The 257,555-nt window shown below is 53.5% G+C and overlaps 2 protein-coding genes across 4 annotated transcripts; both read right to left on the bottom strand.

Annotated features, from left to right (window-relative positions):
* Positions 1-5,391: 5,391 nt before the first annotated feature.
* Positions 5,392-20,908, bottom strand: CD34 (CD34 molecule). The gene is made up of 8 exons (XM_041427158.1): positions 20,579-20,908; positions 14,258-14,392; positions 13,163-13,413; positions 12,988-13,077; positions 9,952-10,099; positions 9,236-9,282; positions 8,303-8,467; positions 5,392-7,002 (listed from the first exon to the last, which is right to left on the bottom strand). Exons 1-8 carry the CDS (start codon positions 20,625-20,627, stop codon positions 6,820-6,822), a joined length of 1,068 nt encoding a protein of 355 aa, XP_041283092.1. The 5' UTR covers positions 20,628-20,908; the 3' UTR covers positions 5,392-6,819.
* Positions 20,909-47,823: 26,915 nt separating this feature from the next.
* PLXNA2 (plexin A2) lies at positions 47,824-180,577 on the bottom strand. 3 transcript variants are annotated; one of them, XM_041427135.1, is made up of 32 exons: positions 180,435-180,577; positions 160,589-161,843; positions 159,992-160,174; positions 130,339-130,473; positions 104,615-104,715; positions 101,007-101,130; positions 100,030-100,183; positions 98,473-98,569; positions 95,772-95,886; positions 88,688-88,888; positions 86,929-87,025; positions 85,656-85,849; positions 79,247-79,398; positions 75,685-75,802; positions 75,112-75,248; positions 72,116-72,283; positions 71,442-71,535; positions 70,026-70,265; positions 69,708-69,851; positions 68,376-68,610; positions 67,124-67,266; positions 64,830-65,098; positions 61,325-61,391; positions 60,599-60,745; positions 60,017-60,176; positions 59,813-59,916; positions 55,339-55,438; positions 53,114-53,304; positions 51,822-51,991; positions 50,009-50,221; positions 49,552-49,702; positions 47,824-48,286 (listed from the first exon to the last, which is right to left on the bottom strand). In XM_041427135.1, the coding sequence occupies exons 2-32, from the start codon at positions 161,774-161,776 to the stop codon at positions 48,191-48,193; spliced, it is 5,688 nt and encodes a 1,895-aa protein (XP_041283069.1). In that variant the 5' UTR covers positions 161,777-161,843; positions 180,435-180,577; the 3' UTR covers positions 47,824-48,190. The 3 variants fall into 3 exon arrangements, 2 of the variants coding, with proteins under 2 accessions (XP_041283069.1, XP_041283071.1); XM_041427137.1 differs by lacking the exon at positions 180,435-180,577 and adding an exon at positions 173,867-173,996; XR_005954309.1 differs by lacking the exons at positions 47,824-48,286; positions 49,552-49,702; positions 50,009-50,221; positions 51,822-51,991; positions 53,114-53,304 and having other exon boundaries at positions 69,708-69,846.
* Positions 180,578-257,555: the final 76,978 nt, after the last annotated feature.

Genomic DNA, 257,555 nt, shown 5'->3' with positions numbered 1-257,555 from the left:
TAATCTCTTAAATTGTTTTAAAACAACAACAACAAAATAATGGCATTAGCGGTGCGAAATCCCCCGTGAAATCGCCAGCACAGCCCCACGTCCCTCTCTAAAATCGGAACGTTTCAAACTGTTTTATCATTTGCTGGTGAATTATATTGTACCAGAACGAGGAGAGGAAAAGAATTTTCTGAATGTATTTCCTGTAATAAGCTATTAAGACCTTGTACTGCTAATTAAACTATTAATTAGACGTCTTATCGTTCCTAAACACGTTAGCATGTTGCCAAAGCAGCAATAAGCCTCTGGGGCAGGCAGGAGATAAGGAAAGAAGGAAGATGCAAACATGAAGATTAAAAAAATATGAAGAAAAAAAATCAAAAGGACCAGAAACAGCAAATAAATAACTAAGAGTCAGAAGGGTGATGTATTCTTAATTTATAGGAATAAAAAATAAGTAACTTGAGAACCAATTTCCTATGTAGGAGCCCTTGGGGCATCTCTGTCTTACACAGGACAAAAAGGGACAGGACTTTTCACACCTTTGTGTTTCTGCAGTCAGAGCAGTGGAACCAGAAGTGGAACCCATCTTCCCCAACACCAGAAGTTGCCATTAGAAAATTAAGAGAAAAACTATTCAATAATGGTGGGGTTTTCCTTCTCCAGGAGAAAAACACAAAGAATTTTCAATAAGAAGACCTTAACACCAAGGAATTTCTGCACCTGCCTCCACTCTGGCCCACAAACATCACCCCTGGCTCGCCCATCCTTGTCTTTTTTAAGTTAAAAAAGAACATTTCCAGCCTCACAGCGCTTGGGATGCTCTTGGCACGCTGTGAAGGTGTTTTCCTCTGCCCCTGTGGCTCCTTCAGGATCGAGGAGGGGTCAGGAGACAGCTCTGGGGTTCTGCTCCCACTTTGGGGCCTCAGTCCTGGCTCCCCCTGACCTCTGCCCATCCCGGGCTTTCCAACACATGGAAATGTTTCCAGACCCCAATTCCTCAGCGTTTGCCTCCCACAGTCGATCTCAGGGCTGGATAATCTCATTTACCTCTGTTACTACAAATCAAAACAGCGGCAAATTAAATGGATCTGAGGGCCAAGATTAAAGCTCCAAACACGTGGGAAGTGCCTGTGATGCAAAGAGCTGTAAATATAATTTATTTTTTTTTAAGGGGGGGATGGAAAAGCCCTACACAGATGCTGCTATTTTACCTGGAAAGCAAAGACAGGATCATGGAAGAATTAAAGCTGGAAAAGACCTCAAAGATCAAGTCCAACCACTAATCCAGAGCTGCCAGGCTCACCACCATGGTTGGAAAAGGAGGGAAAAAAAATCAAAATGAGCTTGGTCATCACCTTTTTCCAGCTCTGGGGAATGCCTTTGTGGCCAGCTGATGGTGGCTGAGGTTCGGGCTGGCTCAAAGCTGGGGCTCAGAGGGGCTGAGCCCAGGACACTGCTGCTTCCCTGGCTGGCATTTCAGGGATTCCTGGCCCCACTGATGCTCCTTCAGCTTCTTTTCCTGAGGTGGGACACAGGACATCACCAGAGCCCTCCTGTGCCCCTGAATTCCCTGGGTCAGACCAAAAATCCTGCGTGGCCTTGAAGGGGATGGGGCAGCAAAACTGGGAGAGCTCCAGAAAGAAAAGAAACGCGGGATGTGACACTGAGCACGCAGCTGGGAAAGAAATGGATGTGAAACCCAGGTGAGAAATGCCACGGTGGATGTTCCCCCTTCCTGGAATTTGAGCTCCAAGCTCCTCTCTTCACAATATTCTTCCGTAATTCCAGGGTTTCGCTGATCCCGGGATGGATTGCAGAGCCGCGGGCTCTGCGCTGGGGCAGGAGCCGCTTTTTTTGGGTGTTTTTATTTTAAGATGGGTCTGGTTTGGGTGTTATTTGGGTGTTATTTTTGCCAGGGCAGCGTTCCCCGAGCTGCAGTTGCCCTCTGGAGCCCGCTCGGAGCGCGCTGGCAGAGCGCAGCCAGCAGATAGCAGCATTGGAGAGAGAATGAGCGAAAATGTGCGAAAATGGGCAAAAAGGGGCACAAATGTGCAAAAATGAGCAAAAAAGGGCACAAGTGTGCGAAAATGAGCAAAAAGGAGCACAAGTGTGCACAAATGAGCACAAATAAACACAAATGAGAAAAAATGAGCACAAGTGTGCACAAATGAGCAAAAAGGGGCACAAGTGTGCAAAAATGAGCGAAAAGGAGCACAAATGTGCGAAAATGAGCAAAAAGGGGCACAAGTGTGCACAAATGAGCACAAATGAGCACAAATGAGCAACAATGAGCACAAATGTGCAAAGAATGAGCACAAATGTGCACAAATGTGCAAAAATGAGCACAAATGAACACAAGTGAACACAAGTGTGCACAAATGAGCAAAAAATGTGCACAAGTGTGCACAAGTGTGCACAAATGAGCACGAATGAGCACAAATTTGTACAAGTGTGCACAAATGAGCACAAATTTGCACATATGAGCACAAGTGTGCACAAATGAGCACGAATGAGCACAAATGAACACAAACGTGCAGAAAAATTAGCACAAGTGTGCACAAATGAACACAAATGAACACAAGTGTGCACAAATGAGCACAAATGAGCACAAATGAACAAAGTCAGCACAAATCCGCACAGGCGTGCCTCCCGTGCCGCCCCCAGCCCTGCGGGATGCTCGGGGCTCTCACGGGACGGGAAATCCGTGCCAGCAAACCCAGCAAGGAGCTGCTTTTCCCCGGGCCGGGATGGGCTGTTTGCCTGTGCAGGGCTTGTGACGGTGCAGGTGTGCTCTCACCTGCGAGGGCTCTGCTGGTTTTACTGGGGGAGGGTGAAACACCCAGCCGAGGCACACGGCGAATAAAAATAAATTCAAACTTGTTTGCTTTCGTGAATTTGGCTTCAGCAATGCACAGTGAGCCGCCTTCAACTCACAGCGTAGAATTTTGAGGTCGTTTAGACAGGAAGGTGTTCCTTCACTTCTGGGAAAATCTTTGATTTCAGCCAGCAGAAGGATTTGGGCAGGCTGGGGAATGGGCACAGACACAGCATCCAGTGGCAGTGCTGCATCTATTTCTATCTATTTCTATTATTTATATTTCTATTATTTCTATTTATATTATTTATATTTATATTATTTATATTTCTATTTTTATTTCTATTTTTATTTCTATTTTTTTTTTTTGTATTTCTATTTATAGTTAGCACCTTGTATCCCCCCTGTTCTTCCCCAGAGGATGTTTTCATGCCAGTTGTTTTCCTCTGGAGGGTCCCTTTCAATATGAGGCTCACCCAAGCTGAAGATTGAGCTAAAGATCTGTGGGAGCAGAGTGTGAGCTCATGAACCAGGTAGGAGCACTTGCACCAGCCTTGAACCACGTTTATGGGAAATCAGGCTGCTCTGGGAAGCTGAAATGGACTCAGACCACCCCAAAATGGCCCAAAAAAGCAGCTGTGAGTGAGGCTGCAGGGGCTGGCGAGAGGAGGGGGCAAGGAAGGAATGCAAGGGGGCTGATAAGGAAGGAATAATAAGAAAAACCTTTCTGGCCTGGCCAAGGCTGTTTACACACAGGCAAAAAACTTCCTGAGCTGGAAGTGCAGCCTTTCCCAGCCTTTTTTTTCCAGGCTTTTCCAGCCTTTTCCGCTGGCTCAGCACCGGCCCCGCTCCCGGCATTTCCCTCAATCTGGCTTTGGAGGAGCCTTTTGTTTTGCCGGAGCACTTGGCTGTAACTTTATTGTCCCTGCCTGGCCGCAGGGCATACCCCGAGCTGTGAAAAGCGCACCTGAGGTCTGATGAGATCCGCAGCCCCCGGTGCTGATGCGATAAACGCCTGCCAGCAGAAAAGGCGGCCCCAGCCCCCTGCCCCAGCTCCCTGCTCATCCAGCCTTCCCTGCGAAAGGAATTTGGTTTTCCTGCATCTGTTCCCCTAGCAGCCAGAGGTCAGGCTGCCCCAAAACCCCGGAGTGTCCCCCGAGGGGTTCCTGGTGTGCCCTGGGGAGGGTCAGGCATCCCGGAGAGCAGAGGGGCTCAGGGCAGATCCCCGCTCCCAAAGCTCCTGCCTGCAAAGGAGCTCCAGCATCTCCACAAGAGAAGGCACCCAAGGCTTCCCTGTGTCGCCCCTGCAAATTTTTTTTGGGGCAGGAAATGTTGCCGGTTGCGAAAAATGTGTATTTTATGATTGGCTTTTCGCAAGTATTCAAATGGATACTGTATGTGTTATGTTAGAAAGTTATGCTGTATTAATTTTCTTAAGTATTAAATTAACTATTAAATACTGTTTTAGGTTACAACATAATGTTAAAATAGAAACTATGCTATGTAAGATATTTGGTTAAGAAAGGACCCGCACCAGACAGAAGCCACAGGACACCTAAATCTTTCAGAGAAAGGGAATTTATTGCTCCCTTATCAGCAGAAAACTAACTTCTTCCCACCTCGCTCAGACAGGAAGATGGCATGAGGATTAAGAGGAAGAAGTCGGCAGTGACCAGAGAAAATCCTGTGTTTGAATGGAATTTATGCATCATGTATGAGGTGTGTGAATATGCAACAGGTGATTGTTTTTAAGGGTTAATCCTCTGTTAATCCTGGGCTCCTATTGCCCAGAAAAAGGTACCCGGGCGTCCATATCTCTTTGTTTTTATTATCTCATATTGTCCTAATCTCAGTTGTTCAAATTTTATTACTCTAATTATATTACTATTTTTATAACCACTTTATTACTATTAAACTTTTAAAATTTTACAAAACAACTGACTGGCGTTTTTCACATGGTTATTGCAGAGAGAGGGAACCCTCACAGAACCCCAGCATCGCCGAGGCTGGAAAACCCCCCCAGGATCATCGAACCCACCTTGTCCCCAGCCCAGAGCACTCAGTGCCACCTCCAGGTGACACCTCCAGGGATGGGGACCCCAAACCCCCCTGGGCAGCCCCTGCCGAGGCCTGGCCTCCCTTTCCATGGAGAAATCCCTGCTGATATCCAGCCTGCTCCTCCCCTGGTGCACTTCCCTGCTGCCAGGCCAAGCCCCAGCCCTTACATCACTCCGGAGTATCTTTTATTTCGCCAGGAATGAACCTTAAACATCAAACCAAACAAATGAAACAGGCGAGGTGTAACAGCCTGCTGCACGTCACTCATCCCGCAGACGTTTTTTTTTTTTTTTTGGGAGGGGAACGTGCTCAGAGCAAGCCAGAGCCTTTAGTCATGGGATTTCTGCAGGGAAAGAACCTCTCCGTGAGGCGTTGTCCTCCCACCCTGCTGGCAGCAGCCAGAGCCACACATCCCGCAGGGATGAGCACGCTGCTGCTCCAAGGACACAACGAGAAACCGGTTTTTTGTACTTTATTATTTTTCTTTTTCAACCGGGATTATTTACAATGAGATCCGGGAGAAGCAATTCACACCAAAGCAAACAGCCTGGAATATTTTAATTGCGTTTAAGCGACTCTTGCACCCACAAAAAAAACAGCCCCAGGTGGTGATGGATGCTGCTGTCATTGCTTTGAGCACTGTACCAGAAAAAAAAACCCCTTCCCTCAGGTGTTCAGCACTGAGAGAAGGTTGGGATGAATTCACTCCTGAGAGGGTAGATCAGCTCTGAGGGCCATTTTTGGGGTTTTTTTGGGGTGTGGAGGTTGCTGCTGGTGCTGGTGTTGGACACCACCCTCCTGGGCTGGCACCGGCAGCACGGGGCTGGCACAATCAGGGCTTTGGCTCCCTAAAAATGTGATTTGGATGGGGAACAAACCTGCCCTGAGTCCCTGGCTCCCACTGAGAGCTCGATGTGGCTGCAGCAGCGCTTCCCTCGGGAGCAGGGTCAGCACAGAGAGGGTTCAGACCTGCTCCTGCTGCTGCTCCTGCTCCTCTCCTGCTCCTGCTGCTGCTCCTGGGTTTGGGATTTCCCAGTGAAACCCTGCTCTGTGTCCCTGTCCCTGCTGCTGCGCAGAGAGAGAAACTCTGCCCTTTGCAGAGCTGGGGGTTTGCCTTCCACTCATCCCTCTGGGAGCCCTTGGGCACCTCCCGTGCCCAAATTCCTGCCCCAGGTGCCAGAGGGAGAGTGCCCAGCCCCAGGCACCCTCGGAGCCCCTCAGCCCTGCCCAGAGTTCTCCACCTCACCCAAGGGATGAACTCTGCCTGTCACAATCCCCAGCCCCTGGCAGGAGGAGGCTGGGGAAGGATTTTTTCCCTCCTCTAAAAAAGCCTTCAGGACACAATCCTGGTAGGATTCAAAGAGAAAGAAGTTGACATTCCAGCCTGCAATTCCATGTGGAAAGTTTTACACACTTTGCTTCAGCAAATTCTGCTGGAGTAGGAAAGAGTAGAGGAGCTCAAAAGACAGGAAGGGGTTAAATGCCTGATGGTCTCAGAAGAGGAAGAAATCCTGCACTTAAACATAAAGATGAGATTATAAACCACTCTGTTAACCAAAACTATCTGAAACCTGAGAGGCTTTTGTCACTGCAATCCCAATTTCACTACTTTAGTCGGCCTAACATATTGCTACCAGAAATCTGGGCTGCCTGGAGCCAAACTCTGCCTCTGCCTAAAATCTGGGGAGGCCAAAGGGCACTGGCATTTGTCCTGGTGTTCTTCTGACAACAAAAGCAGAGAACAGCTGCAGAAAAGTGTCCTGTGTGGCCAGCGGGAGGAGGAGGAGGAGGAGGAGGAGGAGGAGGAGAAGGAGCTGCTCTTTGGCAGCTCTGTCCCTCCACGTGCTTTAGGCTGGTTTTGGAGTCCTTCCCAGAGACAATGACGGCGCAGAAGGTCTGAAGGCCCCGTGTGTGCAGGGATCTGCTGCCTGCCTGCCCCGGGGCTGCGGGCGCGGTCACATCTCGGTGTCGGCCGGGCTGTGCTGCCGGCCCGAGCGGCCGTTCTTGGAGCCCGTCCCGTTCTCCTGCGTGCCCCCGTTCAGGTTCGGCTTCTCCTGCGGCTCCGCCGGCTCCTGCGAGGGTGACATCAGCATGGTGTTCCCCTGGCTGCCGTTCTCCGTGTAGTAGGGGTCTTCAGCCTGGGGACACAAGGGACAGAGTCAGGGAGGGGAAGGGGAGAGGTCCCTGCTGTCCCCAGGCAGAGGGACAAACAGCCACAGGTCAGACACTGCTGGCAAGAAGGAGAGCAGAGGGTCTGAACCAAGGTGGAGCAAGAAAACCACCCAGGAGCTGCAGTTTTCCCTCCAGCACCTGCAAGAGAAGCTTTTTGTCAGGTTCTGTTGTTTTCTCCTCACCAGGTTTTGGAGCTGACCTTGCCTTGGGACAGAACCTCTGCTGGCCACTTTGGCCAAGGAAAAATCATAATTGAATGGAGAATGATGGAAATTGTCTGTATCCCTTTCCTTCCCCGTCCTTTGAAGTGCAGAGCTCGCTGCCAGGCGTGGCAGAAGTGCAGCTCTGCAGCTCTGGGCGCTGCTGCTGCTGTGAGGAGCAGGTGCCCCTGAGGACCCAGGGCCCCAAGAGAATTCCCCAGATGTTGTGCAGCCCTGGAATTGGCCATGCCAGGTGGCAATTCCCAGCTGGAATTCCCTCAGCAGCCCCCAGCTCTCTCCTTGCTGGTGTTCACTCAGTCCCTTTTCCATGGGTGGGCTGGACATGCCTCACCTGGAGCTGGGCTTGGCACTGCCAGGGGGTCCCACGGCACACACTGCCACTGCTGCCAGCCCCAGGGGCACGAGGCAGTGTCCCTGCCTCTGGCACAGCTCTGGGGACATCCTTCCTGGCCAGGAATTGCCCCGATGGCCTCCCAGGACACAGCTGCTCACGCTGGGCAGCGGTGGGGGAATCGTGGCCCAGCCTCGCTTTAGACAGGGGTCACATCCCCAAAAATCACTGGAGGGGAGGAGTCCTCAGGGTCAGCCTGCCTGGAAAGGGGAGAATGGAAATAGGAAATTTCTGCCTCTTTCTTTCTTGATATGTTTTATTACCATGGCTGGTGGGGAGAAATTGCCTTTATTGCAGCACGGGTACAGACATGGGATTCACACAAGGAATGGGAATTAAGGGGAGTCACTGTTAAGGACAGACTCAGGAGGGGCTCTGCAGGGGTCTTGCTGGATGAGCTCTTACTGCTGAGCAAAAAGAAGTGCCAGACCTGTCAGACGTGTGGGGCAGGGGCCGTGCTGCTGCAGGAGCTGATTTTGGAAGAGGAGAGAGAGGCTCCCCCTTCCCTCTGTGCAGTGCCCCTGTCCTTCCCACGAGCTGGGGACACACAGGGGGGGTGAGCACAGAGCCACAGCGGTGGGGACACCCCCGTGCTGCCCCCCTGAGCCGGGGGGCTCCTCTCTACCTGCGGCTGTGCCACCTGTAAGCACTGACCAGCCTCTGGCCCGCGGGGCTCCAGCTGCGCCGCCTCATCAGGAAATAGCCGGCCAGCCCCAGGAACGCCAGCAGCAGCCCCGATGTCACCAGGGCGATCAGCGTCCTCTGGGAAGGGTCCCGCCGGCTCCTCGTGCTCTCTTTTTTAAGGGATTCTATTCCAAACTGGAGGGGAAAAAAAAAAAAAAGCAAAAGAGCAAAGAGAGCTGGGAGCGGGACAAACAGGAAACGTTTGCATCTGCTGCACAGGCTTCAAACAATGCTGCTGTCACCTCCTTGGGAAACTGCACGTCAGCCGAGCTGGGCTTTGCTGCCCCAGCCCTGGGAGGCCTCACAGGCTCCTTCCCAGCCTGGGGTCTCCTGTGGCACAGGGAATTCTGCGCTCTGGAGCAGACCCCGGGGTTTGGAGCGCCCGGCTGAGACCCTCTGAGCTCTGCTGTTCGTGCCCTGGGCACCCCTGGGGCTCAGCCCAGCAGCCAGTGGAGCCTCAGGGGAGTGCTGGGGGCAGGAATTCATCCGTGCCAGCCTGGTCCTTTGGAGAAGCCGAGTGCCAATTGCATCCTGAGGGTTACTGCTGGGTCTGGCCTCTGCTGAGGAGGCACTTCAGCATTTACAGAGCCGTGGCTTGTGCTGGCTCTCTTGTGCTGCATTGCTGGTGCTTGGCTCCAACCACAGAATCCCAGGCTGGCTTGGACCTTAAGAGTCATCCAGTGCCACCCCTGCCATGGGCAGGGACACATTCCACCATCCCATGGTGCTCCAACCCTGTCCAGCCTGGCCTTGGGCACTTCAGGGATCTCTGCCCTCCTCAGGCACCTCCAGACTGGAGACAGGTCCCAGCACCAGCATGTCCCCAGCCTCAGCTGACAGCTCTCATCCCTCCAGCCACCTGGCCAGGCACATTTTGCAGCCAAATTTGCTTAAGGGATTTACCTTTTCCCAGTGAGACTTCTGGAGCGTGTTCAGAAGTTTGTCGGGATCTGCAAGGTTCAAAACAGCAGAGCACATCACACACTCTACACACATTAAATATGTTCATCACACACTCTACACACATAAAATATGTTCATCACACATTTTAAACACATTAAATATGTTCATCACACACTCTACACACATTAAATATGTTCATCACACACATTACACACATTACATCTTCATCACACACTCTACACACATTAAATATGTTCATCACACACATGACACACGTTAAATATGTTCATCACACACGTTACACACATTAAATGTTCATCAAACACTTTACACATGTTAAATATGATCATCACACACGTTACACACGTTAAATGTTCATCACACACTTTACACATGTTAAATATGTTCATCACACACGTTACACACATTAAATGTTTATCACACACGTTACACACGTTAAATGTTCATCACACACGTTACACGTGCACACATTCCAGACATGAATCACACACCCTGCAGCTCAGGGCACACCAAAGAGCCTGCCTGAGCTGAGGATGCTCCTGGAGGCAGCTCCACAGCTCCAGAGGTGCAGCAGGACCCCAGGAGAAAGAGCAGAACTACAGAGAGGTTTCTCCTCCCAGGATCCATCCCAGCCCTTCCCCACAAGGAGCCCCTGTCCCCCTGCCCACACCATCACCTGGGGATCCCTCACTGACCTTTCTCTCCTTTGAGGATGAGGAGCAAACAGTCCCTGTCCAGGCTGGATGGAGTGAGTTTGATCTCGCAGGGGAGCTCCACGCTGTGGGTTCTGTTTTCACACAGTGCTTGCCATAAATCCAACCCCTTCCTCTCCAGAAAGTGCTCCTGCCAAATTTTCAGGAAGAGCAGCCATTAATCCAAGCAAACTGAGCAATTCTCTGCCTCGGCCATGCTGGCGGAGGTGTTGTGCTTTCCCATTTGAATTTTGGTGGCTTCTCTGTGCCCTGCAAAGCTGATCTGGGTGTCAGACCCTCCCCTCCCACTCCAGCACTGCCCAGAGCCCCAACACCTTGGAGGTGGAGGTGCTCATTTCTCACGTCTCAACTTAATGAGAATAAATTAAATGAAGATATTATTAGCAACTCCTGAAAATGGCATTTAAACAAAGCTAAATTTAGGCTCTGAATCGCATGGCAAGTCTCCCCAGTTTTTGGGCTGGAACAACTGAAGAGCCCTATTGTTTCAGAGTCCCAGGCAGGGGATGGGAAAGGAGGGAAATAACAAAGAAGCATTGAGCCTTCCTGTTTAGGAAATGTCTTCAGTGTTTTTGCTAGGTTGCTGATCAAAGGCTAGGTAAAAAACCACATTTCTCACATTTTAGAGCTGCACTGGCTCTGGGGGAGGAAGAGGAAAAGGAGTGAGGACCTGCAGCCTTTGTGGGCCGGTGTGTGGATCAGGCAGGATGGGCTTTCTCCTCGGGGCTATTTCCAGCCACAGCCAGGCTCGCAGACAGAGCCCAGCTTTGCTAAAACCCTGCTCAACCCCCCTGACCCCCACCCCAGAGACACAGACAGCTCCTCTGAGCCCTGCCCTGGGCTCCATCCAGCCTGGGGCTGTGGAAGGCAGTGCCCCCCTGTCCTGACACTACCCCTGTGCCCTCCTCCCCCTGCCCAGAGCTGTCCAGGACCATCCCCGGCTCCCTCCATCCTCTGAAAGTGCAAAAAACGCAGCAGCTCCTCCACGGGAGAACAACAAACAAATCATTTTCAGCTGTTTCTATAGAGCTTGGCTCGGGGGGCGGCGGGGGGAGGAAGGCCAAGATGGAACAAGAGACCCAAGTGTGTATTTTCCTTTCTGCGCTGTGGAAAGAACTCATCGGAGTGTCAGAGTTTCCCTTTGCAATTAGCGGCGCCGGGTGCCAGCTGATTGCTCATTTGCCTCGGGAAAGGCCAGGGGGAGAGAGGGACACGGGTCCCTGCTGGCAGGACAGATCTCCTCTGGCTCCCAGGTCCAGCCTGAGCCACCGGCTCCCACCCGGGACAGAGTGGACATTTTCCAGAGCAGAAATCCATTTTGGTTGAGGTGAAATGTACATCTTTGAGATAAATCTGTAGCTTGCAAAGGTAGCTGCTTGGTCCGAGTGCCTGTTATTGCAAAAAGCTCTAAGGAACTGCTTCAGCCCAGGGCAAAGTGACCCAGGAATTCTTCCTGATAAAGAAGAATTAGCGGCAAATGTAAGGAGAAATCAGCAGAATGAACTTGTATGAACCTATTGTGAAATGCATAGATGTTTGAGGGGGAGATAAAAATCTGGAGTTCTCAGAGGCACGGATGCCATTTAGGGGGAACAAGGGGAACGATCCCCACCTGGTCAGCGCTGTAATTAACACACCCTGTAATGAACACACCAGCTTTACAACTCCCACAAAGTTGTGCAGTTTGTTTGCTTCTGCAAATCAGGTGGGAGCCCCCGACAGCCCTGCAGGGAGCTGGGGGTGTTTGGGGTGCTCAAGAGGAGGGAGGGCTGGCTGTGTGAGCCGTGGCTGGGTGGGATGCTCTGGGGGGGCTGCACACCCATTCACCCCAGGATGCTCACAGCCTGTGCCCCGTGGGGTGCTCTGGGTGTGCTGTACACCCATCCATTAACCCTGGGATGCTCTGGGGGGGTTGTACACCCATTCACCCCGGGATGAACACAGCCTGGGCTCTGTGGGATGTTCTGGGTGTGCTGTACACCCATTCATTCACCCTGGGATGCTCTGGGTGGGCTGTACACCCATTCACCCTGGGATGCTCTGGGGGGGCTGTACACCCATTCACCCCAGGATGCTCACAGCCTGTGCTTCGTGGGGGGCTCTGGGTGTGCTGTACACCCATTCATTCACCCCGGGATGCTCTGGGGGGGCTGTACACCCATTCATTCACCCTGAGATGCTCTGGGTGGGCTGTCCACCCATTCATTCCCCCTGGGGTGCTCTGGGTGGGCTGTACACCCATTCATTCACTCTGGGATGTTCTGGGTGTGCTGTACACCCATTCATTCCCCCTGGGATGCTCACAGCCCGTGCCCAGGTGGGGCAGAGCCCGCTGGGTTCCAGCTGGGATCCCAGCAGTTTCCCTCGGGGTTCCTGCTCCAGCGCAGCCCCTGCACACAGGAACGAGCCTAAATGCCATTTAATCACTCTCGTGCAGCCAGGCTCACTCAGCCTAACTACCATGGGCTCAATGACGACATTAAATTGTCTATTTTATAGATATCTCACACCCTGGGCATTGCTGTCTCACAGGACCCAGCACCCTCCACCCTCCGGGGCAGGCTGTGCTTCCAGGTTTCTTCTCCCACCCCTGCAGACCCCCTGTGCTGTTGAAAATGCCCCATTTTTGGTGCTCAAGGCCAAGGCCGGTCACAGAGAGCCTGGGATCCCCTCGGGAGTTGTTGGGGATGCTGAGCAGCTCCTTGCAATGCCCTGTTTTCTTTCCTAGGGCACTTGGCAAGACAAAAAAAGGCACTTTTGTTTCCAGCAGGGAAGAGGAAGAAGAAGAACAAAGGCACCTTCCTGTCGGTGGGAGATGCTTTAGAAGCCGAGCTGACCCCAGAGCTCAAAGTTAAAAAGGAGATTTGTGCAGCTGGGAGCTCGCATTTCCCCTGGAACCCTTTGGGATCCTCCCCTTTGGGATCCTCCTGCAGCAGCCCGGGGGGAGCTGCTGGAGCCCCCCACCCCCGAGACCCCCCAGGGGACAGCCCGGGGCTGCAGGGGACACGGGACACTCACGCAGGTGCTGGACTCGTTGAGCTGCAGGCAGATGGCCCCGGTGTCACCCTGGTCCCTGGCACCGTGGCAGCTGATGGCACGGAGGGCGGGCTGCAAGGGAGAGCACAGGGGGTGTCGGTGCCCTGCCGGGGGCTGGGGACAGCCCGGCCCCCTCCCCAGGCAGCCCCCTCCTCACCTGGGGGCTGCTGTGCAGGGCTGTGGTGGCAGCAGGGACAGCAGGATGCTCGGGGGTGGCCGCGGAGCTGGGGGGGCCCGAGGTGGGCTCGCTGTCCCCGGGCTGGCTCGGGGGGCTCCGGCTGGTGGGGACCCCCGGGGAGGAGCCCGGCAGCGCCGTGGGGACAGCGCTGGGCGGGGGGCTGCTCCTCAGCTGCCCGAGGAGCTCTGGTGGCGTCGGGCTGGTGGCCGCGGAGCCGGCTGTGGCTGCAGCTTGGGGGAAATGCAGAGAGAGGGGCTCAGGAGAGAGCTGGAGAGCCCTGAGCCCTGTGTGTGACACGGAGACACCGGCACCGGGAGCTCTTGGCTCCCCAGGGAACGCTCATTAGCCCTGCTTCTGCTGCCTAATTACACACACCCACAGCGGGCTCGTCTCTGACACCGGCCACCCCTCCCCTGGCATTGTCCCCAGCTCCTCCTTGGCCCCGAGGCTTCCAGGGGAGGCTGTGATCCCAAACAGCACCAGGGAAAGGCTCCCTGCGTCCTCCCATCCCTTCAGAGCCCTTCAGAGCCTGAGCTGGGCCTCCCATCAGGGAACCCCACACTGGTTTGGGCTGAAGGGACCTCAGAGCCCACCCAGTGTCACCCCTGTCCCAGGGACACCTCCCCTGTCCCAGGTGCTCCCAGCCCTGCCCAGCCTGGCCTTGGGCACTGCCAGGGATGCAGGGGCACCCACAGCTGCTCTGGGCACCTGTGCCAGGACCCCCCACCCTGCCAGGGAACAATTCCTAATTCCCAAGATCTATTTAAACCTCCCTCCTCCAGCCTAGAGCCATTCCCCCTTGTCCTCTCCTCCCAAAGGGACTCTTACAGGTGGCTCTCCCGACATGTGTGCAGAGATAAACATCACTGAGCTCTTGCTTTTGACCAGGACGGGGCTGAGCTGCCAGGTGGGATTTTTTTTTTTGGATGGAACCAAACCTTCCGACCACACTCAGCCTGTTTTTTTTTTTTTTTCAGAGCACAAACCATGCCTCAATGGCACGTGCACTCAATAAATGTAACCACGACCACAGGAGCTACCAGCAAGGACAGAGGGAACAAAGGCAGAGGTTACCAGAGGTTGGTTGGGCGCTGCTGCTGTCCCCTGTGGCTGCGGTGGCCGCGGTGGCAGTGCTGGCTGTCCCTCTGCCGCTGTCCCTCGCTGTTCCTGCCGGGCTGGGGGTGGCCGTGGTGCTCCCAGCAGCAAAGCCTGGGGGAAGAGGGAGCTCTGAGGGGCTGCTGAGGCCCCAGCCCAGCCCTGAGCCCCCGGGGGAGAGCAGGAAAGGTTCAGCTGCTCTCCCGAAGTCGCTTTTTCTTGCTCCAAGAAAAACACCTGGAGAGGCTCGGGGTGAAACTTTTCATCTGGGGGAGCAGCAGAGGCTGGTGCAGCCCTTGGGGGGCTCCGGGGCTCCCAGAGTGGGAGGACAGGCTCTGCCCTCACCCCACCCCATCCTCAGCTCGCTGGTGGAGGCACAGAGCTCTGCACAAAGCTGCATTTCAGAGCAGTTTGGGTTTGTAATCCTGGGAGGAAAGAATCAAGCCTTGGAAGAGATCACTTGTGTGCCTCAGGATAGATAAGTTGGATTTGCAGTTGCAGGCAGGATCTCAAAGTAAATAGAAACATTCCCACTGGCTTGGGCTCAGCCCTGACTCATGAGTGAAAACATCTTTGGAGGTAAAGCACAATGTTTGGAGAGTGGTTTGCTGTTCTAACCTAAAGTTTATATATTGCTTCCTGCTGCCTTACAGAGATGACACTTCCAGCTTTCCCTTCTGGAATGAGCTGTGTGAGTCAATGAAAATGCATTTCTCCCCATTCCTCAGCTTCTCTTTCCCTAGGATCTATTCCCACTTTCAGCAAACAGCTCCAGTCTCTACCCCAGGGCTCTTGGTGTTTAAGATTCTTATCCAGGCACTAAAGAGAAAATCATACTGAATGTTTTGTTTCATTTGTAGCTCTGCCCAGGGGAGCCCCAGCTCCAAGAAAAGTTACTTCATCCTCCCAAACCACCCTGAGAGATGGAGCAGCTCTGGCAGGTCCTGAGCAGGATCTGCAGCCAGGGAACAGCACTGGGCACTGGGCATGGGATGGCAGGAGCTGCTCTTGGCTGGGTCAGCTCCACAGAGCCTGGAGGGTTGGGAAGAGCAAAGCCCGAGGGCACCGGGGTTGGTTTTGGCCGTGGTGGCAGGGACACAGCTGCTGCTCCTGGAGGCTGGGCCAGAGGGGAAATGTGGGGCTCAGACTGATCCTGTGGGGCTGCCCACACTGCTGCTGCCCATCCTGATCCCTCCCATCCATCCTATCCATGCTATCCATCCCATCCCATCCCATCCATCCCATCCTATCCTATCCATATCATCCCATCCATCCTATCCTGATCCATCCTGATCTGTCCCATCCATCCTATCCATGCTATCCATCCCATCCCATCCCATCCATCCCATCCTATCCTATCCATATCATCCCATCCATCCTATCCTGATCCATCCCATCCCATCCCATCCCATCCCATCCCATCCCATCCCTCCCACCCCTCCTGGGCTGCAGCTGCTTGGGGGCCCTGCTGAGGGCTCGCTGCAGGTGTCTGGATCTGGAGTTTGGGTTCTGGCACAGCTCTCAGCTCAGGGGGAGAAGTTCCTCCTTCTCCAAGGCAGCGCAGTTCCAGCTGCTTCAGTCACCGAGTTTTCCTGCTGACTTTGAGCAAATCAAAAGCAGGAGGAAGCAACTGCCTGCCCAGAGCAAGGAGCAGCCCAGGGGCAGGGCCAGGCTTTAGGCAGAGGCAGGCTTTAGACATAGCCAGGCTTTAGGCAGAGGCAGGCTTTAGGCAGGGCTAGGCTTTAGGCAGAGGTAGGGTTTAGCTAGAGCCAGGCTTTAGGCAGAGGTAGGCTTTAGGCAGAGGCAGGCTTTAGACATAGCTAAGCTTTAGGCAGAGGCAGGCTTTATGCATAGCCAGGCTTTAGACAGAGGCAGGCTTTAGGCAGAGGCAGGGTTTAGCTAGAGCCAGGCTTTAGACATAGCCAGGCTTTAGGCAGAGGTAGGCTTTAGGCAGAGGCAGGCTTTAGGCAGGGCTAGGCTTTAGGCAGAGGTAGGGTTTAGCTAGAGCCAGGCTTTAGGCAGGGCCAGGCTTTAGGCAGAGGCAGGCTTTAGGCAGAGGCAGGGTTTAGCTAGAGCCAGGCTTTAGACATAGCCAGGCTTTAGGCAGAGCCAGGCTTTAGACATAGCTAGGCTTTAGGCAGGCCCAGGCTTTAGGCAGAGGTAGGCTTTAGGCAGAGGCAGGCTTTAGGCAAAGGCAGGCTTCAGACTGAGGCAGGCTTTAGGCAGAGGCAGGCTTTAGACAAAGCCAGGCTTTAGGCAGAGGCAGGCTTTAGGCAGAGGCAGGCTTTAGACAAAGCCAGGCTTTAGGCAGAGGCAGGCTTTAGGCAGAGGCAGGCTTTAGGCAGAGCCAGGCTTTAGGCAGGGCCAGGTTTAGGCAGGGTCAGGCTTTAGGCCCAGCTCTGTCCTCACATCTCCAGCCCAGTGCAGCTCCTGGCCTGACCTCCCTGGTGCCACCCAGGCACCTTTGAACTCCTCCAGGTGTTTGCAGAGCACCCGGGGAATTCCTCACCAAAGCTTTTCAGCTCTGGGTGTTGGACTGAAGCCTGGCTGCTCTCGGGGTGATTTGGGACAGGAGCTGTCACTCTGCATTTCTTTTTCTTGCCTTTCTTGCAGCATGTGCAGGAGCTTTTCCACACAACGGGGATGAGGGTTTTTGTGAAATCTTTGGGCTCATGAGATAAATAATGATCCAGATGTGGGCTGGATAATCCACGTGGTGCTCAGCTAAAGAGGGTTATTTATTGCACCATACATTTTTAATGGCTTTATTAAACTTTGTCAATTTGTTAGGATTGAGGGTTTAGAGTTTAAGCCAAGCTATTTATTAACCTGGGAGAAATCTTCACCTGGCAATGCAAGCACGTGCAGGAGCAAAACCATGCAGAGATGGGAAAGAAAATTGCACTTCCCAGCACCCACTGTGTTCACCCACCTAGGTTTTAAAAACTAAATGAGTTTTAAAAGATATTTTAATAATGGGGCTTAGGAAGGATCTTAGATTGAATAAAGGCAACAATATAAATGTTAAACTTGCTCCAAGACTCATCCCTGAGCACTAAGCCAGGGCCACAAAAAAGCTCTGCAGTGGCAAAGGTTCAGGAAAGAGGAGGGAAGTTTCCATCACTGGATCCCAACCCTGACCCACAGCAAACAGAACTGGGGGAGCTGAATCCCTCTGGGAATCTGCAGGCAGGACCTGCACCCCTGAGCTGATTCCCCTCTGGCAAACCCTCTGCTCAGCCTGTGGCTCCTTGGGCACCTGAGACACGAGCCCTGGGCCAGGGGAGCTCCTCCAGCTCTGCCTTCAGCAGGGTTTGTTCCCTGGGATGGGATGGATGGGATGGGATGGGATGGGATGGGATGGGATGGGATGGGATGGGATGGGATGGGATGCCCTGAGCTGGCACAGGGGCACTGCTGGTGCCAGGGCTGCAGGGGAGGGTGAGGAGCCATGGGATGAAGAACAGAGGGTAAAGGAACCACGGGATGCAGGAGAGGAGCTCTGGGGATGCAGGAGGGGAACTCTGGGCTATGGGATGCAGGAGGGGAGCTTTGGAGATGCTGGAAAAGGGCTCTGGAGCTCTGGGATGTAGGAGGGGAGCTCCAGGGATGCGGAAGAGGAGCTGTGGGGATGCAGGAGAAGAGGTCTGGGCTGGGGGTGTGTCCCCTCAAGTGTTCCCACTGAAACACACACAAGGAAAAGGGATGGGATGGGATGGGATGGGATGGGATGGGATGGGATGGGATGGGATGCCCTGAGCTGGCACAGGGGCACTGCTGGTGCCAGGGCTGCAGGGGAGGGTGAGGAGCCATGGGATGAAGAACAGGAGAGTAAAGGGACCACAGGAGGCAGGATAGGAGCTCTGGGGATTCAGGAGGGGAGATCTGGGGATGCTGGAAAGGGACTCTGGAGCTCTGGGATGCAGGAGAGGAGCTGTGGGGATGCAGGAAGGGAACTCTGGATTGGGATGCAGAGGGGAGCTCTGGGCTGGCGGATGCTGGAAAGGAGCTCTGGGCTGGGGGATGCAGGAGAGGAGCTCTGGGGATGCTGGAAAGGGGCTCTGGCTGGGGGATGCAGAGCCCTGGGGCCGCAGCCAGCCCCAGCTCCCCCAGCAGCCCCTCCAAGCACTCCAGCCGGCATTACTCATGCCTTTCCAGCTCCAGCTCCCAGCCATGTGGCAGGAATTCAAGCGGGTGGAGCCCTCTTCCCTCTGGAAATATCTGATAAAAGTTCCTTCCCTCCCCCTTTTCCTTGGCCCAGACAGGATGTGGGTGTGGGGCCGGGGGTGGGGGGCTGGGGGAGCCCCCCGAGCTGCCCCACCAAAGCCCAGCTGCTGCTCCCAGGCTTTCCTTGGATCTGGGGCCTCTTGGGCAGCCCAGCACCTTCCCAGGGTTGAGATTTCTCCTGGCTGGAGCAGCAGCCTCTAAAGGATGTTAAACTCGAGCAGCTGGAAGTTTTAAAGTCTCTTTTTCCTTTCCTGATAGTCAGAACTTTCATAAGTGTTGCAAAAGGAGTGGAGGAAAGAAAGAACGTGTGAAAATGGCAAGAAAAGAGACTTTTCTAAAAATCAAGATTGGCAGAGTCGAATGAAAAACATGTAAAAAAGAAAGATGAAAGGCTAAGTGAAGGAATGAAGTGTTTTTATTAGGTACAAATTGTTAGGTCGGAGGGACAAGGTACAAGACTCTGGGACAAGCGCAGGACAGCTCTCCATGTGCTTTATCCATCCCCAGCTTCCCAACACAAGCTGCTCACAGCATCCTCCCAGGGGCTTGGGAGGGTCTGGGAACTGCAGCCCGCTCTGCAGAGCAGGGCTGGCTCCAATCCCCTCCTTGGAACTCGGGAGGAACCCCAAAGCACCCGGCAGAAGGAGCATCTCCTGGATTTGGGGTTGGCTTTCCCTGGGATTTGCTCCCCTGGGGTTGGACCAGGCTGGATTCTGGATCCTGGCTCTGGATCCCAGAACCAAGCCCCATGCTCCCCACAGCAAACCCCACACACAGCACATCTGCAGGGCTCCTGCCCTGCCCCAGTGTGGGTTTTTTCCTGTAATCCACGTGCCTTTAGCTGCAGGTGCCCTGGGAGCAGGAGGAGCCCCGTGCTCCCACCCTGCCAGGAGCAGCTTCAGCCCCAAGACACAGAGCTGGCATTTCCAGGGGAGTTGCACAGCTGGAGCCTTTGATGGGTTCTCTGGGACTCCCCACGGAGCTGAGGAACGAGCAGAGCCCCGAGGATGATTTTTCCCAGCAGCTACACCGAGGATAAACCAACCTCCTCCACCTTCCAGGCAGGAATATCCTGCAGGAATGATGGGCTGTGCAAGCACATTTTGCATAAAGCATCAAAGCCCTTGCTGCCTGCTAGCTTTGTCCTTCCAAAATCTGAGCTTTTTATCACTTTTCCATCTCTTTTGTTCTGTACAAGGAGCTCCAGGTTTGGAACTGGAGGTTTGAAGCTCGAGGTTTGCCTCACACCTTTGTCTCACACCCTCGCTCACTTCAGCCCAACCACACAGCCCTGAATGCCATTTTTCTCACATAAAATTGTTGTTTTTTTTTTTTAATTCCTTTAAAATTAACAAAGACTGGAGGGTCAGCCAGCAGCTCAGGTGAGCAATTTACCTGGGCAGCCAGGGGAACATGAAAGGAGCTCTGTGAAACAGGAGAACAAAACCCAGCAAATTCCTGCAATAGATCTCCTCGCTCACATTCATGTGAGTAAGAAAAAAAATCACATTTGAGGAGACACCCGCAGGCTCCTGGCTCCTGTCCCAGCACACCAGGCAACACACAGAGTGCTGCTTCACTTTTTGAGTCCTTTTTTATTACCTCATGGCTGTTGGGTTTGGGACAAAAGTGATAATATTTCCCTAAAACATAACCCTTTAAAAAGTAACACCTAGAGAAAAACCTCGCTGCTGTTATTCATCGCTTCGCATGATGAATATTTGAAGAGCTGCAATAGGAGATTTTAATATTTATGGAGACTCATTTGATTTTCAGCAAATGTTTAGTTCCAACCACAAAACAAAAGCGTGGCTCGTTTACACCAGCGCGGGCTGAGAGACAGCTTGAACTGTGGCTGCACTCCCTGTGTGCAGGGACAACTCCTCGTGGTACCCAGGAGTTTGTGGGCAGTTTAGATCCCCATTCCTGTCCCTTTTAGAGCAGCTGTGAGGTTTTAGGGTGGGACAGCATCCCAAACTCCTGGAGAAGCATCTTCCCCCCGGCTGCTGCTCGCAGGAGCTGCCCCACGCCTGGTCCCTGCTGTCACCCGGGCTTGGGGACATCGGTACTCACCAGCCAGCTCCAGCAGGCAGAGGATGCAGAGGAGCTGCCTGCACTCCATGGTTCTGGGAATTCCCAAACAGCGTTCCCTGCTCCCGGGGATCCGGCCGGGACAGCCCGGGCTGCTCAGTCCCGCAGCAGCTCTGAGCTCATGCAGCTTGGTTGGAGTTCAAGCCTTTGAGATCACTCACTGCTGGGGTGGGTTTCTCTTCAGGGGTTGTGCTTGTGCTCCAGGACTGCGAGGTGGAGTTTCTGGGCTTTGATTTCCCCAGTTTTATATAGTTCGTGGCAAGCTCGCTATCACTTAGGTAATTTTCTCCTCCCCGCTTTCCTGCCAGCAGCTTCAAAACAAACAGGAGATCGGCCCTCTCCCCAGCAAAGGATCCCAAAGGCTCGCTGGGATTAACTCTTTCCTGAGAGCTGCTGCTTTCCTGTCCAAGGAGGGCAGGACACAGCCTGGTGCAGCTGGATGCAGGCACACAGCCCAGCCAAAGCAAACCCAGCCCCGGGAGAGCAGAGCTGGGGGGAAACCCAGATCCAGCCCAGAGAGCCCCAAGCGTGGTCCTGGTGCTGTGGAAAACAGGGGAATGCTGCAAAATGGGCTTCAGAATCAGAAATTTTCTCGGCAAATTAAGCGGGGAACTCAAGGATGTGAAATCATCGCTGAGCTGGGGAGAAGTAACTCCATTAGCTGCACTAAATTAAACAGGGAGCGCGAGTGAGACGGGTTAGGGAAGGTCTGGGGCAGAGAAAAACCCACAGGCAAAAAGCTTTGACACTAAAGCTGGAGCAGGAGCAGGATGGGAGAGCAGGAACTTCCCTGAGCTCCTTAGGAATGCTTTGTGGGAGCCCTGGGAGCAGCACGGAGCTCTGGCTGCGGTTTTTTATTGCCAGCTGAGCCTCACCAAGTGGGAAACTTGGCTCTGCTTCTGCACTGCAGGCACACGTGGGAGCAGCTCAGGAAGAGCAGGATGAGGGATGCTCCGTGTCCTCACAGGGATGTCCGTCCCTGGAATGTTCCAGGCCAGCTTGGATGGGATTTGGAGCAGCCTGGGATAGGGGAAGGTGTCCCTGCCCATGGCAGGGGGTGGAATGAGAGGATCCCTAATATCCCTTCCAATCCAAACCAGTCTGGGAGTCAAATTATGGCCTTTGGGTATTAAAAAAATAAGAGATGAACGCTTGGGAAACAACTCCAGTTCAGGATTAATTCAATCTTTTTTTTATAGCTGGATGATGAGGTGACTAAAGGAGTCATTGGGAACAGGAAATTGAAAAATGAGGTGGACAGGAAAGAAAGCTGTGGAAAGAAGGATGAGGAAGCTCTTACTCAATGTATTCTCTTTTCCTGGATGCTCCTGTAACACTTCTACAGTCACAGAGTCACAGAAACTCCTCTGGGTTTTAAGGGACCCAAAAACTCATTGTAAACCCCTGCTCTGGGCAGGAATGGCCATCATTTCACTGCAGCCAGAAAAGGATTAAAGAACACACAAAAAGAACAGGATGGTGTTACCTACAAAGAAATCCTCAAATAGTATTTCCACATTTATTGTAGGACAAAATTCCAGTAGCTTTTGCTTTTAGCATAGTACAGGAGCTGGATGAGATGACGTTTAAATGTCCCTTCCAACTCAAAGCCTTCTCTGATTCTGTGGCAGGAAAATGTTTCTTGGAAGGAAACATCTGTGGCTCAGCAAAGGGCTCCAACATCTATATAAAGATTTCTATTATGTTCAGTAATCTATTACTGACTGACAGAGACACACAGCTCTGCGAAAGGCCAAAATATCCCGATAAAATGTGGTCTAAAACCTGAGTGTGGGCACAGCCCTGCTGACTCCAGCAGCTCCCACCAAGAATTTTCCCTTTTTTTCCCTTTTTCCTCCCTCAAACACACACGCACACACATTGGGAAGCGCCTGACTCAGTGTGTAACCAGGTTTTACATTGCATGTCAGCCCAGAAAATGAATTCAGAGATGAAATGTGAAAGGCAGAGCGAGACGAGAGTCTTATTTAAATAACAGATATGTTTTTGTCTATGAGAGTGAGGATTTGGGTGGAATAACAAGACTGAAAATCAGAGTGGTAGATCCACAGAGGAGTTTGGGTTGGAAAGGACATTAAAGGCCATCCCACTGCACCCCTGCTGTGGACAGGGACACTTTCCACAGCCCAGGCTGCTCCTGGGTAAAGAAACCAACGGGATCATCCGGGTTTGGCTGCTGGGTTTGTTTCACCTTTCAAAAGCAGCCCAGAAATAGAGAGCTGGACTAAAAATAGGCTGTGGCCGGGCCTGGCAGCCACCGTGCCGGGGAAGCTCGTGGGTTTGGTTTCCAGTGGAAGCTGCTTTGGGTTGGAAGGACATTCCCTGTGTCAGGGATGTGGGATTTCATTCCTGTTTATGCACTGCCCGTGTCAGAACATCCCACAGAACTCCTTTTGGGAGGGTGGCTCAGCTAAGCACAGGGAAATCCAGCGTTTCCTCAAAGGAAGAGCCACAAACCCACAGAAAAAGGGATTTATTAAGATTATTCTTTAACTGGAAGCACTGTCCTCAGAGCATTCCTGTGGGCAGATCTATGCTGGCCATTCCTGTGGCACAGGAATTGCTGTGCTGGGCACACGGGGTGGTGGCACTGGGACCCTGCTCCCCCCTCAGCTGACAAAAATCTGACCCAGCCTAGCACAGAGCAGGCCAGGCTTTGCTTGTGGATGTTCCTGTGCACAGGGCTCTGAGCATATCCCAAATATCCCAAATATCCAGCTGTGAGCAGGCCCTCCAGTTATTTCTGTTGATTCCATGAGTGGGAGGCACCTTTTCTCATGGCTACAACTTGAGCGTGTTGAGGGCAAATCCTGCAGAGTTATTTCCTTTCTCTCAGAGCCCCAACACGTTTTTATAGGCAGAAATTGCCTGCCCACCATAAGGAACACGGCCTTGAATTATCTCACTCAGCACTCAGCATCAGCTGTATCAGGTTAGCAACGCCTGAGCCAATTCCAGCCCAACATTTAGGGGATCAAGTGTCCAAATTTTGTGCAGCACGGCGATGAAGGCTCGCTCACACGGGCTGGGATTTTGTCCAAGCGTTTAAGGGTGATTTAATTTGATTGTGAATGATGCAATAGACATATGGCTGGGAAGCTATATGCCAGGAAACATGTTTTCTATAAGTATTTTAGCAGGCAGATGGCACACAATGGTTTTGGTGCAGTCATTTCCTCACCTCTTAAAAGTTACTATTTCGGACAGATGAAACAATCCCATTCCCACCATCCTCCCAAGGCAGCAGCACTGCTGACCCAGGGGGTGTGCAGTGTTTGAGGGCTATTCCTGTGCAGGAGCACATCAAATAAATCAGCCTTGCACCCACCTCCGGGTTCCAAAGCATTTTAATAACTTTCCCACTTCAAGTGGAGCGAGCAGAGCTCCCCACAGCACTTCCAGAGGCACCTGGAGGCTCTTGGAGCAGGGCCACGCCACGAGAAAACCCCAAAAGACACAAGGTCTGCATCCCAACACCCAACCCCATTCCCAGACAGAGCAGCTCCTTCTGGAAATGTCCCTGTCCCACATCCAGCACACTCAGCCCAAAACTGCTGATGGAAGGGGAGGAGAGGCTGCAGGAGGAGATCCAGCTTCTGGGAATGGTGGGCAGGCCCAGCAGAGCATGGAGCTGCAAATAAAATGGGATTTAGTGCACTTTGGGTTGTTTCTCCTAGGAAAATGCTCTTGGGATCACATCTGCTTTGGTGCAGCACCAAATCCTGGTCCTTTGGTTCCTGGGACCTTTGGTTCTCTGCAGGAGAACACAAACTCTGCCCTGAGCAGGAATTCCTGAGGGATGGACTGATGGGATCCAGTTCTGAGGGATGAACTGATGGGATTCGCTTCCTGAGGGATGGACTGATGGGATCCAGTTCTGAGGGATGGACTGATGGGATTCACCTAAAAAGGGGCAAAGAGCCCCAAATCTGCCCTGACAGCATCACCCTTGTTGAGATTTCCTTCAAATCTTGTCACCCGTTGGTTTTATGGTGCTGGGATTTGCATGGTGGTGTAATTTCTACACGAGGCTGTCCTGAGGAGCCCTGGCAGTGCCCTCCTGCCCAGGAGGGTGCTGGGGAGACTGGGAGGTGCTAAAAGTTCTCCCTGAATCCTTCTTTTTTGCATTACCAGGACTCCAGTGAGAGCCATTCCCCCCAGAGCACCAAAAGCACCATTTGAGGGTTTTTTTGGGTGAGTTTCAGGGCTGTTGATGGATTTCCTTGTCCCCTCAGCTGCGCTTCTGCCGTGCTGATGAGGAGATATCATCTCCACGGATGGACCTCCTCCTTCCCGTCTCAAACCCAGGAGGGATTCCATCCCAGGACAACAAAGGGCTTTATTTAGCCCTGGAGCTGGGGCAGCCTGGCTGGTTTCCTGCCTCTGCTGCTCCAACTGTTTCCAGGTCACTGCAGCGAGCATCTCCCGGCTCATCCTGTGCCAGAATTCCATTTTTTCCCACCCAAACCCCTTTTCCTGTGGCTGGGAAAAGCATCCCCTCCCTGCAGGCTGCAGGGTTTGCCCCTTCTCACCTTGTTTTTGGGGGAAATTCCTCCTGGCTCACTCCCCCTCCTGTGCTGCTGCAGGAGGATGTTCCTCTGAGGAAGATTTCATGGAAAAACGCTCAAGTGTCTTGATTTCCATCACAGCCTGCTCCTTCCAGGGGTTAAAGAGCTGGGAATGGCCCGTGTGAAAAACACCAATCACTTGTTTTAAAATTTTAAAAAGTTTAATAATAATAAAATTTTTATAAAAATAGCAATACACATTAGAGTAATAAGAATTTGGACAATCAGAATTAGGACAATTAAAAAGCAAAGGATTATGAATGTTTGGGTGCTTTCCTCTTGAAAGTGTGGTTAACAAAATATTAACCTGTAAAAGTAATAGCCTGTTGCATATTCATACATCTCATACATTATGTATGCATTATTTTTAAACTAGAGATTTTTTTGATTATTGTTAATTTCCCCCCCTCATCTTGTAAATCAGTTGTCTTGTCTTGGTCCCTCGAAGTGTGGTCCTTCCCAGTAAGGAGGTAATAATTCTTAGTTTGGGATTTTGGTGTCTTGTTGCTGTTACCTCTGTGAAGAATTTCTTGATTATCTTATCCATCCCTTGAGCTGGTTAGAAAAGTATCTTACACTGCATAGTTCCTATTTTAATATTATCTTAGAACTTAAAACGATATTTAATGCACTGTTTAAAAGGATTCATGCAGTATAACGTTCTAACACAGCACATATAATATTCATTTTAATATTTGCAAAAAGCCAATCATAAAACACACATTTTTCACAGCCCCCAGAGCGCCGAGCACTTTGCAGGAGGCAGCAAATGAGCATCCCCTGATTCCATTCGAAGCCTCAGAGTGAAAGTTTCAGGCACAAAACTCCTCAGCAGTCTCCCCAGCAGATGGTTTGCCTGACTGCAGCCGTGTGTGCACTTGGTATTTGCTTTATTATTTGAAGATATTGATTTTAGCAGGATGATCATAGCGAGCAATTTGTTTTAATGGACCACTTTTATTAACAGTGTGTTAGACTTGCAGCAGCCATTCATCTTTCTTCTTTTCTTTTTTTTTTTTTTTTTTCCAAGAGCTTTTTGGGATAAAATGTATGATCTGAAGAGCAGAAGACTGAGGTTCTGAAGGGTTTTTTTTCCAGCTGTTTCTCTTGGAGAAATGATTCTGCTGTGTGTAAGTGGCTGAGCAGTAGCTGTGCAAGAGGGTGATAAATAGCAGAGCACAGTTAAATTCAGTTGGAAGGGATATGAAGAGGCAAGAATTTGCTCAAGTTAAAAAAATAGAGAAAAATATATAAGCCATATATATCTATATCTCGATATATCTATATATCTATATATCTATATCTTGATATATCTATATATAGATATATCTAGATATGGGTTTTAATTCTAAAACCAGTATTTCAATTGCTGTCCCATCCCTGGAAGTGTCCAAGGCCAGGCTGGACAGGGCTTGCAGCAACCTGAGAGAATGGAAGACGGCCCTGCCACGGCAGGAGTGCAACTGGAGGATTTTTAAGGTTCCTCCCAACCCAAACCATCCTGGGATTTTCTGATAATCCCTTGGGAAGGGTAAATGAGTGAATTTCCCATCTCTGCAGGGTGCAGCTGCACCCCCGTGTGCCAGCAGATGCACCAAGTGTGGTTTTGGGCAGTGTGCTGAGGTACCCAGCCACCCTCAAAATCTATTTTTTAATTTTTTTCTGGATATTTCCCCATCAGTTTGAATGTTCCAAGATGAGTTGAACATCCCAGGAGCAAGGAGGAGCTGCAGGAAGGTGAGAGGGCAGAGAGGAGAGGACAGAGCTGGACATTCCTGTCCCCATCCATCAGAGCCCTGGATGCTGTTGGATTCTCATTAACTTTATTTCATTGATTGCTTTCCATCGCTGCCCCCTCCAAAATGTTTAACTATAATAAACAGCAGCACCATGAAACACTGATAAAAATCATTAAAGCATAAGTCTGGTAATTCAGGGGGAAGATTGGCTCCTCCATCCAGCTCTGCAGCTGCTAATTGCAATTTATTTCTCCGATTTTGGATGTCATAGGAACAGGTAGGAGCTGGATTCATGGCTGGGGCTCCCCATCCATCGCCAGCACTGCACCTTGTGGAGGCTCCAAGTGAGCAGAATCTCAGATGGAAGAGATGTTTAATTTAAAATTTAATTCTAAATAAACACTCCTTGCAATGCTGCTCGTTCTAAATGCAGTTATGGGGTCGTGGAATCCTTTAGGTTGGAAAAGAGTTTTGACATTCCAATCCCAGCCATGGCCTCAAGTGCCACATCCACACATCTTTTAAATCCCTCCAGAGATGGGGACTCCACCCCTGGGTTGTCTTTTCTAATTCTTGACCAACCTTTTGGTGAAAAATTGTCTCCTACTGGCTGCTTTTCTGTGTTTAATTTATTAAATTAAACATCTTTACAAATATACTTCAAACCCAGCCACCTGATGGGTCTCCTTGTTGATCCCAAGTTTCCACTTGCCAGAAGCCTGGCTGGCTCCTGCTGAGCATCCCCTCTGCCCAGGGAATTAGGGAAAAAAAAAAAGAAAAATCTCAGTTCCATTGCCTCTGTTTCCAGGGTTATGCCCCCCTCCAGCTGTAATTCATGCAGAGGAAGCTCAGCCTTAAAAAAACCCTCAACTTTTGTGGTGTTTGTGAGAGGGAAACTGTAATTAGGAAATAAAGGGATGGCTTTGGGTGAACAGCAGCAGGGGGATGTGGGACCCAGAGGTGGCACAGAAATCAGCCCCAGGGGACAACACCAGGGGCTGCACAGGGCTCTGCTCTCCACCCTGGCAATTGCTGGTGACAAAGTGATGCTCTTTGCTACCTGGGAAATGAGGTCCCAGAGGGAAGAGGCTTTCTGCTTTTCAAAGGAGGATTTGTTCAGATGCAGGACGGGAGCGTCCTCGGTCATTACTGACTCCTGCTGCTCTGCCTTCCCACCCCTCTTTTGTCTGGGGCTGGGAGTCGTGTCCTTGTTCTTAGAGGGATAAATAGAAAAGAAACAGGAGCCTAAGAGCCGCTTCTTTGGTTGTCTCCCGAAGAGAAGGATGCAACAGCAAAACTGTTTTAACTGCAGTGCCAGATGACCTGGAAAAATGACAGGGCTCTGCCAGCAGCTACGAGCTCACAGCTAAATTCAGACAGCGCTTATTTATTGATGTGTTTGTACAATAGGAGTGGCTGGGAAGGCTGCAGACTCCCAGGTACCTTCTGATGGCTCATAATAAGCGCAGACAACACAGACCCGTGGTGAATAATAGAACAAAAAGCTCCCGGGATGGCTGGGAATCAAAGCGCATGTGGAAGTGGATGGAATCCAGGGAAACCTCCTGGGAAGGGGAGCGAGGGCCAGCTCAGGAGGAGTGGGACTCACAGGACAGGCACATTCCAGAGGAACATCCCGCAGAATTAGCAATTAAAATCACTGTGCTGCTTTACCCCGCAAACCACGGGGTGTCTCACACAGCGCTGCTGACAGGGGCTGCCTGAGGAAGCACTGAGAGGGGGTTTGGGTGGAATGTTGGGAATAAATCCTTCTCCATCAGGGTGGGCAGGCCCTGGCACAGGGTGCCCCATCCCTGGCAGTGCCCAAGGCCAGGCTGGACAGGGCTTGGAGCAGTGGAAGCTGTCCCTGCCATGGCAAGGCTGGGGTGGGATGAGTTTTCATGTCCTTTCCCACCCAGGCCATTCTATAACTCTGTGATTCCATGGTTCCATGAGAAGGCATCCAAATTGTGGGCACCATCCCAAACTTTTCTTCCTGTGTGAAAAAAAAAAATATATTTATGGGAGAATAAAAAATGCATTAGGAATGACCAAGGTGCAGAACTTCCTGCAGGGACAGAGTTAATGGCTCTGGGTGCTCCCAGAGCAGCTGGAAGGGTTTCAGGGCCAGGAAGGGCTCTCCCCTGTGTCCCCTCCATGCTCAGGGTGGCACCTTGGTGGCCACAGCAGGGTCACCAGTGCTGCTCAGCGTGGCTTTGGCCAGTGGGAGGACTGAGGGAATTCACACGGGGAGCTGGGGATGAGGAATGCTCTGAACTGAGGGGTTTTTTCCCACCTAAAAGGACTTTCCGTGCAGTCCTGTGGGACAGAGCTGCCCCAGCCCCATCTGTTATTTCAGGGAAGGGCTGGTGATGGGAGGTGACACCGCATCATTTAGAGAAAGCTCTGGGGTGGCAAAGGCCACACGATCGATGTGGGCAGGCTCAGGCTCCAGCACTCAGCAGGAGCGCTTCAGAGAGAGCCTTGGAAATGCAAAGCCCTGTCCTGGGACCTCTCCTGGCTGCTTTCAGATTAATTGTTACAGGTTTGCAGGTTTGTTTTTATGGAGGAAAGGAGGCTTTGTTTGCTTTTCCTCCCCCTGGAGTTTAACCATCATCTTTTCTCATTAGGAGGGTGGCAGGAGGTCAATAGAGGCTCCTGCCTGGGCCAGACTCCTCCATGATTTGGAAGGGAAATTTCCAGAGCTGCAGTGCCCGGGGCACCTTGCACAGAGTGTTGGAGGGGAACCCTGGCCCACACAGCCCCTTCCCCAGCCCAGCTCCTCGTTAAACACAGCAGCTTTACAATTACTCGGGAATAAGGGATGATTGTGGCTCTGCCTCCCTGCTTGTGGAATTTTATTGCCAAGCACGGGAACAAAGGACAGCAAACCTCCCCAGACAGGGTTTGTCAGCCTGTCCTGCCCGGGTCGAGAGCTGCCTCCCCTCCCTCTGCTCCCCCCTCCTCATCATCCTCCTTTCTGCTTTTTGATTCCAGTAATTATTTTGGAACCTGGAGAATAATCCACCGTCAAATGGAAGGGCAGCTTCCCAAACCCTCCCAATAAAACAGATGGCACCACGGCCCCGTCAACCTCCTCCCAACTTCCAGAGCATCCCGGGGCTGACAGATTATCCATTAACAGGCAGATTAATCCTGAGCTGCACAAACAGGGGAAGGAAAGACAGGCTTTGTTTCCAAAACAGGGGAGAGGAAGATGCTGCTGTGGAGAGGGGCAGCTCCAGCCCTGAGGAGCTCCTGGAGCAGGAGAGGAGCCCAAGCCCAGGTGTGCTCCAGCCCCCCAGGGGCCAGGAGAGGAAAAATAACTTTGTCCAGGGAATGGCAGGGCTGATTATTTCAGTTCCTGGTTATTTCTCTCCCTTCCCACGGATCCTCTCCCCGTTCTATTTCCCGTTTTGGCCAACTCTCTTTGTCCCAACAGCAGCCAGTGCTGCTTCACCGGCCACCCCACAGCCAAGTGAAGGATTTTTGGTGTTCCACGAACAGGCAGGGCCCCCCCAGTGCAGCATCGATGCCATCCCCTCCCCTCCCTGCCACTGATTTGCTTGGCAGGTGTGAAATATTAATTGCCTCGCATGGGAGCTTGGCTCGCTGTCTGTCGCGTTTGACTGAAATATCATTCTCTGCTGCAAATATAATTACTGGGGGTCTGGATTTTAAAAATAGCCTCTCGCCTGGCTGTTAATTAGGAGCCACGCTTTGCTACACAACGAGATATTTTGGTTAATTATGAAAGAGAAAAGGACAAATTTGTCACGTCTTTTGTTTTTGTTCCGCCGCGTCTCCGGCGGCGGCGGAGGGGAGCCGTGATGGAGCTGCTCAGCAGACAGCACCAGATGTCCCCAAAACGGGGAGGGGGCCAGGGCTGCTGGGGTCTCGCAGCTGAGGGGGTGCTGCTGCCTCCCCTCAGCGCAGAGGAGTTTAAACAAAGGGAGGAAAATTCACTCAGAAGGCAGAGCTTCGCTCGGATCCTCCCCGCGACGCTCAAGGAGCCTCACTGAAAACTGATTTATTCTTGTGAAATGTTCAAAGTGCTGAGCTGAGGCAGCCAGGGCTGCAGCTCCAGCACCCAGCAGAGCCTCTCCTGCCCGTCCTTGGGCTGCCAGAGGTGACACAGGTGGCACAGCCCCGTCCTTCCCCCCATCCTTCTCAAATTAAGAGATTCCATCTTCGCCAGATTGCCCGCACCACTCTTGGCACTCCCACCTTCCTTAAAAAGGGAGGAAAAAAAAAATCCCTTTCCAGTGCAGAAGGGGGTGATGAGTGTGGGAATGGCAGGTGAAGGTGCTGACAGACCTCCCCTGGCCTGGTGTGCTAATTAATGATGTGTTAATAACCCCCAGGAGCTCCAGGATCAATCGAGACCCTGCATTCCTGCCAGGCAGCAGCAGAGGGACAGGGAAGGGCCCAGAGGGGCTTTGTGGCCCCGGGATCCCAAGGAATCCCCAATTCTCAGCTGGTGCCAGACACAAGGCACCGTTCTGGTCAGGAGAACCCATTTTAACACCCTTAAATTGTGGAAATAACCAGACCATGCCATGTTTTAGGGATGTGCAGTGCCCTGAGGGCACGGGGAGGATGAGGAGGAGCCAAGAGTGGGAATTGATGGAAAACCACCTATTCATGGTGCCATGCGTTCCCTCCTCTTTTCCCAAGTTTTCATCCTGGGTGTATAAAAGATCAGCAGCTCTGCTTTGCCCTAAAATGCTCTGATGGAGTGTTTCCTAATTATTTATGTAATTATCCAGCATTTCAAAGAATCCATGATAACAGCTCAAATTGATGTAGTAAACAAGCATAATAATTATTCCAACAATATTGAACGGCTGTTCTGTCAAATAATCATTTCATACAGATGAAGAAAGCGTTCAGAAATAGCACCATAATTCATGATGCTCCCAGATTAATGCCACAAGAGTTCCACATCCTGTTCCTGAAGACAGGCAGAACTTTCTGCATGGAAAATTAAATATGTATACACAGAGCATATGTGAAGGTACCATACATCAAACCAGGTAAGAAACAATACAAAGAGAGGGGGGGAAAAAAGCACTTTTTTAACCTGGAATGGTTTTGTAAGGATTTCACTGCTTCAGAGACTTCTGCAGGTATCAAAGTAATCAGGAATAGAAAACGTTGTCTCTAAAGATGGAGGGCACCTTTGGGGCCCAAATTTCATTCCAAGTCTTCCCTGAACCCTCGTCTTCCCTCAGTAGTAGGTGCTGGAAATAGTAATAGTAATAATAATAATAATAATAATAATAATAATAATAATAATAATAGTAATAATAATAATAATAATAATAATTCCGAAAGAGCACAGGAAAATCCCACTAAATGAACTGCAGCAAATCTGCACTTCCCTGCTGATCCTTCAGGAACACTCAGGAAAATGGCACAAATTTCATAACCTTGTGATGAAGATTAAAAAATAAAGCCCAGCAAAAAACTGCCTGTGAATTATTGAAAGTGCAGCTCATTATAATGGGAGAAATGAACCTTTATTTTCAGTAACTGACACAGGAGCAGAGAAATGTTGGGATAATGATGCTCAGGCAGAACAATTATTTTTTTTTTTTTGTGATAGAGAAGCATAAAGTTTATCACTTTGATGATTATCCTGTTGGGGTTTTTGTGTGCCCAGCCCAGAGATCAATAAATCAGAATGGTTTTTGGAGCAGCAGCTCCTCCCTGCTCAGAGCTGAGGTGCTGGGGTGTGTCATTACAGGACATGAAACAACACAGTGCACATGCTGATCTTTCATGTAAAAAAAGGGACTTTTTCATTTCTGACTCCAACATTTCTACATTTCCAAAGGTGACAGTGGATTGGAGGGTGACAGTGCCACCTCCCCAAAGACACTGGACAGACCAACAGCCCATCAAACTTCTCCTCTATAAAAGAATGTAAAACAATAAATTATTTACATCAAGTGTGTTGAAAAAAATTTGTTACAAGAATATAAACATCAGAAGGCTTAAAAAAACTTAAAAAAAACAGGGCCTGGCGCTCCCTCAGGATGCTGCATCCTCACCCTGCATCCTCTGCCCAAACCCCGAATTTCCCACAGCCCCAGCTCCTCGTTTCACAACAACCTGACACAAACACGAGCTTGGAGCAAAGCTCAGCATGTGCAGGTCCCACCCTTGGCCGTGTCCAAGCTGAGGGTGTGATGCTCTTGGTGCTGATCAGAACCAGCTGCTGCAGCAGACGGGGGAATCTGGGGGCTCTTTCTTGTAGGGAAAAGGACAACAAAACCCTGGGTGGCCGGAGCTGTGCTGAGCACACTTTCCAGGGGATGTTCCCCAGGGAGCTTAGCACCCTCTGCTCCTGCTGATTTCCCTGCCGCTCCTCTCCCCCGGCTCTGTTTTGGTGACACTTCCCCCACAACCCGTGTCAGAGTGACGTGACATAACTTTTATCAAGGGGAAATTTAAGGCTTAAGTGCCTTTAAAATGCTGGCATCAGTCACCAGGCTGTGCTCTCTCTCTCTGAATATTACACCCATTATATGTAATTCTTTCTCCTCTTGGAGAAATATTAGCATGTACTTTTCTCCCCGTCAGTCATTTCTTTTGACCTTTGCAGCATCAGCTGCCTTCAAGAGGGTCACGTTTATTCTGATGTGCCTTCCCGAGCCTCTGTGAGCAGCACCAGGGAGCCAGGTGGGAGCAGGATCCTCCTGCTTTCATCGGGAATGTTCCCTGCAGGGAATTCCAGGGAATTCAGAGGGAGGCTCCCATCAGTCACCCCAGAGGAGCACGCTGGGAGCAGCCCGTGCTGAAATGCTTTTTATCCCATTTATTTCTCGGGTTTCTCTCTGCCACAGCAGCAGCTGGGTCGTGGCTGTGCTCGGGGGGGATCCCATCCCACCTGGAGTGGGAGCACAGCTCCAAAATCCAGCCCTTGGTGGCCCTCAGAGCCCAGTTCCTTCACTGTAGAGCATCAGGGCAACTCAGAGGGCTGAGCCACAGCCCCTAGAGCGTTTTGGGGTGAGAACCATCCCACTGAGTTCATAAGTTCTCACTTCGTTTTATCCTTCTTTTCCAAATGAGGCAAAAAAACCCCTCAAAACAGAAGCGGAAGGATACAGAGCCTTGTCCCAGCCCCAGGGTGACAATCTGAGGACAAGCTTTCAGATTTTAAAGCCAGTCCATTCACAATCCCCTGCCTCTATGCATAGATCAGGATTTTTTAAAAAAATTTTTTGGTTTTGTTTACTGTTTGCTCTGTTACAAATCAGGATCCCAGCTGCCAGCTGGGCTGGGAGGCCAGGACATCACAGATCGTTATTCCAAACCCTTGTCCTCGGCTTCATCCCCGGCATCTGCCGAGCTGCAGAGACAGGGCTGAGTCAGAGCCTGTGTGCCCGGGCCATGAGCAGGGGAAAGCTGAGCCAAACCGTATCAGAAAGAGCTGGAAAAAAGCAAACTGATACAAACCCGACAGAAATCCGGCGTCAGTCCCCACCCGGTGCAAATCCCTGCGATCCCTCCAAAGCCTGGCCAGCGCCGCTCTCCTATCCCGGCTCGGAGTCCTCGGGAGTGCTCCAGGAGCGGCGCATCCAGGGAAAAACAAACCCTGGGAAGCCACCAGATGGAGCCGGAGCGGCGGGACCAGAGCATCCCGAGCATCTCCTGCATCCCGAGCGCCTCCTGCATCCCGAACACCTCCACATCCCGAGCGCCTCCTGCACCCCGGGCATCTCCTGCATCCTCCTGCATCCCGAACATCTCCTGCATCCTCCTGCATCCCGGGCATCTCCTGCATCCTCCTGCATCCCGAACCACTCCTGCATCCCCTGCACGTCCTGCATCCCAAACACCTCCACATCCCGAGAGCCTCCTGCATCCCGAGCATCTCCTGCACCCCGGGCATCTCCTGCATCCTCCTGCATCCCGGGCATCTCCTACATCCTCCTGCATCCCGAACCCCTCCTGCATCCCCTGCACCTCCTGCACTCCGAGCATCCCCTGCACCTCCTGCATCCCGGGCATCTCCTGCATCCTGCATCTCCTGCATCCCCTGCACGGACTGGGCACTGCCCCCGGGGGTTGGAGCTGTGCCCTGGGCACACCCGGGACCGGCAGCAGAAGCGTTCCACTGTCATCAACCCCGTGCATAAATTATCCCTGTAATTACAGCGCGGGCACAAATTGCGTGGTATTAATCACTGCGGGATACTAATTGCTGTGGCCACCGCCCCAGCCCCGGGGGAGCCCCCTGGCAGCCCCCCCTCCATCCCACAGCTCGGGGTCCTGCCGCTGGTGGAATCCCTGCCCTGTGCAGGGGGGGCTCCCCAAACACCGTGGTGACCCCACTGCTGGCCAGAGCTCCCCAAGAAACCCCTGCTGGCCCGTGGCCAGAGCTGTTTGCTCTAATAGGGCTCTTTTTGTGCTGCTCTCGTGGCTCTGGGGCTGTAATTGTGGCAACAGATGCTGGGGGAGAGAGGTTCCAGCCCGGGAGCTCTGGTCCTGCTCATTACAGCCCCCGTGAGCGGCCACTTGCACCCCAAAGCTGCTGCTTAATGAGCTTTGCTCAGCAGCCAGCATCAATTAATCCTCAAGCACCTCGGCTCGGGCTCGATAAATGCAAAGCCAGTGAGTTAAAGCTAAAATAAGTGAAGAGCAAACCCTTGTGAACCCTCCTGCCCAGGGCAGCCCCAGCAATCCTGGGCTGTCCATGTTCCACACCCCATTCCCTGTCCCAGTTTGGGAGGGTTTATCCCTGAAAAGCAGGGCGAGGAGGAGCTGAGGAGCACTCCCATGTGGAACCTGGGCAGAAGGGCTCAGAGCTCGGAGCTCAGAGCAGCTGTGACCTGGCAAAGCAAGCAGGAAATGCAGGAGAGTGTTTTACAAAGAGCACAGGGCACACGGGCCGGGCACACGCCTGGGCAGGGGTGAGCCCAGCCCTCAGGGGCCCCTCGAGTCCTTGCCTGGGCTGGAAGGAGAGGATTTGCAGTGCCTCAGCTCTCAAATCCCCTCTGCCAAAGGCTGCTTTCATCCCCAGAGCAGCCAAAGGCAATTGAGGCACACGCCTGGGCAGGGGTGACCCCATCCTCCAGGAGCCCCTCGAGTCCTTGCCTGGCCTGGAAGGAGAGGATTTGAGTGCCTCAGCTCTCAAATCCCTCTGCCAAAGGCTGCTTTCATCCCCAGAGCAGCCAAAGGCAATTGAGGGGGACGTGAGCTGAGCTTTGACTGCAGGGGAGCCCTCAAAGCACTAGAAAGGCTCCTTCCCTTCTAGGTCAGTGCTTTGCAGACAGGTCAGGGATCCACCTGCACGTTTAACCCCCTTTTTGAAGTGGGAACCCCTCGTTTCCAGGGCTCAGCAGAGGTGGGCAAGCTCGGTGCACTTCAGAGCGTGGCAGGAGCCCCACAGCTGTGCTTTGCAGTGGATTTTTCTGCTCAGGAGTCATCCTGCAGCTGAACCGAGTTCACTGAAGGTGCCACAGCTGCACAGGGGTCAGGATCCCTGCTGGGGACAGCAGCTTCGAAGCTGAGGTGAAGCCACACACCTGGGAGCAGCGCAGGCTCACCTGCCAGGTGGGGCTGGCAGCTGTCAGACATTCCCAGAGGTGCTCCAAGGATCTCCTGGCGTTCTTCACCCACCAGGCCTGAGTGCATTTCCTGCTGTGGGTTATGAGAATTCACTCTTACACTCTAATTTAATGAGGTGTCTTAAACGTGGATTTAATCACGGCATTAAGGTGACGGTCACTGCGTTCAAGCTGCAGAGTGCAAACACCTCTCCTGAGCAGGCAGCTCTGCTGCATCCTTATTAATCCAAAAATCATCTCCATATTAATCACCCCACAGATTATTGCTGTAACCATATCCATTGCCAAGCTGCTAATCCTCCAGCTCGTGGCTGGGGGCATTGGCTCCCCACCAGCATCTCCTCCGTGCAAGGAGGGAGGGAATTCCAGAGCTGCAGCCTCGGGAGGTCCCTGCAGAGCTCCCCACTGCCCAGCTCCCCGCCAAAAGGCAGCCAGTTCATTAGCGTGTGTGTGTAAATGAGGTGTTTGTTTGAGCCCTGCAATTAGCACAGGCCGCTGCATTTCCTGCGCCCTCACCTGCCAACACCCACCGAGCTCCAGCAGCTCCTGCCCCGACAGGGACGCAGGGAATTACAGCATCCAGAGGGTGATTTGCCTTCTGGAAACACTGATCTCTCTTATTCCCAGCAGGTGAGGTGAATTCCATCCTCCAGCACGGCAAGGCTTGCTGGCCAGGGCCATCCCTGCTCCCTCCCAATCCTTCTGGAATCATCCAGGGATGCTCCTGCTGCTACCTGCACAGCAAACAGGCCAGGCCAGGCACACAGCAGCCCTCTGAGCTCCCTGCCAGGGTGGATTGCAGCATTCCTGCTCCTTGATCTCTTCCTCTGGTGCATTTGTTGTGTGTGCCTTGCCTTGAGCCCTGTCCCTCCCAGGAAGGGTTCTGGAGCTGACCCGGCCTTGTCAAAGGCTGAGATGCCATTTGAGCACATATCAAATATTGATGAGGTCCTGACCCGGGCTATAAACCCCTGTACAGCCCGAGGCGATGCCTTTGTGGGGAGCTCAGAGACAGCACAGGTTCCCGCTGCAAAAATCAAATGAACGTCAAAAGAATCCTAAAAAAAAAAAAACCAAAAAAAAACCGCGTGCAGGAGCGCCTCTCCCCCGAGACCATCCCCGCGCCTCCCTTTGTGCGGGCTGAAAAAAGGAACTTTTAAGCATTCCCATCTTCTCCTCAAAGCTCAGCCTAATTGAGTGCGAACAAAAGAGAAAACGCTTTCTCCTCTGCAGGCAGGCGGCGGCTGGAGCGGAATGACAATGCCAGCGTGAGAGACAGCCAGCCCCGGGGTGCCAGGCAGCTCTGCCACCCACCGGCACCCGCACGAGGGCTCTGTGTGTCCCCAGCCAGCTCTGGCATGTCCTGGTGGCTCCTGGAGAAACACTGCCACCTCAGCACGTGGTGTCTGTGTGTCCAGTGCCAGCTCTGACAGTCCTGCCCATGTCCTGGTGGCTCCTGGAGAGCCACTGCCACCCTAACATGAGTTGTCCCTGTGTCCAGGGCCACCTCTGGCATGTCCTGGTGGCTCCTGGACAGTCACTGCCACCTTAACATGAGTTGTCCGTGTGTCCAGGGCCACCTCTGGCGTGTCCTGATGGCTCCTGGAGAGCCACTGCCACCCTAACATGAGTTGTCCCTGTGTCCAGGGCCACCTCTGGCATGTCCTGGTGGCTCCTGGAGAGTCACTGCCACCTTACCATGAGTTGTTCATGTGTCCTCAGCCAGCTCTGGCAGCCTTGCCCATGTCCTGGTGGCTCCTGGAGAACCACTGCCACCTCAGCATGTGGTGTCTGTGTGTCCAGTGCCAGCTCTGGCAGTCCTGCCCATGTCCTGGAGAGTCACTGCCACCTTACCATGAGGTGTCCTTGTGTCCCCAGCCACCTCTGGCATGTCCTGGTGGCTCCTGGGCAGTCACTGCCACCTTACCATGAGGTGTCCGTGTGTCCCCAGCATCCCAGGGACCCCCGGCCATCTCCCACCCCTTTGAATGAGGGCTCCGTGTGTCCAGCCAGGACTAAGGAATGGATTCATCCCCGGTGTTTCTGCAATGCTGAGGTCCTCAAAATGGAATTAAATCCCCCAACACCCTGGCACAGGGTGCCTAGAGCAGCTGTGGCTGCACCTGCATCCTTGGCAGTGCCCAGTGGACAGGGCTGGGAGCACCTGGGACAGTGGGAGGTGTCCCTGCCATGGCAGAGGTGGCACTGTCTGAATTTTAAGATCATTTCCAACGCAACTCGTTCTCTGCCATTATTGCTGGTGCTCAGCCCACAGACAAGCCCATTCCCAGGAGCAATAAAGGCGAGCAGGCATCATAAAACTCCAGTAATCAAATGTGAAAAGAACAGCCCAATTCATTAATAGCCAGACAGGCTGATAGAGACATTCTTAATTATCAAATATTACCATGGAGTTCATTTTTACCTGAGTTGTTTAAGCCTGACCATCCTCCTTCCGTTTTCCTACACGCGTTGCCCTGGGGCAGCATTGAACATTTGTAATTAGATTCCTTCACTGGAGTTAATTATGAGGTGACAATAAAGCCTGAGTGGTTCCCATTTTCCTAAGTATAATTTGGGAGTAAAAACAACCCCTTTGTTTTGGCATCAATATTTGTAATTTTAAGTTTAACATGAACCTCGGGGTGTACTCTTGATCCAAATAGATACAGACGTGTTCATGTTGGATTATGCTGTACATCTATTTTATATTGTGTTTTTATACTTTCACATTATTTTGTATCCACTTGCCTGCACAGACCTGTCAATATTCTGGAGCACAGACAAGATTTCTCTTCAGGATGATCTCTAAATTAATTAATGAATTTTCATCATGTTGATGTCAGTCTGGGACAACATCAATATTTTGCAGGTTCCAGGTTGTGCTGGCACCCAGGGTAATGTTTTATGTTTTATTATTATTACTTTTAAATCTTAATTCAATTATATTTTTTATAGCCCCAGCAGGTGAGGAGTCCCAAATGTCCCTTGCAAAGAACATGGAGTTGAGAGGGGGAGATTTAATGTGGGTTTTAGTGATCTGCTCCATTTTAAGCACTGAAGTGTCCAATAACACAGAATTAAATTTCCATTACAAATGAGTTGGCCACTTAAATCTGACCAGACCCTGCATAAATAAAGAGCAGGGGATTTTTGTGGCCCTTATTGCCAGCCTGAGCTCACTGTCTGATTCCATCCAATTCCACGTCACCCTCCAGCTAGGCACTCACAGAAGGGAAAAGATGCTGAAATTTAAACAGGTCAAAATTAATGCCACGGCTGTATTTGATAATTGGAAGTGTCACCTCCATTAGCTCGGCCTGATAACCAGGCTGGAAAAGCCAGCACCAGGATGTCCAAAATCTGCTGCACAATCTGCAGAGTGACAGTGACGGAGCAACGGCAGCACCCCCACGCTCAGGAGGGGGAATCAGAGCTGCCCACGGGGATGCAGGGCTGGCAGGGAAACTCCAGGATATCCTGCTGCTCTTTCAGTGCTGGGACCCCCAAACTTCCCACGTGGAAGATCCAAACCTGCTGCCCTGACTCTTCCCACGCTGCGTCCGTGGCTCCTCATCCCCTGCCCTGGATGTGGGTGTGACAGAGGGATCCAAGCCATCTGCATTTTATATAACCTTTATTAAGCATCACTTGACCTTGTCAGTGCCAATAAAGGCCTGTGAAGTGCACGCCAGATAAAATGTAATTTTTAATTGAGTATCCTTATTACATCTATTAACAAGGTGCAGATGAATACAAATGACCCCACGGTCGATGCTGTCGATTCCTGTTGGAATTTCTTTCTCCTTTGCTGAGCTGAAGGAGTCAATAACCTCCCAAAGGGTCACAGGGAGTGGAGATTTTCCTGGCAGCTGCTGCCCTGCCTCCAGGGTCTGTCCTACAGTGCAGTGGCCATGGATAAGCCAGGACAGGATCAGCATCTCTGAAGGTAAAACACAATTCCAGCTCCCCCAGCCCTTAGGAAAGCTCTGGGAAACTCAGTTCCTATTTAATTCTTTATATTTAGACTTACCCAAGGCACAGGTGAAAAACAGGAGTCTCCTCTTTTATTCCCTAATTCACAAATCATGTGAAAACTCCTCTCCACGCTGGGTGGCCACAGCATTGGAATGGTTCCAGGACTTCCAGCCCATGGGATCTGTCTGGGGAGGTCAAACCTGCTGGTTTCAAGGAGGAGACAGCAGGATGGGGCCAAACTGCCACCCCCGAGGTCAGTGTCAAGCTTTGGTCTCAGTTTGAGGGAAATAAGCTGCAATGACCTGCCTGAGGAGCAGAGTGCTGCTCTGACAGGATGGATTTGCATTCCCTTCAAACGGGAGCAGCTTCCCATCTCCCCATTAGCCCTGCACTAAAACCAGAGGATTCAGAGTCAAATGTCCATAAAAGCTCATCCCAGGGCAGCACTGAACTCCCTGCTGTGACCACAGTGTGCCAGGCCTTCCTCTTCTGGCTTAGATTTATCCTTTTTAGTACCTAATTTGGAAAGAAAAAAAAAAAACCCCACCCCTCGAGATCCTCCAGAAAAAGCAGTGAGACCTCTTGTTCCGTATCCACGTTTCTTCTTTAATGCTTCCTTAAGGGTCTCCATTTTTCTGTCACTTATCATCATCCAGAGTAATTTTGGGCTGTTAGAGAAAGTTCATTGCTGTAATTGCGACCATATTGGTCATTAAAGTTGACAGACAGCTGCTGGAGAAGTCACTGGCTGGTTCTGCTGCTCAGCAGATGCCTCTCAGCGTTCGCCGAGACGTTGGCTTGAATTTATGAGATGGAAGCAGAAGTGTTTCACCTCAAGGACTGAGCGTTTCAGCGAGGGGAAAACACAAAGAACTCACCCAGCTCTTCTGTTTGCAAACAGGGTTTGCTGATCCTGCTCCAGCTGGAAATAAGTGGAATTTCATGCAGTCCCTAAGGCTGCTCCTGCCTGCAGGTGTTGGGGACCCCATCCCAGCTGCTCCCCAGCTCCACCATTCAGGGGTTATTCCAGATTCCCCATCCCTGGGAGTGCCCCAGGCCAGGCTGGACAGGGTTGGAGGTGTCCCTGCCCATGGCAGGAGGTGGCACTGGATGGGCTTTAAGGTTCCTTCAAAGCCAAACCACTCTGGGATTTTCACTCACCCATTTTGTGCTGCTGGGATTCAGTAAATAAATATTCCTCACACAATAAATGCCACACAGCACATACTGGAAAATAAGGAGCCACTCAGGAGGATTTTTTTAACCAGTAAACTTTATTTATATATAACAACAGTACAAAGTGAGTCCTTGGCTTGCAAAATAGGAGTGTTTCATATTTACAATAGGTACACAATAATATATTAGAATAATAACAAAACCCCCTTTTATTTCCTTGGAACATTTTTAAATACTTAAACTTTCTTACATTTTTTTTTTCCACAACACTTGTAAAAACAACAAAAAACAGACAATCATCTTAAAAAAAAATATAATACAGAACTCCAGTGTGTCAAGTATAACGGGGAGGGGAGGAGCCAGAGAACGATGCGGTGGAATGGGCACAGATACAAATAAATTCCTTGTTCCTGCCAACACACAAATCCCCTAAAACTGCTGGGGGTTGGTCTGTGAGGAGAAGGGGAAGAAGAAATCAGGATCTGTTCCATGGCTGATACCTCTACATTCTGTTTTTGGGGGGACTCCAGAAGTTTTAGTACCTGTACCTTCCCTTCCCCTTGCTGCTTCTCCTAGCGGCCCCCAAGGTGCCATCAACACCAAAACTCAGCAGTAAGACAAGGATGTTTCTACTGTGTCTTCTCAAGACATGAAATAACGTGGCAAAATCAGCTTTTTGCCCTCCCCACGGCTCCTCTGCACCTTTGTGTGCCCAGTCCTCGGGACGGGAACGCTGGCTGGAGAAGCTGTTGCATAAACTTCCAAGCTTATCCGAAAGAGAGGTATTAAAAATCCCAAAGGAAAGGCCATACAGGAGATCTGGTGTTTGATTTGGCAGCCTTGGGAGGCCCGGGGAGTTTGGGATTATTGGGATATTGTCCGTGCAACTGGAAGGACCCCGCGGGCCTTTGGGGCGCGTTCCTCAACGCTGCAGAAAGGGAGATTTTCTCAGGATTATATTCCACGGTCACAAAGGAAGGAGAGGGATGGGAAACACAGGGACAAAGGGGGATCTGAAAGAACAAGCACAGAGACACTGCCATGCTCACAGCACGGCCACGACACCGCTGGTGCCACCTCAGCCAGGCGGGCACAGAACCCTGGCAGGACTGGAGTGGCTTTTCCAGCATGGAGCAGTGGGGCTCTGCCAGCCCACACTGCCCCACCCTTCCACCTGCCCATCTCTGACCCCAGCACCCCAAAGAGCAGCCTGAGGTGCAGGGCTCACACCACAGACCCCCAGTTTTCTTCCAGGAGCCAGAAAGGCACCAGGCACCACCCGCAGCTGGGGCTCCGGCCGCTGTGCCATTCCCTGCCCAGAACAGGACCAGCACCCAAATCTGGGGGTTTTTCAGGGTGAAGGGGCTTTAACAAAGACTTCCAGACAGCCAAAACTGGTCCAAACCTCCCACCCTCTTCCCCTGAAAAACCAACCTGACCAAGCTGCACTGAAACTGCACCTTTGGGGCTGCTCAGCCCAGCGGATCCCCAGCGGCGCCCTCGCAGTGCACATACCTCTCACTCTGATTGTTTCCCCCACTGAATGTCTCATCAGTAAAACCAAACCATCCTGCCCATGCAGGTGGCCTCAGAGCTGGCCCCAGTGCTTTGCCCTCAGCCTCTGACCTGCTGGTCTCTGGTTTTGGGTCCAGGCTGGGTGTTTGCACCAAGGACAGGACTGTGCTCCGAGCTCTTCCTCCACACAACTGTACAATGTCACAGCTCCCTGCACTATTGCCTTGGTGCAAATGTGGATCTGGAATAGGATGGCTGAAGCTCTGTGGCATTTTAATGCATCTTTGATGTCAGTTATTTACCCTCCTCGGAACATTTTTTCTTCTCTCCGGGGCACAGTCACACGTGAGCTCTCCCTGATGGCCCAGCTTATTCAAGTCAGTCTCTTTTAGTTTCATTTAGTTTGGGGAGCTGAGTCCCTGTGACAGGTGAGCTCTGACAGCACAGGAAACTGGATGGAGAACAGCCAGTGACAGCAGAACGTGGCTGGGCTGCTGCCAGGGAAGGAGCTCGAGGCTCTGGAGCAGCACAGGGGCCGTGCTGGGAGCTGCTCTGCCCTGTGCCAACCTGGCCTTCCTCATCCCTGCTGGCTCCTGGGGACTTCTGGGAACGAGACCTTGCTTGGAGGCTGTGCCCACTGCAGGAGGGGATGCTCTGACCCTTTTCCCACACAGACTTGAACACCAAAACCACCCCCAGGAGCTCGGAGCCAGCAGCGTGCAGAATGCAACCCCAGAGCCTTAAACCCTCTCGCCTTTGTCCTCCACGTGCCCACCCAAACTGTTTCCTACATTGGGACATTTTTTGTGGAGTCCAGTGGAAGGTAGGAGGGAACACTGACGTGGGGATGGGCAACCAGGATTTTAAGACAGAGTGTGGAAGGCACTGCTGTGATGAAAGTCGCTGTTGGCACTGTGCTCACCGTCCCCAGCGTGTCACAGCCCCAGCCCTGGGGAGGCACCGCTGTCCCCACGGCCACCCTTCAGGGAAAAACCTGAAATTCCACACCTGGAATGCTGCTGGGATGCAGCCAGGCCGTGGCAGCAGTTTTGTTTCTCAGCGCTGGTCCCCACGGTGGGTCCTCACTGCTGCAGACAGGATATCCAGGGTTTCCAGGGATATCCGTGCTGGATTCCACAGGGTTTCCAGGGATACCCATCCTGGATTCCACAGGGTTTCCAGCGCTTTGGCCGTGCTGATCCCTCCTGCCTCCCTTTAAATCCATCCTTTATGGCAAAGCGTGGACCACTGGCTGTCCACACCCTCTGAGCTTTGGTGGCTGCGGCTCCTCAGCGGGGCTCATGCGGGGCCAGCCTTGCCTGCCAGCTCCCCTCTCCTGTGTGGGGCTTTAATAAAGGCTTTCAAGGTGGAGAAGCGTTTGATTAGCACCTCGCTCCCCCTCGGAGTGGGTGCTTTGATAGCTCATGAGCAGAAGATTAAACGGAATTATTCAAGCGGTGACACCAGGCAGAGAGATCCCGGCAAGTGACGTCTCCCACTTTGATGTCGGAATACCTGAAACGGAGCGAACTGCAGACTCCAAACTCCACGTGGCCTTGCAGGAGGAAGGGGGCAATGAGAGGGACGTGAAATCGTTTCATCTAAGGCAAGTGCCCCCTCCTGACCAACCCTCGAGTCCAGTTTGCTGCGAGTGAGAAGAAAATGCCATTTTGAGATCTGAAGCTTCCTCCTCCCGAAGGAGGAATGGAAATGTTGGATGCAAACAGGGCAAGAGATTCCCAGCGCTCTGCCCCTGGGGGATATGTTGCTTCAATCCATATAATTGCCTGTAAAGATCCATAATTAATGTCAACCACCATGAGAAGATACTTGGCAATGTATTTCTAGGCCACCCCTCCAGCCAGGACTGTGCTGTTCCCTCTGCCATCCTCTCAAAGCTTTTCCAGGTGATGGATGAGGTGTTTTTGCTGTTTCCCTCAGGATTCAGTCAGAAGTGTAAAAGAGCTTATTGGTTTGCAAAGTGCTCCTGCTGCTTTCCCTTTTTTTTTTTTTTTTTTTCCTCGCTGCTTAGATGGTCCCACAGCACAGAAGATGAACTCAGTTGTCCCCTTGTCTCCTTGAAGTTCTCCCAGAGAATCCAGGGAGTGTGTGGGGACCTCCACTTCTGCTGAGAAAATACAGGGGAGGGGGGATGACAAAGCCTTGGCTCGGGGGGTGCTCCTGGCCAGAGGGCAGAGAGGAGGAGGAGGAAAGCAGGACGAAAAGCTACACAAGAGCCTCTCAAAGAGATGCAGAGAGGAGCACCACGAGGGCTGTGGGGCAGGGACACCGCCACCAGGCCCGGGTGAGGCACAGCCAGGCCTTTGCTTTGGGCTGTACTCGTGTTTTGAGAGTCCTGCAGAGATAACTCCCCAGACTGGTATTTGGAAGCGTTTGGAAGTCGTTCAGGAACTTTTTGGAGTGCTCTCTTTGGGTTTCAGAGTACCATGAGAACTTGGTGAACCCAAACCAACAAGCACAGCTAGAACAGACCGGGCAATCCCTCACTTAAGCTGTGTGATGGATCAGGGTGGACAGCAGGAACAGAACCAGCAAAAAACCTGCAGGATTTCAAAGCCTGACCCTCTGCCATGCCCTGGGGTACCTGCAGCAAAGAGCAGGCCAGGCTGGGGACTGCTCCAATGACGTTCCTGGCACTGGGCTCCGCAGTGCCTGACTTTTAGCAGGACTTTTGCACATTTTTTGCCTCAGAAATGAGATTCACCGTGCAGGAGCAGGATCCCTGGGAAGGGAACTCTCGCATAACAGGCAGTGCAAACACAGCTCTGCCTTTCAGTCTCTGTTTCTGCCACTCTCCCCCTGTCTCAGTAAATCCAGTGCTCAGGCTGCTGTAAATGTCAAGAACTTATTGCACAAGGTTGATTATTATCATCAGCTTTTTCTGCTTTTCAGAGAGACACACAGAAGTGGATTACCAAAAGAAAGTGGACTTGGCATGGCTTTTACTGAATGGTAATTAAACCAAGTTTCCTGAGTATTTCTCTACGTGCTTCTCCCCTCCCCTGGTGCTGGACTGCAGGACACGGAAAGCCAGCAGCTCCCTGGGAGCCCTGCTGGGCTCCTCCAGGCAGGAATGGTGAAGGAGGGGGATGGAGATGGAAATGGATTTTCCTTCAACATACTCTGGCTGCAAACGAAGGTCCCAGTCTGGTGTGACACTGCCTGGGCAGACACCAGGAATTATTTTGCTGCCATTGCCAAGCTCCAGCAGCCAACTCTTGTATTTCCATTAGGCCTCCTCTCCCTGCCCTCCCCACTGCAGCCTGCACACGTATCAATATTTACTACAGAGAGAAATATTTACAGCATTCCTTCCCCTCCTGGCACTCTACAAAGGGACACACATATGCTTTGGTGTCTTTGAAAGAAATAACACTCACAAACATTTGCCTGTCACTGGCCACAGGAACGTGTGCCATGGGGGCCAGCAAGGAACTGAGGAGAACAACGAGACGCCGACACAGAGACACGACAGCAGAGCTGGCTGGCCCAGAGGTGCTGGTTAAGGTTTGCTCTTGCCTGGAGCAGAGATTTCTCTCCCTTTCCCAGTGAAAATGCAAGTCCTGGCCCTGGGTGAGGTGGCAAACGCTGGCGGAGACACCCAAAGGGAGCCTGTGCCCAAGGACTGCACGTCCAGCAGAAAAGCAACAAAATCTGCTCTCCCAACATCCAGGCTCTTCAAGTACTGTCACCATAAACATTGAGGTTTGGGGGGTTTTGCTGTGAGAAATCGGAGGCGGCTGCTGGAGACCCCCAAACCCAGCCCTGGATGGATCACCATGGCCATGCTGGGCTCTGCTGGACACTGCTGGATCACCACAGCCACGCTGGACACTCCTGGATGACTACGGCCATGCTGGACACTCCTGGATCACCATATCCATACTGGACACTGCTAGATCACCATGGCCATACTGGACATTGTTGGATCACCATGGCCATCCTGGACACTGCTGGATGACTACAGCCATGCTGGACACTGCTGGATCACCATATCCATACTGGACACTCCTGGATCACCATATCCATACTGGACACTGCTGGATCACCATGGCCATACTGGACATTGTTGGATCACCATGGCCATACTGGACACTGCTGGATCACCATGGCCATCCTGGACACTGCTGGGTCAGCCAGTGAGGTGGGATGGAGGTGGAAAAGGGAAAAGCAATGAAATTCAGGTCTTCCCTCATTCAACAGTAAATGGGATTTAAAAAAAATATATATATTGACACTGTATAAATACATGGATAAAGCTGGGTTTCAAGACAGGTCTGATGATCTGATGGTTTTGCAATTCAGGTGAAGTTCCTTCTAGTGCCTCTAAGTTACTGGACTATTTTCGGGCAAAGCTGCTATTTTGCTTGTGTAAAAAGGTGTGGTGCAAACTTGTGCTCGTATTTGTTGTAAGAATCCAAAATGAAGACATTTTGGTTTTCCAGATGTTCCAATTGGAGTGACAGTCCATTTGCAGAATGCCTGAGCCGTGTCCTTGGAAGGCTCTCAGGGACAGGATTCACAGCTGATCCTTCTTGCCAGGATTATCTCTATGGCCTCTGTGGTTTTTGCTCTATTTATTTTTTTTTCTTTTTTCTTTTTTTTTTTTTTTTTTTTTTTTTTTTTTTTTTTTTTTTTTTTTTTTTTTTACAAAAAAAACCCTTTAAATAAAGTTTTATTTTCCAATATACATTAAACAATTTTCATGCAAAGCAGCAGTCGTGGAGACATCCAGACTTTCCAGGTTCCTTCTTTCCTCGTACACTTGAAAAAATGATCCACCTTGCTTGGACCTGGATTGAGATGTTTCATCTTCTTCCCTTCCTGCCCTTTCAAACTGGATCCTGTATGATTTTTGAACACAGCCAGTCCTTGAGCCAGGCTCTGCTCTCTCCAGAAGAGCCTTGGGGGTGTGTCCAGTGCCTTCCTTGCTTGTTCTCCCTCCAAATTCCCGAGAGTCCGTGCGATCCTCTGCCCTTTGCTGCCCGTGACCTTCCTTCAGCTTTCGAAGGACATGGCCCCGATGAGTTGCTCTACTTTGTAAGCCAAGCGCTGCCTCCGAGCCTGCTCATCCTGCTCCAGAGCTCCGATGAGCTGGGGGAGAGAACAGGAAAAGGGGGAAAAAAATGAATCAGAGAGAGAAATCAGCGTGAGAGAGGGGGTGGGAGAGGTGGGTGGGCAGCGAGATGTGAGCAACTCCAAGTGGAGAGCTGTGAAATCCCAATAAACAGCAAAGCAACTTGGCTGTCGTTGGTTAGTTGGACCCCCTCCATACCCACCCAACAAAACCCACTCTGGTGCCTTGGACTCCACATTTCTTGTCTCGTTTAGCAGGAAAGTGATGAGATTTTTCAACCCTAATGGGAAAATAGCCGTGGCGTTGTACCACAAATGGCTACATGCAGTTCAATGACAAAACCCTTCCGTTTCACGGACATAATTACAAAATCGGTTCTTCTTGCAGCGAAATGAAGGGGTGGAACAGATGGCGAGAACTTGGTTTCAAGTGATGCATTCATTAAAGGAGCTCAGGCTGCCAGGAAGCCTTTGCAAACAGGAGCCTCCGCCACTACAACAGGGATTTGGACCGTGCTGCTCCCAAAGGACACCCAGGTTTCTGGGGAGCTTGGATGGGTCATGAATATTTTCCACAGCACTGGGTGCATGCCAGAGCTGAGGTATCCAGGTGCTCCCACAATATTTTAGCTCTCAGTCCTCCTGGGGAGGATACTACAAGTGTGGCCAATCCCAAACCCCTCTGTGCATGAAGAGAACAGCGGGGCAGGAGCGGCGCCAGCTACGGCCGGGCTGCATCCAGGGAAGGGAGGGCAAGAAGCTCTGGGAGGCAGCAGGGGGGTCCCGACACAACCCAGCACTGCATCTGCTCTCCCACACACCTGCCATGGGGCCCTATCACCCTGGGGACACCATGGCACAGGGGACACTGTTGCCTAGAGGACACCATCACTCCAGGGGACACCATCACTCCAGGGGACACCATTACAGTCCAGAGCACGCCATCACTCCAGGGGACACCATCACTCCGGGGGACACCACCATGGCCCAGAGAACACCAACACTCTAGAGGACACCATTGCCCAGGGGACACCATCAAGGTCCAGAGCACACCATCGCTCCAGGGGACACCACCATGGCCCAGGGAATGCCATTGCCCAGGGGATACCACCACTCCAGGGGACACCACCATGGCCCAGGGAATGCCATTGCCCAGGGGACACCATCAAGGTCCAGAGCACACAATCGCTCCAGGGTACACCACCACGGCCCAGGGAACACCGTGGGGATGCCATCACTCCAGGGGACACCATGGCCCAGGGGACACTGCTGCCCACACCCACCTCCTCGCTGTACTTGCTGACGTAGGAGTAGATCTCGTTGAGCGCGCTCAGCATGTTGAACTCCACGGCGTGCAGGCGCGACTGCTCGGCGAGGTAGGCGTTCATGTCCTGGTCGCTGATGGCCGGGAGCTTGGCGATGTCCGCGTAATACCTGCAGGAATGAGGGGTCAGGGAAAAATGAGAAACAGGAACGCCCCAAATATCCCTGTTCCCCCTGGGGTTTAAGCTAAGCTCTGCAGGGATAAGAACATCTTTTTGCTTTGCGTTTACATCCAGCAAAACGGCATTCTGGGCTGTAATGAGCTGAAAACAGGAGCAGCGGTGCTTGGCAGGGCTGAGAACCACCCTGGAGCATCACTGCTGGTCCTTGTGCTTCCCTTCCACTCAGGATGGTCTGTCCTGAGATCCGTGGGGTTTCAGAGCACCCTGCACCCACACTGCCACGTGCTGCCCTCACCTCTCCACCCAGCTCTTGTAGCTGGGGATGTCCTTGGCGTACAGCAGCTTGTTGGAGGGGGAGTCCTTGCCCAGGCGGTGCTCCGAGGTGGAGCAGGAATCCATGAAGGTCTGAGCCACCACGGACAGGCAGGCGTCCGTGATGCTGCCCTTGTGGATGTCGAACACGAACTGCGGGTTTTTGATCACGTTCACCCAGAAGCGGAGGGGAAGGCTGGGAGGCAAAGTGAGAATTGAAACGAAATGAGAAGACAAAGGCGAGGAAAGGGCTCGTGCAGCGGATGGTGTTCCCAGGCAGAACAAAAATGGTGGGAAGAATAAGAGGAGAATTTAAACAGGAGCAGGGTCAAGGCCATCAAGCACCAGTTAGCCCAGTGCTGCCCAGATGGGCTGCTGGTGGATCCTGCCATGCCCAGGAGCTGCTCCAGGCTCAGATCCCACACGGAGCAGTGGAGGAGATGAGGGGCAGGGCAGAGCTGGGCAGTTTGGGGGTACTGGGGGAGCATCTGCAGGAGGAGCCCATCAGGAGGAGCTCACCAGAGCAGGGTGCAGTGTGGGGTGAGCAGGGGCAGCCCTGGCACTAATCAGCTCTGCCCGGCCGTGCTCTGGCACCCACGAGCTGGCAGCAGGAACCACAGGCTTTGTCCCCAAATCCCGGGGCCTTTGCAATCAAAGGGGAATTATTATTCCTTTTTTTCTTTGGCTGTATAGCAGGATCAAAAAAGCAGCTGCTGCTTTCTATTACCTTTCAAGTCGCAGCTCTCTCTGTCTCTCCAGCTCGCTGAAGGCTGCAGCCTTAACTCTTGCAGTGCTGCAGGAGAGCAGCTCAGCCCCAGCCACCCCAGCTCCCTAATCCAAACTTCCATTTGCTTCAACCTGCTCCAGGGGCAGCCTTCTCCCACATCCCCATAAAAATTCCCTTTCTGGAAATGCTGCAGCTCAGCTGAGATGGGGAGAAGGAAGGTCCAGGCCTGGTGGGGGCTGTTGGCTCTGGCAGACCAAACTCTGTGGTCATTGCTTTCTTTTTTTCACATAATTTCTTGTGATTCTATAGTTTCTATCCCAATAACTCCTTCTTCTAAGGCTTTAAATGAATTGTTTTGAGCTTCCCACTGCCTTAGCAGGGAAGCAGTTTTTGCAGCCATGATGATTAGAGGCCTTTTAAACCATGAGGGACTCAGGGGAAAATACAAGGTCTTCAGGGAACAACCATTTGTTGTGCTTTTTTATTCCTTTCTTGCAGAGGTAAATTTCCAACCCACAGAGGTTTTAATCCTAAAATAGCAGCAGAGGCAGAGATGTGAGCGCTCCCACTGTTTGGAGAGGCTGGACCTGGCTGCAGCCCATGCCTTAGGCATGCAGAACTGGCTCCTTCTCCCTGTGCCACCTCCTGCTGATGCCCAAATGCTCCAGGTGCTTCCCAAAGGGATGGGAAAGGTGCAGCCACGGGCTGAGCTCCCCCTCCCAGCCAGGGCTGGCATTTGTGGCACAGCAGGGCTGTGCAGGCAGCACGGGGCAGGCACTGGAGCCTTGCTTCCCCCTCTTCCCAAAGTCCAGATGTGCAGATCTACAGCCTGAGGGCAGTGCCCATCTCCCACCCTGGGCAGAGAGACAGCCAGGCTATCTCCCTTCCCTTCCAAATCAGGACATTTCAGGATTTTAGCATCATCTGAACACTGGCAGCCCACCAAGGCTCAAACCCCAGCTTTGCGTCCCTCTTTGGCGCTCGGCTGCTCCCACCCTTTCCCAAAACCATCCCCCAGCTCTTTTTTTTTGCCCAGAATCACCCGGGTCTGCCTCCCTGCCCCCGTTACCAGTTGCTCTTCCAGGTGTGGCGGACGTCGGTGTCGTGGATGCCGTGCTTGTCCGCCTGCTCGTCCAGGAAGTCGAACATGTACTTGATGGCGAGGGGCAGGGCGCTGCCGCGGTGCACCGTGCTGAACAGCGTCTCAAACAGGTCGTCCACGAACTTCTGCAGCGTGCCCTGATGGCAGGATGGCAAATCAGACAGATTCTGGATTTTTATTTACTTATTTTTTTATTTTTAGCGGGATTTTATTCAGGGGTTTGTTCGCCTTTTCTCAGGGTGGGGGGAATTGAAGTTTCTCTTGAAAAGGTTCTGCTTCACCAAGGGTTTCGGAATTTCTGGCTTAAGTCAACAAAGAGGAGATTCCCAGAGCCAGAAGATACAAAGGGGATAAATGAACATCGACAAACATCGCCCCCAGTGTGATCAGAGACACCTGGTCAGGGAAATGATTGCTAAGAGAACCAAAGCATGAGGACCAAGTTAGCATTGAAAGGATCAATAACCAATAGGAGATCAAGTAGTAAGAACTGTGTAATTTAGAAGCAGTGAATGTGAATTTTCTTGGAGGTTTTATGTATAAGTATGTGAAAAACGGGGTAAAAACCCATGTGTGATGGAATGATTTTCACTGCACACCCCAGGCATGTGTGGATGAAATAATTTCTATTGCCCATCCTGGCCAGAATAAAGTAAACCTAATTCTCCAATATTGAAAAGATGTTGTTGGAGAGTTTCTGTTTTTCCTGCAGTTTTGGTGACAGAAGCAGCAATCCAGGGGTGAGGGGAGGGACAGGCACTCCCCTGGCCAAGCAGTGGTGGCACGAAGGGACACCAGATGTTACCAGCTCCAAAAAGTGCCACCACAGATCCCATGGGAATAACCAAGGTCGGGCTCTTTCAAAAAGCTCCAGCCTGCAGTTACTCACTCATTTACTTTTTATTTCTAACCTGAAATAATTTTTTTTGTTTTGCTTTCCAGAGCACAGCTGTGTTATCCACACTGATGAGCATGTGGGGAAAGGCAGGAAAATCATGTCTGGTCGAGGAAATGGGTAGATATTTCCAGGCACTGCTTCATTCACCAATTTGTGAATTGGTGAACAGTTCTAACACTGTGCAAAAAAAAAATGGAGAATTGCAGCAATTGCCTTGAGTGTGAGGAAATCTGGGCTGTGCTGTAGCTGCTCCAGGACTCTCCCAATCCCAGGAAAACCCAGCCAGGCTGGGAGCTGAGCACCACCAGCACCCCTCGCTGAGCCTCACCGCGCGCTCCCCAGGTGAATCCAGCTCAGTTACCTTTGTAGCCAGGAGCCTGGTCAGGTAGATCTCAGAGACCATCTTGCTGCCCCTGTCCCCTTCCTTCTGGTCGCCGTGGTCGTGGTTCTTGACCAGGTGCCAGACCTTGACGCCGCTCTCCAGGTCGGGGGTGATCATGGGCGCGCGCGAGCGGAGGCTGTCGGGGCTGCCCGTGTAGCGGAACGTGGAGTCTGAGCCAGGGAGAGAGGCTGGTCACACCTTCTGCACCTCCCTCAGTGCCCTCACCAGGGCTGATCATGCTCAAATTGTTGGCACTGGGTTTTTTGTTGGTCTTTTTTTTGGTTTTTTTTTTGGTGGGGAAATGAAACGGAAAACCGCCGTGGTTTTGTTTTGCACGCGTTCTCGTTCTGCGCTGTCGAAATTTGGGGTTTGTCAAAAATCTGTGTTGGTCTCCGTTCAACAAAAAAACTGAGGTTTTCTTTCCCTCCCATATATGGCCTTTCCTGCCCCATTCGCATCCTTTCCTGATGTGAACTCCTCATATAAATCCACACAAAAATCCTCCCTGAGTCACAGCTCACACACAACCCCAGCACCGACTCCTGAAGAAGCACAGCCCTGATTTCAGGATTTTGTAAATAATGAGGAGCTGCCCAGCACAAAGGGCAGGAGAAGCTGCTGAGCTTGTCCTTGAGGCTTTCAGGAGAGCAGTGAGGATTCAAGCTGAGCCTGAGGCCAGTCCTGCAGCCTGTGCCATCCCTGGGCTGAGCAGGTCCAGCCTCACACAGTCCCTGCAGGGAAAAGGGAGCTCAAAGGGCACCAGACAGCTTTCCCTGAATTGCTCAGAAACTATGGGGAGATGTGGCACATTTATTTATATATTTAACTTCCCAAAGAATGTCTCTCCCTGGATCCTCAGCATCTCCAGGACGAGACACGAGGCTGAGGAGCCCAAACGTGCCCTGCTGGATTTTTCCTCCTGCTACATTTCTTTGTTCTCTGGGAATCTCGTGCATTTTCTCAAGTTTAGCCTTCAATTCACTGCTCACCCTCCTCGTCAGGAGTGCGGATCGATTGTAAATCAACTGAGGGAAATACTCAAGTCATTACCAAAGTAGCTGGATTTTCATCCCTGATTAAGGCTTAGATAAATGAGTGCTCCAACTGATATAATTAAGGAGACAGACAGGGGGACAGCTCAGGAAGCATGCAGTAATTCTATTTTTAAACATATCTCTGTACTGATATATGACAGGGGAAGTAAATAAGTATCTAATTTAAATTCTGCCGGCACAATTAGAAATATTAATCTTAACATGAGCAATGATGGCTCATATTGGTGCTTTGCAAAAGCTTTTCCAGCTGACAGAGATCAATGAGCACTGAGGGCTCAGGCTGTGAGACCCAGCCTTGCTTTTTCCATCACCTGCACTATGGGATGTGTGGGCCTACACCTGGCAGGGAGAAATGCCTTTTCTCCTGGTTTTCACCTCAAGACTCCCCTGGTTTTGCCTCCTCAGAACACTTGCTCGAGCTAAAAACCAACATTATTTTGGGAGCTATAAACAAGAGGAGGAGATGGGTTTGTCAGGAGACTTTTTGCTGGTAAAACGCTCTGTGAAATGAACGATAATGAAAGATCAGCACTCGAGAGATTTTGCCACTGCTGCCTTTTATGGAAGTCTATTATTACAATTATTGTGGATTTAGTGCTCCGAGCGTGCACCTGGCACCTTGCAGGCTCATTTTCTCAGGCTGCAGCATCTTCAGGGACCCTCTGGAATGTGCTGAGCCCTTCTATTATGCAAATCAGGAATTCCCAGGTGTGCACATCCCGGCACTCTGTGCTAAGATTGCCCTTCCCCATTTGTGACCCATTAGCTCAGAGCTCAGGATCCTGCACTCGGGGAGGAAACAGGGGCAGGATCAGATAAGTCAGGTTTATCTATGGTGCCTCCCTGCTCAGGGGCAGAGGGCTCAGAGATGCTCTCCTGCATCACCCATCCCCTCTGAGCCCTTGGAACCTCTCCCAAGCCCCACGTTCCCAAAGGCTGCTCCCGTTCTTGCCGTTTCCTTTTCCCTCCTCTCACCTTTCCTGGTCCTTTTGCTGTTCTCACAGCTGGGAAAGCCTTTGCAATCCAAACCAGCAGCCAAGGACGTTTTTCTGTCTGGATTTACATTTCTTTTGGGTGGTTCTTTGGGGGGAGCTGCTGCTTTTTCCCCACCTACACCCAGGTATCTGTCCATCCCACCCCATTTCTTACCATATCTGCTGATGGATGTCCGTGAGATGCTGGCAGAGGCAGGAATGTTGTAGGAGGAGGTTTGCTTGGGAACCAGAGCCACCACGGAGCGGTCTGACACCTGGGGGAGGCAAAGCAGGACGAGCTCAGGGGCATTCCCTGCCCACCCTGTGATCCCAGGCTGCTGATCCAGCAAATCCTGGGAAGGGCAGCCCAGGACACACTCCCTGAGCCCTGTGCTGGGTCAGGCTACAGCAGCAGCCTGAAGGAAACGAGGGATAAATCAAAAGATGTGGCGAAGATGCTTTTGGTCGTTCTGATTTAAGATTATGCCTTCCCCAATAAAAATGAGAATCTCAAGAATTGTTGTGATCCAATTAAAGTAACAATGCAGAGGGAATAAAAGGGCTGTAATAACGTTATGGGCCATAAAACATTCCTATTAAACCATTTTTTATTTTAGCAATTTTTACGAACTTTAAAAGTTTGATTTACAGCGGAGCAAGTCATAAAGCCATCTTTCAGGGTATTTAATTGTTATCCCTTTACTGCTCCAGAGAAGGAATTAAACACTGGGAAGTCAAACTATAAATGAACATTAGCACTAACAAGGTTTTGTTACAGCAGATTTTAGTAGCCATGTTTAATTTTATCCTCCCTATAAATCTGGTAGTCACTGGAAGTTTTCTAACTTGTTCCCCTTAATTAAGGAGCTGCAGGTTTCCAGGGAAGGGGCCTGAGTAGCTTTTAATTTTGAACTTGTGACCTGTGGTGCAGCACAGTGAGGGAGCAGAGAGTCACCACGTCTTGCCAGGGCCCAGCAGATACTTTTTAGAGGCTCGGCACAAAAGAAATGCCTCTTCCTGCTGCAGGAATTGCTTTTTGGGGCTAAACCCTGCGTTATCTGCCAGGAGTCTGGTGCAGCACTGACCCCAGGAATGGAGGTTTTTGCTCCCCCAGCAGCTCCAGAGGTCTGTACCCTATCTGCAGCACCAAGGTGAGCTGCACACAATGACCTGTGCTGCCTCCAAGGCTTTGGGCTCCATCCAGATGAAAGGTTTCATGGAAATCCGAGTTGTTATTATTGCTGGTGATAGTGGAAATAACAGTTACTTGTGTTTCACGGCACAAAAGTGAGATTTTTCTAAGCAAAACACTGCAAACACCTCCATAATTTCCTTTGCTGCTCCTGCCTCACTTCATCCAATTTATTAAGTCAGTGGAAGGAGTGATCAGTGCTGATATTATTTTCTCAGGCTGTTATTAGCTGCCACTTCAGCTCCATCTCACCAGGGAGAAACCCGAGCCCAGGGTGCTCTCGATCCATTTCCACCAGGGCTGTGCTTAACTGGGAGAGAGGCACTAAAAACTCCACACACACAGGCACACAAAAGAGCCCTCTCACTCAGTAAATTTTGGGTGGAATGGCTGCTGTCAGCTCAGCCCCAGCAGCTGCAGAGCAGCCTCAGGTGGAGCAGGCGTTCGCTCCCGCAGCACCCCCGGGACGCGCTCCGAGCTGCCTGGCTGCTTTACAACTTTATAAATATTCTGATTATTCTACAAGCTGGAAACACGGGGCACAAAACACCTTAAAGACAGGGAAAAGAAAACCTGGGAGGGGGAGAAGGGAGCCCAGGCCCTGGAGCTGTGTCTGCGTGGGGCAGCGAGGGCGCGACGACGATTCCAGCTCCGCACCCACACCACCCTAAGCCTCATTTTCCACCCAAACCTTCCCTTTCTCCTCCTGATTTTTCATTTAAAGCAGTTTCCTGGTCTCCTGGCCTCTCCAGACTGGCAGGGGTTGACAGGTATTCATGCTCTGCTGCCTCTGAGTTAACCCTGCGTGAGCCGCTGTAAATCATTCGATATTAAATTCAGTGTTTCATTTTTCCTGAGTGAAACCACACGGGGTAAGACTCTCCCATGGAGTTTAATAGCCACGAAAGCAAAAGGATATGACACAAATGTAATACAATTCCCTGCCATGTCTAACAGCTCCGGAGAATTTAACAAAGAATTACACTTATTTAAGCTACACATCTATTTTTATAAATGAAGAAATAAGCAGGAGGTGCACAGCTCTCTCTACAATTTCATGAAGTGGTTCAAAACTATTAGAAAGGTGAACATTTCTCTTTAATTCCAATTTGGGTTTTGAATGTGAAGGCTTCCCATGAAAAATGCATTTGATCAGTCATTGTATTTTTGTGATTCTAATGCAGAAAACAAAAGCAACAAAATGCAGCATCCAGGTGTGGAGCTGGGAAAGCCTTGGGGTTAAATAACCCCCCTGGGGGCACGGCGAGGAGGAGGAGGGTGCCTTGGAGCCCTGGAGCTGCAGGAATGGGGCTGTGGGGAATGGATCCTGGGAATCAGGAGCAGGGAATTGAGCACCACGAGGGTCCTGCAGCCTCCCAGGGGCAGCACCTGCCCAGGGGACACACCTGGAACGTGGGCTGAGCAGCCCCCAGCAGCACCTGCAAACCCAGGGACCTCCCTGCCTTCAGAGCAGGATAAAGACAAAACAGCTCTGAATGAAAAACGGGCAGGGCTTTGCAAAGCTGCTTTCACTTCTTTCCCAGAAATCTAGAAATCATCTTTACTGATCCTCTGGAAATCCACGTTTATTTTAATGGTTTGAACCACACCTGGCTCATGTGTCACACTGCTGTTAAACGGTGAGAGCACGTGGAGCTCCAGTGACTTTATACCCTCCTAAAGCTGGGTATCAGAGGCGGGATAAAGACAAAACAGCTCTGAATGAAAAACGGGCAGGGCTTTGCAAAGCTGCTTTCACTTCTTTCCCAGAAATCTAGAAATCATCTTTACTGATCCTCTGGAAATCCACGTTTATTTTAATGGTTTGAACCACACCTGGCTCATGTGTCACACTGCTGTTAAACGGTGAGAGCACGTGGAGCTCCAGTGACTTTATACCCTCCTAAAGCTGGGCCTTCACCCAGGTATCTCTTTTACTGTGTAGTCCTGGAACATCTGTATTTTTGTATTTTTGATACCTAATAAAACTTCTACTCCAACAGAAAAAAACCCCCAAACTGGTAAGAATAAAAAAAAAAAAAAAAAAATTTATATATATATATATATATATCTGTTAGTTTTTGGCAACAGCCTGGCCTTGACAGGATTTCTGCTGCAGTGAAAAGAATTTGGCTTCTCTTTAATGACTGAGACAGCTCTGTTGGGCTGAGCAGGGCTCGGGCTCCTGTCACTACCTGGCTGGATGTTTGGCTGCCAACTTCTCCTTTCTTCCAGAGCAAACCTGACATTCAAATGGCAGCAAGAGCTGCAGCATCTCGAGTGCTGCGAGGATTTTGTTTATTTTACGGGGAAGCTTTTGGCTCAGGTTCTCCCACAGGCTCTGGAACAAAAGTGCTCCCTCCCCCAGCATGCAGCACACATCAGACAAGCACAGCTTTCACTTGTGACTTCCTCACCATGACTTTTAAAGATCAAGGCATAATAAAGTCTCGCTGCTTCCCTGCTTGTTGGTTAATCCCTTGCAACTGTCAGGTAAAACAGATTTTTAGGAACAATGGAATTAATCTGCGCAACTCCTCTGACATTTTTCGGTAATCTGTGCTTAAATCCTGGGGGCTGCTTGGAAAAGTTGACCCTGGAGGTGCTTTTTAACATGCACTGTGCATATTGATGGCACTCTCCTGCCTGATTGCAGGGCTCCTGTCAATACTGGCTCCCATTCAAGTCCCCCAGCGTGAGTCAGGCTGATGGACTGGAGATGCTGGATAAACAGGGAGAGATGCCAGATTAAATACTAAACACTTCTGGGGAGGTGGTGATGGACAGGAGTAGGTTACAGTCCCAATTAATGCACTTATCCTGTGCTGCAGACAGGCTGGGAGGGAAAGCCTTTGATTCCCTGCAGCCAAACCTTCCTCAGCCCCCTCCTTGCCTCTCTTCCCATCTTTTGCTTTGATTCCCTTTATCCAAACCTTCCCCAGCTCCCTCTTTTCCCATCTTTCACACTGTGAGGAGCCCTTTCCAACAGACTCTGCCCTCTCCAGAAGATAAAGACAGCAGGAATTTCCTAGGCCTTCTCACCCACCCTGCCTGAGCATTTCCCTGCCTGGCTCCACTTCCCTGTGATTTTATTCCTCCCCTGCTGCACTCCAGGCTGTCCCAGACCCCAGACAAAGTCCTGAGCCCCCCATGCTGCCCTCTCCAGGCCCTTCATCCCCAGCAGTGCCAGCTCAGCCCCTGCACTGCTCCCTCTGCCTCTCCCCCGTGGCTGGCAGGTTTAATTTAGCCAATTTTCAACTCTGCTGCTCCCTTTGAGCTCCGTGTCAAGGTTGCTTTCCCCCCTAACGCCGCAGCACACGGAACCCTTCTGGTTTGTCACACAAACGTGACCTCCCTGTGTGCCTGGGCAGAGGAGGAGGCACTGGGAATTCGGTTCCTGCTGCTCTTTTCCCTGCTGGCAGCTTGCTGGGAGCTGTCAGCGGGGCTGCTCCCTCACCTGGTAGTGCACCAGGGTGTTCAGGCGCTTCCAGTCCCCCTCGATCTTGGTGGTGATGTCTTCATCCTGCAGCACCACGCGGGCGATCCGGCCCTGCCGCCACTCTGGGACAGGGAAAGCCACGGTCAGAGCTCTGCCAAGCCCACCAGGAATGGCCCCCAGCCCCTCTGATCTGCCCCCTCCCTCCCACGGGGCAGCTCCTACCCAAATCCATGTCCACAGCTCTCGGTCGTTGGGAGTAGGGCACATTTTTGTACACGGCATCCAGGATCTTCTCCTTGACTTGGGTGATGGTGTCGCAGTTCAGCACCTTCACGGGGATCTCTGGGCTGTTCTCGTTGTCTGGGTTCACACAGTTCAGGATCTGCAAGACAAGAACCACACCATGCTCTGAAGGAGAGGTGCAACCACGTGTCACAACAGCACATAAAACACCCCACTGCAGCCCTAAATGCACCCCTGCTATTGCATCTGGGATATTTACACAATTATTGCTGAGAGAGGAGCCCTGCACGTCCAGTTGCACTCGCTGCAGGAGGGCAGTGCCCAGAGCACAGGGAGATAACACATTCCCCTCAAACTGGGGCCACACCTGGCTGGGACACGTGTCCTTACTGCCCAGAGCACAGGGAGATAACACATTCCCCTCAAACTGGGGCCACACCTGGCTGGGACACGTGTCCTTACTGCCCAGCAGCACTCACAGCTCAGGCAGGGCCCTGATCCCTGCTCCAGGGATGCCAGCAGGGCCAGCCCAGCCCAGGGCCACCAGGGTTTGTCACTCACCAGGGTCTTGTACTCGATCTGCTGCCGGATGAGCTTGTCCTCGCTCAGGGAGTAGCGCGCCTCTCCCGTGATGGCATCGATGGGGCCCTTCTCCATCTGCTGCTTGATGGCACAGTAGAGCATGAACAGGGGCTCTCCAGCACATTCCTGCACGGGAGGAGGACACAGAGCTCGCTCAGGGTGAAGGTGCTTGTCCTCCTGTGCCAGCCCCGCTTGGATTGCCCCCAGCACAGGCTCAGCCCCGCTAACTCAACGCTGAGCGCAGCCCCAGCAGCTCCTGGAGAGCTCAGCCAAAGCCCTGAGCTCCACTGCTCCATGGCTGTGTTGTCTTTGGCAGGGTAAATCCCTCCTGAACCTATATGGCTGTAAAAAAAATGGAATTTGAGATCTCGATCTCACCCTTCACTCCCCTGGAGCAAATTCAGTGGTGCTCCCAAAGCCACAAATGAAGTTAAAAACTGTGGAAGCCGAGGCAGGAAGATGTGAGAATTTCCCTCAAGTACCCAAGAGGTGTAACAGAACCTCCTTTAGTGGGAATTACTCTGGGAGACCCAAGGCTTGGGAAGGTTGTGAGCATGGAGCAGCAGCCCCAGAGCAAATCTCCACCTCTCCATCCTTGCTACTCCATCTCTTGGAGCCTGCTGGAAGAGTTTCACCCCAGACAGACCCCGGGGGTGGCTGGAGGGTGAGGCAGTAGAGCAGGGTCCCTGCTCCACCCCTCCTTACCTTGAGGAACCTGTGGAGCAGGAAGGCAAACCAGTTGGTCAGCATCTTCTCGGCCACCGACTCGGTCCTGGGGGAGGCAGGAGGGCACACATCACACACGAGCCCCTGTCCTTGTCCCTGCAGCGCTGCCAGCCCGTCCCAGCCCGCTGGGGCTGGTGACAGCGAGCTGGTGACACTCAGCTCCCCGCACGTGGCGCAAATTACAGCCTGGCTCAGTAAATCACTGGGATTCACGGCAGCTCCTGGCAATCAGGGACAGCCGAGTGACAATGGCAGGGAAATTGCAGCTTTCTCCCCAGTCCCACCCCGTGTCCTCTCCCCGCATTGTGCCCGAGATTATCTCTAATTTAAATACAATGGCTCCTAATGGCAGCTTTTAGCGCTGCCTCTGCAGGACCCGGAGGTTTTCCTTAAAGCTCCACAGCCGCTTTTCCTGGGATGGGATAATGGGATGGGATGGGATAATGGGATGGGATGGGGATGGGGATGGAGATGGGAATGGGATGGCTCTGGTGGTCGTGGGGTGCCTCAAATTGGAGCCCCATCCCTGTGCAGGGGAGAGCTGCTGTGACCATGACCATGGCCAGCTCTGACCATGTCCCTGGCCAGCTGTGACCATGGCTTGGCCTGGCTCAGCCTTGCCCTCATGCACACCAGGATCTGGTCCAAGTTCCAGCAAGCAAAGAGGGATGAATGCAATTCCCTTTCCCCTGGGGACTGATCCCTCTGCCCTCGCCATGAACCAGGTCACCTCCTCCTCACCTGGAGAGGGGCACATCTCACTCCAGCCCCATTTTCCCCATTCTTCCACTTAAATGAGGGACTGCCTCTTGCTCTGAATCCCTGCAGCATTCCAAGTGCTTGGAATTACAAGCACACACCAAAGAAGCACAGGGCTTGATTCCAGAACCAAGCAGATCAAGAATAAAGAGGAGCCAGAGATTTCAACAAACAAAAACTGACACCAGTCAGCCAACAGACCTGGGGTAGCATCATCCATCATCTCCTAGGATGGCAACATCTGTCAGGAATTCATGAAAATGTCTGCACATCCCCAAAGAATTTAAGGCTGAATTGATTAACTGCCTAAAAATTCATCCTACAAATTGACACACACATCGTTCTCCTGTTTGAAATATTTCAGGCATCCAATTAAAGAGAAGAAGCACCAGCACCCTTCCAAACAGCCCTAGAAAATGGAGAGGCAGTGACACAAGCCACAGAAGAGGTGAAAAACTCAGAAAATAATACATTCAGGGCTGCAGGGGGAATATTAATTTAATAAACTACTTTGTTAATAGAATATTAAATGAAGAACTAACAAGTCTCCCAATTAGCCCTCCCCATGAAGCTGCTGTGTCCTGTCCCTGTGGGCTGCTCATGGCCTGACACCAGCTCTGCAAAAGGCACTGAAATGTGGAGGGACACGGAAGATGGGAAATTTTGAGGGGGAGAATGGGATGGGATGGGATGGGATGGGATCCATGGGATGGATGGGATCCATGGGATGGGGACAGGGGTGGGATGGGGAATGGGATGGGATGAGACATTTGCAGTGTCTCAGTCCTGGGAACAGCCAAAAACTGAGTCAGTGCTGGGTTCATCCCCACTGCCCTGTGCTGGTGGAGAGGGGCAGCTCTCAACCTCCCTGGTGCTGGAATGCCTGCATGAAGCATCCCTGCCCTCCTCTGCCTTGCAAATGGGAAACTGCCTCACAGCCCAGGGCCTGGCCTTTCTCCTACACACAGAGAGCTCTGCTGAGCCCCCAGATCTGCTGAGCCCCCAAATCTGCTGCCAGGTTTTGAGCTGCCCCAACCAGCACCGCTCTGTGCCATCGCTGGCCTCTGGATGCTGTTAAAGATCTGCTCCAAAAATAAAAAATAAACTCCTGGAGATTGCCAGGGCAGAAGAGAATCCCTAGAGTTGGAGCAAACCCTTCTCATGCTGACCACAGGAGGAGGGCACAGCACAATCCAGAGATGATTTTGCAAAGGAGCCTGACAAGAACGCCCGGCCTTGGCTGCTCCGGCAAGAAAACAAACCTAAACAAAACGAGCTGGGAGAACCTAAAAAATAAATATGTATTTTATTAATTCTCCCTGCTCTATGTAGGTCTCCAAACTGCTGTTGCCAGCAACCAGAGCAGCTGTTTGATTTAACGTCAACTTTCTTGCTGTCTCCCGCGAGGGGCAGTCGTGGAAGAAAGAGAGAGGGGAAAGCGAGGAAGAAAGAGAGAAAGAACTGAGTGTCAGTTATCAGCTGCTGCCACCAGAGAGCTCAAAACATTTTTAAAAATAGTGTTTCACTTCGTGGCTGATCACTCCTTATTAAGTCAGAGCAAGGAGCTCCAGGCTGGGCTGGAGCAGCTGGGCACAGGGTTGGGACAGGTCTCCAGCCCAGGGTTTAATAGGACCTGGAGTATCAGGACAAGGAATAAAGCTTTTAAACTAAAAGGGAGTAGATTCAGACTAGATATAAAGCAGGAATTTTTGTAAGGGTGGTGAAACACTGGCCCAGATTACCCAGATTGGTGGCAGATGCCCAATGCTGTGATTCCCTGTGCAATGGGTAAATCCTGGTGCAGGACAGACAGCCCAAAGGACAGACAGCCCAAAGGACAGACAGCCCCCAGCCCTGACTCCTTGCTGGCTGTGCAGGGAGGAGGGGGCACAGCTCATATCACCAGCCCTGGCTTTTTTGGAGCGCCAGGAAAAGTCATTATTGATGGCTGAGGCAGAAGACGCCTTCCCAGTGACTCGTCAAACCACGGGGGAAATTAAGGCGGCTTCCTTTGCCAAGATGAGTTATTGCCTCCGCAAACACAGCCAGATTTAAAGCAATTTCCTGTCAAGTATATTCATTGTGGCTGCAGGGACCCCTGAAATTTTCCTGGAGCTGTGAAATCCTCCCCTCTCTCCAGTGTGAAGCCAGCACAGCCGAGGGGCAGCACTGGCCAAGGCCAGGCTCTGCAGGACCCCCAAGGACATGGAGAAGATGGGCAGCCTTTTCTTTGTGCCCACTGTTTTGCCCCACATTACTGCACATTTTTTCCCTGTTTTCTTGCTGGCTCTTCCCAGCTCTGCCATGGGTGAGTTGCTCAATCCATGTGAGCTCCTGATCCAGCTGTGGCACACAAATGCTGCTCCCCAGCCAGGCAGAGCCAGAAGATCTGATTTGAGACCCTGTCCAGCCATCTGTGACCTCCCAGAGCAGGGCTAAGCCCCCATCCTGGAGAGAGGTGAGGAGATGTTCCCCTCCAAAACCCCGCAGAGCCCTCAGATCACAGAATCCTGGAATTATTCAGGTTGGAAAAGACCTCTGAGATCATCAAATCCAATCCATGTCCAACCCCCTCCTTGTCAACAAGACCAGACCCTCCAGACACTGCACCACCTCCCTGGGGCAGCCCCTCCCAGCCCTTTCCACGACAGAATTCCTCCCGGAAGCCCCACCAGCGCGGCCGTGCCGCCCGCAGCCCCCATCCCCTGCCCGTGCCCGGCCTCACCTGCGCAGGAGCAGCTTGGGGTGGTTCTTGTTCTCCAGGTTCTTCTCGATGAGGTCGGAGAGCAGCTGCTTGAGGACGTCGGTGGCGTACTCCAGCTTGCCCTGCAGCCCCGTCATGATCAGCGAGGCCACGTTGCCGCGGTCGCGCATGGAGAAGCTGCGCTGCGACTCCAGCGTGCGGATGAAGGACAGCAGGAACACCTTGTTGTTGATCAGCTGGGCAAAGAGCTTCAGGGCCTTCTCCACGCTCTGCTGCCCGTTGCCCTGCACCTGCAGGAGGAGGTGGTGGCCGTCAGCGGGGACAAGGGACAGCAGGGCAGCGCCGCCACCAGCGGGGTCACCCTGCCAGCACCGGGGGAATCTCAGGAGCAGGGAATGGTTTGGGTGGGAAGGGACTTAAAAATCTACTCATCCCCCCCCCTGCCATGGTAGGGATGCCTTCCACTGTCCCAGGGTGCTCCAACCTGGCCTCAGCCACTTCCTTCAGTCACTGCCACAGCTTCTCTGCGCACCCTGTGCAGGGCTTCACAGGGAATAATTTCTTCCCAAGATCCCATCTAACCCTGCCCTCTGCCAGTCTGAATCCATTCTCCCTTCTCCTGTCCCTGCAGTTCCTGATGAACAGTCCCAGCTCCTGCTCTCTTGTCACCCCTTCAGACTCTGGAAGGTGCTGGGAGGTCTCCACACGACTTTCTCTTCTCCAGACTGAACATTTCCAACTCTCCCAGCCTGTTCCAGCCTCCTGAGCAACTTCCTGGCCTCCTCTGGACTTGCTCCAGCAGTCCTTCTCAGGCTGGGGGCATCCGAAGTGTGCACAGGATGGTTTAACCCTGGCTGCACCCATCCCTCAGGATCTCAGCATCCCTGGATGTGGTTTCTGGTCCATCTTGAGCAAACCTCCTCCTCCACGGCTGCCCTGAGCCCTGGCTGGGAGCTGCACTCTGTGCACGCCATAAAACAGCAGCCTGGAGTCCAAGGGCCCCAGAAATGACACCCAGTTCTGCTTGTTCTGCACAAAAAGTGACACTCTGGTAAGTAAATTAAATACTAATTTAGACTATTGCTTTATTATGGGCCAAGTGTAAAAAATTAATTGAGGCTTTCAGCCAGTTGCGGATTCAAGTAATTCATTACAAGTGAAAATGATGAACTGCACGAAGCAACTCTTTACCAAACATCTTGGAGAGTTATGTATTGGTTTTACTAACGTTACATAATTAAGCAACTGTGTAATTGGCAACACATTTATCACTTCTGCAATTCTGTTTTTCATGAGTAAAAAAATTTTAAAAAGCATTCATATTTGTTTGCTGGAGTGTCAGCTTCTTTGGCAACTCCAACAGGAAACATAATGCACGGAGCTGGAAAACTCGGAGCAGGAATGGGCTGGGAGAGGCTGCTCCTGTTTTAGCAACACCACAGAGACTGCTGGGTGCTGGTGGCTGAGGAAAGGAACCCAAATTAATGCTTTAATGGTGGGGAGTGCCTGCCTGGAAAAGGAATCCAGCCCTAGAGCAACCATGATTCCTCCCTCCTACATCCAGCCCTGGTCTGTGTGGAGGAAACAGGATTTCAGGATTTACTGGGGCAATCCCAGTCCTGAAAGGCTGAGCTGAGCATCTGCACATCCCACAGGGAGGATGGCAGCTCCATCCCAGGGTGGGCATCACAGCCCCATCCCAAGGGAAGGAGAGCAGCCCCATCCCAGCTGTGATGTTTATGAAGCCCATCCTTTTTTTGGCCCCTTCCCAGGTGAGCAGGGCCCATCTTCCAGGTGCACTGATGGACCCCTGCGCCTTCCCAATCCCTCCGTATTCCCAGCGAAAGTTTTTTGTATATTTTTACACATCCTGGTGGGAAAACCAGGGAGGTGGAAGCGCTTGCTCAGAGGCTGGAATTCCTGGGCGTTCTCCTTGCCCTCCTGTGGACACGCGAGGGAACAGCAGCAGGACGCTCCGGGCAGGATGCTCCGGGCACTCAAACGTCCCCTGCCCCACCAGGTGACTTTGGAGGACTTTAAAGCACACCACAACTGCTCTGCCCTGCTCTGCCGCTGCCCTGGAGCGACACAAACCCCCATAAAATAAAAACAAACCAACACCAGGCAGGAGAAGCCGAAAGGAATCCGGCGATGTGGGAGGAGACAAACCTCCAGGCTGGGCGTTAAAATGAACCCTGCTGACCCCAGGGCATCCAATAATTTGGTGTGGAGCTCCAAAGGCGCTGCAGGGCTTCCTGCTGCCTTCCCTGAGGGCTCGGGGGGTGCCCGGAGAGCTGGGGCAGGGCGGGGGTTACCTCCAGCTCCCGCAGGACGGGGTGGTCCTCGATGCCCGGGAAGAGCACGCGCATGGCGTAGGTGCGGTAGTCCAGGTAGGGGATCCCCGAGCGGTCCAGGTCGCTGGTCAGCTCGTTGATGTCTGTCTGCAGCTCTGCAAAAGCTGTTCGTGGGGAGAGAGAGGGGCAGGGGGAGCTCAGCTCTGGGGGGCTTTGGGCAGGGCTGGCTGGCTGCCCTCCCCGCGGGCACGGCAGGAGGGGACGGCGCAGGAAAGGGTTCCAGGGAGCTCAGCGCACCCTGGAGATTCTGTCTCAGCAGCCGAGGGTGGGAGAGCAGGCTCTGCTCAGAGCAGGCTGAGAACAAAGCTGTGGTTAATTTGTATGCAGTTCACACCTGTGCACACACACCTAAAACACCTTTAAAGGCTGCGCAGAGAAACGAGGATCTGTGTTCATAACTTGCTGCCTCCCCTATTTTCCTTTCTTCTTGTTTTCCTCCTCTATCAACAGTTGCCAAGATAATCAAATCTGATGCAGATCAAATCTGAGCTGCGGCAGGGGTCAGGAAGGGATTTATTCTTCCTCTCCTAACACCGTGTTGTACAGCTGGATGTGTCTCCTCGTGTTCCCTCTCCAAAGTGAGACACGCTGGCTCAGGGAAGCCTCTGTAGCCCAGCTGGGCTGTGCCAAGCTGAATCTGTGGCTTCTCCTGAATACATCTCAATTTCTGCTTTCAAGGCTACCCTTGAAATCGGCTGAACAAATCCAATGCTACTCTCTCTCTCCACTATGAAATGTGCAGCTATTTATTTTACTTTGATTGATTAAGCCCCTTCCCAGGTGGGAGGAGCAGGAAACAGCAGCAGTATCCCCCAAAAATCCACCTTCACCTGTGGGGTGAGGAGGGCTCAGCTCCTTGCAAGGGACAGGACTCATCCACGTGCAAACTCTCAAGCAGCAGCTCTGGATACTCCAAATAACACCCAAAATTTAGGCAGGGTGCCTAAGCAGGATCAAGCTCTAATCCCATTCTCTGCACATCAGAGCCGTGTCTGCTGCTCACACACTGCGGGCTGCCACCCTCCCGCGGTAGGGCAGGCATGGGAACCCCCAAAAATCCCACAAAAAAACCCCCACAAACCCCAAGGAGCACCCACAAACCCCAAGGAACCCCCACCCAGCTTCCCGCTGCACACCCCGGGGCACTGGGAGAACTGGGACCCCAGCCAGGGAGCTGCAGCAGCCGGGGACACCCAGCCCCAGCAGCACTGACCCTCCTTGCACTCCAGGGCCACCCGGGACTCCAGGTTGTCCATCTGCATCTGCAGCCTCTTGAGGGTGAGGTCGTTCTCGCGGGACTTGCGCTTGTAGGCGATGAGGACGATGATGACGATGATGAGGAGCAGCGAGCCGCCGGCCGCGATGCTGACGATGGCGGGCAGGGTCAGCAGGCTGTCGGACACGATGCTCACCGAGCCGGGGGAGAAGATGACCCCCCCAACACGCACCTGCAGGGCACAGCACGGGTGAGCAGCGGCGCCCCTGTGCCAAAGCCCGTCCTGCCCACCACGGGGCCCTACAGATCCCTGGGGGAGCGCTGAGCCTCCTCTGCTTAGGAACAGGAAAGCCCAGCTGCCTTCAAACACGGAGGGGGCTGCTTGTGTGAGCACAGGGAGGCTTCAAGTGATGATAAATGCGCCAGCCCTTCACTATCTGGGCTTTGTTCTTATTATCTGATGGCTCCATTTGACTTTCATTTTATAAGCTTTCAACTCCTTTTCGTAAGCCACGGACGTTAACAAGCCCCTGATCATTCCACTGACAAGAAACCAGAGTGACTGCAAGGGCAGAGCAGAGAGGAGAGCAGAAAACCCCACGTGAGAGCTGTGGAGCAAACAGGCTGGAGTTTACACCAGGACAGGCTTTTCTTGGATGTGCCCTGGCCACAGATGTGAGCAGCTCTCAGCCAGGTTGAGCTGCTGGGAGTCACACTGCGATAATCTGAATATGTTTTGGATGCTGAACTTCAAGGGAAATAAATCACAATTACAATCTCATTTGGGCTCTGCTCAGGCAGTTCAGCAGCTGGGGCTTGGTCTGCAGGAGGAGCAGAGGAAGCAGCGATGCCCAAACCCCGAGCAGAGGGAGGCACTGAGGGCTGTCCTGGATGAGGGTGTTGATCCAACCACTCCAGTGTTCAGATGTTCCTGGCTCCTGCTTCGGGAAAAGGCAAAACCTTTCCATCCGCTTGGCAGCTCAGGTCTGTCTCCGTGGGCTGATTAAACCCTCCAGGAGGGAGAACACTGGGAATGGTCTCAACTGCATCCAGAGGAAGGATGGCACCCAGTGCCAAAGGCACTGCCAGAAAGATTTGCTCCTTCTAGAAGGCTCTGAGGGGTATTTATCCTTCTAGAAGGGAGTGACTCTCAGGGAAGGACAAAGCCTCTCCATGCTAATCCACACCAATACTTTAAACTTCCAATCAGACACCCATAAAATGGAAAATCCTACTGGGGGATTGTGTATCCAAGCCAATCAGGGAGCTGCAGAAGGAGGAGAAAGGGCGGGGAGGAGAGGGGAAGGGGATGCTGGAGGACATCCTCACCACCACTTTGTGCTGCCCGGTGAGGGTGGGGGGCTCGCACAGCAGCTGTGTCTCGGACACGGTGACGGCACAGGGCGTCTCCCCGATCAGCACCGTGTAGTTGAGCTTGGCTCCTCCCGGGGCGGGCGGGCACAGGTTCCTGCCCTGGGGACACGGGGACACCGACAAAGATGCAGCACATCCCTCCCGCTTCCACCTCGCGCAAACAACGGGGCTCTGTTTAGGGCGCCCCAAACTCCGCAGCAGGGAGAACCCAACTCACTCCCTCCCTCCCTGGGTTTTGTGGGCTCCCCACGGGCTGAGCGAGGCTCTCCTTACCTTCAGGATGATGGGAGAGCCTGGCTTCTGCTCCAGCACCCCGGTGGAGCTCAGCATTTCAAAGGTGGGGTTGGGGTAGTAGATGAACTTGGTGTCGTTGTAGAGCAGCAGGGACTGGACGTTGTTGAAGATGAAGCCGAACTCGTCCGGGCGCTCCACGGCGTCCAGCCCCGGCCGGTACTCGGCGGTCAGCGGCGGCGTCAAGAAGGCCAGGGCCATGGCATTCACCACCTTGCACACCTGGGGGAGGGACACAGCAGGGAACACTCTGCACTGAGCTGGACCAGGGCTGTGGTGTTCACCACCTTGCACACCTGGGGGAGGGAGTTTCAGCAGGGAACACTCTGCCCTGAGCTGGAGCGTGGTGCTCTGGTGGATGGGAAGCCCAGGGGGTTCATGCCTAGCTGGAATATTTAATCCAGGCTTGATGCTCTGTGGTCTCACAGGTCTCTTCCAACCTTACTGATTCCACTGTCATAATTTGGGGTAATTTGCTTCTCCTCCAGCCAGCATGAAGGCACTGGGGTAGAGAAGGAGGGTGAGCCCAAAATGAGCTGTGTTTCAGTGGAGCTAAAGGCTCTCACAGCAGCTCTTACTTATTTTTCTGTATTTTTTTCCCATTTCTTTCCACTTTCCTCCTCTCCAGCTCTGAAGCAGACCCACAGGGAATACCAGTTCCCTGCTGCAAATGGGTGATTAGAGGCCATTCCCAAATGCCAGTGAGGGAAGGGAACAGATCATGTGGCACTGGTGGGCAGGAGGGAACATGAAGGTCATCTCCTGCTGGGCTGAGGACACCCACAGCTCCTGCAGCCCTCAAAGCAGGGAAATCACTGATTTATGGGGCTCTTGCCTTGTAAAGCAGCAAGAGCCCAACCATTTGGCCTCCCTCCATAACTGAAAGATTTAATTTCACTCAATTTTGTGTCTTCAGAATTATTTTTGTAGCACTGTAACTGCAAGTGCTAGCAACAAAATTAGATGTCTTTTTAAAAAGAGCTCAGATGAAAAAGGTCTTGAGGGGGAGAAAAGGAATAGGAAAAGACCACTCAGTGATTTGCCCTTTCCAAGAGAATACAGACTCAGCCACAAAGATCACTGCATAGAAACAATATATTTCAGTTCTACTTGGCCAGAATAATTTCTGAAGTCCTGGAGGTGCAATTCTTACACACAAGAACCTCACTTAGTCCCCAGTTAGCTGGGGGTTCATGGACTGAAAGAATACAGATAGGGGAAGGAGGCAATCTCACACTCTTGTGGGTCAAATTCCCTCTTCACAGCGCCCCCAGTTTGGGGGAGTGCAGGAAACACCCCCAGAGCAGCTTTTGCCAGGGCAAACCTGCCCAGGCAGGCAGCCCTGGCAGCAGTGGCCCATCCAGGGGCTGCAGGGTGATGCTCCCAGCCCCTACTCACGTTGACGAACTCCTTGCCGTTGTGCTTGACGCGGATCCGGGGCTCCTGGATCACGTCCAGGTTGGAGCCAGTGACAGTCAGGGGCGTGTGTCCGCTGTGGGAAGCCAGGAGAGGCTGATCAGGGCTGGGCTGGGCACAGAGCCTGGCCCCCAGAGACAAGATGCCAGGATGAGTACAGCCCAGGGCTTTCAGCAGTGTCCCCGTGATGTGACACCCTGTCCCTCACACTGATCAACATCAGTTTTTTCCTTTCTTCGTGGCTGCTGGTTTCGTGGTGCTCCAGGACCACAAGAATGAGCGTGTCCCTCACACTGCCTTTTGATCAACATCAGCTTTTTCCTTTCTTCATGGCTGCTGGTTTCGTGGTGCTCCAGGACCACAAGAATGAGCCTTTAACGAGCAGTTGTGCCCTTCTGCAGCAGAGGGGGTGGTCTGGGCTTTGGTTGAGCCCCCAGACTGGTGCAGGGTCTGCTGTCGCTGCCTGGCTGAACACAGCCCCCCTGGTAACCCCAGGCCCGAGCTGTGCTAAATGCAAACCCCAGAAACGCCCGGCCCTGAGCCATTCAGGATGCTGGGTGGGATGTGCATTCCCAAACAGCCCCTTTTTTGGCCGGGGTGTGTGCTGAGGAGCCCCAGGGCAGGGAGAGCCAAGGAGGTGCTGCCAGAGCCGTTACCTGGCGATGCTCCACTCGGGCTCGATGTGCTGCACCTTGGGGTCATCGATGTACTCAAACAGCAAAGTTCTCTCCAGCTGAGCCCTGTCCACGCTGACAGAGACCTGAACAGCCCCCAGGCCGTGGGCTGAGGGCGCTGACACGCAAACGATCTCGTTCATGGATCGCCTGCACGGGAGGGAAACGGGCAGGGTTAATAGAGGGCAGGACACGGCCTTGGTCCTGTCCTGGGGCAGCTCATGCAGGGCTGAGCCTGCAGCCAGCCCCAGACTGCTACCTGGGAAGCTGCTGAGGTGGGCAGGAGGGTTTGGCACGGATGGAAAGGCGAGGAGCCCTACCCCGAGCTCTGCCCACGGCGAGAGCAGCGCAGCCCCCCTGAAATCCCTCTCCGTGCCAAGCTGCACCCCCTGAACCCGCTGCCGTCTGCTGGGCGTGTGAAAACAGATGGCTGCCTTTTAAATGGGATGCATGAGCTCAGTGAAAAGCCAAATTCTTCCCCTCCCAAGCCCGGTGCACACACGAGGCTCTTGTGAGCGGCACAATGAGCAGCCCCTGCCTGGGAAGGGCCGTGGCACCGGCAGCGCTGCCCCGGCTTTGTGTCCCCTCAGAGCGGGTGACCTCGGCTCGGCGCTGCCTGGCTGGACACAACAGACCATCTGCTGCCACCAGAGCCCCAGAGAAGGTGGAGGCAGCGGCAGAGAGGCGATGCCAGAGCACAAAGGCGCCGGTGGGCGGAGGGATGGAGAAGGGGAATGAGATCTGAGCATCCAGAACTGAGCCGGGAGGGACCACGCGGTTCAGAGGACACTGATCCTGCAAAAAGTGCTGGAGGCACATTCCTGGCAGGCCAGTGCTCCTGCATGGCCACTTCTGGCTGTCCTTCCTGCCCAAACCTACCCTGGCTCACTGGAAAGTCACTGTTCTTTCTGTGGCCCCTTTGGTTTTGGGTTCCCCCAGGGCAGAGGGCAGGCAGGTCTGCAGCACCTCACTGCCAGTCTGGTACTTAAATCAAAACCTGGCACTCCTGAATGGGCAACCTTCACCACCCTCACCATCCTCAGGGGCTTGTGGAGGTGCCTGGGGGGCTGAGGCTCGAGTGCAGCCGTGTCCCTGCTCTGCTTCCAGGAAAGCTCTGAGCCTGTGCCTGCCAGGGGGACAATGGGGTCCCTTCTCGGGGTCCTTACACACTCCCTGCCCTCCCTAAGGAGGGTGAGGGCATGGAACAGCAGGCACCACAACGTTCCCAGCTCACACCTTGGCCCTTCCACGCCCCACATCCGAGGGGATGGAGACAGCCCCCTGAAACATCTCAAACCAACTGCAGCATTGCTGTGGATGCAATAACACACCCACCCCTTCTGCCCCGCTCCTTTCCCTATCCTCACTTGGTTTCATCACATCCACCTCGGTTCAATTCAGCCACAAAGGCTTCCTTGTGTGAGGAGGGGGATTCTCCAGGCTGAGTCCCAGAGTGATTCCGTGCAGCCTGCAGGTTCCTGCCCTGCTGCTGCCCACCCCGTGCCTGCCCAGCCCTGGCACGAGCCCGGAGCGAGGCAGGGCTGCCGGCAGAGCAGCTCCCGGCTCCCTGTGATCAGCTAATTAGCTTTCTGTGCTATTATTGTGTCGTCATGGTGAATCTACCCACTCCTCCGATCACAGAGGGGAGAATGGGGGAAGCTGTAATTAGAGGGAATCTCATTAGGAGCTGCTTCATCTCATCAGGCTCCCCCACGCCCTGGAGCACAATTGGAGTTCGTTGGCTCAGCAAAGTCCGAGGCAAACCCAGAGCACAGCGTGGCCCCAGAGAGGGATGGGGCACTCAGGCACTGCTGCCTGGCTGAAGTTTCTGTCCTGCTGCCACCAAAACACCCAGAAAATCCAAAAGCCCCCCCAGGTTTTGCAGGCCAGCAGCTGCAGGTTGCCTGGACAGGATCAGGTGTTTAAGGGATGATGTTCCAGGGCTGACCCTGTGCCTCTGCTCTTCCCTGTCTCCATCTCAGGGAGCAATTTGGCATCTTTGTTTGGGATGTGGGAGGGAATACTGATGGGTTGGTTACACTGCTCAACACCTTTAGGGCTGAGCTGCACTGGAAGGTTCTGGAATGCCCTGAGCACCATCCTGGGATGGATCCAGAGCAAACCCTGCTGATAACCCAATGTGCTCCCACATCTGAGCACCCACAGCTCTCACATCCAGGAACCTCTCAGGCTTTTGGATCAGAAATTCACCTCCAGGGATCTTTGCTTTCCCAGAAACTTCCTCAGCTCCTCCTGGGCAGCCTGAGTGAGGATCTGGGAGGCAGAATCCCTCTGGATACCAGGCTGCCACCCAGGCTGTGCCCACTGCCAGCAGGGTGGGCAGGGCTGTGTACTGGTACACACAGATGTAAACCTCACGTCTCTTTTTTAACTAAGCCCCAGGAAAACCCATTAAACCCTGCAAATGTCAACTCTGTGTTTACACAGCTGGGGAAAAAGCAAATTTGCCATCGAAATCCCAGCAGAGATTGATGGCTCGGCAAGTTCCTCAGCAGGAGGTGTGAGCAGACCCTCGCCTTGCTCTGCCCTGAGGATCCCAGACCATTTTTAGGAGGTCGAGGCACCTGCAGCAGTGGCTACAATAAAAGCAATGCAGGTCTGTGAAGAGAAAGAAGATATTTCATATAAATGTTCCATTTGCTTCAGAGCAGCCAGGCTGGGGCAGGTACTAGTGACCAACATAAGCATATTTCCATCCCAGTGGTGTTTCACTGTGATTTTCAGAGCAGTTACCACTGGAACAGCATTAAAATGAAATAATGAACAGCACTGACACCGATGAATCCCTCCCTTGCCAGCAAGCCTCCATCACAATAAAAGAGAAGATGGTTTCATGCAATGAAAGAGGCAATGGGAGCCTTAGGGGCTCCCAGATGGATTTTTGCACATTCAGCTCCAGCAGATCCGTGCTGGGATGGGAGCAGGAGGTGCTGCAGGAGCCTGTGCTGGTCTCTTACTCGAGGAATTCGCAGGTCTGGTTCCCCAGGAGCACGGACACGCGGCTGCCAGCCCCGAGGTAGTGGCCAGAGATGGTCACCATGGTCCCTCCCGACTCCGGGCCACGGCTGGGGCTCAGGAAACTCACAGCTGGGGTCTGCAGGAAGGAAAGGACAGCTCAGTGCCCCTGCTGTGGTGCCTGGGACAGGGCAGGACATCCCTGGGTGTGCCCAAGGCCAGGCTGGACAGGGCTTGGAGCAGCCTGGGACAGTGCAAGGTGTCCTGCCCATGGCAGGGGTGGGACTGGGTCTTTGAGGGTCCCTTCCAACCCAAACCAATCTGTGATTCCATAATCCCTGCTCTGGGGGTGCAGAGCTGTGGGAGCCCTGCTTTATCCACAGGGTGAGCTCTCGGTCCTGCACGCTGGGCTTGTTGAGTGGGCCACCAAAAACCGAGCAACACCAGGGGGAAAGCCCCAGAAAAAGAAACCCAAAAAACCAGCAATTCCAGGGCTGTGCTCTGGAGCCGAAGCCCCTCGGTGTGCCAGGCTCAGCTGCTGGGCACACACGTGCTGTCCCCAGCAGGACACTCACCACAAACATGTACTGCTGCGCTGACTTGGCCGTGAACTCGGGCTTGCACTCCCCGATGCACAGGAGCACTGGGCCGGAGCTGATCCCTGGAAGCGCCTGGCCCATTTCACAGACGATCCTGGAAGTGCAAACGCCACAGGGGAGCTTTGGCAGGAGGTGCCAGCAGTGCCCTGCACAGCTCCACGCTGCCTTTATTTCTCCTTTCTCCCCCCGTCTTTAACTTTGATATCTGTCTCTTTGGAAGAAGTTAATTACTGAGTCTATTTTTACCCGGTGTAGTAATTTAAAGGGAAAAAAAAAATCAAAATTAGACATAATTATTACAAGCTGTAAACTCCAGAGCAAAGCAGAGCACTAATGGCAATATATTAGCCAGTAGCAAAGTGAGTGCGAAGTCCTCAGAGTAACAGATGAGTTCATTAAGGGAACAGCTCACACTGCAGACTCCCAGTTAATCAAAACTGGAGAAACCTGCTGGGGGATGATAGAGACAGCCCTGGAGAGCAGCTTCTGCTGGGGGACAGGCTGGATGCCACAAACGCACTCGTGGTGGTCACCAAGCTTGTCCTGGTGTGGTCCAGCTCAGCCCCGTGGGCACAGCCTGAGCCTGGGAAAGCTGCAGGGCCAGGCAGAGCTGCTGGGGCTAACCACAACTGATGGAAGAACAACCCCAAACCCCCAAAACCTCAGGGCAAAGCTGCAGGGCCAGGCAGAGCTGCTGGGGCTAACAACAACTGATGGAAGAACAACCCCAAAACCTCAGGGCAAAGCTGAAGGGCCAGGCAGAGCTGCTGGGGCTAACAACAACTGATGGAAGAACAACCCCAAACCCCCAAAACCTCAGGGTAAAGCTGCAGGGCCAGGCAGAACTGCTGGGGCTAACAACAACTGATGGAAGAACAACCCCAAACCCCCAAAACCTCAGGGCAAAGCTGTAGGGCCAGGCAGAGCTGCTGGGGTTAACCACAACTGATGGAAGAACAACCCCAAAAACCCAGGACAAAGCTGCAGGGCCAGGCAGAGCTGCTGGGGCATGGCTGATCACTGCGGATGAATAACCCCCAAATCCCAGGGCACTGGGGATGTGTGACACCAGCTGGGGATGGGATCAAGCGGATGCCAGTCATGCCAGCAGGTCTGGGGGAGGTTTGCAGAGGGGCATCAGCTGGCAGGGCTCTCCAGATGGAGCTGGATGCTGCTTGCTGCCACAGCAATGCTGGGAAAATAAATCCGAGAGCATCCCTGCAGGCTCTGGGAAGCTGAGGGTGGGAGGAACCTGCCCCAGAGATCTGGAAATCTGCGAGGGGGATTGGAGATGGGTAATTGGCCTCAGGGAGGAAAAGCTGACTGTGGGAGTGACCTGCCTGAGGCAGGAGAGGCAGTTCCACCTGTGGGGATCTGACCGTGGGAGTGGGACCAGGGAAGAGCCAGAGCAGCCTGTGCCTGCTGAGCTGAAGGAAGCTCTCACTCCTCTGCCCATCACACACAAAGACATAAAAGGCCCCAGTTTGGAGAGGCAGCCTTCAAGCTGCCCTCAGCAGCGTTAAACTCACTGCAAATAAAAAAATAAAATAAAATAAAATAAAATAAACCACGAAGGCTGAAGGAAAAAAGAAGCTGCTGCGCACAGGTGATGCCAGGAGGCCCGATGAAATACACACATGCTGGTAAAGAGCTGGAGCGTGCACGTCCTCGTAGCTGCACATCAAAAGGGGTTGCCTGGAGAGAGCTGCCTTTGGAGAGCAGGGATTGAAGCGTCTCAGCTCCCAGCCTTCCTCTGCCACGCACTCCTCACTCTGCCTTTCAAGCAGACATCGCCCCTGCACCTCTCTGCCTGCTATTCCTTCATCTCTCCCTCCTCCTCCTCCTCCTCCTCCTGCAGACTGGCAGCGGGGAGAGGAGGTCACTCTGAGCTTGGGGCCACAAACAAAGCCTGGGGGGTGATTCCTGGCACCCCAAGGGCAGCAGGGGAGAGGGGAGGTTGTCTCTGCCACAAGGAAACACCAAATACTCAACTGTGCCAGCAGAGCAGCAGCTGCAGCATCCCGGGCAGGGACGGGCGTGGGACAGGGAGAGGTGACCGGGTACACCTGGCCCCGGGTCCTGCTCACAGCCAAACCCCCAGCAGGTACCTTGTTACAGGATGATGCATTCGGCAGAGCTGTAGGGTGCTGATTGCCGGGCTAAGTGGCCCTTTCACCAACATTAACCTAATTGCTGGCTGATAGATTGCGGGGCTGGAGCATATGGCAGAGTCATTACAGTCTTGGAATTCAGTCTGCCCACAGAACCCTTAAGAGGGTCCTTTTATCTGTATTCATCTTTAAAAGGCAGCTCTCATGCTAACGCTTGCTGTTATCTGCCCAGGGTAAATGTTTTAATGATGTTAACAAACTTTGAAAGCTCAAGAGCCGTAATTAGAGTCATGATTATAAAATCAGGGTTTCGTACCATCAAAGGGGGATAATTTCATAATCTTCCATCCTTTATTTGAAAAATAAAATATAACAACGTGCTGCTCAGCAGAACAGCCCCAACTGCTCGCAGTGATGGGGTATTGATGCCGTGCTTGGAGCCATTCCTGCAGCAGCCCCAGGCACCCTTCACCCCCTGATCCCAAATTCCCTGGGAATCTGCACTGCTCCAGAGGGGTCAGCAATGCCCCTGCTGCCTTACAGGTGGGAAAGAAACACCAGGAATGGACAAAACCCAACCAACACCACCACGTGCTGCTGGTGACAGGTCCTTGCACTGTGCTGGGCTCTGAGTGGGAGCCACCAAATGCATTTCCCAGCAGAGGACAACTCCTTCCAGCTGCTCCCGAAGCTGGGGCAGGATTTGTGCTGCTGGGACCACCCATGGGACCATGGCCAGCTCCTACTGCACGGGACACCGTCCTGGTCCCCAGCAGGAGATGACACAACCCACGGGGAGACATTTCTCCCATTCTCCCGTCCTATTTCTCCTGTCCCACCCAGCACAAACGTCCCCCAACACCCCCTGAGCATCTCAGCTCCCCCAGCACCGCCCCGAGGGGCAGCAGAGGAGCGGGTGCCACGCCCTGGGGGTTTTTTTTCCTCCCATCCCCTGCTCCAGGCCGGTTTTCTAATTTTGGGCTGACGTTTTTCTTAGTGAAACAAATGGACTGACTCCGGTGGAGCCCACTCGGAGCGCGGGGCTGTCACCGCCTCGCCTGCCTAACAAATGGCTGCTGCAGCCGGCGGCGCCGGCGGAATTCCAAGTGGGATGGGGAGGCAGCAGCAGCAGCAAGGTGCTCATCAGAGAAGGTGCTTAGCCAAGCAGGAACCGCGGCGTGCAAGGAAACAACATTTACTGAAAGCTTGAAGGGCTGCTTAACCCCTGCAGAGAGAGTCCAGCGTGCGGGAATGTGCGGGAATGTGCAGGGATCCCTTCCCATGCCCACCTCCACAGCCCTTCCTGCAGGTGCCCAGGCTCTGGGTGAGGTTTTGGTGAGTTTTTGGCCTCCCTGAGCGTTGGCTGGAGGTCAGGGAGGAGCTCTGTGGGGTTGCCCAGCCCTGGGGACAGCTGAGGGGACACTCACTGCTCGGCCACGACGTAGTGCTCGGGCAGGGGCGTGCACTGCACCCCGGCCACCTGCACGCCCTGCGCGATCTCCGAGAAGTCCAGGCCCAGGTTCACGCCTCGGATTGTCACCCTGGTCCCTCCTTCCGGGGGCCCCGACACCGTCAGGATCTGCAGGGAGACAGGAGGACACAGGGAAGGTGAGGTGACATCCCCAGCATGCCCCTTCTCCAGCCCCATCCCCGGTTTGGGACCGCTGCTCCTGCTGCCACAGCAGCCAGGGCCACCCCTCGTGGCTCCTCTGGATGTCCTGGAGGAGCCCAAGGATGCTGAAATCTGTCTGTGCCCTGCTCCAAGAGAGGACTCCAAGGTCCCTGAGCTGGCCAAGAAGAGTGGGCAGTGCCATTCCCGGAAATCCCTGCAGAAGGATACACCTGGCTCCTACCTTCTCCATCCAGAACAGGGTAAGTCACCTTCCAGAAGCAGCCTGGTGCTTGGAGAACTTTGCCTTCTGCCTTGGCTCTTCTCTGAATGTTAATGTCACATTTTATTAGTGACTTGGCACCTCAAATGACTTAAAAATGTTAAAGGGTGAGGTGTGTGCTTTCAGGCTGCCTGTTTATAGCCTGCCTCAGCCATAATCATCCCTGCTTCCCTGGACTTGCATTAAGGACAATCTCCTCTTCAATTAGGAGTATAAATTTCAATAATGCATGGTCACAAAATTTGGACCCAGGAGTCTCAGACAGTTATCCTGAATCTGCCATCGCTCTGTTGTTGCTCTTGGGTGAGTTTCCAATCTTCCCTGTGCTGCAGCTGTTATTAATAAATAAACACAATCCATAATAATGCAATTTAATTAATTTAATGGATAAATCTTGTTTATGCTTCTTTGTTCCACCCTTGTCTTTGGCAAAAAACTTGAGCTCTTCAGAACCTTTTCCTTGTTGTTTCCAGATGGATGGGGGTTTTTTTTCCACCTCCTCAGGATGAGGAAGGCCAAACACCAGTGCCACCATCCCAGTGACCTGCCCCACAGCAGCCCTCGTGGGACACCCCTGTCCCCATCCCTTCTGTGCTTCCCAAAGCATCTCCAAAAAGACATCCAAGGTCTTCAAGAAGGAATCCCACCATCTCCTCTAAACCAATGGCCACATCCACTTGGTTTTTGAGCACTGCTAGGGTGACTCCAGCACTTCCCTGGGCATTCTGCCCCATTTTTGGCCACACGTGCTGAGGTTGTTCCAGCTCCATGCCCCCACCAGAGCCACCAAGCCACCCCCTCCTTCCTCCACATCCTTCAATTCCCACCTCCCTCTCCCCTCCACCGCCTGCTGGAGGTTTTTAATTTATTCACCACGCACTGCCTGTTGTGCTGCTGTTCCCTGTAACTCACACCATGGCCTGTCTTGTATCATTTAGCTCTGGGAAGCTCGACGTGCTCATAAACCCACTACAAAACCAAGCTGGATTGTGTTACACCGAGTCCTGGAGGCCTGGGAGTGTTTACATCACTGCTGGGGAATCACCTGAACTTGGCTGACAGTTACAACTGTCCTTTGCAGCTCTGGATGATGTTAAAATCCATTTACTGGGGCATTTACTCGGCTGTCTCGTTGTCTCATCACTGCTCAGGAAAAAGAAGTCACTGCTTGCCATTTCCTGACCTGAGCAGAAGCAGCGGGGCCGAGCGGCCTCCCCGAACAAAGCCCAGCTGATGCTGTATTTTAAAAATGTCCTGACCTGGAAAATCCCCAATATGGAGCTCCACTCGACCTAGATTTTAGTGGCCACTAATTGAACAGTTTTGAAGTAACTGTGCCATAAAGCAGCCCCAGGGTTAGAACAGATGCATTCAATTAATTACAGCTGGAGAGATTCAGTCAAAATCGCAGAAAGAAGATAAGTCTTAAAGGTCCCGGTGCACCCAGAGCTGGGGACCCTGCGAGCATCCTGGGCTGCTCGTTGGGGTGAGCATGAGGCACCTCCAGCACAGCCAGCCCCTGGTCTGCCTTGATCCCAGCTGGGTGTGCTGGGAGCTGCAGGGCTGCCAGTCCACATCTCTGATCTGAGACAGACAGGATTAGCAAGAAATATTCCCCAGTTTAAAGAAAATCACTTCACCAGACTGGCTTTTTGCTTAGAGCTCTGTGGAGGATGAAAAGGACCAGCAAAGGACAGCTGAGAAAGAGCAGGGCCATTCCAGGAGTTGGACCTTTGCTGTTTAGGAATCTGCACCTCTGCTGGAAGCTTTTCAGGTTGTTTGCTAAACTGAAGCAGCTTGAAAGTCACTGAGATCTGATCAGGGTGTGGGAGGCAGAATTATTCTGAGCAGGTCACCCCTCCCCACTGCAGAGACAAATCCCACCCCAGCCCCTGTAACCATGCTGGACAGGACTGATCAGGTGTGCAGCCCTGTGGTAGTCATGAAACGGGCTGGGGACAGGGATGAGGGGGTGCCAGGAGCTCGGTCACCCTCACACCCTGCCCTGGGTCAGGGAAGGGCTGCAGGTGCTCCAGAGCACTTCTCTTATTGCTGCTTTTTACCTGGAACCAAGGTAGGGACCCCCAAGGCTGGAACTCAAGAGATCCCCCAAGGCTGGAGTCCAAGAGACCCCCAAGGTTGGGATCCAAGGGATCCCCAAGTTTGAAACCCAAGGGACCCTCAAGGTTGGGATCTAAGGGATTCCCAAGGCTGGAATCCAAGAGATCCCACAAGGCTGGAATCCAAGGGACCCCCAAGGCTGGAACCCAAGGGACCCTCAAGGTTGGGATCTAAGGAACTCCCAAGGTTGGGATCTAAGGGATCCCCCAGGCTGGAGGTTGGGATCCAAGGGATCCCCCAGGCTGGAACCCAAGGGATCCCCCAGGCTGGAGCCCAAGGGATCCCCCAGGCTGGGATCCAAGCGTCCCAGGGATCCAGGAGCCCCAGCCCAGTGCCAGAGCCCTGCCCCTCGCAGCCTGCAGGAGACACGGCTCCAGCAACGAGGCATAAATGTTCTCAGTGTCATGTCTTGCTGCTCAAATCTTTCAGCCTTTCTGACATGAAGCAACATTTTGCCTGCAGAAGAAGTCAGTGAGGAGCTGGGGAGAGCTGGAGCTGCGGCTGGCTGGAGCTGCTGGGGCTTTCCCTGCGGAGCTGCAAGCCCTTGGCATCTGCTGGGGTGCAGAGAGAGCACCCAATCAACGGCACAGCCCCTGCCCCCTCCCCAAACCCATCCACCTCCATCCTCTTTGTGCTTTTTTTGCTCCTGCTCTGAGCCCTGGATCCCAACTGATGAGCCCAGCGGGAAGCAGCACATGAGCATTGTCATCCCGGCATGATCCCTCCTTGTCTCTGCCTCAGCTGATGGCACATTCAGAACCTAATTGTTATCTCAGCAGAGCAACTCCATTATTCAGCCTGACACTGCCCCCCCTTCAGCTGTTTGTTGCACTGATGTTATATTAATGAGGCCTGCAAATAAATGAATAGGAGATCAGAGTGCCGCTTGTTCGCCAGAAAAGGGATTTTTATTTATTTATTGCTAAAGCCACAGACCGGGTGGAAGTTTTAAGCTGCTGAGGAGACATTGCTGGGGAGGGCTGGACCTCTCACTCAGTGAGAGGACTGCAAATACCCCACTGCTCATTTACTTTTAGAACTATTAAGGAACGATCTCCTTATTTATGCATCCCCCGAAGGCACTGGCGCCAGGGAGCCAGGCCCTTGACCTCAGGCTTGTCACAAAGAGTGAACCTGGCCAGATGAAGCAAAAGGAGTGGAAACCAGCCCATATTAAAGGCTCTTTTACTCTGGGTAATCCAGGCTGCAATGTGAGCTCTAGTATGAGAGCAAATCCTGCTCCCCACTCCTGTCACTGCCGGTGCCCAAGGGATGGGGGACGTGGCACCAGTGCCAGCTCTGGACCTGCCAGGGCCAGCTCAGTCCCAGCAGGGCAGGGTGTCCTCCCAGCTGTACAGCTCTGCAGCACTGGGCATGGCAAAATGTTACCCAAAATCCTGAGAACACTCAGATGTTGGGAAAGGACCCAACAGCAACGAACGCTGGGAAGGTCTCATGGTCTCCTCCACACTCTCACACTGAGGGCTGAGATGGAGTCAAGAAATCTGTCACAGCAGAGCTCTGCTCTTTTCTGCTTGGACAGAGCCCAAAAGTATTGCTTTCAAGTTGGACAGTGATAAAACACTTGGTGGCAGTACCCTGCCTGCAGCCAGCTGCCAGAGCCAGCCTGGCACTGCTCACATGCAAGTCGCTGCAGCACAGTGCTTTTCCCCTTCTCTGCCCAGCTCAAGGAGGGGCAGATAAATAATTCCAAGATTTCTTTGACTTGACAACTTTCTGCGTGGTTTATGGGGAAGCAAATCTCACTAGAGGCTGTTTTGCTTCCTGTGGCATAACCTTGTGCAGCAGAACAGCACTTGGGCAAGAGAAATTTGGGTTCTGCCCAGTGGCAGGGCAAGGGGAAGGTCCAGGGGAGCCTTTAAGGATCATTTTATCTCTTGGTAGCACAACTAGGACTTGGAAAACAAAGAGACCAACCAAGCAGGAAAAGGACAGGCTTGCAACCCTTTTTAGTGCTTTCTCATCCCTGCACAACCAGACACCAGCTCCACTCTGCCCTGCACAAAACACTGCACGAGAGAAACACCTGCACAAGAGAAAAACCTGCACAAGAGAAACACCTGCCCAGCAAAGGTGTAACACTGCTGGCAGAAGGCCTAAGAAATACCAGAAGTCTGGTAACATCCCTGAGGATTGATGGATGGATGGATGGATGGATGGAGGGATGGATGGATGGATGGATGGATGGATGGATGGATGGATGGATGGATGGACTGACCCACCTCAGCAACATTGTTCTCTGCCAGCCCCACCCAGCCCTGATACAGCAGCTGCTTCCTCCTGTCCTCCATAAAGGAGGTTGATGCCTCCCTCCCACGGGATCTGAGCCAGTTTAGTTAAACCAGTGTAGAAACTAATTTAATTTCAGAGGAGACTTCCACACTCACTTGGGTTCTGATCCAGCTGGCAGATTTTGGGTGCTGAGCAGCACTGCCAGCAGCACTGGTGTAACAGACAACTCTGATCCTACTGCGTTACACCTTTTGCAGCATGGATGCACACCCAGGGCAAGGGAGGCGTTTTTGGGGGATTTAATTAACTGAGAAATCCAAACCTTCCTTCATTCCCACCTGACAGGAGTGTCACTCCTCATAGCAGCGTTAACAGAGCGAGTGCAGTTTCACTGCTGAAAATGCTCCTGGGACACATTTTGCATCCCTCAGTGGGCTGAACAGAAATATCAGAACCACCAACTCCAGACTAATTAGCTCCCTGGTTTAATTAGCATTCCCGCCGCAGTCTGTGGCGGTCACTGCAGTGAGGGTGGGGCAGAGGCTGCACACTAAAACTGTCCCAGAAAGTTCCAGAGTGTTTTACCTGTGTTTCTCAGGGCTGGGCAGATTTTGGGACAGCACAGGAGGAGTGTGATAATCACATATCCTCCAAACAGAGAGAGACACAGACTTTCCCAGGGTTTTCCTGGGGAAAGCTGTGAGAAAGCTCAGAGAGAGAATTAAAACAATTCTTACCTGCGCGTGCTGCGCCTGTTGTTGCGCACATGAGGAATGTGTTATGGAGATTGTTTACAAAAAGGGATTTCCTGACTGGGCTCTGGTGGTGGTGTTTTGATTCATTGACCAATTGGATCCACATGTGGCTGGCAGGGGCGATGGGTTTTTTTTGGTGGTAGTGTAGAACAGTGCAGTGGTAGTTGTATAATAGTGTATAGTATAGCAGTCTCAAGCTACATCAGGCAAGGTACAGGCTGGATACTAGCAAGAAATTTTTCACCCAAAGAATAATAAAGCACTGGAATGCTCTTCCCAGGGAGGTGGTAGAATCCCCATGTCTGGATGTGTTTAAAAAGCAACTGGACATGGCACTTGGTGCTCCAGCCTAGTTGAGGTGTTAGGGCATGGGTTGGACTCGATGATCTTAGAGGTCTCTTCCAACCTCATTACTCTGTGATTCAGTGATTCAGTGATTCTGGGATTCTGGGATTCAGTGATTCAGTGATTCAGTGATTCAGTGATTCAGTGATTCTGGGATTCTGGGATTCAGTGATTCAGTGATTCAGTGATTCTGGGATTCAGTGATTCAGTGATTCAGTGATTCAGTGATTCTGGGATTCAGTGATTCAGTGATTCAGTGATTCTGGGATTCTGTGATTCAGTGATTGTGTGTAGTATAATACAGTGTATAGCACAGTAGTATAACACAGTGTAGTGCAGCAGTATAATACAGTATCACATGACAGAATAAAGCACCTGATCAGCCTTCTGCCACCACGGAGTCAATGCCATGCCAATTATTCCCGTTCAGGGGCTCGCTGCCGCAGCAGGGCAGCGGCGGCTGGGCTCACCTCGGTGATGCGCGGGTTGGAGCACTTGACGTTGTGGCTGGACCAGTCGAGCCAGGGCAGGGCGCCGGGGGAGCCGCAGTGGGGCCGCAGGGTGCACTTGGCCTCGCCGCTGCACCAGCCGCACTCGAACTTGGGGTCGGCCTTGAGGCACAGCCCGCAGCTCTCGCGCTGCGCCGCGCACTTGTACAGGTGCACTGCGGGACACGGACGGGGCATCAGCTGGGAGGGGCTCCTTGGGGGGCAGCCGGGGCTGGGGGTGCAGCTGGGGCTGGGGGATTAACTTGGGGTGCAGCTGGGACTGGGGGTGCAGCTGGGGCTGGGGGTGCAGCTGGGATTGGGGGATTAACTCGGGGTGCAGCTGGAACTGGGGAATTCCTTTGGGATACAGCTGGGATTGGGGGATTCACCCAGGGTGCAGCTGGAACTGGGGGTGCAGCTGGGACTGGGGGATTCCCTCGGGGTGCAGCTGGGACTGGGGGTGCAGCGGGGGCTGGGGGGTTAACTTGGGGTGCAGCTGGGATTGGGGGATTCACCTGGGGTGCAGCTGGAACTGGGGGTGCAGCTGGGACTGGGGGATTCCCTCGGGGTGCAGCTGGGACTGGGGGTGCAGCGGGGGCTGGGGGGTTAACTTGGGGTGCAGCTGGGATTGGGGGATTCACCTGGGGTGCAGCTGGAACTGGGGGTGCAGCTGGGACTGGGGGATTCCCTCGGGGTGCAGCTGGGATTGGGGGTGCAGCTGGGGCTGGGGGTGCAGCTGGGATTGGGAGATTCACCCAGGGTGCAGCTGGGACTGGGAGATTCCCTCGGGGTGCAGCTGGGACTGGGGGTGCAGCTGGGATTGGGGGGTTAACTTGGGGTGCAGCTGGGATTGGGGGATTCACCCAGGGTGCAGCTGGAACTGGGGGTGCAGCTGGGACTGGGGGATTCACTCGAGACATGGCTGGGATTGGGGATTCACTCAGGATGGAGTAGGGATTGAAGGGATTCCCTTGGGGTGCAGCTGGGACTGGGGGATTCCCTTGGGGTGCAGCTGGGATTCAAGGTATTCCCTTGGGGTACAGCTGGGATTGGGGGATTCCCTTGGGGTAGAGATGGGATTGGGGGATTCACTTGGGATACAGCTGGGATTGGGGTATTCCTCAGGACACAGCTGCTCCTGGACTTGGCCACTCCAGCACGAGCTCAGCTTTGTCTCCCCAAGCAGCAGGTGGATCCCAAATCCAAGGCTCAGCCAACCCAGGCTCAGCCTGAAGCCAGTTCAAGCAGATTTTACCTTTCAGGTTCTCCGGGTTGTCAATGACGAAGTTCCCGTTCCAAACCACGGCAAAGTCCACTGCCAGGTTGCTGATGTCCATCCCATCATAGAGGTACTGCAGGGTAAGATCCAGAGTGAATGCCTGGGGACACAACACTCCCAGACAAAGAGGGTTTTTTTGAGAGAAACCATCTTTATTTTCTGCTTAAAAACATCTGCTGGTGCCTCAGACACCACATTTTTACACTTCATCTCCAGGGTTCTGCTTTGAGTCCCTTCTCCTCATCAGGAGGAGATAATTAAATCAGATCTAGTCCTTGTGAGAGGTAACAGATTAATTATTCCACTTGCAGTGGTTGCTCTCATCACTCAGTCTGGCTTACCAACAGAGCCCCTCCAGTTAACCAGACTGGGACCGCTGCCTTCAGGCTGCTTCTTGCCCACTTTGTGCACCCCAGTGGGACTGGGAGCCCCAAAACCCCACTGCAGAGCTTTGCAGGTGGAACAGGAAACAGCTGAGCAAAAATAGATGGTGCAGAGCCCCAGCCACTGCCTCAGCCTGCTCCAGGATAGCACTGGCCTGAATTATTTTCCTTTTTTATGACATCCTAGGGGCCGTGGCTGAGTGAGGCTGGATGCTGCAGCTGAATTCCCAGTGAATGCTGGAATTCCCATTATCACCCCCAGCACTGGCCAGGCCTCACTCTGCTGCTCTCTTTAGGTCAACCAAGAGCTGCTAAAAAGACTTCAGAAGGTGAGTGAGCATTGCCATCCTCTCTGGGAGGAGGGAGTGGTGATTAAAGCAGGGCAGAGTGCTCTGCCTGTCCCTGGGCAGGAGCTGTGCAGTTTTAACTCATGTTTGACTGTACTGGTTCACCCTGCCTGGTTTTAATTAAGCTGATGTGGAACAAGAAGCTGTGAGTGCAGATTGGCCCTCACGTCCTCCCCCTACCACTTCCTATCAGCCCAACAGCAATAAAAGTGCTTCTCTAATGCTTATAAATCACTCTGGATAGGAAAAGTACTATGTACTATTAATACATTTATTATCCACCGAGCTGCAAGGCCTGAAGACGGCCAGCGATGTATAAATATCCAGCGAAACTTTTAAAAATTCAAAACTTCATTAACAATTTAAGGCCATCTGCACTGAATATTCAAGTGGACCCTGTTGTGCTGCCTAAAACAAACTGACTGTGCCCTTTTTGCCCAGGGCCCTTCCCGGGCACATGGTGAGCAGAGGAAGGGCCACGCTTGTCCCTGCTCGTCCCCCAGCTGTGCAGGGACACTGCAGACCCAAATTTGGGCTGTGGATCAGGGCGGGCATGCCTGCATGTGCCATTCGTGTTTTGGCATCCCAGCAGGGTGGTTTTGGGGTGCCCATGGAGAGGCTGAGCGCTGTCCTGTGGAGGGGATTACCCTGCCCTGCTCCTGTCAGCATCACCCGGTGATTCCCCTCTCCAGCCCCGCTCTGCTCTCTCCCCTGGCACTTTCCCTCTCCCCCTCCTTCCCTGCTCTCCAGCACCGTTCTATTCATCCAGCCACCGTGACCTGGGATTTGACAGCTCCCCGATAAGGGGTCTGTGATTTTCCTTATCTCCCCGTGTGTGAATTAGCCTGCCTTAACACCTCCTGCATTCCCTCCTCCTCCTCCCCTTGCTGACCCCCCACCAGCAGCCAGGGCACTCCAGACCCGGCATCTCCTCCCCGCGGGCATTCTCCCACCTGGAACCCAGGATTAAAGAGATTTTCCACCCTCCCCAGCGGCTGCTCTCACCGAGCTGTTCTGGCACTGCACGCTGGAGCTGTTGAAGCGCAGGGCGGGCACCCTGTGCACGATGCCCTGGATGCTGAGCACGCACTCGTAGCCCCTCTGGCCCGACTGGGGCTGCGGCAGGTTCCTGGCCTTCAGCGTGATGGGCTTCACCTCTCCCACCGGGATCAGGATCTCCTCTGTGGGGAACAGCTGGGGGCAGTCCTGGGAGGCAGGGGGAGAAGGTGGGAGGTCACATCTGGGGGGTGATGCGTTACGGTTTGAGCTTTTATGGGGTTTTTTTGGTGTGGTTGTGATCGTGCAGTGCTGCAAATCCTGCAAAATTTGGAGTGTGTGACTCCAAACTCCACGCGCAGTGTGGGCTGCTGCTCTCCCGTTTTGGTCAGACACAATTCCTCTGCAGGCCTGGGAAGCAAGGACACCTCAGTGTCTCAGGCCCCCAGAGATGTGAACAAAACCGTGACACCTTCCCATCCAAACCATCTGTGACTCTGTGAAACACCATGGCACAGATCTCCAGTTCACAGAATCACAGAATCACCGGATAATGAGGCTGGAAGAGACCTCTAAGATCACTGAGTCCAAGTCAAGTTTGCCCAAGCACAAACTGAATGTCTAAATGAAACCCTGAGATGGACCACAAAAAATGACTTTTCAGCTCCTGGTAACTGTGTGACATCCCTCCCCTGAGATCTCAACATCTCAAACATTATCTCTGCACAACACACAATTTTTTCTCCAATTTCTACACCAGGAACTGCAATACCTCTGACCATCAGCTGTATTTACATTCTGCTCAGCTCTAATTTGCTTTGATCTCATGGAACAAGGTACCTAAGTACCTGTAAGCACCTGACACTGAATGATTAATCCCCAGCTAAAGCAGGAGTTTAGAACAAACACGTCAGTCTCCCTCTGCCAAATCCCAGACTGGCATCCCAAGCCCTTTGCCCTCCAGCCTGGGGATGAAAGGAAATCTTGCTGATGGCAATGCCAGGCAGCCATCCTGCCCAGAATCCTGCGTGTCCAGGGGGAAAATCCCCCTCCCCAAGGCAGGCTCCCCCTGCAGCTCCCTGCCAGGGCCATGGGATGTGTTTCACCACTTTCAAGCGAGCTGTAAATGAGAAACAGATGCTCAGGTCTGGAGGAGCCACTAACTTAAACTGCAGCCTCGTAAACCTTTTTAGTGGCACTTTTCCGTATATATATTTTATTTTATTTCTAACAGGGACTTTCACGGATTAACAGCCAGGAGTGATTTCAAACTCCATCAGCTGCGCTGGGGAGGGAAGGGAGGCTCTTTCCTGCAGAGGAGTGGGTTCACAGGCTGGAAGGGAATGGCATTCCCAGCTTCCCACTGACCCTGGCACCGTGGATCCAGCCCCAGCTCACCACCAGCAAACTCCCTGGATTCACAGCGTTTCCCACCCAGCTCTTCCAAGCTGGCTCTGCACATTCCTTCCTCTCCTGAAGCACCGCTCACCTGTGCCACCTTCCACTCAACACCTGCCTGTAAGGTTTTGATTTCACCTCACAGTCCCATGGAGCTCCAGCAGAGCGGGGCCCAGCCCCGTGGAATGCCCGAGGGCTGGAAGGAAAAGCAACCCAGAGCTGCAGAATCCTTTACTCCATTACAACTGAAAACAAAAAAAAATCTCCACTTGCATCACCAGTGGGAGAACTTCAGTGCACAGTCCTGAAAATAATGAATGTGTTATGGACCATTATCCTTCCTGGCCAGCTCCATCCGTGAGGCGACTGCTAAGGAAAGGCTCCTGCCTTCCCAGGCACGGGAGGGACTCCATCCCCACATCTGCTCCCTGGTGCTGAAAATGCTGGCAGAAAAACTATTCTGCCATCATTAGTGGGGCAAAATAGATTTTTTTTTTCCCATTCCTTTGGTTCCAGTGGAAGGAAAATGTCACGTTGGGGCTGTGGGGAAAGCGAGGCAGGCGCAGGCTGAGCAGGAGCAGGGCGGCCCCTCTGTGCTGGCTGACAGCTGCAGTGATCACACTAATAGGGGATCCACGTTTGGGGATGGGGAGATCTGTAGGAAGGTGCCAGACTCCAGCAAAGCCAGGATGCTCGTGGGCAGCCACACTGCTGCAGGCAGTGGCTGCTGAATTTCTCAGCTGAGAGAGAGGAGCTGCAGAGGGCTCGGGTCAGCTCGGACCCTGCAGGTCCCCTGGAGCCCCTGTGAGCCATTTCCAGCCCCAGGGAAAGCTCAGCTTTCAGGGATTTTCTTTTCCCAATTTGTTTTTTAAATTGCAGCCTCAGTGATGTGCACCCACGGCCCTGCACAGCCACATCCCTGCACCCCAAATCCTTGCCCCTGCACCCTAAATCCCTGAAAATCCATGTCCCTGCACCTGAATCCCTGCACAGCCACATCCCTGCACCCCAAAATCCCTACACAGCCACATCCCTGCACCCTAAATCCTACACAGCCACATCCCTGCACCCAAAATCCCTGAAAATCCATGTCCCTGCACCTGAATCCCTGCACAGCCACATCCCTGCACCCCAGGTCCTGCATAGCCACATTCCCCTGGGAAGGGGTTGGCAGCACCAGCCCTGCTGCTGGGCTGAGCTGTGCCTGTGGCCAAGGTCCCTGCTGGTGTCCCTGCTGTGTCAGCCTCAGCCTGGGTGCCCCATCCTGGTTTCCTCCCCAGGAAGAGCGAGAAACACCCAGAAAACACCCAGAAAATACCAAGTAAAGGCGGTGGAATACACAGCTTGCTCCATAATCAGTTTACTTTGTTTTTTAATTCATGAGAGGTAAATCCTGCAGCGAGTTAGAAAGGCCATTATTGCCTCCTCTCTCTAAACAAACAGGCAGAATCCTCTCATTATCCTCCTTGACTTCCCTGCGCCAGAATAAACACGGATCAGATCTGCTGGAGGAAGACAAGGCTCCGATGCCTGAGTGGCACAGACTCTCAGGGAATATTCTGCCTGTGAAGTATCAGCACACACAATTTACAAAGACATTTTATGCTTCTCCAACACTTTTTAGCCTCAAAGACTCCAAGGTCTATAAATACCTTAAAGACCCGCGTTGTGCAGCTGTCTCTGGAGCAGAACAGAGCACCCATGGTTATTATTTGTGTTTAACCGAGCAGTTTTAGTAGGTCAAACCTCCTTGCTCTTATTTGGAAAAAAAATTGCCTAGAAATGGCAGGCAATTCTTCTGACTACGGGATTTAGCCCAAATGGCAGAAAATAGACTGTTTCTGTACTTTTCATCTTCAAAAAACCCCCGCAAACTCTCCACAAATGTTAACTTGCTGCACGTTATTTGAAAGTTATAAACACAACCCAAACTGGCACGTGAATGTAAACCCCTGGCTCACAGTTGTGTTCCCAATGATATAAATTACAGTCCCTGTCACTCATGGAAACACATTATCCTTCATTTATGCCACTGGAAAGGAGAGCAGCCCCCGTTCCTTGGAAACCAGACATGAAAGGAAGGCAGCTGGAGCCCAGCCTGGTGAATTCCTTCCCCACACCATTAGCCCTGAGCTGCGGGCACGTGCTGTAACCTGGGTCTTCTCCATCACTTTGGGAGGCAGGGGGATATTTACGGCCACGGAGGGAACCTTTCCCTCCTGTAAACAACCCTTTGTGTGCCAGAGGTGAGCCAGGAGCTGCACAGGGACAGGTTCCAGCGGGAACATCTCCCTCTGCTCCTGCAGCCCTCCCCTCCTGGCTCCTTCCCTCTGAGCGCCAAACATCCACAGCACGGGTGATAAAAGCACAGCCACGGCTCAGAGCTGAGGGAATTCTGCTGAAACCGGCCTTTTTGTTCCTATTTCAGGCAAAGGCATCTCCCCAAAGTCAGGTGTGACCCTGCAAAGTCATTGGCTGGCTTTGGTGGCCTGAGATGTGGCTCTGAGTCACCTCCAGCACGTCTCAGCTCTGCGGGGATGGGGATTGGCAGGACGGGCTGGTTTGGTTTTGTTTCCTTCAAGGCACATCAAGCAGCACTCAGCACCCAAGGGCACAGCCAGGGGCAAGGGCGTTGCCACAAAATCAGTGGGAATTATTCAGAGGAGCCCCAAGGACACTGAAATCCCCTAATCTGACACTCTCTGTCCCCAGATCAGCGTCCCCATGTGGAAATGGCATTATCAGCACACGCTGGACATCAAAGAGGGACGGGCTCTCACATTCTGGGGAGCTAAGAGGATTTATTTGGTTCTAGCTCTCCTCTGGGATGGGGTGGAAGGATGTTTATGAATCCACGTTCCTCCTCATCTGGAAGCTTCAGACATTTAGAGAGAGACATCATAAAACCTCACACACACACACAAACCAAACCACATCAGGCACATTAAAATGGCATCACTGGCTTGATCTGGGGTTTTGTAAAGTGGGACACTCAGTGCTCCACACCCAGGAGAAATCTCTTGGAGAAATCCTGATTTAGTGGGGGCAAGGTCTGAGCAGGCACCTTCTGCTGACAGTGAAGACTCTGACCAGGAAAAGGATGGGAAAATAATTGCTTTTCTAATAATTAACTCCTAAAGAATTGGCTGCCTGGAAAGGGAGACCTCAGAGGAGCTGGGTTCCCCCATCTCAGAAACTCCCATGATGAGAACATCAGGAGCAGCCAGCTCTGTCCTGCAGGATCCCTCTGCTGTAAAGGCTGTGAAATATCTGTATTCAATGACCCCCAAACCACATTTCCACTTTTCCTAAAGCACCCACCCACCTCTGGGGCTCCCTCTGCACCCCCACATCTGTCCCTGGGCTCTGCCCTTGGTTCTGAGCCAACAGTTCCTGTTGGAGGGCAGGAGGAGGGATGAGAAGAGCTCCTGGGCTGTGTTTCCACGGCAGGCAGGGCAGGAGGGCAGCACTCAGCTCGGGCAGTGGGGACAGAGCCTGGCAAGGAGCAAGGGCACAGCTCATGGAGAGGGAATTTCTCTCCCCCAGATCCTCCTGAAGTGGCTGAGGCTTTGAGCCCTCGTTCCTCCTCCAGACAGACAACTCCTGGGAGCATCAAAGGGAGCTCGTTACACATCCAATCCCACGGGGACGCCAGCTCTGATGGGCCAGGAGTAAAAGGGAATATTCAAGATATTTTCCCTTGAATTAAATATAAAGATGCGAGCAAATCTGCAGGCCGGTGTGAACACGTGTGTAAACCTTATGTAAGGAGAGGCACAGGGGACTGAAAGTAGGGCACAGGCACGGAGATCCCCCGCTCCAAACACCACTGGCTCTGCTGGGGAGGGAGCCAGGGTAAGCACAAACAATTTCCTAATACATCAGGCCGTGACACAATGAGAACATTGTGATCTGAATTGGTTTAGGAGAGGAAACTCTCCATGAGGCATTTACTTATTTCTGTGTTAGTGAAGAGCCCAGAGGAAAGGCATTATCACCATGCTGCGTGTGAAGAGGAAATTCTTTGCTCTTAAAAAAAGCACACACATTTATTTGGGGTGGTTTTGCCTGTGCTCAGAGGTCTGGGGAAGAAATGACTTGTATCATTATCATCAGCCCTTATCAAAGCTAATCACAGGAAGGTGTGAGGCGTCCCAAAACACCCCCTGGTAAGAAACAACCTCTGCAAGATGAAGACTGAGGAAGTTCTTTGGAGACACAGCAGCCCTGTGATCCCAGCAGGAATTTCTCCACTCTCTCATCTGTGTGATCTCAGGCAAGTCCTGGGTGCTCCCAGGAGGAAAACAGAGATCATGGGATCGTCCTCCTTTAGCAGGGACCTGTCAGACACTCTGGGGCTGGGGACCCAGAGAAGAGAGAGCTCCAGCTGTGCAGCCTGGGAGGACAGGGATGATTGGAGTGTGGAGGAGAAACCTCCCCAACCACTCAAGAGGAGGAGAGGCAAAGGGTTTTGCTTTCTCTTGACATGGTGAAAGGAAGTTTCTTGACTTTCTACTGGATGCAGAAAGCTTTTGGTTTGCTCCTAGGGTGGAAGCTTCTCCCTGGGCATCTGTTCCCATCCCAGGCATGCTGCCCATCCTTGGGGTTGCAGATCCCACCAGGTCCTTACACACACAGCTCAGAAATCACTCTGCCCTTTACCTCTGGACCTCCTGGCAGCATTGCAGCCAGGGAGACACAAGAGTGGAGTTTACTCCTGGTTTAGCAGCAACCTGGCTAAACCTCCAGTCAGCCTTTTTTGACAACTCAGTGTTTGCAGCACTGACTGATCTCTCCTGTTCTTCTCCATCTCCATCACTCACAGACAAGGATTTCTCTGGATACTGGCACACCTTCCTCTCCTTCCTTTTTCTCTTGTTTGTAGCTGTCCTCACTGCTGCCTTTCCCACTTTCCAGGACTCTCAGGATTTCCAGAGCATCTTTTAAACCGTTCTTCCCTTGCAGCTTTAGGACCTGCACTCATTTCAGGTGCTACAAAGCTGTTTGTAGGAACACTGAGGGCAAAGACCCTGCCAGCACCAGGACCCCGTGAAGAGAAGCAGGCAGGGGATCAGGCAGGACAAGGAGAGCAGAAACCCCAGACCATGAGCAATGCTCAGTTTGTGCTAACAACCCTCTTTCCTCCACGGATCCCTCTGCCCTGGGACACACAGGAGAGCTGGCAGAGCCATTCACGGGCTGTGCCTTTCCAAGTGTTAAAAGCATTTTTGGATTGGAGCCCCACACACCTTTTATGAGCTGCTAAGAGAGATGGCTCCGGGTCTGGAACCCAAACCAAGCTCCATTTTCCAAAATCTGGGGCTGTGCTCTTTGGTAATTCCCTCCTTCATCAGCCACAGTCAGGCTGTGCCATAAATCCCAGCCCTGCCAACACCAGGCACTGAGTAGCCCAGCCAGAGCTGCTCAAAGTGCTGGGGCTGAGGAGTCTCTGGGACCCCCGGGGGAAAACACGACAGCAATTACTGTAATTAATGAACCTGGGCATTCCCACACAGCAGGGGAGGGCTCAGATCTGTGCTCAGGTCCAGAGCAGCACTTCAGTGCCACCAACACTGCCCCGCTTTAAAGCTGCACTTTTGGACAGCAGAGAGACCCACAAACCTCACACCGACACGGGTTGTGCTGCTTGTGGCACGGAAAAGCAAAGGACAGAGGGAGGAACGGCAGCTGGTACCTCGGAGACGTTGATCCTCCCCTCCTGGAAGGAGCAGGTGGTGGGGTCGTGGGTGCACAGGTTGCGGTACTTGCACCAGTGGCAGCGGAAGGCACTGTTCACACAGGACAGGCACCTGGGGGGAAAGGAGGGGTTAGCACAGGGCTCAGCGCCTTGCCAGGGCTGCAGCCATCTGCAGGCCTTGCCAGAAATCCTGGGAAAAGAATTTCTTTGGCCGGGGAGTGGTTTTGATAGAGCAAGAAAGAGGAAAGGGGTTTGGGAGAGCACACACGCTCAAAAGACAGACTCGGGGCAGCCTCGCAGCTTATTCCAGAATAAAATGCAAGCTGGGATTAATGCACGTCGTTGGATTGGTGTAAAGTAGAGCAGGGCATTGCACAGGCACCAGGCTTGGGCTTTAGCTTCTAGAAAAGAAGGCAAGCCTGGCAAAAATGGGATCAGCTGTTCTGCAAGTCAGGAGTGCTTCAAGTCAACAGCAACACTTCTGCCTGGCCTTGGAGTGCAGAGGGTGCAGCAAGTGCTTTTGATTCACGTTGGGGGAGAAAAAAAATAACCGTTTATGAAATGTTTTTGAAAGAACACAGACCCTTTTCAGCCCCAGGGAACCCAGCTGCCAGCAGTGGCTGGGTGGGTTTTGTTCCCCTCTCGCTGCTGCCACAGAGACGCAGGAGCTGTGACAGCTGCTGATCCTGGCAGTTGCCACCTCCTCCATCTCCGAGGCCACCCCTGCTGCCACGTGGCAGCTCTTGGTGGCACAGGGATCAGCTGTGCCCGTGGATCCAGTCCCATGCCATGCCCCTGGCTCCTGGGGCTGCCTGGAGAGGGAAGTGCCCGGGACGGGCTGGAGCAAAGCCAGGGCAGGCAGACAAATGTCACCAGGGGAGGGACAGCGTGGCCCCTGGGGCAGGGGGCTCTGGAAGAGGAGCAGGGCAGCTCTGCAGGCAGGGCTGTCCCAGCTGGGCACAGGGAGCAGGGCAGTGGGAGCTGCTGCCAGCAGAACAGCTCCAGTGACTGCATTGTGCCCTCCTTCTGAGCATTGCTGCTGACCTCAACAGCCAGGGGAGCTGACTCTAATCACCACAGGCAAATCTGGGGGAGTGCTGAGAGCTTGTTTGTCTGACCCATTTCTGTCCCTCTTTGGGTCTGTAGCACCTCACCTCACCTGGCCTGGCCTCCAGAATTCCCAGCAGGGGCTGGTGGAGCTCCCAGTTTCCCCTCTGAGGGAAGAGGATCTCCCTGGTCACCCAGGCCAGTGGTTTGGCTTGGTTTGCTCTGGTTTGGTTTGGTCTGGTCTGGTTTGCTTTGGTCTGGTTTGCTTTGGTCTGGTTTGGTCTGGTTTGCTCTGGTCTGGTCTGGTCTGGTTTGGCTCATCTCCCTGTTCCCTGGTTTCTGTGGTTTCCTGCTGCTGTTTCCAGTTCTCCCAGGCCTGGCAGCAGGATAAGGGATCCCAGAGCTCCCAGACTTACACCAGCTCACCACCTTGGCTCTTTCACCCCAGTCCAGCTTTCTCAAGGCCCACTGTCTCCTTTGCTTCTTTCTCCACCTCATCAGGTCCTCACTAAAACACGCTGGGCAGGGAAGGTTCCCTGTCCCACCTGCAGCTCCCTGGGGACACAGAATCCACGCCCTGAGCTCTGAACCACCCCAGCCCATGGGGTCACAAGGACCTTCCTGCCTGTCCCCAAACCCCTCTGTCACCTGCCAGGGGTGTGTGTGTCAGATGCCAAAGGGCTGGGCTGCTCCCCAGCACTGCAGCAGACCTGAAGGATTCCCTGTCATCCCAGCACCTCTGCTCTGTGCTGTGGCTCACAACAAAATTTAAATTAAAAATGAATGCCTGCCTAGAAAAACCAGAGGCCAGCCAAGCTCGTGAGCACACAAACACACAAACCCACTTCCCAGTGCAGCAGGAAAGGCCCTGGAGCTTCAAACCCAGCACAGCAAGGCTGGGAGTGACCTTGTGCTGGCCCTCGGTGGCTCCAGCAGTTGCCCCTGCCCAGGGAGATCTCCCAGCCCTGCCACCCCCATCCAGCTGCTGGCAGGTCCTGCCCACAGTGCTGCAGCTTGCTTTTGTTTCCTGATAGAAATCCATAAATGCTTCAGGTCTGTGAATGTGTTTTCAAGGCCAGCCAGCTGCCTGCTGCCTCCCAGTGCCTGGGGGGGGTGTGTGTGATTCCACCATCCTCAGCAAAACTGAGCCTCCACTGGGCCTCCCACATGCCTGGGCTGCAGCCCACCTTCCCCTCCTGCACCCCAGCTCCTGCAGCTTGCATCCCACCTCCCTCTGCCCACCTTCCCCTCCTGCATCCCACCTTTCCCTGCCCACATCCCACCTCCTCCATCCCACATCCCACCTCCCCAGCCCCTCTGTTCTGCCTTCCCCAGCAGCTCCTTTCCCTTCCCTTCCCTTCCCTTCCCCACCCCCATCCCCATTCCCATTCCCATCCCTCCCGGCCCCAGCCGAGCTCTCAGTTGCGGGATCGCGCAGCTTGGGGGCACCAGCAGGTTGAGGTTGTTCCCGGCTCTCTCCAGCTGCCTCCTCCGAGGCTCCCGGAGCCCCCCGGAGCCCCCCGAGCCACGGGCAGCTGGCTGTCCCTGTGCGTGCCGTGACCCGGGCACCGTGCCAGCCCCCCAGCGCCCACTCCCCAAATCCTTTGGGCTGGTTTTTGGCTCTGCTCGGGGGTGGGGAGGGGGCACTCACAGCTGGTGGGCGCTGCAGTTGTAGAACTTGAACTCGGTGCTGACGAAGGTCCTGCCCGTCTCCCGGGACTTCAGCTGGAGCACGACACCGAACCAGTCTGGGGACAGAGCAGAGCCTGTCACTGCTGCTGGGGGCCAGGGAGCAGCAGCACAGCCGGGGGGGGGGGGGGGCGGGGGGGGGGGGTCTGATGCCCCCTGCCCACTGCTGAGCCCCCCCCGCTGCTGGGGCAGCTCGGGTTTTCACCTCCCAGCACCAGGACCCCCCACACCCTGAGGGGTGCCTGTGACCACCAGGACTCCCCACACCCTGCCCTGGAGCCCCCCGGGTGCCTGTGACCACCAGGACCCCCCACACCCTGCCCTGGAGCCCCCCGGGTGTCTGTGATCACCAGGACCACCCCACACCCTGCCCTGGAGCCCCCCAGGTGTCTGTGATCACCAGGACCCCCCACACCCTGCCCTGGAGCCCCCCAGGTCCCCGTGACCACCAGGACCCCCCAGGTGTGTCCAGCAGTGGCTCCAAAGGCCAGCCCTGGTGGCAAAGTGCATCAGAGACAAGGGGTAAAGGTGCCTTGGAATGGGTTTGGAACCTTCCCTGCTCCCTGATTCACCCTGCAGTGTAAAAAGTGAGACTGTTCTGAGAGACAGCCCAGGAGCAGAATCGTGGAATCACAGAGGGGTTTGGGTTGGAAGGGATCCTCAAAGAGCCAGTGCCACCCCCTGCCATGGGCTGGGACACCTTCCACCATGCCAGGCTCCCCCAAAGCCCATCCAACCCATCCCTGAACACTTCCAGGGACTGGGCTCCTCAGCTGCTCTGGGCATCATCTCCCAGGAGTAGGAGCCACTGCTGGAAGCAAGTGAAGCAGCAGTGGAGCTCTTGAGGAGCCTGAACTCTGGGTTAATTTCGAGCAGATTTTCTTTTGGGGCTGCTGGGGAAGCCTATCCTGGCCCTGTTCCCACGGGGCTCTGGGCCCTGCAGTGTTCTCCAAGGCTCAGGCTCCAGAAAATGCCTCAGAACCACAAAGACATCACCAGGGAGGCACTGTGGACACATGGAAGGATGCCAAGGGGAAAATGAGCTCCGAGCCAGTGGTGCTTCAGTTACAGGAAGAGCAAATATGACAGTGGTGACATTAATGAGGAGCCAGCCCAAAGATCAGCACCGAAGCAGAGGAACTGCAGCCACCTACTCGTGGGTGCTGAGCCAGGCCCAGGGGAGATTCCTGCTCCCCAGATTCAGCCAACCTGGCAGGGCTGAGAGCTGCTGGCCAGCCGTGAGCCACCCTGGAGGGGACAGACGGCTCCTGTCCTGCCCTGGGAGCTGTCTGGCAGCACAGGGAGGGAGTGAGGACAGGGCAAGCACTCCCTGCTGCCTGCTGCCAGCCCGTCCTGCCCTGCGTGGGATGCATTTCCTGGGGATGAAGCTCCCTGGCTTCAACAGGCTTTGACAGCAGCAGAAATTTCTCTGGCAGCAGCCCCCAGAGGCTCAGCTGATACTCCCAAAGCTGCCCTGCTCTGTCTGCCACCATGTCACTGCCCTGGAGCCACCACTTACCCTGATCCACGGGGATGGCGGGGACATCTTTGGCTGGCGGTGACACACAAACCACCTGGCTGCCCGACACCTGGCCCTGCACCTCGCTGAGGTTCCCGAAGAGGCAGCTGACCCCGGCACTCAGGTCTGGGGCGTCGCTCACCCGCAGGCTGAGCTGCAGCGCCAGGGAGCAAAGCAGAGCTGTGAGCAGGCAGAGCAGCCCAAACCTCCCTCAAATTCCCAGCCCTGCCCGTTTTCCCCTTCAAAACAACCCCCTGGAATCGCCCACAGCTGGTGGCCAGCTGCCCTGGCATGGGGAAGGAAGGCAAGGATGTTCTTTGTGGATATAAACCCACAGGCTGCTGCAGGTCAGGAGCGGTGGCAATGGCAGATTTTTGTCCCCTGGTTGCTCTACAGAAGCTTTGCCACCCTCAGTGCCAGGAGCCTGAGACTGTCCCCAAAGCCCTGAGCTCAGAACCACCTCTGTCCCCACTGCACGGACAGGGGAGACCACCCTGCCCTGGCCTAGGGGGAGAGACCCCCCAGTGTCCCCAGCACGGCTGGGGAGGGTCCCCATGGCAAACCAGTGCCTGCAGCGCTCAGTCCCCTGTCCCCTCACCATTTTTACAGGGGGGCTGGGGCAGCCCAGGAAGGGGGGGCAGCAGGAGCAGCTGTCACAAGGCATGGGGGGCTCTGGCAGCAACAGCTGGGAAGAGCCAGGCCTGAGCACAGCTCACAGAGGAGCTTTTTGGGAAACAAAGCCTTGCCTTTACCAGCTCCAGAGACCAGGGAAATGTGAGCTGAGGCACCAGGGGAAGGGGGATTTGTCTCTGCCATCCCCCTCCACGCTCTCCCCGGCTCGGGTGACCCCTTGGCTCCCCTCTCCCTCTGCGAGAGAAAACATTTGTGCCAGAGGGAAGGGGGAAAGGCCGGAGCGTGGAGTGCTCCCTGCTGGAGGTGGCTGTCCTGCCGGCCCCCCGTCCCCTGTCCCTGCTCACCGGGAGGCTGTGCTCGGACACGGAGATGCTGCTGGGCTGCACGGCCACGCTCAGGCACTGCGCGATGCTCCCTGCGAAGCGGAACGGCTCCTCTGCGCGCTCGCAGCGGTCCCTCGGGGAGCACCTGCCACACAGGAGCGCTCAGAGCACCGAAATCGCCGCCCAGAGGGAGGAAAGCATCCCCCAGAGCAGCGAAAACACCCCGCAGTGCAATGAAAACATCCCCCAGAGGGAGGAAAACATCCCCCCAAAGCACTGAAAACATCCCTCAGTGCACTGAAAACATCCCCCAGAGTGAGGAAAGCATCCCCCCAGAGCAGCAAAACCACCCCTCAGTGCACTGAGAACACCCCCAGAGCACCCAAAACCCCCCCCAGAGCACTGAAAACACCCCTCAGTGCACTGAAAGCACACCCAGAGTGAGGAAAGCATCCCCCAGAGCAGCAAAAACACCCCACAGTGCACTGAAAACACCCCCAGAGCACCCAAAACACCCCCCAGAGCACTGAAAACACCCCCAGAGCACTGAAAACACCTCCCAGAGCACTGAAAACACCCCTCAGTGCACTGGAAACGTCCCCGTGAGCACTGAAAACACCCCCAGAGCACTGAAAACACCCCTCAGAGCACAGAACACCCCCCAAGCCCCCAGGGAGTTGTTCCACAGCAGGACCTGGTGATGCCCTGCACGGGGAGCAGGTGTTGGGCACCAGGTTAGGACCAAAGGGCGCTGCAAAATGTTCAGTGATCAGCAAAACCACAAAGGCTGATATCCCACGAGTAATTCCTGCAGTGGGACACGATCCAGAGCTGCCAATCCCAAGTGCTGGGGGTGTGGGGTGAGCCGTGGACTCATCTGCACATGAGCTAAGCCAGAAAGCTGTAACAGGCAGAGCCAGGATGATGCCTCTGTCCTAATTAAATCCACACAGCCCACTAATCATCTCCTGCTGGAGCTGGGGGTGAGGCCCAGCCAGGAATGGGAGCTTCCAGCTGCTGCCAGCAGTGCTTGGCTGCTGCTCCTGCCTGCAGCTCCCAGCTCCTGCCCATTCCCATTCCCAGCAGCAGGAATCAAGCCTCTGAGCATGCCAAGGTGCTTGGGAGTGTTGTGAGCATTCCATGTGCTCCAGCACGGCTCCTCATCCCTGCTTTTTGCTGCAGGTGTCCTCAGAGAAGAGAGAAATCCCAGCAGGGCACCCACTGGGCACCAAGGGAGGACTGACAGTGTTCCAGACCAGACTGCCTCCAGGAGTTCCTGGATTTTGTCATTTCCAAGGGGAAAATCCTTTCTTTCCAACCCCCCTCCATGGGTGCAGATGGCAAATTCGCCTTTAAGGTGCCTTTGAACCCAAGCATTGAGGGATTCTGTGGAGCAGTGGGAGGTTGCTTTAGATGAAGGCAAGTGAAGTTTCCACTTTCCCTTTCCAAACCACCCCCTGATCCCCAACAAATGCTGGGGCTGCTCTCCTCACCCTCTCCCTTTTGTACCTTTTCCTTTGGAGCATAAAGGAGCTAAATATGAATGGTGCCAAAGGAAGAAATATCGAGGTTTAAGTGAATCTCTAAGATAGCCCTAAAGTGAGCTCTTGACTGGAGCCTTTATCTCATTGACTTGCTGGAATGGCTCTTTTTTATCATCCTATTTATGGCAACAGCCCCAACAGAGATAAATAGGCCTGGAGACAATAACACACTTGCAGAGAGCAGCACAGGGAAGTCTTGCAGGCTTCACATCCCACTGGGCTGGAGAGATCCTGTAACAATCTCCTGGAGGCCTCTGACGGCTCCCAGAGAGCAAAGGATCCCTGTCCATGCAGAGGATGAAAAATCACCTTCTCCTGCACCCCTCAGCCTTTCAGCCATCCCCAAACACAGCGGGAGCATCACCCCCTGCCCCAGCACCTTCCATGGAGCAGCTGGAAGCAGGAGTGGGTGAGAATGAAAGGGGAGAGGTGACAAATGAAATACAAACACTCCAGCACTTGGGGCCTCCAAACAAGGATGACAGAGGCTTTGAGGAACAGCAAGATAAACTCAATTATTTACAGCTTAAAAAAATAAAGCTAAAAGATGATCCCTGCTCCAAAGTGCAGATGCTTGAAGGGAGAGTTGAGAAATCCCATCGGGGGAAGAGCCCTTGTTGGGAATAGGTTGATGCTGAAATGTCATGGCCAAAAGGGCAGAGGAAATGACACTTTTCTCTCCTCTTGTCATCGAGGGTTTTGTCTCTGCAAAATGAAGATAACAACCTTTACCTGCCTCCCAGGTGGCTTGTGAAGATTCAGCTCATTAGCATGAGGGGAGTGCTCGCTGATCCTTGCAGAGGAGCTGCTGCAGGAGCAGCACCAGAGCCCAGCACAGCTCCTGCTGCAGCAGCCCCTGCCCACCCTGCTGCCCAGCCTGGGGGGCACACGGGGCTGGAGCCCAAGGGTGGGAATAATTCCTTTCTGACAGAGGGGCTGGGACAGTGACACCTTTGGGACACGGCTGCACAAAGGGTGGCTCAGCTGCGGGGCTGTACAGGCTTGCTTGGAAAATAAAAAAGCCAAAAAACCCCAAAGGATGCCCAGAGTGCTGCTGCCGTGGGATGCTCAGAGCTCTGCAGCCCCTCCCTGAGAGGATCCTGTGGGATGCTCAGGGGCTGAGCTGCTTCTCCTGCCCCTCCCGAGCGTGGCCGTGACCCAAACCCGCGGTGGGAGCCGCTGTGCCCCCCGAGCCCCGGATCCAGGCCGGGTTTGTGGAGGAGCCTGCAGCTCCCCGCTCCCCCCAGCACCTGCTCCTCAGGCAAGGGGCCAAGCGCTGCTCTGCGGGTCCCCGAGCCCTGCCTCCCCCGTGCCCGTGCACTCAGGGCTGCTCAGCAGCTGGCACGGGGCCGGGGGGATTTCTATTCCCTGCTCCCGGCTCTCCCCTCCTCCCCGAGCTCCTCTGCCCCTTCCTCAGGCTCCCTTCCGCCTTAGGAAGTGCTGGTTTTTATGGCAGGCCAGAGAAAGGAAGGGCACGGACACCTCCTGAATGCAGAGAGGTTTTCCTGGAGCTCCCCTGGAGAAAAGCACCCTCAGCCCTTTGTGGCAGCTCCCAGCCCTGCTCCCGGGTCCCCCCGGAGCAGCTGGAGCTGGGACCCCCTGAGCTCCCCTGCAGGATTGAAATCTCCCTTTTGGGGCTTTTAAAGGGGCTCTGTGCTCTGCTCTGCTGCTGAAACCTGGCTGGGAGCACAGCCCCACTCACAGGATCACGTCTGTTGTTTCCTTTGAAAATTCCACATTATTGGGATTTGCAGCCTGGGCAAAGAGCAGGAGGGTGCAAAACAGCAGGAGGGGAGTGCAAACCAGCAAGCCTCCATTCCCACCAGTTCAAATTCTGCTTTTCCATCATTTTTCCATCTGGTTTTCCATCCACATCACCCTGCCCCTGAAGCAGGAGTTGATTTCCCTTCACCTCACCCAGGAGCTCAGGGATCTCCAAACAGCACCCGAGCTGCAATGCAGGGAATGTCCAAAGGAGAGAAAAATGGACTTGAGGAACTTCAGCCTGATTTGTTTTGTGTGGGAGGCTCTGGGGAGCTCTGAGAGCTGCTTTTATCACCAGGGAACGGCCAAGGCTGGACTTACATGTGGTGCAGGGAGCACCAGCCGCAGTGGGGGTCCCCCGAGCTCAGGCACTCCTGGCAGGTCGTGTACTGCTCACAGGACTCCACGGGCACCCGGGACACCTGCAGGGAACACACACACTCAGGGCTGCTCTGCCCAGCGCGGCCAGAGCAGCCCCAGGTCCTGCTGAGCCCCTCAGAGCCACGGGCCACAGCAGCAGAGCCTGAAATGAATTAATTCCGACATCCAAGAATAGGAATTGTTGGAGACTGAGACGTGAGGTCAGCCCGTCCCCTGGGTGAGTCCTGGGCACGCAGAGCCCCAGCTGGGCTCCCACGGTGGTGCCAGCTCCTCAGAGGCTCCCCTGGGCTGGAGCTGAGCCCTCTCCTCCCTGATTTACACTTTACTGCCTCACCCTTCCCTGGGGAGCTGCAGCAGGGGATAAATCACTGGGGTTGGGGCAGCTTGCTGGGTCTGGGTGGGTGCTTCACTGCTTTGCTGGGTCTGGGTGGGTGCTTCACTGCTTGGGCCACTCTGAGCCCGTCCCCACTGGGGCCCCCAGGCCTGACCCACCGGGGGACCCTGTCCCTTCTAGGCAGGGGTGCCACAGAGGGGAGCACAGGTGGGAACAGCCCCAAAGGCTGCTGTAAGCCCCTCTCCCACTCCCAGCACACGAGGAATGATGGTGATGGTGAGGTGCAGCACAGCCCTGACCTATTTACCAGCACTGAAACCCCCAGAGGCTTCAAAACGACACCAGGCTTTAAGCACAGGTCACTGCTTGGCTCCAGCAAAGACATTTGTAACCTTTTTAACCACTTTAACCTTTCCAACACACCCTTTGCCACCTCCGGCATTTTTAACCACTTTAACCTTTCCAACCCATTCCTTGCCACCTCCAGCAGCAGGGTGGGTTTGCATCTCCAGCTCCCGTAGCGTTCCCTCTACAAAATGTGGAAGAAATTCCTTCCTGTGAGGTTGGGAGGCACTGAAACAGGTTGCTCAGGAGACTGTGGACTCCCAGTTCCTGGAGGTGTTCAAATCCAGGCTGGACAGACCTTGGCACAACCTGGGATAGCGGGAGGTGCCCAGATGCTTTTTAAACTCCCTTCCAGCCCAGGCCATTCCGTGATTCTGTGACTCTACTCCCATTTCTCCCACCAGATAATCCTCTCCCAGCTCTCGGGCCCCCGGAGCGATGCCTGCAACTGGCTGGGAATTCAAACAACTGTTGGATGGCTCTGGCTGCGTCCGTCACAACAGCACCCGGCTCCCAGCAGCCGCTCTGAAAGGAGCAGTGTCTCCCCACACAACGGCCACTGTCACGCCAAGTGCTGTTGACACAGTGAGAACCCAGTTCCTCTCTGAGTTCGACACCAATAGGGCTGCTATTCTTCTTGTTTCCTCGGCCCCACTCAACAGCTTTTCCCGGAGCAGAGATTGCCCAGGGTTGGAGTTTTCTGGCCGAGGTGGAGCCCTCCGAGGGGAGGGTGGAGGGCTCGGTTTGGGAGCCTGGAAATGAGGGGTGGGAGGGGCAGAGCTGGCATGGAAAGAGCTTCAGGAACGGAGAGGAGGAATTCAGAGGTGGAGATGAAGGGCTGGGGGTGATTGCTGGCTGCAGAGGGGCCTGGGGTGCCCTCACAGGTCTGCACTGGGGTGGCCACAGGTGAGGTGCTTTTTGCTGCTTTGCCTCTCCCTTCCAAGGAGCAAAAAGCACTTTACAGACGGGGTGGGAGCAAGCCCAGGGGCCTGGTGACAGGAACAGCCCATCCATGGCCCCTCCAGGATTTATTCCTGCACGACACTGCCCTCCCCCAGGGAGCACCCAGCATCTCCCAGTGCAGAGCAGTGCTGCAGCCCTCGTGCTGCCCCTGGCTGGAGAACCAGCAGCAAACCCAGCTTTTCCAAACCAAAAAGCTCCCTGTGGGAGACACCAGCCAGCACAGGACGCACCCAGGGAGCTCCCTGGGCTCCCCCTAAAATCAGCCCAGCACGCTGAGCCCTGCCCCAGCCCCAAAATCCCCCAGCAGTGCAGATCCCCCGCTCGTAGCCACAAAGGGAGGCTTGGCAGGATCTGTCCCCGTGATTTAAATGCAGCTCAGGCCTTGTTTCATGTTTGTGAGGAGCTGGATGCTCTCGCTGCGCTCTATAAATAACGGAGGGTTGGAATTATGTGAATAAGAGTTCATTAGAGATGATTTGATGTTGAGCGCTTCGTTTCTTTTTCTGCTCAGAAGCTGCGGCTTCTGCACATGATAATTCTTTAAAAACCACACAGAGGTTTTGAACAATGTCTCTGGAGGAGCATCTGTGTGAAGGACAGCAGCCAAGAATGCAGCGCTGCAGGGGGATCTCCTCGCTCCTGAGGGCACAGCCCTGCTCCCCCCAGCCCAAGTGTGACCTCCCTTCCTTCTCTCCCTGCCAAAATGGACCTGCTGCTCAACCATTAGCTGATAAAGCCTCATTATTACTGTCCCTGACTGCCTGACCCATAACACCAGCAAAATAAAAAAAAAAATTAAAAAAAAAAAAATCAATACAGACTCTTCAAAACACACAAATTCCAACCCTGCCAGCCCCCAGAGCAAAGAAGTGCAAGGAACCAGTTCCAAATAAATAAATAAAAGTAAATAAATAAAAAAAAAATTAGAATAAAATGAACAGCCAAAGCAAAGTTTTCACAGCTTTAGCGTGCTACCAGCCCAGTCCTGTGACCTCCCCTGGCTGGAGACAGCCCCTGGAGCATCTCACAGCCACAGCAGGCTGCCCACAGACCCCTCGGGGGGCTGGAGTTCAAACAGAAAATCTATTTTTAATGACTTTGGGGAGTGGAGTAGAGATGCCAACTAGTTCAGTGTAATTAAAGCCATCTATCACTCACTGAGCAGGAGCCCAAAGTTGATGAACTTTCCAATGAGATTTGATTCTTTCCTTTATTCGTGAGAAAACTCTGCTTTGTGCTGGGGCAGGAGACGTGAAAAAGTGTGGGAAGGAGCAAGGAGGACGCCTCAGCTGCAGCCATTAATGTGTCAGGGTGACAGGGAAAATAAAGTCAGGCTTTCCCAGAGGCTGTAAAAAGTCTGGCAGACTCTTCCCACTGCTCCAAGCTGAGCTCCAGGTGGAATATCCTGCTGGGCACCTTTGCCAAAAAAAAAAAAAAAAAAAAAATCCCAGTGTGCAGGGGTGGGAATGCTGTGGCTCTGCTGAGCAAGGCAAGTGGGTGCAGTCTGCCTCGGGCTGTGGAAATCCCTCCCTGGAAACTGCTGCTCCTGCCTCAGGGAGACCTCAGACACAGTCCTGGAAGGACCAGGAGTGATGGGATGTGGGAATTGCATCCGTGGGGCAGAGCCAGGACACACACAGGAGAGGGGAAAGGGGAGTTTTAAGCACAAATAACTGAGGAGCATCCCCAGGGTGCCGTGGAGCTCCCCGAGGTGGGAATGGCTCCAGCATCCATCCCTGTGCCACAGGAAGGCGCAGAGCAGGTGAGGGCAGCGCTCTGCCAGGTGCAGGGGCTCCTGCAGGAGCAGCTCTGCTGTCCCACAGCCCAGCACAGGAGGGAGGGCTCTCAGAGCCCCCCCAGGGCTGTCAGAACCAAATCAACGCCTGGAAGTTCTGGCAGAGAAGCAGCGAGTGGGAGAGGACGGGGAGACAACGTTGCCATGGCTACGAGGGGATTATTTAATTACAGCACTGCAGATGCACGGAGGGAGCCCCTTCAACTCTGATCCAGGCAACCTTTGCAGTGGGCTTGGCTTTGCTGCTATAAGAACCTCATTAACATCAGAGGAGGACAAGCTGTGCTGGAGCACGGGGACTGGATCACTCTCGGAGCGAGGGATCAGATCTTCTGCAAACATTCCCATCCCCTTGGCTCCCCCAGACCCTCTGTGTGCCGTGCCAGGCTCCTCAGGGAGGTGATGAAAGCAAGGACAGCCTCCTCTGGGAAGCAAGGAAGACTGAAAAAACAGCAAATATCCCGAAGTGAGGCTTGCTGGAGCAGGAAAATTGTCCTCAAGCCAGCGTTTCCTCCATGCATCCATCCGGCCCAGCATCCCGGCAGGGCTCGGAGCAGCCTCATGTTCTGGCACACGGGCTCCTGCAGACAAACACTTCCCTGTGGTTTACCACGGCTCGAGTTAATCATCACATCAATATGGAACATCTGACGGGGTTTGTTGCAATAACAAAGTGCCAGGCAGAGATCCCAGCCCGCTCCCAGGAGCAGCACGGCCTCGTCCAGGAGGGGAAATGGATTTTCATCTCCAGCACGTGACCGTGCGTGGGATGCTCGGTCTGCTGGCTCTGGCAGCTCCTCCTCTGCCCCCAGCAGGTGACAGTGACACTCTGGGGCTGCAGGGTGGGCCCGTGCAGGGTGGGCACGGGGGCAGGTGCCCCCTGCCTGGCACAGGCACCGGGTGTCCCATCCCTCACCCTGCCTGGGCTCCCAGCTGTGGGTGGAGGCTCAGCCCAGCATTTGGGATGCCACTCTGGCATCCACCCCCTGCTCAGAGTGGCACAGCAGTGCCAGCTCCCTGTGACAGCCACAAAGTGCCTTGGCAGCCCCAGCTCTGCCTCCTGCCTCGCACGGACCATCTGCATCTGGGGGTTGTGGGGCCAGGCAGGCACGGCCACCTCCGCCTCCCCGTGCCCGCTGCCTGCAGAGCTGGGCAGACCTCATGCCCACACAGAGTCAGGAGGAAATTCTGTCATCTTCAGCGCTGAAATGAAATCTGGGGCGCAGACCTGGCTGAGGGATTCACAGGAGCTTCTGGAATGGCAAATGCAGCGAAATTCGTGGATTAAATAATGAGGTGCAGCCACACATTTGCTCCTGCCTGGCTCCTCTGAGCTGCTCCTGCCCACCGGTGCTGGTGACAGCTCGGTGTCCCCACGCAGGGATGGCAGCTGGGGGGGACAGGACCCTCAGCAGATCCTTCTCTTTTGGGACCCTAAACCACTGAGCTTCTTGCAGAAGTGACCCACAGAACCTCTCCCTGATGAGAACAGGGGGTGACGAGGGTGCCAATAACGAGGAAGGGGATGCTAAAAGTCTCTCCCACAAGGACAGGGCTCTGCTGTGATGGATCCATGTCCCTGGATCCCTGGAAAGCCACCACACCTCAGGAGAGTGCCAATCTCATTCTTGACTGCACAAAAAGGGTCAAACGAGCTCCTGGAAGGCAGGATCGTGATCCAGGCAGGAGCCTCACCTGCCAGGGTGACACAGCTGGCTGGGAGTCCCCTCTGGATTCCAGGATGGTGTTCCTGGAGCAGCCAGGCCCCATCCCCGTGCTGCTGCCAGGGGACATCACTGCTGCCATCACAAGTGGCTCCCTGACATCTTGGCACCGTCTTCTGATGCCACCCTGCCATGGCCACCAGCTGATGAGCACTGCCCTTTGATTAGCCCAGGCCTCAGGGGAACTAATTAATCAGGATAAAAGGGGGGCAGCCTTCCAAAATCTCTGGGCTCAGGTGGGGATCAATCCAACACAGGAAACTTTCATCTCGCATCAGTTCACGGCCTCTGCTTTGCCAGGCTGCCACAGAACTCCTGGCGTGCTCCCTGCAGGCACTTAAAAGTTTTAACAGAAGCTCAGAAAATTAATTGAGGTGAATAATTATAAAGTGTGCGCTTCTCCCCCTCTCTGTTTGGTGAGAAAAAACAGAACTTGGAATAATTTTGGAGTGGTAACCAAAGTAATTAGGTGTTCAACGAGCACTCACAACTGGGCTGTGCTTATAAAAATTACTGTTTTAGGCAGAGCATTTTGCCAGAGAGTCGTTAAGAGCACAATGCTCCCCTTCCCTGGGATTCTAATTAGGCTTGGATGCCTCCAGCCCAGCCCAGCCCAGCCCTGCAGGTGATGCTCCCTGGGCTCCTCCCAGCTCCAGGCCAGGGGGAGAGCAGGGACAGGGACAGGGACAGGGACAGAGCCCCTGGCAGTGGGCAGTGGGAGGAGAGTCCATTCTGGGAGGGTGGCAGGCCCTGGCACAGGGTGCCCAGAGCAGCTGGGGCTGCCCCTGGATCCCTGGCAATGCCCAAGGGAGGGACTGGGAGCAGCTGGGACAGTGGGAGGTGTCCCTGCCTGGCAGGGGTGGCACTGGGTGGGTTTTAAGGTCCCTTCCAACCCAAACCATTCAGTGATCCTGTGATACCCTGAAGGTGGGGATGCCTTAGAGGGGAACACACCTCGTGAGGAACCAGAGCTCCCTGAGCATTCATCCACCCCATCCCTGCCCTGAGCAGCCTCCTGGGCTGGCTTGGACTCGGTGGAGCCTCCAGAGCTGGAGTCTCTGCAGCTGTGCCCCAGCAGGGATGGCCACGCTGGGGAGCACAGACACCCAGCTGTGCTGGGAGCCCCTGCCTCTCAGGGTGTGCATCCAGGCAGGCTCAGAGCTGCTGCCTGCGAGTGCCTCAGTCTGTTTCTCCTGGCTCCCCAGGAAAAGCACACGCCAGACAGCAGAGCCCCTTCCCCCAAGCTGCCAGCCTGCAACTCACGGATTCACTTAAGTTGTTAAAAAGGATTGTGGCAGGCTAAGATAAAACAGAAGAGTTTAAGATGACAAACAGACTCCTAAATGGGACTAGAGTCTTAATGAAAACAGTAATGAATGAATGAGGCAAGCAAATATTCCCCATTAATATTAGACAGATAGATTAGATCCCTGGGCGCTGCATTTAAAACCGACATGAAATTACTTCAATTACTCTGCATTGATAAATAACAAGGCCGTATTTACTGTTAAAACACATTTCCTCCACCCTCCCCCATGCTGGCTTTGGCTTCTGCTTCTCTCAGGAGGGAGAGGAGATCACTGGGAGGATGGAAAATGCAGCGGGCTGGGAGCTCCCCTCCTGCCCACAGGAGAGCTGGGCTGCTCAGCACCCAGCCAAGGTGTCCCAGGGCACCTGCCCCAGGAGCAGCCCCATCAGCTCACTCCACCAGCAGTGCTGCTATTTCAGCCCTGGCAAAGCAATCACTGACAGCCACTTCAAACCTGATGCTCGCAGCATTTTCCCTCTCAGAAATTCACTCTGCTTCCCCTTGCTGGTGGGTACAGCTGCTCAGCATCCTCCTTTCCACGCTGGGAAAGTGAGATTAACCTGATCAGAGGCCTCTTCTGATGAAGAGATCATAGCTGGATAATTCCTGGGTGTTTGCTGGCATTTACATGCTAATGATGAAAGGCACTCTGGTAAAGGTAATGTCAACACGAGTCCCTTGTCCTTGCATCTCAGCCTCCAGCCCAGCCATCTGTTCTCGGGGTTCAGAAAAGCCTTGGAGAACAGGTTGCTGCTAGAAAAGCTGCAAAAGCTCCTTCCCAGCTCTGCTGCCTGAGCCTGTGAAGCTCCATGCCTGGCTGGAGTGTCCTCGATGCTGGGGAGGCTCAGAGCTGTGGGAGAAGCAGAGCACTAAAGCACACCCGGGCTGTACTGCAAAACCACTGATGTCTTGCTGCTAGAGGATCTTAAATATCTGCAAAAAACCCTCACTCAGCCTCATCACGTGTCAGTAAACAAGAAAGACATAAAATATCTCATTTCAGGGGTACAGGAGCAGCAAAGCATCCACAGATCCTGAGCCCCGAGCCGGGTCCCTGCTGCAGATCCAACATCCCAAATTTCCTGAGGGAGGGGAATAACCCCCTGCTTCCCCCCAGCTGGGATGCAATCCCCTGGGAAAAGGGCACCCAGCAGCTCCAGGGGGCTGCAGTTGAAACGCTGCTGCTGGAGGATTCACTGAGGGGGGAACAGGGGCAGGAGGGCTGAGGGGCTCTGTGTACCAGGCAGGGATAAATTCACTTCCCAGAAGGCAACAAAACCCAGGCCTGGTGCTTTCCCAGCCGAAACCAGGGGTAAAACAACCAAGTGGAGAGGGAGGAATGCTCAGAGCTCTTCCCACAGCTCAAGGGATGGATGACCTTTCCAATACTATACCTGTATAAATCTTACTTAATGAAATAATAATAAAAAAAAATACGATGAAGGTTAAACCATTCCCTGCAGCAGATTTACACTGAAAACAAGGCCTGTTCAGGCAGCAGTGGGTTTACACAACAGCCCTTTAACATTCCTTTCCTAACGACTGGGGTGACTCCTGAGCAGCCCCAACCACGGGATGAGTGATCCGAGCCAAGGGCAGCGTGCCAAGACAGAGGCAAAGGAAACAGCTCCAGCCTGGGCTTTGCTAAACACACAATTAGGGGTTTCGCTGGGTCACGAGTCACAACACCGCGGTTTTCCCCATCAAACCATCCCCATCCCTCGGGACATGACTTCATTTGTGGTCCCACCACAAGTGAGCTCTTTAAACACCCCCTGCCCCTCCCTCTCCCAGAGCAAACACGGCTGCCTGCGGCTTGGAAGCGCCCCTGGGAAAGTGGGAGCACCAACCAAGGGCCTCCCATTGTGGGAAACGAAAGCTGGGATGGGTTTTGTAGCCAGGGAAGCTCGGGTAAAGGGTTTAGCTTTGATCTCCACCTGCTTTTCCTTGGGCTGCTGTTTTGCTGCATGGGAGATGTGGAATCAAAGAGCAGCTCTGGGGCTGTGGCGCTGCTCTGACGGGAGGCAGGGCTGATATAAGCTCAGAGCCTCCACACAAACTCCAGAACTGCTGCATTAATGCTCCCAGAGCTGCCACATCGAGACACTTGTCCCTGGCAGCCACCTCAGCTCCTGCTGTAAGCAGTTGCTTTGACATCAGCTTCTCAGTGTCCGGATCCAGCACTCAGAACGGTGGCATTTTGGGCAAATAATGCCATGAAACTATTTCTGCTCCATCGGAGCCCGAGGATATTCTGCATGTATTTCCATAAATACCACTGGCGTCAGTACAGCAGCAGACCCAACAGACTGCGAGGGGGATCCTGCAGACTGTGCTGAGCCTACCTACAGAGCAGCTCCAGGAAAAGCTCTGGGCTTGCAAGGCATTGGAGAGGACAAAATTAACCAGCTTCTGTGGGGACTGGGAGCCCTCAGCTCCCAGGGAGGCTGGGAACGAGGGGGAATCATTGCCCCAGGAGGCTGGAAGTGGATGGCATTGAGCAGGCTTGCAGGGATCAGTTCATCAGTGACAACTTGGGAATGCCAAAAACCAGGAGAAGAGCTGGTGGATCCATGACCTGCTCCGTCTTCTGCCTCTGGCAGGGAGCAGGGCACAGGGACCCACGAGGGTGGCTCTTTCTGCCACGTGAACGACATGAAACCACCACTTCTGGACCGAACTTGGTCCCTGGCACGATGTGTGTCAGCTGCAAACCTCCCAGCGGGGGCGAATGCCCTGGCAGGGGCTGTGCCCTGCCTCAGCTGCCTTCCTGCTGGGAGCCAGCGCTGCAGCAGCTGCTCCAAGGGCGTTTCTCTGCAGGGTGGCTGGCAAGGGACGGGGTTAATGGTCCCACTCTACGTGTGACCTCTCTTCCCCCTCTCCAGAGCTCCTAATTATCCAGCTCAAGGAAAAGGGGCAGCCCTGGGGCTCTGCCAGCTCCCGGTGCTGATGGCATCGATCCCTGCAGCCCGGAGAGATCCCAGGGAAGGCAGCTCCTCCCATCCCACCCAGCTAATCAGGGTGAACCCTGATAAAAACCCGAGCAGCAGCAGGTCCCCTCCTCTGAAAGGGAGAGCAGCTTGTGGGGGATGAATAAAGAATGCTGCTAATGAAAAGGTGCCTGCCATGGCTCGGTCCCTGCTGCCCCGGCAGCATGACAATTGGCAGATGAACCTCGGTGGTTTGTGTGCTCCCCCTCTTTATTCTCTGCTCATAAAACTGGCAGGAACAGGGGTAGGACAGAGCTGCTGGCGGCAGCTGTGTTCAGGATGAAAAATGAGCAGCACATGCACGGAGGCAGCTGGAGCGCAGCGAGGGACCCGGGGGTCCCTGGGGTTATTTCCCTCTCTCCAGAGGGGCCCTGAACTTAACCCTTGCTTTCCTATGTTGCAGCAAAGCAGCCAGAGCCACACGCCCAGGTCACCCTGGCTGTCCCCAGTGCAGGGTGTGTGTCCTGGACCTGGTGTGCCTGGAGTGACAGGAGCTGCAGCCTGCAGAAACAGGAATGACAGGAGCTGCAGCCCTGCAGGAACAGGAGTGGCAGGGGAGCTGCAGCCCTGCAGGAACAGGAGTGACAGGGGAGCTGCAGCCCTGCTGGAGCAGCAGTGACAGAGGAGCTGTCCTGGAGCAGGCCCGTGTGCTCACACAGCACAGCTGCTGCCAGCAGCAAGGGAACATCACCCGAGCTCACGGGCGAGGCAGGGCGCTGCAGTGGGGCACAGCCTGGGGGGCAGTGCCCATCCCATCCCCACAGCCTGCCGGGATGAAGCTCCCTGCCTGGCACTTTTGGAGGGCACACAGGCAAGGTGTGCCCCGAATCTCTGGCAGCACTCTGTGTCCAGCCCAGTGTCCCAAAGCCACCCATCCCCTGCCACCTCACCTCGGAGCTGTCTTTGCCTTGTGCCTGGCAGGGAGCAGGAACATTCTGCTGTCCCTACAGAGCCCCCTCGGTGCCTGGCCACCTGCCACCCCTGGCACTCAGGGGGACGTGGAGGCCACATTTTGTTTGCCCTACTTGCTGAGGAGCTGGCCCAGGCCATGTCCTGCCACCCACCGTGTCCCAGTGGCCGTGGGCAGCAGGGTGGGCACAGCCCCACATCTGCCCACTCCCAGCAGCCTCCCAGGCCATGCTGTGCCTCAATGCCACCTTTGTTCCTGGCTCTGGCACGTCCCAGGGTGTCAGTGACACTGAAAAGCTTTGACTGGCCCTTTCTGTTTGTTTTCTTGGCACACGCAGGCATGGCTTCAATGGCCCAGCCTCGCTCTGCCCGCACCTCGCGTGTGCCTGGCAGGATTACTGAGCTGCAGCTCTGCCCAGGGAAGGGGCTGGGCACCAAATGATGCCATCCAGCCCCTCTGGCTCCTTCAGTGCCCATTTCCCTCTGCTTTTCCAGCACAGCATCCCACATCCCAGAGTGGGTGACCAGTGCTGGGCATTGCGCAGGCTCCCCAGGGAATGGGCACGGCCCCGAAGCTGCCAGAGCTCCAGGAGTGTTTGGAAAATACCCCCAGATATGCACAGGGTGGGATTTTGGGGTGTCTGTGCAGGATTTGGACTGGATGATTCTTGTGGGTCCCTTCCACACTCGAGGATTCCATGAATCTGCAGGGTTCATCCCTCAGAGCCCACATCCCACGGGACGCTGCCTTCCCAAGTGAGCTCTGTGGAAATGCCAGGGACATTCAGCACAGACCCTGCTCAAACCTTCTGCACAGCCACAAAGTCCTGCTGCACACAGGGCAGGAACACGAGCAACCCTCAGTTCCCCATTTCTGAACCATTCAGGGCTCTTCAAACACTGCAGAAACCTGCGAGGAACATGGCAGGTTTGTGTAATTTTACAGAGCCTTGAAAACCCAGAGCATTTGAGTGCCCTAAGTAGCTTTAAATGTCACAGACTGGTATCATTGCTGCTTCCACAGCCTGGCGAGGGCCCTGCTTGCTGTTTGCTCCAGGAGCACTCTGCAGTCTCCCCGGCTTTTTAGCAGGGATTGCTCTCCAATTCCATCACGCTGTCCTTGCCAGTCAATTTTCTGCTACTCCATCACTTTCCCATTTGTATATCATTACACACGGCTGTCAAAAATAATTTAGGAACCTGACGGGCAGCGTGAGGAATGAGCTGTCCTAAGCATATCCCAAACTCCTGAGTTCTGGAGGAAAATGAGCTCTAAGCCCTTTTCCCCACAGAAGGAGCCCAGAGTGGCTGGGGGTAGGACATGGGTCTGTCCCCACCCATGGACACGTCAGTGAGACCAAGGAAGCATCTCAGGAGACAACACAGCCAAGCTTCAGGGCCACACCAAACCCAGGGAGCACTGAGAGCTGTCAGAACACAAGGTTTGATCATTCTGAGGTGATCCTCCCTCTCCCCTGTGCACACCAAGTCAGTTTGAGCTGAATTTTAACACTTTGTTCGCACTGGAGACTGGGAAGTTCATTGGATTCTCCCAGTTTACTACTCTGACGAGGCAATTTGCTTTTCCCAGGGAAGACAGAGCTGGGCTGGCCATGCCCACGGTGACCTTGGGCATCTCAGCCTGTGATAAGGTGCCAGACTTGTCTCAAGGCTAAAGAGGAGCCCTGGAGGGATGGTTTAGACTCCAAGAGCAGATTTACACCAACAGGGGCATCCTGCTTCTCTCTCTGGATTCCCAAGCTGTGGAATTCCACTGCAGGCAGGAAAAGGATCAGAGGATCCTGGATCAGCCTGAGCTGAAGGGACCCACAAGGATCAATTCCAAGCCCTGTCCCTGCACAGACACCCCAAGTCCCACCCTGGGCATTCCTGGGGGCATTGTCCAAACACTCCCGGAGCTCTGGCAGCCTCAGGGCCGTGCCCAGCACTCTCTGGGAAAGAACTTTTCCCTAAAATCCAACCTAAACCTGCCCTGACAGCTCCAGATCAAACCCCTGAGTCCTCTCCGAGCACGAAGGGCACCCACGAGGTGGGAGCAGGCAGCTCCTCCTTTGGCCACCAGTAATCTGGGGGTTTATGATGGTTTTACTGGGAAGGATTTTCCCCCTGCACAGGAGGGGTCAGCAAAGCCCCCAAAGCCCATCCTGAGCACCACAGACAGATCCAGCTGGGACACTGCAGCTCCCATTCCTTGGAGGCTTTCGCACTCTCTGGGAAAGAACCTTTCCCTAAAATCCAACCTAAACCTGCCCTGACAGCTCCAGATCAAACCCCTGAGTCCTCTCCGAGCACGAAGGGCACCCACGAGGTGGGAGCAGGCAGCTCCTCCTTTGGCCACCAGTAATCTGGGGGTTTATGATGGGTTTACTGGGGAGGCTTTTCCCCCTGCACAGGAGGGGTCAGCAAAGCCCCCAAAGCCCATCCTGAGCACCACAGACAGATCCAGCTGGGACACTGCAGCTCCCATTCCTTGGAGGCTTTCCTTGCTCCCACAGATTCCCTGGTGCTGCAGGATGAGCCAGGTTCTCCCCATCCACGCCGAGCCACGGCACAAAGCTGCTGCTGCTGCTGCAATGATTTAACTCATTTTCATACATTTATGCTGAGACTAAATTTGTCTCTGCATATTTTCCTCCCAAGCCTAGTAATCAGTAGTGGAAATAATTTGCTGTTGTCTGCTCTGATGTTGCCATCTCTTGCACACATCCAAGTGACAAAGACATCAGGCCCTCAAAGTCCGATTGAAGAATAATTGGAAATCCAAAGTGGCACTAAATGTTATTTTCTAAATAAAATGCATTAAATTACAGAACATGAGGCTGTCAAGCATTAAAAAAGGTTAGTTAGAGGCAGAAAAGAAATATTGTTCAACCCTTCAGAGACTTCATTACAAGCAGAGGATACCCCTGTGTTCTTTGGGACAGGCAGGGGGACAGGGAATGCAAAGCTATGCAAATATTTCCAGCAGCCTGTGCTGTCCCAGATGGGCCTGGATGCCTCTGCACTGCTGGATTTGCATCTCAGTTGTTGGAAAAATACATAGAGAGAGATAGATATATGGATATGTGGATAAACAGAGGTGAGAAAGGCAAGATGGGTGAGGGAAAAGCAGATAAAGAAAAAGCAGAGAGCAGAGCAATCCCTGCCTGCAGGGAGGAGAAGGCCCAGCACAAGGATGGGCTGGGACAGGAGGGATCACAGATCTCTGCAGGGATGGCAGCCAGCCCCGGGTGTCCAAAGCACCCCAAACCTGCAGAGAAGGGACAAATCTGGGCACAGATCCAGCAGCTGAGCCCAGGGCTGTGTGTCTGCCTTGTCTGGGTGTTAATAAACCCAAATATTGCAGCAGCTGCGCTCAGAACCTCAGCAAAGCCCAGCCTGGCCGTGGAGCACAGAGACAATCATATTTCACCCGGTAGGAGCTGCTAAATTCACACTTAGAGCAATAAAGGAGCAGCCAAACAAACATGACCCCAGTGGGACCCGTGGCTGGGGCAGGCACATCCCAGCTACACAGACAGCCAAGCTGAGGTGCATTTATCCCAAATCCCTCCTCTCTCCAGCCTTCCCCAACACCTCTAGCCCCTGGCGTTAATACCCAGAGCCCAGCAGGCTGCAGGAGAGGCAGAATTATTTACATGGCTGCTCTCCCTTCCTGCGCAAGGATTAAAGGCCAGGTGAGGCTTTTTGTGGCAGGTTTTATTTTGGTTTTTGCCTTTTTATTTTTTTTCCCTAAAAGAGAAGATAATTTTCACCCAGAATTATTGAGGTGCAGATGCACCAAACGCTGCTGAGCTGGGGCTGCTCCCCCTGTGCTGGGGGAGAGGGCAGAGCAGCCCACACACAAGTGGAGATGGATTTATTCCAGCCTCTGCTGCAAGGCTGAGGGCTGGGGAGCCAAATCCCTCTCTCCCAGGGTTTCATTAGCTGGGAATGGCTTTCTAACGAGATTTACAGAGCCCAGCCTGGAGCCTGCCCGTCCTGCTCTGCACCCAAAGACAATAACCACGGGGAGCTCAGGAGGGGCCTCCTGTGCCTCGTGTCCCCATCTGCAGTGCTGTGACCCCGCTGCCATCGGGGTGACCTCACAAACCCACACAAACCTACACTAACCCACACAAAATCCACACAAAACCCACAGAAACCCACACAAAACCCACACAAAACCCCACAGAAAACCCCACAAATCCCACACAGACTCTGCACAGGCCCCACGCAAACCCCACATAAAACCACACAAACCCCCACACAAAACCCACAGAAACACACACAAAACCCACTTAAGGCCTGCACAAACCCACACAAAACCCACAGAAACACACACAGACCCACACAGACCCCACACAAAACCCCATGCACAACCCCATGTACAACCCCACGCACAACCCCACATTCTGGTGCTACAGCTTCGGAATCCTGCTCGTGGCTTAAAATACCCCCAAAATAACCAAAACTCGGTGTTTGGACACCGCTCTCAAGCACGGGGTGGGGTTTTGGGGTGTCCTGTGCAGGTCCAGGACTCAGTGACCCCTGTGGGTGCCTCCCAGCTCGGGGAATTCTGTAATTCTGTGGTCCCCTTATTTCCTTTGAGGGCTCAGGTCCTTTTTGGGTGGGATCTGCTGTTCTGGATCACTGCATCCCCCAAAACAAAGCCTGAACCCAGCCCCTCCACACAGGCCTCATGCAAACCCCACACAAAACCACACAAACCCCCACACAAACCCACACAAAACCCACACAAAACCCACATAAACCCTGCACAAACCCACAAAAAACCCACAGAAACACACACAGACCCCTACACAGACCCACACAGACCCTGCACAGAACCCCACACACAACCCCACATTCTGGTGCTACAGCTTCGGAATCCTGCTCGTGGCTTAAAATAGCCCCCAAAATAACCAAACTCGGCGTTTGGACACCGCTCTCAGGCACGGGGTGGGGTTTTGGGGTGTCCTGTGCAGGTCCAGGACTCAGTGACCCCTGTGGGTGCCTCCCAGCTCGGGGAATTCTGTAATTCTGTGGTCCCCTTATTTCCTTTGAGGGCTCAGGTCCTTTTTGGGTGGGATCTGCTGTTCTGGATCACTGCATCCCCCAAAACAAAGCCTGAACCCAGCCCCCAAGCCCTGCTGCTGCCTCTCAGGGAGATTTCTCCCACAAATCCAACACTTCCTCCAGCATCCTGCTTGGACGAGGTGCCAGGGACGAGCAGGAGCCCAGGCCACCAGCCTGGACCACGCAAAGGCCTAAAATGGAAAAATCCAGCTTGTTTTTGACTGCCTGGAGCCTGCACTCTCCTCTCTGCATGCACGGGAATGCTGTTTCTGGCACAGCTTCTCCAAATAAAAGTGTGGTCAGCTCTTTTTGGATGGATTTTGAGCAAATTGTTTTTATGGGCAGCGCTGTCTGCTCCAAGGCCCAGCCACACAGGGAGGAGTTATTGTTAAACCCCGGCCTTCCCCTGCTCCCTCCACAAAGAAAACGAAAATAAAAATACTTAGATCCAGTTCTTAGTGAGGTGTTAATAGCACCCAAGGCACTGACAGTTGTGAGTCACTTAAATGGATGGGGAAAAGGCCAAAACAAGGGCAGGAGGCAAAGGAAAAGTCTCTGATCCCAGTGCTGAGTGCTGTCCTCGCTCCAGCAGATTGGGGAGAATCAGCTCCAGGGACTGCCCAACCAGCCAGGCAGGCAGAAACCCTGACCAAATCCTGCCCTCAATCTCCAGGGATTTGGGCCAGTTTGGTTTTGATGTGGCTCTGGAGGCCATGGCAGGGTCATTAAGGGTATCACTAACGAAGCAAAAGGCACATCCCTGCCTCTGAGAGCCTGAGAATCAGGGAATCCTGGAATGGTTTGGCTTGGAAAGGACAGTAAAGCTCATCTCACCTCCACCAGCCCCAGCTTCTCCAGCCACCTCAGCAGCTGAGAGCCCCTCAGTGCCTGGGGCTCCTTTTTGTCCCTCTCCCTCCCCAAACCTCCCTATTCCTCCTCTGCTGGGATGGGGCTCCTAGAGGATCTTTTAATTCAGTTATTTGAAAGCATCTCTGGAGCCCTGCCAACCCAGGGTGGGCTCTGCAGGTCCTGCAGCCCCACGTGCTGCCATGCCCAGCAGCTCCTGCTCTGCACTCAGCCTGTTTGAAAGGGAACACTAACACAAATCAAACAGCCAGAAGGGCACGGAGCAGATAAATAAATGTGTGCTGCAGGAGAAACGGGAGAGACACGCTCTGAACTGGAGCCAGGGAGGAGGGGAGGAGGCAATGTGTCCCTGCTGCTGGTGGCACAACTTCAGCAGGGAGTTTATGCCTTTAAATACCCCCAAACCCATCCAGACCCAGTGCAGTGTGAGAAACAGCTCCCTGAAAACCTCCCCCCTGCTCCTCCCCGACCGCCCTGACCTCAGCAATGCACATTTGGAACAATATTTTGCTCCATCTGAAGGCCAGATAAAGCAGAGTTCCTGTGCCAGCTTCCAGCACACCAGTGCCAGCTCCTCTGGGCTGCAGGGACAGCAAACACAGCCTTTTTCCCCCCTGCTCCTCCCTGACCTCCGTGCTGCCCTGACCTCAGCAGTGCACATTTGGAACAATATTTTGCTCCATCTGAAGGCCAGATAAAGCAGAGTTCCTGTGCCAGCTTCCAGCACACCAGTGCCAGCTCCTCTGGGCTGCAGGGACAGCAAACACAGCCTTTTCCTGCCTCCTGAGAGGACAAAACGCCCAGCTCTCCCATTTCTCCCTAACACAGGCCTGCCTGGCAGCACAGTGGGCTGTGCAGTGCTCCTGTCTCTCTGCTCCCTTTGCAAGCACTGCACAAACCTGCTGGATGAGCCCTCAGCACAGCTTTAAGCCCCAAATTCTCTGCCCTGCTTGGTCTGCAGCTGGGGTGAGGGATGCTGTTCTGGGAAGGGGCAGAGCCCTGGGGATGCTCTGTGAAATTTGGGCTCCCAGGCAGGAACAGCAAAACCCCCCCTGAGCTTTGCTTTTTTGCCATCAAACCCAGCAGTTTGGCTCTTCCAGAGCTCAAGGAGGTTTGGAGGAAAGAGAGGAGGCTCCCAGGGTGGGGAGAAGAAGAGCCCAGAGTCTATAAACACTGCCAGGTGTAGCTTGGCAGCAGCACTCACACCAGAGCTGCTCTGCACCTGCAGGGCTGCCAGCGAGGAGCAGCCCCTGCTCAGCCAACCTGGAAAACACCCACGGCCACTTCAGCTGCTCTGCAGGGAGGGAAGGAGCTCCCCCAGCTCCCCAGGAGCCAGCCCTGGTGCCCAGCACACCATCCTCCCCTCAGGGACAGGCACTGGGGCGTTTGCTGCAGCTCCCAAGGGGATTTGGTGCACTGGGATAAACTTTTCATGGACATTTATCCATCCTAAAGGCTCGCTCCGAGGAGTGCACAGGAATAGTTGAAGCTGGGAAGGTGATGCACGGGTTTATGGGGTCTTTATAAACAACCTGGCACTGCAAACCACACCCAGTGCCTCCTCTTCCCTCCTTCTCCTCGGGGGAGAAGACCTGGACAGCAGTGGAGTGAGGAATGGCTCTTGGCTGTGGGACTGGGGGTCTGGGGGCTTTCCCAGATTTCCTGTGTGACTTAGGACAGGTCACACAGCATCTCTACGCTTCAATCCTGATCTAAAAAGTGATATTACTGCTCCTTCTCCCAAATCTGGGAGTGGAGAGCAAAACGTTCCCAGCCTGGTGGGGGCTGCTGCAGAGAAACCAGTGGAAAAGGCAGAGGGAAAATAAAGAGGGAAAACAACAATCCCCCTGTGTGAGCAGCACGTTCCAAGCTTGATTACAATAAAAATAATTTCTTTAACACCCACACAGAAAGCTCCAGGCCAGGATTGCTGCTCCCCCTCTCTGTCTGGCCCCCAGCACTCTTGGCAGGGCCCTGGGCAGGGCTGGGGCAGGGGGAGCAGGCAGTGTTTAGTCTGCCAGGCACATTCCTGCTCGCTGCTCAAATAAATACAGGATTATTGATGGAGCTCCCTCCCCTCCCCAGCATCAGGCAGAAATGCCACAGTTATCAAGTGGCTCCTTGGAACAGCGCGGGGATGGGGCTGGAGGGACCTTGGGGATGGAGAGACTCCCGAGGCCAGAAGGGTTCTTGTTTAGAAAGGCAGGGTCTGCCCCAGGGCTGGTGATCAGGATTTCCATTTGGGATGCTGATTGTGCTCTCCAGGAACATCCCTGAGAAATCCCTGTACCTCCCTCCAGAGCCACGCTCCAGAAAATATCAACACGTTTTGCCACAGCAAAGTTATAATGGGAAATGTTTTTCCAAAGGAGGAGGAGGAGGAGGGAGAGCAAGAGCAAACCTCACAAAAAGTTGGTTTTTTTCTGCTTTACAACCAGCCTTAACTTTTATATTTAGTCCCAGCTTGCAAGACTATTCCAGCCACTTTCCCTGGGGCACATCCATAATTTTCAACCTGTCTGGAACCTGCAGGAGCTTGAGTCAAGTTCCACCTCATCTGGGGGCATTTTTCAGAACCTTCAGGGGAAAAGGAGAAAAAAGGCAAAGGCTTTAAGAGTCAGGGTGGGATTGAACTCTCTTAAATCCTTCTGCCCCTTTGAGCCTCAGACTGAGTCCAAGCAGGAGCTGGAAGCCTGGAGAGGGCAATGCTGGGGGGCTCTCAGCTGCTCCCCCAGCCCACACAGCCACTAGCAAAGTGCCACATTGTCCCAGGCTTTTGAGGAGGCCAGGCCAAACCTGGTCCAAGGGAAGCACTGCAGGACAGAGCTTGAACTTGGCAGAGTGAGACCCAGGAATGGTTTCGGTTGCAAAGGATCTTAAACCCCTTCCAGTGCCACCCCTGCCATGGGGTCACATTCCAGTGCCACCATGCCACCTTCCAGGGTGCTGCAAACCCTGCCCAGCCTGGCCTGGGACACTGCCAGGGGTGAGAAAAGCACTTCCAGGGGTGAGGCAGTTCCTCCCAGGGCCTGGGTCCAGCAGGAGCAGCTCCTGCACACCACAATAAAGCGATCCTCCACACCGCAGCCCTTTTTCCATTTCACCCTTCGCTGGATCATTTTATGCATCTATTCCCATTGCTAATTCAAACTAATTAAAGTATAAAATAGAATAATTTGTGCAATTTCAGAGCTGCCCTCAGCATATTGTGAGTTATGTTTCCTTTCTGCTGGTGCCTGATGTGAGCAATTCCCAGCCTCGCTGGCTCAGTACCCCCAAACTCATCTGCTGGGGACACAAACTATTCCAGGAGAACGGGGATGGGGGAAGAGGGCAACTTTAAAGGGGAAAAAGAATCCAAATTTAAATTTCATAGCTGAGCACTGAGTGTGATATTTCAGATCTCTCCTTCAAGGCCTTTTCCTCCCTGGGAACACGGCTCTCTCCTTTTACTGCTGGTAAGGAAGACCTGGGTCTGTCTGTCCTTCCAGACAGGAAATCCTGCAGCATTCCAAGCCCAGCCTTGAACATCAGCATCACCAGCAGAGCTGGATGAAGCTCTGGACATCCTGGGACACTGGGAGATGTCCCTGTCCACTTCCAGTGGATGAGCTTTAAGGTCCTTTCCAACCCAAAAAAATTCTGGGAATCCATGAACTCAGCTTCTTTCAGGATGGAGCAGGGGTGGTGGCACCAAATCTGGAGGGACATCAGAGCTGCCCCCAGCTCCTGGGGATGTCCCAGATCCCTTTACAGACCCCACAGCCCTGTGGAGCTGAGGCTCTGTGCCTCTGAATGTGCACATGAGGGAAATTCTAGAAATACCTCAGGACCGTGGTGGCTGGCCTGGAAATAAAACAATGGGTCTGTGGAAAAGGAGGAATTGGAAAGGGAAGCAAATGCTGAAGCAAACTCATAGGAACCCTGTGGCTGTGACTGGCAGAGGAAGAAACAGCCCTAATACAAAGAAAAACCAAAGCAAAACAAACAAACTGCAGGCAAAGGCAGGCAGCACTTGAAAGGAACAACCACACGAGCAATGTCTGCGATCTAACTCCGCCAGGAAAAACAAACCCACTGACCCCCCGCTCACACCGCCGCCTCTCCCAGCCCTTCTTCCCGCAAAGTTCGTTCTCCAAGGATTCCTCACCTCAAAGGCTTCTGCCCTGAGCTGCCCGCATTTATTTTGGGTCTGGACATCCCTGGGGGCTGGGGGAGGCACTGGGGCCAGCGTGGCCAGAGCAGGTGAGCCCAGCAGGGCTGACAAATGTGCTGGCAGCAGGAGCCAGCAGGCTGTCCCACCTGCCTGGGCTCGGCTTTTTGGGCAATCCATGGTAATTAACACATCCTCCCTGCCAGCGAGGTGTTGTTAATGAGTGCAGACAAGTTTTTAGCGGAATTTCTTAATTATTCCTAATTGAGCGCGGGGAGGGAAGGGGAAAAAAGAGTTGGGAATTTTAGGAGGGTGGAGGAGGAGCACACACCCCAGGGGCACAGCCCTTCCTCCAGGGGCTCCTGTGCCCATCCCAGCTCCCACCCTGTCCCAGCCCATGGGCTCAGCATGAGCAGGTGGAGGAGCCCACGGGAGAGAGGATTTTGGACACCTCTGGTGGGATCCAGCCGAGCCCTTCTCCCTGTGCCAGTGTTCAAAGTTTGCTGAGATGATGTCCAGCTAAATGCCTGTCCAGCTAGCAGATAATGTAGTTCAAAATTTAATCAGTTCTTTTTTTCCCTCTTGATGGCTCCAGACCCTTTTATCCACATCTCGTGCATTTTTTATTGTGTTTTCTCAGTTCTCTTCAGGACAGCATCAGTATTTACGGCCCTGCTACTCCAGGACTGAAGGGTTCCCCTGTTTTTCTCAGCTCTCACTCCAATCCAACCTCTCCTAAATCATCTGGGCAGCTCCTGTCTGCCTCCCCCTCCCTCAGCATCCAGAAAGTTCAGCCCAAAGCAAAGCAGTTTGCACAGGACTGAAGCCTCTGGGGGTTACAGGACAGGGGAATGCACAACAAATCATCCCTGGAGAGCTGCAGCTCCTGGCACAGGGGCACTTGCAAAGCAAATATTTCACTGCTCCCAGAGCAGACTAAAAGACAATTTCTTTACCTAAAGACACAGTGATGGATGTGGAGCGGGAGGGGGGAATTCAGTCAGTGGAAAAGCAACAGGTCTGGGAATAAACGAGGAGCTGTGGCTGCCCCATCCCTGCAGAGCTCAAAGCCAGTTTGGACAGGGCTTGGAGCAACCTGGGGTGAACGAGATGAGCTCTAAGATCCAACCCAAACCGTTCCGTGGTTCTCTGATTCCATCAAAGAACACAAACCTGTGCCCTCCAAAGCCCCAGTGGGCACATCCAGCACTGCTGGAGCAGCAGGGACTCCCTCAGAGCTCTGCTGTGCTCGTTGGCATTCTTAGGGTGGTTCTGGGCTCTTCTCTCTGCCTGGGGAACGCTGAGGCTCCCAGCCAGAGCAGGAGGCTGCTCTGTTCCCCTCCTCAGAAAAGCAGAGGGCAATCCTCCCCCGTGGCTGAATCAGCCATGGTGTGAGCCCAGCTGGGCTGGCAGCAGCTCCTGAGCCCATGAAAGGTGCAGGAATTGTGGAGGATGTTTCTGCAAGGTGAATTTTGCACTTCCAGCACCCTGGGCAGTGCCTGGTGAGGATGGTGCTGCTGTTCCCCCCAGCACCCCACGCGGAGGTTTCACCTGAGGAGCACCAAGGTCTGGGAAATAAGGAAGGGAAAATTCGTGTTGGCACGGTTGTTTTCAGGCAGGGAAGAGGCAGTGAGGGCAGAGGGAGAGCTTGCCCAGCACCAGCTCCTCTGCCCCTGCAGCTCCCACCTGCCAGGAGCCCCTGAGGCACAGGCTGGGGTGGAAAGGGCCCTCCTGGGATGTTTTCCTCACCACTAACACCAGCATCTTCCTTCCAGCCAGCATTTCCATCCTGCTGATTTACATCCCACGTCTGCAGCCCTTGATTAGGTGGTGAAATCTTTTGGAGCCAGCAATCCCTGCCCTGGGTTTGATTGGGCTCCTCTCACTCCTGCCTTCAAAATAGCCAAATTCCTTCTTCTGTCAGGAGCTGCGAAAATCTTTGGCCCCGGTTTTGCTGATGCTTACATAATGCCCACAGCCCTGCCAGGGTGGGCTGGGCTGCCTGGGGGAGCAGAAGGGCTCCTGCAGCCTTGGGGCCATCAAAGCACCCTCATCCCACAGGATTGATGGAGTTGGAGCTTCCAGACACTGAGAAAACCCAACTGCCTTGCTGACACGTAGACAATTAATGCTCCTGGGCTGAATTACAGAGCCACTTCTCCTCAGCACCAGCAGCCCTTCCCTCTGGGAGGGAGAAAGCAGAGAAGATTTTCTGCACGTGCAGGGGTTGTTGGTGTGGGCTCTGTGACAGACTCTGTGACAAAATGGGAATTTTCAAATCAGGGGGCGTTGGTGGCCCCACATTTGTCAAACATTGCCATTAACCCTTCACCTGCTGTTTGATCAGCCCTGGGTGCACCCCACGTCTCACCAGTGAAGCAGCAATGTGACCAATTCCACGTCAATATTTTATTTTATGTGTGCTTCTGTATTTTTTTTTTTTCCTGATAGAAGCTGTTAATTGAATTTGTCTGTGAAAAATGAGGCAGTTCATGCTGAGTGGCTGAGAAGAGCCAGGGTCCCCTCACTGTGACCCTGCTGGTCCCCCCACCACAGAACCCATGCTGAATTTGGGGACAGGACCCACAAACTGGCATGTTGGGGAGAGTAACTCTGCCAGCACCCACCAGACCCAGTGCTATTCCCACCCTGGAACCCCACAAAGCTCCTGCAATGCCACCCATCTCAATCTCCATCATCTCCATCATCTTCATCATCTCCATCTCCATCCAGCTCTCCCCGAGCCTTGCTCAGCCTGTGTGCAGAAATGGGCTTTGTTTGCTCCACCAACACTGAAAAATGAATTCCTGCTTTAAATAGTGTCAGAACCACTTCTCCTTTCCCCTCTGAGTGTTTGAAACCAGGTGCTGTGTGAAAGGAACCTGAAGGCTCCTAATAACCACCCTTAAACCGAGTGGTTCAAGAGCTCCCAGTGCCTGGAAGCAAAGTTTCTTTATTCCTCTCTCCCCCGGATTGGGCTGTGCAACTGTTGCTTCTGTGCTTTGTGGGAGTGAAATCAAATGTCAAATATTCTGCTTTGGAAGGAGTTGGCAGCGAGACATGAAAGGCTCAGGGAGAGCTCAAAAAAAGAGGGAGGAAAAAACTGGAGCAAAGCACAGACAGGGCTGGGACAGGAGCCAGGGGATGGGGAAGGGCTGTGCCTGCAGCCACAGCTCCAGATCTGAGCAGGGAGAGGCTCTTTTCCCTGCAGTTCTGCACAAAGCTGGTCCTGGCTGCTGCCTGCACAGAAGGGAGCTGGGCTCCGTGCCGAGGAGCTCCCTCCATCCTTTGTGGGAAGCATCCCCAGAGCTCCATCCCCACAGCTCCATCCCCAGAGCTCCATCCCCAGAGCTCCATCCCCACAGCTCCATCCCCACAGCTCCATCCCCACAGCTCCATCCCCAGAGCTCCATCCCCACAGCTCCATCCCCAGAGCTCCATCCTCAGAGCTCCATCCCAGAGCTCCATCCCCACAGCTCCATCCCCACAGCTCCATCCCCACAGCTCCATCCCCACAGTTCCATCCCCACGTCTCCAGCTCTGCATCTCCATCCCCACAGCCCCAGGGTTGCCCCCAGAGCCCATCCCAGGGCTGTCCCAGGGCTGTTCCAGGGCTGTCCCCATGCCCAGAGGTGCTCAGGAGGTGCCAGCAGCTATTGGGGAGCACCTTCCCCAGGTGAATTGCACAAACCCCAGCACCTTCCCCAGGTGAGTTCCACAAACCCCAGCACCTTCCCCAGGTAAATTCCACAAACCCCAGCATCTTCCCCAGGTGAGTTCCACAAACCCCAGCATCTTCCCCAGGTGAGTTCCACAAACCCCAGCACCTTCCCCAGGTAAATTCCACAAACCCCAGCACCTTCCCCAGGTGAATTCTACCCCCCCAGCCATTCTCAAGGGCTGTGTGTGGACACAGGCACTGGCCTGGTTCTGTCTCAGACATCAAACCCCAGCTCTGGACAATCCTCCCCCCATGTTAACTGCAGCACAGCCCTGCTAGGAGCAGCTGCTCCCTGTGGCATTCTGCTGTGGCAAATTTCGGTTTGTTCTCCATTTCCAGCCTTCAGAGGCTGTTTTTTGCTGTATATTTTCAGTCCTTCTGAGGGCACCTCCCACCATTTACAGCCTCAGCCCTCTGGAGCTGCTGGACCTCCCTGCTCCTCTTGCTGCTGACCCCTTTTCAATCATCAGCCTCCTTTATAGAGAACCAGGGGAAAATATCTTCTTGGCTGCACTTTGCTGGCCTATCACATTGCAAGATGGGGGCACTGGGGTCACAGGAGCTGACAGGATCCATATGCATCAGGTGCTGAGATTTTGGGACCCAGAGCACGCATTGTTGCAAGGGCAACAGGCAAATCCTGTGGCAAATCCTGCAAGGAATGAGAAGCAACAGCCCCCAGCTCCTGGAGTCTCCCCAAGGCAGAGCCGTGGCTGAAAATGGAATTAATGTTCCAGGAATATTCTATTATTTGCTAATTCTCTTCACATCTTTTTGTTTCACAATTAAGCAAATTAGTGCTTTGATGAATATTAAGATGCTCTTGCCTCATGAAAGATGAGTTAGAGGCATTCCCCCTGGACTTTGCTCCTAATGAAAACAGTTCCTCAACTGTTTGAGAGCCACACTGGGCCGTTTCCTTCCTGCTGGGAGCATGGGCAGCACGTGGCTCCTGCACAAAGTGACCAAGCATTAACATTTGAATTAAATAATTCAACTGCAAAGTTTGCACAGATCCTCATTATTGCCATCTAATCCCAGCCCGAGCTGGATGGGATCTGAAATTTGGGGCTGCTCATGCAGCCTGAGTGTCTCCAACAAGCACAAAATGCCTTCCTCAGCCTCAGGGATTCACTCCAGGCTTTCAGCAGGGAGAAGACTTTGCCCTCTTCTCAAACATTTCTTCCCTGCTTTCAAATGACTTTATAACCAAGGAACCCCTGCAGCTCAGGACCGAGGCAGGGGCGGCTCTGATCCCCAAACCAGCTCAGCTCCCATCACTTCCAGCCAGGAACAAGCAGCTTCAGCTCTCCCCCCAGCACTGATGCCAACCTCTGCTCAGGGGCAGAACAACCCGAGCTCCTCCTGGCTCTCCAAGCCCTGTCCCCATCCAGCACGTCGGGGCTGAGCTCCAGAGCACGCTGCTGAGGGGAGGGAGCTGGAATCCCCGGGCAGGGCAGGGCAGCAGCACTCACCTGGCGCTCTGACATGACGTACAGGTACTTGTGGTCGCTGGAGAAGGCCATGTCCCGCAGCACCGGGCTGCCGTCCTTGAACACCGGCACCACCTCGTACTGGATCCCGCCCTGGGGCGGCCCGTCCGCCCGGATCTGCAGCAGAAAACACACACGGGTCAGAGGGCACCTCGCAGCTGCCAAATTCTGCCTTTGTTTTGGGGGTTAGGAGAAGGTAGGAAAAGGAATGAATCTAAAAATCTCAGCTCTGAACTGCAGACAGAGCAGAGGCAGTGTGGGAGCAGGAGCTGGAGCAAAGGTTCCGTCTCCACTGCAGCCAGTGTGATTTCTCCAATCCAGGAGAAATAATGAGAGTTTTGTGGTTGCACGGCGAGCACAGAGACTGCCAGTGAGCCATGATTGACCATCCAGGGGGAAGGAAAATTGTAAACTTTTAAGATTCTCTCTAAAATAAACATGAAAGGAGACCACAAAACTCTACAACCGACACCAAAGCCAAGATACTGCAGAGGTATTTTTTAATTCTCTAGACACCTATAGAATGACACTTGGATAATCTCCATCGCCTCTTCCTGCTGCGGAATCCTCCTGGAGCACCATCCCCGCTTAAAACCTGGAGATGCTGCTGCCACTTTCCTGTCTGCAGGATCCAGTGAGGCGAGGCCAGCCCAGCCCCTTGTGCTGAGCGGGCAGAGCTCTGGCACAGCACCACACGTCCAAGCATCCCTCCATCCCTCCAAAACACCTCCCTGCTCCCGCAGGAAAACCTGCCCGGGCTGTGACAAGCCCCATCCCTGCCAGCAGCCGCTGCCGTGGAGGAAACTCCTTCTCTTGCCCAAGTTAATAATTGATGGCCTCGGGGGCTGTGCGCGGGGAGGGGAGCAGGATAAACAAACTCTTTACATTGTCTTTCCCACCAGGATCTGCGTGTTTGGAGAGCCGCGGGATGGGAGCGCGGCGTGTGCGGGGCTGGGGGAGCCACGGGCCGGCAGCGACCGCCCTGCTGGGCCGGGGAGCCGCGGATGAGCCGGGAACTGCCGGGAATTGCCGGGAATGTGCCGGGAATAAACCGGGAATGTGCCGGGAATTGCCGGGGATAAACTGGGAATGTGCCGGAAATGTGCGGGAATAAACTGGGAGTGTGCCGGGAATTGCCGGGGATAAACTGGGAATGTGCCGGAAATGTGCGGGAAGCTGGGAGTGTGCCGGGGATAAGATGGGAGTTGCCGGGGATGAGCCGGGAATTGCCGGGAATGTGCCGGGGATAAAATGGGAGTTGCCGGGGATGAGCCGGGAATTGCCGGGAATGTGCTGGGAATTGCCGGGAATGTGCTGGGATGTGCCGGGAATTGCCGGGGATGAGCCGGGAATTGCCGGGAATTGCCGGGGATGAGCCGGGAATTGCCGGGGATGAGCCGGGAATTGCCGGGATGTGCTGGGATGTGCCTGGAATTGCCAGGGATGAGCCGGGAATTGCCGGGATGTGCCAGGATGCGCCTGCTGCCCATCCAGGAGAGGGAACGCGGCTCTAGGATAACCCGTTATCCCAGAGATGCCACCCCAGCTGGAAATACCGGGAGATCTTCACACTGGGAGAGCAGAGCTGCTCCCCTGCACCCTCTCCGAATAAATCCTCCCCTTGGAAGGAGCCCCGGTGCCTCCTGCCATGTACAGACATGTTGGGTGCACACAAACACATTTATTTTCTGGATTTCTCTCTTTTTCCCTTTTCCTCCCGAGTGTTCAGTGCTATAAAAGAACACCAGGTGGGAATGTGAGTGGTCTGTTGAACATCCACGGTCAGGCACAGGAGCCTCTGGCAGGATTAAGCTGCCAGCCCAAACCTGCCTCGAAAGCCCTGAATTTTCAGAAAGCAAAATCCCCCAAAAGGCAGAAGGTCAAATCCTGCTTTAATTCCACCTGTGAGAATTAGGATGGTCACAGCGCCCGTGAAATACCAGGAATTAGAGGCAGATTCACACCAGTACGAGCCCAGTGCCTTACTGGGTGCTGCCACCTGAGTCACCAGCCTGCAGCAGGGACAGAAATCACCTGAGGAATAAAGAGCAGGAACGCGGGGCTGTCAGGGCTCCACAGCCAGCACCATGCCTGATTAATGGCCAGACGGGAATGGAAGCACCGGACATGAAGGATCAGCAGCCTTTGTGAAAAACAACTGTTTTCCAGAGTTCCCTCAGGGCACCGGCAGCTCGTTAAATTGAGCTTCTTTCTAGTAATGAGGTCAGACAGGGCTAATAAAGAGAGATACCACTGGACAAGCCTGGTGCAGACCAATTCCAACTGGGAATTGCAGCTCTGGGCTGGAGTGCCCGGCGGCTCCTCCAGCCCGGCTGAGGGCTTGGAGCTGTGCCTGGAATGGGAGCTTGGGTGGGCCTTGGTGCCTGGAATGGAGTTTTGGGGCACAGCTCGGGGTGCTGGGCACTGCCTGTGCCCTCCTGCCCCCACAGGGAGCAGCCCAGGGGCTCTCAGGGACTCTGTCACCGTGAGGTGGCCCAGGGGACACGATGAGGGGACAGCAGAGTCCCCTGCCCCCCTCCCTGGGTGGGGTTGAACCCCCAGAGCCCCCTGCCCACAGCCCAGGCCGAGGGGCACCCACTGACACGGGGATGCTCCACTGCATCCCTTGCTCAGGGCTCGGTTTCCATGGCAACAAATGATGATGTCAGAGAAGAGCGATGATTCCTGTGGCCGAGGAAGAAGAAAGGGATCATCTCACACAGCAGGAAGCTTCTTGTTGACGTTTGGAGAGGGAAATAATTCCTCTGCCTCATGTATGGGTGCCCTCCTGGGGCCTGACAGCTCCTGAGCTGTCCCTGGAGCAGGGGGGTGGGACCAGCCCTGCACCTCCGGGTTCATCCCAAATCCAGGGCTCGTCTGGCATTGCCCTGGGGGAGAGGGGAGCACAGGGAGTGGCTCCAGGGGTCCTATTTGGTTCTGTCCCCTCTCTCTCCCTGCCTGTCTCCTCTCCTGACAGGGTGATGGGCGTGGGGAGGGTTAAGAGAGGGGCACAGAGGGAAGCAGGGTGGGCACGGGTGGAGCACAGGTGTGGGAAGAGGCACCTAAGCGAGCTGGAAATCGGGATCAGAGGGACAGCAGAGCCCAGGAGGACACACCACGGGCTGCCACACTCACACAGGAACCCGAGGAGCTGCCTGGGCCACGGAGCACAGGTGTGGGAAGAGGCACCTAAGCGAGCTGGAAACATGGATCAAAGGGACAGCAGAGCCCAGGAGGGCACACCACGGGCTGCCACACTCGGACAGGAACCCGAGGAGCTGCCTGGGCCACATCCAGCCCTTCCCCCCCCGCTGGATGTTTACAAATCTCTCCTGAGAAGTGCCTAATGACATAATCTGCAAATCCAAACTCATCCCTGCTGGCAGGGCCATCGGCAGCCCCGCTGGAGGAGCAGGATGTGCTGGGTGCAGGGAGCTGCAGCCCTGCAGAGCCGGGCTCACACTGAGCTCTCTAATACCCCCACAATGCAGCTGCAGGCTAAGCTGGGCTTTATCAGCAGAGATTAGCAAAATACCACATTGTGGCACCGGGATGTGGCCGTGTAGGAGCCACTCAAGGATCTAATCTGACATGAAGCTCCAGCACAGCTCGTGAAGGAAAGGTGCCCTCGGGTGCTGTGCCCAGGCAGTGCCCGTGCTGGGATATCTCTGCCTTCCCTCCCAGCAGGCTCCCATTAGAAGACATCGAATCTCTTTGCAGGAACTTTCCATGATTAAATTACCTGTCTGTTTTCATTAGGGGTGTTTCCAGCAGGCTGACTCATGATGGAATTCCTGATGCCAGAAAGAAAACCAGCTGAATAAGTCGGTGCATGAGGGGGCTGATTCCCTAGCCTGGGTCCTGCAGCAAGGCCACCCATTAACTCCTGCAGAGCTGCAGCTTCTCCCCACCCCTGCAGGTGCCTGATGGGCCCCAAAGCACTTTGGGCTTCCATGTGGAAAGAGCCAGGGAGGCAGTGGAGGGGCTCCTGAGAGGATTCCCAGGGTCAGGAGCAGCAGGCACTGCCTGAACTTGCTGATTTCTGTCATGGCAGCGAAGTGAAAAGCTGTGCCTTTGTGATTCTCCTGTTCCTGCATCCTCTGACCCCCACAGCAACCTCCAGGATGGGAGAATCCACAACTGGAACTGCCAATTATTACCCAAAAAGTTTCCAAGAGAGCTCTTCAGGCCCTCTGTGAAATTCTGGGAGTAAAATTCCCCCCTGCTGACAGCTGGGCTGGACCCAATTCCAGGTCATTACTAAACCCAGAGGGGTGTGGGGGGCTCTGAGGATCCTCCAGCCAGTCCACCCCACGTGTGGGATCTGAATTTGCTAACACAGGAGTGCCAGGGCCCCAGGCCCCAGCAGGATCCCTCACCGTGTCCCCATCCTGGGGAGAAGCCCAGCATTCCCTGAAGGCAGGAGCAGCAGGAATGGGACTGGGGAATTCTCCCCTTGGAATTCAAGTGCAACAGGAATCCCATTAGGTATCCTTCCCTTAAATCACAGATGTGTCCATGAGAAAGCTAATGACAAACCTTACATGCACGTTCCATTCAAATCAGCATATCCAATTAACTTCATTACCTGCAGGCTCCCTCATCTCCCAGGCTCTTTCTCTCCTGTCACATTTTCTTTGTGCATTTCTCCCATTTTAGGCCAGAATGGTTCTGTCACAGGGGGCATCACCTCTGTCTTTGCCCCAAAGCCTCCATGGATGGTTCCCTGCAGGAGCTCACGGCGCTGTCAGGCTGCGAGCAAAGCAGCTCCTGAGAGCAGCTCTGCTCCCTGGGGGAGGAGAAAATCCATCTTCTCCCGACTCACACTGTCCAAATGAACATTAAATACTCTCACTAATCACTGCTGGGGGTGCCCTTGCAAAACCCTGTGGAGAAAGTCTGCACGCAGTCTGCATTCAGGCCCTGGTGGGATCATCCCAACACTCCCCCAGCTCCTCCTGCCCCCCAGGAGGGTCACACAGGTCCCCCCCTCACCTGGAGCCCGCCTTTCCCAATGGATTCAATTGCCCTCGGCTCAGACAATTCCTCCCTGGCAGGATCTGTGCTCTCCTGGCTGTGCAGCTGGGCCTGGGTTTATTCCTTGGAATTCCAGGGGCAGGCAGAGGGGAGAGGGTGGGCAGGTAAGGTGGGCAGCACCTGAGCAGGGGCAGGCAGGGGGCCCCAGCCTCCCTGCCCCACACTGTGTGTGTGGGGGCACCCCCAATGTTGGATCTGCCGGGAGAAGAGATTCCAGAACGTTTCTTCCATCAACACAGCTCTTCCATTCCCACAAGGAAAGAGATCAGGAGGAGGATCCCTTGCTGCCTTTCTGCAGGGCTCAGGAGGGGAAGGAGCCAATTGTTGGGGTGAAGCAGCAGCTCAGACATCCAGACAGGACAAACCCCTGAGAGAAACTGCCACTGGAGAGGCTCTTTCCTGCTCCAGGCCTTTATTTCCTTCTGCCACCCTCCTGCTCCCTCCAGCCTCGTGCAGAGCTGCTCGTGCAGGATGAGGCAGGGAGGGTGGCAGAGGCACCATGCAGAGCCTAATCAGCAGCCCCATGTCTTTAATTTATTACTGCATGAGAGGCTCGTTTAGAACAAAGCTGCCAGTTCAGGAGATCATTCCTTGAAAAGACTTTTTATTTGAAAAGCTGTCAGCTCACACCTTGTCACAGCCCTACTTGCAGCAGCACAACTTTAATAACATGCCACCTCATGCAAATGAGCTGCTAATTAATTAAGTAGTATTCTTCCGGGGATGGATTCATTAGAATGAAATTTGGGCTGGCGAGGCTGGATTGCTTTGGATGGTGCTTTAAATCAGCAGCATTGTCTTCTCCTGGAGGCCCAGCTCTGCCTCCCATCCAGAGGGAAGCTCCTTCCCATTCCGTGCCCCCAGGAAGGCTCTGCACACCCTGGTGCTGGAACCACCTCCTGCCCTGCCAGACAGGTGAGGAAAGGGTGGGACAGCCCCAGGAACAGGCAGAGGGGATTTTATTCCTGCTCTCCATGTGCAGCCTGGAGATGCACTGCAGGATTGGCTGGCTGAACACAGCCCAGGCTGCTCCTCAGCCCTCTGGGTGCCACAAACCCCCGGGCAGGGTCATTCCCTGCCTTTTCCCACTCTCTGCCCTCGTTCTCCCCTTTGTCCTGAGCCAAAGCTGGGCTCGGTGTTAGCAGGGACCCAAAGGGACACGTGAGAAACCCAAACTGCCTGGCTGTGCCTGCAGGACACACTTGGGGATGGAGGAATTGTGAGAGACATCTGGGGAGTGAATACCAGGAGAACAGGGCTGAGTGCTGAGCCTCAGCTCCGTGATGGACAGAAAACACGAGAGCAAGCCCAGAGCTGGTGTTATTCTGGTGTTATTCAGGGCAAGGGAGGCACCAGCTATCTGCTTGTCACAAACCATTTGCAGTTCTTGCCCAAAGCCCCCAAAATAGCCCTGCATCTGTGTTATCTGTCCACACCTCACCTGTGCCCTTCCAGCTGAATAATCCTGCACAGCTCCGTGTCAGGCTCTCTCTCCCCAGGAACATCCTCCTCCAGCTCTGCATTTCACAGCTGAAGGGATTGGTCCTGCTTAGTTTGCTTTGTTGACCTTGAGTGGCCATGTAAAATGGCATCAAAAGCCACTTAGACAAGACTGTCTAATGTGGAGTTTGCTCTAAACGAGCTTCAGTGAGTCGTGATTCTCCCCAAGGAGGAAAAAACTAAATGACTGTCAAAAATTGCCACACAAAAAACCCTGTTTCTCCAAAGCCACAGCTTCCAGCTGATCAGGTGGGAGCCACAGAGTTCCTCAGGAAATATTATTCTGTTTCCTTTTTGAAAACATCATGTAAGTAATATGTTTCAAATGGCTTCGATTTCCTGCCCAGCACCTCCCGGGGATGCTGGAACATGAGCCAAACTGGGAGCTGCTGAAGGCCAAAACCCAGAAGGAAATAAGAGAATCCAAACTTTATTGTCTTTGGGGTTTCTAAAGCTGTGGATAAATCCTGCCTGGTGGTTCTGTGCTGCTCTAGGTCAGGCAGGAGCCATCAGGTGAACAAGGAGGCCGTGCATATTTTTGGTTTCACTTGTGCATGCAGAGCCAGTCATGTGTTACTGATCAGATCTAACCTTGCTGGGGCAGAGGATGTGAGAAAATTACCGAGCACTCAGCTGAGCTCAGATCCCTGGAAATGAGGAAAATGAGTCTCTCTGCCTCTCCCCCAGGCACTCCTGCCCAGCACGACCAGAGCTGCAGGTGGCAAGGGGCATTTTTGGGTTGTGAATTGGGGCGGAGCCTCACAAAGGGCATTTTCTGGGTTGTGAATTGGGGCAATTTTTGGGTTGTGAATTGGGGCAGAGCCTCACAAAGGGCATTTTCTGGGTTGTGAATTGGGGCAATTTTTGGGTTGTGAATTGGGGCAGAGCCTCACAAAGGGCTGGGTGCTGGGGCAGGAGCAGCCCTGCAGGGAGGTCGTGTGAGGACAGAGAGCCCCAGGCAAGCTGGCACTGCCCCAGGGCTCCCTCCAGCCCTGCAGCCTGCCTGGGCTGTGGCAAACCCCCAGCAGGGACTGGCTCAGTGTTCGGGGCTGCTTCAGCATCCCTGGGCACGCAGGGGCTGCAGCAAGGTGTCACCTGCAGGGCTGGCTGGGGCCCAGGGACAGTGGCTGGTACATTCCCTATCCTGAAAGCACTGAGGACTCCTGATGGGAGGCTCTACCACAGAAATCCCCGGGGCTGAATCTCTCCCTGCTGCTCGTTCATGCCCCAATCCCCATCAGACAGAGGTTTGAGGCAGCTCAGGTTCCTGGTGTGTGAGGAAAGCTCCTCCTGCCCCTCTGAGCTGCTTCCCCAGTGCTATTCCGGGGCAGATCAAGGATAAAAATAAAAATAAAAAGCAAAAATCTCTTCCATCTCCGCACTGTAACTCCCTAAGCCTTCGGCACATGCCCTTTGCAGCATCTCAGAATTAATCAGCAGATAAGCAGATGAACTGGCTCTGAATAATCTGTGCATGCAACACATGGAACGCTGCTCTGCATGGCCTTGGACAGAGTGGGATTTGCTGGGCTGGGCTCAGAGCACGTGTCTGTCCCTCTGTCCCTGTCCCTCTGTCCCTGTCCATCCCTGCCCTGGGGGTTGGAGCTGCCCAGCACACACTGCCCTGCATGGGTGGCAGGATCAGCTTGCTGGTCCTCAAATCCCCAAATTCAGAGTTTAATTCAAGTTCGGCTGGGGGAGGAGAGGCCCCTGCAGGAGCTCTCTGTGCAGCTCTGGGATTCAGGGCTGGCTCTGGCACCTGGAGCACTGTGAAATTCCCTGCAGGGCCTGTCCTGGCACAGCCACCAGGGCACACAGAGCTTCCCTCTCCACCCCCTTAGCAGGGAAAACACACCTCAGGGAGCTGAGGATGTGCCCAAGGCTTTGCTGCTGGCCTTGGTGCCAATCACAGGGTCACTTCAGGGTGCCACAGCTCTCTGTTGGTGGCCACTGGCACAGGGACACAAGGGCAGGTGGAGCAGCAACACAGGCAAAGCTCAAAGTGATGTCAGACACCTCCAGACTGGGAGGAGGGAGAGGAAAAGGGGAAAGGGGAAAAGGGGCTGTGGCTAACTGGCTGGAGCTGAAAATGGGTTTGGAACACACGAGCAGCACAATCTGAGCTCCCTGGTCCAGCAGGACACGGCAGCCTGAGCTGGCTCCGTGCTGGAAGGTTTTGCTCGTGGTTCCTGAGCAGAGGAGAGGTGGGACAGAGCTGCCCCAGAGCTGTGAAACCCCTCAGAGCAGGACAGAGGCAGCTCTGCCCCCAGCAGCCAGCACAGCCCATCCCTCCTGGTGCCCATGGCCCAGCATCAGGAGCTGGGCTCGGGCTGGGTGCAGGATGGAGAGACAGAGCCCCACACATTCCTGCTCTGCTCCATAATTGACCTGCAGATAAACACATGGCTTCCGCCCTAATCCCCCGCAGCCTCATGAACATCAGCCGCGCTAAATTTTTCATGTAATTAAGAGAAAAACCCTAATCCAGTGTAATTAGCTCCCTGATTGCCAGCGTCAGGCAGCAGAGCAGTGTTTGAACAGCAATTCAGGTCTGGCTGGTTAGGCAAACACTGCGTGTGTGGCTCAGTAACTCAACACTGGAGCGGCTCCCCCTGTGCTGTCCTCACGGGCTGCTTCCCTAAAGAGCCCCCAGAGCTTTCCGTGCTGCCAGGGGCCTCATCTCCCAAAAATGCTGCTCCAGTTACAGCCCCGGGGGGCTGGGCATGGAGCAAGGCCAGCAGCTCCCCCAGAGCCCCCTCTCTGCTGATGCTGGAGCGGTACCCCCCACCTCGGGGATCACAGCGAGATTTTTGGGACAGCACCACCCCTGCCTGCCTAAATTCAGCATCTGAGAGTCACAGCTGAGAGCCTGGTGGAGGAACAATCTCCTGGTGGGGATGCTCAGCACCAGCACCACAACCAGGCAGAGCTGGAGGCGACCACACCTCCGAGGGGTTTTGTGGTGCAGAGCAGAATTCATCCCAGCACCCAGCCCTCATGGCTTGCAGTGATATTTTTCTCTTTCATTCATATACATGAAGGCAGAATTTTAAGAGAGAAATGTTTGAATTTTGGGAAGGGGAAGCAGATGGGAGAGGAACAGAGAATGTGGATGTGTGTGCCAACAGGGAGGCAGAGAAACCAAGAAAGCACAGAGAGAAGACACCTTCACTTAACCATTTCATCCATCCCCAGCAACAAGGAGCTGAGCTGCTGAAGCCACTGTCAAATGCTTCTGTTTTCTTTCTAAAATTCCCCTGTGACAAACTACAGCCACCTCCAGCTCTCAGCAGTCACACCTTCATCTTCAGACTCAATACCTGAAACACAGGTTTGAAGGTGGTATTATTGTAGGAATATTTGTTGGAGTGTCTCAAGGAGGATTTTATGCCTCATCGTAGACAATGTCACAAAGGGTTTTTCTGCTTTTGTAGAAGGGTCTTGGTCTCTGCTTTGGCAGTTTTGGTTGCTGCTGCTGTAGAGGCTGAGTTTTTGTGCCTGGGACACTGCAGACCCCAGAACCATCCCCCTTGAGTGAGGAGCAAGCTCAGAACCCTCACACAGCCCCAGCCTCGCAGCCTGAATCCCTGCAGAGCCCTGGGTTCCTGCTGGGAATCAGAATTCCCTGGGTGTTTGTGCAGCCAGGCCCAGGAACATCAGGATCCCTGGCAGGAGATTGCAGCCAGGCAAGGAAAGGTGTCAGGGGTGCTGAAAGGGGCAGGGGGAGGTGTTGGGAGGAAAGGGAGCTGCTCAGTCACCTCCAGACAGCTTTGAGGTGACCCGAGGGACACCACGGGGCCCTCAGGATGGATTTTCCATCCCCTGCCCCCAGAAGCTGCAGTTCCAACAAGGGGGGGGTGTTCTTTGAATTGCTCTCACTAAAAAGAGACCGGGTATCAAATGTTCCCAAAGCTTTTAAAACAAGAGCTACAAACTGAGCCAAGGCTCAGAACTGATATGGAAAGTTACCTTCCAGGGCAGATTTTCCCAGTGAGGGAGTGCTGGCAGCCACAGCAGCCTCTGTGCACGAGGCCACTGCTCAATGTCAGAGGGGCTGAGCTCCTCCTTGCCTTCCTCTTCCCGTTGCTGCAGGAGCAGCACAGCCCCCTGCACACCCACACAGAGTAATTGCTAATGATCCCTGGCCTCGTGCTTTGGCACTGGTGTGATTTATTGCTTGTGTCATGGTTTGCACTCAGCTGTGAAGGAATCTTGCCGTGACCTAAAGCCATGAGACTCCAATTTTCCTGGTGTTGGAGCCTCTGGCCTGGCCAGCCCAACTCACCAGGTATTTCCCTGTCTCCTCCTGCAGTTTGTGCTGCCAGAGCCTGGCTGGGAGCTGGGTCCTGCTCTGAGCACCTGGAGTGCTGTGGTTTGTGCCTTCACCTGCTTCCCAGGGGCTCTGAGCCTTGAAAATTCACTCTAAAGCAGCTTCAAACCCTCCAGTTTTCATTATTAATACGACTCCTTTCATCAGAGCCCACTCATCCTTTTGCTTTCTCTTTCTGTCTCTTCCCTTTCATTGTTTCCCCGGTGCTTCCATGGGAATGGCACTGAGACCCTGACCCGGCAGCAGGAATTCATTCCATCAAAGCTTCCTCCTGCAATCGAGGGTTTGTTGTGGGGGTTTTCCCCCCCTTGGTTTAATTCCATCTGTATTTAATCCCAGACAAACACAAACAACGATCTCAGCTCCCTAAGGCCATCGCTTTCTAAATCAGTTACAGCCAGCTCCAATTAGCAGGCAGGCAACATGAGCAGCTCCTGGATCTTTGGGAATGAGCCAGCCCAGAAGGTCCTTTTCCCCAGACTGTCCCTTTTTTCCTTCTGAAGGACTTGCACCATCATTAGAGGCACAGGCTCTGCAAGATAAAACCCCCTCCCCTTTGCTTCTGCCGCCGTGGGGACGATGTTCCACGGCCTCATTAATGCTGTTTGTGCTTCTGTGCTCCAGCACCTGAGTCTACCTGCAGGCTTTGATTTATAAGAGCATCCCAAAGGCTCTACAAGTGCTGAAGAGAGACTTTATTGGTCACTTTAGCTTCCCTCTCAGCCTGCACTTGAAACTGCTTCTTAACAGATTCTCTAAGCCGGGCTGAGGAGAGGCAGCAAGGCCAGCTCCTGCCAGGCACAAACCTGACCCTCCTCAGGGTGTGAGAGGATCTCTCAGAGGTGCCCTGGGGAAGCCTCTCCCTTCTCAGGCCACGACAGCATCTCCTGGAATCACCCTGGGGAAGAACCCACCAGCCCTCGGAGGAACCCACCTCATTCAACGTGGAATTATTTGGTTGAACCTGACTGAGAGTTCACCGTCCTCAGATTGTTTGGGTGGGAATTGTCTGACCCTGCAGGCTGGTGGGATTTTCTGGAATTATCCAGACAGGCACTTGTTCTTCAGGGCTCAGAGCTGGTGGTGTGCCCTGCTCTGCCAGGGCCCTGCTGCCTGCTCCCCCTCGCTGGGTGTCTGGAGGGTGCTGGGGGCACTGGAGGAGCTCAGTCCTTGGCTGAAGGGATGTGCCCAGGCAGGACACACTCTCACTGTCCCCCCCAGCCTCCCTCCCTCCATTAGGGAGCTATTTCAGGCAATGATTTCAGATGAAAATCTCTATTTTATTAATTGTGGGTGTGCCTTGCTGCTGGACTCTTTAATGTGTTAGCCAGCTGTGTCAATGTGAGCCATGGAGGGAACAACTAAACGCAACTGCCTGGAGCGTGTCACTTCTGCTGGGACACAGCTGTCACCAGGGCTAGCCTGGGGTGGGGGCCACGGCCAAAACTGCTGTCCCCCCTCTCCCGTGGATCACAGAATCCTTCAGGCTGGAAAAGAACTCCAAGATCATCAAGCCCAACCTTCAACCGGTGCCACCAGTGCCCACCAAACCACGTCCCAGTGCCACCTCCACTCCTTTTGTGGGCACTCCCAGGGATGGTGACTCCACCACTGCCCTGGGGAGCTGCTCCAGTGTCTGACCACTCTTCCAGTGAACTTTTCCCAATATCCAACACATCCAGGGCCAGTGTGGCAGTGGATGGGGCTGTGCCCAGCCCAGCCCAGTGGAGGATGGCCAGGCAGGTCCATCTGGAGACGCCGCCGGGTTTCTCTGTCCTTCCCGCTGGCTGGCAGGGAATGCATGGAGCCAGATCCAGCACTGCTGGGCTCCAGCTCAGCGTGCTGCCAGCAGCTGTCAAAGGGACAGACGAGGCTGGGAGAGAAAACCTCTTGCATTGCTGCAAACCCCTTCCCCAGCCACGTTTCCCCAGCTCAGTCCAGGCTCGCTCTGCGCCGACAATCCCGCGATTTCTGCGCTCGTCTCCCGCTGCGTGCACACACCTCCCCGGCAGCCAGGAGAAGGATTTCCCCCATTCATGCCTTTTCCTACCATGCAGGGCTATCAGAAAGAGCAGCGTGTGCAGGCAGACAGATTTATCCACCTGCCCTACCTGGCAAAACTGATTGGGTTTGACAGACGTGCCGGGATGTGCCGGCGCGTTAACGACCGCTTTAGCATGGAAACGAGCAGAGCAGTGCTCCTCACAGATGTTAGGAGGAGAAGTTTATCTAAAGCATATTTTATGGCTGTGCAGAATGTATTAGATCAGCAGCCTCAAGAAAAATCACTACAGGCTCCTTCCCTAACAAACACACGCAAATTTTAAAAATCAAATAAAACAAAACCTCCCCCGAACAAAGCGTGACACGTTTTACAAACCAAATTCTTTGCTGCTGAGGTGACTTCAGCTCTTGGGTGAGGGGTAAAGAGATCAGCAGGAAGGAGAAAGGGGTGAGAAGCACCCAGTCCAGCCTCACACAACCCATCCCTGCGGATCAATCACTCCCAGGACCTGCCTTCCCCCTCCAAGCGAGTGATTTAAGTCCTGTTATTTTAGAGGCAGAGCAGCATTAATGGGCTCCACTGTCTGCAAAGTGCTCGTGCTTAGACACCCGCAAAGCTGAGCAAGAGAGGCACCAGGCTAAAAAATGTTCCCTCTCAAGCAAAACAGACTCGCACTTGGATGGCACAGAAATTAAAGCAACAAAAGGTCTCTGAAGCCAATTGCCATCTAACTGAGAAACAGGCTCGTCACTTTGTACACCCATCTGGCAAGGACATACTTTCCATTTCAGCAAGTGCGGGGATGGGTGGACAGCGAGGGGAATGTGAGAACAGCAAAGAAAGGAGAAGAATGCAAACCTGCGGGACAACACTGCTGCCCTGTCACGAGTACTGTACTCTATTCATATGAAAATCCATACGGCTGCTACTGTTGCATGCACTCTTCTTACACAGCATGAAATTAAAATTCCTCCTCAGTCTCACATTGCCAGCACCACAGAGCAACTCCAGAGCAGGCGAGCAGACAATTTATCCTTTGGCTTCCTCAGACGGGCTTGTGCTGGGATTGGAAGCAGTGGGGTGAGGGAGATGAGTCCATTGCCCACGGTGACAAATTCTGCTCCCCAAACAAATCCCAGAGAAATATTGCTGGCCTCCAGTCTGACTGCTGGTGCTCCTTTCCCAGTGCAGTTTCACATGTGTAATTCCCCCCAGGCCCCCCTGCCACTTCCCTTCTTATCTTCCCTGAACAAACTCAACGTGCAGGCTAATTTCAAGGAGTGTTTCACCCAGAGTCCAGCCAAATGTCAGTGGATCTGCTGGAAATGCAAATTGAGACAATCATGCAAAAGAGGAGGGCTTATGGATTGTGCGGGAGGGCAACAGAAGGCAAATAAAAGCTGACAGGGAGAGGGAGCGGGGAACAAATCTCCCGTCTCAAGCTGTTGAGCATTTGCACAAATGCCCGTCGAGCAGCAAAGACAGATTCCCCAAAATGTCCAAATCCCATTGATTATCCCTGCTAAATTGCCTGCGTGCCTCCAAACCCCACCTATCGCCGAGCTCCTAAACCAGCATTCAACTCCCACCATTCCCACCCACTCCACGGGGTGTAAATGACAGGGAAGAGATGGAGAAGGGATCTGGAGCAGAACTGAGGAGCCTGGGAGGTTTTTTTTTGTGGTTTCCCAAATTCCAAAGAGCCATTGAGTTGTCAAAAGCAATTGCAGCTCTCACAAAAAGTGTTTTATTTTGTGCTTTTGAGAAAGTCGGGATAACTGCGAGATCATCTGGGGACAAAGTGAGGGGAAGATGCTGGAGACGAGAACTTGATTAGCTCAAAGCCAGCCACAAGAATTTTTTCAGATACAAGCAGATTTGTTCATTATGTGTGCAAAGAAACAGCAAGCAGGAGGACAGGATCCATACTATGTGTTGTAACATGATAGAGAATGAATCCCCTCAGGTTACAAAATTCCTTATAAATTGTAAGGGGGATGGTGTCTGCTGTGTTATATTTTATCACACTTTCCCTCAAAATATCCCTGGCAGGGAGCCTTTTTGGAGATGCAATCAGCACCAAAGCCTTGTTTGGGGAGGAAGATTTGGGACTAAACAGCAGCAAACTCCAAAATGTTCCTTGGGAAAGCTCAGGAGAGAAACCCCTTAGAGCGGGGTTAGTGGGGTCTGGCCTTCTTAAATCTCCTCATTTTATGGCTTTTCCCAGCCCCACATGGAACGGAGATGCTCTCAAGGTCTATTAACAGCAGTGCTAATCCAGCCTGGCTGCTTCCACCGGCCCTGAGCCCCCAGGGAGCACAAAACACTTCCCAAAGCAGCCCAGGGAAGTTTGCCACCTCCCAGGGAATTTGCCACCTCCCAGGTGACGCGGGGCAGCGCTCACTCTTCTCGCCCCGACTCACAAAGCCCAGACCCTCATCTGCTCAGGAGCAGAGCAGAGTGAGCAGGGCTGGGCTGCTGGTGGCCCTGGCGTGGGGACAGTGGGGGACATTGGGGGACAGCGGGCTCCTCCCGTGCTGGCCTCTCTGAGTGCTCACGCTTGGCTGCGCCCCGCGCTTTTGTGAGGCGCTCCCGTGTTTTTGGCAGGCACTGAACTGGAAGGAAAAGGGTCTGATTATCTCCTCCAGCACCTCAGTGGTGACCCAGAGCGCTGACCCCTTTCCTGTCACTCTACATTTGCTCTGGATGTTTTACACAGCGAGGGGGCAAAGCCTTCACAATTGATCCAGCTGCATCCAAAGGCGCCGCGTGGCTCCCGCTCCATCCCTCAGGGCTCCTGGGCTGCCTGTCCTCCTCAGAGGAGAGATCTGGGGGGGCTGTGCTGGGGTCAGGACCTCTGGCACAGGCTGGGCAGTTGCCATTCACACAAAAGCTTCTCCATGTCCAGCGTCTGCTTAAAACCCAGATAAGGCAGTCTGCCTTTACCCCAAAGGCGTCTTTTGTCGCCGTGATATTTTATGAAAAATCCTTTGCCAGGATTTTTCTCCTATTCTAGCTGAGAAGCCTCAGGAAAGAAATTTAAGAAATTAACTGTGTGCTGCTGTGGAATGCAACAGGTACATCTGTGATTGGGGGGCACAGGGGGGCACAGGGCAGGGCTGGTGGAACAGCATCACCTCGAGTGTCCCTGGGTGACAGAGCCCCTGTCCCTGTCCTGTTCCCCTCCCTTCCCGGGAGCAGCTCTGTGCCTCCATGCCATGAGAGGTGCAATTTGGAACAATTTCCCTGCCAGTCTCGCTGCAATCTCGTGTAATCTCCCCCCAGAGGGGATCAGCGATCCCACGATGCTGTGAGGAATGCAAATCACATCCCCCACGGTTCTGAATAATGCAGGGGAGACGGAGCAGCCAGCAGAACCCGGGCAGGTGGGGTGGGGTGGGGTCTGCCTGCTCCTCTTTGGGGATTCTGCACCTTAGCTCAGGCACACAAAGAGCTTCAGCAGCGCCTGGGCAAGGGAAATCATTTGTCTGGACCATCCCAGCTGGCAGCTTGGTGCAGGTGCCCTGGTTAAAGGTGCTGGGACCTGCCCCAGGGTGCCCTGGGGGGTTTTGTATCCAAATGGGAGCTGGGGTGATGGCTCTGTGAGCTCAGAGCCCTCAGCAGAGCGGGTTTGGGCTCAGAGGGAATGCCCAAAGAGAGGAATGCAGAGGGAAGTGTCTGCATCTCACCACCAGCAGGACAGCAGCTCCCTGTCCCTCATCCCACTGCTCTGCTGCAGGTGGAGCAGCCAGCCTGGGGGACACCTGGTGGGGGTGGAGGGACAGGAGGTAAAACTTGCTCTGCTTCTCTCCCAGAGCCACTGAACACGGGCTAACACCCAGCCCATGGATTAAAATCCCTGCTGCTGTCAGCCCAAAGCACAGCTACCCAACAGCCCAGCTGAATGGCAATTCCAGCAGAGCACTGCAGCTCCAAGGCTCCCAGGCCCCTCCTGGAAGGTGGAGCTGGAATTCCTGGCTCTGGCAGACGGCCCTGGATGCTCCAGTTCCCACCCCAAACCCTTGGAGCTCTGGGTGGGATGTGGGGCTGAGCCCAGCCCTGAATTCGATGTCTCAAACCTCGTCCCTGCCCAGCAGCACAAAGTGCCCAGCGCTGAGCAGCACCAGCAGGAGAGGCAAGAAATGGAAAACCCAAATGCAGGGAGGCCCAGAAATAAGGAGGGAGGGACCAAGGAAATATTTTCACTTTGTTCTCCGAACGGGATGGGAGTTGGGAGAAAGTTCCCAGAGGGCACATGAAACTTCTGCCAGCTCCATTTTCCTGTGAGAAACCCCACCAGGCTGACAGAGCCCTCCAGATTAAGCAGGGATTTGCTCATTCTGGGGTTTTGCTGTAATCCAAACCACAATTCCCTGATAAGCTGTTACCACATTTGTGACCCAACGTGTCCCAGCTGCTCGGGCTGCCAGCAGAGCCCACAAACCAATTCCTGCTGGGAGTGGTGGCAGCTCCCAGCGCTGCCAGCCTCCCTGTCATCAGCAAGGCAGCAGGAGCAGCACAGCCAGGTGAGAACACGGCAGCCCTGGGGAGTCTGGCAGGTCCCAGGGCATTTTTGGAACATTTACCTGCCTGGCACGTGGGGCCCCGTGAGCTGCAGTGCCAGGGACACCACACACAGCTGGGGGAAGGCTGATGTGGGAGAGCAATCCTCCAAAAAACACAGGGCTGCAAAGCTAGCAAGCTCTGCTCTTCTAAAAATTACCCCTCATAGCTGGATTAAAACTCCTTTAAAGTTTTGGCATTTGATTCCCTTTAAAAACCCCCTTTGCCATAGCAGCGCTCACATAAAAAAAACACGGGGTTCTTTTTTGGGAAATGCATTCCCAAAAGGCATCTCCAGTGCTCCCAGGGCTCAGGAGAGCAGAGTGGGGCAGCCCCTGAGCCTTGAGCCTGCACAGCCACGGAGCTCACATAAAAAAACACTTTTTTTTTGGGAAATGCATTCCCAAAAGGCATCTCCAGTGCTCCCAGGGCTCAGGAGAGCAGAGTGGGGCAGCCCCTGAGCCTTGAGCCTGCACAGCCACGGAGCAGAGGAAGCAAGAGCACAGATGAGATGAGCCCATGGCACAGGAGGAGCCCCACATCTACCTGCAGGGAGCTGAGGTGGGCTCACACTGAGTCCAGCTGTGTAAAAACCACTGGCAGGGATTATTTTCCAGCACTGGTTGTTGTTTGGACAGGAGCAGGGCAAAGCAGATCCCTCTGCTCTGCTTTGGAGCTGCCCTGATCCTGCCCAGGCTCAGCACCCCTGGTGTCCCAGCTCAGCAGAAAATTGTCCCCAGCCCCTCAGGGCTGCCACATCAGCCTCTCCTTGTCCCCACCAGCTCTCCCTGCAGTCAGGCCTTGCTCAGCACCTCTTTCCTTCCCCTTCCAAGAACACGAGCCTCAGCAAAACACAAACCTCACTTTTAAACAAAGGCTGACATGTCTTGAAACAATTATTGCCCGTCTTGGGGGAGGAGAGGGCTGGCAAAAGATTATTTTGGGAGATTATGTCTGGAGTGACTGACAAACTGATCTGCAACAGCGTTTGTTTTTAATCTGAAACAGGTTTGGGGTGGAATTGAGGGAAAAAAAGCTGCAGCCACCCACTGCCAGGAGTTGCTGGAGGCAGGGGAGCTGCAGGCAGCAATACTAATGTGTTCTGAGTTCCAGCCACCTCCCTGAAGTGGCCACACATCCCTGTCCCCTGTCCCCAGCACCTGGGAATGGCCCTGCCTCCCTCCCTGGGGCAGGGACAGACCCACAGAGGAGCTGTGCCTTTCCTGGGCACCTGGTTTGTTTTTTTTTTTTTTAATTTTTTCCTTGCCCATTTCTTGCTGTTTTTGGGTGAAATTCAGGGGTTTTTCTTTCACTGCCCCTGTGTTACCCACGAAGACCTGGCTGGGAGTCTGTCAGAGCTGTACTCTGTGCTGTGAGGGAGGTAATGCTGGGGTCTGTGGAGAGATTGAAATATTAGAGGGGCTTTGGATAAGCAGAGATGGGAAGGGAAGGGAGGTGGGGATGAGCCCCTGGGGGATTTTTGGGAGGAAAGATCAGCCATGGATGCAGCTCCAGTAGAAAACCCCAAGTGTTACAGACAGCCCCAGAATCACAGGCAGCAGCCAGGGGCAGCTCAGCAAACACCCCCAGGTGTGGCTCCCACAGAGAGGGGAGGCTCCAACCCCCAAGTCCATCAGCCCAGTCCTGCCCAAACCTTTCCCCCCGGAGCTGCCAGGTCCATTCAGACACAGCCCTGCCCTCCCCAGGGGCTGCTCTCAGCTGAAGAACCCACAGCAGCTGCCTTTGTGCATCTTTTAGCAGGTTTTTAATACACATTTTAAGGAGTTTTTAAAAAAAAGCCCAAAATCCACCCCAAAGGCACCCAAGGGCAGTGCCAGGAGCCTCGGTGATCGCCTGCATGGAGCAGCCAGGCCAGCAGGGTCACCTGCAGGGGGGCAGGGGACAGGCACATTCCGGGGCCAGATGCCACATGGCAGAAGGACAGCAGGCTCCCAGTGTGGAGGGATTTCTGCTCCTGCAATCCCACCCCCTCTGCTGAGCTGCTGCCAGGGCCCTCCTGGCCCCGCTGCCACCGAGAGGCTGCTGCCAACAGATCCTGTGCACAAGTGTGGGAGGGGAGGGGAAAGAGTGGAAAATGAGGGGGAAAAAACCCCTCTCCTTCTTGAGATGAATATCTCTAATTGAGTTTATTTGGAAGAATAACAAGCAGGCAGCCAAAGGCAGAGAGCACTGGCCCCCAGCCCGTTCCAGCACGGTCCTGGTGGTCCTGGCTGGGATGGGAGGGGAGCACACCTGGGGAGGGGGATTGGCACAGGGGCTGCTCCTGCTCTTCAGGCAGCTGAAAGCAGATTTATCTGCTGGATAATGAAGGCAAAAGATTCTCCAAAGGGAAGAGTTTCAAGCCAAATCACCAGGCTCTTGCACTTGGTGCTTTAATCCCTCTCAAAAGTGTCAGTGTGGGATGGGATGGGAGGATGGGATGGGATGGGATGGGATGGGATGGGATGGGATGGGATGGGATGGGATGGGATGGGAGGGATGGGATGGGCCTGGCTGGGGACAGGACCAGGTGACTCCTTTGTCACAGGGCCCTGAGCACCATCAGACCTTCAGGACTCCTGGCAGTGGCTGAGCTGGGTCAGACTCAGGGCAGTGACCCAGAAGGGAGAGGTTTAGAGGTTTTACTCCCCCAGGAGCCTCTGCTCTGCCCCTGGAAGGGAAGGGGAGGCTCAGTGACCCAGAAGGGGAGGTTTGGCTCCCCCAGGAGCCTCTGCTCTGCCCCTGGAGGGGAAGGGAAGCCTCGGAGGTGCTGGCTCCCCCATCAGCATTCACTGCAGGCTGCTCCTGCCAGCAATCAAAGCCTCATTGATATGTGAATTATGAATGAAACCTTAAGCTTTTAAACTTTTAACCTGTGCATTTCTAAGAAAGTCTTAATTTAGCCAGAGACACGGCAGGAGAGAACAATGGTTCAGGGGAAGGCGCTGGATTTTCTGGGCTTTTAAAAGACACGCTGCTTTCACATGAATATTTCGTTTGCTGAGCTGTTCCCAGGGGTGAAGGCAGCTCCTGATCCCCAACTGCCCAAAGCTAAGGGCTGAAATCTGAGTTACCCTGAGTCCTGAGGAGACTGATTGGCACTGGCACCATCCCTGCTCCCATCCCTGCTCCCATCCTTTCTCACCAACCCTGCTCCCATTCCTTCTCCTCATCCCTGCTCTCATCCCTGCTCCCAACCCTGCTCCCATCCCCGCTCCCATCCCTGCTCCCACCCCTGCTCCCATCCCTGCTCCCATCCTTTCTCCCCTACCCTGCTCCCATCCCTTCTCCTCATCCCTGCTCTCATCCCTGCTCCCACCCCTGCTCCCATCCCTGCTCCCATCCTTTCTCCCCTACCCTGCTCCCATCCCTTCTCCTCATCCCTGCTCTCATCCCTGCTCCCACCCCTGCTCCCATCCCTGCTCCCATCCCTGCTCCCATCCCTGCTCCCATCCCAGCTCCCATTCCCATTCCCATCCCCGTTCCCATCCCTGCTCCCCACCACTGCTGCCGGTGCTCAGGGTAGGCAGCAGGCAGAACTGGGCACAAGAGGCAGTGCCACCCTTGGGAGTGCAGGGATTGCACATCATGAGCCAGCAAAGCTCCTCGTTTTCAAAGGAGGGGAGGGGGGGAAAAAAAAAGTAAAAATCAATCAGCCACAAATTATAAATAAAAGAGATGAAAGTTGAGAGCGAAACGAAACAAAGCCCCAGGTGGCCTCTGCCTGGGGCACTCCTGCTAATTTTAGTTCCTCAGCTCTTCCCGGAGCTGTCTGGTTCCATGTTCACAGTTTCAGAGCTTTTCCTGCACTCCCAAAAATTTTGCCACCAAAAAAAAAAAAAAACCACCAAAAAAACCCCAGCAGAATGCCAACCCCCAAAGCAGAGCTGCAGCAGAAATGGAGCGAGAGGAAATGAGAGATGTGCTTCACACATCTGGAGCTCCCAGGTTCCATCTGCGGGGCCCAGCCAGGCACACACAGACACGGAAGGTCCTGCAGGTTCCTCTCCAGGTGCCCTCTCAGCAGGAGGGGGGAGTTTGGCTCCTGCTGCCTCTTCCCAAGCTGGAGTGGATAAATCCATCATCCCACAGTGCTGATGTCATCACTATGCCCTGAGCAGCAGCCTTTGGGCTTTTCCCTGTAATTTTCATTATCACTGCACTCTCTATCTGCCAGGCACATCCATTAGCTCTCCTTTCCCAAACTGCTCCACAGCCAGGCTTTGGGAAGCCCTGGGAGGATTCCTGCCTGCTGGAGGGTTCCACACCAGCCTCTCTCTGCTGGGAAGGTACAAATAATTCCTGTGCTCGGGAGGGGAGGGCAGCACCCAGCATCCCCCTGAACCCACAGGGTGGGTCAAGAGAGCAGAGAGCCAGGGATGAGCTGGAACATCCCCTCTGGAGCACAGCAGCTGCTCCACGTGGAGAGGAACCATCCCAATCCCCATCCCCACCCCTGAGCCTGGCAACCATGCAGAGCAGAGAGGGCAGCCCCATCCCCATTCCCATTCCCCATCCCATGCCATCCCATCCCATCCCATCCCATCCCTGCTCCACGTGGAGAGGAACCATCCCAATCCCCATTCCCACCCCTGAGCCTGGCAACCATGCCCAGCAGAGAGGGCAGCCCCATTCCCATTCCCATTCCCCATCCCATCCCATCCCATCCCATCCCCATCCCCATCCCATCCCTATTCCACATCACCATTCCCCATCCATATTCCCCATCCCCATCCCCATTCCCCATCCCCAGGGAAGGTGGAGATCCCTTTCCATGCAGCTGCAATTGGGAAATGTGCTGTGAGAGCAGAAAGAAAAAAAAAAAAAAGCAGCTGTTTTCATGTAAATGTCCCCAATAATAAAAGTGAATGAAGAAAGCAACACATCCAAACAAGAAATAGTACATTTGTGCTGGAGAAGCAAAAATGATTCTAAAAAAGAGAGCTTTATCAACAGTTTCCAGAAGGCATCGGCTGCTCTTTAATGCTCCTCGAGGAATGGCAGAGCTCCTGCTGGACCTGGGCTCTGCTGCCTCTGATCACAGGGCTCTGAACAAGGCAGGCTCGGCACAGCACACTTGAAAACATGAAACTTGTTTGTTTTCTCAAGCAAACCCTGAGCTGCCTTTCTCTCCCCAAACCTGGTGGTAGGTGCTGTTTGCCCCGTTCCTGCTGCATTTCCCTGGCAATCCCCACTCTGGCGTGGCCAAACTCCCCTAAAATCACGGGCAAATAACAAAAAATGTGCCCCGTGCAATGGGATGTGCTGCTGCCATCCCCGGGATGCTCGGGCTGGCGTGCCTAAGGCCTGCAGGCAGGTTTGTGAGATTAAAGCCCGGCACACAATAAATAATTTAGCAGCTAACCACAAGCCAGCCCCTTCCCGTGCTGCAGAGGAGCGGGGCTGTGTGATGTGTACACTCATTTAAATGCCCATCGCTGTCATGTACACGGGTGTGTTTGATTCAGGGCCCTGTGAGGAGCGAGGGGCAGCAGCAGAGGTGCAGGGGCTGGAGGGACAATTGCTGACAAAGCCTCTTGCTAATTACTGCAGCCTTGCCCTGCTGCTGCCCGTGCTCCCCCTCTGCATCCCTGGCCAAGGAATGACAGTCCTGAGCCCTCCCAGCTCCTGGCAGGCTCCCCAGTATGAACTGGGAGGGACTGGGGGTCTCTCCCTCACCCCGTGGGGATGGCAGCTCGGGTTCAGGGTTTTGCTGGGTTTTTTTTGCCCTGGTCACAGCCAGGAAAGCCCGTGGCCTTTGCACATCTCCAGAGGATTCTGGTGCAAATCCCCGGGGCTGCTGCACCCTGCAGCAGGGCTGGCTCTCCCTCCCCTATTCCCAGGCTGGGCTGACTGCAGAGAGCTCCCCGAAGGAAAAGACAGGCTTCTTCCCACCCCAGCAGCTCGGCAGGAATGGGAAGAGGCTCGTAAAAGGCACAGGGAGGTGTGGAGCCCGTGGTCACAGCGGGGTAAGGCTGCTCGCTGCTGCGTAAACAGCGGGGATGCTCCGTGATGGATCCGCCCCAAACCCGGCGGGTTTCACTGCCCCGCTCACTGCGAGAGGCACCCGTGGCCACGGCGAGCTGTCAGCTCCATCGGGGGATGGAGGGAATGGTCAAGGCAGCATCACCAGACACCCAGGGCAAAGCCTGCAGCCGTCCCCACCTCAAACCGCGGCCGTGCTGCTCCTCCAGGGCGCCGCAGCCCCCGGTTGTCCCTAAATCCCAACCTTTTCACAGCAGCAGCAGCAGCCCAGGGGCTGTGGCAGCGCCCAGGACTCTCCCTGCACATTCCCCCGTCTCTCCCGGCACATTTGTGGTTTCCACATTTGTTTTTACTGCCTCGAGGAGGCATTTAGAGAAGCAACGTAGCCCCGGCTTCTCACAGTGTTTCTTGCCACCCAGGGATTTAAGATCTTACAAATGGACCAAAACCTGTGTTGTTTTGACCTCTGAGGATTTTAAAAGCCTGCAGAAAAAATATGTTTATAGTAAAGAAAGCATGAACTTCTTGACTCGTGAGTGGAAAGACAGGAGTCTGACAGTGCCCTCCCCCCAAACCCAACAACATCCAGAACAGCAACTCCTCCAGCTCCACACTGCAGGGAGAGCAGGGACAGGCAGGAAAACCACCGGGAGTTCACCAAAGGGTTTGGAACTTCGTGATATTTTTCACCAAGATCATTTCAAGTAGAAACTCATTATTGAACTTGAGGAAGAACATCGTGAAACGGAGGAGGAATAACTTCTGCCTCACTTGATGCTCATAAGGGAGATAATGGCTGTGAGAGAAGGTGTGGGGATGAATTATCTGTGAAATTCAAGATGAAAACCTTGTTGGGATGGGGTGCTGAGCAGCCTGCTCTGGCTCAAGGTGTCCCTGCTCATTGCAGAGCCTTTGAAGGTCCCTTCCAGGCCAAGCCATGCTGTGATTCCAGAGGCAGGATGGATTCCAGGCAGGATGGATTCCGTGGATAAGGCTGCTCAGCACCCGCAGCCTCACTGACCACACTTGATTTAGAGCTGAACCAAAAGCAATCGCTGCCCCCCAAAATTTCCAGCTGATTTTTCAAGGTGCCTGAACCTGCATAAAAACCCAGAGTCATCCCCATGTCCTGAGCCAAGAAGTGAGATTAAAGCAGCCTCCGAGCTCACCTGGCTCCATTTCATATCCCCAGCATTTCCTGAACACCTGTCCCTTCCCTCTCCAGCAGCTATAAAAATATCTGCCAACTCCTGGCTTTCTTCTGATGTGACTTGCTCTGGCAGGCGCCAGATCCCAGACCCAGGGAAGGGATGCTGGGAGAAGAGAGGCCAATTTCATGCCATTAAGAGGTGGCAGGGACATTCCTGAGAGCTCAGAGCCACAGTCTGGAGGGACTTGGCAGCTCTGCCCCATCTCCAGCCCCAAACACCCCCAGTGCTCTGCTCTGGCTCCCAACACTTTTCCTATTCCTTTGCACAAATCCCAATTAATATGATTCCAACTTCTGGCTATGAAAAGTAATAAATGTGAGGGACCATGGGGCATTCTGGGGACCCTTTTCAGCACAGATGAAGCAAAGGGGAATTACTTTCTGAGGATGGAAAATCTTGTTTAGGGAGAAAATAAATCCCAGCTCCTCCAAACACAGCAGCAAGTACAGTACTGAACAAACACCCCCTTATTTCACATCACTGGGTAAAAATCAGACTTTTTTTTTTCTCAGACCTTTCAATTAAACAACTTCTTCAGCCAAACAAGAACCATCTGCCCTCTCCCACCTCTGCTGGGACGTGGGGATCTGCGCTCCGAGGGTGATGGATTGAGCACGGAGCCAGCAGAGCCCCTGACCTCCCAACCTGCAGCTAAAACCAGACAAATCCTTGGGAAGGCGCCTGCAAATGGATGATTTTCATCTGCTCAATAACAGCCTGCTGTCCTCTTGGCTTCTCCACAGGCTGATGCAACCGAGTTTTTCCTGAAGTGTCGGGGGTGATAAGGAAGGATAAATCACCCGGATGAGATAAGCACCCATAAAATGAAGTCATCTCAGGACAGGTCCGGACATATATATTTCATTGTGAAAGAGCTCCTTTATTCCCACTAATGGAACAAATGAAATCAGCCAAGCTGAATAAAACTCTCACGTCCCAAGACGTAACAAGGCACTTAAAAGTTCTGCGTTCCTCCGGCGGCGCAAGCCGATCACTCGCGGCCGTCCCTCGGAGAAGTGGAGGAGCAGGGACAGAGTGCAGGAATTCTGCAGGTGACAGGAGCGTGTTCCCAGCACGAAGAGAGTCCCAGCAGTGTGCATTTCTCCGTGGCACTCCTGCAGGCAGACTGAGCAGCTCTCTGGAGTGACCTCACACCCTGGGATGGATTCCAGCCACGTCCAGTGCAGCTGCCCCTGGGACAGTGCCACGGGTGGCCAGGACAGCAGTGGCACCCCTTTTCCAGGAGAACTGGGGGTGATGTCATTCACACACTTTATCCTTCACCTCAGGGCACCTGAAATAACCACACCTGGGCCCTTGCCTGCAGCACTGCAACACCTCCACGTCTCCAAGCACACAAATTAAAACCTTATCACCACTGAGCAACTCAGCGCTGGGTGAAGCCCAGGTACAACATCACAGTTCCAGCTTTTCCCTCGCCTCTACCACCCAGGAGCATTCCCAGCCCGTGGGAAGGCAGGCAAGGCTGCAGGAACTGCATTTTTCCTACAGCCAGCATAAACAGCGTGATGGAAAAATAATACCTAGATGGCGACTGGCAGACAGAGCAGAGACATTTATTTATTCTTGATCACAAACAATGTCCTGCATTGACAAGCTGAATGAAGGGCACTTCACTGATTTATTAGACCTAATAAGAAGCAGACCTCTCGGGATGAAATACAAGATTGATTTTTAGTGGTGAGCCTTGCTGCCATCCCAGGCACTGAGCTCAGACTGATGAGATGGAACCAGGCGTGCACAGGGAGGGACACGGAGCTGACACAGCTCTGCTGGGGCAGGGCAACACACGGGAGGATTGCCACGGGGAAGGGGAGGTGGGATGGAAACACAGCAGTAACAGCCCTGCACGCTGCTCTTTTCTCCCTGCAATCCTCCTCTCTCCCACTGAGGCTGCGGATCCCAAGAGCAGCAAACCACTGGGAAGTTTAAGGGAAGGTCTGGTAGAATTCCTGGGAAACCTCTGAGCCAGACCCTCCCCATGAAGCTGCCTTCCAGAGGAGCCCCTCTAAGCACAGCCAGTGCCATTTCCACATCAGGCTCACCACATGAGCTGAGTTCCGTGGATGCCGTTTTCCATCAGGAAAAAGCCAACTAGCGCAGCAGTGCTTAGCTTGAGGCCCTATTAATAGCAGTTCTAATTATATGGCTGCAAATTTAATTCATGGCAATGATTAGTGTCAAAATCAAAGGCATCACACATCAATATTGATAGAATTGTATGAAGCCCATAAACAGAACAAGCAAGCTGACACATCTCCCCCCAGCACTTAGTTGCTGTTAACCGTTGCATTAATGTCCCTTCTCATTTTGCTTGATGGAAATGGGTTTGTTGGAGGAATCCCCGATTCTGAATGGTTGTGTCTCCAGCATGGGGCCCTTTCCCCTCCTTCCCACAGCCAGGAGGCTGAGGTGCTTTGGAAGGAGAGCAGGAGGGAGAATTTCACCCCACTACCTGTGCTCGGGCCAAAGGGCCACAGCATCAGCAGCATTTGCTTTTCACCCTCTCTGAGACAATTCCTGGGCAGCAGAACCAGCAGGAGCTGGGAATGTGGCAGGAGCAGTGAGGTGAAGAGCTAAAGGCAGGAGGACACCAGAGGGATATCCCAGTGTTTCCAGTAAGGAATCCTCACTGGGAGAGCACAGTCAAATTTGGAAGATTTCAGAGCCATCTCTCTGACTTTCCTCCAGCTACACAAAAATGCCTTCTCTGAAAGCCCAGACGGAGCCAGAAGCTCGTTTCCAAAGGAAATCAACAGCTGTGGGCGAGGGAATAGGTGTGACAAAGCTTTCAGACATTAATTGTGTGGGTAGACCTGAGACGGAGGAGGACACGGAGGAGATCAGGTGGAAAAGGCGTCTGCACAAAGCCCTGGCACTCACAGAGGTGCTGAACGTTTCCACCATCATGTCACAGATGGGCAAGGAGAGATAAGGAGAGTCCTGAGCATCCTGAGCGCTCGCTGACTTGGAGACACGTCTGGTTATCTTGGAACAGGCACAAAATCCAGAGACAACCGGTTACCTTCCCTCCTCTGCAGCCAGAGCCCCTCAGCTCGGTGCAGAGCTGCTTCCTACGCCTCACCTGGGCTCCCTCGGGCCATGGAAAAGACAATCCCACGTGTCAAAGGAGGGAAAATCTGCTAAAGGTGTAGACAGAGCTGGGAGAGAGAGAACAGCATCCTCAGCCCCACACAGGGGAGGACGGGACCAGGATTGTTCAGGGGGCATGGATCCCACCAGCTGCAGGCAGCTCTGCTGTTAAATAAGGGCAGATGCCACGAAAATCTGACTGTAGTGAACGTCTGGGATGAATTTACTTCAGAGATGGGCCAATTTTCATCCAACAGATGAAGGATTGCAGGTGAAGGATTGCACAGCCCTCCCTCTGGACAGCGGAGCACGAATAGATTAACTTTGCATCAGAAAGCGTTCAGTGTAGACTAGCACCAGGAATTAAACCCTGCTGGAGAGACTGCTGCTTCTGTAATCCTCCATAATTCATGGAACAAGCCCGTAAATACCTCGTGTGCAGGCACAGGCTCTTGGCTGTTGCTGCATCTGAAAGAGGAGCCTCCCCTGTCCCCAAACCCTTCCCACAGCGAGCACCGGGCTTGGCACAAACCTTTGGGATGTGCTGGGGGTTTCTCTTCTTCCATTTAGCTAAAAAAAAAACAAACTCAGCTCTCCCCTGTGCCACGGCACAGGAAGCAGGGAAGAGGAGGGCTCTGCTTTACAAGCTCCCTCTCCCCCACGTTCAAAATTGCCCCACTGACACTCGAGAGGCACCGGGGAGGCACCTAATTTACTACTACTCAGCACTTGTAAAGTGCTGGATGAATATTAATGAACTGATGTAATTAAAATGATGCAGACATTCAAGTGTAGTATCTGCCCGTCCTTGTATCTTCCTGGATAGATGAGGAAGAAATTCCCTGCTGCTTAAGGACTCAAAAAATTAACAGCCTGCTGTTGATTACATTTGTTAACTCTTTCCCTGGCATGAAGGAGCAGGGGCTGCATTTAGCAGGTTCACCTAATGCTGTCATTTAGAGCTGAGGTTAATTGGAAGGGTCTCAGCTTGCCAGAGCAGCAGCTCCAAGGCTGTTTTTGCTGGAGCTGGATCAGACCCTCTGCTGAGCTGGCTTCCAGCTGCAGCTGCAGCTCCAAAGGCCAGCAAGCGCTCTCACACACCTCTGTTTACACCCCAAGGCCACTTCCAAACTTGTTTTAAATGCAGAAGTCCTCAGAGTTCCCTTCCAACTCAGAATATTCTGTGGTTTTGTGACTCAGAAGTGGCAAAATCCCAGCTGGACTTCAAAGGCCTATAAGTCATTCAAGGTCAGGTTGGACAGGGCTTGAAGCAACCCGGGCTAATGGAAGGTGTCCTTGTCCACTCCCTTCCAGCCCAGAAACATTCGGTGACTCTCACCTGAGCCCCACCAACCCCCCCTCGGTGTTTGTGATGCGGAGGACAAGGAATGTTCCAGGGCTGATCAATCATCCAGCAGGAGGGAAGAGGCACAGGGAGGCAGCAGGACTCTGCCCTGAGGCTTGCTTCCAAAAGCAGCCACATTAACCCATTCCTGTCTCTCCATGACCAAAATCCTGCCGGCACCAGCAGCTCCAAAGGTTTTGTAACTCACACTCTTCTACACCAGTTGCAGAAGGATTGCTGGGAAACAAAACTATTGCACGATTTCCATCTGACCTCCTTTGGTTCCTTTCCCAGGATCGTCCTGCAACAGCTTCAACTTCACCTTCCCCAAAACTCCAACAACAAACCCCACCAACAACACCGAGAGTGGAGCTCTGCCTCTCCAACACCAGGCTCTGACCAAACCCCGCCATTTCCACCCCTGCTTCACTCCCAGTTTCCCGCTGGGGAACACCCGTGAGACGCAGCAGCAGTGGGGCGCATCAGAGCGTCCCGAGAGAGACAAACGCAGCTCCCAGCCCTCCACAGCCACGTGCAGGCCTTACCTTCTTCAGCCTGCCCGTCTTGGTGCCCACGAAGACCACGCTGTAGCCGTTGTAGACGTAGGAAGCCACGGAGGTCATGCGGTCGCGGCTGGAGGTGAAGAGCGTCACCCCCTCCACGGGCACCGAGCCCCCCAGGGGCTGGTTGATGTCCAGCCCACAGAAGTTGTCATCGATGGGGACTGGCTGGAAAGACAAGGTTTGGGGCAGCTGTGAGTGACGCAGAGCTCAGGGCGGCCCCGCACACTTGGGGTGGTGTGGAGGGAGCTGGCGGTGCTGGCAGCAGGGTGGGGGTCACCAATGTGCCACCCCCTGCCAGCTCCAGCCACCTTCCCCAGGGCTCCTGCAGCTTCCAGAGCCCAGGCTGGGAGTGACAAAGACTCCCAGGAAGCTGCACACCTTTATTGTGCCTTAACACCATCCCTTCCCTCATTGTCATCTCACTGTAAGGTGACAGCATGGATTAAAGGGGAAGAGTGCTCTGAATTTAGGGAAACTGAGGCACAGACTGATCCTACTCTGCAAACTTATGTTCCATGGGGGCAGGGATTGAACCCGGCTCTCAAGGGCTCCCACAGCCACCACCCAGCTCACCCTTACCGCTTTGGTGCACTGGACATCCTTGCCCAGCAGCCAGTTGAGCTCCAGGTTGCCCTCGCCCTGGTAGCAGGACTGCAGGCGCTCCTTGATGTGGGCGTTGACGGTGCGGATGGGGAAGGCGCAGAGCGCGGAGTCGTCGGGCGGGTGGTGGTACTGCTTCTGCCCCTTGGAGAAGATGGCAAAGAGCACGTCCTCCTGCGCCGTGATGTTGAGGGCCCTGGCCAGCACCTGGCCCGGCTTGGACAGGTAGGCAGCCTGCAGCAGCCGGTACTCCGTGTCGCCCTTGACGCAGCCGAAGGGCAGGGACACGTACGAGTGGAACTTGGGGTCGTCCTTGCACAGGCGGACGATGCGCGAGGTGTAGAAGAGGTCGCTGGCGGAGTTGATGGAGACGCCCTCGGGGGTCTCGGGCTGCACCGTCAGAAAATAGACGAAGTTCCCGCTGGCGAAGCCGTAGATGTAAAAAATGTCAAAGTGCGAAACCAGGGCCAGCGTGTCCGAGGGGATTTTGATGAGGGACGAGACAAAGTCACTGTGGAGCTCGTAATCCAACATCGCCGACGACTCCGGGTCCCGGGGCAGCTTGCGGCTGGACAGGGTGGGGAAGTAATCCTGCTTGCCATCCACCGCCGTGCCGATGAAGAGCTTCCCGTCCTCGCCCTCGGAGCGCACGATCACCCCGTACATGGTGCCCGTTTTGTTGACGCTGGAGAGGTAATGCTCCTTCTTGTGCGAGGGCTCCACCAGGATGAAGAGGTCGTCGAGGCGCAGCAGCTTGCAGACGCCCTGGTAGAGGCTGCCGCAGGCCAGCAGCCGGTTCTCGGAGTAGTCGATGATGAGCAGCTTGTTGACGTTGTTGGTGAGCGTGAGGACCTCGCTGCAGGGCTGCACGATGAGGGGAGGGTAGCAGGATTTGTTGTCCTCCTCGGGGCCGGTTTTGTGAGCCACCAGAATGGTCAGGTTGCCCGAAAGCTTGTACACCCTGTTGATGGCCCCCACGTAGACGGCGCCGGTGCCCCGGTGCACCGTCAGGTGGTTGAACGTCCAGTCCCGGTTCTCCGAGTGGAAAGTGTTGAACAAGGCATTGCTGGACACGTTCCGGGAGAGCGATGCCAGGAAGAGGCAGAGCAGAGCCACTGAGCAGCCGTCAGAGTCCAGTACCCGAGGCCAGCTCCTCCTCTGATCCATCCTGGGAAAGGCAAGCTCCGTGTCCCCCGCGCGTGTCCTGAGCCCCGGCAATGTCCCTCACATGGTTCTGTGGAGAGAAGAACCACCCAGAGAGAAGGATTAGATCCCGTGTGCCCTGCAGATAAAATTCAAAGGAGGCTTTCTAATTACACAGTCCTTGAGATAAAGGGAGGATGTCTCTAAGCACAACGAGAATTAAGCGAGTCCACAACTTAGTGGAGAACAGTTCAGGCTTGGTGCTTTGCCACTTGATTCAGCCCCTGCATCTTAATTTGTGGTGGGGTTTGGCTGTTTAGAACACGCTCTGCTCAGACAGGGAGGGGAGAATCAGTTCCAGCCCAAGACAAAGCCCGTGGCTCACAGCCCCAACCACCCATCTGCAATCTTGGCTGAAAGGATGTCTCCTGCAGGGTGTGTTGCTGGAAGCAGCAGAGGAAATAAGAGCTGTTCTTTACCTTTAAACCCTCTCTGATTTAATTTGGGAACCTGAGGAAGAAGCTTCATGCAGGCAAGTTCATTGAGCACACACACTGAAGGTGCTGACATCTCCCCTCAGACCCTCCCCAGAGCCAGAAGTGCCTCTCAAGCAGGTGCTTTTTAGGCAGGAGCTCCTTCACAAGGTACTTTCCTGCCAAAATGCAGCTGCCACCAAGGTGGGAGCACATGGTGAGATCAGCCACCAAACCCTGCCAGCAGGGGAGAGACCACCAGTGTAGAGCAGCTTGCTTGACCTGACCACGGAGGTGTCTGAGTGCAAGAAAACCACCACAAAGTTCTCCTTTATCCCAAATTCTGCATTCCTTATGTGCTCCAGGAAAGGCAAAGGAACCACTTCAGAGCATCCTCCCTCCCCTCGGGGTCACCCCAGCCCTGGGAGGAGGCTGAGAATGAAGCCCCACTCTGCACCCATCGTGTCCCACACACCCCTTGGGAACCCTGCCCTCTGCTGCTGCTGCTGCTGCTTTGGTTTATTTAAATTTACAACAATTGCAGCGCTGCAGAGGCGCTCTGAGCCGCGGGTGTCACCGAGCAGCCGCTCTTTAGACGGCTGTTCCTGAGAGGTGACAAAGGAGCTCTGTCCCTGCGCTGCCACCGACAGAGACACGGCAGGAGAGGCAGCCCGAATGGCTTTCTCATTCTGCTCAGGGAGACATTTCCCCAGCTGCTTCCCTCTGGCCGCCAGGCTCAGCATTCCCACCTTGGCCGCGGCAGTTTGTCCGTCCCGGGGAGGACACGGGCCCTGCCACCCTCGGGGTGTGCTGGGCACAGGACAGCTGCTCCTGCTGCCCTCCCCACAGCCACGGCAGCGCCAGGCTCTCCCCACCACATTTCTGAGGGAGCACCCCACGCCATTCCCTAAGCCAGGATCTTTCCAAAGGGCTCCCCGGGATCTGGGAGTGTCCTTTCCATGCTGGTGACAATGTGCCTGGTCACGGGGCACAGGGGGCTCAGAGCAGCTTTGCCTGCACCCCCTCGGTGCCCCCAGTCCTGGGAATACTCCTCTGGTTCAAGGGGAGCCCCAAAAGACACTGAGGCCCTGCTGGAGAGCCCTGCACACACAATTTTCCTGCTCAGCATCTTCCAGTTCTTAAAAAGTTGTTCCACTGCAAAGTGAGACAAGGACACTAGAAATGAATGTATTTTAAATAACTGAACTTTACACACATCTGGGAGTGTGGGTCCACGGCAGCTTTAGGTGTTTATCAGCAGTTTGCAGCCCAAGCCCAGCACGAGGAGCAGCAGAGCTGCCAGCTGTGACCTGCCTCGCTGCTCTGCCTCTCGGGGAAGGCTTTGCAGGGCACTCACGAGCAGCCACTGCCAACGGCCACAGAGACCATCCAGGAGGGAGAACCTGCCTCTCAAACACGATCTGAACGTGACAGACCAGCCATGAGCTGCCATCCTCCCCAGCCCTCCCTGATCTGTGTCACCCCGGGGCAGCTCGTGTCCCCAGGGCCAGGGGACAAGGTGACGGTGCGGGGCTGGGCAGAGCTCAGCGGTGCGGACACCAAATCCCTGTGATGGATTTTGGGGAGGAATTCTTGGCTCAAAGAGCAGGGAGAGGTTAGCAGATGTTGCCAGCTGTGGCTGCCACATCCCTGACGTGTCCAAGGCCAGGCTGGACGGGGTTTGGAGCGACATGGGATGGTGGAAGCTGCCCCTGCCCACGGCAGGGGGTGGCACTGGATGAGCTTTAATGCCCCTTCCAACCCAAACCATCCCCGTGGAGGAGGACAAACACCTGGGGAGTTAAAGACCAGCAGAATGGGTGATTTTAACTCTGATCCTTAATACCATTTGATCATTAATTTTCCCTCTCTTTCTTTTTTTTTTTTTCCCTGAAGAGAGTTTTAAAATACAGCCTCAGAAGCAATCTGCAGCTATTAGTAACGCAAGGTGAAAGCGAGAGTAAATTCAGGGACACAATATAAACCCAAGCAGCTGAAAGGCCTCAATTAGGCTGAAAGGAGTTATCTGGTATTTAAATAATTATTAGATTGAAGGAATAATCACAGGTCTGAGCCGATTTTTTCCCCCACTGTCATCCTAATGGAGACTATAATATTATTATTCAAATGCCCATGATTCTCATTGAGGGGGGAAGAAAAAAGGGCTCATTTAATCTCCATGCGACAGGGCTTCAGGAGGCACCATTAGTCATTTCTCTCATTTCAGCTGTCACTCACTCACGGGCACCACAGTTTGTCATTAGTGGCATTTTGTGCAGACCCCAAAAAAAAAAAAAAAAAAAAAAGGAAAATTAAAGCCAAAACAACAAGAGAATCTCCTGTGGCAAATGACGGCTCAAAGGCACAATTCTGATGTCACCAAAGTGGCAGCTGTGTTTGCCTGGTGGTGACGGGGGCTTTTCTTTGGGGGTGGGGTTGCTCTGGTGAGCAGTGATTTACACTCAGCTCCTGTTTCCTGGGGTATTTCACCCTTCTGGGTGTGCCCCAGCACCTCCAGGACACAGCAAACATCCCCTCAGTGACCCCAGAACCTGCACTGACCCCCATCCTCACCCCCATCCTCATCCCCATCCTCACCCCCATCCTCCCAGCCCCCCAAGCTTTTCCCTGCCTGTCCTTTTTCTGTCCCCATGTCTCCCCCCGCCCAGAGGCCACCAGGGTCCCCAGGCAGCCGCAGGGGGAGCAGATTGGGCCATAAATCCCACGCTGGCTTTGTGGGGGCTGTGTCCCTGAACAGACCCTCCTGACAGAGCTGGCCAGGAGGGACAGGGGGGCTGGGATTGCTCTGGAAGCTGGGGGTGGTTCTGCCCTTTTGGCTGTTTGCAGCCCTGTGAGATTCATGGCTGGGAGAGGGGACAGAGGCACTGCCCTCCCTGGGGGTCACCAGGCTGTCACCCCCCTGCACTGCCCCAAGGGTCACCAGGCTGTCACAGCCCCCCAGTACTGCCCAAAGGGTGACCAGGCTGTCACCCCCCCTCAGCACTGCCCTCCCTGGGGGTCACCAGGCTGTCACCCCCCTGCACTGCCCCAAGGGTCACCAGGCTGTCACAGCCCCCCAGTACTGCCCAAAGGGTCACCAGGCTGTGACACACCCCCTGCACTGCCCTCCTTGGGGGTCACCAGGCTGTCACTTACCCCCAGCACTGCCCTCCCTGCAGGTCACCAGGTTGTCACCCCCCAGCACTGCCCTCCCTGGGGGTCACCAGGCTGTCACCCCCCCCCCAGCACTGCCCCAAGGGTCACCAGGCTGTGACACCCCAGCACTGCCCAAAGGGTCACCAGGCTGTCACCCCCCCCCAAGCACTGCCCTCCTTGGGGGTCACCAGGCTGTGACACCCCCTGCACTGCCCCAAGGGCCACCAGGAGGGCAGGCTGCACGTGACAAACCCGCAGGCAGGACAAACCCTCCGGCACAGCCTCAGCCTGAGCCTTTCCCCTCCCGCTGGCTCCATTCTGGATCTGGGAACGAGGGAAAAGCCCCGAGTTTGGCCATTTCCCTGCAGAAAATGGGAACACAGATGCTGGAGCCTCGTTCCTCCTGCAGCACACTGGGAATTGTTCTGTGAAACCTTTCCAAGCACTGGAGCTGATTGATGCTGCAGTGATTGATCCCTTCGCAGGAGTGACACTCAGCACACATTTGTCAGCTGTGGAGGAAGACCTTACAATAATTAATAGGGTTTGGGTTTAATTAGGCAAAAAAGTCCGAGCCAAAGTGTCTGATGGGAGCTTCTCCAAGGCCTGGGATGTTTCCAGCGTGGATCAGAGGTCTGGATGCTCAGTGCTGCCTCTTTGGCCAGGCCACCACAGCCAGAGGAGCCCCACACCACCCCAGAGCCCGACCCCAAGGGGAGTTACTGCCAGCTTGGTGTGAATAATTGGAATTCTGTAACACAGAGCCATGAGGATGGCTCCCACCATCTCTTCTTGGCCTTTTTTTATTTACTATTTTGACTCCAACAACAGTAAGAACAAGTTGTAAATCACCAGTGAGGAGCCTGGAGTCGGCTCTGAGGTTTCCCCAGAGGTCTCCCCACAGGGATGACAAATAACAAACTTTTCCTAAAACACAACCTGAACCCTCTGGGTTTTGGACCCAAATCCACCCTCCTGGCTCGCCCTGTCCCTGCTCTGTGCTGGCAGCCAGGGCAGGACCCTGCCAGGAGCTGTGTCCCCCCTTCCCAGGGCTGCTCCTTCCCAGGGATGGCATTCCACAGCCTTCTGAGAAAGAGTTAAGAGGGCAAAGCACAGCATTGTGATTATTGCTTCCTCCAGGCCTGGGACAAGGAAGAGGAGGGGAAGAACAGAGCCCAGCCACGAAAAGGCATTTCCCTGATAACAAACAACATCACAGGAATTATGCACAAAATTTGTCCAGAGCCCAGATATTTGTTTATACAGCACACACTGTGCAAAGCTCTCCCCTCCACCTCCCTCCTGTGCACACACATCCCAACGGGTCCAGAGAAACAGAAAAGCCTGCCCTGAGCCCCAGGTTTGGAGCTGCAGCTGGGAGGACAAGGACACAGCACGTCCAGTGCCACCCCTGGCGCTGTCCCAGATTTGCTGGACAAGCCTGGACAAGTTGTGCTCCTCAGTCCCCATCCCCAGGGGGATCTAAAGCAGCACCACAGCCGTGGCTGTCACCCAGCTGTGCCTCACAGCTGGACTCATTTAACCCAGCAACCCCACAGGGCTGGCAGGAAAACGCATCCCCCAGCCCCGGAGAGCTCGGTGGCAGCAATCAGACACCTTCTCCTGTCCCCACACTTGACACCTGCTCTCTGAGAAACCGCGGCTGGCAGGCTCTGAGCTGAGTGTGCTGCCGTGAAACAGCCCATCAATTAGCTGCCTTGGAGAGGGGAGCTGGGCAAGGAGGGCTTCGCTCCCCAGGCAGTCCCCAGGGACAGGCTCGGGGCTGGTGACAGCCTGACAGTGCTCAGCACGGAGCAGAACAGAGCCTGCCTTCCCTGGCTGCCTTGAAGTCTGACACCGAGGGGAGATTTAACACTTCTGAGGTTTCATGGCTGGTTTGGTCGAGTTTTGGGGGAGGCTGGGGCTCAGCCAGACCTGTGTAAACAGGTCAGTGGCGCTGGATGATGTTGAAAGAGTAGAGCTGGACGGAGAGCTGTGAGTGTGTAGCAGCCTCCTGCTGCAAGGCCCAGCTGTTAGAGCCATCACTGCAGTGGTGCTTCTCTAAAGAGTCCTCAAGGACCCCCAGAAACAGAATCCACAGCCTCCCCAGGCAATCTAGGTCAGTTTTACGTGCCTCAGAAAGTGCTTTTTCTGGTTTCCTACCTGAGTCCTGATGGACTGAGCTTTATCCACCTCTCCACCGGCGCACCTGAGCGTCGCTTGATTATTCATGGGCTTTATTCCCAACAAAATGGAATTTAATGGCTGCTGACCTTAGGTGCAAGCAGATTAAACGACGAAATGATTTGCCCAAGGCTAAGCAAAAGGTCCCAGTGGCAAGGCAGGGAGTTTTATCTCCCCAGCCCCAGCCCAGCCCCGTGTCCCCAGGTGACATGCAGCTGCAGTTTATTACAAGAGAATATTACAGAGCAGCACGAGGGAGGATCACAGAGCGGCCACCGAGCTGCAGGAGAAAAATAAGCAGCAGCTTCTCCTGGCCTCACTCCAAGCACACCACAGGCAAGTGAAGAACCCCAGCTTCAAATTAAACGGGTCCCCAGCCACTCCATTAAAGAGAGATCGTGCAGCAGAGCTCCTTGGGCCGCGGCAGGCGCATGCAGCGAGCGCGGTGCGTTATCCCCGCTGCAGTCACACAGCAGCAGCCACGGCGCTGCTGCCCAGCAAAGCAGGACGTGGTGCCTGCGTGACAGCTCGCTTCTGAGAGCCTGCAGCCCCCTGCAGCGCGGGGGTGTCAGCCGTGCTGGGGGTCTGGGGGCACGGCACTGCCTGTGGGTATGGCACTGCCTGTGGGCGTGGCACTGTCTGTGGGCATGGCACTGCCTGTGGGCATGGCACTGGAACAGGCACCGTCTGTGAGCATGGCACTGCCTGTGGGCATGGCACTGGAACTGCCTGTGAGCATGGCACTGTGTGTGGGCATGGCACTGTGAGCATGGCACTGCCTGTGGGCATGGCACTGGAACTGCCTGTGAGCATGGCACTGTGTGTGGGCATGGCACTGTGAGCATGGCACTGCCTGTGGGCATGGCACTGGAACTGCCTGTGAGCATGGCACTGTGTGTGGGCATGGCACTGTGAGCATGGCACTGCCTGTGGGCATGGCACTGGAACTGCCTGTGAGCATGGCACTGTGTGTGGGCATGGCACTGTGAGCATGGCACTGCCTGTGGGCATGGCACTGTGAGCATGGCACTGCCTGTGGGCATGGCACTGTGAGCATGGCACTGGAACAGGCACTGCCTGTGAGCATGGCACTGGCACTGTGGGCATGGCACTGTCTGTGGGTATGGCACTGGACCTGTCTGTGAGGATGGCACTGGCACTGGCACTGCCTGTGAGCACCTCTGGGCATGGTTGGCAGAGCTCCCTGCCCTCCAGAACGGGTTTATCTCCCAGGATCACCTCCCAGCCGGGTTTATCTCCCAGGATCAGCACCCAGCTGGGTTTATCTCCCGGGATCAGCACCCAGCTGGGTTTATCTCCCGGGATCAGCACCCAGCTGGGTTTATCTCCCAGGATCAGCACCCAGCCGGGTTTATCTCCCGGGATCAGCACCCAGCTGGATTTATCTCCCAGGATCAGCACCCAGCTGGGTTTATCTCCCAGGATCAGCACCAAGCCGGGTTTATCTCCCGGGATCAGCACCCAGCTGGGTTTATCTCCCAGGATCAGCACCCAGCCGGGTTTATCTCCCAGGATCACCTCCCAGCTGGGTTTATCTCCCGGGATCAGCACCCAGCTGGGTTTATCTCCCAGGATCAGCACCCAGCCCAGCCTGCATGCCCACCCTGCTGTCCATCAGTGGTGCCACAGCCCCAGCAGGGCGGGCAGTGCAGGAGCAGCACAGGGAGAGGTTCATTCCTGCCCGTGCCCAGCACCAGCTCCCTGCTGCCCTCCTCCTTCCAGCTGCCAGTCCCAACAGCAGCATTCCCACCACAAACCGGGCAGGAATCCTCACCCAGCTGCCTCTGTGGGGTCACGGGGTTTGGGAAGGCAGAACACAACTGCAAGGGCCCTCAAATGAACAGGAAAAGCAAAGCAGACACATGGTGCAGCACCGAAGAACCCTTCAGGGCCCATTGACCCCCCCTGCCAGGCCTGTCCTGCTGCAAGGCTGGGCTGGGAGCTGCCACCACCACCAGCTTCAGCAGCCACACCAAGGAAATGCCTTTACCCCCCCAAGCCTCTTTGCCAGGGCTGGCTGCCCTTCCAAGGGCGCTTGATTCTGTTTTTGATGGTTTCAAGCTGCCTGAGCCCTGGGAAGGGTCAGACAGCTCCATCCCTGCCCAGTCTGCTCCACCCAGCACGAGCAGTGGCCACCACAGAGCCCAGGACCACAGGGATGGAGCCTGGTCATGGGCAGGGTCCCACCACGGCCTGCAGACCGGGGTCTGGGGGCTCCCAGGTGCCCCCAGGCTCATGGCCTGAGCTCCAGGCAAGGACCCCAAAGGCTGGAGCTACCTCCCCTCCTGCCACCAGCAGCTGAACATCATCTCCTCTCCCAGAGTGCTGGGACATCAATGTCTGCTTGAGAAAGTGGCTCCTTCACACTCGTGTGCTCCCTGCTCCTCTGCCCTGCTTTTCAATTTCAGAGCTCTGGCAGATCTCTGATTAATTCAAGCCTGTTTAATAACCCTTCTGTTTAGATGAAACGAGCTGTCTTGTTTTCTTTATTTTTAACACTAACTCTCGTTTCTTTGCTAAGGATCTCTGTCATTTAAAAACTTCTCTCTCTCCAACCAAGCTGACACTAAGATGGAGAAAGCAGCTGCTGACGTCCACATCTGACACCAGCCAGAAGGTCTGAGGCTAAAGAGGGGCTGGACACTTTGATGGATGAGATATCCCACAAGCCTGAGCAAAATCAGGATCTCCACAAATCCCTGTGTGGCTCAGAGCAGGGCACAAACAGCGGCACTGTGGGGACAGCGGGGTGACAGAGAGGAGCTGCAGCACCCACCCAGGAAGGGTCACCGTGTTTCTGCCTCTGGGGGAGGAAAATATCCCAAAAAACACCCCTGGAAGCTGCTGCTGCTGGGGCTGTGTCCCACACTGTGCCCCTGGCGTGGCAATCGATTGGCCATGGGCTGTTCCAGCTGCTGCCAGCCTTGCACGGCATCCACAGCCCGTCCCTGCTCTGTGGGTCACCTTCCCTTGTCACCTGCTCTGCTGTGACATCCTCCCAGGCTCCTGGGGCACCGTGCCCACTGCCCAGCCCTGCCCATCCCTCCCGGAGCCCCCCAGGAGCCCCTGGGCTGCCTCCTGCCTCCCTGGAGCTGAAAGCTGCACTTGTCTGGAGAGCAACTGAGTCACTTCCTCCCCGCTCCAGCCCGTGGGACAGGCTCCAGCCGTGCCCGGAAAACAATCAATCCTTCAAGGACGTGTGAGGCCATATTTCACAGGGATGCAGCCAGCCTGCCTGCCCCAGGAGCTCTCAGCACCCTTGGGTTCAGCTCTGCCCCAGGGGGGTGTCCCAGCCCGGCCCCAGCCCCATCCCAGCTGTCCCCAAAGCCCCGGGGCACTGCTTTGGATGGGGCAGCACGGGGGTCACAGGCACCCTGTCACCCCTGGGTGGGCACGTCACCAAGGTGGGTCAGGAATGACAGGAAAAACTCCATAAAATGCACAGAGCATCCCACAGGGAGAGAAGCTTCGGCTGAATCTGTGGCAGGGCTCTTTTGGCAAACCCAGGGACACATCACAAAAGGAGTTTCCTCCAAAAACACAGCAAAACAACTTGTGAGGGCCAGTGGTGCACTGCAGCTGGTTCAGTTTTACAAATCCCCTCCCCTTTACAACCACAAACTGCTCCTCCAGAACCCCAAAACATTCCTACAGAGCTCGAGGACTGGGGGGGCAAAGCCAAAACTCAACAACTGGAGCTGTCTCTGGCCCAAAACCTGTGGAACTTCCACCAAAACCACCCAGCCGAGGTGCTTGGCCAAAAAGAACCTCCCAGATCTGAGGAAAAGTCGTGATTTTGGAAAAGCCAGGAGCACTTGAGTGCTGCTCCCTTTGTCTTTTTCGAAGCCAGAAGCAAAGACCAACTGAGTTGCATTAAGGATCACAAGACTTTTAACCAAATGATCCCACAGAGATGAGAACAAACGCAATGACAAGGAAATTAATGTGATATCCCCCTCGGTAACACGATGGCTAAAGCAGATAATCTGCCCAAGTGTCATGTTTATAATGGGAATTTGCAGAGAACGAAGCAGGAATTCGCAGGGATGAACAAATGAGCCAATATTCTGCTTCTTCTCATGTTAAAAATTTTGCAGTTTGAGATAAAAATAATGGTGTTTTTTATAAATCTTGGGAGGAGAAGGAAATTAGGCCAAAATTGTTTGGTTTCCAGTAGATCTTTGCAGCTCAGAGGGTTTGAGAGCAGGTTCTCTGGGGCAGGTGAGCTGCCCAAAACCCCCTGCCAGCAGGACTCCCCCAGGGAGACCATTCCTTTATAAAAACTCAATTCAATCTCATTTCAACAACAGGATTGACACAGAGCTCAGTGGTGCAAGCCCATGAGGCAGTGAATGGTTCAAATCCAGCACATTCAGAATCCACACTCAGAAGTGAAAAACCCCCTCAGCCAAGTCCCTCAATTCCACCCAGCCTGTCCCTCCCCAGGTCAAACCTCCCCGTGACTCAGCACCCTGGGCTGGGCTAATTTTCATTTATTTATTTCTTCAAAACCAAGTTATACAACTCCCTTGGAAGTCCTCACAAGAGCCCCTGCTGTTGTTCCTCCCCGGGAGTTTGTTCTGGCGCTGCTGAGCCGAGCCCAGCGCGAGCCGCGGCCACCTCGACTCCGGGGAATTCATCTGGCGGAACACAGACTTGTCCCTGTCACACAATTCCTGCCCTGAAAAGCGGAGTTACACAAGCCCTTGTAGCAGCACCTCATTATGGCCCCGTGGAACACAGACTTGTCCCTGTCACACAGAACTTGTCCCTGTCACACAATTCCTGCCCTGAAAAGCGGAGTTACACAAGCCCTTGTAGCAGCACCTCATTATGGCCCCGGGGACAAGGCAGGGGCTGCTGCCTCTCTCTGCCCGCGAGCTTGGCCCGAGCTCCTTGGTTGCTATGAGATTTTTAAAGACAGTCTGGACCTGTCACCACTTTGAGCAGCCTTTGAACACAATTCCTGCTCCAGGAGGCTCCTCAGCTGCCAGTGCAGCCCAACACTCCAGGAGAGGGCTGGTCCTCGCTGCTGCTGGGGTTAACTCCTGGAGAGCTGCAGGGAAACTTCGCTGGGACAGAAAGAAGCGGCAGTGCCCCTTCCTCTGCCACAGCACATTCCTGGGGATGGTTTTCTATCCCTTTCCAGCCCTCCCAGCTCCACTCTCACAAGGGATGATGCCTCTGGTGTCAAATTCACTTGGAAATCCAGAGGGGCAGACAGAGAAAGTCAGGGGTTTTGGAAGGTGGAAGGCAAACACAAGATTCCTCGTTCCAAGGTGGACTTTGAGAAGCTCTTACTGCCAGTTTGCTTACTCTGGGTTTATTGTGGAATTTTGGGTTGGTTTGGGTTGGAAGGGACCTTAAGTCTCATCCAGTTCCAACCCCCTGCCATGGGCAGGGACACCTTCCACTGTCCCAGGTTACTCCATCCAACCTGGCCTTGGACACTCCAGGGAAGGGATTTTTAAGGTCCTTTCCAACCCAGACCATTCCACAGTTCTATGTTTTGGCTTCAGAACAGATTTCCAACCTGTGAAATGGCATATTTGAGGCATAAGAATAATCTAGGCAGTTAGGAAAGCTCCAGGCACGCTCCCTTTTCCTCCCCACCTCTTCACACTTCCATTAAAATCAAAAGGAAATTCGCAGGCTATTTTTTTTTTTTTGTTGTTGTTCAAATAACATTCCAGGCTGTGACATAAGCCAGCTAAGACAGGAAATATGATCATGAGGGCAGAGCTCCATCCTCTGCTCCTGTCACTGCGACTTTTTGGGGACTTGGCAAATGAGTGAGCAGAGGAGACAGCCGGCGTGTTTTATGGAGTTGAACTGTAACATCCCTGTTCCGCAGCCAACTCCCCGTTCCTCTGCTCTGACACCAATAAATCTGCCCAGCCACGGGGAACAAAGCTCTTCACACGAGCTGGCCACACGTGAACCCCTCGTATTTGGCTACCTGGGCAACCTCACAGCCCCCGGGCTCTGCCGTGTGCAAATGTTCCCCGAAAAGTGGGAAAATGCCGATTTCAGAGCCGTCACCTGGGGGGTTGAACCCTGCCACCAACACACAGTCACCACAGCTTTCCCAGCTGCCAATTCCCAGAGTCTCAGCCTCCCACCCTGAGGGGGAAATGGCCACTTTGAGCTCGAAGGAAAACCCTGCCAAGGCAAACCCCAAGCGCCCAGAAATCACCAAACCACACAAATCCAAACAACTCAAAGCCTCCTTTAAGTGCTGCCCAGGCATTACCCTCAAAAGCTCAGAGCACAGACTCACTTTTCGGAAGCTCATTCCCAGGTGAACAAACCAAAGCAAGGAGATCCAGGAACACCTGGAAAACACCTCCAGATTTCTGCCCTTCTCTCTCGGTGCCTTGCTGCAGGAGCAGCGCACACGAGGGATCGCCGCGGGCTCCGGCCGATGGCAGAGCCTTCACGGAGGAAGAACTGCCCATAAATCTCCCTGCAGGAATCTGTTCCCAGGCTGGCCCAGCCTGGAAATGACAGGAGGAACTTCTTCCACGCTGAGTCAGGGAGCGACGGCGGCCGCGGTGGCCGCGCTTCCTCCCGGCGCGCGTCAGAGCCAGCGCTGCCCCGCGGCTTTCCTGCTCTCTGTGCCTTCCCCAGACAGGGAAATGGGGCTCCAGAGCCTGGCGCTGCGGGGGTTAAACTGCTGGTGTGCAAATGCTGCCACAGCCACACAGGGGCTGCAAGGAAAAGCAGCGGTTTGCTCCAACCTGTGCTGTACGCAGCAGAAATGGCCTCGCCAAGGGCGGCCGCTCTCCCATCCTCCCCTTCAGCAGGAAAATGGGAAAATGGGATTGGATTTGTCACACACGCACCCCAGCATTCCCACTGCTGGTCCCCGTGCAGGAGCTGAGCCCAGGGCAGGTGGGAGCTGCTGGTCCAGCCCTGCCAGCCCCGCCAGGTCACACAGAGGGGCAGAGGCTGCACCCACACTCAGCTCTCCCTGCCTGTGCCCCCTCTCCGAACCCTCTCCTGCTCACGGGGATTATTCCTGGTGTGGGCTCCCACAGAGGCTCCTGCCTGGCTCCCCCCAGAGTCTGGCAGGGCTGTGACACAGGGATGGACAGTGCTGGTGGCTGTCACACTCACAGGCAGAGCCCACGGTGCTCCCCATGCTGACCCAACAGCACTGACCGTGCTCGGGGCAGCCAGGCCGGACCCTGCCCGTCCTGTCCAGCTTCACCCGTGAGACACCAGGCTTGTGTTCCAGCCCCGAGCCCCCCAGAGCCTCCCACTCCCAGCACAGCCCCGGGGCAGGGCAGGGGAGCCCTGGGGAGGCAGCAGCAGCAGCGGGAGCAGGAGAGGTGAGAGGTCAGGGCAATATTTACTCAGATGTCACCTTTCACTTTTATGAAGTGGGGAAACGGGGCTGGAGCAGGAAAAGGGCTGTGAGGGACGTTCCCTCCTAGGAAGCTGCTGTCACAGCAAACACAGCACAGAGCCGGCTCCAAGAGCCAAGGCTTGGCTGGGACAGGACCCTCCAACCCCACACGGGGCTGGGCAGGGCTCCCAGGCTCCCTCTGGGAATGGCTGGGCAGGCAGGAGCTGTGCAGAGCCTCTCCTGGGCTGCAGGAGGTGTCCAGGCATTCAGGAGCTCGGTGGGGTCATCCCTGGGCACTGGGGATTTTAGGAACTGGCAGGAACAGAGCACGCTGCAGAGCGAGCACAGCATCAGCTGCATGACAGAACTTCCACAGGGGAAGCTCTTGGAAGAACCTTTCCCTTCAGCACGTGGGGAGATGGAGCTGATTGTGCCCCCAGCACGGAGCTGGCAGGGCCAGGCTGCTCCCAGGGCAGTGCCAGGCAAGGAGGGGCAGCAGTGGCTGCCACCGGGGCACAGCAGAGCCCTGGCAGGGCTCTCCCAAGGCTCGCTCTCCCCGTGCCTTCAGAGATCATCTGGACTTTTTAAAACGTGGCTCTGATGCCTTTTATCTCCAGCTCTGAATGCAGTTTTAGCCCAGGCAAAGCAGGATTAAATTTTCATAGTAGGATACATTTATCTCGCTTTTCACTCCCCCCACGCCCCCTCCCAGGTCGATTCCAGCCAAACAGAAGCTGCGATTACAGGGATAAACATGAGATGGGCTCTCTCTGGTAAGGAGTGGAGGCTCCTCGTTCCCAGCCCCCCATCCCTGGCAGCATCCCGGGGCCGGGTGAGGATTTCCAGCCCAGCAGGGAGCACGCAGCCATCGGCTCCATCTCTGACACGTGTTGCACTCCTGAGCCCGGGGATGCTGCTCTTCCTCGGGAAAGCGCTGCTGGAGCAGCCTCGCCCCAGCCGGGAGCGAGGACACAAGGGCACGGCCAGCCTGGATCAGCCGGGGGAGTCCGAAAAGCACCAAAATCCCCCCGTGCCCCCAGGCTTCCAGCCCCGTCCCCACCGGCACCAGCAGCGCTGCAGCTCGGCGCAGCTTTGCTCCTTGCTGGGCTCGTGTGGGTTTTTTGTTGGATCCGGAGCATCCCCTCTAGTGGGATGAGGAGGAATTTCAAGCCCACATCCCACCCCGTGCTGTTTGTGGGGCCCGGCTGCCGCGGGGAGCAGCCTCAGCAGCTCCTCTGCCCCTTTTGCCATTTTCCCCTTGGAGGAGCAGCCAAAACCAGGTGAAATGTGGATGCCAGGTGGGGAGAACGGAGGAAAGAGAAACGCTACCCAGACACGAGGAGAAACCCCTGCACAGCCGCAAAAGGAGAGGATTTCCACCAGCAGAACCCCTCTGGCAATGAGGGCCCGCCTGTGTCACGGGCACCCGGTGCTGCGGGAGGTGCCAGGGCCGCCTGTGCCACAGCAGCACGTGGGGACACAGCCCAGGCTGCCCGGCCCGAGTCCCTGCCGGCACCACCCGCGGTAAATTCATTTATTTTGGCCGCAGACAGCGGCTCCTCGCTTCTCCTTTGGTTCCCTGCTGCCTCCATCCCCGCTGTGCCCCCGCCCTGCCCGGCACGGAGGAGGTCCCCAAGGATGCTCCGGGTGACAGCGACACTTCAGCTCCCCCAGATGCCGCCCCCCATGCCCATGGCTCAGCCCGGAGGGGTTGGCAGCACCTTGGTCCCCCCTGCCCTCCCCCGTGCTGTTGTGGCGGTGGCCTCCCAGCCAAGCTGGTTAAGAGATTAACACTCTAAAAACCACATTTACTCTAATTAGCCATGAAATCTTTGTAACTAAGTGAAAAAATGTTTCCCTTGAGGGATTTTTGTCCATTCATCACTGTTTGAATTGCCAGGGAGGGGGGTGGGGGAGAGAAAAGAGCGGGGGGACGAGAGAAAAAAAAAACCCCTCAGATCTAATGAATTAATAGCAGAACGCCCTGAGGGAGCAGCGGCTCCTCCACAACACGGGCACCTCAAAGGGGGCTTTTCACAGCTCGCCGAGGGGACGCTGCTGAATTATTTCGAGTTAACAGACTGTAACAGCTCTGCTCCCGTTTGAGCCGGGCAGCTTGGCCAGCGCTCCGCTCCTCCCTTCCCTCCCCTTCCCGGGGACGGACAGACGGACAGACGGACGCTGTGCCCGGCCAGCTGGGTGCCCCTGCCCTGCAGACACCGGGGGGGCACGGGGCTCTGCTGCCAGCACCACCAGTTCCCCCCCAGTTCCTGTTGTACCGGGAAAAACATTTCAGAGTTAAGGTGGGAGGGGAGGCAGAGAGTCTTGCCACAACTTAGGCCCATAAATATTTCATATCGCTGGAAGAAGAACGATTATATTCCTGCCAGCACTTTTCTTGTGTATTTTAAATGTGTCACCGCCTTCTACTTTCTCCCCCGTTTGTGTTTCTTGTAACAGGCCCATGAAATAAAGATTAGCTGAATAATCAAGAGTGTTTAGAAATGTGAAGGGGCCTGTCTCAGGAGCACTGCACGCTCAGGTTCATCTTTTTGCAGGTTTTTTTTCCCCCCTCTTTTTAAGGATGCCGAGCGCGGTTTTCGCAGGGTGGAGGCGGGCGGGAGCGAGCCCGAGCGGCGAGCGCGCCCTGCCCCGTCAGAAATGACAGGCTCAGCGCCGACAGCAGCGGCGGGGCACTCTCCCCCATTACATATTTATCGTTCAGGCTGCAGAGGGGCCAATTAAAACAGCTTGATCAGCGCCGTGTTGGAGCAGCCGCGGATGTGCTGGGAGAGGCGGGGTGAGAGGGGCAGGTGCACACGCTGCTGTTGGGATGAGGGGCAGGCCCTTCCCCGAGAGCCACAGGGCAGCCTCGGTGAGAAAAGGTGTCCCTGCACCCCCAGGATCATCCCTTGGTGAGCAAAGGTGTCTCTGTACCCCCAGGATCACCCCTCGGTGAGCAAAGGTGTCCCTGTACTCCCAGGATCATCCCTTGGTGAGCAAAGGTGTCTCTGTACCCCCAGGAGAGCATCCTTTAAGTGAACAAAGGTGTCCCTGCTCCTCCAGGATCACTCATCCGTGAGCAAAGGTATCCCTGCATCCCCAGGATCATCCCTTGGTGAGCAAAGATACCCTGCTCCCCAGGAGAGCATCCTATAGTGAACAAGGGTCGCCAGGATCATCCCTCAGTGAACAAAGATACCCATGCTCCCTCAGGAGATCATCCATCTAGGAGCAGAGGTGCCCCTGTACCCCCAGGATCACCCCTCAGGGAGCAGAGGTGCCCCTCACCCCCAGGATCACCCCTCAGGAAGCAGAGGTGCCCCTCACCCCCAGCAGAGCGTCACGCTGGCACCCAGAGCCAGCCCAGCTTCCCACCTTCAGCTCCTCACCACTCACGCAATTTCTAAATATCGGCTTTGCTTTCTCTCCCAGTTCAGCTCCTCATCTCAGCTGCCCACGGCATGAGACAGTCTGCACCTACATCTGCCCTAGCTTTTGGGCAACCTTTCCCAGGCATGCTCCAGACTCCCACATTTGGCTGCAACAGGAGTTCCCTGAGTAAGTTCTGGAAAGCCTCGTGGTGCTGCCTAAATGGGAGATGTCGGGAAGAGCCTGCAAATCACACATTTCCTGAGACTCCGCGGGGTCTGCCCGGCACACCGCTCCAAATGTCATCTCCATTTAGCTGCTTCGCGGGCCAATTTGTCACATCCTAATGCAATTTGCAGGGGAGAGTTAAAGAGCACAGGGCAGGGGCAGGCAGCCCTTCCTTCCCCGGGTCCCGCGGCCGGGCTGTGCCTGCAGCTTCCAGCTGGAGCTCCCCGCTGCCGGCAGGCTCAGGGTTAACCAGGGAACAGGCAGAGCATGGCCAGGGCTGCTCCATCCTGTTGGTGGGCTATGTGCAGGTTTTACACAGCATCAATACCTGCTCCACAGCACCAGCTGCTGAGCTGGGGCAACTCCACGATGAATTCCGTCAAACAACACCACAGAGACAACGAGGAGTGAATTGGGTTACTTTATCTTCTTGAAACAAGCGCTGGGGATGTGGCAGAGTTGGGAGGGATGGCTGCCTGGCCTGATAAGGCATTTCACGAGTGACACCGCTGGGTCACGTCCCTCGCTGCTCGCACCGAGCTTCTCGAGTCAAAGCTGCTTTATCTGGTCCCCCGCACCACCCCGGAATACCACATTTGAGCCCTGAGGGTCCTCAAAGTGACAACAAATGGCAGAAGGACAGCAATAAAGACCGAAAAAAAAAAAAAGCCCCATTGAGTTCTAAAGGATCTAACACCTCTGTGTTAAAGGTAAAAAGCCAAACATCTGTTCCGAGCATGGCACAGATTCTTGCGAGGCATCTGTCCCTCAGCTGTAAGTAGGTCATCTCATCTCACTTTAGTCACCGTTATCAATGAAGCCATCCAGAGCAGGAGGGACAGGACGTGGTCCCCAGCTCAGCCCAGGTCTATCAAGCACCTCGAAGCCACCAGTGAAGCATCAAGTGCCCAGCAAAGAGCAGGAGCAGCCTTTGAGCAGTGGTTTCCCACCATGGCACTCGGAGAACTTCACGTTCCCTCACCTCCGAGCCTCAGCTGCTGTTCACGGACGCCCAGGGCTTTTTTTTCCCCCCTCTGCCACTTACTATTCACCTCGCTTAAAATTAACCTATTGACTTTCTGATACCCCTTAGAACACAGATTAATTGAACATCACTCACTTCACCTCCAGGAACGTGCGACTATTGGCCATAGCGTGAACGGAGACAAAGCCGGGAACGCCTGACCGTGCCAGGTTAAACGGAGGTCACAGCCGGCGAGGACAGCTCAGCCAGAGCAACCCCGGCTGTCACCGACAGCCACCCGACAGCTCCGGGGCTGCGGAAACCGCGACCCTCACCCGGGAGCTGGGATTTCCCCCGAGGGAGCACAAGTGCCTTCGGTATCTCTCCCCTCATCACCGTCCAAAAGGGGTCTCGCGCGGATTTGGGAAAGTTTCAGTGGGGATTTTATGTCTTTTCCCCTAAGATTCAGGGCTGTTTTCCGAAAAGTGCCTCCTTGCTAGCAGGAACTTTTTATGGAGATGAGTTTATCCCGCTGCATTGGCTCCAGACCGTGACGGAGCGGCCGCAGAATTAACGAGGAAGCGGCGATGTCTAACGGGGGCGCGGAGCAGCCCGGGGAGGAGCGGGCGCTGGATTCCCCGGAGCCGGGCAATCCGAGCGGCTCCTTCATCCCTTCCCCAGGCACCCCCGCATCTCCGCGGGCACGGCCGGGAACACCGGGCACCGGGCCGGGCACCACCCGGCGCTCTGCACCCCCCGGTGCCACCACAGCCCCCGGTGCCACCCGGCTCGGGCAGCTGCGGGCGGCACGGCGACAACGCTGCCGAGCCTCCTCCCCGCATCCTCCGGCGGGAGATGCCCGGCGGAGCCCCCACCCCGGGGACCCCCCGCACCCCTTCGGGCAGCATCCCCTCGCCATCCGCCGCCACTCACCAGCCCTCGCCGCTCCGCTGCCGCCCTCCTCCCGGCTCAGGGCGGGGGGACGCAGGCGGCCCCCGGCACCATGGAAATCCGGGGCCGGGCGGCCGCCGCTGCCCGCAGCTCCTCCGCCTCCCCCGGCGCGGCGCGGCTCGGCTCGGCTCCGGGGGAGCGGCTCCGCGCTGGAACAAAGCCCCGCTCGGCCGGGGCAGCTCCCCGCGCCGGGCTGCGCCTCCGGCCCCGGCACAGCTGTGCTCCAGAAAGCCCCGCAGCTGCCCCCGCAGCTGTCCCAGTTCGGGGGGGCTGCAGGCAGCGGGACGGGGCTGTCGGGTTGTGCCCCCGGCTCTGAGCCCCTGCGCGCCCCTCGCCTCCAGGTCTGGCGGCAGCAGCGGCACCTGAGCGCTCCGTTCCTCAGTTTCCCCATCTCTGGAAGGGCTGGCAGCCTGGTTTTCTGCCGAGGCCGGGTCACCTCCAGCAGAGCTAGAGCTGGGCATGTGGCGCAAGGCCCCTGACACCACTGAGCTCCACAGCTCCTGCCAGAAGCTGCCAGAACCCAGCCGCGGTGGCATGGCCAGCTGGGACAGGGCACACTGTGACCACCCACTGCTGGGAACCAGAGAACCCCTCCTTGGCCTTGAGTGGTTCAGCCACAGAGCCACGACCTGGCCTTTCCTGCTGCCTCAGAAACACCTGGAAGCTGCAGGGGACCCAAAGGGAGGAGCATCTTCCAACACCCCATACCCCACTGGTCACCTGCAGCAGCCCACAGGGGTTTGGGAACACCTGGAGTCAGGCAGGAGAAGGCAGTCCCAGTGGCACAGCAGGATCTTGTGCTCCTGAAAGGCAGGAGCACCCCAGTCCAGCTGACCCTGACCCAGCCAGGGCCATGGGAATGATTCCGAGCAGCGCAACTGGTGGAGGGGATCAATACCATGATGGATTGCTGCTTGCCAGGTCTTGTCATCGGGAATTTTTAAACCATTTTTCTATTACACATTGGGACAGCTGCAAGAGAAAATCAGAGCCATCATCCTGGGCCTCCTCCGCAACAAACCTGAGCGACTAAACCAACCCCATGGCCTCTTAGAGTTCCCCTCCAGCCCAGCCTGTGTCACCCTCACTGCTGTCACCATGGCCACAGCAGTGGCCTCGCTGCATCTCCCCTGCCTGGTGCATTTAGCAAGGCCCTGCAGGAGCAGTTTTGGGTGGAAAGGGACCCCGTTGTGGTTGGTTTTGCTGTTTGCCCCCTGCAGAGGATTCAGGAGCCCCTAAAGGGAAGTCCAGCAGGGAGTGCCTTGCATCCCACTGTGCAGATGCAGGTGCCACCCTTCCCCAGGCAGAAAGCCACAGGCTGGCTGGTTGCTCGGTGCTCTCCCCATCCCAGCAGCGTCTCCATCCTCTCAGCAGCCCCTGCAGAGCCTCAGGGAGCACGGGCAGAGCCCCTGCACAGCCCATGCCCACAGAAAGGGTCCCCTCCACCTCGCTGCAGCTCCAGAGCTGGGGACTTTGGCAGCCTGGAGAGGTCCCCAGGCTGCAGCTGCTGAGCTGGGGAGAGGCAGCAGAAGGCACTCAGTGGATGGCAGCACTGGGTCCTGAGCAAGCTCTTCTCTCTCCCACTCTGTTCCCAGTACAGCTGCTGTGCTGCACGTTCCCAAAAATGGAACCAAACCCCACAAACCCCAGTGCAAAACCCCACAAATCCCAGTGCAAAACCCCAGTGCAAAATCCCAGTGCAAAATCCCACAAACACCAGTGCAAAACCCCACAAACCCCATTGCAAAACCCCACAAACCCCAGTGCAAAATCCCACAAACCCCAGTGCAAAATCCCACAAACCCCATTGCAAAACCCCACAAAACCCCAGTGTAAAACCCCACAAACCCCAGTGTAAAACCCCACAAACCCCAAAAACCCCAGTGTAAAACCCCACAAACCCCATTGCAAAACCCCACAAACCCCAGTACAAAATCCCACAAACCCCAGTGCAAAACCCATCCAGGGGGAAATGCACATCCCAGCAATGCAGAGCCTTCCAGGGTGCCTCAGCAGCCCTTCCTCTCCTCTTTGCAGGCCCGTGTCTGCATCGTGCCCCCTGTTTATTGTTTATTGATGGTCACTGAGCTCCTGGCTGTTTCCAGCTAATTATTCCAGCGCTGCTGGGCTGGGGAGCAGCGGGGAAAGCCCAGGCTTTCCCCGCTGCTCGGAGCCCTCGGATCACAGATTTCTTTGTCAGTATCTCTGATAACCGCCTTTGCCTCGGGGCGTGGGGGTCACGGACCTGTGCGATGGAGCCTTCCAGCCCTGCCCGCTCCTGCGAGTGCGGGACGAGCGGCTTGAGACCCCGCCTCGGGCTCTTCCTCCCTGCCAGGACCCAAATCAGCCTCGGCAGGGCAATAAAACAGAGCCAGCGCTTCGCAGACAGCCCCGGCAGGGAAACAGAGAGGGGAAAAGAGCCTTTTTCCCCAATTCCCGGGGGTTTGGGACACGGGAGAGCGGCGGTCGCGGCTGTGCGAGGCCAAGAGCACCATCTATAGGCACCGTCTATAGGCGCCGGCAGCTCCCGCTGCCACCCAGCCCCGCAGAAAGCCAGCACAGCTAATAATTATTCAGCACTAATCACTACAATAGAAGAATCATAGGCAGTTATTTAGAAATGATTGTTTCCCCTCGGTTATTACTTATGACAGTGAAAGGAAGTATCAAGTAGTCAAACCCACATGTATATGGGAAGCTGAGTGAAGGATCAATGGGAATTTAACCAGCACTTTGCACTATTCTTCCTCTTTAGAAGAGCCTTGTCAAGTGATTTTTTTTCTCTCTCTCCTGTTCATCATGTCTTCTTGGGAAATAAAAAGGATTTTTCTTTTCCTAGTGCTCCTTATCCCTTCCTCTCCTCGGATTTTCCCAGAACTCCGAGCTCCGGCTCCTGCCTCTGGATCTCCTGGTTTGAGCTGAGCTGAAATTAACTCTGGCTTTTTCTTGTTAAAACAAACTCTGGTTTCATTAAGTGCAAGGGCAGGAGAACAGAAAGTCCCCGGATCCCGAGTTCCAGAGTGTCTTGTTACTGTCAGAAACACAATTGCCTGTGCCGGGGCTGTGTCAGGAATTCCAGGTGCAGACAATGTGCCATTTTTAATCATCTTCCCACAGCTAAGAGCTGAAAGAAAGGGGATCATACAGAGGAGAGCACAAAAATAACCCTGGAAAAAACCCAGAAATATTTAGCGATGTTAAAAAATCAAACACAACATGGAAACATCGGCCAGGCTGGCCCGTAGCAGGAGTGACAGGGTCACCTTCTGCTCTCCTTCCTTGGCTCCTCAGCGTGACCCGAGCTCTGCACACCACTCACACCTCTTTTTAAAATAAATATTCTGCTGCATCCTTGTGTTTCCCCCTCCAGGGCTGCACGTGGCCTGCCAGGAGCAGGGAGAGGTTCCTTCCTCGGTCACAAGCCAAGCCAAGTGGCCAAGGAGAGGCCACCTGAGGAGCTGGCAGCCCCTGCGGCCTCTGGTGCCACTCTGGAGCACAGCTGTGTCCCAAAGTGTCCCCAGAGTGTCCCGTGAGCCCAGGGCCACCGGCAGAGCGGGGCACAGGGGCTGAGGGCAGGGAGCTGAGCTTTGCCAGACCAGGCCAGGGGACTGGGAATCCATCCACGGCTTTGGGAAGCGCTCCCCACCCAGCTGCTGACACAATCCAGCTGTGCTGACACAATCCAGCTGTGCTGACCCTGATCCATTTGTGCTGACCCCCATCCAGCTGTGCTGATCCCATCCAGCTGTGCTGACCCCACACAGCTGCTGACCCCATCCAGCTGTGCTGACACAACCCAGCTGTGCTGACCCTGATCCAGCTGTGCTGATCCTGATCCACCTGTCCTGATCCTGATCCAGCTGTGCTGCCCCACCCAGCTGTGCTGACCCTGATCCATCTGTGCTGATCCTGACCCAGCTGTGCTGACCCATCCACCTGTCCTGATCCAGCTGTGCTCACCCCGATCCAGCTGTGCTGTTCCCATCCAGCTGTGCTCACCCCGATCCAGCTGTGCTGTCCCCATCCAGCTGTGCTGCCCTGGCCCAGCAGGGCCCTTCCAGCTGCTGCAGAGTGCCTGAGGCAGGACAGTCACTCTGGAGCCTGCCAGGGCTGCTCAGGGCCAGGCTGCCCCTCCAACCCGGGGCTGAGCTCAGAGGGGGTGAGGAGTTAATTACTGGCCCCTAACGAAGGAATGTCCACACTTGCCCAGAGCTCCCAAGTGCAGCAGGGCCCGTGGTGACACAGCTGTCCCCTCTGGAGGGGTGGGCATCCAGAGGGGCCTCTACCAGGGCTCTGACTGGGGCTTCCCAAAATCTCTGCACTGAGTGCCCTCAGGGCTGGCTGAATTCCACCTGCAGGGTGCCCCTTCCCCAGCTCGCTGCAGGGGTGCCCTGGGGGAGAAGCATCTCCACAACCGAGTTCAGGTGCTTGCTGTGATTAAGAAGCTGCTTTAGCAATAAATCTCCCCTGCCCGCTCCCTGCTCCACGCTCATTGGAAATCTTTAGTTCCTTCATCATAAAGAAATGAGTATTTCAAGCTCCCTGTCCTAATGAAGGTAAAATACAGAGCGTATTGTCAAACACGCTGTGGCTCTGCCTCCTATTCCACAATAATCTTTCTAATTCTTCTGTAGGCGCTGTGTATCACTGACAGCGCCGAACGGAATGAAATGCAAACCTAAATGATTTTAAACCCTAATTCCATCTCTTTTTTTTTTTCCTCTTGTCTGAGGAGACGGAGATTTTTTTTTTTTTTTCTCCCCCTGCATGATAGGTGGGAGCGGGGTGGAACTGGAAATCCTTTGATTTGTGGCTCTGGCAGTGTTAATCTGCTGCTGCAAATTCTGCAAAGCCTTCTGCAAGTGATGGAGGAATGCAGAGCCTGCTCCTTGCTCCAGACTCTTTCCAGGATTCTCAGGGGCTTTGTCAGGAAAGGGAGGGGGATGTTCACAGCCAAACACAAACCCAGAAGTTTCTAAAACTCCTCCTCAGGTAGCTCAGCCAGTACCGGAGAAAAGCAGAACAGATTCAACTCATTTTAAACACTGCTATCAGCTTCGTTACAATCACAAAGAACAGAGGCTGGTAAAGGATAAAAACAACAAAAGAAGGGAACTTCAAGAGCGCCAACCCTTTAATTTCCCCCGAATTTCCATCTCACCTGCTTCTGCAGCACCTCCTTGCAGCTCTGCCAGAGCCCAGGGCAGCAGAGCGAGCAAAGCTCAGCTGCAGCCCTGCCGGGAGCTCTGCTGCAGCCCAGGCGCTCTCTGGGGCTCCCTCTCCTGCCTTCCCCACCTGCCCCGGGCTAGGGAAATGTGGATCATATGGAGAGATTCACTTCAGTGTGCCAGAGCTGATTGCAGCCAGGTCCTGGGTTTAATTGATGTCTTGGATCATGTGTGGGGGGTGGGTCCAGGGGGTTTGCACCTCACAGATGTACAGAGAGGGACCTCCTCTGGCTCCTTTCTTTGCCTCAATGCCCAGCAAGGGGCCCAGGAATATTGGGGGATTAATGTCACAACAGAGGGAAAAAGTCTGCCATTCAATCTATTTAAACATTTGATTTCACCAGCGCACCAATTAGACATTCCCTGTCTAAAGAGACCACGGATTAAAGCAACAGCAATGCTGAAAAAAATCATAATCTCTTTGGAGATCTGTCTGTGGACGGATCTTTTCTCTCAAATGATCAAGGCAAATATATGAAATTGAAAAAGAAAAAATAAAAAGAAAAAAAAAAAAGACCTCTCAGAAGTAAACTTTGGGGCTATGTGAATATTTTCCCCGTTCTTGTCTGAGCTCCCTTTCATGAGCTGCTTTTCCTCTCCCTGGCACCTTCTCCCTCGAGCCCATTTGCATTCCCCTAATTAAGGAGCTGCCAGCCCTGCAGATGCCACCGAGTGCCCTCTGTGGGGCCAGCAGGAGCTTTCAGAGCTGATCCCAGCCTCTGGGGCAGGCGGGTGAACCCAGCCAGAGTGGAATCCCAGCTCCTGCTGGGCACAAACCCCGACCCCAGACCCTGACCCCAAAACCCGGAGCTCCACTCAGCTCCCACCAAAACCAGGGGAGAACCTGGATTTCCTTCAGTGACACCCCCAGAGGGGTCACAGGTGTATCCACTGAGCTGCTGGCAAACTGCTCTGCTTCTGACACGTTTCCTTCTGACAAAAGAAGGCCCCAAATCTGCATTTTCCCCTCCCCAAAGCCACTCAGGGTGGTGGCGCTGGCACCTCCCTGGTGCCAGAGTGCCAGCCTGGTGCCCCTGGGCACTGAGTCCTGGGGTATGACGGAAGGCAAAAGCACATCCTGAGGAATAAACCAAACCCAAAACTCCTGTCCAAGCCCCTGTGTCATTCCCAGGCAGCAGAGCCACCCCAGGAAAAGCAGGGAGGGTTTCAAAGTGACAGGGAAGGAGTGGATCACACACACAGGAGACCAAGTGGATTATTTGTGCCAGCTCCAATCCCTCCGTGGCTCTGCCAGGACCTGCTTCCAGCTCCTCTCTCCTCATTTAGATGACTAGAAGGTTTAAATGGGGAAGTTTTCCTTGGCAAATGTGTTCTGGCAGCTGAACTGGACCAGTTAAATATACCCAGCCCAGACAAAAGGAACAGGCTGTTTCCAGCCAGGAACGCTGGCATTTTTCTCTTTTATGATTTCTTGGGTGAGGGGTTTGGCTCAGGGAGAGGGGAGAGAGGGCAGGGAGAACCCAAAAGTGCAAATCTGGCAAATCTGACCAACATCAGAATTCCTGGGTGCTGCAGCATCCTCAGGCTCAGCTCCTGTGCAGGGATTTAATCAAGCTCCTTGCAGGGCTTCAATCAGCCCATGGAGATCGTGGCCAGTCCAAAGCCAAGCCCTGGAGCCCAGTTCCCTGTCAGGGGCAATTCCCAGGCCAGCAGAGCCTTGTCTGGGTTTGGCTGCTCCTCACACCCGTGAGGAGGCACCAGAGGGTTTCCAGGAGGATCTGACCCTTCCCTCCCTTCCCTTTGCAGAACTCCCCAGCCTGGAGGCAATCCAAACTGAATTTAAACAAGAAGTGACTTTTGGGCAGGCTGTCCCTAAATGTATTTCATTTGAAGATTATTTTATCCTTTATTCCTGCTGTGGTGCTGGACAGCAAAGCTGAGAGCTCCTGGTGCCCGTTCAGCCTTTCCAGAGGGAGGGAATTTCCTTTCTGCTTTGCAGGAATTCCCTCAAGGTGGGGAGGATCCAGCTGGGATCCCTCCTGCAGGACACGGTTCCACCACCAGGACCAGGAGCAGGAACCTGCCCAGCCCAGCCCTGGCAGACAAAGGAGCACAAGTCATTAATGAACCCAAACAAAAAATAATAAAGCAGGGCCAGAAGAGCTGAACGCGCTCGGCACTGGAGAACAAAAGGAAGGGGAACCGTTTGTCACCTCATAAAGGAACGGGAAAAGAAAGTCTTTGACGATGAGGGAGGACGATTTGCTCTCATGGGCCAGTGCACAGCCAAATATCTACAAGCTGTTCGTGGCAGACTGATTGCAGCAGGGCCAGAATGCCATTGTACGTGCTCTAAAAAAAACACAGGAGGAGAAAAGCACCACCACAGAGAGGTACTTCAGAAATAAATCACGGCCTATTCATTAAACCAGATTATTTTAGTGAAATCTATTTCCCCCCTCTCTTTATTGCTTTGTTTTCTTTTATGTTAATTCTGCGTCTGCTTAAAGTTGAATTCCTTGATCTGCAACATCTTTAGCTTTAATTTTTATTTTTTCCTCCTCTCTCTTCTCCTCTTAGGAGCGAAATGAATTCAAATAATTTGCATTTATTGCAGGGAACATCCAGGCTCATCTGTAGCCCTTGGTGAGGCTGAATTGCTTTTCTGCTTCACGGGGCACACGCAGAGGCTGCAGAGCCCCCCAGCACCCCAGCACCATCTCCCTGGCACTCCCACGGCGCTGCAATATTTATCATATTGATCCTCTATAAAATAAATAAGCAAAATGATATTATTGGAAGCAATGATCTGATGAACCCAGGGACTGATTCAATCACTTGGCAGGGACTCCAGAACCAGCAGCCGCTCGCTCTCGACTGTTTCCAGAGCCAATTTTCCTTACAAATGGGTTTCTCATCAACCCAAGCAGCTCACAGAGGGAAGGTGTCCTTCCACTGGATCTCCTTGGGAAAAAAATAGGAGTGTTATGTGTGCTATACCAAATCCAACTTCTTTACAGCCACACACTTCCATTTCTTAATTAACTTAAAATCTTCTCCCCTGGTGTCACCAGGACCCAAACTCTTTCCCCTGGTGTCACCAGGACCCAAACCCTCTCCTCTGGTGTCACCAGACCCAACCCCTCTCCACTGGTGTCATCAGGACCCAACACCTCTCCTCTGGGGTCACCAGGACCCAACCCCTCTCCTCTGGTGTCACCAGGACCCAAACCCTCTCCCCTGGTGTCACCAGGACCCAACACCTCTCCTCTGGTGTCACCAGGACCCAGACCCTCTCCTCTGGTGTCACCAGGCCCAAAACCCTCTCCCCTGGTGTCACCAGGACCCAAACCCTCTCCCCTGGTGTCACCAGGACCCAAACCCTCTCCCCTGGTGTCACCAGGACCCAACACCTCTCCTCTGGTGTCACCAGGACCCAGACCCTCTCCTCTGGTGTCACCAGGCCCAAAACCCTCTCCCCTGGTGTCACCAGGACCCAGACCCTCTCCTCTGGTGTCCCCAGGCCCAAAACCCTCTCCCCTGGTGTCACCGGGACCCAAACCCTCTCCCCTGGTGTCACCGGGACCCAAACCCTCTCCCCTGGTGTCCAGCTCCCACCAATGACCTCTCATTTCACACAGCAAAGGAAAAGAATTCCATGGAAAATCGGCCTGACTGGGGAAAAGCCTCAAACCTATTGATCCCTGCAGCAGAAGAACACGGTGCCTGCAATCAAACACGTGTAGGCTGGGAGCTGCTTGGCTGCCCTTGAGTTTACTCCTGGAGTGAGCTGCACACAGACAGACAGACAGACTGCTCCCTCCCTGTGACTGCCGGCCTGGGGAGGAGGAATAAATTAATCAAGCTTACCTCTCCTTGCAGGAAAGCCAATCAAGCTGGCTTTTCAAAGGATAACTGCTATAAACCCTGCATAAAAAGGGGAAAAAAATTCAGCTGGGACCTCCACATTGGCTTTTTAACAGCTGTTTGTAAATATGTCTAATAACTCATCCTGTCAGCGTGCTGGCTTGGCCATTACAAGGAAATATTCATAAACGCTATTCCCAGTGCTGATGGCTCCATTTCCTTAATGAAATCCACAGAGTTTACTTTGCAAAGTTTAATTGCTGGAAGAATGGGTGTCGGGTTTCTGCAGCCGACCTGCTGCCCTGAAATCCTTCCAGCTCCCATGTACAACAAGGAAAGAACTTAATGGAGCTTGTGCAGCAGTGGCTTAGCAGCTAAGCCACCTTTAAGCAATAATCCCAGCAAATATAGGTGGAGATGCTGGAATCTGCAGCCTTCCAGGAGAATAGATTTTATGTAATATGAAATTCAGTCCTGCTAATTGACTGAGCAGGGGATTTCTGTGGGGAATGCCTCCAGCACTGAAATCCAGGCACTGATTGCATCTCCTGGAGCTGGAAGGGAGCAGCTGGATGAGGAGTGAGCAGGGCAGGGATGGGGGAGAGCACTGCCATCCTTGTGTTGGTGACACACACCCCAGAGCCCTGGGCACTGTCACCTGCCACTTTTACCCTCTAAATCTGTCATGAGCAGGGGACTGGAACAGTTGGAATGACTGTGGAATCTCTGATTGCACTGACTGATTTAAGTCCTGCATTTCCCAGCAGCCAGGAGCCCAAATCCCCTCAGGGATCTGAAACCACCCCCAAAGGGGCAGAGCCCAGGGGCCCAAGGTGTGTTTGAGACAAATCCCCACGCCCAGGACCTGCCAGTCCCACCCCTGCTCCCATTCCTGGCTCTCAGGGTGGGAATGGCAGCCCCAGTGATCTCACCTGACCCCAAACAAACGGGGAGAGGTTTGAGCCTCTCCTGGGCCAAAGTGCTGAGCCAGCAGTGCTGGTGTGCTCTTTGGGGACATCCAAACACAGAACAATCTCGTTCCAGCTCAACCTCTCCTCCTCTGGCATGGAAAGCAGCCTGGAAAGCAGCGGGAAGGGGAGCTGGGTGCCAGCCCTTAAACAAGATCAATCACTTCCAAGAGCAGCCTGAGCAGAGCTCCAAAGCTCCCTGCCTGCCCCAGCAGCTTTGCAGTGCTCAAGTTTCTCCACTTGTGCAAAACTAAACACAAAACTTACAGCTGACTTTGGGAGGCGTGCAATGGGACAATTCCTCATTAACAGGGGCAATTATTCATTAAATCCAGCCCAGGCCACAGCAGTTGCCACTCTGGTTTATGCCCTGGCAGCCCCACACCTGTAATTTTGTAGATCACACAGAGGTTTTGCTCCACGGAGTTCCAGCTGCAGAGAGAAGAAAACGTGATTTTTCTTTTTATCCTGAATTTTTGTAAAACACCGTTACTTCTATGTGATATTTGACACAGAAAAGTGACCCCTGGGCACTCCCTGGGGCAGGGAAGGGCTGGGAGGCCCTGCAGGGAGAGCCTGCAGCTGGGAGCTCTGTTTGTTCTCACTCCTGCCTGACTCCAGCAAAGCAGAAGCTGATTGTATGTGAAAGAGGCAGGATTTGAACAAGATCTCAGACAATAAAAAGGGCAAGGCAGAGGAGCCTGCAGGAGGAAGGATGCTGCAGCTTTATTCCCAGATGGAAGTTTTCAGTGCTGCCTCAGATGCTGGGGTCAGAGGAGGACAGAGAACTGAATCCCCTCTAAAGCTCAGAAGGTGAGTGCCTCTGGTGCACCCTCCCTGACAGACACACACAGCTCCTCCCGAGCCCTGCAGAGCACACCGAGGAGAAAAGGCTCCTTGGGAAAGTCACCCTGCAAAGGCTGGGCCTGCCCAGGCTCCAACAGAGGTGCCACAGCTCAGCTCAGCTCAGCCTAGCCCAACCCAACCCAGCCTAGCCTAGCCTAGCCCAGCCCAGCCCAGCCCAGAATAAGGCGCTGCTCCCAGCCTAGCTCAGCCTAGCTCAGCCTAACCCAGCCCAGCCCAGCCCAGCCCAGCCCAAGGTGCTGCTCCCAGTGCCGAAAAGAACCCACCGATAACGCCCACTTTGGGCTCACAGCTTGTGCTGTGCAGGTGAGAGCAGCTGGCAGGAGGGATTTGGGAGCCAAAACGGGAATGTGAATGCTGTGGGTGTGCTGACCCAGCCCCTGAGCCCTGCAGCTCCTGAGCCACTCACACTCGGTGACAGGAAAAACAGAATTCCAGGCTCGTCCTGAGGAGCAGCAAGGTCTGGAGCAATGGTTTCACCTTCACTGGCTCGGCACCTGAAGCCTCCCCAGGTGCACAGGGAGCTGGCAGAGCCCTCCAAGCACCTGAATAACTTCTGTCAGTCTGTCCCCAGCCCCTGCTGCAGGCAAATGCTGCCATTTCCCAAGGAGCCTTTTCATCCATTTTTTATGCAGCTCGCTTTCTTCAAAGGCAGATTGGGGCTGGATGTGAGAAAGGAAACCAATATTTCACTTTCCTCCTGCTGCATTTTAATCCTGGGGTTTGGCACTTGGCTGAGCACTGCCCCAGTTTGCCAGGGAAGACATCAGGAGCCAGTGGGTAACTGAGCTCAGAGTCATTAGTGCAGCAGAGGACAGAATCTGCTTCATTATTTTAAAGGCTATTCCTTTATAATTTCTTTTTTCTTTTTTCTTTTTCTTTTTCTTTTTTTTTTTTCTGCTTTATTTTAAAAATCAAGCTCGCTGCTCTGGCCTTCCCCTGCCATCCAGAGCCCTCCTCCCATCCCCTCCCTCTGCTCTCCCACTTCTTTCCTCCTCTTCATCACTCCTCCTTTCTGATCATTTATTTTAAACTGCTTTAGTTTTAATTAAACCCGTAAACAGGTACAAACAAACATGAAGAAAGGAAAGATTAAAGTCTCTTATCTACTAATTATAGTCCAGATGAGATGTTTCAGATAAATGATCAGAGCATGGTGTATTTATGGAGCTCATCAGCCTGTAATTAATTCAGCATCAGGGTTACATGTGGGCTTCTCTTTGTGGCACAGATTTGTTACCTCCTCCTGCCCTCACCTGGAGCCTCTTTGACTCCAGCTCGGGCCAAAAGAAATCTCACTTGACCAAAGGCTGTTTTTACCTTCGGGGAGGGTTTATTCCTGCTGCCTCTCTGCTCAGCATCCCCCCAGGCTGGGAATCACCCCACTGCTCCTGCCCTGCTGTAAAACTAGCTCCCATTAATAAATGTCCGTGTGTCAGCTGCAGCTCCTCAGCCAGCAAAGATCTACAAGGTGTCACTAATTCAGGATTACTTCCAGAGCCATCATTTCTTTAAGTCTGTAACTGTCCATCCCTTCCCCGATCCATCTCCACGCAATTTTACATCATGATCATTTACCAAAATATCCCAGGGCTGTTATATTTTAAGCCCTTTCCATTTTTCTTGCTGGTGGCTCTGGTTTAGGCTGTGGATTCCCAAGATTTGCCAGGCAGGGAGTGGAGCTGCTGCCGGGGGAGAGGTGTCCTGAACCCTGCCAGGGCACACAGGAATTGGGGTTTCCATCACATCTTGAGCTGTAATTCACCTTAAAACGCTTCCCCTCCTTCTCAGTGCTCTCCAAGCACAGCACATATGGATTTAATTGGGGCTGGAGGAGGTGAGGAAAGAACAGAACCCCAGAACTGATGGAGCCAGCAGAGCACCGGGGAGCTGGGTGCCCCGAGGAGTTCTCCTCACACCTTGTGGTCCATTTCATCCCCCAGATCTCCACTCAAACCCTTTTTTTTTTTTTTTTTTTTTTAAGGAAACAAATTATTCCCACATCAAAAATTACCTCTGCAAGGAAAATATCAATCTTTATTGTCGGTCTCTCATTATTTCTGTGCTGAAAAGCAGAGGAAAGCCCTGCAGTGGAGGGCAGGGTTTGGGATGAGGCCCCTGGGGTTTGGGACCTGGATCACCGCTCTGCTCTCACTGCAGTCACACAAATCCACCTTAAACCATTCAGGAAACGTGAGCCCGTAATTGAAAGGGCTGAAACACAGCTGAAGGACACTCAGCGTGCCCAGAGGTACCCGGGGAGGTTTTGTTTTCCAGGTTAATGTGTCCACGGGGGTTCTGCTCAGCCCCGTTTGTACCGGGGGCTGTGCAAACACCTTCAGGAGAGCCAGGGGCTCTGCTCAGGAATTTAAAGCTTTCCTGCAGCCAGGAGGAAAATCCAGGAGCTGAATCCTGTCCCAGCAGCAGGACAGAGCTGTGGCAGCCCCAGAATGCTGCTCGGGGCAGGTGGAACCCCCCTGACCCTCCCGGGCTGGAGGGTCCCTGGCAGGTCTGTGGCACCTGGAGATCCAGGGCTGTGTCTGACCCAGAGCCAGGCAAAGATGGAACAAACAGCTCAGGGATTGTCCCAGGAGTGGGATAGTTTGGGAATTGTGTCAGAGCTGTTAGCAGAGGGGAAACTGCAGGATTTCTCCCATTTTAGCCTCCCAGGCCTGGCCCTGGATGGTTTCCCAGTGCCTCTGACCAGCTGAGTGTGGCCACTTCCCACACAAACCCAGACACACAAGCACAGAAGCAGCCAATCCACCCACAGAAACAATTAAAACCAGAGGTTATTAGTCTGCATTAACACCACTAAGTCAGAGAAATGAGGGAGAAATTGCTCTGCATTAATTTCTCTGCGTGTCCTCCTGCTCTGAGCAGAGCTTTAATAAGAGGCATGCTCATTGGAATTGTTTGCTGGTCACTCATCAGATTTAAAATGCAGCTCCTGGCAGGAATTTATAACCCTTTCAGCACGCTCTGACCTTGGAAGGAGCTCAGATTTGGGCAAGGACAGCCAGGTGCCAGTGCCCTGGACAAAGCCTCCTCCAATGGGCCAAGGGAGCAGCAGCCAAGGGGCTCAGGAATGGTTTTCTTCCACAGACACCAAGCAAAATAAATGGTTTGTAAAAACGAACCCAACCTCAAATTTCTGCTGGTTTTGAGAGCCTGCCTCTTTTCTTGACCAAGGCTTGAGAGGCAGCAGAGCATTTTCAGCCTCTTTATTACACACAAAATATTTCCTGGGAATAGGTAAAAAAACCCCAAAAAAATCTTTGCTTTTAAACTTTAATTCCTTCTTAAATACTGCGAGTATAAAGAAAAAAAAAAAAACTACAAGAGAGTGGCTGTAGATTTAAAAAGGGAATAAAGGGTTTGTGTACAGGGCTGGGAGCAGCCCCTGGCTGCAGTGATAGCACCAGCACTGTCACCCATCTCACAGAGCTGCAATTGCCTGTCCCCTTTGGCTTTCCCCCCCTTAATCCTTTTCTGCAGCTTTACTGAGTTCTTTACTTGCCTTTTATTATTTCCAGGGGCTTAAGTCAAGTTTTCAGGCAGGCTTCAAAGGGCCTGATCCGTTCTGTGCCTGTAATTCCTGGACACCAACAAGTGGCAGAAGGATGTTCCTGGGGCCCTGAGGAGGCACCCAGAGCTACAGGGAGGAAACCTGAGTGTCCAGGTGCTCTGTGCTTGCCGAGGCTCTGCAGCAATTTGGGATTTTCACGCCTCAGCCTGGAGAAGGAGCTCACCTCAGGTGAGCATTTCGTGGGGCTCCAGCCCCAAAATCCGTGCTGCTGGCCCAGGAGGAGTCTGGCTGCTCCAGGTGCTGAGAGACTGGGATTCTCTGGGATTCTCTGGGATTCTCTGGGATTCTCTGGGCTCCCTGAGCCTGGACAGAGCAGGGCGAGGTGCTGCCCTCAGAGCAGGGGGTTCCCCTGGCACAGACCTGCCCTGACCCCCCTGTGCTGCTCCCCTGTGCCCACCCCTGCCCCAAAGGCACCCCAGGGCATCCCAGCCCAGCCCAGGACACAGCAGAGCCTCGGGGTTTCAGCTTTTGGATTTTCAGGTATTTGTAATCCTGCAGTGCTTTAGTGTAGAACTCTAAATTCCATACGCAGTGTGAGCTGCTGCTTTCCCATTCTGACACAACAATTCCTCTCCAGGCCTGGAGTCAGGGACCCCTCACTGCCTCAGGCTTGAGAGATAGAAAAAAAAGTGAGTTTGGGGGAACAAACTTGGGCTAAATTACTCCATTACCTGAAGCTGTAATTGGAAAATTAACCCCCAAAATGCAAATGGCCCAAACTTATAAGTTGGGAAGGTGTTCCCAGCCTGCAGCTCCTTCCACACCCTGCAGGGATGGTTGGGAAGGAGTTCCAACCCTGCAGGGATGGTTGGGAAAGTGTTCCCACCCTGCAGGGATGGATGGGAAGGTGTTCCCAGTCTGTAGGGATGGTTGGGAAGGTGTTTTCACCTTGCAGGGATGGTTGGGAAGGAGTTCCCAGCCTGCAGGGATGGATGGGAAGGTGTTCCCAGCCCACAGCTCCTGTCCCACCCTGCAGGGATGGTTGGGAAGCTGTTCCCAGCCTGCAGGGATGGTTGGGAAGGTGTTCCCACCCCTCCTAACTCGGGGCAGGGAGGGAGGGTGGCTCCAGCTCATTAAAAACCAGGGTTCCTCTTGCTTTGAGCCCCTTTGTGCTGCTGGGATTCCTTCAGAGGACACCAAGAGGGAGAAACACCTTCAGAGAAATACCAGGAGAGGTGTGAAACCTCCAAATCCAGGGTGGGAAACGAGTCCCTCAGGCATGGCTGTGAGAGCTGTGAGGGCTGGGAAGGAAAGAGAGAGAGGGAATGCTGCAGGAGCCCAGAGCACTCAGGGTTTGGGCAGGTGGAAACACCCCTGAATGTTAAATCCAGCATTTCATGGAGTCAGGGAATGGTTTGGGTGGGAAGGGACCGTAACCATCCTCTCATCCCAGCCCTGCCGTGGCAGGGACTCCTCCCTCCACCCCTGGGTGCTCCAAGCTCCATCCAGGGATCCCAGGGACACCCCCAGGCATTCTCACTCTGCAGGGATGGATGGGAAGGAGTTCCTACCCTGCAGGGACCGTTGGAAGGTGTTCCCAGCCTGCAGGGATGGTTGGGAAGGCGTTCCCACCCTGCAGGGCTCCTGCAGGCAGAGCTCTGCAGGAGCAGCTCCTGCCCTGCCTGCGGGGAGGGAGGGAGGGATGCAGGCAGCAGCCACAGGCTCCAAAGCCCCGGGTACAGGCTGCACCAGCCCCGCTCTTGTCCCTCTTCCCTTGGGCACCAGGGCAGGGACAGAGCCCGGCACTGCCTGTGCCTGGGAGGGTCTGGGGCACACTGAGCTGAGCGCAGGGAGTGAGGGTCACTGACAGCACAGGAGGAAGGGCTCCTCACCCCCATTTCTGTTATTAACCCCATCCCTTTTATTAGCCCTATTTATTAGCCCCATTCCTTTTATTAACCCTATTTATTAACCCATTCCTTTTATTAACCCTATTTATTAACCCATTTCTTTTATTAGCCCTATTTATTAACTCCATTTCTTTTATTAATCCTATTTATTTACCCCATTTCTTTTATTAGCCCTATTTATTAACCCCATTTCTTTTATTAACCCCACTTCTTTTATAAACCCTCTTTCTTAACCCCATTTCTTTTATAAACCCTATTTCTTAACCCCATTTCTTTTATAAACCCTATTTATTAACCCCATTTCTTTTATTGACCCTATTTATTTTATTAACCCTCTTTATTAACCCCATTTCCTTTATTAACCCCATTACCTTTGTTGCCCCCATTTCTCTCCTTGCCCCCTCAGCCTGCTGCCCCAGTGCCTGCACAGAACCCCGGGCAGGGATGCACCACACCTTGCCCTGCTCTCCTCGGTGCTGGGCACCTTCCTGGGCCACAACCAAGCTGCTGCTCCCAATCCTTCTGCAGGGAGGGTGGCAGAGCGAGCTTGGCACGGGCAGAGCGCTCGGAGAGAATATTAAACTAAATAATAGCAATTAATTAGGCTTGTGTAAAGCTATTAACCTTCAAATCCCTGTAGAAATAATAAGTAATGCTCAAACCCTCCGGGATGCACGTGCCATTCCCCATTCCAGGGAAGAGGCAGGCTCCAGAGCGGAGGAATGATTTCTGATTTCTCATTTCTGATTTTTGATTTCTCATTTCTGCCCAGGGCAGTGCTGCAGCAGCCTGGGGTCTCTCCCATCCCACAGAGCTGCTGCTGCTCCAGAGGAGGAGGGATGCCAGGGACACCCCCGGGCACAGGAGCCCCATTTCCAGCTGCTCACTGCAAGCTGTGCTGGGGGAGCAGCTCAGGATGGGATTTTCTGGGCAGGTGATCCCAGCTCTCCTTCTCTTCTGCACCCCTGGAACCCCCAGGGCTGACCCCTCTCCTCCTCCTCCTCCACCCAGGGGAAGAGGGATCTTCATCCCCTCCTCAGCACTCTCCCAAGGGCCTTCCTCATCTTCTCTGGGGAGCAAACGATCCCAGAAGGATACCTGAGCCCCAGGCTCAGCTCCAGAGCCTCTGCGGGTGGGAAGGGACTGTGACCACCCTCTCATCCCAGCCCTGCCATGGCAGGGACTCCTCCCTGCATCCCTGGGTGCTCCAAGCTCCATCCAGGGATGCCAGGGACACCCCCGGGCACAGGAGCCCCATTTCCAGCTGCTCACTGCAAGCTGTGCTGGGGGAGCAGCTCAGGATGGGATTTTCTGGGCAGGTGATCCCAGCTCTCCTTCTCTTCTGGAACCCCCAGGGCTGACTCCTCTCCTCCTCCTCCTCCACCCAGGGGAAGAGGGATCTTCATCCCCTCCTCAGCACTCTCCCAAGGGCCTTCCTCATCTTCTCTGGGGAGCAAACGATCCCAGAAGGATACCTGAGCCCCAGGCTCAGCTCCAGAGCCTCTGCGGGGTCACAGCACCCACAGACCTTTCTGGGTTGTGCATCCCTCCCTCCAGCCTTCCCTGGGCACACCGGGAGCCTTCCTCACCCTGTGGGGGGGGGTCACTGCCACCAGCACCCCCTTGCCAGCCGGGAGGAAGGGGAACCGGGGGGTTCTGCCTGCACCACCCCCTGCTCACAGCTCTCAGCCCCATGCAGAAGGATTCCCTGGGTTTGGACACCCTGTCCTGCCTCTCCCACCTTCACCCAGCCCTGGCACACCTCAGTGCTGGTAACAGCTGCCCACAAACACCCACAAAACCCCCTGCAATCCTCTGCTTCCAGTTCTGCCTCGAGCCTCCCTTGCTGCCCTGTGTGGCTCTAAAAGTGAGCTTGTCCCATCCCAAACCCACTAATGCTAACGTGGGCTCCCAGTGCCATTGTTTGCAGCCTGGTCCTGGCTTTCCTGTGGGTTTGAGGCAGATTACAATTAAATTTTGCCATTGTGGCCCATTCTCAGTTACCACACAAGGAAACTTCAGCCCGTGGCTGGGTTCCCCCACACACAATTAAATTAAGTGGGGAATTAATTAAATAACGACTCTCCCCAAAGCTTTTGGGGCTGGGATTGTCCCTGGGTGACTCTGGGGAATCCTGGGCTGGGGTTTGTGCTGCTGCTCATGGAGATGTTCTCACACTTCAGCTCCGTGCTGGGCACCCATTCTTGGCTCAGGGGGCTCAGTTCCCTCCAGAACAAAGGTTCTGCCCCAAAAAAGTCCCTGCAAAGGCCTGGGATTGTCTGGCAGGGAGCTCCCAGGGGAAAGGAGAGCTCAGGATGCAGCTCAGGGCATGGTGACGAGGGGAGGGCTCAGCCCAGGCAATTCTGGCTCTTCAGGGGTGCAAGATACCCTGCCCTGCTGGAATGGAAGTGCTCTCCTGCAACAATCTGCCTTTAATGGGGTTACTATTGCAGAGGGAAAGCATTTTATATGGAACCAGGTTTACATTATCCTGCTATTGGGAGATCTAGCTTGCAATGCTGTTCAAATCCTTTAATCCATAAATAGGATTCCAGCCAGAGCTGGGCTGCCTTCCAAAACTGTAATCTCCAGTATATGAATTATTACAAAAAGATTAGGGTGTTTCAAGTAATAACATTTCAAATAAATCAGCTTTCATGAAGGAACAACAAACTAATATCAGAAATAACAATATAAAGACATTTACAGAGCCACTTGCTGGAATAACTTCTCTAACCAGGGGGATTCTTTGCTCATTTGCATTTCAGTTTGGTTTTTTTTTTTTTAATTGGAGGAGCAGACCTTTGCCTTTGCCCCCTCTCTCCTGGGCAGAGCAGTGAAGGTGCTGCTGGCTCAGATGGTCCCTTGAGTCACAGCTCTGTTTTTGGGCACAGAGGGATGTGCTGCTGCTGCTGCTGTCCCTAATGGTCAGATAATCCTGGAGGCCACAAACACCCCCCAGCTCCATTTTAATCATGATGAGCCAGGAGTTTAATTATGATTTTATGATTCCTGGTGCATTTGCAGAAGCCCCTCCCTTCCACAACCCCCACAGCAGGCAGAGCTTCATTCTCTTCCCCCCTGATTATTTCCTGCCTCTTGTGGCCATGCTTCCATGATAAATTCATTGTGCTTTGTTTCCTACACACTCTATGGCCTCTGCAGATCTTGTGGGGATTTTTAAAGAAAACTTATTCCAAACCTGTGCATCCTAAAAATAAACCAAGCCTGGGGCCAATTAGGAGCCAATCCTGGTTTGGATTCAGGCCTTGTAACAGCATTAAAAAGGGGAAAAGCTCCTGCCTGGGACTGCTGGGCTCTGTCCTGGCCAGCACCAGCAGCCCCAGAATGCTCCTGGCCATTCCCATCAATTGTTCTGGTCCTTGCAAAGGAACCACCCACAGTCCAAGCACACCCAAAGCCCTGAAATTGGATCTTTAATAAAAGATACTCTGGCTATTATCAGAAACAGCTCTATTGGATATTTTATATATATATATATATAAAAGAAGTTTGATGGCCTCCATAATTTGTGGTGAGTTCCTTCAGCCCCCCAGCTGTGATTTACACAGGACATTTTGCCCTTTGTGGCATAAATCACACCAGGACACAGAGGAGAGTGAAGAGCAAGTGAATCAGACTTCCAAAGGTCTCCTGACAAGGAAAACTGGAGCCAGAACCAAGTTTTATTTTAATGCAGAGGATTAAAATAAGCCTGAACCCACTCAGGTGACTTCCAGAGCAGCCCCAAGCCCTGCTGGTGCTGAACTCCCCCTCCCCAAGGGGCAGCCCCATCATTAAAACCACAACCTCTGCGAGCCACTCCAGCCTGAAATATTCTCAGCTGAAGGCTGCAAAAACAAACAAAGCCCACCCTGCCTGCTCTCCTTTTCACTTCTAATGGCCAGTACCACAAACAAGCCATAATCACTGCAAACGCTGCTCTTTTTGCCAGCCTATAATTTGTTTTTTTCTGGAGTGTGTGAAGGTGGAGAGCAGCACCTTGGGTAGGGCCTGTCAGCACACACAGACAATGTTATTTCTCCCCTGGAATTCATCTTTCAGGCATTTCAAACCGAGCTGAAACTTTGACATGCAGGCTGTCAATTCAGGAAGAATTATTATTATTCTGAGAAAATGAAATCAATCAGCTCAGACTTTACCCCCAGCTCTGCCACCCACTGTGCAGGGAGCTCCCAGTTCCTGCCCTGCTCCTGAGCCCCTTCCACCGACACAAAGCCCAAAAATCTGCCCCAGGAGCATTTCCCAGGGAACTGGGCACACCAAGGACAGGAACTCAGTGAAAAAAACCCAAAATAACTCCAGCAAAGCCCAGAAAAAAGGCAGCAGGAGCATTTGTGGGTGCAAGGGCTCCAGCAGAGCAGCACAAGCCCAGTTTACAGCTTTTCCTGGAAGCAGCCCCCTCAGTCCTGTTTGCTGCTGACCCTTCCCTCAGAGTCACCTCCCAGGTTCACCAAAACCCAAATATTTCCTTTAATCGCCTCCAGGGCACGCACAGCAATGATTCCCTGCACTTCTTTATCTCCTGCACTGAGCTCTGTGCTCACACCATCAATCTCTGGGCTTTTCTCTGTTTTTTTTTTTGCACCTTTTTTGGATTTTTTTTGGCTGATGGGGATGAGCTTCTCCAACCTGCTCTGGGCTGGACCCACAGGGAATCTCTGGTTCTTTCCTCAAATGTGTCCCCTCACCCAGAACCCCCTCAGGGCAGCTCCCCTGCCTGAGCTGACCACTGCAGCAGGGTCAGGGCCAGCCCTGGGCCCCTGCAGGAGCTCCTGGGGGGATTTGGATGCTCCTGGGAGTTCCTCCCAGCCCTGCTGAGGACACCCCTGGGATGGTTCTTACCCCCTGCTAACAATTCTCAGGAGCTCTCATTGTTTGGGGGGTGGAAGGGGATGATCTCTAAGGTCCTTCCAGCTCATTTTGGGATTTATTAACTCTTTGTGACCAAGCTGAGGGTGCTCAGCTGTGAATTCCGTGGCAATGGGATTCATTATTTCATGGATAATGCACTCTGCCATCCCCACCCTGCACACAAAACTGCCAGGGCCCCTGGTGAACAGGAATAAAGTTGTTTCCCTGGATTTGCCAGCGTTTCTAATGCCTATCATTAGGTGCTGATTAAATAAAATTGAAGCAGATGAAATAAAAGCCACCTTGCTCAGCTTTCCCCTCACTCCTCCTGTTTCCACCTGACTCGAGGAGTCAATGAGGCTTTTATGCATATTTTACACTGGGATGTGGCATTCAGATAAAATAATAACAACATCTGACAAAGTTTATTGTATTAAATAGAAGGTTGAGAATTCTTTTAACCTGCCCTACGTGCAGAGCTGGCTGTAGAGTAACAACAGAAACGAGCACAGATCGCTGGGAAATCATTTGCTATTCATTTAGCTGTCAGGTGTGCTTTGGAACAGAACTTCCAGCACAATTCAGCTTTAATAAATAGATGCTTAAAATACACTTTGCACTCTGTAACCATCTCCGTGCATTAAACCCAAAACCTCAATCAATAACCCCACAAACCCCAAGCCCAGAGCAGGTTTTGCCATGATTGAACCCAAAGGTGAGCAGTTCTGTGCTCGTTAGCATTCCAGACAGGCTGTAATTAGCACCGTGGGTTCTGGAGCTCAGGCTCAACCCCAGCAAGCCCAGGGTGACATTTGGAACCTTGGCAGGGCGCTGGTGACAGCAGGGCTGGCACCAGGTCCCTGTGCCCCAGGGGGAACCCCCCAAAGCCCCAGCAGATGGGGAGGGCTGGGGAGGGGAGCTGGGGGTGCAGAAGGGCTGGGCTTGGAGCTGCAGGGTGATGAAGGGTCAGGCCACAGCTTGAAAACCCTAAAACCCCCCTGGAACTGCTGCCAGGCCAGAGCCCAGCCCAGGCAGGGCTCAGAGCCCAGCTCCAGCCCAACGGGCAAGGAGAAGCTCTGGAGATTTTGGGATGTGCAGAACAGTGAGAGGGTTCTGAGGTGTTTCCTTCCCAAATGCTGAGAGTTTGGGTTGAGGTGAGTGCTGGGGGCTGGGAGGGGCTGCAGGAGCTCAGCCCCCCACCAAAGGCAGCTCTGGGGGCTCCTCCAGCCCGGGTTAAACCAGCCAGAGCTCCCTGCCCCAGCATCCTTCAGCTCCGTGCTGGCTCTGGGACCTCTCTCAGCTTCCCACTGCTGGGATGAGGCTCTGGGGTGCTTTGGGGTTGCTTTGGGGTTGCTTGGGGCTGATTTGGAGGAGTTTGGGGTTGTTTGGTGTTGCTTGGGGTTGCTTTGGGGTTGTTTGGGGTTGCTTTGGGATTGTTTGGGGCTGCTTTGGGGTTGTTTGGGGTAGTTTGGGGTTGCTTTGGGGGCTGATTTCCTGCTCCCCCTCTCTGATCTGCATCTCCCTGGGTGCTGCTCCCTCAGCTCAGCACCCCGGGCTGGGTGTGGCCGTACCTGCCCCAGGCTCCAGGGTGGGATCAGCTGCTCCCTGCGTTTTCCACGGGCAGCTCTAGCTCAGCTCAGCCTGGCAGGGCTGTGTTCCTCTCCTGATAGCTGGGTGTGCAGCACAGGCTCCAGAGAGGAGATAAAAGCACTTCAGGGTGATTTGGCTTTCCACTTCTTGAATGAGGACGATATTCCAAGGACACAGCTTTCCAACGCTGTCCTGCTCCCACGGAGGGCTCTGACTGATGTCATTTATTACCCAGGGCTGCACAACCTGAGTGGAGTGGCTGAGTTAAAGTTATTATGCAACTCCTCGTGACCCCAGGTCAGTACTGAAAATATTTCCCTTTGTATTATCTAAATTCTCATTTTATGTTCTCCCAGTTCTGCTGTGCCCATCCATCATGCATCCATCCATCCATCCATCCATCCATCCATCCATCCATCCGACACCTCAGAGCTCTGCTGAGCCCCCCGTGGGCAGAACCTTCCTGCTCCCACTCAGCCCCAGAGCCAGCTGAGGTTCCAGCAAGGATGTGATCTATGGCTCTGTCCCCTGGAGCTGTGACACAGCCAGGCTTGGGGCTGGGGACTGGAAACACTACCCCAAATTTCATATTTTAGGGTTCCATGCTAACCTCGTAGCAGGACGTGCTGGACTGAGGAATGCACTCAATGCATTCCTGATTTCCTGGAGGAAATCAGTGCCCAAAATGAGCTTGAGAGTTCCAGAGATGACAATCTGTTTGGGTGAGAAGAGACCTTCACAATCACCTTAAAATCGCCTCCTTCCAGCCCCTTTTCATGGCAGGGACCCCTTCCACTGCCCCAGGTGCTCCCAGCCCTGAGCAGCACTTCAGGAGATTTGGTGCAGCTGATCCAGTGTGGGGTAAAGGCCAAAACCCTTTTATTTGAACGCGTCTGAACCTTTCCAGCCTCTTGCAAACCTCACCCACGACTGCAGCCCCTGGTCACCCTCCAGTGCTCCCTGAGCACTCCCCTCTCCTTTAGACAGGATCTCACCAACATCTGAAGTTCCTTTTGCCACTTGTGTGCATTTTCTTAGTAACTTTTTCATTAGTTAGTCTTTTTTAATGGAGTCCCTTTGCTTTGATCCTCACGATTTTCCCTCCCGAGTGCCTCTGATAATTTTTTTAAGGCTTCACGGTAACTTTGAAACCTTCTCCACGTCCTGGCTGAGATTCCTCCCAAACCTTTAGGAATTGTAAATGTGACCTTGCTAAGGAAATGCAGCAAGTGTCATCTCTTCTAACATATAAGACAGGCAAAGACTGTAATTTATAAGGCTGAGTACAAAGGGCTGTTTTTCTTTGAGCTAATTAACTGGAAGAAGAGGATAACTAATTAACTGCAGAGACACCCAAGGAAATATGAGTTTGCAGCAAAGCCCTGTGACTGTGGATGCTCCTTTTCATCTCCTGGATGGATTGCTGGGGCCTGGGCTGTGCCAGGGGTGGGTGCACAGCCCTTCCCTCTCCTCTGTGGCCCTGAAAACTCCTGCCCTGGAGGTTTGGGATCCCAAATCCCACATGGGAAACCACTGGCATGGAGTTGGGGCTGCACTTCCCAGGCTCAGGCTGGAGTTAATTCCCACCCACAAACCCCAATAATTGCAGTGATCCCTCCCAAACTCGGGCTGCTGTTCTTGGGGTTTCAGCCCAGCTCCTGGCCTGGCACCAGGCTGCAGATCCCAAGGCCTCATCTCCAGATTTTTGGAGTTCCAGGCAGGGAAACTGAGGAATCTCCAGTGGTCACTGCCTGCCCTGCCTCCCTCCCCGGGAAATCCATTAAAAGGCACTTTTAGGGGAATAGGCTTCAAAAATAAGGAACCAGTGTGCTTGCACTTGATAAGACCCACAGAATTAATCACAAGAAATGACACTGTTTAATGGAGAAAGTGGCACCTGCCGTGGCTGCTGCCCAGGGAGGAAGTGCTTCAATTAAAAGCTCCCAAGATATTTAGGAATTTTCTAGGCAGATACAGTTTCTCGCTGGATTCTTCAATCTGGCCCGAGCTGATAAAAGGGCAGCAGGAAAAATCTGTGCAGGGAAAGTCCTGAGGAGAGAAGGATTCTCTGGGCTGGCTGCTGACAGCAGGGCTTTGCTGGGTTCCAGCGTGGGGTGGGTGCAGCCCAGATTTGCCCTCCTGTGTCTCTTAAGGCTGGTTTTGGGTGATTCTGAGTGACTCTGAGTCCCCAGCTGGGACTGCCACTGCTTTTCCTCGGAGGAATTCCCAGTCTCCCCCAACCCTCTGAACCTCAGTTTCCTTTCAGTGCTTCAGTTCAATCCCCTCTCCCCCAGGGGGGTGTGTGGCACTGGCACGTCCCAGAGGGTCACCCCTGGCAGTTCCAGGCTGGGCTCAGCCCCAGTGGGAATTCCTCCCTTGCAGGATACCCCAAATGCCTCTCAGTGAGGTTTTGCTGCCCAGCACGAGCTCCTCGTGGTGTCAGGGGCCATAAAAGTCAGAGGAGCCCTCGTGCAGCACAGCACAGCTCGTTATTCCCTGCTGGCAATTATTGTTCCCTGTGCCACGGGCGAGCAGCTCCATCACTCCCAGGGATCTGAGCTGCTCCTGGGAGCGCTGGGCACCTTCTCCCAGCCCCAAGGTGTCAGGCAGCAGCGGGCTGGGATTTAATGGCTGCAGACACATCCTGAGCTGCCCGGGGGCAAAGCTGAGGTGGGGGCTGCTGGTTTGGAGGCTGCTCTGCCCGCAGCCCCTCCGAGGATGCAGCTCTGGGAATATCACAGCCAGGAGGGTGCTCCACTTCATTAAATCCCTCAAATGCCACCATTCCACCTGCTGCTGCAGTGCCTGAGCTGGCCCTGGGGCAGGAGGGACCCCAAACCCACCCCAGCACTGGGTTTTTGGTGATTTGTGAGGGAAAAGGAACACAGCACATAAAGCTGGACCGTGAGGAGATTTCCCCTTTTTTTGGCCAAAGGAAAGGCAGCCCAGGGTCTCCCTGAGGACGAGAGGGAGATTTTCCTGCCCTGTCCCACCCCAGGGTCCTGCCCAGGCTCTGATCTCTCCCACAGCCACAGCGGTCTCATTTCCATCTGCTCTGACATTTTCCTTTCCTTTGGTACCCAGGGCTTGAAACAATTTGTCCAGGTGCTTTGCCTTTTCCTTTCTATTCCCACAGCAAAGTGAATGATAAAAATCCCCGAAATTAGAGCAAGGAAAAGACCTTTCAGGCCTTTCCAGTCTCCCCTCAGGGCAAGAGCCGCCAGGATTCCCACAGTCTGTTTGCTGGAGCTTTAATCAGTTCAATTTTCATACTGTGGGTCACAGAGGATTAGACAAGAGGAAGGGCTGGGGAAGCAGCTCATCCTTTGTTTTTATCAGCAAAATTCTGTTCTGGGCTAAAGCAGCAGGAAAGCAGGAGTGTTTTGCTGAATGCTGGATAATTCTGGGCTCCTGTGCCAGGGAGATCACACAGAGGTGTCCTGAATGTGAAATTCAGCTTGGCTTAGGCTGCTGTTGTGGCTGCTGCTCCGAGGACTGATCATTACCTGTGCTTCCAGCCAGGCTTGATGTGCTGGTCCCCCCTGGCAGCTGTCCCTGTCCCAGAAAAGTCATTAAATCACCCCAGGATGGGCTGCGGGGAACTTTGCAGAAGATAACCAGAGGATTTAGAACTTAATTCCCTCTGTCAGTCAAAGCCAGGTGATATCTGTCACTGTGAGCTGCTGGCTGTGCTCCCTGCTGACATTGCTGCCAGGACTGGGTCCAAATCCCCCTGACCTGGGTGGGAGCAGGTTTGGGGCACATCCCAACACATCCCAGCAGCTCCAGGGCTCCTCAGAGCTGCGCAGGGTGCTGAGCCCTGGAGCCACGGGAGTTAGAGCAGAGCAGGTAAGCAAAACATTCTGTGTAGAATATACAGCCCAAACGGTGTGATTTAATGAAAATGTGGGTTTGGAAAGGCCTGAATAAGGACAAGGAGAGCAAGATGGGCACACCGGGGAGAAAGGCTGGTGGAGACCAGGAGAATTCATCTCCTGCTGGGATGGAGAGCTGTGTTGGCTCCAGAACTCCAGCAGGGATTGTAACAGGGAGCAGGGAGCAGGGGTTGTAACAATGGCACCAATTTCCCGAGCTGCTGGGAGGGCTGGGGGTGGCAGGGGAGGAGCAGGGCACACACAGGGCTGGGGTTGCCAGCACCCACACTCCAGGGCTTTGTGGGTCCAGATGAGGAGAGGGATGAGAACAGCTGCATCCCTCATGGATCCTCCTCCCAGCAGGGAATGCAGGAGGTTTCAGCTCACTGGAGTGGCAGGAGCTCGGGGCAGGGCTGGATTGTTCTGCTTTTTGACCTGGTTTTGTAATTATCGCTCCTGCAGAGAAAGACGTGTTGTTTAAATATCCTCTGATTTGCTTTCAGAGATCATAAACCCTCTTTATTATCTGCTGCCATGTATTACAGACAGATAATGACTGACTTTTGCCTTCCCACTCGGAAAAGTGCATATTTAATTTGGTGAAATAATGGAGGCATTTGTTCATCTCGAATAGCATTTTCTGTGCTTCGTTCCCTTTTACCTCACGGAGGAGCCTCCTTGGGAGTCCTCTCCTGTGGTGGCTCCTGCTGCAGCTCCTGGGCACGGCTGAGGGCACTGCTGTGGGGAGATCCATCAAAAATCCCGTGAGAAATCTGCTGCCAGGGCGTGCCAGGGAAGGGTCTGCTCCCAGCTTTGATCTGTTCCGTTTAATGCATGCACAGCACCAACACCTTTCCCAAATTCCTGCTGATCCTGGCATTTGTCAGGGCAGGATGAGGGTCATGCTGAGCAGGATAGGGCATACCAGCAGCTCTCTCCAGCCCTCTGGGACTCGAGGGAAAACCCTTCCCCAGCCCAGCCCCAGGGGTTGCTTGGCTTTTCCACATTTCCTCCATCTGTGGGTTTGTTGTGCTCAGATATTCCCAGAAAAAAGGGCTCCATTCCATCATTCTGAGCAGATCTCAGCTCTGGCTTTATGCAGGCACAGCACTTTTTTGCTGGATATTTGCAAAGCTTTTAAAAATATGAAATAGTTCCTGCTCGTGCTTTGGCGAATGTATCAATTATTTTTAATTTCTCCAAACTGCTACTGTAGCATACAAATAGAGCAGAAATGAGAGGGTTTTTTTTTTCCCTCAAGAGGAGGCTTTGAGCATCCCCAGACAAATCCAGAGGGGGAGGAGAACTGTAACAGTGCCTTGTTCCCTACATATTCCAGCTGCTTTTAAGGCAGTTGCTGTTTGTATATTCTATTATCTGGCTAATTGTTCATTCTCTCCCAGGCACTGAGGTTTGCACTGGGTATTTTATTGCTGTTTGTGTTGCAGGGTGTTTGTTTAAGAACTCTGCAGACGCCCAGCAAGAGGCAGGGTTGTCATCTTCAGAGAATCCTGGGATGGTTCGGGTTGGGAAGGATCCTAAATCCCCTCCAGTGCCACCCCTGCCATGGCAGGGACACCTTCCCCTGGCCCAGGCTGCTCCATTCCAGGGATCCAGGGGCAGACCTGAGGATGGCATTTCCCCTAAGTGCCCAGAAATTTGGGACACTTCCCCTCATTTTGCTGTCTGTAATTGCTCTGAGGCCAGGAGCTGCTGGCAGATTAAATTTTACAGCCCATGGCACGCCAAGGCCTTGATTCAAACACTCCTCGCTCTCCACTCCAGTCATCCACATTCTGCCAGGTCAGGTGTTAGGGATAGGTGACATTATTCCCAAGGGAAAGGATTTGCCAGCCCGGGGCAGAAATCAGGGATTAAACCCAGCCATGAAAGTGAGAGCGAGCAAGAAAGGGGAAAATAATCAGGGAAGTGCAGAATTCCAGGTCCCACCCCTGCTCCTGGAGGGGCACTCGGGAACAATTTTAACCCACAAAGCAATTACTGCCAGAGGATAAAATCCATTAATAAAGAGGGGGTTGTGGGGCTGGCAGAGCTCTGCTCAGGAGCCAGCAGAGAGGTTTGAGCAAGGATCAGCCATGCCAGAACCCCGTGTGCCCAGCCTGGCATGCTCTGGAATTCTGCACAGAAAACTGACTCAGCAGAATGGGGTTTTCTGCCCCAAACCAGCCAGAGACACACCCAGGAAAGGGTTTGCTGTCTTCTCCCCAGGAATCCTGTCAGATTTGTGTTTCAAACCCACCCCAGCCCAAACTGGAGATGAATCCCAGCATGGCTCAGCTGGCCAGGTCCCTCCCGGGGGGAAAACACAGCATGGATGAAGCTTTTTCCTACATTTTTCCTTCCTTTTCTCTCTCTAAAAAAAAAGAAGAAATTATAATTATGCTGGGAGAACATTCATTTGCTTGTTAAGTGAAATTTGAAGGGGAAACTTTAATGATGGTAGGAAGAAAATCAGATCTTCTTGTTAAAGTACGTTCCGAGAGAAGTCGTGCTGGACAGCACATTAAGCATCAAAGACTCATCAGTGATTCATAGAAGAGTTTTTTTTCTCAGTGACATGAATTATTTTCATGGGAAAAGATATGAAGATATCTTAGATGAAGAAGAGGAGTGAAGACTTTTTATTTCTGTGCTTGGGAGAGAAATGGTGTATAAATAAACCTTTGATTTAGAGGCCATTTGAAAAACAACCCGCAAACTTATATTTATTTTTCGTTCCGTTAGCACAGAAAAATGGGTTCTAATCCCTCAAGTTCAGCTTGGAATTGCAAATTGGTTGATGTGTTTTGAAGTAAGCTGGGGGAAAATGGATATACAGTGCAGGTTGGTTTGTATTTTTCCTTAATAACTCCTTGCCCAGAGGATGGAGCACATTTATCCCGGGTTGGGTGGGATCTGCTCCCACCTCCCCGTGCTGATCCTGCTGCCCTGGGGTGCTGTTAATCCCTCCTTGATTTATAGGTACTTATCACCTATTGATAAGAGTTCAGCAAAAATCAACAGCGCTGGAATAATAATATTATTGTTGCTAATAATCCCCTTTCTGAGGCAGGATCTCACGCTGTTAATTAGGCATGACATAAACAAATTAAGCCTCCCTTCACTGGAGGTTCTCTCACAGAGAGGGACACTGAGGCACGGAGAGTTAATCTGCTTCCAATTGCACACTCCTGACTCGGGAATCATTCCCGGGCAGGAGCTGGAGTAAAATTGAATTTCCAGGGGGACTGGGAGAGCAGGAGCTGGGGTAAAACTGAATTTCCAGGGGGATTGGGGTAAAATTGAATTTCCAGGGGGATTGGGAGGGCAGGAGCTGGGGTAAAATTGAATTTCCAGGGGGATTGAGAGGGCAGGAGCTGGGGTAAAATTGAATTTCTGGGGGGATTGGGAGGGCAGGAGCTGGGGTAAAATTGAATTTCCCAGGGAATGGGGAGGGCAGAGGGTGGGGTAAAAGTGAATTCCAGGGGGATTGAGAGGGCAGGAGCTGGGGTAAAATTGCATTTCCAGGGGGATTGGGAGGGCAGGAGCTGGGGTAAAATTGAATTTCCAGGGGGATTGGGAGGGCAGGAGCTGGGGTAAAATTGAATTTCCAGGGGGATTGGGAGGGCAGGAGCTGGGGTAAAATTGCATTTCCAGGGAGTTGGGAGAGCAGGAGCTGGGGTAAAATTGAATTTCTCAGGGAATTGGGAGGGCAGGAGCTGGGGTAAAATTGAATTTCCAGGGGGATTGGGAGGGCAGGAGCTGGGGTAAAATTGAATTTCCAGGGGGATTGAGAGGGCAGGAGCTGGGGTAAAATTGAATTTCTCAGGGAATTGGGAGGGCGGGAGCTGGGGTAAAATTGAATTTCCAGGGGATTGGCCAGCCCAGAGCTGTGGGAGGTTGCTGCAGCCCAGCCCAGCCCTTCCCAGCCCCAGCAGCATTCCCAGGGATTCTCCCTGGATTCTCCTGCAGCTCCCACCTGGGCTCTGCTGCTCCAGGACAATTACTGCAATGCAAATAATAACTCTGGGATGCTAATGAAAGCTGCAATTAAAGGCAGCCGAGCATTTATCCCTGGAAACATCCCCATAAATCGGGGATGCAGCTCCGATGAGCAGGAGGCCCTGCAGGCCCCGCAGGCCGGGCCGCGGCTGCGCTGGGCCCTGCTGGAAACTCGGGTGGTGGGAAGGGAAATCCTCTGCCAAACCCACCCAAACACCTCCCTGGAGTTCACCCAAACACTCCCTTGGAGTTCACCCAAACACCCCCTTGAAATTTACCCCAAATACCCACTGAGTTCACCCCAAACACCCCCTTGGAGTTCACCCCAAACAACACCCACTTGGAATTCACCAAATACCCACTCTGAGTTCACCCCAAACACACCCTCTGAGTTCATCCCAAATACCCACTGAGTTCACCCCAAACACCCCCTTGGAGTTCACCCCAAACTCTGTTTGGAGTTCACCCCAAACAACACCCACTTGGAATTCACCAAATACCCACTCTGGGTTCACCCCAAACCCCCCCTTGGAATTCACCCCAAACTCCGTTTGGAGTTCACCCCAAACACCCCCTTGGAATTCACCCCAAATACCCACTCTGGGTTCACCCCAAACACCCACTCTGGGTTCATCCCAAATACCCAATTGGAATTCACCCCAAACAACCACTGAGTTCACCCCAAACACCCACTCTGGGTTCATTTGCTGCCACAAAGTCACCCATCAGAGGAATTCCTGGCCAGGCGGGTGTGAGCTCCTGAGTGTCCAAATCCCCAAATCCCTGCTCCCCTCCTGCTTTGGGCAGTGTTAGGAATTCCTGGCCAGGCGGGTGTGAGCTCCTGAGTGTCCAAATCCCCAAATCCCTGCTCCCCTCCTGCTTTGGGCAGCGCTGGGAATTCCTGGCCAGGCGATTTCTCCCTGCCAGCTCCTCTCCCCTCGCCAGCCCCCAGCTCTCCTCCCACCCAGGAGTTATTAGATGACATAACAGTCGCTTTGCTGAAATATATTATTCAAACTGAGTGGCTTAAAATTGCAATGCTCCCATGGTCATGAACCCTGGCTGCAGTTAAAAATAAATCCCTTTATCCGCGCCGCGTCCCCGGCTCCGCGCTTTCCACCAGAAGTCCTTTAAAATACTCCGGACTGGAGCCCGAACGAGATCAAATGTGACTTTTTAAAAATAGGATGCCTGCTCCTCTCCCTGTGCCTCCTCGGGCCGACAATGGGAATAAATTTGCTCGGCAGGCCCCCTTTGAGGGCCGTGCTGCCGAGGCAATTTGCAGTTTGCTGTGGAAAAGGCATCTCACGGCACATTTATCACCCCCCGCCGCCGGCTACCGCGCAGCCCCTCGCAGCCCCCGAGCACAGGGCCCGAGCACGGCTCCTGCATTATTATTCCACATAATAATGGGTGTTCAGGGAAGCAGCAGACAAATATAGAGTCTGTTCCAGAAAGGCTCAGCTGGGGAGCGGAGGTGGAGAGCCGGGGGTGTGTGGGGGAAAAAAAAAAAAAAAATTGAAATGAATAAATGTGTGCGGCAAACGAGGCCTTGCCCTTCCACTGCTCGTGGAGCTGGATGTCATCGTCCCCCCAGCCTGAGCTGGGCTCAGAAATGCTCAGGGGTGGCACCAGGGGCTGTTGGCATCCTTGCCCTTCTCCCAGGGATGTCCCTGTGCCTGATTCCTGCAGAGGTGACATCGCTCAGCCAGTGCCACCTGAGCGGCTTAGAATGAGGGCATGAGCTGGGAATAATGAAATATAATAACAGAATAATGCAAATCCCGGTCACATTAGAGGTCAAAACACTGAGAAGTTAATTACCAGCCCCTGGGTACGAGGGAAGTCACCAAGGAATCCAAAATTCTGTGGCTGAGCCCTTGGAATTTGGCCTCCATCTCCCATAGACACATGGATCCTTTTCCTCTACCATAAACTAAAAGCTAATCCATCCTGTAGAGACAGCAGAAAAATCTGTATAGCAGATTATAAACAGATTTAGATGATCAGAGGACAGTTCTGTGCTTTTATATGGTTATTTTTTAAGGTTTTAAATCAAAAGAGAGATAACTTTACCAACGAGAGCTCACAGGCAGACACTCCTTTATCTTGCCATCCTACACACTCCCAACCCAGAGCTTTGCTGGAAATCTTTGCTGAGTATTTTGGGTAGTAAATGCCTGCTGAGGAGACATTCTGAGCATGTCAAGTGGAGGAATTTTTCTCACATGCCTTAAAAAAAAATAGCATTCCTCTCATGTTTTGAGAATTTCACATCTGTGAGGGTTTTATTTTTTTTGAGGGTTTTATTTTTTGAGTTCTAGAATGAAACACAGGCTGCTGTCTGAGGATGTGGGGTTTGATCCTGGGATTGCTTCATCTCGGGGCCTTGGCAGTGTCCCTGCCTGACACTTGTCATTACCATTCCTCTCCATCCCCCTTCCCCTCCCTGGCAGCTCCTCCAGTCATGTCAATACTCATTTTTCTTTGCCACAGTAAGTTGGTTAATCAGACCTTTGAAAGCAAACTTTCAGCTGGGTATTTGTATGCAGCCCCTCGACAGAAATGCAGATTTGAGGAGGCAGCCATATGCAGGCGTGAAGGGAGCAGCTGTTCTACAATCAGGGGTAATTTAAAATCAGGGGGAAGGTGAGAGAAGGACGACACCAATCCAAAGTCAAGGGTTTTTTGTTGTTGCTGCAAACACAAAAATGATGTTTTACTTCACACCTCGCGGTCCCATGGAGAAAACACTGCTTGTCTTCTGGGTCACCGCCACCAAATGCCACCTCTCTGTTCCCAGATGTCATTTCAGAGCTGTGCCGTGGCTTCCTGCACTGAACAGAGAATTCATCCCACACGTTTTCATCTTCCAGCCTTTTGGAAGAAAGAGAATTCCTTAAAGTCTATCCAGTTCCAGCCCCTGCACAGGCAGGGATCCCCTCTGGGTGCTCAGAAAGGCAGAACTCCCTGGGAACTGCTGGGTCTGTTTGCCTGGCCAGGAAAACGCAGCAGGAATAGGATTCATTCCTGTGGAACCTCTGCCTCAGTGGGTCAGGATGAGGTGAGGGCAGAGCTTTGGGCTGGCTGCACATCCAGGAGCCAGGACTTCACCTCCCCACCCCTTTCAGAGCTGCCAGCCTTCCACATCCACAGAGATCAAGTTTTGCCTTCACTCATTTTGAAAGGATCAAGAAAGGAAAATAAAAGTAATTTTTTTTTTTTTTTTTTGCAACTCAGTGCAATCCTAATCAATTGTGACAAGACCTGGAGAATATTTTCATGGTGCCAATTACTTAAAGGGCAGAGATGCCACAGTGCCATTAAAGGAACAGCTCCTGCAGCTCTCGGGGACACGGCAGAACAAGGTACTAAATGTTGTTGCACTCGTTCCATGAAATAAAGGATTGGGTCATTAACCTTACCAATGTCAATGTGTTGTCACTATCAAATTCAGCTAAATGAGTGTCCAAGGTAATAGTGAGGAGCTCACTTCCCACTGAGCAATGCATTAATACATTAGTGGCTGCTAAAAACGAGAGGCTGGGAGCTGAGCCATGACTGGGGCTGGGAGGGACAGGGACAGCCTGGGTGGGACAAGAAACACAGGGGATGGCTGGGTGGGACAAGAAACACAGGGGATGGCTGGGTGGGACAAGAAACCCAGGGGATGGCTGGGTGGAACAGGCAGAAACCCAGGGGATGGCTGGGTGGAACAAGAAACCCAGGGGATGGCTGGGTGGGACAAGAAACCCAGGGGATGGCTGGGTGGGACAAGAAACACAGGGGATGGCTGGGTGGGACAAGAAACACAGGGGATGGCTGGGTGGGACAGGCAGAAACCCAGGGGATGGCTGGGTGGGACAAGAAACCCAGGGGGACCAGCAGCAGATTGATGCACTCCCACTTGCTCTCCACAGCCCGTGAAACGTCTAAATGGGAAATTTATGGAAGCAAACTCCAGCGCTGTAAACATGCATTACAGGAGCAAATGTTTGCAAACTTCCCTTGCAGCAGGGCTCCAGCTCGGGATATAAATATCCCTGAGGAGCTGCCTGTGCATCCTCCCCGTGAGAGGCACCTCTGCTCAGCTCTCCCAAAACCAGGCACTGCAGAGCTGAGGGGGGATCCGTTCTGCTGGGGTCCCCAGGGAAGGGGAAGGCTCCAACACCCCCTGTGCCCCAGGGAGGGGGATGCTCTGGGATCTGCTCCATTCCAGAGCCCAGGAATCAATGCAGGGATGGCTGAGCTCGATAACCCCTGGCACTGATGTTCGTGGAGAGGGGAAAAGCATTTCTAAGGAAAATGAACACTGCTTCAAAGAGAGAGAGAAAAAAAGATCCAAATACTTGGCCACTGTAAGGTTTCAGTATTTTCAGGTAAAAGGCAATGTTCCTTCCTGATCATTCATGGGAGCAGGGATAATACAGCATAGAATCGTTGGATGTTTTGGGTTGAAAAGGACCTCAAAGCCCATCCAGTGCCACCCCTGCCATGGCAGGGACACCTTCCCCTGGCCCAGGCTGCTCCAGCCCCATCCAGCCTGGCTTTGAACAATTCCAGGGATGTAGCCAGAGTTTTCCACAGCAGATGTCCTTCAATCCTTGCAGTCTTATTCCAATTTTCCAGTGAAATGAAAAGCAGAAAATACACAGATTTAAGATGTGCAGAGGTGGAAAAAACCCACCAGGATACCGGGCAGCACTGCCATCATTCCTGGCCGACTTCTATTTCATAATTAATAACTTAAATGGGGTAATTTAAAATTGTTAATTCTTTTCACAGAGCCTGCACGAGCGCAGGTGATGTCAGACACGCTGTCACCAGGAAGGTTAAATACTCCTGGTAGTTGCTAATTACCTAATCACTATTGCCATCTCGTATTAATCCTGCCCGAAGCGCGGATCGCGTTCTGCCTGAGCGGGGTGGCTGAGGCGGGGGCTGCAGAGAAACCCCCCCTGGGCTGACAGGCAGCCAGGGGAGAGGGACAAACCCTGCTCAGGGTGTTTGTGCCCAGCACAGGGCCAGCCCGAGGAGCAGCAAGAGGATCCAGGGCACAGGGGATGGTCCAGAGCGGCAGAGGGCAGCCAGAGGTGGGATGTTGGGGAGGGATTGATCCCTCTGAGGGTGGAGAGGGGTGGGATGGGGAAGTGCGAGCCTGTTCCAATGTTTGACAACGCTTCCTGCTAGGAAATTGTTCCCAATATCCAATCTAAGCCTCCCCTGGAGCAGCCTGAGGCCCAGAATGGGTGGATTTGCTGAATTCTCATGGCTCAGCTCCCTCCTGGGCATGTAGCTGTGACCTGGCCATGGAAGGGGACATCTGCTGTCCAGAACAGAGCTGCTCTTGCAGCACCCACCCCTCCAGGTGCCCAGCAGGTGATGGGACCCTCCTGGGAGGCAGCTGGGGTGGTGTCCCCCTGCAGGGATCAGCTGCAGGCTGTCCCCGTGCCCTGTCCCCTGTGAGGAGTGGCAGTTGTCACAGACACACAGCTCCAGGTCTGTGAGGGAGCTGCCAGGAGCACGTCCAAGGCAGGGAGAGTTTATGGCTGTTTTTAGTGCTGTGCTATTAATCTGTACATTTGATTCAAACTGTGTATTAGGGGATGGCAGCTACGGAGCTGCAACCTTTTGAAATGCTAATTGTCAGCCCAAAGTTTAGAGAGACTCTTTCAAAGCAGAGTTGCCACTATTTGGAGGATGTGCTCTACATGCAAGAGCTCAATTATCTGGAGTGTCAAACTTCTGACACCTTTGCTGATCCATAAAAACAAGGGAGATTAAAGAGTTTTCTGGAGGAGAATCTCATTTTTATGCTCAAGGTTATTTACTGAGTTATACATTGTGCCCAATCCCAAATCCAGCTCGATGATCAGGTATATAAATATTTATTTATGGTTACCCAGAGCACCCCAGTGAGGGGACAGCACCAAGTCTGCAGAAACATTCTCAGTGTTTTACTGGATTTTTCCAAGCCAAGGTTCTGTTTTTAAGACTTTGAGAAGAGGAGCACTGGTGACTCTTTTCTGGCTGTCTTCTTAGAGACAACAAAGCTTTTCCTTTATTGTTGCCTTGATTTTCTCTGCTGTTAGGGCATGGAAGAGCCCAGGAGTTTCTTAGGGGACAGAAAGTGAGAGTTACGTAAAAGATGAAAGCTGCAGCATGGAAATGCAGTTTTGGTGGGGATTTGCATTTGCAATTCAAGGTTCTGAGGAGCTGTGTCTGCTGAGAGCAGAGGAGGAGACTGTGGGGATGAGTTCTGCTGGTTCTGCACCAGAAACTGCAGCTGCCTGTGCCCGTCCAGCCAAACCCTGCCCTCCCCAGGGCAGCAGAGCCCTGCCAGCTTGAGGAGAAGCCTTTATCAGGGAGTGAGAAGTGGGAAAAGTCTGTCTCAAAAACTCCTGCACGGGGCCTGAGTGCAGCTGAGATCCCACTTGTGTCGAGGACGTGATGGCAAATATGAACTGGCAGCATCCTCCTCTGCCAGGGAACAGCCCCAAACGGGACCCTGGGCTGGAGCTGGGCTGCCCCAGCCTCACTCAGATATTGGAATATTCTTGTTCTCCTTCCACTCCCGGCCCAGGACTGCAGCGGAGGAGCAGGCAGCTGAATTCCAGCTGGATGACAAGCTTTGGCTCAACCTGATTGCACTGGTTTCAAGAACACAGCGTGTTGTCCTGATGCAGAGGGATATGGCAGGAAGCAGCTGGAGCCTTTGCAAGAGGAAATGCTCCTTTTTTGTCACATCCAGGGGATCCTGTTACACTCCAGAGCACCTAAAAATCCAAAAGCAATGAAAGGCCACGAGCCACATCAATGATGACATTGTACAATGATGACAATTTGTACATTGTGTTGTTTCTGAATGCTGCACAGATGTTATTTTTCAGGATCTTTCCTTTTTTGCTGTCCCTCTAGTGATGAGAGGGTTCCACCATGACCCTTTCTGAGCACAGGGCTTTCTGCTGTTCCCCTTGCAGAGGTTTTATCTGGCTGGCAGAGACCTTCTCCTTTCTCCTGGGGGAATCACAGGAATCCCTGCAGCACGAGGGGGCTGAGGCAGCCTTGGCCTCCTGGGAGGGTTTGGGGGAGCTGGTGACCACAGTGTGCCCCTGTGGGAGCCAGGAAACACAGCCTGAAGAGAAACCACTGAGTAAAACTGACTTTAAACAATAAACTGACTTTAGGGGCGTTGCTGAAGGAGGTGACACCCCAAAAGTGCATCTGCCACCCCCAGCACTGCCCAGGCCCCAGCTCCAGCGAGGCTCCTGCTGCTCCATCACTGTCAGCAGAAGCTTAATGGGGACCAGGAGTGGAGTTAAGCATCAGGATTATTAATTAAGGGTTAATGTGCCTGGCTGAACTTTTGTCTCCGTTGTTAAGTGGGTTGGAAGTGCCAGGAGTGATGATGACTCCCTGGACGTGCTGGGGGTGGTCAGAACCCCCCCTTCCCCACAGGATTTACCCCTTTTCCCAGGCAGGGATGTGGGGCTGGGCTCTCCATCCCCACCCCACAGGAACCCAGCCCTTCCCCGTGGAGCAGAGCAGTTCAAACAGCCCCAGCTTCCTTAGTTCTCCTGGCTCAGGAGTCGTGAGCCAAGCAAGGATTCAGCCACAGCTTTATTGGCCTTTAGCATCAATAGCTCCTTCCCTAATGGTGTCCTGAAGGCGTTTTTATCCTCCTTGAAAAAGGACTGAAGGTGTCCTGTCCTTTCTCCCTGTCTTTTCTCCCTGTCCTTTCTCCCTCTTCTTTCCTCCCTGTTCTTTCTCCCTGTTCTTTTCTCCCTGTTATTTCTCCCTGTTCTTTTCTCCCTGTCCTTTTCTCCCTGTCCTTTCTCCCTGTCCTTTCTCCCTGTTCTTTTCTCCCTGTCCTTTCTCCCTGTCTTTCTCCCTGTCCTTTTCTCCCTGTCCTTTCTCCCTGTTCTTTTCTCCCTGTTCTTTTCTCCCTGTCCTTTCTCCCTGTCCTTTCTGAGTCCCTCCTCTGAAGCTCCCAATCAAGGCCAAATGTCAGTGGCAGCTTTCAGCTGTGACTGACTCTGAGCCTCAGCCTGCTCCCCGTGCTTCCCCTGCTCCTGACACATCTGGAGAGCCCCGAGAGGAGCCAGGCTGATTCCACCCCCCCGGCAGGACAAGCTGCATTCCCACACCTCCCAGCCCTGCCCAAAGTCACCTCTGCAGCAGCCAGCAGCGGGGAGAGTCAGGCACACCTGGAATTTAAAGCTCTTTGGGTTTCAGAGGGAATCGTCTTCGTTTCCTGGGGAGATCCAAGCAGAACACGGAGCTGCTGTTTCGAGGGGAGCTGAAAGTTTTCACCAGGCTGCACAGAGGATTAGCAAAGTGCCTCCCTCCCTGTTTTAAAATGCACAAACAGGGCTGAGAGGCAGCACTGAACAGCGCCAAGACTGCCAAGGAATGCAATAAATCAGCTCTGTACAAGTGAAGGACTTGAGCCCTTGGCACAGATAATTTTATATCAAGAATCCTCTGATGCTGTTCAGAGCCAGGGCAGCAGGAGGACAGGGGATGGGGGTGAACACAGGGCCCGGAGAGCCAGGCTGGACACATCCCAGTGGATCCCTGCCTCACAGAGCCACTGTGGGCTCAGGATGCCCCTGGGGATGAATTTGGGGGAGCTGTCCCTCAGGGGTCTGAGGCAGATGGCACGGGGCACGGAGGGCTGAGATTTCCAAGCTTTCCACACTCCTGACTTTGACTGGGAAACAAAACCACTCCAGCCTGGGCTGGAACCAGGCTGGGGTCTGGCATGGCCTTGCCTGTCTGTGTGTCTGTCCCTCTGCCTGTCCTCCCCACCACAGAGGCTCCAACACCCAGCCAGGGCAGGAATTCTGAGAGTGGGAGGAGAGGAGAGGAGAGGAGAGGAGAGGAGCCCTCTGTGCCAGGGCTGGGTTGCTGAAGCTGCAGCACCCAGAGTCACTGCTGTGCCCAGCAGGGCTGGCAGGACAGCTTCTTCCCCCAGGAAATCAGCAAACGCCCTCCTGCTGCTGCACAGCTCACCCTGAGCCACGTCCTGACAGGAGGAACAAGCCCTCATTAGGGCAGGATTGCTGCCTGCGACTAATGAAGTACAGAGAAATCAAAGCCTTGCTGCTCACAGTTATTAGCACCCATCCAGATGTCTGGGAATTGTTTTTTTTCAGCCACAATAGATCATTTTGGAATGATGTGCCTAACAAGGGCGAATCCTGCAGCCAGAGGAAGCCATCTATTAAATGAACAAGTATATCTTCAATTCCTCCAAAACAGAGCAGGCTTTAATCAGCTCTTCAAAGCCTGGACAGAAATGTTCCGTGCCTTTCAGGAGGAATTCCTGTGGAGGGGATGGTGCCTTGGCAAGAGGACAGCCTGGAATCCCTTTCCAGGAAGAGCAGCACCCCGAGCCCTCCCCAGTGATGAAGTTTGTCCCTCCTCCCTCGTCCCTCTGTCCCCTGTGGTCCCCTGACTGCAACTCCAGTCATTAACTATTGAATTAGTCCTGGCTGCAATCTGCAGCAATGTTTATTTGGGCCTGCAGGCAATTCCCTCACCTTTCAAATGCTACTGGGGAGTGCTTAGAATCCTTTTTTTTTTTTTTTTTTTTAATAAATAAAACCAATTTCAGTTAATTTAATTGTAGCTGGGATTTAATGTTTAAAAGCCATCAGCTTAATAAGTGCCAGGGATGTGTCTCATTGTTATCAGCATCTTTGAAAACTGCTGAACAATGTCTGTGCCATTTAAGGATGCAGAGATGGAGCTGGCAGATTGCTCCGTGCAGCTCCCCTGGTTCCAGAGGCTCCTGCAGGCTCTCCAGCCCGGGTTCCTGCATCCCCCAGGCTGGTTCCACATCCCAGGGCAGCTGTGCCCTGTGGGGAGCAGGGATTTCCTCTCTGTTCCTGTGAGTCTGCTCAGGGTTCAATCCTCCTCACTCCCCTAAAGGTCAGCCCAGCCCGGCCCAGCCCAGCCCAGCCCAGGAACATTTTCATTTATTCTGAGCCAATTTGCCTTGGATGCTCATGTGTGAAGGTGGCTGAGCTTCATCCCAAGACCTGGAGCCAGGAGAAGGTGTGCCCAGGGAGGAAAGAGGGTGTGCCCACAGCAGCTGGCACCAGGGCACCCCAAAACCCCTCCAGGTCCTTTCCTGGCTGCAGGGCTGGTGTGGAATGTGCTGCCTTCCCCTGAGAGGGTCAGCACTGATCTCTGACCCTCTGTCCTGGAGCATCCCCAGATCCCTGCTGAGCCTTGGGAAAAGTGGGTCTGGTTCTCCTTTGGGCCAAAGTCAGGAGCTGCTGGCCAGCCAGAGGAGTGTGGAACCCCTCTGAGCCCTGCCAGGACCCAGTTCCCTCCTGAACACTCACAAAACTCTCACTGCCAGCTCAGGGGGCTCCTGCTGCTCTGCCCAGGGGGAAATCTCTGCCCAAGGATGGAAATCTCTGCCCAGGATGGAAATGTCTGCCCAAGGTAAAAATCTCTGCCCAGGATGGAAATCACTGCCCAGGATGGAAACCTCTGCCCAAGGTAAAAAACTCTGCCCAAGGTAAAAATCTCTGCCCAAGGTAAAAATCTCTGCCCAGGATGGAAATCACTGCCCAGGATGGAAATCTCTGCCCAAGGGGAAATCTCTGCCCAGAGGGAAATCTCTGCCCTGGGAGAAATCTCTGCCCAGGATGGAAATCACTGCCCAAGGTAAAAATCTCTGCCCAAGGGGAAATCTCTGCCCTGGGAGAAATCTCTGCCCAGGATGGAAATCTCTGCCCAAGGGGAAATCTCTGCCCAAGGGACAAAGCTGTGCCCAGGCACAAAGCTCTCCCCAGTGCAAAGCTGTGCCCAAGGTGCAAAGCTGTGCCCAGGCACAAAGCTCTCCCCAGGTGCCAGGCAGAGCTCAGCTCTGAGTCCAGGCAGGGCCTCAGTGCACAAATGGCTCTGCTGAGAATAACAAATTATCATCTTATCTCCACTGATGCTGCATTTTATTGCTTCTTAATATTTTTTCCTGGGCTGCCCATGGCCTTTTATCATCTCTCCTGCACTTGATCACAGCTTTATGGCCCTGCTGTTCCCTCCCCATTTTTTTTACCCTCTGTCTTATTGGTCTCTATTTCTCCCTTCCAAACAAAGGCTTTTTGCAGGCACCTCATCCCAGCCAGGCTGTGGATATTCCTCAAGCTTCAGTTGCTTTCTGCATTGTTATTTGCAATTTATCTGATTCCAAAACCTGACATTATTCTTGGCTGTGATATACACTTGCCTGGCTCTTGCTAACCATGTGCAAGCACATTATTCTGCATTGACAAATTTTATTTATTTATTTTGCTGCCCTGCCCGGTTCAGAGCGGCATTCACTGAATTACGGATTTTGATGTCTGCAAATCATAACCCCATCACGCAGATAAGACAGAATTCATTACTGCAGGCCCTGCCATCTCATGGAGGAATTTAGGTCAGGCTGCTTTGTCCTTGGACAGCATCCCTGTGTTTCAAACCCAGCATCCTCCTCCTGTCCGAGCTCTGTCTGCAGCACCAGGGTCCTTCCCCTGCCCCAGGAGCTCCCAGCCCTGCCCAGACTGGCCTTGGAACCTTCCAGGGATCCAGGGAGGGTGGGCACCTGTGCCAGGGAAGGGTTTCTTCCCAAAATCCCATCTACACCTCCTTTCTGTCACACAGCAATGGTACCAAGGTCACCTTCCAGCTTTTGTTCCCCTGCTGACCCGGAGGACACCGGCACCCCTCCCTGCCCGCTGGTGGCTTGGTGACAGCTGTGTCCCTCCCTGCCAGGGCTGCTGGGTGCCACCAGCCAGGGAATCACCCCAGCAGAGCCCTGCACTGCAGCCACGAGCAGCTCCCTTCACAGGCAAAACCCCTTTTTTTAGTTAGAATTCAGCCAAGGACACAAATTCAGATTATCACCAGAACCATCGAGCACGAAGCAAGGAGAATAAATCACAATGCAGCTGCTCAGTGAAGGAAGTGGCGAGGATTTGGTGGTGCTGCTGCAGTTTCCTTGGACGCTGCATCCCATATTTTACTCATGACGAGCTTCCAAAGGGAAATTTGAAGACTGGAGGCTCAGTTTGCAAAGTGGCTTCAAGCAGGGTCGTGCTCTTTCTGCCCACTGGCTGTGCCCCTTCCTGGAGTCACTGGGGTGGGTCCCTGCCACACTGCAGGTTACAGCAGCAGGGCAGAAAATGCAAGGAAATTTAGTAGGGAAGGGACAGAATTAATTTATACCAGCTAAAACCCTGGCTTAAAAATTAAGGAATGTGAGTAGCAATGGGGAATCATCTTCATCTTCTACAGCCACTGTTTCAAGAGCTGCCTCTGCCAGCTGCAGCAGCACAAAAAGCAGTTTTCAATTCATTTTTATGGCCCCTCTCTAAAAGCATTCCATTACAGGGATATTGCAGAGGATGAAGTTCCCAGGCACCACGGGCAGTTTATTTGCTGGTTTTGCTGGTGGGATGAGCAGGGATGGCAGGAATTGTTGTTCCAGCCCCTGGGCTGCACTCAAGGGTCAAGCCCTATTTGCTCAGGGCTCTCCACTCCTCCTTCCCTTCCCTTTTTAGAGACAGACTTCGCTGCTGGTGCTGCTGGATACAGGGGTTTGGGGACATTAAATGGCATTTTTTTGTCACTTAGGAAAATTTAGGGAAGGTCTAACATGGAGCATGGCCAGAAAAATATTCTGAGAAAAAGGAATTTTGGTTGTGCTGTTCAAATAAATAAACAAATAAATAAATCATAAAAGTATTGAAAAAGTTTCACTGTAACTGAAGCTCTGAATTAATTTGCAGCTGGCAAATAAAACCAATATATTTCAACCAATTCTTTTATAGCATTGATTAATCCAACAATCTTGGACAGGAGTTCCACAACTGTATTCTTAAATAATCCAGCAAACTTGGACGCACAAAAAGCAGTTTTCAATTCATTTTTATGGCCCCTCTCTAAAAGCATTCCATTACAGGGATATTGCAGAGGATGAAGTTCCCAGGCACCACGGGCAGTTTATTTGCTGGTTTTGCTGGTGGGATGAGCAGGGATGGCAGGAATTGTTGTTCCAGCCCCTGGGCTGCACTCAAGGGTCAAGCCCTATTTGCTCAGGGCTCTCCACTCCTCCTTCCCTTCCCTTTTTAGAGACAGACTTCGCTGCTGGTGCTGCTGGATACAGGGGTTTGGGGACATTAAATGGCATTTTTTTGTCACTTAGGAAAATTTAGGGAAGGTCTAACATGGAGCATGGCCAGAAAAATATTCTGAGAAAAAGGAATTTTGGTTGTGCTGTTCAAATAAATAAACAAATAAATAAATCATAAAAGTATTGAAAAAGTTTCACTGTAACTGAAGCTCTGAATTAATTTGCAGCTGGCAAATAAAACCAATATATTTTAACCAATTCTTTTATAGCATCTGAGCCTTGATTAATCCAACAATCTTGGACAGAAGTTCCACAACTGTTTTCTTAAATAATCCAGCAAACTTGGACAGGAATTCCAAGCCTGAGTTCTTACCCCTGTTTACAAGATGTCCCTGGAATACCCAGCCTGGTAGGCACGACAATATTTCCAACTATTAAACTGGAGCCAAAGGAAATACACAGAAGATTTTTTTATTTCTGAAAGCCCATTCTGGGTTTGTTTTTCTGAGTGATTACGTGGAGTACAGAACCAGAGCTCACTCACTGTCCTGGACAAACTGGAATGTTACCCTTGGAGTAATTGCTACCCAATAAAGAAAATAATTAAAAATATACAGCCAGGTCCTTCTTTCCAAGTCTTTACATTCCTCCATGAATGAATCTTTCCCCTGTGCTGTTGCACTGAACAATTTGATATTTTTATTGCTTTTAGGGTTAGAAATTCACTCACTTTATTATGGACTCGAGGAAAAAAAATTGGAAGAAAAGATTTGTGTCTTCTTTGGATGGTAAAGCCAACAAATCTCTTCCAGCTTGGCTAGAAAATACAATTAAGTGGACTGTAGTGGACTCTCTGGCAAGAAAATTGTCTGGATTGAGATGTGAGCAGCCTAAAAGCCAAACGTGTAAAAATCAATCCTGCCCAGTCCTTTGGGATATGAGTGTTTGGGAGAAGTTTGCTCTGATTTTCCCGTGCCCTGAGTGAGTGAGTGAGTGTATAATTCTTCAAGCAATCAATACAAATCCCTGAAATGAGAGAGTGAAGCTCTGCAGGCCTGGCCCAGCTCATGGGTGATTCAGGATTTTGGGCTGCCTGTCAGATCTGATCCTCAGAACCCCCAAACACTCCCTGAGGGACACACAAGGGACAGATTCCTTCAGCCTGCATCCCAGAGCAGGAGCAGCAATGGCAGGGGTGGTTCTGAGGGATGGCAGGGATGGATCCCAGGGCTCCCTGCAGGGCAGAGCCAGGGCTCTGTCCATGCTGAGCCTGGACCTTCCCTGCTCAGGCTGCTCTTGAGGCTGTGCTGCTCCAGCCAGACCCCATTTCATGAACCATCAGTTAAATGCATGCAAAAATCAATTAAATCCTCTCAGAGCGCCCTGCATCTCAACCAATGCCATCTTTCATCTTCCTAATGATCCAGAAGATCTGGAAATAATTAAAAAAATCACTCTGAAGGGGCCAACCCTGTCCTTGCTTTTTCTTCTGCAGAAAGAGGAATCTCACCTTCCAGGCAGATGCGCCACCCTGGGCAGGGGTTTATTGAGGGGATGATTGCCAGGGGAAACAGAGTCCCCTGGAAGTGCCCCGTTAATGCCAGCAAGGGGAAATCCCAGCAAGGGATTTCCAAGGGGAATCCAAGGGGAAATCCCAGCAGAGGGACCTGGCAGTGCCCACAGAGGGGGCAGGATCAGAACCTCTCTGAGAGGAGATTAATTAAATGGGAGAGCTGCCCTTCCCACCCCGGGGGATTTCATCTCCCACGGGAACAGGCTGTGGAATATTCCCAGAGGTTTTATCTTCCTGTGCAGAAATGGGATTTGTTGGAAGGATTGTCCTTCCTGAGGATATCCCTGGGCAGGATTTTGGGTGGGCTTGGGAAGCAGTCAGGGAGTTCGTGGTCTGGATCAAACCTTGCCTGGATGAAGCAGCAGAGCTTTGTGCAATTAAAATCATTCCACAGGAACGTTCCTGCAGGGGTAAAACAGCTGCTTGATTTTAAGGGGAGCTAAAATCCAGGTGATTTCAGCTCCCTAAAATTTATTTTCTCCAGCAAGATAAGGAAAGATGAGCAGACCTGAGAAAACAGTGGCTTGAAATCCTCTAGTGTTACTTTTAACTCGGATTTAAACCACTCTTGCTGTCTCTAAACTTCCAGAAATCAAACGGTGCTGAAATGGCAGCAAAGCCATCACTGATGTTTCCTAACAATCCACAGAGTAAGTGGATTTGGCCTCAGCCATTTCTAGAAACCCTGCACTTCCTAGACAAGCTCTGCTACAAAAAAAAAGGGGGAAAAAATCAATACATATTAGATTAGCTGCATTTCAATTTGGCCTCAGCGTTTCAGACTTGGCCAGTTTTAGGCAGATTAAAGCCCCAGTACCGGATCCCTCCCGAGTTTAAGGGTCATGGAGCTGACCCACCGAAAGTCCATGGATCAGGGAGTGGAAAGGGCTGGGACACGTGGTGGTTTCAGGGAGGAACAGGATTGCAGCTGCAGGTCAGAGCTCAGGCTGCTCTGCTGCTGCTGAAAACCTCAGTTCCTTTCCCCCGAGCAGAAGGAAGGCTCCCCTTCCAGCAGGGAATACTCTGAGCCCCTTCAGGACCTGTTTGGGCTGTCCTGCTGATTTCTGGTGCTGTTCTTCCCCTGTGGCTGGGGGTACCTGCTGCTGCCAGGAATAATTCTTCTGACAACATTGAAATTCATTTTCCTTGAGAGTATCTCAATGCAGCTTTGGAAAAGGAATGCCAATGGCTGATGCAGAACCTCTGAACTCCATCCCAGTCCAGGTGATTTTTCATTCATTTACAGATTTTTTTGAGGCCAGAATAATTTGGAATTCTTGTACAACAGTGGCTGTTGACTTTTCCTCCTCTCTCACACTTCCTGTGAAGCCAAGGAAAATCAGATGAACGTGAGAAGCAGAACTCCAGCAGATTCCCTGGGGATTTGGGAGGGGATTTTGGGCAGTGATTCCCTGGGGGTTTTGGGCAGTGATTCCCTGAGGATTTTGGGCAGTGACTCCCTGGGGGTTTTGGGCAGTGATTCCCTGGGGATTTTGGGCAGTGATTCCTTGAGAATTTTGGGCAGTGATTCCCTGGGAGTTTTGAGCAGTGATTCCCTGAGGATTTTGGACAATGATTCCTTGAGGATTTTGGGCAGTGATTCCCTGGGGGTTTGGGCAGTGACTCCCTGAGGATTTTGGACAATGATCCCCTCCATGAAGGACCTTCAGCGAGTCACCCCTGCTGCCCACCTGGGAGATGCTCCCTGCTCTCCCTGCAGGATGCACCGAGACCTTGCAAGGAGAAGCAGGGAGCTCTGCTGCTCCAGCCTCACCTGGGCTCCCAGCCCTGCTCCTGAGCTCTCCCCATCCCCTGGCAGCAGAACGAAGCCAGGCCCAGGTTCATTCTCCAGTGGGCACGCTGTAATTAATGAATTTATTCTCCAGTGGGCACGCTGTAATTAATGAATGCCTCGCTGAGCCAAGTGCCATCCTTCCTCTCCGTGCCAGGCTGGCCGGGAAGGGCCGTGCCCGTCTGTCACTGCCAGCAGGGCCCTTCCCTCGGCAGCTCTGCACACCCAGCAGGGCTTGGGATCAGCAAAAACTGCCCCAAAATTCCCTCAGACCCTTCCCTGGAATTTCTCTGCGTTGAACAAAGGAAGGACGAGGAGGAGAGGCAGAAATGGCCTCCCCAGCCCGTTCTGCACAGGGGGCTTTACCCTGTTTTTTTTTCCTTTTTGTGGCTTTTGCAGAGGAAGGAGTTTGGTTCAGCCCTGGCCTCCCCATGCAAATGCATTAAAATGAAATACATCCAGGGCTGTGCCTGGTGTGCACAGGGAGTGAAGTCCATCGTTACCAGCAGCTGCTTTGTAGTCTTGATTGGAAATTGTTTTCATGAGACAGAGAAGGTGCTTAGGAGAGTAAAAAAGGATCATTCAGTGAGTTAGAAAATTACTCCAACTTCCAGACCATGTCAAACTAAATAAAACGCAAAGAAACTCTGGCAAAGGAATGAATAATTTACAGCAGCAGCAGCTCCTGTGCCTCGGCAGAGAGCGCAGCCCTGGGGCTTCGTGCTCACGGGCTCTGTCCAGGGGCTGGTGCTGGAGCCTCTCTGCTCCCCCTCAGAGCCTCAACAGCAGCACAACAGCTCCCAAAATCCAGGTTCTCCCGTGGTTTTAGCCCTGGTGGGAAGAGCAGCTCCAAGGGAGGAGCAGCAGGGGCTCTGACCCTGAGCACGCAGACCGGACCTTCCCCCTGCACGCTGTGCTTCCCACGCTTCGTGGCATTTTACCCTCATTGCAGGGGCACAGCCAGTCTTCAGAGAGCCTGCTGCTGCCCACACCGAGCCCTGCCAGGCCCTCGTGTCCTGTGGAATCCCACATTCCCCTCTCAGAACCTGAAGCATCCCCCGTGTGTCTCTGTGGGGTCGGGAGCCCTGCTCCACACCACCCAAATCCTGGATTTCTGCGCCTTGTGCTCCTCGCTGAGCTGGGTTACCTGGGAAAGGCTCCACATCTCAGCCCTTGCCAGCCCTCTCCTCGTGGTCTCAGGAATGCTGAGGAGGAGGAATATCTGAGATAAGGAGCTAGAAATGATAATCAGGAAAAACAACATACGGAAAGAGACGAAGCAAAGAGATAGAGAAAACACAGGGAAGGGTAATTCCTATTTCCTTACACAAAGGAACATGAAAAATAACCAGGACCAGGATATATCTGAGGGAAAAAAGCCAAATATGAAGCTTGTTGAATTCAACAGAGAGATCCTTCTTTGCTTGAGCAGCTTTGAGCCAGACAGGGAGATAAAGAAACCAGAACCTGAGCTGGGATAAAAACAGGCACCAGATGCCAGATTTCTTCTGGTAGCTGCCAGGGTGATGGGTCAGTGGTGATGGATTGCAGAGGAGGAGCCAAGAGTGATGACAGAGGGCTCCTGGCCCAGGGCCAGTGGCTCTCAAGGATTTGGCTGCATTTAAACTCCCACCATTCGTGCAGGGACTGGGGTAACTTGTCTCTGCCAGGCTGTTTATCAGGACAAAAATCCCTGAATGGAAAAACACAATCTCTATTACGTGCCTGTGTGTAGCATTAATAATCTGTCAGAGCAGATGACAACAGTCCTGATTAGAAAAATGGAAAGGAGGAAGGTCTGGGGGGAGATTTATTCAGCTCTGCTGGTCCAAAATTCCCATGGTTTGCTCAGCATTCAACCAACACCAAGTAAAGGTTCCCTGAGAGGTAAATTGAAGTGGGAGCTGGCTGAGGGTTCGTGTCCTTACTGGTTAGAGAGTAGAAACAACATTTATGTACATAAATATTGACCAGAGCCACACAGAAATCAAGGTGGAGGTTCCTCCCAAACTGAGCAGGAGCTGGATCCCTGGCAGGGAGCACCTGAGCTGGCAGCAGGAGGGGAGGGGGGCTGTGGCCCCCAGGAAGTGTGGAGCAGGCAGGAAGGTGGAGAAAGCTGCCAGGAATTGTCCAAAGCTAGGATGGGGCTGTGGATGATGTGTGAAGTGGAGACAAACATAAAGCCCCAAGCAAACAGGCAGCTAAAATTAAACGTACACCTCTAACAAAGTCCCCATTAGCACAGAGCCATAAGAACATCAATTTGTGTCAGCAGAGCATTAAAACAAACCATCTCCGTTCTTGTATTTATGTTCTGCAGGAACAGAAACTGTCTCAAAAGCTTTTAACTTCTCCAGTAAAACAGCCACCCATTTCTGACCAGCTAATGTAAATAATTCCAGGCCTGAATTTCCCCACAGAAGAAAAAAAAAAAAAAAAACCCACCCTCCTATTTTAAGCATTTCATTTTGCAAATAGATTGTTTACTTCAATAAAAACTAGGGAGGAAGTAAAGAGTAAAGATTAGAATGGACATTTAAATTAAGCCATAACTATTTGGCATCCAATCTGTCCATAATAATAAGATGAGGATCTGCAGCTCCAGGAGCACACAGAGTTGCTGAGATTAGGAGCCCTCATGCTTCAGGTTATGAAATGATGGAGGTCAGGAAGCAATTTTCTTGCATATATTGCTGACAGGCTGGAGACATTGCAGGAAGTTTTGCATATTTTTTGAAACATCAGTTATAAGTCACTGTCAGGAAGGAGAGCCCAGGCGAGGTGGATATTGCTTTTCCTGTCAGTGGATTTCAAAAGAAGAGCCTGCAGCTCTCAGCGTGACAAAAGTCCTGGCAGGGACAGAACCTGCCAGGAACGGGGGCAGTGACAGCAGCCAGGTGAGAGGGCAGTGACATAATGAGTGACATCAGCAGTGACGTCACCCAGGATGGGCAGTGAAATCACCAGTGATGTCACCCAGGATGGGCAGTGACATCAGCAGTGATGTCACCCAGGTGAATGGACAATGACATCAGTAGTGAAATCACCAGTGATGTCACCCAGGTGAATGGACAGTGACATCTGTAGTGAAATCACCAGTGATGTCACCCAGGTGAATGGGCTGTGACATCATCAGTGACATCACCAGTGACCTCACCCAAGTAGATGAACAGTGACATCACTCAGGTGAATGGGCAGTGACATCATCAGTGATGTCACCCAGGTGGGTGGGCAGTGACATCACCCAGGTGAGAGGGCAGTGCCATCCCCAGGTGACAGCAGCAGTGCCATCCCCAGGTGGAAGAACAGTGACATCACCCAGGTGACACCAGCAGTGACATCCTCCCCAGGTGGGTGGGCAGTGACATCACCAGTGATGTCACCCAGGTGACATCACCCAGGATGGGCAGTGCCATCCCCAGGTGACAGCAGCAGTGCCATCCCCAGGTGGAACACGCTCAGCTCTGCCCAGGACAGGAAGGACATTCTCCTCCCTGCCGTGTTCCTGCTGCTCCCCTGGGTGGGATGATCCATCCCAGCTCCCCAGGGCCGTGCCCAGCCTGGAGCTCCTGCCAGGAATTCCCATCCCCATTCCCCAGGGTTTGTCCAGGCAGGGCTGGGGACAGGGGACAGGGACTGCAGGGGTGAGCACGAGGAATGAAACTCCTCCTGCCACACGGTGTGAGTGTGGGGGAAACGCCTTTGTGCCTTTGGGAGGGGAGGAATAATGGTTTATAAAAATAAATCTCTCTTCAAAGTGAAGTGAGTCATTCACAGCAGCCTCTTGAACATGACAAACAACTCGTGGAGCAAAACAAAGAGGAGATCTTCCAGTCTCATTACCAAGACTGGATGTACTCCCCGAGCTCTGAGAGCCACTTATGATTTATGCTGGTAAAAATCAATTGTGTTCCATTGATTCTCAAGATTAAGAAACAACAAAAAAAGTTTGGCCAAACCTGGGGAATGGTTTTATCTTCGGGTCTGAAGCTAAAGCTAGCTGGAATCCTGGCAGCCTCCAATGCTGCCGGGCAAAGTGAGCAGGAGAAGGGTGGGCATGTGCTTTAAGTGCGGAGCTGAATATTTCACATGGAGCTGTCAAAGGATATCAAACGTTGGGTTCACACCACGAAATTCCTGTCAGGTAAATCCCAAAGTCAAAGCCAAGGTCATTGCTGATAACAAGATGGGAGAATTTCACCCAGCTGCAGAGAAAGAGGGGAAAAAAAGAGATTTTTGGCAGTTTTGGTTTGCGTTGATACTATTTAAGCACTTTGAAGCCTGACTCATAATTGGTGCCAGATGCTCTCAATACTCATAGGAAAAGACAGACTTTGTTCCATAAATTAATATTCCAAAAAAATATTCCAGCCAAAAGGCTGTGGGAGGGAGCAGGGCGGGTTCCCTGGGTGACAAAGGTGATGCCAGCACCTCAGGAGACTCCCTGGGAATCACCAGGTCCCCAGCCATGGAAGAAGCAGGCTCCTGAGGCCTTGGGGACAGAGGGACCCTCCTTGGGGACACTGGGATTGTCCTTGGGGACACAGGGACTGTCCCTGGGGCTGTGGGATGTGAGGGCAGGGCAGTCCAGGTGCCACCATGTCCCCAGGGTGGGGGTTCCATGCCTTTGGAGCCTGTTTGGGATGGGATGGGATGGATGGGATGGATGGGATGGGATGGGATGGAGGGGGCAGTGACAGCCCTGAGCCCAAACCCTGCTTGGTCCCATCCCCACAGAGCCTCCTGGGCCTGAGTCACAGCCGAGCTCCTCATCCTGGGGCTGGGGTCATGGTCAGGGTCATGGCCAGGGTCAGGGTCAGGGTCAGGGTCAGGGATGGCTCCTGACACAGCATCCCCAGAAACTGAAACATTGCATGGCTGCGAGGGCTGGGAATGAAATAAATAATAAATTGCCCAGGATATTTCCATGTTTGTGCCTTTTGCGGATGTTTCCATGTTTGTGCCTTTTCTGGATATTTCCGTGTTTGCGCCTCTCATGGATATGTCCATGTTTGTGCCTTTTGTTGATATTTCCATGTTTGTTTGTGCCTCTCACAGATATTTCTGTGTTTGTTTGTGCCTTTTGTGGATATTTCTGTGTTTTTTTGTGCCTCTTGCAGATATTTCCGTGTTTGTGCCTCTCGCAGATATTTCCATGTTTGTGCCTTTTGTGGATATTTCCGTGTTTTTTTGTGCCTCTTGCAGATATTTCCATGTTTGTGCCTCTCGCGGATATTTCCGTGTTTGTGCCTCTCACGGATATTTCCATGTTTGTTTGTGCCTCTTGCGGATATTTCCGTGTTTGTGCCTTTCTCGGGAAGCAGCCGGCTCTATTTGCATAACAAATTGGACATTTGTCACGTTACATCTTTGCATACAAAGTGCTTCTCGAGCAGGATTTGATGTTATCGTGGCCCTGCAAGGAGCAGAGTTGGTGCTGCCACTGACACCGGGCTCGCTGAGAAACGGGCTCTGAACTGAGCTCCCAGCAGTGGGGAAAGGATTCCGTGGGAAATGAATCACACAGAACCAAAATAATGATATAAATAAATAATAAAATTTAGAAAAGAATAAATATTAAGCATTTAAAATACATGCTGGTGGGATTCAGGAACACGGCAAAGCCAGAAGGGAACCTCGTGGTGCTCAGACATTTCCCCTGGGGGGGTGATTCCAGGCTGGGGGGTCACCTCCCTTTTCCTTGGAGCCCTTGTGAATGGGACTGGGAATTAAACCACGGGACTGGGAATGAAACCACAGGACTGGGAATTACACCATGGGTTTAATTCTTTATGTTTAATTCTTTATGCCCTTTTGAGTGGGATTGGGAATCACACCACGTGTTTAATTCTTTATGCCCTTGTGAATGGGATTGGGAGTTACACCCCGGGCTCCTGAGGAGATCAGCCCTATTCCAGGGATGCTGAGGCTGCCCCTGGCCCCCTGGCAGTGCCCAAGGCTGGGGAAGGGGCACCCTGGGCCAGGGGAAGGTGTCCCTGCCATGGCAGGGGGGGAGCAGGATGGGCTTTCAGCTCCCTCCCAATCCAAAGCTCACTGGGGTTCCATGGCTCTGCTTTTCCCATGAAATGCTGAATTTTGGTGCATGAAGCTTCCAGTGAGCCTGCTCTGAATTCCTGCAGCTTGGACCCTCCTTTGAAACATCACTATTTTAAATAATATTTCCTTCCAATGTTTTTCTTGCCCCGATCAAAATACTGTAGGGTCTGAACATCTCTTTTAACTTAATTAAAGGAGCTGCTATCAAATGTCCCCCACACAGGTTTGAGTTCAAACAAAACCCTTCTAAATGTGCCTGGCTTGGGAGCAGGAGCCATCCACGCTGGCAGATAATGCAGGAGATATTTTCCCATCTCCCTTTCATTTATTTAGCTGCTCCACGTTTCAGCCTTCAAGTTGATTAACATCACCTGCTGAAGTTAATTAAAGTATATAGGATGTAATAAGACTAATATGTTTGAGTTCTATCAATCACAGAATCTGGTGAGTCAATATTTGAAATTAATATATCACAGAGGGGAAAACCCTCGACATGGAGCTGAAATTAAAGGAGGAGGAGGGAGTGCAGAGCACAGGGGGAGAAGATTTTGGGGACAGCACGGGAACAGAGCTGCACGTGTCCTGTTCCCACCCCTGAGGGACAGGGACTGTGCTCAGACTCACCCAAAATCCTCCAGGTGCGTTTTTAGGATGTCAAGGACTGGTCAGAAAGCTGCAGTCAAGGCTGTAACTCAGAGCCAGGGATGTCTGGTGGGTTTAATCCTCTGAAATCCCCTGCCAGCTGATATTTGCCAAGAAACATTCCCTTGCTTCCCCTGCCCTGCCCAGTGCTGTTCCCAGCAGAGAAGGGGAAAAGCCCCAGGGAGCTGTGTCCTGGTGATGCCAAAGCCTGCTAGGAAAATCTGTCTGGACAGAGCCCAGCTGCAGCCCCCAGCGAGCTGGGGAGAGCCCGGGCAGGGGAGGGGAGTGGGAACCCAGGGGAGTGGGAGCTCAGGGAAGGGAGTGGGAGCTCAGGGAAAGGGGAGTGGGAGCTCAGGGAAAGGGAGTGGGAACCAAGGGAAAAGGGAGTGGGAACCCCAACCTGGGGCAGGGGAGTGGGAGCCCAAGGAGAGTGGGAACCCAGGGAAGGGGAGTGGGAGCTCAGGGAAGGGGAGTGGGAGTCAAGGAAAGGGAATGGGAGCCCAGGGAAGGGAGTGGGAGTGGGAACCCAGGGAAGGGGAGTGGGAGCCCAAGGAGAGTGGGAGCCCAAAGAAAGGGAGTGGGAGCCCAGGGAAAGGGGAGTGGGAGCCCAAGGAAAGCTGTCCTGGCTCTGGATCCAGCCCAGATTTCCCTCCCACAGCACAGGAGTTTGTCTCTCCGAAGGCACAGCTGGGAGATATTCCCTGGCTGGCACAAGGAGCGTCAGGAGGAGGGGAAGGAGGGATGGATGGAGAGAGCCTGGAGGAGCTGGGGACCTTCAGAGGGGGCTTGGGGAGCACCTGGAGCAGAGCTGCCCCCAGGCTCTGTGCTCAGGCTGGCTCAGTTACAGGCCCCTTCCTTCAGAAAACATTGCAATACAATTTTATCAGCCGCTCCCATCAGCAGCTACAAGACGTGGCCACGGTGCATTAATATTTATTGGGCTTGATTTGTTTAAGGAAACACACCCAGCTTTTGGCGTCGGCAATTCCGTGGAATCACACTGTGAGAGGCATTAATCACTGTCGGTGATGTGTGGGGGGCACACAGAGCCCCTGGAAACGCAGGCTGCACAAACACGTGCTGCGGGACGCGGCTGGCAGGGGCAGCTGCTGGTGCTGGGGAGCCAGGGAATCCCAGAATTCCAGCACGGTTTGGGCTGGGAAGGTGTCTGAGCCCAGGACATCCCCCTGATGGTCCTGGGCGATCCAAGCCCCAGCCAGGGGGCTTTGAAGCCCTGGCAGGAGGGGGGTCAGAGACCCTGGAATGCAGCCAAAGACCCCTGTGGCTTTGAGTTCCACCCGTGGAACAAATCACCACCTTTGGATGAAGAAGTAAAGGTCACAAAAGTTTAGATAACATAACAGTGGTTGTCACAGGGTGAAAGGTGGAATTCTGAAGAATTTGCCTATGGGGGTCTAGGGGATTCCGGGGTCTGGGCATTGTCCTGTCCTTCTTCCTTCTTCTTTCCATCCTCCATCTTCTTGGTGATGGTGGCACTTTGGGATTGGTGTGGAGTAGAAAGTCACTGTCTAACACAGGTGATAGGCATTAGGACACAACTGTAAACATGGAATATGTAGGTTATCCTATAAAAGACAACACCAGCCCCATGGACAGGCGGTGTGCCTCAGGCTGACCTGCAGAACAGACCTCGGCAGGCCAGACAGAAAAGGGCAGCGTGCCTCAGGCTGACCTGCAGAACAGACCTCGGCAGGCCAGACAGAAAATGTTTGAGATAAGAAATAATAAACAACCTTGAGAACGCGAGCCGAAGACTTCTGACTCCTTCTTTGACAGCTGGGTTGAGGAAAAGAGACTTTTAACACATCTCAGGGTCACCTGGACCAGAGGAGAGCCCGAGAGGAAGGCACCTGAAACCCAAACCCCAGCCAGCCCCACCTTCCTTCAGCCCAGCGTCCATCCCTCCCCTCTGGCAGGAAATGAAACCCAGCCAGAGCTGCAGCTGTGACCCCTGGGGACACCTGGGGACCAGCGTGGCCCTCTGGGGGACCAGGCTGCCCCCCTGGGAGCCTTTCCAAGGAAGTTTTTTTGGGAGCAGCCTGCCTGCAATGCAGCTTCTGCAATGGCCAATAATGCTGTGGCCATGAGGATGCTGAATGGCCACTGAAATATGGCATTTGTGGTTTCCATGGCAATTTTGTGAGAGGTTAAGGGGAAATTAGAGACACTTTCATTCTCCCCTCAACATCTTTTTATTGGGCTTTAAATGAGAGTGCTATTAAGAAAGAGAAAGGTTTCAGGTTGTGTATGTTCACAGGGGAGCTAAGCTTTAAACAGAAAAAAAGTGTTAATAAAGCAATTTCAGAATTTAATCTGAGAGTTTATTTTCTCCTTTGCTGCCTTTCCTCCCCTGGGGATAAATTTCCTTCTTGCCCTGCTAAGGATTTAGGATGAAACCATTTAAATTTTTGGAAGCAGCGTGAGGCAGTGAGGAGTGAGAGGAGTTTAGCAATTCAGAGGTCAAGGAAATGATGGCTGCTGACCCCTCTGCTGTGAGCCAGTGCCTCAGACAGACCAAGAGGGACATCCACCCTGCACCCAGCCTGGCTGGGAGCCTCAGAGAAATCCGGGTAGGAATAATTTGTGCTCTCAGACCCGCTGCTGACGCTTCCCGAGCCCAGGGAATGAGCTGGAAATGGAATCCCCAAGCGTGGGGAGAAGGGCTCTGTGTGCATGTGGCAGGGCTGAGCCCAGGAGGAAATCTGCAAATCTCATCAGGACCCTGCTGAGGGTGAGATTTCTGCTCAGGCCCAGGCCCTGCTAAACCCAGCTTTGGTCCAGGGGCTGAGCCCAGCCTGGGACCTCCAGAGTCCTGCAGGACCAGGGGAGGTGTCTCCTGTCCTTGAGGTGTAAAATGCTGATTTTTCCTCACCCCTGCCTGGCTGGGGTGGGGCTGGGAGTCCCAGGGATGAGGAGGAGGGACAGATTCCCTGATGGAGCTCTCCTGTCCCTGCTGTCCCTGCCCTCTGCCCCAGCCTGCAGGGGAGCTCTGGCAGCTCCAGGCCAGCCCTTGGGTGGCCGTGGCTCTGATTTCTGTGCCAGGGACATGTCAGGGGCTGCCACCCTGGGGCAGAGCCTGATTTTGTGCCTGGAGGGCTCCCCTGCCTGGAAAGCACAGCCTGGGAAAAGCTTCTGTGCCATAACTCATAAACTGCCAGAGCCTCTAGCTCAGAACCATTTCTCCCTTTTCCCTCAGACTTTTATAGTGCTGGATTAATTAATTAATTTAATTAAACAAAGGTTGCCCCGGCTTGCTGATAGTTGTGAGCACTTGGCAAGTGGGACTTGGTGTAGAAGCAAATGAAAAATCTCTCATGCTTCGTGCCTGGGTTTTGGGATTTTCTCTCCTGAGGTGTTTACACGGTTTGGGGATGATGTTGCAATAAAGGAAGGAACTGGACAGCACCAGGGAGCAGCTCTGGGAGCTTCAGCCCAGCTGCTCCCTGCCTGCAGCCAGGCTTGGAGCATCTGGATCCTGGGAGAAGCTTCTGGAACGTGGAAAAGGCTCAATCTGGAACCAGCAGCTGCTGGGGGTGTCAGGGGCTTCAGGAGAACAGAGCAGACTTGGCCTTTGTAGGGAAAAACACAGGAATGGGCATGAAGGAATGCAAAATTAAACTGAGCCATTGCTATTGACCTCCACTAGAAGAATGCCAGATCCAATTAACAATAGTTAATGAGGCTCAAGGAAGGCAGGAGAGACCTTCCCAAGGACCTGGTGAACTTTGGGAGCTGTGAATTTGCACAGAGCACAGTAAAAACCAGGAATGCCAAGGTAAGGAGTGCAGGAAAAACCTCTGCTGAAATCTGCTCCAGAGCCAAGCTGCTCGGGAGACCTTGGAAATTCATTTGTGAAGATCAGGTGAGCCCTGAGTGTGCTCCAAGGCTTTAAAATGACTCTCATTAACTCCTTAAACGAGGAAGAGTTTCTGCAGTTTCAGTATCGTGCCCAGAGGAGCAGTAAGAAGTGAGATTTAAGGAAACCTGAATCAAACCTGACTTTCATTTCAACTTGCATATGATCAGGGAGGCAGCAGTGCTCTGTGCTCAGGGTGAGGAGGGCAGTAAGAAAACCCAGAGCGGCCCAGAAATCCCCATTTAACAAAATCCATTTGTCTGCACTGAGAGCTGGATGTGCCAGTGTCCCCCTGAGGTGCCAGAAAATCCTGGAATGCACCAAAAAGCCATTCCAGGGTGCCAGGATCAGTCTGGATCAGGGCACAGCACCCCATGGAATGATCTGGTGGAGGTTTGCTCTTGAAACGTGGGATGAGGGACCAGGGGTGAGGTTTGGGCTGGACAGCCCGGCCACAATCAGAATGAAGGAATTCTTTAAGGCTGGAAAAACCCTCTGGGATCAGCCCAGCCCAGCAGCACCACGGAGTTTCCCTCTAAACCACGTCCAGGAGGTTCCTGGAGTGCTGGAGGAGCTCAGGGAGCTTTGCTGGGTGGGTTTGCAGGTCCAGGGGCGAGGAGCAGGCTGAGCAGGGATTCCTGGAGGAGTTTTACTCCAGATCCTTGCATGAAACCAGGGCAGCATTTCCTGCTCTGGAATTCCAGATCTTTGCACCAAGCCAGGGCAGCATTTCCTGCTCTGCAATTCCAGATCCCTGCACCAAGACAGGGCAGCATTTCCTGCTCTGGAATTCCAGATCCCTGCACCAAGACAGGGCAGCATTTCCTGCTCTGGAATTCCAGATCCTTGCACCAAGGCAGGGCAGCATTTCCTGCTCTGGAATTCCAGATCCCTGCACCAAACCAGGGCAGCATTTCCTGCTCTGCAATTCCAGATCCTTGCACCAAACCAGGGCAGCATTTCCTGCTCTGGAATTCCAGATCCCTGCACCAAGGCAGGGCAGCATTTCCTGCTCTGGAATTCCAGATCCCTGTACCAAACCAGGGCAGCATTTCCTGCTCTGGAATACCCCTCCAGCTCCAGAACAGCACCAACCCTGCAGCCCGAGCTGGCCAGGAATGTTAATTGATCCGAATGACCCCTTTAGAGGTGGAAACCTGAGAGCAGGCAACTCCCAGTGCTTTATTCCTGGAGTGGGGTGCTGGCCATTGAAATGCCCTTTGCTTTTCCCTGGGTCTGAGCAGTTGTGCTGCAATAAAACCCCCGTGATCATTTCCAGAGCCAGGGAAAGGTTTTCAGGGTTCTGCTCCCTACACCAGGCTGCTTGTTTTGGTTTTTTTCAGTTATACAAAACTATCTTCTCTTTCCGAAACGTGAGGGAAAAGCCATGTCCCTCCAGCTGTTGAGTTAAGCAGAGTCTTATTCAAATTATGTAGGGGGAAAAAAATGTCATAACATAATGAGAATCAAATGTTGGCTCCAGGCGCCTTCATATTCCAGGGCTTTAAAAACAACAATAGCAACAAAACACTTCAATCTTTTATCTGCCAGTGGAAAATGGTCATTTAAATAAACATTAACTAAGCTGGGGAACTTTGATGTTGCGGTAGCAATTGGTTTCTGACAGAGAAGATAGTTAAAGTCTTATTCTTTTTAATAGGCAGCGTTTTTAGAGGCAGATTAGCTGAATTACAGCCCATAACTGCTCCTTTCCCCCAGCTGGCTCCCCAGGGAGTGGAGCTGGGCTCCAGGGCAGGGCAGGGAAGGGGTTTGTGGCTGGCAGAGGTTGAGCCAAGGAGCCAAAGCATCCAGCTGGCCCTGCAGGGTCGGTGTGCAGGGAATGAACCTCCCAGACTGGGGCTGTGTGGGTTTGGGAAGTGCAGCACAGGGAATGCCTCGTGGAAGGTCCAAGGGGGCCGGAGCTGGGGGTCTCTGGGGCCCTTCCAACCCGGCCCATTCCAGGTTTGTGATTCCGTGGGACTGTCTGGGTGCTGTCACACACACACACCAGCTCTGCTGTCAGGTGAGCCCCCTTCCAGCTCTGGAATCCGGCCTGGCAGGTGAGGCTGGGCACCAAAATCCCGGGAATGGCAATGGGAGTGGGGCTGGAAGGAGCCGAGAGCTCGGGAACAAAGAGGAGCCAGGAGCAAGGGAAGAAATTATTAATATTGTTCATTTGATTTGCAGCAGGGATTGCAGCCTCGCCACGGGCAGGGAAGGCTCTGAGCCAGAGCTGCAGGAACGGGGGATGCTCAGCACAGCTGGGATCCCAGAAAGGCTTTCCCATGCTGGGGATGGCTGAGCAAGGGCTGGGGAAAGGCTTTCCTGGGATTTGGAATGGTTGAACAAGGCTGGGGAAAGGCTTTCCTGGGATTTGGGATGGCTGGAAAGGCTTTCCCAGGTTGGGATGGCTGGAGAGGCTTTCCCAGGTTGGGGATGGCTGGAAAGGCTTTCCCAGGTTTGGGATGGCTGGAAAGGCTTTCCCAGGTTTGGGATGGCTGGAAAGGCTTTCCCAGGATTTGGGATGGCTGAAAAGGCTTTCCCAGATTGGGGATGGCTGAGCAAAGGTTTTCCCAGGTTGGAATGGCTGGAGAGGCTTTCTTAGTCTGGGGATGGCTGGAAAGGCTTTCCTGAGATTTGGGATGGCTGAGCAAAGGCTTCCCCAGGTTTGGGATGGCTGGAAAGGCTTTTCCAGGTTTGGGATGGCTGGAAAGCCTTTCCCAGATTGGGGATGGCTGAGCAAAGACTTTTTCAGGTTTGGGATGGCTGGAGAGGTTTTCCCATGTTGGGGATGGCTGGAAAGGTTTTCCCAGGTTGGAATGGCTGGAGAGGCTTTCTTAGTCTGGGGATGGCTGGAAAGGCTTTCCTGAGATTTGGGATGGCTGAGCAAAGGCTTCCCCAGGTTTGGGATGGCTGGAAAGGCTTTCCCAGGTTTGGGATGGCTGGAAAGGCTTTCCCAGTTTGGGGATGGCTGAGCAAACAGCCCGGGGCTGCCAGGGTGGGTCTGGCTGAGGAGAATCCCGAACTGGGGAGGGAGCAGAGGGGAAGAACAAAAGGCTCCTTTGATGTGCTCACCGCACGATGCTCAGCACAAAATGCAAATGTTCCCTGATGCCGGAGAACACTTATCAATATTGAGGCGTACACGGAGCAGAAGAAAGGAGGAAGAACAAAATACAACACTTAACAAGAGGGTAATTCAGCCCGCTGGCAAGTGCTCTAAGCCGAGTTCATGAAAAATTACTCACCCAATTGTTTTTTGCGGGGCTTCTGGGCCTTTGTGCATAAATCATGCTCTCGATTCCATGGGAGGCTGGTGCTTGCTCAGGTGTGGAGTGCACGGGGGCACTGGGAAGGCAAACGTGGGGTGTGGAAGTCGCAGAGGGAAGGAACCTTCCCCCTGTTGCTCCTCCAAGCTCAGCTCCAGCTGTCAGGCAGCTGGAGAGTGTGCAGATGTAATTAAACCACGGTGGGACCACCCTGGGCAGCCTCTGAGGAGAACAGCCAGGCTCCCAGGGCTGCCAGCCTCCCCTTCCCTTAAAAAAAAAAACAACCAGAGGGCAAAGGATGGCTGAGAGAAAGGGAAAGAAAATCAATCGGATGCTACAGCTACAGCAAATGTGGTCAGGGCGAGGGCAGGGAAGGGCCAGGAGTGGCTCAGGGGGGGTTGATTCATGGCTTTCCTGTTTCCCAGGCACATTTCTGTTTCCTGACACAGGAGGGCACGGGAGGGCCAGCAGGGGCTGTGCCAGGCAGGAGGGCTGGGAAAGGCTCAGCCCTGGAGATGAGGATGGAGCATCCTCGGACGTGCAGCTCTTTAACTGCCTCCCATCCTCGCTCAGCCTCCTCTGCTCAAACACGATGTGCTCAGCACCCAGAGCCCAGCTGGGCACATCCCATGGCCTGGAAACTCTTCCTGATCCCTCCACGCCATGAAAATGTAAAATAAAGGCCTAAAGAAGCTGCAGGTGAACAGCCCACACCCAGATCCAGCCCCACAGGGAGCTCCTGTGCTCACCCAGCACTGGCAGCCCTTCCTAAAGAACACCCTCATTCCTGCCCTGCACTGCCCTCACCCCGAGATTTCACTGCTGTCATTCACTGCTGAGGTGCTTTAATCTGATTATTTCAGGGACAAATCCCTCCTGCACATCTGCAGCAGCACGGGCTCTCCAGGGAAAAGGCAAATTAGGCTGTGCCCTGGGCAGCGAGCACGGTTCCAGCTCGAACCTGAGCTGCAAAATCTGCCCTCAATTCGGTGTTCTCAGAGAAAAGCACCTCAATTCTCCTTTTCTCATTTCCCAATCTGCAAAGTGGGAATGAAACCACCCACTGGTGCTGGAAGTGCTGGGGCTGCAGCCTGAAGAGGGCTGCACGCCCCTGGAGGAAATGATGCTGTTAGAGATGGAAGCATTTGGGGTATCCAGGAGCTCATTCGCAGAAATGTCAGTGATTTGTGAGTTTCTGTGTTTGTGATGCAGCATTTCCTCACTCCATTTACAGGAATTGCCAGGACAATCACAGCCACTCCTGCTCCCAGTTCTGGAACAGGATATTGCTTTTTGAAGAGAGAAACTGAGCTTCTCCTTTTCCATAAAATCCTACTCGTTTTGGTTTTGTTCTTAAAATTGCTCTGGGTTATTTAATGGAAGGAAAATCTGTGATAATTTCTGAGTAATTCCTGCAGAATTTATTGAGAATTTTTTGGTTCTTTTTGAGGACAGCAGAAGTTTTTTCCTTGCTTTGGTTTTACTCCTTGGAGTTCGCTGAAATGACAAACCCAAAGCACTACCAGCCCCCAGAAATTCTCCTTAAAACAGAAATGACATCACCACATCCCTTCCCTGCCCTGTTCACAGACCCTGCCAGGCCTCCTGGTGAAACACCTGCAGCCACACTCCTGACTATTCTGAGATGTTTCCACATCTCACAGGGCAGCACAGGCTCATTTTTAACGGGTCTTAAAGGGTTTTTTCCCCTCCTCCATTAAAGTAGAATAATTGTGATGGCAGAATGAAACCTAATGGCAAAGCAGAGCCCCCCCAGCCCCTCTCCCCTCTCAAGGTAAGGGGTTAAATGATATTTTAAACCCACACCCTCTGCTGTGTTTGTCTTTCCAGCACACGGGGAGTTTTTAAAAAGTGTTTGGGTTTTTTTTTGCAGGAGCAGATTGGGAGCAGGGATTTGGCCAGGGGGAGCTGGGCTCAGCCCAGGGGGGTCCCAGCAGGGCACAGCTCTGCCTCCAGGAGCTGCTGAGCATCCCTGGGGTCAGGCACCTGTGCAAGGAGATTTCAGCTCTCTGTAAATGATGCCTTGGAGGGGCCTGATTCCAGAGCTGAGGGAATCAGCGGGAAACAGCCCAGACAGCCCGCTCCAAAATGAATTTTTTCCATAATTAGGCCACAAGGTGGGAAAGTCCTCTTAACGCTGCATTACTGAGCACCTGAAAGGAGAGAATGAAAAGTTTCTCAAGGGGCCACCAGACCTGGAAAAGCAAATCACTGAGGCCAACGAAAATGAGATTAAATGGAACCTCTGAAACGCAGTGTGTCTATTGACCTCCCTCATGCCAAGTGCTTTCTTCATGTTCCTCTTCTGGAAAAAGGGGGGAAAATCTCTCCAGGAGAATGCAGGCTGCTCAGCAGATAGCTGGAGGCTGAGTTGGATTTGAATTTTGATCAAAGTTTCTCTCATTTGCCATGCTTTCCTGTGTCTGCACTCCCAATCTGCCTCTTCTGCTTAAAATAATGCTTCCCATACAGGGAGTCAGAGCTGCCGTACATAACAAGGAAACCTGGGCTCCTGAAAATGCCTTTTGTGCACTCTGGGGGTTCTTCTCCACCATCCAGGCTGCTGGAAAAGGAGCACCAGGAGTCCCCTGGCTGCCCCTGCCCACGGGGGCTGCTCAGGGTGGGCACCCTGGCACTGCCCCCACACCACCCTCTGCCTCTCTGCACCCCCAGCTTCTCCACGAGCAAGAAAAATGTTAATTTCCATCAAGCTGCACAATTTCCTCACTCCTCGAGCCGGGATAACGTCACCTGCAGTCCTTTGCTCCTGTGTCTGTGACACAAAAGGTGCAAAGGAGGTGGCAGAGGCACCACCTGGGAAGGGCCCTCATCCCCAGGGATTGGCACTGCTGCCTTGGCAAAGCTGCAGATCCTTGGTTTGCTTTGAGGATTGTCCAACAGGGGCCAGGCTGGGATGGAATCGTTTCATAAAGCACCTTCCTTGAGCCTTCCTGCACTCTCCTCACACCTGAGACAGCAGGGGGGTGACTTTGCTGTGCCAGCCAGGGCAATATTCAATACTCAGTATTAAATAATAAATATTAAATGAAAGCATCCATGGGGGAGGATTGCCCAGCTTGGTGCTTTTTGGTGCTGTTTTTGTGCCTTGCCAAGGGCACTGTCCCACTGAGGTGCCAGGAAATCTTGGTATTGACTGAAAAGCCATTCCAGGGTGCCTGGGTCAGTCTGGATCAGGGCACCTGCACCCCATGGAAGGATCTGGTGGAGATTTGCACACTCAGCTGAGTGAGGTATTGGCTCTCCACCCCTGGGCTGCTCACGTCTCATTGCAGGGCAGAGCTGTGGTGCCCAAAGCACAAAAAACCACAGAATATTTCTTCCTCCAAACCCTGCAAAACCACTGCAGTATTTTAAAACATGGATTATCTCCAGCTCCTGCTCCTCTTGATGGTTCCAGCTCATTTGTCTTGCTACTCTAATTTCCTTAAATGTGTGTTTTCTTTACAGGCAGTCAGCAGGAGTTTGTGTAGGGGTGTTGCACTCTGCTGGCTGGGAATCCATTGCCAGGGGATGGGGAACTTTAATGGCCTTGGGAATCGGGTCATTCCCTGTGTCCCCAGGACACTGAGGCAGGGCTGGCCGTGGCAAAGGCTCCTGGGATGATTTAGAGATGGAAATGCAGCTTGACCCAGCTTTGATGCTCCCTGCCTCTCCTCCAGCACCGTGGTTTGGTGGGGAACGTGCTGATGGTGGGCTCATGACTGAGCTGGAGAATCTTACAGGTCATTTCCAGCATGAACTATTCCACCATCCCAGGACTTTGCTGGGGCCATTTTTGGGCACATTCTCTTTTCCCAGAGTCACCAGGCTGACCCTGCTGTGCCAGCTCACAGGAGAGCTGCACTGAGCACCACAGGCTGCCTGGGCACTGCATTTCTATTTTCCCATTTTCTAACATTATTTTTGAGATGTGAACATCCTTAATGTGACTTTCACCTCAGAAACATTCTAGAATGTTGCTACAGAATTCGGCTTTGCAGCAGCACCTGCTCTCCTTGACTGATCTGACAGATGTTTCTTTGGAACAACTTCTTCCTTCATGGATTTGTTTTCCGGGGAAGGTCAGGGTGCTGCACTGCTCTCTGCATTATCTCCTCCCCGAGTCCCTGTCCCTGCAGCAATCCCACCTTCAGCACTTTCCTGCCAGGCTCTGGCACTCCCAAATCCAGCAGAGGCTTCTCGGGACTTTAATTAATGCGATAACAAAAGGGAAAACACCCAAAGAGTGAACCCCCGAGTTGAAGACTTTATCTGCTCTTCACAGCTGCATCTTTTTTTCCCTTTTTTTTCCCTTTTTTTTGGGAGCTGCCTTCCCGGCCCATCAATACTGTTTCTCATTAAATTAAATAGCTTATTGACCGGAGAGAGCCGGCGCCGCGCGGCCGCCGGGATCCGCGCGCGGCACCTTCCCCGTGCGAGCAGCCACAGGTCACTGCTCAGTAAATCAGCTGCTAATGGAGTCTGGACTCGGGGAATCACTGCTGTGTACCCTTTTTATTTGTTTTTAATTTGTACCAGCGGTAATTCTGTCGCTTCCAATTGCCGTGACGGCCGCGGGTTGCTGGGCCCCGTTTTCCTCTCGTTGAGCGGCGCCCTGGCAGCCGAGGGCCCCGGCTCAGGGGCTCTGGGGCCTTTCCTGCTCTCCTTCCCCTTCTCTCTGTCACTACTGGACACGAAATAAAACAGCCTGGACACTGGAATCTCCAAGGTAAAAAAGAGGCAAGTTTAATTCTGACTCCAACATTTATAGGTTTCCAAAAGTGAGAGTGGATTGGAGGGTGACAGTGCTACCTCTCCAATGACACTGGACAAACCAAAGCTTCTCCTTCTCCAGAAAAGGATGCAAAACAATTAATTATTTACATCAATAATTAATATTATTAAATGAATTATTTGCATTAATAATTAAAGTCCGTGAGAAAGTTCCTTACAAGGATGCAAACATCAGAAGGCTTAGAAGAACTCAGAAGAACAGGGTGACACTGTTCCACCACGCCACCACCCGGAGCTTTCCTCGTGGAAGGGGAGGGCTCCAAGGACACTCAGAGCTCTGGGCTGGTGACAAACCGGGGCCTGGCACAGCTTGGACAGGAGGATCTGGGATGTCCATCCCTCTGGAGGTCTGAGCTGCCCCATCCCAGCTTGCCCCAGCACATCCCAGCGCGCCTGGGGACAGCGGGCTGGGAACAGCTCCAGCTCCGTCTGCAGGTGCTCCTGACTGCCTGACCACATCCAGGGAAGGTCCTGTGATGTCCCACGGGCACGGAAGGAGTCTGCAGGGACTGGGATCTGTGTCAGAGCCGCTGCCAGGAGGGGAGCCCGGCTCCCTGGGCCTGCACAAAGGGGCCCTGCAGAACACGTCTGTTTGCGGAGTCACACGCGCACGTTTCTCCTCCACAATATTTTGGGAAGCTCCACAGACGTGTTAGGAAAGCTGTCACTTGCACAAACTTCCCTGCAACCGGAGTGTGATTTTTTTTTTTTTTTTCAGAGCTATTAATGGAGGGCTAGAGTGGAACCAGCTTGGCAAAGAGGAACAAAAACAAACACCCGTGGGCTCCGAAAAGGAGCCAAAGGAGCGCTCCAGGGAGGTGCACTGAGGAGCTGAAGCCCCACACGGGGGTTCACAGTGCCCAGGCCAGTGAGGCTTTGTGCAGGGTTTGGGCACCAAGCAGCTGCCATCACGCCCAGCCCATCCTGCTCCCTGCAGCCCCAGGGATGACAATGGCACCACCACCGTGGAATTTTCTGTCTTGGGAAGGGAGGAAGATGCTGAAGGGCAGGAGGAGCAGGGATGGCGCTGGGCAGTTTCCTTGGGTTTGGTGTTGTCTGTGCTGAACTGGCAAGGAACACAACAGGAGGAGATTTCAGATGCTAAGGAGGGTCTGGAGTGTGTCAGGAGCACTCCTGCCTAAAACTCGGGGTCTCCAGGGATTTTGGACCAGCACAGGCTGAGGCTGGGCTATTTAAATCCTCAAACATCTCTTAACCCAGGATTCCCCCAGAAGAGAGAAACCTTTGCTATTCCCTGTTCTTGCTCTATTTACCCAGAGCTCGTTCATTGTCAGTTCTTGTGGATTTTTAGGTTTTTAATGCCAATCAGCAGCAAATTCCATCTTTCTATTGACTCAGGAAGAAAAGCTGCCTGCTGGACAGACCCAGGTTGCAGCTTGAGCAGCAGGAGAGGGCCGGGCTCTGCCTCAGCTCGGGGCTACCCTGGGATGCTCCTTCCCCTCCCCTCCCCTGGCAGAGAACAAGCCCCAGCTGGGGAATGACTGAAAATCCACAATAAACCATCCACAGCTCAGTCAAACTGTCCTAAGGAGGAAGTGCATGAATAAAACCCATGATCCTCACACCAACAGCAAAGGGCTGAATTCTCCAAATAAATGGCTCCCAACAAATAATTCGACCGGCTCTCATGAGCAGCTTAGGCCCTCGAGCATGAAGATTATCAGCCCCATGTAATTTTCTCCTGGCTGATGTAGCTGCAAAGACCATTCATATTCATATAAATGTCTAATGCCTAATCCTCTAATCTAATCCTTTTTTTTTTTTTTTTTTTTTTTTTTTTTCCCCTGCTCACGCTAAAACTCCCCAGCCCGGGCTCCAAAGCCCTCTGAGCAATGGAATTATTGATAAATTACTGCAGAGAGGAGGAGCACAGCACAGCCACCAAACCCACCAAGCTCTACCTCCTCTGCAAGAGTTGGAATTTCTCTGTTGGGTGAGTCTGAAGGACAATTGCAGGTGTTTTCCCTCCCTGATACTTCCCACCCCCTGGCCCAGTGCTGGAGGGAGGTGATTTCTCCTCCACTTGGGCTTGCAGAGAGCTTGAGGAAAGGCCTCACTTTGTCACAAGTCAATTAAGCTCAGTCTGTGCAAGTTTAAAATATAAACAAAAAAAAAAAAAAAATTAAAAAAAAAAATTGTGCAAATTAAAAATATAAACAAAAAAAATTTAAAAAAAAAAAAAGAAAAATGCAAACCAAAAATATAAAAAAATCCTCTAGAAAATCATGGAGTGGGTTGGGTTGGGAGAGCCCCAAAGCTCCCCCAGTCCCACACCTTCCACTGCCCCAGGCTGCTCCAGCCTGGCCTTGGGCACTCCCAGGGATGGGACCAGGTTCAGAAGCAGCAAAAGCCCAGCTCCCAAGCCCTGCCTTATTTCTGCCTCTCCCCTGCCCCGTGAGCAGCCCCACGTTTTATTTATGGACGTTCCTTCTGTGCTCACTCGGGGGGAAAGATTTGTACCACGGGCAGGAATTGTAAATCCAGGCACAGTCTGTGGCCTCTGAGCGTTTCTGTAATAAAAATTATAAAAATTATCATCCTGGAGCTGGTTTTCATTTGGAATTAGGCTGAGGCTCATCAATGCATTATCTCACTTAGACCAACAAATAAGCATCAGACAGGAACTTCTTTCAAACCAGGGCAGGCTGGGGCCAGTGCTGAAATCCTGCCCTGGAGCAGCAGGCTCAGTATCCCATTTACTGCTCCCTCAAGGCCAGCCAGTTCTCCATTAACTTTTACCTCCAACTAATAGCACATTCATGAGCAATTTTGTGGGTGACTCTGAGACTTTAGGCTGCTCTGGGGTTTTTTTTTTTCCCTTGTAAATTATCTTTTTGCTTGATGATATGGAATTATTTAGATGACAACTCCCATTAAAAGAACCTGTGCTCTTACAGGCAAAGCCATTTCTTCCCAGACAACACAGCTATAAAATTGTTCTAAATCTACTGAACGCACGGAACAGGGCTTTGCCACCATCAAAAAGGAAGGGAGACTTTTCCATTTGAATATTTCCCTTTTTGATAGCTCAAACACACATTTCCAAGGCAATAAGTTTTCAGCTTTGTTGTCAGATGAAGCTGGTTTGTATTATAATTCTCCCTGTTGCTTTTCACAGATACTGAATGTTTAGTAAATAGAATTTATTGGTAAAACGTGGCTTTCTGTCCCTGCTGTTGGACATTCAGTGCTGTTCCAGCCTGGCCAGGGGCAGAAGGACAATGGTCCCCTTGCTCAGCTCCATCAGCTGCTCTCAGGAATGCTGAGGAGGTTTTGTGTGAGTGGACACAAAAACTGTGTCCTTCAAAAACAGCCCCAGGGCTGCAGGCGGTGCTCCAGCTGACAGAAAGCTTTGGGGAATTTGTGGGGAGAGATTTCCCCGTTAAGCCAGAGCTGCAGGGTAGGAAAGGGCTCACGGGGGGCTTGGGTGGGGAGGGACCCTCAAGTTCATTTAGGAGGGACAAATGCCCCTGTCCCAGGGTGCTCCTGCCCCGTCCAGCCTGGCCTGGGCACTGCCACTCCGATGGAGGGCTCCTGTCACTGAGGAGGGGACAGGGAGAGCCCAGTGTGACAAAGTCACCCTGTACAGGTGTGACAGACACAGCCACCATGTCCCAAAGTGACAGACACAACCAGCCTGTCCCAGGTGTGACAAAGTCACCCTGTACAGGTGTGACAAAGTCACCATATCCCAGTGTGACAGACACAGCCACCGTGTCTCAGTGTGACAAAGTCGCCCTGTCCCAGGTGTGACAAAGTCACCCGGTACCAGTGTGACAGAAAAAGTCACCGTGTCCCAGTGTGACAGACACAGCCACCCTGTCCCAGTGTGACAGACACAATCACCCTGTCCCAGTGTGACAAAGCCACGTGTCCCAGTGTGACGGACAGGGCAGGCAGAGCAGAGGGAGCTGCCCCAGAGCTGCTGCCCCGGAGCCCCCATGCCCCTGTGGGGTGAATTGCTGACCTGGGGACCCTCAGGACCCTCAGGAGGTGAGCAGGGAGAGGTGCCCATCCCTGAGGCACAGAGGATGGACAGAGCAGTGTCTGTCTGTCCTTCCCTCCCCAGGGAAATGGCCCCTGGTGGCTCCAGTGGCTCCAGCCCGAGGGACAAAAACCCCTGGGGGGGGACAGAGCCCCCAGCAGCTCCTCCCTGCAGGCACCTGGCAGGAGGGAGGGGGGATTCATGGATGGACATCCCAGAAGCTCTTCAGATCACTCACAAATCTCTCTGGTGCTTTCTCAGGCACTCTCAAACATCTTCCCAGCTGTGTTCCAAGCGCTGACCTTTGGCTGTGCACGGAAATAAATAGGCACACGTAGAACAACAGCCTGTATGGAAAATAAAAACGTTGGCATTAATAAATCATTAAAGGATTTTGATGCCCAACAGCAAGCACAGACCTTTCATCCCTTATTTCCAGCTCTGCATCTGGCAGCTAACCTCGTGAAAACAAGAAGAAATTATTGATGTTGTTTCAGTGCTCTGTGGATCAAGTGTTGCTGTGAGGACTGAGCTAATATTTTGAGAGGTGAGGACGGGGTTTGGTGTGGTTTGCCCCGTGCTCTGAGCCTTTGGCTGGTGGGATATCAAAAGGCCAGGGTGAAATCTAGAGAAGGAAGTGTAGGCAGCAGAAGGAAATAACTGAGCAGAACAGTTTGGCTTTGCAGAGGGAGAGTTGTGGGCTGCAGTTTTTGTGCTTTCTGTGGTGGTGCTTGGCTTTCAAATGCAGGTCCTGGGAATCCATCTCAGCGTTATTTGTTTGCTTGTTTCCCTCTCCCTGCACCATAGATAGAGTTTAACTGCAAAACTGCACCCATCCACCCTCTGCACTCCTTTATTCAGCTACAGCCCAGCAAGGAAAAATAATAAAAAAAAAGCCATATACAGCCACTTGTGTTTTAAAGAAACAGCAAAAGCAGGAGCTACAAACCTGAGCCTGATTTACATCCCTGGCAGAGCAGCACTCCCCGTTACAGCCACCTGCAAAGCAAGTTTATAAAGGCACTGCCAGAGCTGCCATTGCAGCTGAGAGGGCCACGAGGGCTCCTGTAAACAATATTTTATTGATTAGAATGGGCAGAAACTCCTGTTATTTACACCAGACTTTTTCACAGTGTTTATCGACGTTCCTGAGGCTCAGAGGAGATGGAGAGAGAGGCCTGGAAACTGGAACCCACCCAGGCTGGGAAAGCAGCCCTGGGGGAACAGCCCTGCAAGGCCCCCAGACCCTTCTCTGGAGAGCTCTGGCCTCGTCCCACATCTTCCCTCCAGCTTTCCAACAGTTATTTATTTATTCACCTGCTCCACCGCCTCGATCAGCATCCAAAATCTCCTCCTGCAGCACCAGGCTGCTGCTCCCTCTGGAGCTCTGAGCACAGCCAGTGCAGATGGAGGAGGGCACTGGTGGCACTGGGGTGGCCTTTGGTCCCTTTGTTTTTGCTGCCACCCTTTTCCCTGGGCCCTGGCTCCAAACTCCCTCCCTGTGCCTCTGATCTCCTGCCCAGCATCCCTGGGAAGGCTTCAAAGCATCCCAGCTCTGGGCAGAGCACAGGCAGGCTCTGCCAGCTTTGGATGCTCTGCTGAGGCTCCTCCGGGGCTCCACGGCCCCACGTCTGCACTGGAGCTGGCAATTCCTCCAGCAGGATCCATCCCTGAGCCCTGCACCCCTCCTGTGGCTCAGAGAGAAGCAAGGAGAAGGAATTCCTCAGGGCACAGAGATGGGCAAAATAAGCACAGAACTGCAAGCATTTATCCTGAGCCCTGCAGCAGCAGGAGCATTGCAGTTCCCTCCTGCTGCAGGAATTTTGCCGTTTGTTCCCTCCTGCTGCAGGAATTTTGCAATTTGTTCCCTCCTGCAGCAGGAATTTTGCTGTTTGTTCCCTCCTGCTGCAGGAATTTTGCTGTTTGTTCCCTCCTGCTGCAGGAATTTTGCTGTTTGTTCCCTCCTGCTGCAGGAATTTTGCAGTTCCCTCCTGCAGCAGGAACCCAGGTTTTTAACCAAAACCAAAACGTGACATGTCAGTAATGCACTGTTAAAACCACCCAGTCAGACCCAATCTTTTATCACTAACGAGGTGAGGAAGGATTTTCCTGCCACGGGGGCTGTGCTGGGCTTTGGTGGGGGCTGGATTTGATTTTTGCAACCCTGCTGCAGTGCTGCTCCTCCTGCTGCAGCTTTTCCTGTGCAAACACCCAGCAAAGGTGCAGAACAGCCCTGGGGGGGATCTGGGGGTCTCTGCCTGCTCAGGACTCCATTTCAGCCCCATTTGGAGCCTGGAGCCCTGCAAAGGTGATGCTTTGAGCTGTCACAGGGAGCAGCAGTTAATGCTCAGGCAGGGGAGGCTGATTTTTCTTCTCTCTGCAGCCTGTAAGAAAATTAAATTCATGCCCAATGGGCCTAAACATTCTTGGTAGCATTGAAGTGCAAAATTGAGCTAATACCTTTCTGATGTTTAAACAAGTACTCATGATATTTTTATGCCCATCAAGGAGCAGCTCGGAAGCTTTTGGAGCTGCCAGCCAAAAGGGAGGCGAAGAAAAAAGGAATAAAAACCTGTTTATGGCTGGTGGGGAGCTCTGTGGATAACAGAGACAGGGTGGAAATGCCAGGGTGGTCCCCTCTGCTGCAGGATCCCCTCGTGGCACACACGGGGTGGGAGCTGCTGCCTCTGCTGGGGTTTCTCTTTTCCCCACTGAAGCAAAGAATCATTTTGTGACAGCACAATTTCCTGCACTTCTGACCCAATATTCCTCCAGATCTTCACCTTCAGTGAGGAATTCTCCCTGTGAGGGAGCCCTGGCCCGGGGTGCCCGGAGAAGCTGTGGATCCCTGGAGCGACCCAGGCCAGGCTGAACTCATCAATGAGCAAATATTGACCATTAAAAATGGGCAGAGTCCAGGCAGGAGGGAAGGCTGGAAAGGTTTTAGCCCCAGCCCAGCCTGTTGGAGCACATATGGGCAAAGGGATTGTTCCCCTCCCTGAGGTTTGCAGGGAGGGAATCAGGAGCAGATGGGAGCCGGCTCCAGCAGATAAAAGACAATTACGAGCAGAAAACGGAGCTGCTGATGGCAGGCAGCTTCCACTTGGGATGTTCAGTTCAGCTACTGGGATAAAAACCGTTTTAAAAAGGAGGGCTGGAAGCTGCCCTGCTGGCAGCAGCGCCCCGTGCTGCAGGCCTGCTGATCCAGGCATCGTGCAGCTCCTTGCAGACGTGGGAGAAATGTTTGAAGGCTCAATTTGAGGCGTTTGTTTCTCCTTTTTTTTTTTTTTTTTTTTTTTTTTTTTTTTCTGCTGTTTTCAAATAAACCGTTTGTTTCTCTTTTTTTTTTTTTTTTTTTTTTTTTTTTGAGCTCTCATTAAAATAATCTGGCCTGATTGTCTGTGGGAGCTATTTTTTGGTTCCTCTAAACGGTTGCAGAAGACAGCAGAGATTAGAAAAAGGGAATGAACCCTGGTGAGGCTGTGACTCATCAAACCCAGCTCCTGCTCCTGCCAGGGCAGCAGCAGCCCCTGGAACGTGGCAGGGACGGGGGAAACTCAGTCCTGCCCTGTCTGAACAAGAGGTTTGAGGGGTTTTACCTGCCTTGGCATGGGACGTGGACCATCCTGATCCCTGCCTGCACGGGGATGCTCTCTGGGAGGATTTCCCTCCTCTCCAGGGCCACGCCACTAATCGGGGATGAAAAGGCTCTGCCTCCCCATGGCACGATTTTATTCCTGCACTCAGAGCCTCAGGCTGGACAGGCCCAGTGCTGCCAGCAGCACCCCAAGGAAAAGGTGTTCGGAAGGAATTTTTAAGATACAAGCAGTTCTTTTCTATTCCAGCCACATGCAGCCTCCAAACCACCAGGAATTATGAGGAAGAGTAAATTCCTTCCTCACACCCCAAGGAAAAGGTGCTAGGAAGGAATTTCTAGGACACAAGCAGTTCTTTTCTATTCCACATGCAGCCTCCAAACCACCAGGAATTATGAGGAAGAGTAAATTCCTTCCTCCTTTCCTCCCCTGTGACCGCCCCATCTCCACCATCTCTGGGTGTTCCTACAAGAATAACTTCAGTTCCTTTGGACTGCCATCCCCTCTGGGCACTCAAAAGCCAGACTCAAAGGCAGGCTGAGCCCCAGGGGATGCAGGGCTCTGTCACTCCCCAGGAACAGCTCAGGGGCTGCTGAGGGCACACCTGGGACAAAGCCTGAGCCCACCTGGGGGAGCTGAGCCCTCCCCAGACAATTCCTGCAGCAAGAGCCCAGCAGGGACTGGGATGTCCCAGCTGCACCTCCGGGCTCCCAAGTATCACCCCAAACTGGGACATTTGAGTGACAAAGTGTCCAACAGCCTCTCCCGTTAATTAAAACTCAGGGGCCAGCACCTTTCACTCCCAGCACAAAGGATTTCCAATTCTTACTCTATTTCTTCTCCTCCTGTCTCCATAAACCCACAGAAAACGCCTTTTGTTTCAGTGCCAGGCTACAGAGGGGCTGTTTGTTCTCTGGCCATTTAAATGTCCCTATCAGTGACATTTTTAAAGCTACGAGAAAGGATTTTAATTGGCTGAAATGCTGATTGCCATAACAACTGGCTAATGAACCATCTGTTAGCATATGTAATATTTATTTATACATTTCAGAAGCGCAGCTCGAGGTCTGGACAGGCTCTGCTGTGAGGGCAGGGCAGCCCTGGCCCCGTGCAGATGGGCAGGGGGCACTGGGGGGGTTCTGGGCTGTGGGACCCCCCGAGCTCAGCCCTGCAGGGCAGCCTGGGCTGAGGAGCCTCCCCAGCAGCACAGGGCACCCTCCCCTCTCCACTGGGATGGGCAGGGCTGGGAAATCCGGGAAAAGATGGATTTGGGGCCAGCAGGCAGCACAGTGAGGGTGGGAAGGGCCTCCAAGGGCACCGAGCTCTGGCCAGCCCCACAAACCCCCAGCACACCAAGGGGTATCCCTGCTGCTTCCCTGCTGCCCTCCCGTGCCCGGCAGGGACCCCAGCCCAGATCCCTCTGCAGGGGGAAATGCCTGGGATTGCTCTGGGGCATCTCTGGGATTGCTCTGGGGTATTTGAGATTGCTCTGGGGTATCTGGGATTCCCTGGGACATCTCTGGGATTCCTCTGGGGCACTGCTGGGATTGCTCTGGGGTATCTGGGATTGGTCTGGAGCATCTCTGGGATTGCTCTGGGGTATTTGGGATTGGTCTGGGGAACCTCTGGGATTGCTCTGGGTATTTGGGATTGGTCTGGGGCATCTCTGGGATTGCTCTGGGTATTTGGGAATTGGTCTGGGACATCTGGGATTGCTCTGGGGCATCTCTGGGATTGCTCTGGGGTATTTGAGATTGCTCTGGGGTATCTGGGATTCCCTGGGACATCTCTGGGATTCCTCTGGGGCACTGCTGGGATTGCTCTGGGGTATCTGGGATTGCTCTGGGACATTGCTGGGATTGCTCTGGGGTAGCTGGGATTGATCTTGGCATGGCTGGGATTCCCCTGGGACATCACTAGGATTTCCATGGGACATCCCTGGGATTTATTTCCCTGGGGCATGGCTGGGATTCCCCGGAGCAGCTCTGGTCCCAGTGCCAGCAGCCCTGGCCCTCGCTGCGCTCTGGGGATGCCACGACCCCAAAAGTGCCCTGGACCCCCCAGAGGGGCAGGGACGCCCCGGGAGGAGGAGGAGGAGGAGGAGGAGGATAAGGATGAGGATGAGGATGAGGATGAGGATGAGGATGAGGATAAGGATAAGGTGAGGATAAGGATGAGGATGAGGATGCTGTGGGGGATCTGAGATGCGTTTTGGGTGTATTTTTAGCCTGTTGCTGAAGAGCGAAGGGGAAGGAGGGAGCCCCGCTGGCAGAAGTCACATGCATATGCAAAAGGCTCCTAATTGCCCTTCTTTAGAAACCAATCATTGGGGATTTCACGAGGCACATTATAGAACCTGACATGCTCATTTTTCCTTTTATTATGTTTGTAAGCAGTGATCCTATTGAAAAGAAAATCAAACCCCATTTTTGCCAGTCACAACCATCTCCCTTTCTCTTTCTGCCGGCTTTATTTTATTTTATTTTCCTTTCTTTCCATCAGTTGAATAGAGCAGCATTTTCATGTGTATTAATTGCCCTGTAAAATGCCCTCGAAGTCATTAGAATTCCCCATTCAAAACTATTATCTGTGCCATTATGTCTTTGCATTATATTTATTTAAATGTGGCTCTTCTGAATTAGCTTATTTTTAACAGCTAGCCATGCCTGAAATACTGTTCCAGGCCAAGCTGTTCTCAAATCTTTATTTTTTTAAAATTATAACTTCATAGAAACTCTTAATGCTTTATCCCGAGTGGAATCACCGTTTTAGGTGTTTAACTCTCATTCCTTTTTCTCTGTTTTCAGAGGGATTGGAAGTCGCAGGATTTTTTCCTATGGAGCCCCAAGACTTTCTCCTCCCGTAAATGCAGAACTGGCAGCTGTGGTTCGTGGCTCTCACACGGAGTTAAACCTGGTGTTTGCAGAGCTGCTTAAGAGAAAAACGCACCAGAATTCCCTGAGTGCGAGGCCGGGCTGCTCGGTTTCCTCAAAACACGCCTCGGGATTTCCCACCCATCCTGCGGGGAAGGCTGATTTTCGGGAGTGCTGCCTGGAGAAGGATGGAAAGCAGCTCTCCATTCCCCAGGAGATGCTCTGAGGAAGCCTTTCCAGCTGGGAAGGGCAGGGCTGGGGTGGGGATTTTGTGTCCTGAGCCATTCCAGGCTCTGAGCAGAATTCCCAGCCCCGTCCGTGCCTTGGGACACCCGCGGAGCCCGGGAAGGGCTGGGGGCGAGGGGCTGCACCCCAAACCGGCCCCTGCACCCCTCCCTGCCCAGCAGAGCCATCCCTGGGCAGGCAGCGAGCCCTCCGTGCCCCGGGCAGCGCCTCGCATCATTTTCATCAATTAATGAGAGCAGCCGCTCCGCGTCCGCCTTCATTAAGCGCGGCCGCAATTAGCGGCAGCCGCTCGCCCGCGGCCGGGCTGTGCCGGCTCTTTGTGCTGCAGCTTCCAGAGGCAGCAGGAGCCTGTGCCAGGTCCCTGTTTGTCCCCCGGGCACTCGCCGGGTGTGCCAGGCTGTGCCAGGCTGTGCCAGCGCTCCGGGACCGGCGCAGCGCCCGCGGGTGCCGGGGATGCGCTGGGAATGTTCTGTTCTCCCTCTGCGGGCCCTGCCCGGGGCTCTATGCTTGGGGTCACGGCTTGAACCCCATCCTTGGCACAGTGCGGGGACAGCCA

This window comes from Onychostruthus taczanowskii, unplaced genomic scaffold (genome assembly GCF_017590055.1).
Source record: "Onychostruthus taczanowskii isolate IOZ18803 unplaced genomic scaffold, ASM1759005v1 scaffold97, whole genome shotgun sequence".
In the NCBI taxonomy this organism is placed as follows: domain Eukaryota; kingdom Metazoa; phylum Chordata; class Aves; order Passeriformes; family Passeridae; genus Onychostruthus; species Onychostruthus taczanowskii.
The sequence above is the reverse complement of the archived record's forward strand: the minus strand, read 5'-3'. Positions and strand labels throughout refer to the sequence as shown.

Excerpts from the sequence above, each read along its gene's own strand:
- CD34 (XM_041427158.1), bottom strand. The coding sequence starts at position 20,627 with ATGGAGTGCAGGCAGCTCCTCTGCATCCTCTGCCTGCTGGAGCTGGCT. Across the intron at positions 14,393-20,578 it reads CTGCCTGCTGGAGCTGGCTG|GCTTTGCTGCTGGGAGCACC; the intron begins GTGAGTACCGAT and ends CTCTTCCCCCAG. Across the intron at positions 8,468-9,235 it reads AGAAGTCTCACTGGGAAAAG|TTTGGAATAGAATCCCTTAA; the intron begins GTAAATCCCTTA and ends TTTCCCCTCCAG.
- PLXNA2 (XM_041427135.1), bottom strand. The coding sequence starts at position 161,776 with ATGGATCAGAGGAGGAGCTGGCCTCGGGTACTGGACTCTGACGGCTGC. Across the intron at positions 72,284-75,111 it reads CAGACCTGCGAATTCCTCGA|GCGATCCATGAACGAGATCG; the intron begins GTAAGAGACCAG and ends CCTCCCGTGCAG. Across the intron at positions 69,852-70,025 it reads GCTCTCCCATCATCCTGAAG|GGCAGGAACCTGTGCCCGCC; the intron begins GTAAGGAGAGCC and ends CCGTGTCCCCAG.